Here is a 212,785-nt window from a genome sequence, read left to right on the forward strand (position 1 = left end):
TTTGTTGGGGGTCTATCAGACCCCAACGTTTGTTGGGGGTCTATCAGACCCCAACGTTTGTTGGGGGTCTATCAGACCCCAACGTTTGTTGGGGGTCTATCGGACCCCAACGTTTGTTGGGGGTCTATCAGACCCCAACGTTTGTTGGGGGTCTGTCGGACCCCAACGTTTGTTGGGGGTCTATCGGACCCCAACGTTTGTTGGGGGTCTATCGCACCCCAACGTTTGTTGGGGGTCTATCAGACCCCAACGTTTGTTGGGGGTCTATCGGACCCCAACGTTTGTTGGGGGTCTATCGACCCCAACGTTTGTTGGGGGTCTATCGGACCCCTACGTTTGTTGGGGGTCTATCAGACCCCAACGTTTGTTGGGGGTCTATCGGACCCCAACGTTTGTTGGGGGTCTATCAGACCCCAACGTTTGTTGGGGGTCTATCGGACCCCAACGTTTCTTGGGGGTCCATCATACCCCAACGTTTGTTGGGGGTCTATCAGACCCCAACGTTTGTTGGGGGTCTATCAGACCGCAACGTTTCTGGGGGGTCTATCGGACCCCAACGTTTGTTGGGGGTCTATCAGACCGCAACATTTCTTGGGGGTGTATCGGACCCCAACGTTTGTTGGGGGTCTATCAGACCCCTACGTTTGTTGGGGGTCTATCGGACCCCAACGTTTGTTGGGGTCTATCAGACCCCAACGTTTGTTGGGGGTCTATCAGACCCCAACGTTTGTTGGGGGTCTATCAGACCCCAACGTTTGTTGGGGGTCTATCGGACCCCAACGTTTGTTGGGGGTCTATCGGACCCCAACGTTTGTTGGGGGTCTATCAGACCCCAACATTTGTTGGGGTCTATCGGACCCCAACGTTTGTTGGGGGTCTATCAGACCCCAACGTTTGTTGGGGGCTATCGGACCCACGTTGTTGGGGGTCTATCAGACCCCAACGTTTGTTGGGGGTCTATCAGACCGCAACGTTCTGGGGGTCTATCGGACCCCAACGTTTGTTGGGGTCTATCAGACCGCAACATTCTTGGGTCTATCGGACCCCAACGTTTGTTGGGGGTCTATCAGACCCCTACGTTTGTTGGGGGTCTATCGGACCAACGTTTGTTGGGGTCTATCAGACCCCAACGTTTGTTGGGGGTCTATCGGACCCCAACGTTTGTTGGGGGTCTATCAGACCCCAACGTTTGTTGGGGGTCTATCGACCCCAACGTTTGTTGGGGGTCTATCGGACCCCAACGTTTGTTGGGGGTCTATCAGACCCCAACGTTTGTTGGGGGTCTATCGGACCCCAACGTTTGTTGGGGGTCTATCGGACCCCAACGTTTGTTGGGGTCTATCAGACCCAACATTTGTGGGGGTCTATCGGACCCCAACGTTTGTTGGGGGTCTATCAGACCCAACTTTGTTGGGGGTCTATCGGACCCCAACGTTTGTTGGGGTCTATCAGACCCCAACGTTTGTTGGGGGCTATCGGACCCCAACGTTTGTTGGGGTCTATCGGACCCCAACGTTTGTTGGGGGTCTATCAGACCGCAACGTTTCTGGGGGTCTATCGGACCCCAACGTTGTTGGGGGTCTATCAGACCCAACTTTGTTGGGGGTCTATCGGACCCCAACGTTTGTTGGGGGTCTATCAGACCCTACGTTTGTTGGGGTCTATCGGACCCCAACGTTTGTTGGGGGTCTATCAGACCCCAACGTTTGTTGGGGGTCTATCGGACCCAACGTTGTTGGGGTCTATCGACCCAACGTTTGTTGGGGTCTATCAGACCCCAACGTTTGTTGGGGGTCTATCAGACCCCAACGTTTGTTGGGGGTCTATCGGACCCCAACGTTTGTTGGGGGTCTATCGGACCCCAACGTTTGTTGGGGGTCTATCGACCCCAACGTTTGTTGGGGGTCTATCAGACCCCAACGTTTGTTGGGGGTCTATCGGACCCCAACGTTTGTTGGGGTCTATCAGACCCCAACGTTTGTTGGGGGTCTATCAGACCCCAACGTTTGTTGGGGGTCTATCGGACCCCAACGTTTGTTGGGGTCTATCGGACCCCAACGTTTGTTGGGGGTCTATCAGACCCCAACGTTTGTTGGGGTCTATCGGACCCCAACGTTTGTTGGGGGTCTATCAGACCCCAACGTTTGTTGGGGGTCTATCGGACTCCAACGTTTGTTGGGGGTCTATCAGACCCCAACGTTTGTTGGGGGTCTATCGGACCCCAACGTTTGTTGGGGGTGTATCAGACCCCAACGTTTGATGGGGGTCTATCGGACCCCAACGTTTGTTGGGGGTCGATCAGACCCCAACGTTTGTTGGGGGTCGATCAGACCCCAACGTTTGTTGGGGGTCTATCGGACCCCAACGTTTGTTGGGGGTCTATCAGACCCCAACATTTGTTGGGGGTCTATCGGACCCCAACATTTGTTGGGGGTCTATCAGACCCCAACATTTGTTGGGGGTCTATCGGACCCCAACGTTTGTTGGGGGTCTATCAGACCCCAACGTTTGTTGGGGGTCTATCAGACCCCAACGTTTGTTGGGGGTCTGTCGGACCCCAACGTTTGTTGGGGGTCTATCGGACCCCAACGTTTGTTGGGGGTCTATCGGACCCCAACGTTTGTTGGGGGTCTATCAGACCCCAACGTTTGTTGGAGTCTATCGGACCCCAACGTTTGTTGGGGGTCTATCGGACCCCAACGTTTGTTGGGGGTCTATCGGACCCCAACGTTTGTTGGGGGTCTATCGGACCCCAACGTTTGTTGGGGGTCTATCAGACCCCAACGTTTGTTGGAGGTCTATCGGACCCCAACGTTTGTTGGGGGTCTATCGGACCCCAACGTTTGTTGGGGGTCTATCGGACCCCAACGTTTGTTGGGGGTCTATCAGGGCCCAACATTTGTTGGGGGTCTATAGGACCCCAACATTTGTTGGGGTCCTCTAGACCCCCTACGTTTGTTGGGGTCCTCTAGACCCCCAACATTTGTTGGGGTCCTCTAGACCCCCAACATTTGTTGGGGTCCTCTAGACCCCATGAGTGAACAACAACCCCCAAGTGGTTTGATGCCATGGCCACATTTGCGCCCGCCACACCCACTTAAAGGCGTCAAAAACACGACGCCATCTTCAAACGCTGGCCAAAAATTCAAATTTGACCACAATTTCAAAATTTTGCACCAGTACATTGCCAGATAGTTGTTTTATAATATCCGACACTAGAATATATTTTTCAAATTTTTTGAATATTTTCGAAAATTTCCTGACCAGGGGTACGTCTTCGAAAAAATTAAAATTTCAAAAAAGTTGAGTTTGATATTGGATATGGTAACACAACTATCTGGGAGTATAATGGTGTAATATTTTCAAAATCCTATAGAAATTAGATTTTTGGCGAGGGTTTTATTGAGTGAAAACAGGGTTTTTTTCGTATTTTTTACGCCTTTAGGTGGGTGTGGCGGGTGCAAATGTGGCCATGGCATCGAACCACTTCGGGGTTGTTGTTCACTCATGGGGTGCTCCAACATATCCAAAGGGCATCGAGATCTGTGGGTGGCAACTAGTGAGGTTCCCCTCCTAAGTTTGAAACAATGCTCGTATCATTTGAAGTATGAAAACAAATAAACCATTAAAAGGACACACATTCCAGTTTTTTTTTCAACAAGTTGTGATGTATTTCATCTTGATTGATTCATCTCTTTTCTTTTTTACATGCTTACTTGTACAACTATTTAACATTTTAACGATAATAATAATTAATCAAACTGCATGACTTTTTAAAATGGGATTCAACCTCCTTAAAATATTTGGAAGTTTAGATTTCTTATCATATTTAATCTTCTTGCTGATTCTTTGGCTTCAGTTGCTTCATTCCATCTTCTCATTAATTTCACCATTATGTATTTTGATTGACACAGATTACGTAAACAATTAAATATTTAATTGCAGCTTGTATTTCCTAGATCTTTAACGTTACATTTTTTTAATTTCAATTTCTTTCTAAGAATTATTTTCATTTTCGAAATAAACTGAATCTGAATTTTGATAGGTTTTTTAGGTCGAACAGTATTTCATTTTCACTTCATTTTTTCATACTTAGGATAATTATTTTCCAAACATTGTTGCCAATTTACTTCATATGGAAATATCTTTAGCGAGAAAATTATATATCCTTATTAACTATTCTATTAAAATTAATAAGGATAACAACTTATCTTATGTATACAGGTTATCATAATATTATACATAGTACCATTTAATTAGCAGTGATGTTATGTATTTATGTAAATTCGTACCTAATTTACATACTTAATAAACAAATAAATAATGGAATGATGACTATCTTTTAACTTCATTAATTAATTAGTACGAATAATAATTATCGCTTTAATTGCTGCGATGAATTCTTAATTAAAAAAAGATTTTATTTATTTAAAAATTTCATAATCTCTGAGATTTTTTACAATTTGAAACTTTTCCTACTTATATTTTACAAAGTAAATATACTTGATTGATTTTTTGAGATTGATTGATTCTTTTGCATCCATTGATTTCGATTTCTTGTACTTTTTTGTACATTTATCTTTGTCCATAATTATTAATGATTAATGAACTAATTAAAATTTTAAATTTTCCGTACCGTAAAACTAAATAAGGAAATTAACTACGTATGTATGTAAATATTTTATGAGATCTCAAATTCATGATAAGATAACTGACTCATAAATTAAGATAACTACAAGAATGACTTCAATTTCCTGATAAGTCTACACTTCACTCTTTACCAACTTGCGCCAATATTATGTACATAACTATGGCGCAAGTTACTAAAGAGTAAAGCAATATAACTATCCCCCCGCATTAAACTTATCTCCCCTCTAACCCTAATTGCATACTTGATTTACGTTTCGTCTTTAAAAAGAGAATTTCACTATGGTATTTTGATCTCGGAAATCTCAAAGAGTTAATTTCAGGAAAACTCTAAATCATGAAAAAAAGTGGTCGAAATTTCTTGGTCAATATTCCCCCCTCTCAAAATCACTGCTGGTCCTGAATGTACCCCTCTTTAATCAACTGCTTCATCTTCCTCGGACTCGCCTCCATCTTTCCTTGATTGATCAGCTTCACTTCCTGCAACTTTTTCGCCTCGATCTTCTTCTCCCACTCGGACCACCCGTGAAACCGGTTATTCATACTTTTATGCTGATAAAATATGAGACAAATCCTCGACGGGTACATCCGATTCGGGTTCTTCAACGCCGTCGTGGCATGCATTTCATGCTTCGCACATTGCAAAATGACGGACCCATGCGTCAAAGCGATCGCCACGCCACCCATGGCGGGGTCTTTGAAGCAGTCCTCATTATCCGAGGAGGACTCGTTCACTTCCGGGATGACTTTCGGCTTTGGCGGCGTCACAAAACAGGACGGCGGTGGTCCCGGGACTGGTCCGCCTTGTGGCGGGACGAGATTCATGTTCATGTTCATATTCATCCCGAGTGGGGCGGGTTGTCCGCCAGCGGAGAAGTTGAACTGATGCGGCGACTGACCCCACGCGGAGGACGAGCCGACCGACGACTGGCCAGGAATCATGCGTGACGGGGGCGGCGGTGGGATGTGGTGTTGATGATGATACGGCGAGTATTGGTGATGGTGCGACATGTAATTGGGCGCTTGTAGGCCAGGGTAGGAAGAGTACGCCGCGGCAGCCGCGTAGTTTGAGGAGTACGCCGCAGCAGCGGCAGACCAGCCGCCGAGCGAGGGGGGGAACGAGGCCGTGTAGGGGGAGGGAGCGTCGTGTGGGTGGTAGGCTTGAGGTTGGTACGGGTTGTGGTGGTGGGAATTGTGGTGGAGGTGGGAGGTAGGGGGAAGGCACGGGTTGTGGGGTTGTGGGTGGTAGAGCGGTGTGGAGGAGGCGTAATGTAAGGAGGAAGAACCGCCGGGGTTGTAGGGGGATGAAGAAGAGGAGGAGGCGGAGGCGCCGTACGGGTGAGAGGAGGTGTGGTCTTGAAATGCGGGGGTGGATTGGAGTTGTTGTTGCTGGTGGTGGTGGGACTGCTGCTGGCCCTGCTGTTTTTGCTGCTGGTGTGACCGTGGGCTGGAGGAGGAGGACGAGGCAGAGTTGTTTTCTCCCAATCCGAGTGATTCCGCTTCTGTCATGAACGTATTTCGAAAGGAGGGGAGGATCGGGGACATTGATGAGTATCCCGAAGATGACGCGGAACCCGGGTTCCCACCGGAAGAACCGGGTGAACTGAGGAGAGTGGATGACGAGGAGGATCCGCCACCGCCGGTCGAAGAGGTAGATCCATGCCGGGAAATGGTGGAATTTGTGAGTTCGGTGAGAGACGAGAGGGAGGAGGATGTCCCACCAGGGCCGAGCGGACCACCACCCCCACCGGAAAGGGAGGATGACGAGGTGGAAGAAGAGGCGTGGTCGAAGTAGGAGGAGGAGAGACCGCGGTGATGGGGAGAGGAGTTTGAGGGCGATGAGGAGGAGCCGCCCATCCCGAAATGGGGGGTGTTCCAGAGCGATCCTGTCCCCGATGGGGCTCCACCACCTCCAGTGAGATCATCTAAGGTAAGACAACACATTATCAGTCACCTTAAAATAAGTAACTGTGCCACCACAACGACCACCATGATTTAATATTTTCGAAAATTACACAAACTTATTTATTTGTTTTTACAGATTTAAAAATTTTTGAATTCAAAATTTGAAATCAAATTGGAGAATTATTTTTCCATTTATTTCATTTGCAAAACAAAATTACGGGTTTTGTAACAAAATTCAGTTTGCTTGTAATTTTAATAAATTTTGTGTAATTTTTACGTCAAACTGAGATGCGAAAAAAATAATATTTGTTGTGGTGGTAGGCACTCGCTTATCCACTCGTAATTTGGTTATCAATCCCAAGTGGTGGTAGATTGGATAAGTCAACTTACTGAACGAATGTCCCAATCCAGGTAACTGCTGCCCTAATCCGTAACCTCCACCTTGATGATGAAACCTGTCTCCGTACGCATCCCCGCCGTTCGATAACCTCTCATCAAACAATTTTTCCCTTTTCGCGGGGGGCATTTCCGAGCCATAATCGCCACCACCGCCACCAATCCCTCCCAGCAGGGCGTTTCCAATCCCACCCCCCAAAATGCCTCCCGATTGCTGTGGTATCTTTGATGTCGGCGTGGTGGGTGTGACTGTGGGCGTTGAACTGTTGCTTTCACTGCCTCCCTTCGATCCACCGCCGCCGCCTCCACTACCGCCACCCCCTCCGGGCGATTTTGCCTTCGCTCGGCGTCTCGATGGGAGCAGGGGAACTTTCCGGATTCGAACTTTGCAAGGATACCTAAATCATAATACGAACACTTTTTAGCAAAAATCTCAAAAATTAATCAAACTTTCACAAAATTCCACAATTTTATTTAAAATCCTTAAAACATTTCACAAAATAAACTACCAATTTTTTTTTCAAACTGTCAACAAAAATGACAAAATGTCACAATATTTTCTATAAAAAATGAAAATAGGGAAAATGAGATATTTTATCTCCAAATTTAGAAAATATCGAGTAAACGTGGCACATTTATAATTTGGCTAATTTACTAATTTGTGCCAATGTTATAGTTTAGATATGGCGCAAGTTAGCAAAGGGATGAAGATACGATTTTGACCCTCACTTTTTCAAAATTTCCAACTGTCCCTTCTTGATTTTAGCCTTTTGCCCCTCTTTCGACCCGTACTCGTCCGTGTCGTCCAATTTGTACAGCGGGAGGACGTGGAACTGCTCGTCGTCGGGTTTCGACAGGGTGCGGTGTCTCGCCAGTGACACGGTCTAAAAAAACACATAAATTAGATTGACCCTTTTCTCTACTAAAATCGCCACTTTGGTCACTCACCACTGTGCACCCGTTCATCATGTTGTGAGCGTCCTTGTGGGCGTGGGAGCAGTAGTCGAGACATGCCGTGACCCCGGAAAACGGGCGACCCGGCCGGTACCCGAGGCGACATTCGAGCCCCTCGTTTTCATGATCGATCTGGTTCGTGTACGAATCTTGGGCGACACGTTCGTACAACGGGGCCAAATGGGTCGCCAAGTGTTGCACTTTCTCCTCTAGTTCGCTCTCCTACAAAAATAAATCCAAAATTCAGTAAGGTTAAAATTTTGAGTAACATTTTGTTAAAAATTTGATCAAGATTTTCGGCTTGAAAAAATTCAAGAATTTTTTTGCTCAAGGTTTGTCGAAAATTCAGTCAGGTTAAAATTTTATCAAGATTTAGACAAACTTGATTAAAATCCAGTCAAAATTTCTTAAAATTTGATCAAAATTCTGCCTTAATTTGATCCACTAACCTCATGCTCCTCCGTCAAGCGGAACTTTCGAACGTTCCGACTCCTCGCATACTTGCACCCGTTGAAGAACATTGACCACGCACAGCCGAAGGAGTACGCGGCGCCACACGTGTCTGGATCCACCCCCTGACACGCACACGACCTCTGCTCGTTCGTATCGCTCCGTCTCGTCGTCGGAATCCCGAACCGGTTCAACTTGTAAACCAAAGTGTCGTACAGATTGTCCGAAAAATGCGGAGGGACTAAAAACAACCACAATTATTTAGTTGTAACCATAATTATAATTAATTAGCAGGCGGATTCACATGCAAACAAGCCCTTAAGATGTTTCATCGGTTTCGAAATATATGTATGTCGGTCGAGATTTTTTGCTAAAAAACCAACTAAAAAAGTGAAATTATTTCAAGAATTAGATTAACTCGGTAGCTCGGCTGGTTCCAAAGTTATTAAAGTTCAAAATTTTATTGAGATGCATCTCAATCATCTAGATGGTGTAAGAAATGGGGATTTTGGAAACTTTGACATTCAATAACTTTTGAACAGGCAGAGCTACCGAGTTAATTTTATTTTGAAATAATGCACATTTTTTAATTGATTTTTTTTTCGCAAAAAATCTCGAAGGACATATTTGATTTCGCAAACCGAAGCACAGTGATAAAGGCTTGGCGAAAGGCCGAGTGTGCAACGCAACGCACCTCCTTCCCAAATAACGCAGCAGACGACGATCCACGCCGTCGAGCATTTGTGACCTTTCCGTTGTTTCACGAGGAAGAGGAGCTGCTCCTCGAACGAGCCGCGCCGCAGGATCTGAAAGCAGAAATTTATTACGAATTAAAAACTACATACATCGATATACAGTTATTATCCATTAATAATCCGAGGGTGGGAAGGTAACGAAAATTTTTACAATTTCACTTTATATCGTTTTGAAATTTTGTGCGTGCAATTTTTGAATTTTGGAATTGTGGTGCACAATACCCTATCCACCTATACGACCCTCACGGTCAACCACTTTGCAGATTCGCTCATCTTCGAACCTAACTCCTAATTTGACACATGCTATTTGTGTGCAAAATTTCAAGTTAATCGGACTAGTTTTACGGCAGTTATCACAAAACGGGCAGACAGACAACCACGACGGGTACATAAGCCCTTACTCGGGCTAAAAAGTTTAAAAACAGTCATAATCATAATTAATTTTCATAATTAACAAAAACCTTCATGCGCCTACAATGGATCTTGGAGTACTTATAATATATGAATTGCTCCTAAAAATATAAAGTGGCGTTGAAAAATTGCAATTATTTTTCAAAAGTTAACAATTTCGAGAATCTTTTTAAATTTATACAAATCGTGTCTTATCAAGTTTTAAGAAACTCCAAATTACATAAACAAATATTCAGCCAGCATAACATGGTATTAATTACTAATAAGTTATTTACCCATTTAGCTAACGGACATCCCACCCCGGTCTTGCCTTCTTTTCCCGTGTAAATAACCTTCTCCAACCGAACTTGATTTCCCCTGCGGAAAAAATTAAATAATTCTTATTTTGTCGACAAATTTTACACAATAATTTGTAACGTATGACTTGATGACTCTTTGCCAAAATCTTCAAGATTTAAATCATTTCTCGGCTCTGGGAATTTATTTTACAATTCCGGACTATACATAAATTTGTAGAGGAGGTCGTCGCCAATTTTTCAAAAATATAGGCTTCAGATTTTGACAGTTTTTGAAGGAGGAGATCTCAAGTTTAAGAAACATTCAGAAAAATTGGACCTCGTCGAACTTGGCTTAAAAAACTCACCGCCTTACTACTACCTAGAATTAACTTATTGACTACCATTGTCCCCCAGAATTTTAAAATAAATTCCCAAGGCCAAGATATAATTAAAGACGTATTGATTTTGACGATTTTGGTGATTCGCCATCTCGACCTAAATTCCCACCCACCTAAAACCCGTCCTACTCTCGACCACTTTTCTCAATTCGATCAAATTCTGTGCCGCGCCCAAGTGCGTGTAAAATGGTCCAGGCTCGGCGTGCACCTCGTCGGCCGGAAAACAGCCGCATTCCACCATCGGCACGTCCTTGTCACTGCCCCCACCAGCACCCCCACCACCACTCCTCCCCTTCGAGTCGTCATCATCATTATAATCAGGACCACCACCACCATCCTCCAAATCAAGGAGAAGATCCTCCTCATCCACAGACCTTTGTTGCTGCAAGTGCTGAATCTGGCTTTGTTTACCACCACCGCCACCTTTCTTCCCTTTATTCCCAACCCCGGAAATCCCCCCACCTTCCTTCCCCTCTTCCTTAATACCTCTCCCAAACTCAGAATTACTGCTGTCTCCCTTCTTCCCCTCCGCAGCGGTGGGTTTCGTGCGCTTTTTCCGCTTCTTCTTCGCCCCCGCTGCGGCGGCTGCCGGGAGTGGTGGCGGCAACGGCACCTGGTCAGATTTACCCGTCCCCTTATTATTCTCCCCACCAAATTCTTTCTTGTCCTGAAGAGAATTTGGTGGGGGAAGCACCGAATTGTTGTTCTTCTTCTTGTCCTTCCCGTTTTTCCCTTTCGTCGTCGTCGTCGTCGCCACGGGAGGAGGAATCAGTGGCGTGGTAGTTGTCGTGCTTGGTGGCGATGTCGAATTGTTATTCGGCGACGTCCTAGCCTCCATCTTGACGAGGGAAGAATTTGGCGGGGAAGAAGAATTAGCAGCGTATGATCGATACGACGAGGCTGGCGGACTTGTCGCATGGTTCGAAGAGGAGGAAGGGTCGTAATTGTAGTCGTACATTTTACCGGGATCTTGTGACCCGGGGATGACGGGTTGTTTCGGAGGGGTGGGTTTTCGTTCGTTGTTATTCGGTGGGGAGGAGGACGACGAGGAGGAATTGTTCGGAGGAGGACCACCACCACCACCATAATTTGAGCCACCGTAATCTTGCTGCTGCTGGTGGGGATGGGTGTGGGAGTGCGGGTGGTGGTGTGGGTGGTCGGGGGGATAAGCGGGGTACATTTGTTGCTGCTGCTGCTGCTGTTGGTGGTGGTGCGAGTGGGTGTGGTGTTGCTGTTGATTGTACGGATTGTACGAGGCTGAGGAGGACGAGGAGGAAGAATTGTTGTCTTGATGGTAATAATTTTGCTGGTTGTAGCCTCCTCCACCACCACCGGAAGTCGTCGTGGTGGTGGGCGTGGGGTAGTTTTGGTAGTAGGATTGGTGGTACGATTGATACTCGGAAGAGCCCGGTTCGGACTTTATGTTGAGGGGGCCGCCGTCTCCGTATCTGGAAATTTAGTGAAAAGAAATGTTAGTGGAAAATTTGGAGGGATTAAATTTGTCAAATGTGATAAATACCTTGACCCCCCATTTCCTGCGCGGTACATCCCCTCGTCGCCACCACCGTTTATCATCTCGTTCTTATTTCCCCCTAAACTGAGAAGGGTCGAGGAACCTGATGGTCCACCGTTTGGTGGCCCCCCGTTCTGCATACTCGTCGGATTCTCCTAAATCAAATATTTCCAAAATTAGTCAATTTTACTCAAAACTTAATTAGCCATTAAATTCTTCAATTTCATTCAAAAATTTCCCCAGAAATTACACGATTATTGGAAACTCATCAATTTTGCTGGAAAATTTCCCCACAAATTACAACACATTCTTCAATTTTATTCAAAAATTACAATTGTTGGACATTCATCAATTTTACTTGAAAATTTCCCATTTATCCAAAATTCTTAGAAAAACTCCTCACCTGATCCAGATATGAGAACGCTCTCGAAGTATTAAGTCCATTATTTGGCGGAGAATTCGACGCAGATGAAGAAGAATGATGATTATTATGAGACGACGACCCCCCACCGTTCACTCCTCCGTTCGCCTGTTTCGGCGTGATCAAGGGCGTGGGCGTTGACGACGGGGTGTAACCTCCACCACGACATGGCGAGGGAGGCGGTGGATAAGAAATGGGCTGCAGTTGCGTCGGATTTGGTGGACTTGGACCGGAAAAAGTGAGATCGTTCTGACTTCCAGGCTGCACCGAACCGGGCGATGACGACGAAGAAGAATTATTCTGCGCTGCGCCGTTAGGATAAGATAAATAGTCTGTAAAACAAACAAAAAATTAGATAACATGTTATCCCGGACAAAATATTATGTCAGAATGCAGTAATTTGAGCTCCATTCTACCCAGAGCTTAGATTTCCGGGGTTGTTGCAGCCACAAAAAGATGCGAATTTAGATCAAGAAGACAGCAGTCAAACCCATCGTTTGTAAAAAAAATACTTTTCTTTAACGTAGGACTCGTTGTAGAGCAGGTCTTTCCCAATTTAAGAAGTATACATCTCAAATTTTGACAAATGTACACCTTAAAATATTAGCTCAAAACCCTGCATTTTATCCATCACGTCATAATTCAAAAAAAATAAAAAATGTCTTACTTGAATTAGAAAAGGATGAGATTTCGAGCTGTGGGGTGTAGGAGGCTCCCCACGGGTCCCCAGCACCAGCACCCCCACCACCACCCGAAGTGGGAGGACTCGACCAGAATCGATCCCTCGCGTACGCCGAGGGTGGTAACGGACCCTGATCCGGCGTCGGGTAGCCGTAGCTCGACATTCTCTACTTCACGGCAATCTGAAATCCACATAAAATTGGCATATAGTAAAATCCAGCCTGTTTTTGATCCAGACTGTAATTTCATTTAATTATTGTCATGAGTAAGAAAATTCCGCAGTTTACAGTTCGTCAAAAAATCCCTACAAATTTAAATATTTTGTATAAAAAAATCCAACCCGTTTTTTATCCTAACTTCATCATGGTAATTTTCACTAACAGTGAATATTCCGCAATTCTAATCCAAAAAAATCCCCACAAAATTTTCCATACATAAAAATCTGCCTTGCCATACATAAAAATCCAGCCAGACTGTAATTTCTGAAAATTCCACAATTTCCAAAATATCCCTATAAAATTTATTTTATATATCCAACCCGGTTTTGAACTTCATCATTCTTCATTAACAGTGAATATTTGTAATCTAAAAAAAATCCCGACAAATTTTTTTACATATAAAAATCTGTCCTGTTTTTGATCCCGACTGCATTTCATCATCATCATGGTTCGTTAGCAATTCCGCAATTTCTAATCCCAAAAAAATGCCCACATTTCACCCTCCTCCACTTGATCCCTCACGATGTGTCACCCTCCTCCCCTAGCTCCACTGTCCACTCGACCAAACCCAACTAATAAATCGCCTCAATTAACAACTCCACCAATTTTTGGACAGGAAGTGCACATTGTGTTCATTTCCTTCACTTCAAGCTCCTCTCAATACTCGCATAAATAAATCCCATCCAATCCTGCCACTTCCTCCTAAATAAATAAATACAAAACGACATATTCATCCTCATCCAGCCGAACGGACCACCAAACATGCAGACGAAATCGTATCCCATCAAACCAACAAGTTCAATATTTTGTACAGAATAATTTTTTAATGAGACGATAACACAAAAAAAAAACTATTTTTCCATCTCAAATGGAAACCCGTATAAAATTACGGTTCAATGTTTTTCCACAAAAATCTCGAATCTCGTATTATTTGTTCCTCAAATTTTCACACCGGTTTAGCAGAACTAAAATTATTGAATTTGACATAAATTGGTATCCTCGTCGCTTAATTTTCTTATCCTGCCGATTTATGGGATCATTCTTCTGAATAAATTTTGTACTTAAAAAACCTACAGTGCAGACTCCATATAGCCCGAGTCAGGGACAGAGTCCCTGACTCCGTGAGTCCTAGCTGTTTCTAAATTTTTCTCCGAATTGACCGACATAATATTACCACTTTGAACTTCCACAGCTATATTTGCTATCAAGAAGTGGTTTTTAGCCTTCGTACCAAATTTCAGATGGAAAAAATTAAACTTAAAAAATGGTATGGGTTACCCTCCAGGGTCACTCTGGTTAAAATTCGCTCACTTTTAACTTCATATCCTTTCATGAGAAGCCATTAGGTATGACCTTGCCGGATTTAATGTTTTTAAAGTAATTTCTAAAAATCGGTATGGGTCACCCCATAGGGTCGCTCCTGATAAGAATTTTACCAATTCCACGTCATATTCTTCTATTAAGACCCATTAGCAACCTCTCTACCAAATTTCAGCTTTTTATGACGATTTTGAAAAATCAGTATGGGTCACTCCGTAGGGTCCCTCAAGATGAAAATTTTTCAAACTTAAAGTCATTTTTATCTATTAGGAGCTATTAGCAACCTCTGTACCCAATTTTAGCCTTCTACGACAATTTTGAAATTTGGTGCATAATACCCCACCCACTCCGATGACCCCCACCGGTCAACCACTTGACCGATTTCGCCCATCTTCGAACTCGTTTCCTAACTTTGTCCAATATGCATATGGTAAAAATTTCAAGTCAATCGGTTCAGCCGTTTTGGCTCTATCGTGCCGGACGGACGGACGGACGGACGGACGGACATGACGGTTCCATAAGCCCTGACTCGGGCTAAAAACCGAACAAAATTCCAAGCTTAAATTTATATAATCAAAATTGAAATCGATTTAGCTCAACAAAAACTACCAATTTTTATTTTTACATGTTGTCCCTTGTTTAATTAGCTTGTTTTTCCCCCAATCGCTATCAAGTGGAAATTGTAAACTAAAATATTTTTTTAAGTTATAAAAAAATCTCATTTTTTCCCCTACAATTTTCACAACAGAACCGATTTTCCATCGAATTTGACATAGTATTGTCGCTTGTTTAATTTATTCCACGCATCGCTTAATTCCCAAAATTATAGGAACAATCGTTCACAAGTGAAAGTTGTAAATCCGACCAAACCGCAAAATCCGACCGCATTTACACACACGTCACGCCACGCGGCGTACGTATCTACATATGCACAAACTTGGAGTAAAAGTTGCACCCGAATTACGACTTTCTCTCCCGGGTAGTGCATAGTAGATTTAGAGGATTGACGGATATGGTTGGGTGGATGGATGGGTGGGTGGATAAGGGAGGGAGATAGATAACCTTAACCTCGCCATAATGGAGGAATGGGTGCAAGATTGAATACAAAGAGAAGAAGACCGCTTGCTTTTAGTTCATGGTTACGGTTAAAGTTATCTTTACTGTTATCTTTACTGCGGGACGTGTGGTCTGCTCCTGCTCTCAGATCGGCATAAAAAATGGCCAAGTTCTGTCCCCAACATTACGGTACCACGCATACGATTTACAATACGGTGGACATCAGTTTCCTATGCATTCGATATTATATCAACAACTAAATTGCTACGTCATTACGGCACAATTGCCAAAAAAGTGGCAAAAATTCGACAAAAATTCGTACTCAATTCCTCAATTTCTAAATAAACGCCAAAAAAAGGCAAAATGTACACTTAATTTCTGAATAAATACAAAAATCTAAGCAAAATTTGATCAAAAGTCCCGAATTTGTGACTACATAAATTCCCCAAAAAATTAATAAAATTTGGCATAAATTCACACTCAATTCTTCAATTTCGGAATAAATTTAAACACGTGGACACAAATTCGACCACAATTCTCAATTTCTCAATAAACACCAAAAAACAGACCAAAATTCATACCCAATTCTGAAGTGGAGAATCTCCACAATTCTGTATTCGACGTGAATACCCCACGAAACCAACGGACTCTTACAAAGTATGTATTCTCTGGTTGGTTGGCCTTTATCTGTTATTGAATTCAGATACTCTCGTACGTACGAACTAACTCGATATTAATATAAAAAGACGACCTAAAATGTCAACGAAACCCAAATTACTCGCCTCTCTGGAAAATATCACCATTTGTTACGCAATCATTATTAAGTACACCTTATTATTTTACATGTCCCATTAATCCTCCCGTCCAAACTTTTCCAACTCCCTCAACTCCAGCCCAGCCAGATTTAGATTGATTACACGTTTCTGAACATAACAAATCGACCAAAATGTCGAATCCGACGCTTCCCAGGAAAATAAATTTATAGCATTCCTACAGTTAACAAAGTTCTAATTGCTATATAGCCGTTTTCCCCTCAAAATTTCTGAGTAAAATTTGGAATTTGAGCCTAAAATTTGTGAGATTCGCTTCTTCTAATTGCAATCTCCTCAAAATTTCCGAACAAAATTTGAAAATTGACGCTAAAATTCGCACATTTAACAAAGTCCTAATTTCTTCTAGTCTTGGCTCCAAATATCCGAATAAAACAACAAAATTTGGAATTTGATAATAAAAGTCCTAATTGCTCCTCGCCATCCGTTTTTCGCTCAAGATTTCCCCAAAAAATAGAGCACGATTTGGAATTTTTACCCTAAAATTCCTACATTCACGTACCAAAGTTCTAATTGCTATCCATCCCCCCTCAAATTTTCATAATAAACCAGAACAAAATTTGGAAATTGACCCTAAAATTCGTCTGATTCTAATTGCGATCCCCCAAAAATTTCCATCCCAAGGAAGAATTAGTCCGCATCCACCCAATAATCGCCTCCTGCTCGTCGTGTGGATTTTGTAAATTGGTGGGGGCACATATTTGAATTGGAGATGGAGGGAGAAGAATCCAATCTCTAAACACATACATAAAGTCCACTGGGCGAGTGAGTGGAGAGTCTCGGGAGGGAAAATCCATTAGGGGCGATTACCAGAAATTACGACGTTTTATTTCCACCATATAACAACCCAAACAAGAGGGCAAGATTGCATCTAGCCACGACGACCACTATTATTTCGTTATGTCCACGTCCACGTCTCCCCCAATTTTCCACAGGACAAATTTGACAATCCGACCGTTAATTCAATACATTTTAGCCTCACTTATGTATTGTCCTCAATTCTCGAGAGGATAGAAATCGAGGCGAATGGCAGACTTGAAATTGATACGAAGTATAAAAAAAGGAAGAAATTTTGCAAAAATTTGGACACCAAACGTTGCGAGGTAATATTCCTCTCAAATTTCTATTCTCGAAAAAATGCGTTCAATTTATCTCTAAATGGAATCCAGCCTATACGAAAATAACTACAATTTCGCCCAATTTACGGTATAAGAAAGTAGGAAATTTTACAAAATTGTTGACCCAACATTTTACGTAATCCTGTCAAAAAATTCGCCCAAAAAAAGAAGTGTCACTCTATTCGGTGCAGTTTCTCCTTGCGAAAACAACGCCAAATTCGCCAAATTTCCAGTAATAGAAAGCATGAGATTTTACAAAATTGTTGACCCCACATTTTACGTAATCCTGTCAAAAAATACGTGCAAGTGTCACTCGATACGGTGCAATTTCTCCAAGGCGAAAATAAGCATGAATTCCCCTCGGAACTCGATACGATCAATACGAACAAATGTCAAAGTTCGGTTCACCCTGGAACCAAATCAAGTCTGACAAATGTAATATTTTCACCAGAAAAGCATTGTCGACACGTAAAATATTCCTCCCACGCAACCAACTTGCCGTCCCCCTTAATTGATACCTATCTTCCCTCCTTTCATAACAGATAAGCACAGCCCAAGCAGATAAGTTCACCAGTCGACATGTTGAACTTCATCAGAGGGTGGATATGTAGTATTTACGACAAATCGCTGAAACATGAATTTAATATTTTAAAAAAAACGAAAAAACATTTAAGAAATATATACAAAAATAATAAGAAGAACTTTCACAAAATTTGTATTTTTGAATATAATGCTCTGGATTTTTTCATCAAATTTCTTTGAGCCAGAAAATCCAGTCTTACATCATGGAAATATTTGCAAATATGTTCATTTTAAAAAAATGTCTTAAAGATTTCCGTATTTGGAAATACTAGCGGAAATATTGTCTGAACACCTAGAAATATGCCACAATATGTGGAAATATTTTGAATTTTTATCTATGCGAGTTAAAGAACACACGGAAATAAATGAATAACCGTCCTCTGAACATCATGGTCTGAAAATTGGACACAAAATCAAGTAACAAGTCGGAACTGGAGGCTTATTCCCTTCTCCTCAGTGGACACTAATTGCTCATTATTTTTCCTTCACGGCCACCACAAAGTAATTCCAATAATTGCCAATTGTTAAATAAATTAGCGAAATTGCGAACCAAATTGTTCCAAGCGTTATTATTATTCAAATCTCCTCCATAATTATATTCCACCAGGGCAGAAACTTAATTAATTTCAGGAATCTCGCTCTAATTATGCAATTTGGAATTCAATCCTGCTTATCAAATCTTCTCTGCGTCAAATGTGAACTTTAACTTTAGGTTATCATCACAGCGATGGATACATCTTATCGCCCTCCTCGCGTCGTCTGCGTGTGCAGTAAAGGCACAAAAATTGAGCAATAATTTCAACATGATCAAATTCCAGGCTGAATCTTGCAACTAATTTGTGGATGAAAGTGAGAGTGAGAAACTTTAGTTCTTTAAAATAGTTATCATCTCAAAAAAATCACAAAATGTATAAAAATTGGGCAAATAGAAAAAAACATGTATATTATATAAAAATAAGTATTATGAAATTTTGACAAATTTTTGACATGTCCTAATATTCAAGCCAAATTTTTCTTATTGTAATTTGTTCAGAAATTTCATTTTTGTTAAAATATCGGCTAAAATTGCACGAAAGTCACAAAAATTGAGCAATAATTTCAACTTCAACATAACCAAATTCCGAAAAAATGACGTGAACAATGAAATCTTTGGATGAAAGTGAGAGAGAAACATCATTGAACATTTTTAAACAGAAATATCAACAAATTATTGACATTTAAAAAAATATGAAATACTACGAAAATTGTTACACGCAATAATTCGTATTCGTCAATAAAGTGTCACTGAAAGTGCCTCTTTCGAAAAACTTATATTTTTCTTAAAATGTTGGCTAAATAGATTCATACAAATTTTGCAATAATTTAATTTTCACCATGGCCAAATTCCAATCCAAATCTTATTAATGCGAACGGAGGAAAGTAGTGAGAATGAGAGAAATTTCATTTTTTTCGTCGTAAAATATCAGCTCGAAAAATCACAAAATTCTGCAAATAATCCCGACAACGAGGAGGACGAGAGAAGACTTTGATCTGGAGCTGATACGTACGTATGTACCGACCGATGATGATACAATAGTTGAGAAGCCAAGTACAACCAAGACAAATTCAGGGTTAGAAAATGTCACCCTGGTTGAAAATGTGACATCCTTTTTTCCACAATTTCTTACCCGTGGGTCAAACTTTCATAATAATTTTTAGAAATATTTGTGTAAACAAATGTGAGGAAAAACGAGAAATGAGTATATAGAAATGAAATTTTTGTACACATTTTTTTAAATTTTAAACACAAAATAGATAATATTTTTGTAAAAGTTTAGTATATTAGAAGTTTTACCAAATTAGTTACATTTTATCCATAATTTTCATAACGCAGAATTTCACTTAAACTTGTCTTCAGGCGAATGTATAACCTATGTACTAAAATTTTACTGTATAATTACAAAATATCGCGATTGGCAGTGAAACGTAGCAAATTAATTTTCAATTTGCAAATAGTTTAAAAATGTATTGTATTGCAGCCTGCACACTGAACAAAATATATAACCTTGTTGTGCTTAATCGTCAAAAATTATTTTACGAAAAATGAACAACGCTTGTTTTGCGTGTTAGGTGTAGATTTCTGGAAATGCCAAACCGCATTTGCAAATATTGTAATAAATCAGTAAAAATTTGCATGCCCAACATGTCCAAAAATTCCCAGCAATTACTCATTTTCATTCTAAAAATGCTCAAAAACTCTCGCATTTTCATACTTTCTAGCCCTAAAAATTACACAACTTTACTTCACAGTATTCTACCTACTAATTTTTCCCCATTTAAAAAATCCCACTAAAAATCCCCCCCAAAAAACCTCCTTTGCAACCCTGTCTTTCGGATTAGAGCCTTCTTCTCTCCTCTTTCGACGAAGAAGAAGTGTGAATTTGAAATTGGATTCCCATCCCAAATTCAATTTATGTTCAATTCACTCCTCTCCTCCTTCCACGAGGAAAAAAAAGAAAGAAAAGAAAGCAAAAGAGAAAGTTGGATGGATGGCTGGATCCCAGGAAATCACACTCGCTCACACAATCGCTACAATTTACTCCCTACTTTACTCTCTCTCTTCTCAAGTAATGCATGCATGTCAATGAAAAAAATGTGTGTGACTTTCTCCAGGAAATGCATACTTTTTTCCTCTCTCTTTTCCCCCTCTGATTGATTTTTTAAAAGGCAAAACACCAAAAAATTGATGGGGACGCGATTATCGCGATAAATTGGACGGAGGAGGGGAGAATATAATGGGATTCGATTGCTAGCTGCAGGCGGGAACTATTTTGGTTGAACTAAATCCTGTCCGTCCGATATTGTGCGTTTTAATGTAGTTCTTTAAAGAAGAAAAGTTGACTAAATTGTGTTACGATACTGTTTTGCGGGGACAATTTTGTGTACTAAATTCTGCCCGGTATTGTGCGTTTTAATGTAGTTTTTTTCTTTAAAAAGAGGAAAAGTTGAGTAAATTGTGTTACGATGCGATGCGATACTATTTTTATTGGATTTTTTTTCGACGTGTAATTTCATTACCATAATTTGTTTTGTTTTCTGTTTTTGTACACAAAATAGGGGATCGATTATGTCGTAAATTTCGCCAGATAGGAGAGGAGAGATCGATCAGTTGAACGGCCAGAAATAAATAAAGTGCTTTCTCCGGTGTATGTATGTAGTGACTTGGGGTTCAAGGTTTTAACAGAAGGTTGAGGTTTTATGCAAATCTTAAGGAAAAAGTGGGAGTAAAAGTCAGCTGAGAAAATTTTTGGGCAGTTTTATACAAAAATATTGGAGATTCAATTTCTTCTTAATTACTTCGTAATTAAAAAATTGATACCAAAATTGTACGATTTTGACGCCAGAAATTGAAATATTACGGAAGCAGCATAAAAATTTAAAGGCTAGATTAATAGATGGGACAATTCCAACAACTACTATAAGAAATTATAAAAAATATATAAATTTGTACCGTTTTTACTCCACAAATTAAAATTTTGATTTAAAATTTTGAATTTAAAAGATAAATTGGGATGGGATCGCAAAGATGCACCTTTAACTGTTAATTTTTACAAAAAACGGATTTTGTTAACCAAATTAATCAGTTTTGTATAAAGTATCATTTTTCGTCAGAAATATAAATTTTGCTCGAAAAAGTTGATAGCTTCCTATAGTTTAAGAAATGTGTATTTGGAGAAACGTGCCATTATCTGAAACGGAGTAAGTAAAAAAAATCGTGTCAATTTCTGCTTCCAACACGTCCCTTTCGTTCATTATAAATTCAAGAACAAAATTCCTCCTCTCGAAAAATATAAAATTCTGGCCTAAAAGTCAAATTCCTTCCGTTACATAGTCCCGTTGTTTTTTCTCCGCTCCCCCCCCAAAAAAAACCACCGTTTACTTGTCAATTTTACATTATAAACTCAAGGAAGCTAAAAAAATCTCTCCTCTATTCTTCCAGAAATATAAAATTATTTCCGAAAAGTCAGATACTATCCCTTCCCTCATACACGCAGTCCCGTTGTTTTTACCCCCGAACCCAAACCCACCGTTTACACAAAACCTACAGCTTGTCAATTTCCCATGATAAATTCAAGGACACCGAGCGAAACCCCTGGTCCAAGAAAAATATAAAATTCTGCCCTAAAAGTCAAATTCCTACGCATAGTGCCGTTGTTTTTGCCCCCCAAACCCACCATATAAAACGTACAGCTTGTCCATTTCACCCGGAGGCAGGCCAGCACAGCATTCCATTATTTTGTCCTCTCTCTCTCAGTATGCCTCCGGCCTGCAAGATTTTAATTGAATTTTCTCTCCTCGCCTGGCAGAACCTCCATACCAATACATACATCGCCCTTCCTACCACGACGACCACGACGACGACGAGGAGGACTGCTGCCCCTCTTTCTCCGTGGCTGTGGCGTGGCGTTCTCGTGCTGCTTCCCTCCCGAGATTTTTGCCGTTCACCACTTTCACCAAAATCGATCGGCTCCTGGCTTGGGCCGGATGACGAGCGACGGGGTGAGGAAACTTCTTCGGGTGCTACTACTACACCACGACCCGGCTTATGTACTAGTAGCTTCTGTACCGTGTAACCTCGCATTTCGTACGCTGGCCTGACTTCCATACATGCATTCCACTAACCACACGGCTCACATGGACTTTTTTCTACACAAGAACTTTCACAACTAATTGAGATTTTATACTGGGCTGACCGTCAAGAAATCTCCGGAAGAAAATTAGACAGCAAGTTCAGTTCGAGACCAGTGTTTCGGGTGTGGGTGAAATAACGGGAAGAAAGTGGTTGCTTGGGGAGAGTTTGACCTGCAAGAAATGCAAGGTGCAAAAAACTACTTCTCGCCGCCATAAATAGTTCATAGGGCACGTGGCTAGATGGCGCATATTTCTCACAGTTTCATGCACCTCACATTTCTTGCATTTTTTTGTTTCGCAGTGCAAAAAATGTGGCCAGCCCTGAAGAAACGAAATGACAACAAAGTGTTTTTGCAGCTATTTTGACATAACAGAGATTCTCACAGTTTCTTGCACCTCGAATTTCTTGCAGTTCTTCTTGCGCTTACATTTCTTGCTTTCCAGCGCAAGAAATGTACCAAAAACCACAAGAAACGAAACACTATTATTCTCCATCCGTCAGACCCACACTGCTCTCGCTTTTCTCGCGTCTCATTATGTACAATAAATTTTAATGGATGGAAATAATAATGGCAAAATTTCGTGTACCGGCTGCTGGAGCAAATTTCATGTATATTTATTTATGTGCCCGTTGCATAATAATAATGAGAGAAAGTTGGGAGAAAGTTCCAGCGGGGAACAAACAAAAAATATGGGAAAAATTGGACCAGAGCCAGCAAGCACGAGGGCATCATCTGCCAATAAAAAATATGGGAATTTCCGTGCATAATATTTCCATTCGGTTGAAAAAAATGGGATATTTTTTTGTGAAGAATTGCATCTTGTTATAATTTACATATTCGGCAGATTTGCAGGGATTAAATTTTACATTATTTGGGACATTTTTTGCAACAATTAAGGAACTTTTCGAATATTTTCATGTTTCAGTAGAAAAATAAACAGTACATTTTTCTCAAATTTAGAGGATTGCATCGTATTTTAGAATGATTAAATTTTTCTATTACAATAAATGACAAACTTGTATTTCAGTGCATAATATTTCCATTTGGTTGAAAAACATGGGATATTTTTTGTAAAAAATTGCATCTTACATTTTGCAAATTTGCAGAAATTAAATGTGAAATTTTTTCTCGTAACAAAATAATTCAGGAAATTGTACCAAAGACATTTGCAATATTTCCTTATTTCGGTAGAAAAAAAACAGTACACTTTTCTCAAATTGAGAGAATTGCATTTTATAATTCAAGTATTTCGTAAAGCAATGATTAAATTTTTTCCGCGAAAATAAATGGCACACTTTTTCCCCGTCCGTAACAATAAAGGAAATTGTACTGACGTACGAACTGAGGGAACATTTTCAATTTGGGCGATTACTTCCATTTTCAAAGATGAAAGCATCAAAGACTTTTTCCCACTTTGTAGTAAAACCCAAGTCATGAATGAATGAGAGACCGACGACGACGACGGCGATGACGTGCCTGCCCTGCCGTGTTTGTAATTCGCCAAACTTGTACATTTTATTACTTTGAGAATTCTCGTTAACAATTTAGTTTTTCATTTATTCCATAGTTATGTATGTGTGGAGTTATATTTTTTGCAGACGGCGGATATTTTTGCATTGTCGTTTCTTTTTCATTTGATAAAAGACGAGTTTGATGAGTCATACACAAATTGATAAAAATTCGAGAAATCAAGAATAATTCGTTGGACTAGATGACTTAAAAAATAAATTCCCCAAATCAACAAGAAATTTTTAACTAGGGAAAAGTTATGCACTATTCAACGCCATTTTTTAGTTTTAGAAATATTTCATATCGCAAAAGTAGTATGATGGTCCCAGTGAAATTCCGTTTTACTAATATCAAAATTTTGCTAATTAAATGATTTCAATTAAACGATTTTTTGTAAAATGTGCAAGTATTGCCTTATTTTTTCAAAAATAAGTACTAAACTTTCTCAATATTTCGACGAGTTTACACGAAAAAAGTTTCGTTATAAAACCCCAAGCATTAGCTTTTTCTAAAAAAAATGGCCAAATTTTCCATGAATATTTCCTTATTTTTTCCACAAATTCATATCCGCCCCATGTTTATCACATTTAGAGAGAAAGTTGAACCCAGTAATTTCTTTACTTTCCTTTCCCCAACTTTTTTCAGACCCAATTCATCCAATTAATTCCCAGCCAAGGAAATGACACATGAGATGGCAAATAAAAATGGCAAATTTCGTGTGCCAAAGTGCCAAAAAAATGTGGGCGAGTAAACAATTTTTGTTTTCTTTGGCTGGAGGAATAAGTAAAATAATGGGCGCCATTATTATTCCGGAGACAATTTATTTAGGATTGAAATTGTGTGCTGGGAGAAGGACGATTTTGGTGGAGGAAAAAGAGCTTAACTTTAATTAAGGGGGGAACACGATCTCGTATTTATTAAGAAATTCTAAGTCTTAAGTGGCCAAAGCCTCCTTCCCATCGAGCAAGCATATAGCAGAATAATGATTCCGTGATGTGTCGTCTCCGGACTTAATAATAACAAAACCTATGCAGCAGAAACTAAATATGTACTTCGTTTAGCCCGAGATACGTGCCTGAATGAAAATTTTGATGTTTTTTATGCAGCAAATTAGGTAGAATTTTGGCAGAAATTTTGCTAGTTGTTCTGCAGAAAAACTACGCAGAGCGATATGTGCATTCACTATGCAAAATTATGCAGAAGCAGTTTTGCAGAATAGACATAAAATTTTTGCAGAATCTTGAAAATTTTTCGTGCAACTATGATTTGAAGACCATTTATGTAAAATGCTGCACGATTCTACACCTAAAATGTAAAGACACAAGAAGTGTGAATAATTACACTTATTTTTCCCAAAAATTTCAGAAATTGTTGAATTCTCTTTTGTGGTAAAATTTTATGCATAACAAAATTGTTTTATGAAATATTGACAGAAGAAAAGCATACATTTTCAAATAATAGCCAAAATATTGAAAAATCATCTAACTTTACATGGCCCAAATTTGCCGTCAATCTGTCACTTCTCGCCTCTACTACAGACGGATGGACGGAAAGTCACACCGTTTCATGAGCCCTATTTCGAGCTAAAAGGCTTACGTAGGTGCGATGCCTGCTTGCCTAATCTTTATTAGTCGACACGCCAAACACTAAATACATAAATGTCAGACCAGCAGAAAAGTGTGCTCAAGAGAAAACTTTTCACATCTTGGAAAAAATTTAAGTTTAGCAACAAGAAATAATTTATTTTATGATTTTAAACTTCGAAAAATATCTGGTAACCAATTTTTCACTCAGATTATTCGAATTTATTACAGAATGTATAGTTCCCCATTTAATATTTCCCCTTTTGATAATCGAATTTTGACAAAAAATTATTTTAGTACCATTTGCACGTCAAAATTGAGATTTTGACCGTGAAAAGAGTACTTAATTTGGAAGATGATGACAAAATAGGATGATCACTCCGATTAATTTAAACTGAGATGTGAAAATTATGTCAAGTTCAGAAACTGACCAACTCAAATATTAATCCACTTTTCTTTAAGTACAATCTTTTTAATCCAATATTTGGAAGTTCATAAATTATTTGAAGAGTAAAAAGATAAAATACGAATTTTTTCACATTTTTCAAAATTTCTCATCAATTTATACCAAAATGGTACCAAATTTGATAAATTTGTTGGCCAAAAATCATTTAACAAGATAATCAGAATTGAAAATAGTATGAATCAGATTCCATTCTGCGAGACGTTCAACTCTTTCAGAATTTATTGTGAAACTTATTTTATTTACTATTTCACGAAATAAATACTTTTAATTTTTCACAAAAAGTAATTCAATTTATTATTAAATAACAAATTCCGTGTATTAAATAAATCCAAAACAAGTAACGCTTGCCCAATTTCTTCACCACTTTCACCAAACACTTGTTAATTAATTAGAGAATCCTCCACCCCAACGGAAAAATAAATACGGCAGATTACAAGCTAAACAAACGAGCCAAAGTGAGTAAGTACAGGGAAGGGGCAGAAGAAAACAATTAGCTAATTAGTAGACGACAAGAATTTCTCAAATTAGTAAAACACTTGATGATATTCATTCATTACATGGACAGGCAGTGGCTGCGGAAGGGAAGCCGTGGGGACATTAACCAATGCTTCGAGTGCAAGAAACCACTTGAAGAAATTGGTTTCTTGCAGGTATTTTGACCTGCAAGAAATGCAAGGCTCAGGAAACCACTCCTCGCCGCTATACTTCATACATACGGCGCGTGGCTAAATGGCGCACATTTTGTGCACTTTCTCCCAGTTTCTTGCACCTTACATTTCTTGCCTTTCTTGTTTTCCAATACAGTAAACAAAATACTTGCATTAACATTGAAGGATAGAGAAGGGTTTATATAACATGGGCAGACTATGGGGACATCGAATAACCGTGGGGACATTGTTCCTCCCCAAGCCTCCGCGGCCACTGTGGACAAAATCCTCAAATGAATACGATTCATCCTTGCAACGTTTGCAATAGAAGTGGTGATGACGACGATACTGGTTAAATACATGGTATCATCGCATTTAACTATTATTATTATTTATTACATCAAACTTGCTTCATTATTACAAGGCTTGTTCCATAGGCTGGACGGTGTACAAATATTTGAATGAATCAATGGTGCTATACTCTCCGTGGGGAGGTTCCTCCTTCCTTCCTCTTTATTAATTAGCATTATTTCACTCCCTCCACAAACCAAACTGCATGGGAAAACAGCACCAAGTCCAAAAAGAGCTAGGGTTCGGGAATATGTACGCTACGTTTCAATTTTTTGCAGAATTTTGGACGATTTTCTAGGAAACTTACCACTTTCAATAATAAATTTGTGTTCACGACACATTAGTAATTTCGAAAATTCTGACATTTCTTAATTTAGTATGTGGTGTTTGTTTCATGTTATGGAATTTGCCAAGCTACAAATTGTTATGAATTTTTTTCAGCAAAACTTTTAAAAAATTGCACGTCGATAATGTGTATGTAAAGCTTTGGCATAATTCTTGATTTATTAGGTGCGACATCATCTTTTCACCATTCAAGAAGTTTTACGAGTTTTGTCACAATTTCGAAAATCGCCACCATGCATAATTTAATTTAAGATGTCCCCATTTTTTCGGATTTCCAAAATTCCCAATAATTTCCAAACCTCAGAAACTCTGCCAATCACACGGTCCCTCTAATTTCAAGCTATATTCTTTCATTAATTTCCTCAAATTAAGCTCACGCCTAATTAATTATTTGTTTCGCAATAATAATCCCTCCCTCTAATTAACGTGGGTACGTACCAAAATTTCAAAATAATTCGAAACTACGCGCCAAATCACTTTCTCCTTCCTCCCTCAAAAGGCCATAAAATACTGAAATATTTATATTTTCATTTCCAATTAAAACTTTGGGGAGATAAAATAGTTTGAAAAGATGTCAACTAAATTGGAGTCAGATTGGATTTAGCGGCGAGAAAATAATTTAAAGCGGAGAATTTCCATTGAATTTAATTCTTTTAATTGCTGGAGGCCACGAGAGCGAATTTAAGGTGGGTCATAAAACCGAGAAGAGTAGATTTTGCGGTGGGACCCGCATGGTTTGAGCAGATTGGATTTTCATGTCGTTTACGTGAATTTATAAGGGCTAAAGTTACCTCATAAATTAGATTTATATTGGTTCATTACACGTTCTGGCGGACGAAATTGTATTTACAGAAATATGGGAACATATGCACACACTTATTATTGCGGAAACCTATGCAAATACTTTTACCACCACCACCACCACTAATTTATTGGGAACTTGTATTTCACTGTGAACTCTGACATTTCCTAAAAGTTGAATTTTTTTCCGTAATAAAGTTAAGATAGTTAAGTGATATTTGGTAACGAAATGAAATTGGATGACAGATGAGACGACGTCAAAAACCATTTTCAAAAATTGGTCGTTTTCTTAATAAAATTACAATTTCAAATTTGTACTAACGAACGAAACTGTGAATAATTTTTTTTCCTGAAGTACAATTTTTCATCAGACTGGAATCAATTTTACGAGTCACTCGAAAATAAATCGTTCCCAACGCGGTACTAACTTGTGCTCAATTTTGTAACCACGTTACTTACAATGCATCTAATTTTAACCACTTTTTAATCGATTTGGCACAAAAATTTCTTATCCGACTTTTCATCTTCAAAACATTTTGAATTTTTTTAATAACTTGCGCCATAGCTAAACCATAACCTTGGCGCAAGTTGGAAATCTAAATTTTTGTAAATCTCGTCTTAATAAAATCTAGTCGATTTTCTGTAAGAAAAATGCCATTTTTAAGATTTTCTTAATCTCTTAAATGAATAATCGATTTTGTGTCAATCAAATTGATTTCAATGGATAATATTTATACGATACGATTTTGACAAATTTCCATAAAAATACGGTTTACTAAACGCATACATACCTAATTTTACTAGATTCTAAAAATTTATAATATTTATAAATTTGCCATACAATTTTACCAAATTTCCAAAAAAAGCCTTTACTAAACCTATACACAAATTTACTAATTTAATCAACGAAATATTCCCCCCCCCCCTCCAAATTTATTTCAAAACTTTATCCCCCTTCAATTAAACTTTTCACGGAAAAGATATCTGATTTATTTATCCATATTAACTTTCACTTTCTCTCTTCTCTCCCCTCTCCAGCTTTCATTTCGTGCGTCGTCCGTCGTGGGTGATGTGCACACGTAAATGAAGGAAATGGGTCCATAAAGTAGGGCCCTGGCTGTATATTTAATCTCGTGGTCTCGTATGTTTTAGCCCTTCTTCTGCGGTGTCGTATAGTTTATCGGATCCGCCACAGTATTCAGTGTCAGTTATAAATTTCGACCAGTTTGGTTTTGCCTATGTGTCTGACCCAAAGGTAATTTGGGGCCGAGAATGGTGGGCTAGATCGCCTCGAGAGGAAGAGGCGAGAGTGGAAATAATATTAAATATTTAATCTAACCGTGTAATAAAAGTCAGAGGGGAACGGCCATTCCAAAGTAAATATGGGTGCGACCACCACCACCAATATCACGACCAGATGAAAATTTTCTAGTCTAACAAGAAAGAAGGACACGATGCGATTCAAACTTTGTCCAGTTCACTATTTCTGATCGTGCGTGTGTCCAAATGGTAAAATTTACATGTAGGAAATGAGAAAGTTATTGAGAATTGTCAAGTTGTAATGACGATTTTTAAACATTTGAAATATTTAGTAACAAATTCTAGCGTAGGTTAATATATTTTATTCATTTCTATTACATTGTGAAAACAAGGGAAGAAATTTTAAAAGTTTTTGGAAAAAACCTTCCTACCAACTAATATGATGACCACACCAATTTTCCAGTCTCACAAGGATGCGACTAAAATATTTGAAATATTCAAAACCAAATCCTTGTGTAGATGAAATGGTACGTATTAAAAATTACGATTTAGATTTTATTTTGTATTTTTTGAAAACATCTTTCTACCAACCAGTATTACGACCAGATGAAAATTTTCTAGTGTAACACGGAAGGGCAAAATGTGATTCTAACTCTGTCCAGTCCGCTGTGTGTTAAAATAGTAAAATTTGCATGAAGGAAATGAGAAAGTTGAGAATTGTCAACTTTGTACGTCGATTTTTAAATATTCGATATATTTAGCAACTTAGGCTAGCGTAGGTGATAAAAGTACCTTTGGTGTTTGATAAAATTGTGAAACTTTCAAGGGAAGAAATTTAAATTTTTTGAAAACATTTTCCTACCAACATCACCACATTAAAATTTGCTAGTATATCAAGCACACGTTCCAATTCAAAGTGTGTTTAAAATTTATGGCATTTAAATCTAAATTCTCAAAATAAAATTTTGTCCTGATTTTACTTCATAAGAAATATCCGCTCTCAAATAGATATGCATTTTTATTTTTTTTTTTTACCAAACCTTAATCTCAATATATTGCGAGTATTCAAATTATTTAAAAAATCAACCCTACGAAATTTCAAATTTAAATTTAAATTAATTTCAAGAGAAGAGCATCAACCTGACAAAATTTATGGTCAAGTTTGTGCCAGATTTTCAAATTTTTTCAACAACTTTACTATTTCAGATTGAAATTTAATTAGCCGATTATGAAACTACAAAGTTTCCGGTGTATAATTTTGTAACGCCCACAACTTAAAAAATATATTTTCCACGCCATCAAAAATTTGTTAACACGACACGCTAACAAACGTGTCAAATTTTAATAGAAAGCCCGACAAATATCCGATGTCAAAGTAGTACAACGTCATGACACCCATTATCCAATTCCACATCCATGCAGTGGCCGCGGCAGCCGTGGGGACATTAACATTGTAGGATAGTGGAGGGATGGATTTACATAACATGGGCAGATGATGCAGACATCGAACAACCGTGGGGATATTGCCCCCCTCTCCCCACATTTCCGCGGTCACTGCGTCTACGTCCACCCCCCTGAACTGAACCTCATTTTGCTCCACAAACAAACAAGGGAGCGAGGCGAGCGACCAACCAAAAAGTTAAGTAAACAGGGCGAGAGAAACAATAAAAGAGGAAATAAATTTGACAAGGAAACAAATAACGGGTGCATACATCTCTTTTATTACTCGTGTGGTGGTCCTGTAAAACTAGTTAGTTTTCCCCCCTCCTCCCAGAAACTTATCAACTTTTATAAATTACTAAACCCACCCAGATAAGATTGGATTACATGTGTTGCACCTTTCTACCTTATCGGAGGTCAAAGTAATGCTGCATTCATACATTCATTATGCACGGATCTCTTTTTTCTCCTTTAAAATGACTCGTTTTCTCCTCCTATTTGTTTACAGTTTACGCTTGCTTATTTATTTGCTTGTGGATCGTGAATTTCTCCCTTTTTTCTCTGGGAGGAAATCCTTTGTTTGTTTTTAGAGTTGGGGGAAAAGTATGTACGAAATTTTTTGTGGAGTAAGAAAAAACTACAAAGAATTTGCAGAAAAAAGGTTTAAATTTCAAAAGCTTTTCGTGTTTTTTTTTGTTTAGGAAAAAAGCACCAAGCAAATTGTGTATCATTTTTGTAGGTGAATACCTACAGTAACTATTTTTTTATCGAATGGCAACAATTGTGTGCAAAATTTATATTTGTTTGGTATTAGTACGGCATTTTTTGTTGCAAAAAAAAAAAGAATAAAAAAATTAGAATTTATTTAAATTTATGTGTAAAATTTTGAATATTTTTTTGCTATATAAATGTCAACAGCCGTTTAATATGGCTCTACCACTTTGGTAACGATTTTCTGACTAAATGGTAACAGTTACATATGTGCAAACGTCATGTTTGTTTGTTTTTAGTATGAATTTTTTTATTCCAAAAAATAAGAATTTCTTCAACTTCTGTATGCAAAATTTTTCATATAAAAAATGCCAACACATTTCTCATGGCTTTACCAAACGGTAACACTAATTGCGTACCAAATTCATATTCGCAACCACACCCTCGTGCTAAATTATAACGATTTTGCTCCACGTGCAATTCAAAATTCTGTTAAATACAGGAAACCATCTCGAGTAAATATTTAAAAACGTGCTGCCGGTTGCCATGCCTACGAGAACATGCACGATACCTTTGTTTTTATGGTACTAAACTAATCTAAAAGTAAAATTAGGGACATTATTCTCATTTTCATTCTCTCTCCGCATCTTGTCCTCGATCGTGTAACTTTATAATAAAGCTTGGCTACGAGCGACTACTTTTCTTCCCGGCCAACCAAACCAGGAGTAATTAGACCGTTTTATTTTATAATGGTAATGACGACGAGCCAGATTATAGGGTTACCTCCGCACCAAATATTACAATAATGGTCCAACATACACACATATACCAACGACGACGACAAGGAAGTATTAAACTGTAGTGGAGGAAGGAATCAAGCAATGAATAAAATCTTGCTTCGTCCGTTACGTTACCAGGGAAACTGAATTAGGGTTCGAAAAAGTTTCTTTAGAACGATGTGATCTCTGATTCAAGATATTCTTATGCTAAAGTTTGTGCCTACTATTGTTTTTCTGTTCGTTACGTTACTAGGCGGGTAAATTAAATTAGGGTTCGTAACGGCTAACCTAATGTGATCTGACTTAAAACGCAAGAAACGCGAGGTGCAAGAAACTGGGAGAAAGTGCACGAAATATATGTCATTTAGCCACGCGCCGTATGAAGTACAGCGGCGGGGCGTACATAGTTTCTTGCGCCTTGCATTTCTTGCAGGTCAAAATACCTGCAAGAAACCAATTTCTTGTCGTTATTTCTTGTACGTGGTTACTTTTGAACCCGAAACACTGTTCTGAACCCTCAATTACAAACTTTCAGCTTTATTTTCTCCAATTAAATATTTCCAAAAAATATCACCATCTCGGAAACCCTGTCGTCCTCCAGCATCCATGTACCTCACCTGTTATCCAGGCCACTATGCACATACATTCTATTCTCACATATACGTATTACGTACCGGCCGTAAATGCATAATTTAACATAACGTAACGTACGTAACGTATTACAACGACGACCACCTTTTATTTACGAGTTTAAAATTCAACCTTGGCTTCTCCTCCCCGTAAAAAGAAGAAGTTGTGGACGAACGACGAGAGGGAAGGAGACGAAGGGTGGATTTTGGATTGGATTTGAATCGCAGGCTGCATTTTCTCCACGTTAAACTTCTCCCTTGTTCTTCACGAGATGAGAGAGTGTAATCATGCCACGATTATTACGACCTATTACACATTTTTTTTGTCTACGTATGTACACTACACAACATCGTTTTTTTATTCATGGTTGGAATAACAAGGGGAGAGAAAAGATGTGTAATTTGGGGGACAATTTGAGACAAAATGAAGGCTTGAATTTGTAACAAAGGAATGAAAAGAAAAATTGTGAATTGTGATTTTTTGGGTAATTTTAACGCCGAAAGTTAAGTTTAAATTAATTTTTGTACGAGTCTTTGTATTGTAGATTTGATACCTTTTTCTTGGAAGTTGTTTTACCCGAAGAATTATGGATTTCAAAATATTTATTTCGCTTTTTGACAATGTTTGCATTTTTGCACAAAACAGGGGGAGAGAAGAGAAATGTAATTTGGGGAACAATTTTGGACAAAATGAAGGGATGATCTTGTAACAGAAGAGAAATAAAATTGTGAACTGTGAATTTTTGGACAACTTTAACACCGAAAGTAAACTTTACATTAATTATTGTAGCGATTTTTATATAGATTTTACTGCCATCTCGTTTTTTCTGGGAATAAAATTATAGGTTTTAAACAATACTTACCCATTTTTTTTGACAATTCTAATTTTTATGCATGGCTGAAAAACAAGGGGGAAGAAAATATATCTAATTTGGGAGAAAATTCGGCACCAAATAAATGATTGATTTAAAAAAATTAAGAAAATTGAGAATTGTGGACTTTTGAGTAACTTTAACACCAAGAGGAAAGTTTTCATTAACTTTTGTACCGGTTTTTACATAGATTTTAATTTGATTACGAATTTTCTGGGAATAAAATTAATCTGGAAATTCATGGATTTTAAAATATTTTGAATGTTCACTTCGTTTTTGATAATTTTTACACTTATTCGTGGACACAAAACAAGGGGGAGTGAAATATATGTAATTTGGGAGACAAATTGGGACAAACCATTGTAATCATTTTATTTCGCTTGTTGTTAAGTTTTATTTAAATGCTAAAATCATGGGTTTTTAAGTATTTTGAATATTTGCTCCGTTTTTAACTTTATTGGCAAAAAAATCAATTTATTTTAAGACGCTTGGCATTCCTATAAGAGAAGAAAAAAGTAGCAACATTATAAGATTTTGAGTAATTTTAATACCATAAGAAAATTTTTAATTGATTTTGGTACTTTATTTTTATACAGATTTCTAATTTTTGTTTTGCATTCTAATGATCACCAATTTTTAATATTTTGAATATTCACTCCATTTTATGACAGAAATCAACTTATTTGGAATACCAAAATAAAACTTTGCCCATTTCATAAACTGGTTTACATATTTTCTATGAAACTCTAATTAATTTTTCACCTTGCAAACAACATTTTCTTCAAAAAAAATTGTTAACCCCGTCCGAAAAATGGATCCCTCCTCGAAATTTATACAAGATACGAGATGCAGTTTGAATAATATTACCGAAACGAGTCTGGGAGCCCAGGTAAAGGGTTGATTTCCTCCTTCGTGAGGAGGGAGACTTCTTCGAGCCCTTCTTCTTAAGCGGAGAAGTCTATAACCAACTTTATACATGTTTTACAACGTGGACACGGATTGATTTTTAACCAAGAAAAGAACAAGATGCTGTTGTTGGTGGGGTCAGCAGTATGCATATTACGTAATGATTCTCTTATAATGAGAATTGTGTATGGTTCCCTTCAAGGGTGAGCAAAATACTTTGGTCAAAATGTACAGCAGTACTTATTCTGAGCTCCGTTCTTCCAAGTGATATAGATTTCCTGGCCATATTAGAGCCGCAAAAGACGTGAGTCTACATAGTTTTACGAAAATATGCTTTTTGTGAAAAAATTTACTTTTTACTGCTGTCAAAATATGTCATTTTTATAAAATAAAGTATTTTGACAGGGATATTATACATAAAAAGTTATCACAAGACATTTATTTTTGGTTGAATTCTCCATATGCATTTTAAATACAAATAACTCCAAATTTTGACTGAGTATTTTGCCCACCTCTGGTTCCCTTAAAGTAGTCGTTTCTTATTTAGTTATGCACCCTACGCAATAAAATCTATATATCAGACACATATGTAGAAGAAGACGACGTTTTTTACGTCTATGTTCTGTTTACCCTCTTCGTTTGCTTGGTTCTCTCTCTCTCTGTGTGAATTACTGTTGTTTAAGCACTTTTCAAAAATTCTTGGTTTAAGTAACTAATAATAAAAAATCACCCTCCCACGGTCCCTTCCTCGTCGTCGTGAAATATGGGAGGATGGAAATTATTACTTTCTTATCTTTGTTTTTTTTTGTTTCGCTCCGTTATGGACAGAAATTGTCGGGGAAATTTTTACACGTAGAAAATATAGAGATCAATTTACAGAAATTTGGGACGAATATTATTTATGGATTGACGACATACAAAAATTTGCTAAGAAATCATATCAACCATATTTCAAACAGAATGATGTATTTTTACGGAAATTTTTACTAATTAATTAATTATTCTCTTTTTGTTGTTGCTTCCTTGCTAGAAAATGTCAGGTTCATTTTTATATGTAAAATATAGCGAAGCTTAAATTTTATGAAATTAGGGGAAAAGACAAAAGCGGAAACAAAATTTCTGAATGAAGTGAAAGAATTATTGAAAAATAAAAAGTATATTTTAAGCAATATGATTTTACACAAATGTCCATAATTTTCTCAGATTTTTTTAAAATAACGAGTTTCTCATCGATTTTGAACGTTTTCAAATAATATTTCGTCTTGGTTAAATTTATGTCGGAATTTCTAACAAACCGTATTCACTCTTTGTAAATCTGATTCAATAATTTAATTACTGCACATCTCAAAAATCATTAATCGACGTTTTCTCTTCCAAAAATTACTTGGAAATATTTAACTGTTAGTTTAACCCTTTGGTTTTCATTTTAAGCAAAGTGTATACATAAACCATCAAAATTTGCAGAATTATTACGTCTGAAAAAACGATTTCATTGCAAATATTAGGGGAAAAGTTTGACATTAATTCTCGTAAAATTTTTCAGCTTAATGTTACTCTGGAGAACATTGACATCGATTGTTTCAATTAATATTTACATTACTTATACCGTGTTAAATAGATAGCGTAATGGTACACTGCAATGGCTTCGATTCAAATTTCGAACTCACAAAACTCAGAAGTTTGCCGAAAAATATTAGTATTTTGAGAGGAAAAATAGGAAAATTTTTAATTGGAATCAGATTGCTAAATATACATATTGAAATCGCATAACTTGAATTTCCAATGCTTTATATTTAACAACTGCAAAATTGAATCCTGCCAAACGTTTCAAAATCATACATTTTATTTAAGTTATCCTTACATTGTAATATTTCCATCTCATTTACGTCTCATTGTTCACTGTTAGCGACACAAATAATCTTTTATTTTTCATTGTAAACATCCTCCTCTTGAGTTGGATTGAATAATAGTAATAACAACAACACAAGGCATTGAATGAACTGAAATCAAGAATTTGGAGATCATCATGCCTATTATTAGTAGTAAATACGATTTTGGAAGTTGATGGGAATGAAGTGACAGCTCTGCCTCTCTCGTAAATAAAATAATATGTAGAGCAGTTTGGTTTGGATCGAAGAGCTTTGATGAGACTGGACTGGACTCTGCAGAATCTCACTTTCTGCTGCAGCTGGAGAAGAGAGATTGCGATGTGACTCATTCTTAACAGTAAGCAATAACGTGTACTGGAGGGAATAGAATCAGGGCCTGTGGTAAGAATGGAACGATTGTGTAAGGCCCTGGTGGAAAAAATGGGAAAAATAAAATTGGGAAAATTTGTATCAATTTAGTCTGACAAATTTGGAAAATGTACAAAACGAGACTCGACAGGCTGATTAGGTAGAGAAGATAATTATTTTTTTTTAATAGGAATTTACGTTACAGTGTAATATAATTAGGAAAAATCCTTGTAAATTAAGTCACAAAATTGAAAAAATGTTGACTTATCTGGATTAACACTATAAGTAAATTTAATATCTATATTTTTTATTTCAAGTGTAACAAGATCTGTTTTATTTTTGGCACACTGCCACCCGAAAATGTAATCTTTATTTAAACCTACATCATTTTAATATTGTTATATAACAATATTAAAGATTTAAAGATGTTATATAACATCTTTATATTTCCATTTTGGTCGTTCTATTTATCCATATCGTTGCAGAAACTTAAAACTATTTTTTAACCCAACAAAATTCTCTCCCAAATTTACCAAGGCCTTCCTCGCAAGTGAATTTCCGTAATTTGCTTGACTTAATTTTTATTTAAAGCAAAATAATTGAATTTTCATTGATTTTCAAAATCATTGAATTTTCACCTGGATTTCGTTCGATTAAGGGCAAAATTAACTTTTTAACCTGCATTTTAAACATTGCAAATTGCAATACTTCCGAATTTATAAATTCGTTCGTCGTAGATACTTTTAAAAAATGTTTTTCTTTACTGTGTCACCAGCCAAATTCTGTCGCCCAAAAATCAGCTTGGCCCTTGGCCTGTGTTGGGCCTGTTTGGTTAGTTAGTTTGCTCATGGTTGGTATGTAAGTGGAGAAATGTTCCTTGGGTGGATGGATGGCGTCGTTTTATAGGGACGAAGCAGGAAGAGAGGAGCCCGAGTGATTTGATTATTCCATCACCCAAGCGGAAATTACGTGATATTAAATTAAATTAAAGCGAATGAATTCAATTAAAGTCAAGGGACTCTATTGACGAGCCATCCTCTTCATCGTCACCGGACTGCTGGAATTTTGCTAAATTTATGTATTCACAACATGACCGAGGACTAAGATGTAGGTGGGTGGGTGGGGTGAAGGGGAGTGGAAAATGAGTGCGTGGGTGGGTAAGTTGCCATTTTAGACCAGGTGGTCTCATTTAATTATGTTTAACAAGAGGTCAAATTTGTAATTTACCTTATTTTGAAATATTATTTGAAAAGTGAAATTTCGGAAATTATGGAGAAAATGGTGGAATTTGTTCTTAATTTTGAGATGAACCTGAGTGAGTGGGTGGTTCGCATTTTAATTACTAATTTAATTACTACATTTACCTATGTATCAACCGTTAAAATTTGTACATTTAAATATTACTTATGTAAGTTTGAAATACGATTGAAAAATTGATATTGACATGACGGAAATTATGGTGGAATTTTTGGAGTAAACTGTTATTAAACTGAAATTGAGTGAGTTCATAGAGTTCGCATTTTGATTACTAATTTAATCACTACATTTATTTATCTAGTAACAATTAAAATGTGCATGGTTGTTACTTAATTACATTTGAAAATGATTTGAAAACTCAATTTGCAAAAGTTGTGGGCTTAAAACCAAATGACAAATAAAAATGGTGGAATTTGTAATAAAAATTTTCCCAAATTTGATATTTCCATAAAATTCTTCATCTCAATAAACTAATACATTTCTAATTATGATTATTCTTCATGCCTTTTAATTTTGTGTAAGTTTGACACCAAAATTATTTTAAAGATAATTATTCATTATACTTTAACTACGACGGTAAATTCGGGGTGAAATTTCAAAAATAAAATTTCCACCGTTCAGGAATTAGCAAAATTTCCGGAAACCATACAGAAAAAAATTTGTCCCCAATTATTATCATCATCATTTCATCAGCACGACGACGACGACCACGATCCGAACCAAAACTATTAATCTCCTCTCCAGGAATAAAAGTATGTAATCCTTTCCCATCCATAATTCGTCATCATTTTGTCCTCTCTCTCGTCCTCATGATCTTCCATTATTCACGCGAAATCCATTGTCCACTCGGCCTCGCATCGAATATGTATGTACATAAGCCCGGCTGTAAAAAATCCCTCTTTTCTTCACATAATAAAATTTCCGCCACAATAAAACCCAAAAAATTAAGCTTTTTCCACCACCCACGGTCATTACCATCGGACCCCACAAAATCGAGGGGACGTTTTTTCCCCTGTACAAAAATTGTAGCTTAAATGTTACTCGCCTTAATATTGTCGCCCATGTTCCATTTTTCTTTGCATAAAAAAATTCAGGGACGGTAAAACCCTTTGATTTTTATCAGATTTTTGCACCATTTTCGTTACAATCTTACCCCCACGGAACATTAGGGGGCATTTTCCTCCTCCATGACAAATTACACCAGAAAAACTTATCGTCCCCTCAGTTTTCCGCTGGCACTGTAAATCCTTCTTCTCCTAACCAAAAAAGTCAGCTTTCCATTTTCATTACTACCGAACCCCCAAAAATCTAGGAAACATTTCCCCCCAAAAAAACCTATCATTCTATAATTAGCGACCAACACCACCAATATCGTCCTCCCCACCGCGTTCCGCGTGCCCTGTGCGTGGAGTGACACATGTACCAAACCGGACATACCGTACTTTACTTATCGATCTTCCTCTCTCGCCCAAATAAAAACGGAGGAAGCCGCGACCTTTGAACTTTTCTTTATCATCACCACCATCGTCATCACCGTCGTTTATGCTCGTGGAAGTGGAATGCTGAGTTTAAGTGCTGGCAGAAGAAGCGATCCGCACTTAAGAGAATTTACGTATGTATTTCCAACGAGTAATTAAGTCTGCGACATGCTCCCTGCTTTAGGCCAGGCATGGACACACTTTTATAATAATTGGATTTTAATAAATGGACTCACACCAGAAAGTGGCCGAGAGGAGAGGGAAAGTGGATGGAGTGGAGTGGAGAGGAGAGAAAGTTTACTTTGCGTGGGTAAATTTTTAGCCGTGGCGATGCGATGATTATCATGGGACAGAGTGGAAATAAGTGTTACTTATGAGACCAGAGGATCTATGAATGCAATGCTTGGTGATCACTGTCTTCTTAAAGAGGGGTGAAATTAAAAGTAAAATTGGATGAAAGTGCAAATTCGGGTGGTGTGCAGTTAAAAATAACAAAGTGCCAAAAAAGACGAGAAGAAGCGCTTTTTATAAGTACGAAACTCTTAATAATGCGGTAGTAAAAGTGATATCGAGTTGGTAACAATCTAATTGTTTGAAATGAAAAATTTACAATTTTGTAAATTTTAATGCAAAATCTTATCTTACGCTTTTAGGGACAAATTGCTACCTAAACGGTGGTGCCAATTTTGCTACCACTCATTTACATATTTGCTATGCAAATAATCCTCCCATTTTAAATAGACCTTCACTCTAAATAATATAGTAACGAAGAGTTACCGAGTCTGTAACAACCTACATGTGTACATAATTCTCCAACAAATTCAAAGTCTCGCTAATTTCATGAAGTTTTCATTTCACTACTAAATTTGGATTTTCCTGCAAACTTTTATACATTTTTGTTCAAAACGAATCTCTTCCTATTTAAACGGTGGGCAAACTCGGTGACAATTTTGCTACATGTATTTACCATGTATGCAAATAATCCTGCCGTTTTCTGCTTTTGTCACTTCACTTCTTCCCTTCACGAAATAATTGTGTAATTTTCCGGCGTAAATTTCCTTGAGGGCTAAATTTAGTTAGAGGCATAGGTAGCTGGTAGTGTAGCTGGCTGCGTTGGTGGATGGTAACATGTTGACATTACTAATTAACAAAGAGGTGATTAATTTGTTTGTTTTAAGACTCCCCAACCCACCAACCAAGCAAACCAACATGCACATCCCCTCTAATAATATTAACCAAATGAAACTATGAGATCCATCCAGCCAGCCAGCCAGCCAGCAGCCTCAACAATTACAAATTATGCAGATATACAAGGTTTACCTTGACAGGGTTCGACTACGTCAATATGTACGAAATTCAGGCATATCTTGCAAAATAGGAAAAATTGCATTCCAATCTTGAAATTTGCTATGAAATTTACTGCAGTTGTGTCTCATTTTTTTCTAAAGAATGTGTACGTACGAAATTCAGGCATATCGTAATACATGCAAAATATGAGTAAGAATTGCACAAAATGCATTTTTAATCTTGAAATTTATTAGCATGAAATTTACTGCACTTTTATCCCATCTTTTTCCGAAAACTATTACTTTGGACTCTAAATTCATGCAAAATAGTACTAACGGCGTAAAATTACACGAAATGCATCCCAATCTTGTTGCCTCGTCTATTTGTACATATTAGGAAAGAAAGATTGACGAGTTTTTTTGCATAATGTGGAAAATTTGAAGTTCTTATACTATAATTTTTATGAAATTGAAAATAGAATTATGTCAGACATTAAACTACCCAAAATTCAGTGCAGTTTTATTTACATGTCTCAAATTTTGCAAAAACCATTTTACTTATTTACCTCAAACCTGAGACTTCTATTTACTTATTTATTATTTCAAGTCTTAAAATAATTCAAAATGTTTTTTTTCTCTTACCTTGTCACAAATTGGGCAAATTCCTTGGCCAAGTTTTTTTCTTAATTTACGAATCCCGTTAATTCCAATTAAACCGAAAAACTTAATCTTATCCCGGTGTTTTTTCTTTCAATATTTTTCCCGACAGAGTTCATTAAAAAGAAATTCTCGCCAATGTTTTTCCTTGATAAGGAAAAATAAAAGTGTTCCTTATCTGTTTTTACTCCCTTATCCAAATATTTTCCTGCTTCTTCACTCACTAACAACAGAACACTGAAAACAATTCGTTCCTCTCACCTCGTCACAAAAATCGTCACAGCATCCGTTCCGGTTTCTCGGAAATATTTGGTATGTTTCTCATTCCACTTTTTTTACTAATTGTCACCACTTTTTAATACATAATTAAAACTCTCATTGGGCAAAAATTTCAACAAACTGTCAAAAATTCTGTAAATAATCTCACAAATTCCCTTGTGGAAGTTTTTTTCTATATAATTTCACCTAAAATAGCACTCTTAATTAATTCTCAATGAGTACCCGAAAACTTGAAAGTTTCCTAATAAAACTTCCACTCAATCGTAAAATTAAGCTTGAATTGTATGTTTTGTTCCCCCATTGAGAGGATGAGAAGAGGAGAAAAAGCCGAGTCGACGACCTTCACCTTCACGAAAATCTTTTGACTTTTCCACAAATTTGGCCCGCTGGGCCGATCGGGTCCATTTTTTCGGAGAAAAAAAATCAGTTTTTTTTTTATTTTCTCCAATTTCCGGTGAATTTGTTCTCCAGAAACGTGACGATGTGGGGTGAGCGGTGCGTGCGGTGTGTGTCGTGGGAAGACTTGGGCAAGACTGGAGCTACTTTTTGGTTTTTGGACGGACAGAGAATCGATTCAACGCTTACTTTACGCCTGCTGCTGCTCCTGCTGGAGTGCATCTTTTGCGCAGCATGGGGATACAACTTTACTCTCTCGTGGTAAGTAAAACCTAGCATTTTCTAACTTACCGTATAACAGAAACGTTCCGTAGTGTGTAGTTTTGGTACAAAATTTCCGACATAAGAGCCAACTTTGTATCGTTTATAGGAAGGAATAGTGTGAGATGAAAATGCATCGTGGTCTTATAGGAAATGGAAGATTGTAGAGTTGAAATTGTTTCGCTTTTTTGGATAAATAAGTTTTTCTGATAAATTTCTGGAAAATTTTGGGTTGTTTAGTATACTTTTTTGGAAAATTGAAAATTTGATTATTTTGGAAATGGATTTGTATTGTTGTAAACCTTTATTCAACTGTCAACAAATATCAGCTAATATAAGCTGGTTTCCAATTCATGACAGAAATGCTATAATTTAAAAGCACTAGTCTAATTTGTAAAGTTATTAACCATTCGGATGTACAGGAACGTTACGTAATGTGTGGAGTTAGTTTGGTACGAAATTTCCGAGACAAGAGCCAACTTTGTGTTTTGTATGAGATGAAAATGCATCGTAGTCATATAGGAAATGAAAGATCGCAGAGTTGAAATTGTTTCGCTTTTTTGGACAAGTTTTCCTGCTAAATTTCTCGAAAAATTAAAGGGTTTTTGATTGGAGTTTTTTAAATTGAAAATTGAATTATTGTGAAAATGAATTTTCAAAGCATATGTATAACAGGAACGTTCATTAGTAGTTTTTGTACAAAATTGTCTACTTGTTTAAGTATGTAAGAGCCAACTTTGTGTTTCGTATGGGAAGGAATATCTGTTGTACGAAATGTGAAATAAGATGAAAATGCAGCTACTATAGTTTGTATGGTCGTATAGGAAGATTGTAAAGTTGACTTGGTTAATAAGGTTTTCTGGACAAGTTTTTTTGATAAACTTCTGGAAAATGTGAGATTAGCATGCTTTTTTCAATTGAGAACTGAATCATTTTAATATTTACAAACTCATAAATTATTAAAAACGAACGATTAAAACGCCGCAATAAGTGAATAAACAATTTCAATTTTCTAACGTAGTAAATTAGATAAAGTTTCCTTGAGACGCAAGTTGTTTTTTTAGCATCAAACATTTCCAGTGTTTCGTTTCATTCGGGTTTGCTACATTTCTTACACTGCAAAGCAAAAAACGCAAGACATGCGAGGTGCAAGAAACTGGGAGAAAGTGCAAGAAATCTGCGCAATCAAGCCACGTGCCGTAGAAATTATAGCGTCGGGGCGTAGTTTCTTGCGCCTTGCATTTCTTGCAGGTCAAAATCTCTGTAAAAAACATTTTTATTTTTTTGAAGGATTATTTGCATGCGAAACACTTATTAAAAATGACAAATTAAAACGCCGCAACAAGTTTAAAAAATGATTCAATTTAATAATATAATAAAATAGGTAATATTTCATATAGTTATAAAGTTATTTTTTTTACTATCAACATAAATTTGTAAAACTCATCCCGTCGTTCGCAATTTTTTCGCAGGAACAAAAAGTGTGCAAAAAAACTTCAAATGTTTCTCTTAGTAAATACATACACACAATTGTTTTGTTCTTGTGAACAGTTTAAGTACATTTATTGATTATGTTATGTATTCTCGTACTGCATCCATGGGGTAAAAAAATAACGGATAGCTTGTTCTTGGCTGGGTCTCTGCTTATCTGCATTACAGAAAATGTGGAGGAGGAGGATGGTTCTCTCTTGATGAGTGCTTATCACCCCCTTGTTATCAACCATTCCCCGTGCACTGACTTTTATTTATTGGATGAATTATGTATGATAAAAGACATAAATAACAAGGTCAGGGTGCTTGAAGAGAGGTCATCTTCATCGCTCGTTTATATTTAATAATTCCATATTAAATTAAAACCTTATCTTTTAATGAGTACATATTTATATATGTATATATAAATTTGTGACCTTTGACCTCTCCCCATTTTTGTGAAGAGGCTTGATAAGATTTGATGATTTTAGTTACTGGGCATAAATTTGTGGTCTCCTTTTCTAAATGCATGTTCGTTTCGTTTTATATTCTCGTTTTATACGTGTTTTTTTTGGTTTTGTAAGGTGACGGCTTTTTTCGGATAAAAATTTTGTAAAAAATTAATTAAGTTTAGGAAAGTGGGTATAAATTCAGTCAGTTTTTATTCTCCATACCTAAAATTATTCGTGGCATATCGTGTTTTTTGTTTGTTTTGTAGTTTGGTGACCTTTTTCGGATCAAAATTTCCCAAAAAATTAATTAATTTTAGGAAAGTGGGAATACGTAAATTCGATTAATTTGTCTGCTAAGAAAAATTGAATTTTGAAAACTGAAACGCATCTCAATTTCATAATTTTATATCAGATTTTCATGATTTCTTTCGGAGGGAGAATTTTCTAAAAAGTGAATTTCAACCTGGTACGATTTACTAAATCATAAATTGCAATAAATCAGGGTTTTCGGTTCGAACTGCACCTGACATTTCGTTGGGATGACGAACGTCGCTTTGTGGGAGGAGGGGACATGATTTGTTGTAATGTCGTAAACGCGAGAGAGGCACATCTGGGAAATTAAATTTTTAAGGGGAAAGAGCATTTTAGAAAGGTGTAATTTTAACATAAAATATTTAATTTCCAGTCATAACTTTAAGCAAATGATTAGGAAAATTTTGGTATTTTAAGGATTTTAAATTTTCAAAAATCAGATATGCAAGCATATTTCAGTTTCTTACGGAACAAATTCAACTTTACAAAAATCTATGCGTTTAAAAAATTTGATAAAACGAAAATAACATCTTCTCTTCTCCCGAAATTTATGAAGCTTTTCCGCATTGGTAACAATGTACAAAGAACTCGGTAATTTCCCCAAATCTTAAATCCACTATTGTTTCTCACAGAGTGGTAACAATTTCTAAAAAAAAATTGAACTTTATTGAAAATTATTGTTACAATTCATGACCAACTAAATTTCTTAATTTTGCATAACTCGGTGACGACAATTTCATTACCAACGTGCATAAATTTGTATAAACATGTATCATCTTGTCATCTTAGAGATAAAAATGTATCCCGAAAAGATGGGAGCCCTCCAAAAAATGTGGGTTAGTTATTCATCTCATCTTCCTCTCAAAAGTACGAAAGGCTGTGTAACACTCACGTCGAGAGAGACGAGAGAGACGTCTCTACCTCACCTTTTACTCTTCTTCCTCCTCCGTTACGTAACGACACGGGTACACGTTATTTTATGCATATGCATATTTACTACGTACGTACGTACTCGAGGTGGGGGAATACTGCATTGCATTCACTTCCTTCCTTCCTGACGAGACCTTCATTCAGCTCTTAAACAGAATTAAAGGATGGCTGTTTCAAATCTACAAAGTTTTACAGGGTTTCCTTCTAATCCCTTCAAAACAATTTTTTTTAGAAAGAAAGTAGTTTGTTGTGGTACAAAATTCGAGATAAGAGTAACCACTTCCACTCAGGGGGAAAGTTTGTTGGAAGAATAAGTTCAATTTTTTCGGCCGCTTTATTAAAAAAGGCTAATTTTGAAAATTTGTCACCATTTTCCCCACCGTTTTATTAAGAAAAGCTATCCTTAAATATTTTATCAATATTTTTGGCATTTAATTGTCTACGATTTAATAATGAGAAATATTGAAAAAGTCCACTTTTTTATTATTCTCACTGATTTTGTTATTGATTTTGAAATATTGAGTATATATAAAAAATTTAGAAAAAATCATTTTTTTCAATATTTTTCATTCTAAATTAGCAAAAAAAATCGCACAAAAACGAATATATAAAAAAGCGTCAAAATCCCCACTTTTTCTCCACCATCCTGTCCAAAATATTTACGGAGCCCTGTCACTTTCCACCTCTCTCTAATAACACACATCCTCCTCGAGCCAGCCGAAAATTTCTCCCCTCACCTCCCAGTCATATTTTTAGATGAGGAGATCACCAACCAAACGAAACTGTACTCTCTACTCCTGCCAGGAAGACGGAAAAAGGGTTAAGTTACTGCACTACATTCTCACACTTGACGAGATCTCTTACGTCCTCGTCGTGCGTTGTAACTCGTGTAAACAGACACAATTCATTCAGACTTTCCTTCAAATGCGGTTGGTTGGTCCACGTTTTTGTCGGAGAGTAAAAAAAAGTTATCAAAAACACACCTTGTATCAGATTTCGTTCCTAATGCGGTACACATTTGTGTATACTTGCTTCAACTATCTAGGAGTAGAAAAACATGAAAAACTACACTTTGCACCTTAATTTCAACTAATTTGTCAATTCATTCTCCTTTCTTGCAAAATGTTGTCTACATTTTTGCCTGGGTGTAAAAATTCATTAAAAAAATACACTTGTATTTTTATTTTATTTTGGTTTAGACACTTCCAAGGTCGCTTTTATTTCAAATGTGGTACATATTTTTGTACCTTTTCAGGTGCAAATGGGGAGTAGATAAACATTTAATAAACGCAACTATGCACCACGATTTCAACCAAATTTTCAATTCACTCGCATTTTCTTACAAAATATGTATGTCCACATTTTTACCTCGGTACAAAAAGTCGTCAAAAAACACCTGTATTTGAACGATTTTAACAATTTTTTTGACGATTTCATGCTCAGATTTGTTTCGAATGTGGTACACATTTTTGTACCCTTTCAAGTGCAGTAAAAAAAAGTCATTAAAAAACTAGAGTCCACGGCTTTTTTCACAATACGTTTCCTTCCAAGCGAGACTCAAGTCTGATCGTATTGTGTTACACAATACGCCTTGTGGGCAGGACTTAACATAACCTTGACTTTATTTTTAAAGGCTGCAGGGTAAATGCATACATTACATACACAAATAATATGAGATGAGAGGAAGGTGGTGGTCATGCTGGTTGTGCTTTGTTCATTTTCAATCACACAAAGCGCACAGGAAGGAAGGAAACAATTTTTATGAAAGGGTGGAAATATGCAGTGTTTTGGGTGCAAGTAACCATTTGCAAGAAATAAAATCCTGCAAAAATTGGTTTTTTGCAGGTATTTTGACCTGTAAGAAATTCAAGGTGCAAGAAACTACGCCCCGCCGCTATACTTCATATTTCTTGTACTTTCTCCCAGTTTCTTGCACCTCGCATTTCTTGCGTGGCTTGCTTTCCAGTGCAAGGAATGTGGCAAACCCGAATGAAACGAAACACTAGAAAGATAGCCTGAAAATTTACGTCACAAAATTGTTTCGACATTGGAAACAATTAAGTTTTTCAAAAATGCAAAATTGATTTAGCACAACGTCGCAAAAGGAATAAGTGAAACGTCAAGATGCCAAATAATTTGTAAGATCAGCTCGGTTTTTGACAAAAATAGATAATTAAGGAATGAAAATGTGTTCCAATAACATATCCAGCTCCGAATATGAAAAAGAACAATCATTTTCCAATTTACATAATGTTCATAAACGGATATGAAACGAACATGCGAGAAAAAAATATTGAACCCTCTCAATTTTTGTTATAAAACGGAAAACTTTTATTTCAAGAGATGAAAACAAAACTTTCATTGTTTGATTACGTAAACAGATTCAGATATGTGGTAATAAGAAAATTATTTAGTTATACAATATGCTTCAAGGTAAACTTTATTTACAAATTTTTCTATAACATTTTTTGCAAAAATTTGTTAAATTAGTGGAAATAATAAGCCAAAAATGATATACGGGCTTCAATCAATATTACTTACCAATTTTAGGTATCAGATTTATTTTTTAAAAAAACGAAGCAACTAAGGACGTTGTATAAATCACTAAAAAAATAGTCTAAAATGATATTACCATATTCCCAATATTTTTTAAATTTTCATGTCATTTCACCTTAAGTTCATAATAATTTGTTTCCAAACGATTATACGAACATTAATCATAAACAGTTGAAAAACAACTTATTCTACAAAAATTTGTAACAATTTACACAAAAACGGCAAACTATGACCAAAAATGAATAGACAAAATTATCCAAAATTTGTGTAACAATTTATTTTTTTTTTAAATCTCGGGAAAACACGATATCCCCAATTTTAACTTTTCGCCTCATTTCCTCCAATTATTGATGGCAACTCGTACCCAAATAGCAAAAATTAGATTCCATCCATTTCACTCACTCACTCAATTTCATTACAATACAAAAAGTCAACAACGGGATAGTTCCGAAAAGAAGATGATAAACTTTCTCTTGTTGCAACAACGTTTCTTTATTCCACTTTGGATAAGTTTCTCTTTGTTGTTTGTCCATGTTTTCCTTTTCTACTTTCTTCCTCTTCTTCTTCTTCTTTGGAGGGGAGTATGTAAAAGCAGGAAATTATCCGTATTTAAATTTTACGACTTTTCTTCTTTTTTTGCTCGATAAGCTTGTTAATAAAAAAAAGTTGGATTTTAGTTCCCTTTTTTACTATGTTCATTCCGTTGCGAATTTAATTTTGAGACGAGTTTTTTTCTTCTTTCTTTTACTACTACGGAGAAATGAAATCGGATTATTGATCGAGAGAGTTTATTTTTGAAACGATTTTTTTGAGGGAAATTGAAATTTGAAAAATATCTATTTATGTATCTATGTATTGAAAATTATAATTGATTTTTTTACTTAGAAATTTTGTGATCGGTGGAATAAAAAATTTCGGAATTTTGAATGGCTTTTTAAGATCTAAATTGAAAGTTGAAAGCTTCGATCGATTTTTTTACTCGGAAATTTTGTTTAATGAGAAATTTCATGGCTTTGATTTTTTATGTGAATGATTTTTTTTCTGGGAAATTGAAATGCGAAAAATATTCAATTAAAAATCAATCGATATTTTCTTGGAAATTTTGTTTGGTAGAATAAGAAATTTCGTGGTTTCGTGGAAAATTTGTATTTTATTTTCTCAAAATTGAAAGTTGAAAAATATTTATTTAATGAAACGCGATACGAGGATCAAATTGCAATGGATTTTTTTACTCGGAAATCTTTTATGAGACATTTCTTGGTTTCGGTTTCGGAATTTATTTAGATTTTGTATGATTTTAATTTATTTTTGTCATCCTCCCAAAAAGTCGGCGGAGGGAGACGAAAAACGAAGGAGGAAAAGAGGGAGAGGAAATTAATCCGGAAATCTTTCATTATTGGAGAGAGAAAAAGTCCCGGAGGGGGTCGTTTCCTTACAAAGTCGCATTTTTTATATTTTTCGTTATTAAACTAGCTTTTTTAATCATAAAGTATGTTTTTTAATTCAAAAATTTTCCAAAATCATAATATTAAACGTATTTCTTTTTAAAAATATAAATGCTATAAGTGTTTTGCTACAAATTGTATTTATTTTTTTGTTATTGGTGAAACATTTTTCATTCATTTAATTTTTTAAAAATTCCAAAATTGCATATAAATCAAATCAGCAAATCTATTTTTTATACCTTAACATATTTATTTCTATAAATGCAAAGAACGGTGGTTTACAACACCATAAATTGCAAAATTTACAGTTATTTAGGGTTAACTTTCTCTCACATGAGTGTTTGATTTCCATTTTTATCCCAAGTCAGAGCTTAATGTTTATTACACAAATTCTGATTTTTAGATCATGCAAAAAAAATTGCACCAACAAATATGTTCCTTTCGCCCTTTTTTCATTCGCAAGAATATTTTTAACTTAATTTGCGCAAAAATTATAATGTATCTTTATTACTTACCAAAATATCTGACCTTTTGTGCACATATCCTTACAAGGAAAACTTCATGTAGGTTCGAAATTTTGAAAATTTTCAATACTCAATTCTATATATGCCTACAAATTTATTAGTCAATACTTACAAAATGCCATTCATCTGTATAGATCAAATTTAGATTTTCAAATTTTCATAAAATTCCGTAATGTCGCCAAACTTGACAAAAATATTTCATAAGAATCAAAAATTTCATTAATTTCATTAATTTTAATCTATAAAACAGCTAACCTTATCAATTCGACACTCACTTATCAAGAAATATTTCCTAAGTAAGTTTTTAAGTAATCCTAAATTTCTAAAAAATCTACAAAGTTGCAAAAATTTGATGCATTTGTTCCAAAACATTCAAAAAGTACAATATGTATTCAAATACTAAAAAAATATTACCAAAAAATAAATCATCCAAAAAAATCACGGAAAAGGGAATTGATTGTGATCGATCATACTCAATTATCCGACCCAAAATTTCTTCAAACTTCAGCAGATCACCAAACATTGCCAAAATTTGCCCATACCTAGAAAAAAATATGTTAACGTTCTGCCACAATTAAGAAAAAAATTTAATTGTAAAACCACAAAATTTCATTCTTCCACTTTTAAAATTCCAATTTAAACAAATAAAGTTACACTATTAATTCAAATACCAACAAAATATTACCTGATTGAAATTAGTAACAAAAAATAATAAAAGCATTCAAAAAATTCCATGCAAAGACATGGACTATGATCAATCATATAGTCAATTTAGCGATACAAAATTCCTCCAAACTTGATCCGGTCACCAAACCTTGGGACAAAATTTGTCCCTGCCCAGAGAAAAAATTCAATAATTTATTTTTAAACTTTCTCCCACGCTTGGCACGTGTCCCTCATTTCCTCATTTCTCCACACATACGAACGTATTCTGCAATTGCACACAAATTCACGTTGGTCTCACTCAGTCGGCTCTTCTGCACCAAGAATTTTCCCCACAACCACCAACACCAACTTTCACTCCAATGAAATGTGTCTCAATTCCCACCCGGTGCATAAAATCCCAAAGTTTACAACGTCCCACTAAATTGGCTCGAGATTGGCTGCCTTGTTTCTCTTATTTTTTATTTTTTTCCCACTCCCTCCTCCAATGCAAAAATTTGGAGGGAATAAAACCGCCCAAATTTTATTAGGCAGAGGAGAAAGTAAAGTAAAAAAAATCATAATTTCTTTTTATTCCGTTTTATCAAAAAAATTCTGTTAGCGAAAAAATAGGGGTTTTCTTATCCACTCCCATTCAAGACAAAAATTTGGACGAAATGAGGCTCAAATTTTATTAGAGAGAGAAATTAAACTACAAAAAGATAATAATTTCTTTTTATCAAACAAAATTTCCGTTGGCCAAAAAATTAGGGTTTCGAAGTGAAATCTAAATGCAAAAATTTGGACAAAGCCCGAATTTTATTCTGGAGAGAAATTAAACAGCAAAAGCTTCTTTTTATCCCATTTTATCAAAATATTTTCAATCAAAAAACTCCGAATGCAAAAATTTGGAGGAAACAAAATACAAAATTTTATTAGAGAGAGAAATTAAAATACAAAAAAATACTTTCATTTTATTCCATTTTATCAAAAAATAAGGCAGGATTACGTATTATTTTCGGTGGAGGAAGAAGTGAAAGTTGTGGATTGGATGCACGCAGAAATTAATTGCTTTATAAGATAAGGGATTTTGAAATTCGGTTCCCCGACGTCATCCCTTCTGCCGACCGACCAACTATTAACCTCGGTCTCCTCTCCTCTCTCGGTGCGGACTTTACGTACTTTCACCCGACGAGCGAGTCAATAATTCTCCATCTTTTCCGACAGCTTTCACCAGATTTATGACCAAATTTTGTCCAATTTCAGAAAAATCGATTATTCCGTTTCCTTTCCAGGCAGGTTTTTGTAAATAGAAATTTCTCCACAAAATATTGAGGAAGGGGAAAAAATTGTCGAAAATATTTTGATTAATATTTTTTTCTTTTGGGTATAAATTGAACAAATATTTTGATTTGTTAAAAGTCACGTGGGGGAGAAGCTTAAATTTTTATGGAAAAGTATCCGTATAATTTTTTATAAAAATACATTTGTAAGTTTTAATAAAAACTACATGTCTTAAGGTATTCGAAATGTGAAAATTTATTTACTATAAAGAAAGTTTTATTTTTAAAAAATCATAAATTTTCCAAAAAACATCCTCCTCCTAAGTTGATGTTACTTATTTCTAATGACAAAATTCAGTTTCTATTATACGAAATCTAGTACAAAATCAATTATTGTGGGTAAAATGAATCTAGTAATTTTACAAAAAATCACTATAATTTTATATAATTTGAAGAAACACGCATTTTCTATTCTACAAAATTTACAAATTCTTTATTCCTAAAAGAAAACAAATTGTATCGAAAAATCCATTAATTTTGCATCAAATTTCATCCCAACTACGTAATTACGTCACGACCGGGGCGTTTATTTATTTATTGGCGTCCATAATAAATTGTCGCCCCGCTGGTCCCTTAGCCGGAATATATTTAAACTTATCATATGACGAGAGGAGGGAGAAAACCTGCTCTTATCTGCTGCCATTTTCTCCCGAACAGAAAATAAATACGTGTAGCAAGTCGTCCATTAGATCTCCGATACAAAAAGTAACAACTCTTCTCCTGCCAGCCCGGGCACGTCTATTTATCACGGCGGGTGAAAAATATTAATATTTCCTTCATTTCGCTCTCCTGCGGATGGGCAATATTTTAGTGGCTGGGTTGAAGGCTAAACATGAATTATTATCATTTGACACTAAATTGAACACAACACTGCAGAGAGAAAGTGCGCAAAATGCATAAAATGGGTAGAAATTTGGGTCAGAAATATTTGCACTAATTTTGTGGCTAATGTTATTCACGGATTTATTCTTGGTTTTAGGATAGAGTAGAAAGTAGAATAAATAAATGGAGCAAAATTTGGACCGATTTTAGTAGTTCCGAAATTGCTAAAAAATAGAAAGTAAAAATATAAAGTAAAAACCAAAATTGAGACAAAAAAATCCGAGATGTTATCTGACAGAGTTAGTTTACATTGCACAAAAAGGAGAAGAAATAATTTTAAAAAAAATTAAGGACTATTTTTTTTGAACGAACAATAATTGTACCAAGAATTTTATTCGTGGATTTAATATATTTTTACTTTGAGGAGAAAGAGAGAGTTTCGATGTGAACACGTGACAATATTTTTTTGGAGCCGAAATTTGAGCTTATTGTCAATTATTGTCTAGTCGGTCAAATGAGGACATAGTACATGTCTGATAAGTAATGGTGTATTGTGCGTCGTATTTATAGAGTTTCTTGTTATTTTTTTACTATAATGGCCAATTTTTTCTATTTTTGTCACACAATAAAGCCGTAGAGTATTTTTTGTCATACAATACGCGCATAATTAAGCAAAGATTATTCGTTGACAACTGTGGCATAACAATGAAATTACGTTTAGTGGATTATTTTTTGTAATATTTTGCACAATTTAATGCCGTATTTTGTAAGAATTTCGGAATAGTTAAAGCAGCAAATTGTCATTTGTAGAGTAATTATTTTTTTAAACGAATTTTCTGTACCGTAAAAAATCGTATAATAATAATAATAATACTACGATATCAATAAGATAATAATAGTGGCCAATTAGTTGAGGGGATGGCTTTCTCCACAAATTTATTTATAGGTTAGTTATTGGCCCGATGTTGGCTGGGGTGAGCACGTGAGGAGGAAAAAAGAAAGCATGGAAAAGGAGCGAGGAGCGGAATGAGACAAGAATCGGATTGAAGATCCATCAACTTTTGTCAGATTTCGGTGCGTGAATGCATACGGGCACAATTTTCTTCTCGTACACCCTTAGAAAGTAGAGGACACAATTTTCACATGGATATGAATTTGGTATCAACTTAAGTAACAAATTTTTACCAAATTGGTAACACGAATCAATATTTGGTAACATGATCTTTTATAAATTGGTAAACAAGCTGATTGTCACAACGTTTTTTTAGAAGTATCGAATTTAAAAATTAGTCTATAGTGTTTTATAAAATTTCACAAAGTTGATAACTCATTTTGACCAAACTTGTACCATGCAATTTTACCAAATTGGTAAAAAGGAGAATCAGTAACTTTATGTCAGGTTTTCAAATACATTTTTTTACTTTAAAAAATCACATTTTTAAAAATTATTCCAGGAATTATTTATTAATAAATTGATAGCAAAATTTGTTCTATTGGTAACAAAAACATGACGAATTGGTAACAAGTCATTGGTAATATTTGGTAATAAAACATTACCGGTTGGTTGTCAATCTGTCCCGAGATTTCTGCGTGTTGGGGAGGCTGTTAGAAAAAGGAGAAAGTCTTTTTTCGTCTCCTGATGAAAATTAGGTGCAGTTGGTTTGCTTCCTTTTTACTCGTCGTGATCCAATCCCGTCAGCCAGGATTCGATGCATGCGGGCAGCTAACTAACCAGCAGAATATAATATGATACAGTCGTCTGATAATAATGGTTTTCTTCCGCCTTCCCTCCGCCTGCGGTGGATCGAGAAGAACTGCACGCATTTTTTTGGCTTTGGCTAATTGAACAAAGCAATAAATCCAATGAGATGGGTTTATCATGAGCCCACAATGCGGGTGAAAGTGATACCAGTTTTTATTTTATTTTTTACATTAGTTTTCCACAAGGAAATTGAATATTTACAAATTGCACAAAATTGCACAATTAGGGAGAGCTTATTTCTCTATAAAATGGCAAAATTATTTGTACCGGTAGATTATTTCTGTCCAGTTTTTACTTTGTATAGTTTCCTATTTCCGAAACTTATTTAACTGATTTATAATTCTAACTCATTTTAAAATTTTCAAAAAAATAGTTAAAATTTCTGAATATATTTGATATCAAAAATATCATAACTTTTTTCTATTTATCAAAATTGCACAATTTAAATAACATTTTCCATATCAAATTGCGAAATTATTTTTATTGTTACACATTTTTGTAAAAAAAAATCCATCAAATTTTCCATAAGTTTCTTATTATCCAAACTTTAAACGATTTCGATTCCACAATTTTAGCAAATCCAATTACTTTCTAAAAAATAATATTCTACAATTTCTCAATATTTTCCCTCCAAAATTCCATCGCTTCTTTCCATACATTCCTATATTTCATACCTAATAAATATATTTGCCCAAACACCGGTCCTCCAATTTCATCTCTTTTCTAATTTTTCCCCCTATTTTTTAATCCCCCCAAAAAATTCCCCCTGTTACATAATCACCCTCAAACCCCCACCCATCCATTTCTCCCCATTTTTTCCAACTTTTGTCTCACTTTCTCCAACTTTCCCAAACTAAATTGTTTGACTAGATTCTACTTTCTCCAATTTTTTCCCTTCTTTTCCTTCTCTCTCTTCCCCTCTTTAACTTTCACCCAGCTTCTCTCAAAATACACACACATTTCGGAATATCGTCATCCCCTCTTCTTCGTCGTCCCACTGTTTACTTTATTTTGTCGAAGGGATAAAGTAAAAGTAAATTGTGCCCAGCACACCACCACCACCCGGTCTCTCGCTCTCTCTCTTTTCCTCGTGTCTCGTGCGGACGGAGAAAGTTGTGGAGTTGGGAAAATCGATACATCCCAGCCTACCCCGAAAAATTGGACTTTCTCGCCCACCACCCCACCAAAAGAAAGCACAGCAAGCAAACCAACTAAATGTGATTTAGGGCTCGTGCCGGGTCCTGCACCACGGCCGTCCGTCCGGCCAGTTCCCACAGCCCGAGCCATCCACCCAACCACGAGCGATGGATGGATGGACCTTTCCCAGAGAGAATTTGTTCTCGGGAATAAAATTTTAATTTGGTGTGCTCTGGGGAAAGTGTGCACTCACTTTGCCTCCAGAGAGAGCAGGATGGAGATTGGGGACCAAGATCCAATTTACGAATTTACCATTTACCAATCCAATCCGAAATTAAGTGCTTTGATAACGCTTAAAAAGTTGGGGAGGGGAAATGGGGGGGGGGTTAATTTTAGAGGGGGGGGCGATTCTGGGAAATTAGTTTGTATTATTATTATTGTTTACGTGTATGTGAGGAGAAAGTGGAAAATTGAATGTTTTTGGAGAAAGTTGGGGGATTCAATGGCGTTAATTTTTTGTGAGGAATTAAACTTATTTAAAAAGTATAGTAAGATGAAGTTTCATTTTTTATTTTTTTTGGGGGGGGGGGGCAAAATGTTGTTAATGCAGAAACAAACTTTTAAATTTTCAAAAATGTATAAAACTTCTACAAAATATACGTATGCAATTTTAAGCTTAATTTTCTGTGAGGGTAAAGCTCGGTTATTTTTTTGGGTAAAAATTAAACCTTCTGTTAAACCGTTTCAAGCTCTGTTTGCAGCTTTCGAGGTATTCTTCATGTAAAAAAAGAAGGCACAAGTTTCTAAAGATATATGTTGCATTTTGTGGGAGGAATTTGTTCTCCTGTTTTATATTTTTTTTGTTGGAATAAAATGCCGGTTTAGTATTTGGTAAAAATTAAATATTTTTCATACAAATTCAGGTCTTGTTTCTTCGGTTTGTATGAAAGTGAAAACTAAGATTTCAAAAATATATAACGAAGTGTTTTAAGGAAATTTTGAACCTTGAACTTTTTCAACATTTTTGTGGGATAAAACGCTGTTAAATACTTTTTGGGAAATAAATAATTTAATTTTGTAAACTTAAATGAGTTATTTTTTGCATGGAGGATGCAAATTTTCAAAAAATAAATTTCGCCACCCATAAAACTACCCAAAAAAACTGCACATTTTAAACTTTTTTTACCTACCAAGCATTAATATTTTTGTGGTGTAAACGCCGTTAAATATTTTGCGTAAAAATTAAATACTAATTAAATTCCAGGTCATGTAATTCTTCTACGCCGAAACGAAGACGAATATTTTCGAAAAATAAATTCCCCTCAGACACAAAATTACCCCCTCCCCCCCAAAAAAATATATATACCCACCTACAAAATATATTTTACTCCCTATGTATCCCACCCAGCGAAAAGAGTAAACTTTTTTGCCTGCCAAGAATGTATTAAATGTAAGCAGGCCGGGCTGCCGAGAAGGAACATTAATCATGCCCTTCCACAGTAATCGTTTAATCGATATTTGCCTGAAATTGAAAAATGGATCCCTGAATCCTTTTAATCGCTTCGTTCTCTCTCCAAATCCATTCTTGCTCAAAACCTCCTCCTCCCTCAAAATAAATTCTAATACACAACACAAAATGGAGGGAATACAATACATTGCATTAATCGGGTTGTCCTCTCACATTTTCCCCAAATTCCAATACATTCTCAGCAAAAGGAAAAAATATTTCAATTAATTTTTACCATTATATTAAAATTAGAAATGCAAGGAAAAAGTTGGATTTGAATTTAATAGAAAAAAGAAAATAATACAATAAGAAAAAAGAGAGAAAAAAGTTTTATAGAAATTTTTTTAATTAAAAATTTCCCTTGTTGAGTATAGAAAAAAAGTTGAATAAAATAGAAGTGAAGAGAAAATTATCGGGGTGAAAGTTTGAGATTTTTTTTTCAGACCAGTTGATAACTTTGGGATTATGTATTTCACAAGTTAAGAATTTTGGACGATTTAAGAAATTTGAGAGTGTTGGACAAGTTGTGAATTGAGTGAATTTCTAAAATTTTAGACGTTCAGAATTTTGGATAGGTTGATAAATTTGTGAATCATGGGGAAAATTGTACTTATCAACTTTGAGAATTTTATACAAGATGAAAATTTCAATAATTTAGAACAATTTGAGAAATTTTAGAGAATTAGACAAGTTGTGAATTTATTTGAAAATTTGAGAATTCCTATTTTTGGATGAGTTAAGAAATTTGAGAATTTTAGACATTCCATTAAATTTGTGGATTTTTGGTAAAAATTTTACTTTGGAGAATTTTAAACAAGTTGAGAATTTCAAGAATTTAGAACAATTGAAGAAATTTGAGAATTTTGTGAAAAATTTTACTTTCACTTCGTCTAGAATTTATCTTGCCATGTTTGTTTCGCGATTTGGTTGATGTTCCTACTTTATTTAAGACGGGCTCCTCCCCTTTTTTGGTGGAGAAAGTAGTCGTAGGTTCCTTACTTTCACTTGGTTTGGTTCTCCTGGTTGGTTAGTTAGCAGAGTTTAAAACATATTCCATTTATTACAAATAAGGGCATAAAGCTGTCTGACTTTGGAGATAAATCTTTATTCAGGGATCGATATTTCTACGTGGCTTTCTCCCTCCGGACTTTCTCCCCCCTCCGAATTCAAGGCAAACAGAGTGGAAAGAGAATTTCTAATTTTTTTCTATATTTTATAAATATATAAAGGCGAAGAAGGAACAGAAATTGGGCTAGGTTTTGGTAAAGCTGACGTGAAAATTGGTCCAGTCCAGGTTGGGATTATTTTTTCTCTCCGTGAGGAGCGCGTAGATAAGACCTTATCACAAAATGGGAGCGGACACGCTAAATAATGTGGTAGCAGAAATATTATTTGTACAAATCGTATGGCGCAACCAGGTTTGATTATAAATTGGTAAAAGATTTGAATTTCGTGGTAAGTTTTACCAAGAAAATCCCATCTTCAAACAAAGTGTTTACCAAATTATTACCTAAAATTCGTCGAATCAAATATAAATAGTCACAGCTCGGTAACAGAATGCTATTAAGGATATTGATATTGTAAATAAATGCCATTTCGTAAATAAATTGTTACCGGTTGGAGTTATTATTTACCGGTAAAATTTACCATCGTCTCCATTTCGTGGTATATAAGCGTAGTACGATTTGTATCCCCAAATCGTAGCTATCGTGATAACCAAATGGTAGCAATCCTTGTTGAGCCAAATCCCACCGGTAAGAAAATCTACTACCGAAAAACATTACATCCGGTAAAAAAAATTCCTGTCGCATTATTTAGCGTGTGCTGCCGAGTTATCTTGTCTGGTATGGGAGCACCCCTCTCGCGCATAAATAAGTATTCCTCCTCCGCAGTATCTTTCACCATCCATCGGATAATAATGTCTTTCGCGGTGGTGGTCGTTTGTGGATGGCAGTAAATTTAATTTATTTTTATGGCAATGGACCACCACCATCCTTTCCACCACCACCACCAGGTTTCTCGGAAATTGCAAAACTTTTGTCAATTTTTATACTGCATAAATCCCATCCATGTACAATTTCTCATTTGCTTATGGTCCCCGCGGTGAAAGTGAGTGAAATTTCCCAATGAATTAAGGTCATTCCATTCAATTTCATCCTGCTTTTTTTCGTTAAATGGGATTGATTCCTTAAAAGGTAGGCATTTTTTAAATGGATGGATTTTTTTGAAGAAGTATTTTTTTGTATGATTTTTACCCCATTTTTAATCAAAATTTCCAGTTTAATATACAAATTATAAAATTTTATTATTTAGTCCTCGCAAATAATTATTGTTATCTATGATTGTTATCAAGATTTTGACACCATTTTTATAAAAATTTTAAAAATTGTAAAGTTATGTATTTTTTATCACGGTTTACCTGTCAAAAATACTGTTGTTTTACGAAGGAAATAAGTAACTTTCACCGTAACTTTCTCCTCCTACGATTACTTCTTCCTTGTCGTGGAGTCTTCCCCTAACTGAAAATCTCACATTGAACTGGATCTCTCCTTCCACCTCCAAGTTCCCCACCAAAAACTGTTATTTAACCAGAAAAATGCTACATTTTGAGACCGTTGTTCATAAAAATGTCACATTTATTTCTTAAATTTAAAAATCAGTTACAATTGTTCACCAAAAATAAGTATCACTCATCGAGAAAAATGTAAGATTTTGTCTCCATTTTATATAAAAATTTGCAATTCAAGTCCTAAATTTTAAAACCAGGTACATTTGCGGATCAAATCTAAAACATAAGTGTTATTTAGCTAACCAGAAGAAGGCAAAATTTTGCCACGTTTATTTCCCTAATTTAAAAATCAGGTACATACATTTGTTCACCACCTGTACTTTTTTTAGGAACAAAAGAAGTATAATTTAATGAGAAAAATGCAAGATTTTGACCCCAGTTCGTACCAAAATTTCTAATTTAGTCCCACAATTTTAAAATCAGACTCTTCCCTAACAAAAAACTGATTCGTCGAAAAGTGTAAAATATCGAAGCCGTTTTTTATTTTAAAAATTACAAATTTAATTCCTTAACTTTAATTAGATCCGCTCTTGCAGCTGCCCAATTTAATCATTTTATTTAAAGTCTGAACGAAAATCCAACCACGTATTGCGTAACCCTTTTCTCTCACCCGGTCTGATAACATGCTTTCACCATAACTTTCTCCTCCTTCATAGTCAATAGTTGCAGTCACCTCACCCCCACAACCACCCCAATATTTTTGGCCGTAAACATTTTTGAGTGAAGGAGTAATCTAAATTGAAAATTTATAACCAAAATTCCAAATTGTTATAAAAATGATATCAAAATCGTAGATTTTTAAGTAAAATAGCATTAATTGTCTGTCACCTAATGGTTTTGTGACGCCTAAATAATCTAATTTTAAAATTTGTACACTAAATTCGAAATTTTTATAAAAATGGGGTCAAAATCATATAAAAATAGCAGTAAAGTAACTGAGCCATCTCTTTCTTCTTAAAAGAAAATCTTTAACGAAAAACTGATTTGACCAGAAAAATGTAGAAGCCGTTGTATAAAACAAATTACAAATTTAATCCTTAAAGTTAATTTAGATACATACATCGTTTTTTCGTAGTTATGTAATTTCATCGTTTTATTTAAAGTCTCAACGACAATACAACTATTGCGTAACGGTTTTCTCCTTTCTCTCAAAGCATCCGGTCTGACAACATGCTTTCACAATAACTTTCTCCTCCTCGTAGAATTCTATCTTCGTAGTAAACAGGAGTAAGTGAGCCTTCTGAAAAGCAAATCTCACCCAAAAACTGCATTTCTCAAGATCAAGGATCACTTCTCTCCCACTTTTTTTGTAAAGGTGGCCACCCTCTCAAGGTGAAGGTTGCCTTTGACTGAGCGAGTGAGTGAGTGACTGACTGAGCTAAATCTTATTCCCCTAAAAATACCTATCTCTCTGGTTTCACTACTCGAGAAAGGAAAGTGTGTGAGCCACAGAGAGAAAAGTTTTTCTGTGGAAAATCTCCCCATTCTTGCCAGAGAGAGAGAGAGAGAGAGCAGTGGCCGCGGAAGCCGAGGGGACATCTGGGGACACCTTTAAACAGTATGATTAACTAGGAGAAAATGCATTAATTCGGGGATGAGTATATGTTGTGGTCATCATGCGGGAGGAGGAATTATGGTGAATTATGGTGGTTTTAATAAAACTCGAAAAAAAATTTGAAAAATATAGAATTTAACGTTTCATTATATTGAGAAATGTCCAAATGTTCTGCACGAAAATGGTAAATTTAATATTGGATTGGTATAGGAGAAATCACTCAAAATTCTAACATCGTAGAGAGAAAGTGTGAAAATCAGCGATCTTCAAATTGCTTCAATTTTGCACCATAACCTCAATTTTTCAGAACGCCTTCCTCCCGAATTAAACCATTTCTTATATAAAATAACAATTATCTTTGTAACGAATCAAAGAGTTAAAATTTTAAGATAAGGGAGGGAGAGGTTTATATAAGATGAGGAGATGATGGGAACATCAAATAACCGTGCCCCTCTGTCCCCACCCTTCCGCGGCCACTGCACTCGAAAGAGATCCATGTCTCACCCAGCAGAGGAAGAGATATCTCCTCTCTCAAGTAAAGTAGTCTCTTCTCCTCTCGCTCGCCCACATTTCTTCTTTCTTTCTCTCTTTCATCCGAAACTGCATCGGCTACTTTTCCTAGTCTTCTTCTTCTCGAACAGCAGAATGGCATCGTGGTGGTGCTGAGAAGAAGATGATCTGACCTAGGACAACGTCCTCGTCGTCTTCTTTCTCGCACTCAAACTTGCCAGAGTTTCTGAAAGAATCTGACTCTTGGATCTGAAAGGGAATGAAATGAAACCAGGACGACGACACGGATACGGACGGATTGGATGTATGAATGAATGCGTGAATGTGGTCGTCCTGAATGTAGTAGGCAGCATACTACGAGGATGGATTTCGAGGTGTGTACACTTGTAGGCTTTCCATCCACGTGGGTCTTCTTCTTTTTTCCACGGGCTTTTTTCCACGGGCAGATTTTTTTGACGCGTTAAAGTTGCGTAAGTGAAAAGGGTATAATGAATAAAGGAGAAAAAGGCTGGTTACTTGCAGGGATTAATTTACGGGGAGAAATCACGTGACATACATGAGTTAATCACATGGGTTAATATCTTCTTTTTTTAACGGAAGTTTTTTTGGACGGGTTAAAGCTCTGTAACTGAAAAGAGTTGAATGAATGGATAAGAAAGAGGCTGCTGATTTGTAGGGATTATTTTTACGTGGAGAAATCACGTGACATCTGCTAATCCAGTGAAAGGGAGAGTATTTCGGGTACTGCTCGTTCACAAAAAACGGATAGCTTATCTGGCAAGTAATATGTACAAAAAAAAATAACTAATTTAGACAAATTTAGAAGAACTTTTGTCTCTATTTTTTTGAACGAATGAATTGTTAGAATCAGCAAGTAGATGCGATTTTTAACTTTAAGTCAAGCTGCGGCCAGTGCATGGGATCTTCTTTTTAAAGTGGAATATTAAATTAGTAAATTTTACAAAACTCGACGTCCGACTCAGGCTTTTTTTCGACAAAATCTGTTTGTAAAGATTTCTCACTGATTCAAAATGTGTATAAAATTTATCAAGTTTTTTTTGTGAAATGAAAGTTTTTTTGCACAACCCGATTGTGAGCCACTATTCAAAAATGTTTGACTTTAAACTAAACTATAATAATAGTTTTTATAGTAATTATTTAAACCAAAAAATATTAAAAATCCAGTCATATTTAGATCTTGACACGTTTAATCAATTCCTCTCTACTTCCTCCTCCCATACTTGATCAGCTTTCACTGTATCATCTGCCTTCGCTAAATTTTAACCTTTCAAACTAACCAATTATTATACTTCACGAGTATGCTTCAACTTTCGAGAAAGTTAGCCTAGAAATTTGCAATATGTACATAAAAAATTTACATTAAATATAAAACAAAAAAGGAAACATTTATTTGGAAAATTACAAAATCCAGTCATATTTAAATTTTGACAATAATAATAATTTGTTAATAATAATCAATTCCTCTCCAATTTTAGTCCTTAGCCAGCTTTCAATTTATCCTCTGCCTTCCTTCACTAATTCCAACCTATCAAATTAGCCAATTACTTATATTACTTATCAAACATCTTCCAACTGTCGAGAAAGTCATCTAAAAATTTGTAACGCACGAAAAAATTGTACACTAAATATTTGGCGTTAAACTCCAACAAAATAAAAAATATTTTATTTTAAAAATTCCAACATCTAGTTATATTTAAATCTAGACAAGGTTAACCATCATGTTAACTTTACTTTCTGCTCCCCAAATTTTGACCTTGACCAGCTTTCACTTTATCCTCCAACTTTGCAAACTAACCAACCAACTGGTTTCCCCCGCGGTCTGGTCGTCATCCTTGTCGTGGCGGTTTAACACTTGTGGTTGCCTATACTCTCTCATCTCTCTCTCTCGCATTTACCACATTTTGGTAAATATTATCTGCATCTCGACTTTCTTTGGTGTAGGTCGGGATAACATCACACAAACTACACCACAAATCCAAACCAGACGAAGTGCGAGAATACATGTAGCGATGCGATGCGATGAGCGTGTACTTTATTTTATGGTGGAGAAAGTAACAGAGAAAGTTTGCTCGGTTTTGAGACGAGGAGAAAGTCAAAAGTTAGGTTGGTGCATAGAAATAAAAGGGATCAACATCAAGCAGCATAATGCCATGATAAGAAGGCAAGTAGTCCGTCTCTATCTCCAAGATGGATAACTTCTTATCATTCGTACCCACGTGATGGTGGTCTTGATACTTGCAAGACTTACTTAATTATGAACCTACCAAACAATCTGACCAATTCGGTTTTTCTACATTTCTGGAAACTTTTGTTTACTAAAAATGCTAAGATTTTGTAATTATTATTATTCTTGTTGCTCACACCCAAACCAATTTATTTTCGAAAAATGTAAGAAATTCACTCGCTATAACAAATCACGTCCCCAGTCTGGGTTATTTAGTAATCTCCAATACCAAAATTTGTAAAGGTTTTATTTTTTTATTAGGAAATACAATTATTTTACAATTATTTTGTTTATTTGTATTAGTTGGACACCAATTAGTGTTTGTGAAGAGTGTGGCATATTAAAGTACCCATAACAGATTTTTTCTTTTTCCGTCATTTTGAGGACGTAAATTTCTACCATTTCCTGTCATCCTTTATCAAAATTTTACGTAATTTCATGCTTCATGTAATTTCACAAGGAAACTAAAAATTGTACACACAATTTCAAATTTCCTTGCACCCTCTGATAATCAGCACGAAAATTACTACCCGTTTCCATCTTCTTTTTTACATCTCCCTGTAACAATTTCCTTTCTCCCACAACTTCCAGAATCTCGAAAACGTAACCCGAGCCGAGACAGCGAGTTTCATTTCATCCTCAAGAATACTCATGTACCAAAACGGTGGGAGAAAGTCGAGCCAGACCAAAAACCACCACCACCACCCGCACTTTTACTACTCTCTCCCTCTCTCCCATTGTAGTATCTCTGTAGTAAACGTAGTCAACCACCACCACCACCAAACCAACCATTATTATCATCGTGATCATCTCTCTCAGCCCTTTTTCCCCAGAAAAAAACTCTGGCATGACACAGAGACAAGTTCAAGATCAAGTCGCTCTTCTCTTGAGAGAGGCATCCTCGCAGAGAAAGAGAAAGCCTGAATCTTTTACCACTCGAAACGACTGACTTTTCTCTCTCCCTCTGACTTTTTTATTCCCACCCGACCAGAAACACCACCAGCCAGCAGACACTCGCACACAAAACACAGTCGAGTAAACCGATTCAGCCGACTTTCACTCAGAAATTGCACCACTTTCAGTCACTCAGCCGAGCGAGAAAGAGAGAAAGGAAAAGAGATGAATGAAAATGAATGAATGAGTGGAAGCAAGCAAGTATAGTTTGTGAAAGTGAAACTGTGCCAGGTGGGAAGCCAAACCAGGAACATGATGATGATGACAGACCTTTTTCGGGTTAAATTTAACCGTGAAATTGACTCTGCGAGAGAGATGAAAGTTTGCAAGAAAATGAAATGAGTGACTGGGTTAGATGACTGACTGAGAGGAGACAAAGTAGAAACAGTGTGCCGTTTCTGAAGGGTTTGTTAAATATGCATTGTTTCTTGCACCGGAAAACAGGAAATGTAAGAAATGCGAGTTGTTAGAAACTGTGAGAAAGTGCAAGAAATATGTATGCGCCATTTAGTCGTATGAAGTGTTTATAGCGGAAGTAGTTTCTTGCATCTTGTGTTTCTTGCAGGTCGAAATACCTGCAAAAAAACACTTTCTTGTAAGTTTTACTACATTTCTTGCACTGCAAAGCAAGCTACGCAAGAAATGCGAGGTGCCAGAAACTGGGAGAAAGTGCAGGAAATATGTATGCTCCATTAAGCCACGTGCCGTATTTATAACGGCGGGAAGTATTTTCTTGCTCCGTGCATTACTTGCAGGTCAAAATAAATAGCTGCAAGAAACCACTTTCTTGCCCTTATTTCGTGTAAGTGGTGACTTGCACCCTAACGAAACGCTGAGTACAAATACGCTTTACTACATTACATTTCTGGGAAGAAAGTCAATACGGAGTTGTAAATATGTCCTTCTCGTTGGCGTTGACAAGGAGGACAATTTTGACTTTGACTTTGTCTCTTTGACTTTCACTCACCTTTTTAATAACAAGCTCGCTTTGTGACGTATGTATTTATGGAGAAAAAGAAAGTTGGGTCGTTTTCTTATTAGGAGTGAACCCTCTTTGTAGTTTTGGTTGGTTTGACACTCTGTTTACCTTATTTATCCAGACGAGTAAGGTGTAGTCTGCAGTGCCCGCGGGGACATGTGGGGACACTAACATTGTGGGAAATTGTTGCAAAAATATTTACATTGTACAGACATCTGAATGGAGTTATATTTTATAAAATCCGGTAATTCTGTCAGAAATTTATGTGGGTTTTGCCGCATTACAGAAATTTGAGTGAATTTTGCCATATATGTTTAGTAAAATCCGGTAATTTTTCAGAAATGTTTAATTGTACAGAAATTTGAGTGAATTTTATATTAAAAATAAATAAAATCATGGCGATGATTTTCCTGAGGATGGGGACATGGGACAACCACGGGAACATTGCCCCTCTGTCCCCACCCTTCCGCGGCCACTGGTGGTCCGTAGTACTTATCGTATGTGAGAGGAGGCTGGGAAAAGGTAGGTTGTTTGGTACTTCAAAGAGGGACGACTTACTCACTCACTCGTCGTCGTCGTAGTGGAAAGCGTACTTTGGCCAATTTTACTACAAAGTGAAACAAATAGGGGAACGAGTTGAGTGAGCTTGTTTGTTACAGAAATGCTTCCTTTCTTGTTTTGAAGTGAAACTGAATGGGAAGCGGATTGCGGTCTTCTTCTTCTGCGAAGAGGAAGTTGGGCTGATTTTTTGGATAACTTGTGGGCTATTTTTTGTATAAATTTTGCTAGTTTTTGAGGAAATTTGTTGTACTGTTGTGATATACTAGGAAAAATTTATAGCGATTTTTTTAAATTGGGGGATTACCAATTTTCTAGTTTTGGGTAAAATTTGACAACTTTCTTAATCGATATTTAAAAATTGGTAGATGAAAAATTTCAATTTATTTGTCACACTATTTCTCTCATAGTTTGCTAATTTCTCGGTCAAAATTTGCTATATACATTTATCTTTTTTCAAATTGTTGTCTTCTAGAGATGTACAATTTTTTTTAATTCTGTTCGCATTTTGCAGTATTTTTTTAAAGTCAATCGTTCTCAAAATATTTTCATATTTTTCTTCGAATAACTAAAATCCTCTTATTTCCAAAATCCAAAATTTTCATCATTTTATTCCCTGATTTCGTTCCTAAAATTGCACCTATTCAACTTCTCTTCCCCCTCCACAACTTATTATTTTAGAATTTCATTTCTATTTTTTTTTGTAAAGTACAGTTTTTCATTTCACTTTACCTTAAATGTTTTTGTCCCAAAATGTCCACAATTCTCCTCACTTTCTTACTTCATCATGGCAAAATTTCACCTACTCATCCATCCATCCACCTTTCTCTCGGTCCCCCTCCTACACACTCTCTTCTCTTCTCTCCTCTAAACTAATCCTGTATGTAATCTCCTTCGAAAAAAGAAAGAAAAGCAACATTTTCGCCGTTTTCCTTGCACACTGCCCAACACTTTTCTTCCCAGAAGGCCAACACCACCACGACAGCCACGAGCACTTGACTGGGAGGCAATAAGAGAGCAGTCGGGGAGGACCGGATCAATAAATCAATTCCTTTTGCCATCCGAATCCCAATCTGGTGAGAAATTCCAAATCCCAAGACGCCACTTCCACTCCCATCGCCAAAAACGGAGAGGAGGACGAAAGCTAAATTATCCGCCTTGTCCTCATCTCCCCGCTTTTTTAACTATTCCAATCATAATTTCAATTCAGCCCAGGCAACCGAAAGAATCGGACAAATCAATGAATTTAGATCCAATTTAAGCAAAAGTAGGAAAAAATTCGGTACAAAATGGAAAAACTTGCATTTTTTGGAGGGGGACTTCATTCATATCAAGCTCGAATGGTTTCAAGGGCAAAGTTTACGCTTATTGTATAATGAGAATTTTTTAATTTAAAAACAATTTACTCTGATTTTTTTGAAAAATTATAGCCCAGATTTTATAAAATGTAACAAAATTCACTCAAATTTCTGTACAATGTAAACATTTCTGTAAAAATTGTACATGATCTTCAGGAATTTATACTTTCTTTGCGCCAATTTTTATAAAATGTTTAGGTTTCATTTTTATTTTTGGTCAAAAATTTTACGAAATAACGAGACTCTGTGGAAAGTGAAAGTTTGTGACATTTTTATGCTTATTTTCCTTCGTAATCTTTGCAAAGTTGGGGAACTTGCATTTTTACACAGTTTTATATCCATCTCAAACCCTGGAATAATTTAAAGGGTGAAGTTACTCCCTTTCTCTACGTAGTTTGTTCCTATTAAATACGAACGTACGAATGTTTTTCCGACGATTTATGTACGCGCATATGTTTGTAAACTGTGTAAGTAAATAACCTCAGTGATATTACGCCATAAACTATTTACAGCGCAAAGACCACGTTTTATTTGAGCTTGCTTTACAATGACGCAATTCACCCGGGTGTGTGTAACCCAGGAAAGTACATTTCTCCAACTTTGTACAAATTGCCGCAAGGAAAATGTATCCTGAACTTGCACCTCGTTAAATTTTGTACACATTTGTGTACACAGTGAAAATACTACTTTAGAAAAATTTGAGTAATTTTTGTCAAATTTTTTATAACAATACTCATAAATTTTACACAAATTTGAGATAATTGTACCCTATTTTACAGAAATATGAACGAACTTTTCCACAGATTTTGTTTCATATTATAAAAATTGTTTCCATAATTTAAAAAAATTTTACAAAAATATTAGTAAAATTTCACAGATTTTGTTTCATTTTGTAAAAATTTTACCATAATTCCCTAAAAATTGTTACATTATTTACACAAACTTGAGTAAATTGGGCCACATGTAACAGAAATCTGAGAAAATTCCAGTATATTTTTCTCGTAATAATTGTGACCCCAATTTTTAAGAAATTTTGCACACTTTTCAAAATATCAGAGTAAATTATTGTATTATTTTGTTAAAAAAATTGGACTACAACTTTCTAAACACAAAACAAAAAACTTTACAAAAATCTGTAAATCGTCCCAACTTTTTTCAAATTCGTCATCCCACTTAATTACATTTTGCAAAATTTCCTCCTTCGTTTCCTGTGTGAACGTCCCTAATTTGTATTCCGGGAGAGTTTCATATTGCAAAATATCTCGTTTTCTCTTTCTCTCCTCCCAATCCGACTTGCAAATACTCGAACTCCAATGCAAATAATATTTCACCACAGAGCGCAAATAATACTCGACATGCAAATAATAATTCTGTGTTATTTGTACACGGATAGAAATTACGACGACGACCAAGTTTCTTCAAGTCGTTGTCGTCGTTATTAAGAGGTGTCTGCTGCTTACTGTGATCGTTTCTATCGGTCCGTCCGTCCGACCGTCTGTCCGTCTGCAAAGATATCTCCAGAACGCTTCAACATATTCAAACGCCGTTTTCATCAGTATGCTTCTAATTTTTAGTTCTCGATCAATTTCGAAAATGGGGTTAATCCAACAACCCCCAAAGGATGTCACAAAAATTTAATTTAACCTTAATTTTCAAATGGTTACATTTTAAATGAAAGTTCGCCATAAAAACTCCGTCAATATTTTTGACCTCATAACCGTGAGGATGGGGTCAAAGGTCAAAAAATACATAATTTTCATATCATTTCACAATTCACTGTTTTCCGCCACTTTATCATGTTCGTTTGAAGGGTTTACTGGAAAGTTTTGAGGGGGACGAAATGATGCAATTATGCAATCTCTCACCGTAACTTTACTTTGTTAATACTTTCTTAAAATTGGTCGACGCCCAAAACCCGGCCCGATATGAATATTCATTTTATTAATTTTATGAATAATGAATGAGCACCAAGATTTCGGTTTCTTCTTCCCTCGTTCCTTCGTGGGCACCCATCCAACAATTTCTCAAGTCATGGGAAAATTTATTGTAATCATGCCACAATTTATAATTTGGCGGAGAGTTGTTTTTACCAATTTGAATTTAATGGGGATGATTTTGATGAGATTTGAAAAGTTTGGATCACAAATTTACACACGTTTTGTACATTTTTTGGGTGAAATTCAAAAAAGTAAGTATTTGTTCACGGAGAAATTTATTATAATCATGCACCAAATTTGTAATTTGGTAGGAAGTTATTTTTCAACTAATTTGCATTTAATTGAGATGATTTTGGTCTGATTTAAAGAGTTTGGATGTTTTCGAGAGCATCATTTTTTTGGGTGAAATTTTAAAAAAGTATTTCTTTACGGGGAAATTCACTTTAATAATACTAAAATTTAAAATTTGGCGAGAGTTGTTTTTACCAATTTGAATTTGTGATGGATCTGATTTAGAGATGAGGTGAGATTGAACCAAAAAACGAGCTCATGCCAGAAATTTGGACACGTTTTAAGTCGAGTTTTGATTTGGATGATACTTTTCGTTCGATTTATTATTTGATTTAATTTAATATTTCCATTTTTGAAATTTTAACTATGGCGAAAATTACTAACGAGTGAACTATAAAAGAATCTAATTTTTTGTATTTGTACATATCTGGATCTGACAGTGTATCAAATTCACGTATAAAACCATCCTTCTAAAATTAGAATTTTCTCATTTCTGAATTAAATAAATTATTATATTTCCAAATTATTTTATTCTAATTTTAGTCCCTTTAGACTTAATAAGTAATTTGCACTTTCTAATAACTTCAAACTATTGAGCGTGAGACTTTCAACACGAAATGTTGAAAATTCCACAAGTTCAACGCCGTTTTTAAGGTCACTTAATTTTGTATAATTTAAAAAAATTTAGATACTGACTGATGCGAAGATTTTTTTATTTTAAAGCTCATTGCAAACTGTGTTTAATAATTCCATCGTTCTGAATTAACGTCACAGCCCAAAAATTACCGACGAGCGAAATATAAAATGTCTGAATTTGACATTTTATCAAATTCCTGGATAAAATCATCCCTCCAATTTTATTATTCGTCTCTTAGTTAAATTACTTTCAAAACTTTAAACATTACAGTTTTATTCGAATTTTAGCCCTTCACGACTCAATACTTGATTAACATTTTAAACAAATTAAAACTATTCAGCGTGAGGAGAGTACAAAATAAGCAATGAATTAATGTGAATGATTTATTAACACAGTTCAATCTCCTGTCAATTAAAGAACGTCGTGACTTATTTTTGTACAAATATGCGTTTAAAAAACTACTGCACTCTGTTAGTTCGTCTTCAGGGAGGCGTACTTGGCCCCTATTGACCGTCCCATCTTTTACGTTTGCACAAAAATCGATACATTATAGAGCAGTTAAACTTTGGAACAAACTGCCTAGAGATTGGGACCCCAACATGAGCTATGTTAAATTTGTACAATCTTGTGAATTTTTAATTAATAAGCGTTCTGACGACTACTATTATTATTTATGAAGTAAGAGTTAGAAAAAATGTAGTTAGGTATTTATTATGCTTCGTATATAGTTATAGCATTTTGTGTCATGGTTTGCAAACCAGTTATTGTTAACTGATATCCATTTACACGTGAATAAAAGTTGAAATGAAATGAAATGAAGAAATTTAACACCGACACCGACACGAAAGCGTAATTTTAGATCTTTATTCAAAAGTTATATTCTTAAAATTAAAAAGACTTCATAATTTTAACAAGGGAATTGCCAGAAATATAAAATATTGTTTTTGATACTGTATCAACTCCTTGCGCAAAAATCAACCCTGCCACAATTAGTTTTTCCTCTTAAACGTATCCTTTAGGCAACTGCTATTAAATCATTACTGGCCGGAGTAGATATAGTCCAACTTTCTACAAATTTTCTCAAAGAAGTTTTTAAAATAACGAGTTTCTCATCAATTTTAAACACGTTTTCAAATAATATTTCGTCTTGGTTAAATTTATGCCTGAATTTTTTAACAATCTTGTATCTGGCTAAACACTTTAATTACTACAATCTAAAAAAATCTTTTATCGACATTTTCGCTTAAAAAAATTACAACTTGTGGAAACATTTAACGTTATTTGTTTAATCTTTCGGTTTACATTTTAAGCAAAGTTAATACATAAACCATCAAAATTTGCAGAATTATAACTTCTGAAATCAATAGTTACCGAAATAGTAATAACGTCCATTACGGTTTGGTAATGTTGTGGTAATAACAAATTCATCATTCAGAAACAACCTATTACAAATCTGGTATGAAAATTAATACCAAAATTATTACTATTACTACTGCCCGGGTAGAAAATTAGTACCCGGGTGGAATATATTTGCAACTCTACCGGATGCTTTACAGTTTGATGACTCGTCAGGAAAATTGTCAAAATCCCAAACTTTTTAATTATTTCTCGGCTCCGGGAATTTATTTTAAAATTCTGAACTACAAATTCCATACTTTACTCGTCGTTACCAAAGTACGCCCATAATTTTAACTATGACGCAAGTTACCACTAACCGAGTAGAATGCAAAATGTCTGAATCTGACATGTATAAAATTCACATACTTCTAAAAACCATCCCTTGTTTTTCCTCGTCTTAATTAAATCAATTATAATATTCCCAAACTATTTTATTCCAATTTTAGCCTGACTCACTCACTCAATAATTAATTAACATTTTAAACCAATTAAAACTATTGAGCATGAGGACTGCGAGGACAAGACAACACGAACACAACGGACTTTTCTCTCCTCTCTCTTGTTCTCTCTTGTCCTGATAATAATATTGTTCCTTTGTTCTCTCGCGTATCGATCCGTTCCTCGTTTCTCTCCTCTGTGCTCTTCTTTTTTGGATAGAAAATAAAATAAAATAGTGTAAGCTGCCGAAAAGCCGGGGCTGAAATGAATGCAAAACCCGAAGCTTTACTTTTGAAATGAGAAAATTTCATCCCATTTTCATTTTCCTGCTGGGATAACAAAGTTTGGAAAAGTAATTAGTGTTTGCTTTTGGGTTAGAGTTGGGAGTGAGAGAGAAACGCTAAATAATGAAGGGAGGAAATTGGTAGTGAAAATTTGGGGCGAAATTCAAATTTGTTACCAGACGGGGCTGGAAAATGGTAATAAAGAGGAATTTAATGTGGTCACAGTCACAGAGAGGAAATTAGAGAGGAAATTTGGTAATAAAATTGGCACCATAATCGGTGAAACGTATAAATATGTATCTATAAATGAGGGAGAAATTTTTTTAGGGAGTTTAGTAGCGAAAATTTGGGACGAAATTCAAATTCGTTACCGAAGAGATAATATGGAAATGGTGACAAAGGGGAATTTAATGTGGTAACAGAGAAGAAATTAATATGCTAATTTGGTAATGCATTTAGCATCGTCATATGTTTTTAAGAAATTAGCTGACCCCCTGGTAATAAAATTGCAACCTAATACTTATTACACCTTCTAACACTTGGTAATAAACTATTTTTGAGACAAGGAAAAGAACAAGAATTATCTATAAAATTTAAAAATTTGGTGTTTAATTTACCAACACTACAAAATTTAGTTACCAAATTACTTAGCGTGCCTCCTAACAATTTTTATTAGTGGAGGAAAACTTTAAAATTTTCGGCACACCTAAACCTGTAAAATTCCCGGAAATTTTCAGCGTTTCAACCTATTTCCTACAAAAAAGCCCCACCGGCGTTTATAGTAACATTGGACTTATGAAGACATTAATAATCTAAAAATTCCGGGCAAATCATATTCACACCAAAATAATATCGCTACACGCAAAAAAATGAAAGCTTAAAAAAGTAGGGATTATTTTTTTCTAGAAAATCTTGAATTCCCAAAAAATTATGGATTATTTTTCCCAAAAAAAATAATTTCCATTTTGCAAATGAAGCAATATCCCGGTAAGTTTTCAGGCTGGATGCGTATGTATTTCCACTGGCTCTTCGGCTATATCGTTGGTATGCCTTCTTCTTCCTTCACTTAAAAGTTGGGGCGTAAAATGATAAAATATTGCACAAGTTTGGTCATAACTCTATTTAATTTTCCAACCAAACTGCCCAAACTTTACGAACTAAGAAGTAATACTGCTGGGGAGAGGGGAGAGGAGTTGTATATTTCTGCTCGTGGGGGGAGGAGGGGTGCTCCCGAAATGGGTGACGTAAATAGGCACACTATTATTATATTTATTCCGCCAGGAGAAAGTAATGCACGGAGAAAGTTGAAAGTATGTACGGGGATGATGCAGATCGTAGTGTGAAATTCATTTATTTCGGAGAAAGGAATGAACACAGAATTAATTTTGGCGGGGTTCCTTTTGGCAAGATTTTTATTTATTTTTCAAAATGAGGAAATTCGAAAATATTTCGGAAATTTTAAAATTCTCATATTTATTTCGCCAGGATTGAGAGTATTGATGCAGATTGCAGTGTGAAATTCATTTACTATTTGGGAGAAAGGAATGAACAGGGAATGAATTTGGCATAATTTTTATAGAAATGTATCTGCAAAAATTTAGAAATTCAGAAATATTCGGAAATTCTTATATTTAGTCCGACAGGAGTAGTGCACGGAGAAAGTACGCACTGAATGGTGCAGATTGTAGTATGAGATTCATTTATTTCGGTGAAAGGAGTAAAGAGAGATTGGATTTCCTGTTGATGATTTTCGTATAAATGTTAAAATTTGGAAATTCAGAAATATTCAGTGGAAATTCTTATATTTATTCGACCAGTATTGATGCAGATTGTAGTGTGCAATTCATCTATTTCGGAGAAAAGACTCAAAGGAGAATGGATTTGGCAAAGTATAGACTTTCTTTTGTGGCATAATTTTCTTGTGTTCTCCGAATAATGTTTTCCGAATTATGAAAAATCGGGAGCATTTGGAAAATTCGAAAACTTATTCCACAACGACAAAATAGAAAGTAGTGGATGATCCACCTTTATGTCGCAGAAAGTAAAAGGCAAGAGAATGGAATTGGTAAATTGGATAATTGGATAATTTTGTTTTTGCATGATTTTTTTAAATGTATTGTATTTTTCAAAATTTAAAAAAACTAAGTCATTTCGGATCATAGATATTTCCCCATTTCTTTTAATTCGGAAAGCTTCAAAGATTTTGAAAATGAATGTAAGATTCAGTTGTAAGAAGGTAAGATTATGAGATGTTATAACATGACGAAATACAATTTCAAGTATTTTTTCCTCCCAAATAATTGTGTAAAAAAGGTTACGAATTTTTTACAATTAATTATTTAAAATTTCATACTTTTTTATATTTGTTAAGTTCCCCTTTGCCGGTATTACACCTAACATTATTAATTACAATCCCACACACATACATAACACTATAACGACGTCAGAATTCCACATTATTTAGAAAAACTATAATTTAAAATTTCCAACTATCATAAAATTCCCAATTTCTTTTAGATCAAATCAGTGGATTCTGCCATTGTTTTGATTGGTTTTACACTCATATTTCCAGTCTGACAGGAAAAACATTGAGTGTACAAAAGTTTAAATGTTTTTTTTCTTTCTCTCGAAAAATGTGTGGCGTTACGATTTCATGATTTCACATTATTTCAAAAAATGTAATTCATTTCTCAGCTCTGGGAATTTATTTTAAAAATCAGGACGACTAATTTGTAGGGTAGGGAGTTAGCAATTTGCAAAAAATGTACCCAAAATTTTAAGTTTTTGAACGAGGAGATTTCAAGTTTAAGAAGCCTTCAGAAAAATTGGAACTTATCGAAACTGGCCTAAAAAATTTACCGTCATTCCATCCATCAACTCACTTTGCTGACTAGTTGTCGTCCAGAATTTAAAAATAAATTCCCAGAGCCTAAAAATTATTTAAATTCCGCTGATTTTCACGATTTTGCTTATGCGTCATGGAGTCTTACGTTGTTTCGAAAAATACTCATTACTCCATCATCAAACTCTGTGATATTATTATTTTCCTAACAAAAAGAAATAATTATCATGAATTATATATAGTTCATGATAATTATTTCTTTAATTAAATATTATCAATTACAATTAGTCACTTTCTATTTTTTTAACTTCCAAAAACAGGATTACCTTCTCACAAAGTTCAACTTGCATAAAAGAGACATTTGTCTTTCTTCCTCGCACTAAAAATTAATAAACTTCAATTTTACGAAACAAAGATCTAAACTATAATTTAAATATCTACGGCACAAACGGCAATTTGCGACGTTTCGGGTATACAATTCGAATAAAAATTTAGTTTTTAATCTGTGAAATTATCCCACGAAAATATTTCACTATGAAACACCTGGAAAATTACTTACCTATTTTCTACCAGAAATACTTACTCTCATTACCGGAGTCGTTATTTTACTCAAAAATCGTAATAATTAATTAATCTTTCATTATAAAAAATAATCACATTAATAATTTCTAATAGTAGTCTTGCCTTCAAAAATTCTAGCGCGTCCTGATAAGGTTCAACTTTAAAAAATTACTTTTAAATACATTTTCCTCTCACAATAAGTAAATAAATGCATTTAGTGCAGTATCTTTATCTGCACTATTACAATTTTGACAACTGAAATACAAAAACCTTCTAGACAAAATTATTTTCATAATGAATTTTAAAATCCTCTGCTCCGTGGTACATAAAAAATAATTATACATCATAAATTAATTATTAATTGCAAAAAGTCAATCGCAGTTAGTCATTTTTAATGATCATATTGTCTCCAAAAATTCTAACGCGTGATTGAAAAGTTCAACTTTTAAAAAAGTTACAATTATTTTTCTCTTCACTGTAAATACCAAAAAGAAAACGAATTACTTGAGTATCAAAATTTTTATCAAAAATAAAATCAACATTACGACGTTTAAGTCATACAATTTGCATCAAAATATTGTCAAAATTTTGATCAGTGGAACGAGTCGAGTCCATGAAAATGTACGTTAGTCATTAGTGAGAAATGTACACAAACATGTTTACCATGAATTAAAAAAATGTTATTGTTCACCAAACTCGGTGCAACTCTACTTTATCAGACAAATAATTATCATTAATAAATAAATAAGTAATTATAATAAATCAATCGCAATTAGTCATTTTTAATGATCATATTGTCTCTAAAAATTCTAAGGCTTGATAAAATTCAACTTTTTTTATATAATAAAAGATTCATTATTTCCTTTCACAATGAATAAATCAACAAAGCAATATTGTAAGTAACGAACTTTACTCGATAACAATAATTTTTACAGAAAAAATAAAAATTTGCGGCGTTTCGTTATACAATTCACATGCAAAATTTGCCACAATTTTAATCCGTGCATAAGAGACGATCTCATAAAATATTTCGCTGAGAAATTCAGACAGATTTTGCACCCTTTTCTCTCGTCCAGGCCAAGGGACTCCATCTGTGCATCCTCACTTTCACTCCTTAAACGGATGGAAGCACTCGTCCAATTTCAGTAGGCACGCTGTAACCTGTTTCTCATTGTTCATGAAAAAACATACTAAAAAAGTATGTACTATTTCAAATTAAAATTAAAATTTGGAAAAAAATTTTAAAATTAAAGTTTACCAAAAAACAATAAAATTTAATAATAGCCTCAGGAGGGGAGCTTGCGAGGTTGATAATAACAGATCTTGGTGCCCTTTGGATATGTGGTAGGGACCCATGAGTGTACTAAAACCCTGAAGTAGTTTGACTCCATGGCCACATTTGCGCCCGCCACACCCACTCAAAAATGCCCAAAAAACGCTTTCACCCCAGTTTTCACTCACTCAAATCCACGTCAAAAATCCAATTTTACTCGGATTTTGAAATTTCTTTCACCATTATACTCCCAGATAGTTGCTTTCTTCAATCCAATATCAAACTCAATTTTATTGATGATTATTTCGCAAACATAATTTGTTTTGTTGATGACTACAACAATGCTCATTCAGAATTTTAAATTTTAAAAATACTAAAAATTTCGAAAAAATTGAGTTTGATATTGGATTGAAGAAAGCAACTATCTGGGAGTGTAATGGTGAAAGAAATTTCAAAATCCGAGTAAAATTGGATTTTTGGCGTGGATTTGAGTGAGTGAAAACTGGGGTGAAAGCGTTTTTTGGACATTTTTGAGTGGGTGTGGCGGGCGCAAATGTGGCCATGGAGTCAAACTACTTCAGGGTTTTAGTACACTCATGGGTCCCTACCACATATCCAAAGGGCACCAAGATCTGTTATTATCAACCTCGCAAGCTCCCCTCCTCAGTATGTAAATATTTCAGCTCGGAAATTTTCATGCATTTTTCCATGTATGTATTTTTATATGCATTTAATTTATGAAAATTTGGCCCATTCTTTTTAAGAGGTTTTTTATTTATTTCTGAAACCCCCGAAATTTTGGTGCAAAAAAAATCAGGAATTTTTTCATGTATGTATCTTTATATACATTTGATTTATGAAAATAAAATTTATGTTTCCAATTTTTTTAAGTGAATACTCTCCGATCCTCGAAATTTGTATGCATGCAAAAAAATCTTTGTAATCATGCATTTGTTCGTCATGTGTTTATCACATTAATTCTGTTTATGAAAATATTTTCGAAATTTCCCATATATTTTCGATGCAAAATGAATCTTCTTCACAAACTTCTCTAAATTTTTTGGCTTTATTTATTTTTCAATTTTCTTACTTATCTCATCTCCTCGACACTTACTTATCTCGATACAAAAGAAATCAACCTCTTAAAAATAATACACGTGATACATATGTAAATACAAAGTATTTAATATTTGTATGACAAAAACAGAACCTTCTCTCTCCCTTTTCATAAATTGTAATACTTATTAAATTAACGGACAAGGACACGGTATACGAAAAAAATACGGATATTTACTTAATTACTACCATTACTAAATATACCTACTACTACCACTTAAACTTAAGTAAATAACGGTATAAAATAGTCAATTTTTGGTAGTGTTTAAAATTACCAAAATAATTAATATATTTATATGGTACAAAAAACTGGGTATAAAACTTTCACGGTTTTAAAATACACAATATTTTGTGGTAAATATACACGGAAAATAACCCGATAAAAAATTGTCACCTAAAATTTTATCACCGTCTGCAAAGAAATTCATTCCTGGGTGGTAATTAATTTAAACAGCAGTGTTTTTAAGGTGAAGGTAACCACTTAAAGAAAGAAACGGAAGTGGTTTTTTGCAGGTATTTTGATCTGTGAGAAACGCAAGGCGCTTTCTCCCAGTTTCTTGCACCCCGTATTTCTTGCTTTTCTTGCTTTGCAGCGCAAAAAATGTACTTAACAAACCCGCAAGAAACTAAATAGTATTAAAAAGTAATTATATAACTTTCAAGGATACTTTTCAAACAATTGGCTCAATGCAAGTAATGTAATTTACAATCTGTCACAGTTCCAGGTCGAAATGTACTATTAAAAAGTATGTTTAAATTAAGTGATTTGATACAGGTTAGTCTTCCGAGTTGATGAATATGTAGAAAATCGGTGACAATTTTTTTTATCAAATTATTAACCGTGTATAAACCACATCATAATTTGCCGTCTATGACTAAAATATATTTTTTAAACCGGTGTAAATATGTAAATACACATTATTTCTTATTATCTCGTGAGTAAATCAATCCCATTTTTCTACGTTTACTTACTCATCCCGTACAAAATTACACTTCTTTGTTTTCATTTAGCTAAATAAATAATACTTTCTCCCCAATAATTTCTACACATTTAATAGAATTTCGTATTAAACCGTTTGGTACAAAAGTTTAAGTTCACAATTATGTAGTTTTTTAAGGTATTGAGAGAAAGTCTTATATTTTCATTCCCTGGATTTCGGAATTTTTTGAGTGGTTTTTTGTGATATTATTCTCTGTAGTTTTTTTCTTATTAATCTAGTTAATTATTCTGATAAAAGCTTTAATTTCATTTTGTAAATATTTCTCGTTTTCTTGATAAGTTTTTTTTGAAATTTATGTATTTAGAGGTTTTTTTGGCATTCAAGTTTTTTATCTTTCTTGAGGATGACTTTTTTTGTCAGCAGCGTATTATTTTTGTAGCAATTTACATACATAAAGAGATTTATAAATAGAGATCGAAATTAACGTGAAATATTACGGAAAGTTATCAAAATCGTAATATTTTCGGTCTGCGGTTTTGAAAAGTTATCATAAATTTTCAAAATTTCTGACTTATTTTTACAAAATAATACTAAACAATTTGACTATTCATTTGGTTCTTGTGGTTCGTCGTACGTAGAAATATTTGTCTTAAAAATATACAAGCAAGGAAGAAATATTTGGTACAATTCTCCTAAAAATACACTTTTTTATCTATGTATAAATCAACGGGTTGGTTATGCATGTAAATATTTTGTATTATAAATAAAGCTACAGTACAAATTTTTGTGTTACGTAAAGCTACAATCTTAACTTTTAGTTAGCTAAATATTTTCTAAAATAATTTCAAAAATTCCAAACCTAATTATTCTACACGACAAATAAGCAACAATTCATTTCTTGCGCTCTTTTTTCAACTAATTAGCACACAAAATCTGATGAAGCTGGACAACTCGGACCTACTTAAAGATTAGATTGAATTGAAACATGAATTTTTTTACGGACAAGACAAGACACGACATTCAGTTTTTGCAGGTTAATTTTTTCCTTAATAATTATTTAATTACATATTCATCATTAATTTTATTAAAATAAAGGTTATTATAGTAAATTCTTGAGAATTTGAAATACTGATATTTTCATAAAATTATAAATTTTTGTGATGTGTGAAGTATCAATAATTTTTATGTTCGTGGTGAGCATTATATTTCTTCCTTCGTGTGTATAAAAATATGAAATAAAACGGATCCCAAACTTTTTTTGTGTTGTCGAGTGAAGTAAAAAAGGTGGGTTTTGTTTGTTTGACAAGGCGTGAAGATTCCCAGATCCCTCGAAAATACGGGATGTTTAACACTCGAGATGAGAGATTTCTCTCATTGGAATTATTAAAGTAAAGAAACGGCACAAGGCTTAACTAGTGTGTGTGTAGGAAAATAATAAACAGTCGTTTTCTTACGGGGTACAAAAATTTGGAAAGAGAGATTTCGTAACAAAAATTATGAGATAATAATTCTAGGCGTGTCTGTAATTTTTGATTTGAATTTTTTTCCGGTTTCTGCGTTTCTACCAGAAGCGGTAAAAATATGGCTTGGGTCAAAATTTACAACATATTTATTAATCTCGAGATTAGCCTGGTTTTGATTGTGTGGATTAATTATTATACAAAAATGTACAAATCTACAATCCAGATATTGTTGTATAGATTTTTGGATGGGATAAAAATTTACAATACATATATTAGATATTTATATCTGGATTGTAGATTTGCACATTTTTTGCCAACCGAATAATACTTAACCTAAACACAAAATTTGTTTCATATCTAGATTAATTGACGTACTGTAAATTTTGACTCTGTACATTTTTACAGACTCAAATCCTAAATTACAGACACACTTCACAATCTCCACTATCTTTTTTATTCTTAAATAGAGTATTAAAATACATATTTTAAAATATTTTAGAATTTCTATATTTTTGTGTAAAGAGAAAGTTGTGGAGTGGCGATGATGCTTTTGATCGTCGTCGTTCCTTATGTAAGTTTTGGTCTAAACGTCGAGTTCTAATCTCATCCAGTCGTCGAGCCCCACGTGGACGTCGTCTTCGTGCAGGTTGTCCATGTTCATGCTCCAGGACTGCGTCGTGTCGTCGTGGTGCTGGTTAAAATTTAAAGTATTGTTAACGTCGTCATGTTCTCCCATCGTCGTTCGCGTCGTGTCATCATCCAGCTCCAGAACTTTCTCCTTATGTCAGTGCTGCTGTTTCAGCTTCACTTTCGGCGTCTGCAAAAATAGAATAATAGGTTTTCATTAGTTTTGTGGTTTTGTTGTGAAGATTTTTTTATATAAAGAAATTAGATATACAAATACTCCAACGTATAAATTGCGCTTTCATGAAAATTTTACGTATTATTGCAGTATTTCAAAAATTTTGGATTATTTTAGAGATTTCAGTGCCAGTTGAATTCACTAGCTATGCGTGTTTTATAAGCTGGCAAAAATTGGAATTGAGAAATACATAGGTATCCTAAAACCTAATATTTAAAGCATTGATTTGAACAAAATCTGTAAAATTTCTTAATAAAATCTCCCCTGAAATTGCAAACCTTCAAAAAAACAATGAAAAATCTGTAAAAAACTTCCAATTATATACACAACTTTCCCTTTTCCGTCAACCCACCAAAACTAAATTTTCTTTTATCGCTCGCACGAACTAAAAAGAAAACTATTTTTGCTTTCTTTAATGAAAATACCATCGCTTTTCGCCCTTTGTCGCCTCTCTCACGTTACATCACACATCATCCCCACCAAAAAACCAATTATACACGACACCAAACAACACAATGGTGGTCATAATACCAAAGTGAATTCCAAGCAAAATGGAAAACGAGGAGAACAACAAAGTTCACATTACTTTATTTTCTCCGAAGAAGAATACTGCCCCTTCCCAACAAAACAAAACAAAACACGCCACCCCCACCACCACGCAAAGAGCCAGAGTTATTGACAAATTAATTATCGCCGACAGTTCCCATTTGTATTGGGAGAAATATTGAGGTAGATGGATCGATAGGATTTATTCTGCTGACCAGTGTCGCACAGAAGAAGGGAGGACAAAGTGGTATTCTTGTCGGCTGTTTTGGACAAAGTACAAGTTCGAAAGGGTTGGAAAGTATGGTTTTCCGTGGGTGATATGTATTCTACTTGCGCCTTAATAATCAGCTAAAATTCACGCCAGGATAAATTTGGCGGAGCCAATCTTCGAAAAAATTTTGGACATACATAAATCATTTCAATATTTAACATAGGACTCCTCATCATCAAAAGCAGCACATTTTTAATCATTTTTCACCTCTGGGAATTTATTTTAAAATTCTGGACGACAAATTTGAAATCTTGATAACTTGATCTAAGGATCTAAGTAACTTGATTAACAGAATGGTCGTGAGTTTTTTAAGCCAATTTCAGTTCCAATTTTTCTAAAGTTTTCTTAAACTCAAGTTTAAGATCTCCTCGTTTGTCAAAATCAGTTATGTTTTTTTTTAATTTTCAACGACTCGCTCTACAAATTATTCGTATATTCGTATTCATAGAAATGATTAAAAATGTGCCGATATTGACAATTTTTGCCAAGAATCATCTTTTAAGATTACTTTCTTTCTACTTATTTACATGTCATGAATAATCGCCACTGAAAGTTTTTGGCGTATTAGTTCTACAATTTACGGATAAATATTATTCTCATTTTTCGTTAATTTAGACTGAACATATTCACAGAAATCGAGACAATTTGTACCAAATGGAATATAGTAGACCAGTTTTGTACGTAGTTTTCTACACAGGCTAAAAGTACAGAAGGGTGGCCAATGACAGTTTTTGTGGGTAATCGTGATGCTATTCCTCCTATTCTTAATCTGTTAATAAGAATGACCACCACCAGACACGCGATGATATAGGGGTGAAATTTTGCCTGGTTTGCTAAATGTTAAAAAATAAGGAATTCATGCACATAACTTCGTTTCCAAGAGAAATTTTATAATTTGATCTGAAGTCTGCAATTATAATTCGATCTTCTCATAAATACAATTTCGACGTATTACTTTAACACATTAAAAATAATTAATATTGCGATTATTCATTAATTTATTTTACAACTTCGTCCGAATATGTTCCAAAAATATTAGTAGGAAATTTATTCACCAGACGTGTTAATAATTTAATCAGAAATAAAATTTGGCATCAACTTTCTAAACACAAATTCCGTAGAAAAATCTTGTACACACGGAATTTCAATATTTTTTTATATGAGTGAAATTATCTAAATTTGAAAATTTACTGACTGGGCAAAAATTTAGCTGCGTGACTGAATATTTACTCATTCGAATCATTTGAATCTTAACAATTACAAAGTTATCCACTCGAAAATAGAATTTGGTCGTAATACTTTTACACATTAATAATTGCAATTTTGTATCTTAAAAATATCCACATTAAAATTACTTTAAAGCCAAACATCTATCATAAATTTCTAAAAATGCATTTGCATGCATTTGCAAAAATTTCTCAGAGAAAATCCTGTACATTTTATTCAAACCTGTCAATTTCTCAATAATTGAACTTATTTTGAAACAAAAAAATCTATCATCCACCCATTTCTAAAAACCTGTTAAAATTCCTGATGAAAAATCGTGTCCAAATTTATCTCGTAAAAGAAAACGAGACAATAATTGAAATTACTTTATAAAACCAACAATCTATCATCCATTGCTAAAATTCTTTATAAAAAACCCTGTCCAATTTTCCGTTCTATGTGCATTTCCTTTCCATATTTTTTTCATTTCTACACAATTCCTGACCAACATTTTAAACGCGTTTTCTCTTCCCCATTTCATTTTCCACTTGTTTTAAACCCTGGATTCGTTTATGTATGTATTCCCTACTACTTCTGGCACTTTATGGTCCCGATCGATGGTCGTGTGCCTTTGTGAGAAAGAAAGTAAAAGTGGTGGTGGTAGCGTAAACGTAAACGACCATACGTAAACCGGGTGCCATTCCACCCACGGAGTTTCATCCCCTCCAGAAGAAATAAAACCTTCATCCCTTCATCTCATCGGAGGACCTTGCACAAAAAATGTCACCCATTTTTCCCACCATCGACCAAACAGTTCACGAGAAGGGTGAAAATCACTCCATAAAATATTTTTCTCCTTCAACCCGCTTTCTTTCTGCACGTTCCACAAACGAAAGCGAAAACCCACCCTTTCCTACGAAAGTGTTGGACAGAATGGAAAACTGAAACTGAAAGCGACACTTAAACTAAACTCGTGAGCTCCTGGTTAATACGGAGTAATATACGTTGAAATGGAGGAGATGATATTTTCTACGGTACAGATATTTCTCTCCTCGTTCGTTCGTTCGTACATACAAATTTGTGTATAAATAATATGTGACCAAGAAGCCGAGTTTAACTGCCAGGAGTCTTGTTAAATGGGATGAAATGAAGATGAAGGCATGGTTGTCGCTGGTTCCTTGTAAATCCAGCACGTATGGATTTTGCTTGGTGTATGTGTTGCTGGCTGGCTGGATTTATTTAGCAGAGAGAGGTTTGGATCGATAGAGGGTAAAAATATACATGCTTCAAGTTTAAGGGATGCGAGATTTCGATGAAATTTGATCTCGTGGCAAATGAAACTTTTTCCTTATTAAAAAGGTCAAATTGATGCATATACATTGATAAATTTCCTTTTAAGATCGTTTTAAAAATCGGAATGGCGTCCAATCTTGAAATTGTGAAAAAAACGCTGTTTTAATCAGTGCTTTTTAAATTTTTTAAATGAGCCACCTGCAATAATTAAATTATATTTCGAAATGTTTTACAAAACTCTGTAATGCCATCTACATAACAAAAAACAATGGATTTTAAATCTACTAAATTTTTAATTAAACTACGTTTCAAAAAAATTTTAATAAGTTTGTAATGACGTTCAAATTCGTTATTGTTTTACAAAAAATAAAACACCCAATGCAATGTCATCATATAAATCTTGAATCATCAATTTTTTTACAAAATCGTTTCCAAAACTTGAAATGGCGTCGAACTTAGTTAAATTACTTTTTTTCATAGATTTTCTTGTTCGAATTACTAAAGATCAAGGAGAGCAGAGAGAGAGTGCTTTTACTTTTACTGCAGCTACGGCGACATTCGTGACATTTAAAGTGCATCCGTCACAAAGAAAAGAGAGAGAGACTTCGGCTGTCTTTAATGCGATGCAGGCTCACTTGTACTTTTCGTTACGCACTCACGATGGAGGTCTCCCAACGTATGCTCACAGATTTTGAGCAAATTAGTGCTAATCGACAACAAATTTAATTTATGCGAAATTTCCAAACGACACGATCTGCCAATGGGCACGTTTGGCAGAGATATTAGCATCGGAAGAGGAGTAAATTTGGAAAGCTTAAAATTTGTGAACTTTATTGCCCGTTTTTTCCTCTTCGGATGCAAATATCTCTGCCAAACGTACCCATTGGGAGATCGTTCCTTTTGCAAATTATATGTTACTTAAATTTGTGATCGATTGGAACTAGTTTGCCAAAAATCTGATACCATAGGTTGGGAGACCTCCAATCGTATCTACGTAAAAGGAGAAAATGAAGGTGTTCCCCACACCGACTTTTTCTCCATTTCTTTCCAAAAAGGACGACTCAATTCCCCTTGATAAAAAAAGGAGTTGCATTTTTTCTCTTAAGGAAAAGCAGCGGCGAACCCCTGCTGGCTGGGTCTCGTGCAGTGGAATGGAATCGAATTATTCTCCTCACCGTGGCATTTACTGGATGAAAATAGTAACGCAACGAATTCTTGCCCTTTCCTAACATTTCTGGGGTTTCGATGATTCACAAGTAGCTCAATTGACGGCGTTTTGCTTTTTATCGTGTTTGTCTCATCTATTTTTAGTTGATCGATACTGGATTACGCAAAATCCTCATACTAATTTTATTCAGAATAGAGTAGAGTCAAATATTTATATTTAAGTGAAGAGTGGACAAAAAAGTTGACATTTTTATTCCTTTTTTGGTTTTTTATGTCATCTATTCTTAGTTAGTTACGAAAAAAATCGTGGTGATTTTGTTGAGAATAGAAGATACAAATTTTATAAGTGACGACGACGAGTTGACATTTTTACTCCTTACATGAAACCACTTTTTGTCCTGAAATGTCACCCACCGAATCCCTGACCAGACCCACTTAACAAGAAAACGACGACGACGGAAAGGAAGGAAAAAACAGTGGTGAAACAGCTCACTCGGAAATCTCGGCGTTTTTTTGTTCTATCAGAAGAAAGAGAAGAAGACGTCGCGTCTCCCCTCGAGAAAAACTGGAGGAACTGCATCTCGCCACACTTACTACGAGAGATCCCATGATCATTTTTTCTCCGTCTTTTTTCGGTCCTATGCACTTTCTCGGTCAGGAGATTGAGACAAATATCTTCTTACTATTGACTTAACCGCCCTCCTCCTCCTCCTCCCTCCTCGTAGTAAGAAATAATACTTGTATTTACACACACCACGACTTCCTTCCTACATGTGTCTCCCTCAAAACCATAACCTTCCTCACACGAGCAAGATGACAGGCAAGAAAGTATCCAAAAAACGACACAATTTGGTTGGCTACAGCTGTATCAAAGTTTGCGAATTATTAATTTCAGTTATCAAAAATACGCATCTGTTGCATGCAACTTTCTCTCTCAAAAACTAAGATGGTGACATCCAAGAAACAACCAAGATGCCAGATAAGAGAAACTATGCTCAATTTGCTTCAACTTATCTAAATTTACAAATTATTAATTTCAATTATTAACAATATGCATGTTTGGCGTGCAACTTGTCCAACTTTTTTTTTTTTTAAAGATAACAACCTGACCAATAGGAAATGTTAAAAGAACCACAAATTTATACCTGGTTCTAAATCTTCTAAATTCACCAATTATTAGTTTAAATTATATCGCAAATGTGCAAATTTGTTTGTGCGATTCTTTCTTTCCAAAAAAGGACGATGACGACAAACTGATCATTCGAGAAGTACATATGAGACGAACCTTAATAAACTTATCCCTGGATCTAAATTACCCCTTCCTCAAGATCAGATAACAAAGAACAAACTATGACTGTCAACGTACACCATCTAAATTGCCACTTCTTAATTTCAATTATAAGAAACATATATTTCACGTGAAACTTGTCCAATTTTTAAAAATACGAATTTTTGGCGTGGTACTGGTCCTTTTTTTTACTAAAATTACCAAAAATTTTACTAACCTAAGTTTACATTACCCTTTTACCAAACTTCTCAAATCTTCCCATAAATAAACAGCATGCCAATTATGCAACTTTCTCTCTGTCTCTGTGCATATTACACCTGAGTGCATCCCTCCCTTCCCCTCCCTCTCTTGCTAAATATTAGTCATAACATAACACAACATAACATCGCAGCACATCACCTCCTAAAATCACCCCTCCCCCTCGTCGTCCTTGTCATGTCACCTCTTTTTTTCCTCACTTACGACCCTCACCCCACCGCCACCACGACCCAAATCCTTCATTCATACGGGCCACCCTCCCTCATCCATCGACACCACACCACACCACCATTTACTTACATTGTTCCTCGTTAACCCAGCCTGCCCACCTACCTCGCCGCTTTACACGCACCCCTACCTTCTTCCTTTCGAGGGAGGGTGTGACCCGAGGGTCGCTCCCTTCCCCCACCTCGTCACACTGACCCAAATAAACAACATACGTACCAACAAATTGTTCAATCATGCACCCAGACAAGTGTCTGCATCGTCGCCAAAGTGGCGTAAAAAACAGAGAGAGAGAAGAGCAACAGGAGGAAAATAGATATGCAACAAAGGAATTTTAGTTTTTCTTTCTCTCCACTTTTTTTACGACAGGTTTGCCAAAAAGGTAAACAAATCTATAAACGTGGATGGATGGATGGACGGACGATTAAATATTTAATGGGGAAAAAGGTGGATGGAGGGATGGATGGATGTACAGTTATTTACAGAATTTTACTTGGTTTATACATAAACGGAGTACGGAATTAATGTCTTTGTTTGTGGATACAAATTTTGTGTAAACGGAGGCAAAATGTAGACGAGAAGTACAGTTATTTGCACAATATTAAACATATTTATCGTAGTAAAATTGAGTAAATATTTTCAAAATGGTGAATCAGACAGGTTACTCAATTTACCGGGTATTTGCATTTCATGGACAAATTGTGGATGAGAAGTACAGTCATTTGCGCAGAAAATTAGTCAAATTACGATTTATTTATTATAGTAAAGTTGAGTAAATATTTTCAAAATTGTGAATCAGAAGGTTACGCAATTTATCGAGTATTTTGCATTTTAGATTTTATAAAATGTAATAAAAAAATTGGTACAAAATTGGGAAACTAATGATTGGATCGATTTTTCACTAATTTTATTTTACGTATGCTCAATGGTTTTGTAACGAAAATAATGTCTTTATATTTGTGGATACGAATTTAGTTTAAATTTTTGTATGTGTATAAACGGACAACAATTATATTCCGTGACATGCACTTGCTTTTTTTCCTGGGGATCCAAATACTCCAAGTTTCCCTTTCTTGTATTGTTCACTTTTGGATGAAAGAATAGGCTCATGCATTTTTTAGTAGTGAAACAGTTTCGAGTTTATTTGTCTGTCTGTGAGGAGGATGAAAAGAGATAAATATTTAGATAGGTACGTACATACCGTAAAAGGCAAATAGTAGCCGTGTTTCTTTTCATAATTTGGTAAAAATAATGACCTAGCCCAAATAATGGTCGGGTTCCAGGCACCGATTTTGTCAATAATAGCCCAGGCACTAATTTGAGTTTTTAGGGTACGTATGTATATGTACATACGTTTATTTCAGGGTAGATTTGGAAGACAAGCTCAAGATTTTAATTGAGGGTTGTCATCCTCAATAATGCGGAATGAAAGGTTCCATTTCAATTTGTTTCTGTCAAACATACGTTTCATTGAAGGGAAATGGAAAAATTGGACGGGAAACATATCCATTGGAAATTTTTAAAACGGATACAGAATTTTGTGAAATTAATTTCATTAAGAGAAACATACAAGGTTTTTGGATTGGATGTTTTTTTAACATTTTTCCAATACATAAATTGTTCTAAACTGGATAAATAAATATTTATGGTATTTATAGTTGTTTTTTGAATTTTAAAATAATTTTTGTCAATCAAGACATAAATATTTTAGACTTGAAAATTTTAACTCTGTATTTGTTTTAGTAACTTTATCTTTCTCAATTTGATCAATTTTTCGAATTGCAAAGTTTTTTTACAAATTTTTCTTAGGTATTTAGACAAACATTTTAGATTTGATAATTTCTCTATGCATTTGTTGCCTCAATATTTATTCGTCTCAATTAAACAGCCATTCATGATTCAAAATTTTGTAATCTTAAATCTTTTAAATACATACATTTAAGTTACCAAATTTTTACACAAAATTTGAAAAACTTTACACAAATTCCCCTCATTTCAAGTACTTCTACATTTTTGCACCACGAAATCCCCCCTCTTTTTGCGCAGTCGTACTCTTTCCTCCTGCATAAATAAAAGTGAGCATCAGGACGGACGATGATGAGAGAACGTAACGTTAACAAAATTATCCTCTCTCTCTTTCTCGACGTGCGTTTCATCTCCACTTTTGTATTCCGGGAGCGATGACTCACTCCATAAAACTTTTCTTCTTTCACCCATAGAAATGGTGGTCGACTGGTTGGTACCCGCTACCGGGTAGCCTAGGAAAAACCCGGGTGCTGGATGGATGAGAAAGCCACTTTAATGCACATTTCACTTTACCACCCTTCCACTCGGACAAAGTGCAAGTGCAGGAAACTTGCCGAGATGCAAGTGCAGCCAGGAAACCCGGGCGTTTTCCGAGTTGGGAGAGGTTACGTTTCTTGGCAAACACATTTTTGGGGGAGGTTGCATTGGGCTAGGACAAGATTCATTCCGATGCAATGGAAATGAAAACCAAAAGTGCAGCAGGAACTGAAATACGGGAAAAAGTTCTGGATTTTTTTCTTGCCTCGAGAGTGGATTTCTTTTAAAGGAGATAAACAGATGCGGGATGGAGATTTCGGATTTTGACGCAAAATATGTTCACGCATTTTACACACAATTTACAAAATTCTTCAAATTAAAATTATCTCGAATGCATTTTTTAAATTATGAAAAAATATAATTCAAGTGGAAATAAAACTAATCTGGATTAAAATGATACATATTGTAACATATTAAAATTTTTATATACCGGTTTTTAAATTAGCCGAAAGTTTGAAAATTTCGAAAAATTTGTATACTGAATAATTTCACATGATTTACTTAAAAATTTGAAGTGCAAAATTTTGGATTCAAGTATGAATTACTGGGATGAACATTTCATATTCATACCCAAAATACATATTTTATACACTTTTTCTTCATGCAGGGGCCAAAAAGAATCTACATCTGTATTTTAGTTTTAAATTACTACATATTTAAAAAAATAGGTAAAGGTTTCGAACTTCGAAAAAACACTCGAAATTATTTCTAGCAGATTTTATTCCAAACATTTATTTTCTAACCGGTATTTCAGAAACTTTGACCCACGTTGATGAAAAAGTTCATGTTGTGCTTTATAAACAACCTGATTTTTATTTAAGAAATCCAGTCTACCACTTCGATTGACTATCTTTATGCCTTGCTTACTTAACAAATTTTTTATATTTATTAAAACGGCGTCCAAACATACTCAAAATTTGAGATGATACATTCTTTTTCACTTATTTTCTCTGAATCGGTCCCCATTTCATTTTATTTGCTGCTTTTCCTCCTCGAAAATGCAGCCATGAAAATAAACTACTTTTTCAACTTGGCCATTACACAGGGAAAAGTTTCCTTTACGACCAAACAAAACCGATATCGTGATCTCTGCCTCTCTACATTTAGAACAGGATCAGGACGAAATTTCCTCTCTGGGGGCAGTCCGAAATCGGAAGCATTTTCCTCTCCTTCAAAAAACTTGTGAAAGTTTCATCAACTTTTATTCGAAAACATTGAAATTTTAGGGCCAATTTGCTCCCCAGAAAATTTTGAAGGATTGCATTACATAAAAAAACGAGGATCGTTTATCCCCAGGAAGATAAACATTTTGCATTTCGGGATTTAAAAGAAGCTAACTCATTTCAACTGTAAAAAATGTGGTGACAAAATTTGTAACCAGTTTGATACCACTTTGACACGAGTTGTCCAATTATTTTAAAAAAATACGGTGCAGACTTCATGTAGCCCGAGTCAAGGGCAGCATCGCGAGCTCCAAATTTTTCATATCCGTTTTGGCTTTGTCTTGCCCCGGACAGACATACATGCAAATTATACGTAAATACATAAGCCCTGACTCGGGCTAAAAAATTTAATTTCCGAATTTGGACTCCGTTACAAGTTTTTTTTAAATTTGGAAACACAAATTCCTTTTTTTGTTAGATTTCTTTACAACTCTTTAGTTGTTCCTACATACTTAATTTTCTTTAAATTATACAAAACTTGAATTTCCAGTATGATTAAAATCATTACCAACTTTGGTAACAAAATTTGTCCCCCGCATTATTTACGGTGCGACCCAATAAATAAATGGTTCAACGACAACCACAATTCTGCTGAGCTGGTTCTTTCCATCCACTTTATTTATTTGTTTAACTGGTCCATCTTCAAGTTGAGTTGAGTCCAGTTGTAAAACCAAATTTAAACTCAGAAATGGACGGAAATCCGACTAATTTCTAATAATCATGCCATGCGTACGCTACATACGCATGGCCAATAAATAAATAAATACGCAGGAAAAGGGCTCCAAATCAAGAGTAGGATCCACTCCAGTTAAATGATTCATTCGCTTAAAATGTCAGGATTGAAATGAGGAGTTAAGTATTTTTCAGAATTATGAGCCCAAACGTGAATATTTTAAAATTTGTCAAATTTGATTTCATTTTTATAAAATAGCGTAAAAAATTGTCGAAAAAATAATTCAAATTTTACAAAAATTGCCACGAGTATGACTCAAACCGAACTATGTGGGATTTATCACAATTTTCATCCTTTGTCTACACAAAATTTGCCAAATTTGAAATTTACTAAACGCAAAGATAACATCTTTGTAAAAAATTTACGTTCTAAATTTAGTATTTAAAAGGGGAAAAGGGGAAAACAACCAAAAAATTCATCCGCTACGAATGTTTTTGTAAAATTGATAAATACAAAATCAACATGATTTGACCATGTCATAGTCGCTCGGAAATGCATATGAATCAATCAAAATCACATTTTATCATAATAAATTAGATACATGGGGGAGCCGAGAACAACAATCATCTACATAACATTTAAAATATATATTAAACCAAATTGTGTAAAATGGCGTCAAAATTGCAAAACATAATTCTCTACAAAATTTGTAACTACAAAATCTAATTTCAGTTCTGAGCCAACCAGGAAATTATAAATTCAAAATTATGGCGCAAAAAGTTACCATCTGAGCTAAACTTCAGTTTAGATGATTTTAATTTAAAATTTGAATTTAGATGAATTGAATTTAAATTTTTACATACTGGTGGCCAATTTACGATTCATCATTTCATCAGAATTACTTACGTAAATTTGCAAGTCGAGAGGAAAAGGACGAATCTTTACAAATTTGGGACACCGATTAAATCTTAAATTTTACAAAATGGCGTCAAAAATCGTCAAATATTGTACAAAAAAATAATTCTAGTTATAAACAGTTATAAATAGTTTTAAACAAAAAGGAGCCCCTGATTTCTTCATACTATTTTCACCGAATTTCTTCTCATTCATAATTCAATCCGTTCATTAAATGGAAATCTAGGCTCGTGCCGTCTGTCTCGGATAAAATAAAATAATCTCATTTTTTCAGTCCGTTTCTCTCTCGCATTCGGCTAAAAACATGCTTCCTCAGCTGAAAGGGAATCGTCGAATGAAAAATTAACCAGAAAAAAACGCTCCATGTCATCAAATTGTTGTTCGCTTGCGAACGACACCAGATGTTCCTCTTACACACTGGAAAATATTACTTTTCACACCGACCGACTGGATAAATAAGCACTCATTTGCGACACGTTATTATTAATCGGCGATAATTCATGTCGCGAAATAGTTTTAGCTAAGAAAAACCTTCACGGAATTTCGGAAGCGAAAACGGTCCTAATTTTTAAAAAGTATAAAACTTACATTGTCAAAAAGAAGAGTATGCATTTTGCTCAGAAATTATTTGACGTTAATTTATGTTACTAAAATGTATCCGTAAAATTATTAAAATAAGAACTCGTGCATTTCCAGTTCCATTGGTCGCGAAATAGTTTTCTCTGAAAAAAACTTATTTAAAACCTTTCACGAAATTCAGAAACGCTCCAATTTTGTTCAAAAATAGAAATTAAAACGTAAAAAAGAAGAGTATTCATTTTCCTCAGAAGCTACGTTAACTATGTCACCAAAAATTTGTCCAAAAAAAGCGAAAATTCATTACGGAAACTTTCTCCATTAAAAAAACTAAAAATTATGCCAGCAATAAATTGGTGGTAATTTCTGTCTCCAAACAATTTTTCCATAAAAACCTATCCTTCCCTCAAAAAAAAACAAAATTTCATCACGGAAACGCTCCCATTTTTTTCAACCAACTCGAAAAAGAAAATAACATGCATGCATTTTTCCTCTCGCAAAAAAACACCAAGAATTAATCCTAACTACAAACATCCTTACATACATTACAACGACGACCGGAAGTGAGTCTGGAAATGATTTTGTTTTCCATTTTGCATTGTGCATCACAAAGCTTAAAAAAAGTCGAGTTTTAACCGTTAAATTGAACACCTGGTCGTCTCGTCCCGAGGAAACTTTTCCTTTTCAATTTTCGCCACGGAAAGTAAAACTGAATTGTCATGAAATCAACCGGATGAGAGGAGAATCCAGTCGTTATAGCTTTTTTAATTAGTATCATACATACACAGCACATGTGTAAAAGTGGCAAAAATCCAGGGCTGCATATGGTGTAACATAAATAGTAAATTGCCTACAACAAAAAGTTGAGTTCAAGGTAACAAACTTGCCCTGTCTTTGTGTAACAAGGCATAATCGCAAATGAATAATTCCTGGAATGTTGGAGAAATTTTGGTTAATTGAAGTACCCAAAGTTTGGCAAAAATATGTGGACTAGCTTGTTGCGAATTCCGTGCAAAAAAAATGCTACCAGCCTGGCTGCATATAATATCTCCACGCGAAAACATGATCTTTATTGGCCTCCGCAAAAAATAGCCTTATCAAGACCACCATTTCCCACTGACTTGAAATGGAGGTGTATGAGCGTATGCTCTCCGATTTTGATCAAATTAGTGCCAATCGATCTCAAATTTAATTAATATTACAATTGCAAAGGGTACGGAAGGCTATGAATTGGCACAACAATGTCGCTACCTGTTAAGGCCACTTAATAATCTAAACTCTCTCAACAAAACTAATTGGCGTCTAGCTAATAAACATATAAAATTAAATAAAATGTTTGCAAATTTTGGTATTGAAGCCATTAATCTGTTATGCCAAAATCTTGCAAATACATAAATTGATTGGTGTGTAACTTACAAATTGTAAGTTACAATGGAGATCTCGAAGTAAACGTGAAGAACGTAAAAATAAAAAGACATTTGTAAAGTGAAAAATTTGTCAAAATTACTGCGTTTTCTCCTCTTCGGGTGCAAGTATATCTGCCAAACGTGGCCATTGGGAGATCGTGTCATTTCCAAATTTCATACTAATTAAATTTGCGATCGATTGTCACTAATTTGCTCAAAAATGGGGGAGCATCCGCTGGGAAACCTCCCTTGTGCGATGTTATTATGTACTAACTACCTGAGAGACAAGTATAACTAAATCCAGCATAATATTCAAGTCACTACTGCCCAACAAAAGTCGACCTCATACGAAATATGGCACAATAAGCAACCAGTCTGCTCACTGATCCTGAGCAGGATCTTCGCCTGTACATGTATCAGTATATCCTCGATATTGAAAGGGTACCCGTTTTTTATGGGTGAAATATGTAATAAAAATAAGGTACAAAACTCTCTCTGTTAGTTACACAAGCCTTCTGCTGCTGCCCACACTACGAGACGCGTGAGTACCTGTCCAAGGACAAGGATTCGCACACACGGTTATGAAATTCGTATCCTTTTTTTACACATTTTTAGCAAGGCGGACACGACTTTAACGAAGTTATGAAAAAGTTTGTATTACAAAATTGTACTTGGAGATACGACAAGTTTTTTGATGTATTAAGAAAATTATGTGTACACGTATCTAGATTTCCAGGTTGACTATGTAATTAATTAATCCAAATTAGTCAAGATTCGCACTTATTGATGATATTCATATTTTTTGCGTTTTAGCAAGGCCTACACGACTTTAACGAATTTATGAAAAAGTTTATACTAAAAAATTTATATTCATAGATAAGTTCTGACTGATGTGAAATTACAAAAATTCAGATTTCCAGATGGACTACTCCCAATTTGTCACTGCTATGAAATTTATCTATTTTGTCTCCTTTATTCAACGACGTTAGCAAAATTGTTGACAACATTTTATATTTAGAAAGTTATATGCATAGATTTTAAACAATCCAAGTCCCGAAGTATTATAGACTTTTCCGTAAAATTGTAAACATTTAGAAAATTATATATTTCCGGATAGGAAATTCATACCGATTTACACTTACTGCTTCATAGCAGTGCATATTTCTCGTTTTAGCAAGACCAGCACGACGTTGACGAAATTATGAGAAATTTTGCACAAAACGGTGTTCTAACAGATGGAAATTGAATGTAGTAAAAATCTAATTTTCAAAATCCTCGTAAAAGTTTTCACTGAAAACTTTTCAGTGAGATAAATTAACCAAATCTATTCGCCACCTATTACAATTTTTTTTACAAATTTTCAAAACTGGAGCATTACTATGAAATCCAATCCATAAACAAAATACGCTCAACGCTCAATGAGCCGGACCCACTTTAATCTTAATCTTTACACACAACAAATGTGTGTAAAGATTACACATGGAAATTTAACCCAGTAAAAATCAAATTTTCAAAATGTTCATCAAACTTTTCAAATTCTCAAAATGTTAATCAAAGTGTGCTTAATTAATTAAAATTCATCCACCATTTGTTCCACTATATTTTTTAAAATTTCCAAAACTGGAGCAGTACTACGTATGAAATCCAATCCATAAACAAAACGCTCAACGAACCGGACCCACATTAATCTTAATCTTTACATACAACAAACTACACAGAGAAGAATGAATGATGCATTTTTATTCCATTTCTAAACACACCCTGCAATTTTCCTGGACTGGATGCTTACTTGAATGCAGGAGCAAGTCTATTTTAAGCACAACGAACGATTTAAGGGACCATCTGGCCCTTGCTTCCTTCCTTCACTGCGAACCGTGTCATGTTCATGTTCACATTCTCTCCGTTTCATTTATGGATGGATGTGTTTTCCGTTTCGTTTTGTGTGCGCGATGATGATGGTGAATCCGTCCATTCTTTCAGAAATATATTTACGAAACGATGCCTGCACTAAACCCGTGACGATGGAAGGATGGATATATGTATGCATGTGGCATAGTAGCGAATGCTTGTTACACGATATGGCACAAAAGAAAGAAAGGACTGATTCGAAACCCGTATTAAATTCATATTCATGCCAAGATTCTCTTCTCATCGAGGAGAAGAATATGTATGTAATTTTCATGATAATAATGACGTAGTTCTGGTAGGAACGAGTGGAATAATAATAGATGGGGATATTTTTAAATATGCAAAATTTCAGTAAAAAATATACTTTCAGGAAACTAAACAAATTTTTGTACTTTGTGTTATAATAAAATAATAATGCAGTTTCAGGTGTGGTGTAATAATAGATTTGGATATTTTTAAATATGCAGAATTTCATGAAAAGAACGCATTTTCATGAAATTTGAATATTTAAAATCTGATTTTTAATAACAGTTTAAGGAGTGGAACAGTAAATTTGGATCTTTTTAAAACATGCAAAATTTCTGCTTTCTCTCTCCCAGCATATTAATTATTGACACGAAATTTTTACCGGACAAACATTTTTTACCGGAGATACGGTAGCTTGTCCCATTTTTGTACATTTTTTACTACGTAGACCTTGAATTTTTGTATGTAATAATGGGAAAGGAAGGGATGCAATTTTGATTGGAAGTGGTGGTGGTGGAGCTGGGACAGGATGTTTTTTTTTAAACGTAACATGAAAGCTGTTGAACATAATTGGTTTATTTTCTGTTTCATGCAACCACTTGAAGTTCTTTGTTGTGCGAAAACGGGACGAGATTTGGACGCAACCCTCGCAGAAAAATTCGCATAAACTGAACCGTTTCATACGTATGAATTTCATTTCCATTTCATATCCGCAATTGGCATTTTGTTTTTAATGGTTTGTTTGTGTCCTATATTGCATCGCAGACTGTGTACCGTACACTTTCAAGACTAATCCAAATCTACGACGAGGCTAGACGGGGGAGCAGACTTGCAGACTTTTTATGGCTTCCATACTGCCAAATAGCGAACGAACGAGGGTGAAACGCGTATAGGCGACGCAAAGGTGTAAAGCCCCCTCGTAAAGTTGTTGTTGTTGTTTTTGTTTGTAGTGGATTTTTATCCCACAGATGTCAAAATCATGGTGCAAATTCAGGTCAGATTTTGCAAAAATCGTAAAAATTTAGAGTAACGGAATATGTCTTACCTTCTTTTCCGTGAGTTTGTCACATCTCCGCATTTTACAGATTTGGTGGCTAAAAATTAGACAAAGTATTAGATAAAAATTGTTTAAATAGGGCAACAATTTTACAAATTGAGTTAACAAAATTTTATGCAAAAGTTGACTGAAAAGGAGCAAATTTGGATGAAACAGTGTGTAAAATTCATCAACAATTTGAAACTTGAGTGAGCAATTCATGAAAAACTTAAAAATTGGCGTAAAGTTCAGAAACTTTGCATTAAAAAATTTCAAACTTGCTTTCGAAAATCAAAATTTCCTAAACTTCTCAAATTTTCCCCCACTCAACTGACCTCTTATCATTTCTGCAGGGTGCACAATCTCCACAATTGTCCTTCCTCTGACACCCCGTGCACTCTCCGCAACGCTTCCTCTTCTTCTTGACCGGCTTGTCGAGACCTGACTCGATGTCCATCCCGCCGCCACCACCGCCTCCCATCCCGTGAAGACCACCACCACCATTGTGCGGGTTGTGATGCCCGCCCCCTCCATTCATCCCGCCACCACCACCGTTCATCCCCCCGTTCCCATTCCCCGGGTTTCCCAGCCTCCTGTGCGGATTGTGGTAGTCCGAATCGGTGGAAGAAACTGAGCTGACTTGAGGGTCGAGGTGGTCGTTCGGATGGATAATGTTGAGCCCTTGGTGTTCCATGGGGGCGGAGGAGGACGACGTCGTCCCACCCGCGGAGGAGGAAGAAGCAGGTCCACCGTTTTTGCGCTTCCGGTTCACGACACGTTTCGGGGTGGTTGTAATGCCTGGAGAAGAAGGTAAGAAATTTAATTTTTTACTGTGGGGATTTATGCTAGGTTTAACGTAGGAGGCGATGGTTATCATTAAAATCGTCAAAATTAGGGCGTTTTAATCATTTCTCAGCTCTGGGAATTTATTCTAAAATTCTGGACGACAAATTTGAAATCGAATGACAGGGAGTCTTTTAAGCCAGTTTCGATGAGTTCCAAGTTTCTGAATGCTTTTTAAACTTGAGATCAAAAACTGTCAAAATCTGGAGTGTACATTTTAAAAAATTTGTGACAATGCTACCTGAAAATATTACTCTTTTGACATAAAACTCTGTATTTTGAAAAATTTACATAAAAGTCATATATTTTGAAACGATTATCGGTTATATTAAAAATTTTGTTAAATTGGAGATAAGTATTTGTTTCATATATGTGCACATTTTCATGCTTTTTTGTTACTTGTGGTCCAGACTGATTTTTAGATTGGTGGGTATTTCGAAACTTTAAAGTGATGAAGGATGCTATTTTAATAAGACGACAAGGAATCATACATGTTCACATTCATTCATTTAATGATGAATGAATAAATTATTCGTTCAATTTTCAAAAATTGAATGAATATTAAATGAATATTTTATTCTGGCTTTTTAACAAATGAATATTGAATGAATATCTATTAAATTCGTGTGAATGAATAATGAATGAGTATTTTTTCATCATTCGTTTTTTGCTCAATGCTTAATACATAGGGAAAGTTGAGAAATTCATCTAATGCTGTGAATTTTGAATAAAATGAATAATGAAGGAATGGTGAATAATGAATAAATGCTGAATAATTAATGAATATTTTATTACAACTTATGAATGAGTGAATAAGGAATGAATATTTTTTTCAAGGCTTTGAATGAATGAACCTTGAATGAATAAATATTTTTTGAACATGTATGCAAGGAATGCTGACCTGATATTATTACTAGCAATAATGTTACCACGTTGTTATAAAATTATGGACTTTGAAACATTGCAAAAATAGAATAAAAGTCTATTTTGAAGCGAGTAGTAACTGAATACTTGAGATCAAAAACTGTCAAAATCTGGAGTGTACATTTTTAAAAATTTGGCAACGACCTGCTCTAGAAATTCTTCGTCCAGAATTTTAAAATAAATTTCTAGAGTCGAGAAATGATCAAAAATGTGCTGATTATGGCGCAAGTTAGGAAAAATTTTGATACCATTTAGCATGACGCCATTCCCATTATTATTCGTGCCCGGGGAACACTGGTTCTGCTCCAGTTTGACGAGCGGGCTGTGTTGTTGACCACCCACGACGTGGCCATTGTTGAGGTTGAGCTGGTGACCGCCTTGGTGCAGGTGGAGCTGACCAGAGCCGTGGTTGTGAAGCATGTTCGGGTTCACGGCGATAAGGTGGGTTTCGATCGGGTGGAGGTGCTCGTTACCTGAGTGTGCAGATTAATTATTGACCATGTGACTATCATCTATGCAAAATAGTTTCTGACCACGAGACTATCATGCAAATTAACTACCACGTGTTTTGCAAATTAATTATTGACCACGTGCTATGCAAATAAAGTACTAACCACATCGCGTAAATTAATTCTAAAATTTCCTCACCCGGCAAAATCCCCGCGCCATGCAGATACTTTGGCATGTTGATATTGATATGCGGCGGGGGTGGTGGGGGTCCTCCGTGATGCTGCTGCCCTTCATGTCCGCCATGATGCTGATGCAAAATGAGCCCATCCGTCGTTCCCCCATTATGTCCCCCCTTCCCATTCGTAATATGCAACAAGTGCGGCACCCCGACCAACTCTTGGAGCTGAATCGTGCCTCCCTGATGGTGCTGAAGGTGATGATGCTGATGCGGCTGGAGCGTCGAAAACGTCACGTTTCCTCCACCCCCTCCCCCACCATTCGGGGCAAAGTGATGTTGCTGCTGTTGCTGAATCTGTATCTGTTGCTGCTGCTGCTGGTGATGTCCGTGCCCATTCGTCGGTCCCCCACCACCCCCATTCACCATCGGATTATGATGCGGAGATTGTAGGGCTTGCTGCTGCTGCTGTTGGTGCGGGTGCTGCTGCTGGGGAGGAGCCGAAATAAGCTGACCAAATTGGACCTGTCCCGGGGAAAAGATCTGAATGTGACCGCCCCGCCCATCATCTAAAAACTGGTGGGGGACTGGATTCCCTTGGTGGTGCTGGTAGAGGAGGGTGTGATGCCCGTTTCCCGTGGGGGCTCGGTTGGCCGGGAGGGTGTGGAAAGACGGCAACGAGGATGTCGCGGTGGTCGTCGGGGTCGAGGAAGAGTCGGAGAGCAGCATCGTGCTCGTGGTCGTTGGGGGGTCGAGGAAGGGGTTAAATTGTGACTGGAACGAGGGCAGGGTGAGCTTTTGGGAGGAAAAGGAGTCGCCAAACGCGGGGAACACGTTGGTCAGCGGGGTCAAGGTCGTGGGGCTTTTGTCGGACGGGGAGGAGTTGTTGTTGGTGGAGGAGATTCCGTTCTCCGGGGTGGCGGAGGGGGCGGGGTGAGTCGACGAGGGGGGGACGGTGGATGCCGACGTGGAGGAAGTGGGTGACTGGTGGGTCGTGGTGGAGGAGGAGGTTTGGTCGGGTTTTTCCCAGGGGCGGTAAGGGTCCGTGGAGTCGAGGGAGCGGGAGTCGATAAGTCGGGCGGTGAGGGAGGGACCTCCACCTCCGATTATTTCGCCCGGATATGTCGATAAGTTCAAGTCCCAGTGGGTCAACTCGGCGTAACGGATTTCGGAAAAGGCGTCGGATAAGCGGGACCCTGGAGAAAATAGGGGGGTGAAATTAGAAAGGGGTGGAATGAGGGGATATTTTTGAAGAATGATAAAAAATTTGATAATAATGGGGCTAAAGGGACTCCCTAAAATTTTCAAGTGCGTCGAAAATCTTGTAAAAATTCAAATAATTAAGATTTAAAATGAACCTAAATTTTTGCATTTTCATAAAAAATATTCGTAAATTATCAAATTGTTGTAAAAAATTTGCTAACAATCGAACTAAAACTCTCCCAAAAATTTTCAAATTCGTCAATAAATCCTGTAAAGTCAGCCAAAACTTATAATAAAATCAACACTTTTTTTACAAATCTGTCAAAAAACATTAAAAATCATCATATTCTCTTTAAAAAACTTGTCCAAAAAAATCCTTTTCTCACCAAGCCCCTCACCCTCGCCAAAGGTGAAGAGGGAAGGAAGGCCGGAGGAGTTAGAGTTATTCGAGGTTGGCGAACTGGACGCTGGAGCGGATTTGAGAAGCGTCAAGTGCGTCGTGTGATGCCCGTTGGGCGCCGTGGACGAGGAGAGTTCGGTGAGATGGATGTCACCTCCCCCACCGCCGCCGGTACTGGAGGAGCTGCTGCCAGTGGTCACACCCCCGCCGCCCCCACCGTTCACTTTGGAGGCGAAGGCGTTGTTGGTGTAGTTGGCGTGGTGGTGGTTGTGGGGTGATAGTGCCCCACCGCCTTGCTCACTCATGCTGGACCACCTCACAAAGGATGGGGGCGCATCCCTCCACCAACCTGTCAATCAAACAAGGCAACGATTCTCAAAAAATCCAAATTTTTCACATATTTTTGAACTGAGGTAAAAAATTACGGAGATTTTTCGCTCAAAGTTTCGCAAAACGAATGCATAGTTTTCAAAATTCGACGTCTCAATTTTCCAAATATTTTTTAACTTCAGGGAAGAAAATGATGAAAAATAAATAGTGTGTCGCTGAAAATTTCTCAAAAACAATGCATTTTTTTCAAAATTCCCCGTCTCCATTTTATAAAAAAATTATACAAAAAAATTTCACCATAAAAATTTCCAAATCCAGATTTTCTTTTACATACATAAATTCCAAATGACAAAAAGCTTAGGGAAAATCTATATACACCGAAAACCAGACGATGCAGTTGTTCCTTCAATTTTAAACTGTTACAACGGCTTAGAAAATGTCTCAAGTTACAAAAGTTTTAAGTGACAGCTCGCTTCAAAATAAGACTTTCATTCTATTTTTGAAATGTTTCAAAGTCCATGAATTTTTAAAACTTTGCACACAATGTGTAAATCAATATTTCCAGACAACAAGGATTGAGCATATATTTTTTTAGTCAACCATGACCTACCAAAGGATAAAATGTATCCTTCATCACTTTAAAGTTTCAAAATACCCAATCCCAAAAACCAAAAAAATAACAAAAAAAAAGAGATGAAAATGCTTATCTTCATTTAACCAAACTTTTAAGTGACTACTCGCTTCAAAATAGACTTTTATTCTATTTTTGTACTGTTGCAAAGTCCATAATTGAATAGCAACTGTGTAATAATATTAGCAGGAATAATTTCAGGTGCCCATCCTCTATACACTTCCATTTTTAATAAAAATAGCATTATTCATCACTTTAAGCTTTCAAAAAAAAACAATTTCAGAGACCAATCTGGTTCAATGCATGGACTAAAATTAATAAAAAAAGAACATGAAAATGTGCACATAACATATAACAAATGCTTATCTCTAATTTAGAAAAACTTTTAATTTAACTGACAACTCATTTCAAAATACGACTTTTTCTTAATTTTTAAAAGTATCATAGTTTTATTTTAACTATGTTACAAAATTTGTAACAGTAATATTTTCCGGTGGTAGCACTCATTTTGCAGCCACGACCTACGACACAAAAAACTGGTTCCCTTATAAAAATAGCATCATTCATCATCACTTTAAAGTTTCAAAATATCCAATCCCAAAAACCAATCAATCCATCCAGTGACTAAAATTAACAAGAGAAGTCTCAAGTCTCAAAAGGCACGAAAATCCTGAACAAATGCTGCTTATCCTCATTTCAGCCTAACCCGCACACACGCCCTGCAGCTGTCCCTTCATTCATACCAAACATGTTCAGCGAAACGGCTCAATTTTAAAGTTTTGTTCAACAATAAGTCTATTTTATTTTCAGGGGAGAAAAAGTATTACAAGTTTTTCAAAATTATTTTCAAAATGAAAATTTTTCAACTGTCAGATCTCAACGACAATTTTAATTGTTTCTGAAGTATGCAATTGTTTTATTTAAAAGATATCGCAGCCGATTGACTGAAATGGGCCGTAAAAATTACAGAATCATACACTATTGCCAGTAAATGTTGGCGAATGAAGATAAGTGCCCGACAATTTCATGAATTAGTTTCTAGGAAATTTTGAAAATATCAATCGCATTATTCTATTTGGGAAAAAATTTGTAAAATGCAATTGCATATTAATCTCGCAAAAATTCCGAACTACATTTTGAGAAATTTTGAAACTTTGCAATAATACATAACTCGATAAAAATATAAATTCTGCAAATTATTTTCTAACCAGTCTCAACGCCAATAGTGATATTTTGGAGAAATATGAAATTCAAAGTAATAATAAAAGGTGGAAGTGGTGGAACAACCTATTTTCCAATCTATTTAGAAAAGTCGAGTTTTATAAATATTTCTTGTTGCACAATGGCGAGTGTGAATTTTGTCCAGTAAGAAATATTTGTAAAACTCGCCGCAGCCGGAATCACACCTGTCCTTCTTCACTTCCTTCCTTTAAACGCCAACTCCTCTGCCATGCCATACGCACGCTGTAATAATACTGGAAACGTGTAAGAGCCATTATTTATTGCGAGGATGTGGCCTGGCTAAAAATTTCCAGTCGTCGTTCCTTTCTGGCTACAAAATTCCCTTGAAGGCCCATGAAAAATATGTACTTATGTACGCATTTTAATACAGGACACAGTTGTGCATCTGTGTATTACAATACTCGTATTTATGTATGTACATGTGTAAAAGTAGAGACTTGGAAAATACAAATATGCAGCCGTTTTCTTCTTCCAAACTGTTCATCATTATCAGAGAGGCAGAATTTCCGTCAGAATTAGATTTGTACTTGTGCTAGGGAATTTAGATATTTATGGCATAGCTTATTTGACCAGAATTTAAATTTGTATGTATTTATGTTACACGTACTAAATAAATAGCCTGGGAATAAATGCCATGCCCAAAACGCCACGAATTTATTTTCATGCCCAAAATTCAGAGAATTTTATAACTCAATAAATGTCCAGGGAATAAATGGCATGCCCAAAACATTTATCTTGACGCCCAAAATGTCGAGAATATGTGAACCCTGTGCATTGTACAACTCTACATACTCAGAAATTTTGAGTCAGAATTTATTCTCACTTGGAAAAATATGTAAGGGCCGTGCTGTCAATAATACCAAACTATATAATAATACCAGTCTTTTTCTTTTTGGACAACATGTGGCCGACAGCGTGGCTTTCGCTCCATCATCAATTTCATTTCTCTCAAGTGACAGTTGTCTTCTTGGAGAAGTATGAAATTTTTAGACGGTAATTAGCTCAGTTAATATGAATGCCTGGATGGTTGGAAAAAGTGCTGGCTGGTGGTAAGTAATTTGAAACTTCAGATTAAAATTTAGTACAAATTTGAACTTCATTTTTGAAAATTGCCCTCATAAAATTTATATCGCCACAATTTTTCCATAAGTCGTAACACCCTAACTTTCGATTGCGCAAATACAGAGGAATAAACATTTGACACCGATTTAATTGTGAAAGTTTAACAGTTTGTTAAATAATTTTTGAATTATTATTATATTGAAATATTCGAAGATCGTAAATCTCAAAAATTGCAAAATTACCTCATTTCTGGAAATTCCATAGGACAATTTTTCAATTTAAATTTTCAATTGGTTTTACATCCCCAATTTTTGATTTGATCTGACTCACTCACTCACTCACTGGTGAAAACGTGGAGAAAACAAAATCTCATAAAATGTGCATGTACGCACGTACGTCGAGCTGGTGAAAATCCAATCCAAATGGACAAAGATTCTCTCTTCTCTCCCGTTTATTTGTCCATGGATCAAATCCCTGGAGAAATTTTATTTAGCATGATCACAAATAAAACCCGGGTAGCCGATGGTAATAAGCCGACTACACTGGTGCCATTACAAATAAAGTATTCCGATGCGTCATCCTCCAGTGAGCAGTGGCCGCGGAAGCCGTGGGGACATTAACATTGTAGGATAGGGTTTATATAACATGGGCAGATGGTGGAATAACCGTGGGAACATTGCCCCTCTGTCCCCACGCTTCTGCGGTCACTTTAAGTGAGTACTGGAGAAGAACTGGCCGGAATTTCCCAAAGTTCGTGACCATTTTCTCCCCGATTTTCGGGTAAAACCTATGATTCACCGGGGTTTTTTATTTTCATGGCGAAACTGCGTATGTACAAAAATAATGCGATATGCTTTAAACGTGAGGTTGGTTGGTAACAAATTTTCACACCTTTCGAACCACTTTCTCGTGGAAAGCTGGATATCAAAATTATGTATGTACGAAACACAAGTAAAATATGAAAAGTATGAAGGTTTTCAAATTTATCAATATAGCAAAACAAACATTATTTTGTACAAATTAAGCAAAAATATAATATTCTCATTTTTAAAAATTCAAACTTCACCTTTTCATCCATCCATCTCGAAAATAAAGTTCGCCTTCCTCATAATTATTAAAATCGACGTGATAATCACTTCTGCTCAGTGCTCTGCCAGTCGTGATTTCACTTTCCAGAATGAAACTCTATTTACACTGTCCGACCATGAAAACTTTTCCATGGCATGGAAAACCTGTTCCTTCCACGTGAGAGGCAGATGAAGAGATAAAAATGGAATGAAATTCTTCTTCTCCAGGAAGAAAAAAAATCTATCCTCTGCTTCTTCTTCTCCGTCAAGTACGAACGTATGCACAGTCAAAGGGTGAAGAGGAGACCTTGACTTTGAAGATGCAAGAAAAATTATTTCGTCCAGCGAGCCTACCTTAACCTCAAGATTATTAGTACCCTTTTCCTGCTCAGGCCTTGAAGACCTTGAACATTATATGTAGTAAATACAAAGTAGTACATACACTCTAAATAATTCCGGTGACAAAATTCTAAGGGTAAAATTATTCACCTACAAATTCCATCTGAAAATTTGATTAAATTTCTTGGACGTTTTCATTCATTGTAGCATTTTTCATGTAACAATCTCAACAAAACTAAAATTTGCATTTTTCCTGAAAACTACTATAAATGTTAATTTCTTTTATTCTGGAATACTTTATTCGCTGTCGGATATATTTTTTTATCTCACCCTACAAAAACTCCTTAGAAGAAATATCTATCAATAGTTTGTTTAATATCGATTTAAAATTGATTTAAATTTGTTGGAAGCTTTTACAAGAAAAAAAACATAGCGACTATTTTGTTACCAGATTATTTGCAGTGCAAGTATTGTGGACGGATTGAGATAAGGGCTATTTATACCTTCGTAGCATACATAGTCCGTCTGGCCGATTTGTTAATAATGCTTGGTTCATATATAGGTACACACATTCCTATTTTTATGTAATACCTTATTCCTTCCAGCCGTACTAACCAACTAAGGAACTGAGGATGAGTACATACATATATGGAGAACTTCATTCTTTAATAGTTTTACTGCCCAGCTTTTACTTTCGTTCAACTCTTACGTGGAGGGAGGGAGGGAGTCTCAGAGGGTCGTAATTTTTTTCTGTTTGCGTGTTGTTGTTGTATCTTCTCAACATTTTTATACTTCGTCTTGTCATTCTCAAGTCTTGACAAAAATTGGAAAAAGAAAGTTGAAGGAATGAATTTCAGGCTTAAAAAATGTAAATTTATTAAATATTAGAAAATTCTTAATTGTCTTGATTTAGACGCGGATTAAGAAAACTTTTCAGAAATTTTATGTCAAATATTTATAAAATAGATTTCTTGTGGCTGGGAGTGTTTGCAGTAAATTAAAAACTGTTACAAAATGTATGTACTAAAAAAATAAAACAGTTTGGCTTCTTATTTCCAAATAATTTTAGCAAAAATGGTGAATTGTTATTTAATCTGATTGATGAAAAAAAATGTAATCATTGAAGATTTCTATAAGACAAGAATTTGCCACAAATTTAGAAAATGTATGTAACGAAAATAACACTGTCATTCTCAATACTTCACAAAAATTGCACAAAAAGTTACAGGAATGAAGTTCAGGTCTAAAAACCCGCAGGCTTGAGAAAATTATTACCTGGATTTTATGTGTTTGATTTAGACGCCGACTGAGAAAAAAATTCAGAAATTTTGTTTGAAATATACATAAATCAGATTGATTCCATTGCCTCGCGACCGCATATTTTCGCAAAAGTCCGTAGAAACGTTGTTACAAAATTTATGTAACAAGAATAAAATATTCAGTTTAATTATTTCCAAATTTCTTTAATCAAAAATGGCGAATTGTTTAATGTATGTACTTGGAATGATTTTTTTTCGAAAATATTAATCACTGAAATTTTTTGCCGTAAATTTACAAAATTTACGTAATAAAAATAACACAGTAAAATATTTTGTTTTTATTATTTAGTTGCAAGTCATCTAGTTTTATTTTATCCCAACTTTTTTGTATCATTTTTCACTTCCCTTAGTCAATCTTGGCCGAGTTGTGAACCTGGCTTTTGTTTGTGGTGGTCGCCGTCTTGGTCGTGGCATTTGGCTGGCTGGTCTACTGACTGACTTGAACGTGAAGTCGTAATCTTCAGATTTTTTCAAGGTTTCCTTTTCTACTTTACTTTCAGTCTCATCCTGAGTCTGTGAATGGCTCAGCCCATTCACTTTTGGATTGCTGGTCGGACTTATGCAACTAAGGAAATTTTACAGATACGCAGACCCATGTTGCGTGTCCATTGTTAAGCTTTCTCAGGTGGTGGTGGTGGTCTTGGTTATGTATTATTCGACAAAAAAAGAAGAAGAATGAGCAGAGCACAAAGGAAACAAAATTATGTAATGTATGTTCAAAATTCAGTCCAGTTTTAGTTTAGGTTAAAATTTAAGTATTTGCACAAATTTTGAGTTCATTTGATGTAGTAATTTTGAGAAAATTTGATACACTCTGGATAATTCGTAAAAAATACTCCAGATTAAATTTTTTTGGATCGCAAATTTGGGTAAAATTTAAATGTTTTTGTAATTGGATAATTGGTTTTACCTATTTAAAATTTGATTGATTTTTTGTTAAATTGAATTTTTTTATAATTCAATACAGCAAAATGTTCGAAATTCTATTCCACAGTTTTATTTTAAATTTTACGAATGACGCATTTATTTTTCACTATGAGACATAAATTGCTGCAAAATTTCCTGATTTTTTAATAATTTGCAAAAGGAAACTTGTATTCAAAATCGGATCAGTTTCATCATTTTATATTTAACTTGACTCTCTGTAAGGCTGAAGTAAATAGAGATCTTTATATAATTCGAGAGGAAAATAGATTTTCAAAACCTTTAAATTCGACTTTTTGCATGGACAAGAAGAAGTTACTGTATAAATAAATTCAGTATTGGTAACAACTACTCATTTCTAACATGCATTCCAATTTTGTAAGTGGGGAAAAGTGTAACTTTTTATTTCGTTTTAAGCCAAATTGTCTCTTTGCTGTCGCACTCTTTGCAACTTTTGAAAGTAAGTGAGTGAAATAAGTTTGTAAAGGCAAAACAGTTTACTTATTTATTTATTTATTTTCTGTCTAAATTTGGCGTTCTTGTGAGAAAACAACGAAATTGTGTACTCGTTCAAAATTGTTAGGTTTCGTTTTAGCCAGTTGACAAAAAAGTGCCTACTTTCCAATAAAGTTTCGCACATTTTACATCATCATTTCTCTCTTCGACTTCATAAAAATAAAACATTTGAACGGTTTCATGCACTGGAAGCATATGTAAACCTGAAGGTTCGTATCAGTTGCCGCGGACAGAGGGACAATGTCCCCAGGGTTGTTCGATATCCCCATCATCTGCCAATGTTATATAAACCCCTCCCTCCTCCATCTCACAATGTTAACGTCCCCAGATGTCCTCACCGCTTCCGCGGCCACTGGTTCGTATGTATGTACATACATATGGTGCCTTTTAACTCATGGTACGTACGCACGTATTATTACGTAACAACAGGCCCAAAACTTCAACCGGCCATAAGTCCCTCTTCCTCCCTAACTTTTACATGTGGATGTATGTACATGGTCCATACTGCACTTTGGTACATATGAACATACTCGGTAATATATAGCACATCGTCAAACATCATCACAATCTATTTGGTTGGGTTCCCTTCAGTACATGAACAAAGTTAAGCCATGCACCAACCTACCAACCTTCCATCCCTTTCGAAATGCAAACTTCCAGCGGAGGAGATGGTCGAAAAAATGAGTAATAAATGTTTTAATGGCAACATATTTATGCTGTATATTCTCTCCAAAAGTTCTAGGCGACAAGTGTCGCAAAATTGAAAAACTGGAAGAGACACGTAACATTGTTTTTTTTTCTGTGTGAAAAATGGTTAACTGAAAATTTCTGACATTTATTTTTGCAAAATAAAATTCTGAATATGCCGAAACATGGAAAAGTCGCACGCAAAACAAATAAATGATAAATAACACTTTCATCTTGTTATCAAAAATAATTGAAATTCAAAATATTTTTTTCAAAATTAAATTCGATATTTCACAAAATGTATGTCTTCCTTATTACGAGAAACAACCGAAATTTGAACCAGAACACAATTTAAGATTTAAGAATTTGATCCAAAATTCTGAAATTGATATCTCCATTTTTTTCATTTCTCTCTCGTTCTAATAGAAAATAATCGAATTACAAACTTGACTGGATTAAAGAGAAAGGAAGAACTGATTGATTCTCCATGAAAAAAAAATCACTCTGCTTCTCCTGTTACCAAAGTGAATTAGGAGTTGACAATGGGACACAAAAGAGGACGTGAAAGTCCAAAGAATGAATTTATCCGACACGTGTGTAAATTTTGATTTAATTTTTTTGAAAAGTTTTATCCTGATAAGATTCAATTTGAAATTTAAATTCGTGTAAGTGAAGCGAGAGCTAATTTACGATTTAATTGAGATTGAAGGGTTTCTTTCCTGCAGAGTTAGAAAAAGTAAGGGTCGATATAATTCTGAGTCCCCCTCGTTAATTGGCCCTATTTAAGCAATCTTGTGGACTATAATTCAGCCAATTTATGATAAAAAAAATCATTAAAAAATTTAAACCTGCGTTGCATAATTTTAATATTTTTCAATTTTTTGAATTTAAAAATTCCAAGTAAATTTTGATCTAATCTGTAAAATGCAGGTAGCAAATGTTGTTTTTAATAAGAATTGTAAGAAGAAACTTGGCTGACTTATCTACCATTGTCAATTTTGAAAGAAATTATAAAAAATCATTTTTGGCAACAAAGTCCGGAAAAAAATAATACAAATTTTAATAATTATTGCAAATCTTGCTTCTTTATGAATTTGCGAATTTGTAAATTGTACTCAATTATTAGAGAGTAAGAGTGTCTAAATTTGAAATTTAAACTTTTCGTAAAAAATTAGAATTGATAAATTTATTTAGTTATGAGTTTACATCCTTAAAATTCGGACTGATTGAATCTCAGGTATGTAAAGTTGACGGCTTGAGAGTATTTTTCAGGATTTTTAACATTTCGAAAGTAGCTAATTAAACTTCTATTTTGATCAATCTTACGATTAGTTTGAATTTAATTAATAATACGTACATATTCCCTTGTAAAAACTCCCAAATTTTAACAATTACTGCGTAATTTTACGAATCGACGAATTTATTTCATGAGGTTTTGCAAATATACCGATACATACATAGATTTGAAATGTCAAATTATAAAGAAAAATGAACTTTCAAAAGTTTAAAATTTTACGATTTACTGAATTGTAAATTTATGCCCGATCTCACAATTAGGCTTACGATACATAGGAAATCGTAGACTGGTAAATTTGTGACTTTATGAGTCACCCATATAAAATTCGGGTTGATTGAATCGGGTGGAAGGAGAGAGTATCCCTTTGATGGCTGGCTGGCAGGATTGTTGGAGAGATTCATTAGAGACAACGGACCGAATTCGGCTTCAGAACAGCGCCTGACAACCCTTTCAACTCAATTCTCTCTCTCTTTCTGATCTAATTCCATTAATGTCTGTCTCAGCCAGCACGCTTATAAATCCACCACCAATTCATTTCTGACATGTAACATTGGACTACCAATTTTTCTACAGTGTGATTTACCAATTTGGTAGTTTGATACAATAATAGTTTATCTTTTAAATTGCCTAAATAGCTGTGATATTTGTACTACTAATTTCATTGGTACTTGGATTTTGTTACCGGATCAGTAATAGGTTAGAGGCTAATATGACTAAATAAGATGTGATATGTTACACCAAATGGTGACTTATTTACGTTGGAGTATACTTGATAACACATATTTTTATATTAATAGTTTTACCAATTTGGTAACAGTTGGTGTTACCCGCTTTCATATTTAATACCGGTGTAAATTTGGTAAATATATTTGTCACCAATTTGACTAAAATCTCGTCCAATTTCGTGCATATTTTTTATCAAATCGGTATCTCCCCACGTACCTTCATAGATTGCATCTTAATATAATAACTTCACATTTTTCCCATTCGGTAGCAAACTTTACCAAATTTTACCAAACTTTACAAAAAACGAGCACAATTCGCTCCCCCATTATTTAGCGTGCCTTTCCAAAGTAAGGAACGTACCAGATCGATTCTTGGATGTCACATGTGATGTCAGAAAGCAAGTGAATGTATGTTGTTAATAAAACATCAATTGGATAACATCGCTCCCGTTCCTCTGTCATTTCTTAATCATAAATACGGTAATAAATATCTGAATAATAATGACAGGCTTGGAATAATGAAAGCAATATCGAATCACAAACTGTCCCCGGAATAACAATAAAACAAAATCGGACGAAAACCAAATCGTGACTGGGACACATTTATATAGTTTCAACTCTTGTTGGGCTTGCACATTAAAAAAAGGTCTCTTTTGTCTTTGGAATCGAATAATGTGATACTTTCTTCTTTGACGTCAGCCCATTATTGTCATTATCTTTCGGGTGCATATGTGGAGAGAGAGAGGGGGGAATTGTGTGTCTAATCTATTCGGGAGAGAGAGATGTGTAGAAAGTGTGTGTTAAATTGAGATGAATGAAAATAAATTAAAATTTTAATAAAAGTTGGCAAATGTAATGTGAGAGATGGGAAGGAAGGATTGGTGGAAATTGGAAATTTTGAATGTTGAAACCAAGTGAGACCTACATCAATAGGTTCAAAATTCAGAAGGAAAACAGATGAATATAAATTAATAGTTTGTAAACGTTGAAATGGTTTTAAATTCAGTAAATTTTGTAAATTCTGGGATATCTTTAAATTTTTAATTTCTGTCAATTTATAAGTTTTCCAGTTTTTTTTTTAATTCTATGAAAGGATCTGCAAAATTCTCTACATTTTTCAATTTTAGTCAACTCCGTGATTTCTCCTAATTCTGTAATGTTTGTTAAAGTTTGAAGCTTGTATAAATTCTATAAATTTTGTACTTTCTGTAACTTCCTTGAAACTTTTCGAACTTCTGTCAGTCAGTCAACCTTGTAATTTCTGTAAATTTTGCAATTTCTGTAAACTCTCCAAATCCTGGAAACTGTAATCTCTCCAGTTCTCTTCATGTAAAATGCGCGGAAATCACTCAAGCAGTAAAAAAAGTACAGTGAAAGTTTACTTAATCGTTCAAATCTCTGAATCCACTGCTTATTACAAGATTCCTAAATTTCCATGTGCAACAAAGTCGAGCTAAACACGGCACTTCATACCAGTCACCACATTCATATCGTACATTTATACGGACATAAAGTAAATACATCCACATGCATGCACACAACTAAAAACTTTTTCCTCTCCAACAATCATCATCGTGGATCCTTCTGCGGAGAGAGAGAGGAGCAGATGCCGTTTATTTTAACGAGATGGAAACCCAGATAAATCATTTTTGTTGCTTATTTCAAGTTCAGGAGCAAAACTTCCAGATGAAACTTATGGCTCCATTCTCATCTCTTCTTTCCTCTCCACTACGTCCTTATATTCGTATATAAACTTCCCTTTAAATGTGACCAAGTGCCTCATGATTCACTATTTTGTGCAATTTTTAAATCATTTTTGTATTTTCAACGGTTTTATTAAATGGAAATTAAGGTACCACAAGAGAGTTGGCAAGGAATTATACCACCCACTTTGATTGTAATTTTCTCAGAAATGATAATAGGTGGGAATTTGGTTCAAATACAAATTTAGTACAAAATATACTGCTCTAAATTTTGGTAAATGTCACCTTTTGCTGTTACTCATACTTACGTATTTATAGCCAAAATAGTCGAACATGATGAAAATTTTTTAAAACGTCCTAGCGTCAAAACCATCCAGAGCACAAATGTGCGACGACTCCCATATCGTGCGAAATAGTTTTACATGGGGAGCATAATGGGTCTCATTTCCATATTGTCTTCCATACTTTTCGAAATAGCATTTCTATACTTGCCCCACCCTATTATTTTATATTTCTAAGGACAAAAATGGTTCACATCTCATTATGTGACACAAATGAGCCCTCAAACCGATTATACACCCTGCAGAAATATATAATGATTCCAAATAACAACCATTATGACCTCAAAGTCCACCCCCTCCATCTCGGGGAGCTCTTAAAAATACCCCAATGACCTTGTCGCTATGCGGAGCCGTACTTCATGTCTTGACTCATTTTCTCTAAAAAATCATGTTGCTAAGTCCAGAAAAAATCGAAATATTCAACCTCTTGTGGTACCTTAAACACATTCAGTATTTCGTTTCCAGCGGGTTTGCCAAGTAGATAAGAAATGCAAGAAAAGCGAGGTGCAAGAAACTGGGAGAAAGTGCAAGAAATATGCGCCATCCAGCCACTCACCGGATGAAGTATAGCGACGGGCGTAGTTTCTTGCGCCTTGCGTTTCTTGCATGTCAAAATACCTGCAAGAAACCACTTTCTTTTAGCTATTTCTTGCAAGTGGTTACCCGATAGAAATGCAAAATGACTAAAATATGACAAATTTTTATATACCAAATGATTTCCATTTACTAATTGTTCATGCAATGCAATTTTTCCATTTTATATCGTCATCAACTCTTATGAAAATGAGAATGAAAAACATGTAAGTGGAAATCCAAAATGACCAAAGTTGCATTAAAGTTTTCCATTTTTTTTATAGAACTGTTGTAATGTGCATAGTAAATGAAAACGAAATAAATACAACTGAACTGAAAAGACTGCGAAATGTGGACCCGAATATGAATCACTTTTCGGATTGGATTAAACTTGATTATGATGACGATGGCACACAGAATTTATTTCATTTTCGTTGCTACACATGTACACACATGGATCCTTACGTCTCCTCTCTTGCTTCGTCACCATCGTCATCATTGATAAGCACGCCACGACCAAATAAATAGATGAAAGCGACTCCGGAAGAGAGAAAGGCGACAAAAAATGAGACAATACGCCTCCTGCATCCCTAATTCCGCACGGCACAATGCAATCTTTAGACAACAGTCGATCCAGTTTGGAGACAAATGCACTAATTTTTCATACTCTAGAATGAAATTTACGTTAATTTAGAGTTTCATACATAACTTGTCAGAAAATTGTCACGATTTGACGTCGTTACGAAATATTTTGAAATATTAATTAATAATTAATAAATATAAGTAATAATTTTGTACATTTTACATTTTTGTAAAAATAGTTTAAATGTTATAAGAATTTTGAAATTTTTTTTTTCTAGTCCAATTTGTTTTCAGAAATATAAATCCTTAGATTTGGGAAGTAGTTCAAGTTGTGATACATTTTCTGCTCGAGTGTATCCATTGAGTATAAATACGATCAACCATTTTTAATTTTTTAGAAGTTGAGATCAGTGTTTCGGATGCAAGTAACCATATTTGCAAGAAATAACGGTAAGAAAGTGGGTTTTTGCAGGGATTTTGACCTGCAAAAAATTAAAGGCGCAAGAAACTACGCCCCACCGCTATATTTCATAAGGCGCGTGGCTGGACGACGCATATTTCTTGCACTTTCTCCCAGTTTCTTGCACCTCCCATTTTTTGCATTTCTTATTTTGCAGTGGAAGAAATGTGGCAAACCCGCAAAGAAATAATACACTGATTCAGACACAAATTAAATATTTGTTCAATTCTCCAAACTCAGTTACAGCAATTAGACCCGTGTGTTCTGTTTAAGAGTTTTGGTCTAATTGTCCTTAGCCCACGAAGGATTTGTGCTGGATCATAATTCAATTTTTTTTTAAACTGGACTAAATGCACACACGTATTAATTTTCCACTCTTCCCAGATAAATTTCCTTTGTTGACCAACCAACCAATCTACTTTCTTACTTATGAAATCGGACACATTATTATTTTCTCTCAAGTCCCAGCGTTCGTGGGACTGCATAATCAATTCGGTTACAAATGAATCTTGAGAGTTGGTAATCTCACAAGATTTTGTTACCATTTGGAAAAAGTAAAGTTTCCCGAGAGAAATTTCATGTGTACAAAGCACTCAAAAACCTCGTGAATTAAAATCTACTTATTTTTACCAGCTCAAAACACCTCAAATTTTCCTAACGTGGCCAAAAATAGGCAAAATTTCACCGCTCACTTACCGTGACGATCCTTGAAAATAAAACGTGTCTTCTACTTAATTGTTCTCTTCTTCTTCCAGATTATTTTATCACACCTTAAAAAATCCTGGACTCAAAATTTTTCAAAAAAACTTGAAAAGTATTTCACAATAATTACTTTGTCTTCTCCAATCAAAAAGAAATTAGTTCCTTAATTAATCAGTCTTTTTATTCTCCACTTTACATAAATATTTATATACTTTCACCCATAAATATTCGAATTCTTGTGTAAAAATTACTTCTTGAGGCACAAATCGTTCTATCGCAAAATTAACAAGTCTCCTTCTTCTTCTACTTCTTCCTGAGCAAGTTTTGTAAGTAATATTTGCAAAGTTCGAAACTCCCCAAAATTGTTTTGAGCAGTTGTAAAAATATCTATGTAAAAATAAGTAATTCGGTTGCATGCAAACGTGACGAAGATCGGGAGACGGATTTCATGAGAAGAGAAGCCTCATGAAAGGAACTTGACGGGAAGGAGGGCCAAATGGAGACTGGATGGAAATGAGAGAAGTGCAAGTTAGAGACCGGGCAGGCAGGAAAGCGTAACATTTCGTAGTAAATGTACATAATGTGACTGTGTAAAGGGCTCCATGCATCATGACAGCCTTTGCCTTTCCCAAAGAAACTTGCTTGGCGTAGCTGACTAATAAGAGAACAGAACAGTCGGTCGGTCGGATGCATGTAGTTGCGTATGGATGTAGGTATGGTTGGGTTTTCGGTATGAGCTGTTCTCTGAGTACGGGAAGAAGACGGGAAAATGGTCCATTTTGTTTTTTGCTGTTCCATCTACGTACAATATTCCTTTGATGTGCCAGGTACGATACGGTGATGGTGTGTGCGTATTAGAGGAGGATATATACGACCCGTATGAAAATTTGGGCATGTTTTTTTAATATGGGAAGAAAGTGGAGGTGAAAGTTGGATTTTTTTTTGGATGTGTGTGACGCCAGTTACGCATTTTTGTAAAATTCGGATTGAGGTAAATAAAATTTAGATAAAATTAGGATACGGTTTATAATGCTTCAAATGTAATGCAAAGATTGTTTTACACCTTTATACATTTATTTGAATCGGATTCAGATTAATAATTTTTAAATATTTGTAACTTCAGGATTTTAAAAAAGTTTTGCGTTGTTTAGATAGAATTTTGATTTGTGCATATTTCTGACGGAACCCATTATTCCTTGAATTGCACACCTGTTTGACGATGATAGTGCATGCATGTATTTGTAGTGGAAGATCTGACCCGTATGAAAATGTGGGCATCTTTTTTAAAAAATGCAGCTGCAGCTTTCCAACCCACAACTTTCGACGTACGTATGAATTAATTAAGGTCAGCGTTTCCTGAATGAAATATTGGAAAACTTCAGAATTTCGAACTTATTTGTTCGCAAAATAATTTTCTGCATTACCAAATGATAGATTTATGTGGTTTTTTGCCCACCCGGAGCCTTTGGGGTACGCGGAAGATGCTCTCGATGATTTGGGCGAGGATGTAATACGCCACCGCGATCATCCCCACGCTGACGAAGGTCCTGAAGAAGGCCCAGAAGTTGGGGGGATTATCCCCGTCCCCTCCACCTCCTCCACCACCACCCTCAACGGCAGGACGTCTAGGGTCGTCGTAGTCAATGGGACTCATTTCGCCCTGGACAAAATATTTACGGAAAAAAATAGTCTACAATAATTATTCATGTACAAGTTTTTGAATTGTGATACATTTTTGGTTGAAATGCAACCCAGCCATTGTTTTTGGTAACCCTTGGATAATGAAGGAATTTGAGAATTTGAATGAAATGTGCTTATCGATTTATCTGTCAGCACGATAACTCTCGACTGCGTCAACTTTTTTAAATTCTGTTTACCCGACCTTATTGTGGTCAAAAGGTCAGGGGGCTAGGTCATATGTATTTCGCTTCATGATTACTATTTCTGCTACTGCTCTGCTGTCTAGAGCTCATTCTTCGCTTTATCTTTCTTTATCAAACTTCTTAAGAATCTTATCTCAGATCCTATGTAATTCGGTTCAGGTATGCAAAACATGCAATTTGTTCTCCTCATCCTCACCTTATCTCAAACTTGCCTTCCATTCTGCTTTTTTTTGGTAGGGTGTGCTTTTTTTAGGATGTTTGGGAGTAACTAAGTTGTTTCGCTGTTTATGCTCAAAAATTCACATGGGGATTTTTGCGAAAATACATGCATGGTATGCAAATAGTTCTCCGCACTCCTCATTAATCCTTGCGTTCTTATAAATATATTTTCTCCACAATTACTCCATCCGCTCCATAAAAACAATCTATTTTTCAATTTTCAGAGACAAAGTTAAGACTCGAGTTCGAAAATGATCATCGGAGTGGGTGGGGTATTTCAGCTGAATACATAAACTCTTAGAAATTGGTATGGGTCACCCCTTAGGATAAGGAAGAGATTGTGTCCAAAAATGGTGCAAATCGGATAAGAAATGGAAAACTTATGGCGAAAAAACGATTTGAGACAGGTTGCAGTGGACTGAGAGCTGACCGTGGATTGAGCTGAAATTTTGCCCGAGAAGTGAGAATCTGCAAGGCAATCGAACTCGTCAAATCGCTTCCATCTCAAAATTTTCGTCTCAGAATTTTGAGATGGAAGCGATTTGACGAGGTCAATGGCCTTGCAGATTCTCACTTTTCAGCCACATTTTCAGCCACATTTTCAGCCAAATTTCACTGCTGCACCGCAACACTCTCAACAAATCTAAAATCTCTTTTCGCCATAACTTATCCATTTCTCATCCGATTTGCACCATTTTTGGACACAATCTCCTCCTTAGAGTTGTTGACATGTGCGTACATTGCGCTTATCGGCACGACCGTGTTTGCATACAAATTGAACGAAAAATTGTGAGATTATGACCTTGCGAATAACTGGGAACTCGACGACAAAGGCTTATCGCACCCCGGCCATAAGATATACCCATTTGTGACGTGTTTTTTGGATTCAGTGATTCTACTCACACATTGAGCAGCAAATGTGTATTGTAAAATGTGTAATGTAAAATGCCAAAAATCTTCGTTTTTAAATCTTCACATCGAAATCGATCTGAAATTTGGTAAAGAGGTTGCTTGTGGGTCTTAATGGAAGAATACGAAATGAAATTGATAAAATTTTTATCTGGAGTGACCCCATGGTGTTAGTGATCCCTACCGAAATTTTCAGAAACTGCTTTAAAACATGAAATCCGGCATGGTGTTAAAATTCCTATCATTTCCATGATATGTATTTATGCAAAAATTCATTTGTCATATGCAAATAATTTTATGCACTCACTAATCATCGCTCTCTTATAAATATGGGTATATTCCTTTATTGTCAGATTATCAATCAGTTCCAGCTCTATTTTATGTGTATCTTGACCACCTCAAACTCAACAATTAACGTTTTAATTACTGCGATTAGTCCTAATTTAATTGTGTATTTAGTGCTGGTAGCAGCAGCTTTTTCTTCTCAACTTAGTGTCAGCCACGTCATAAAATTACTTTAAATCATATTGAACTTTAAATTTAATCACCAAGGATTCCTTTGGTGGATTGTTTGGGATTTACTCTCTTAAAATTCTTGCGTGTACACTTGTGCGTGGATCGTGCTTCATAATATTTTTAAAATTTTAATTTTCACGATAAACTGTTAAAACAAAAATACATTTCTTCCTTTCATAAATACTATTTTTTTGGTGGAACTTTAATTTACAAAACATTTGAACAAAGAAAAACGTTTTAATTATCGTACATGAAAAATCGATGTATCGAAAATTGGAGAAGTTTTGTCTAGAATTTTGCACATTCGCAGATTCGAAATCTTCAAAAAATTTCTACAGAGCAAAATGTGTCAAATTCTGCAGAAACGTTCGCCAATTTTCTCCACTCCGATTTTCATATGTATTTAAATAAATCAAAATCGACGACAGATTATAATTTGTATTTTATGTCTCTCCCTAAATTTATAAAAATATATAACCCTTGTTTTGCTGTTGTAAACAGAATACAAACAAACTTAATTAATCAGAAACTTAATTGTTTAACGCTTCGTTAAATTAATGACTATTATTTTATATGGCAAACAATTCCTGGGTTGGGTATCTTTGTTCTCTCAGTACAAAATCACAACACAATAATAATAAACCGCTGACTAATTACATAATAATTAATTGCGGTTTAGGCTTTTAAATATTTAACAAAATCAAACTTTGAAATTGTAAAAGAATGTGTACATACAATTACAAAAATCGTTTTGTTGTCGTTTTCTCCTGTTTTACAAATAACGTACAAAAAACTGTTCAGTACTAAAGTCCATCTAGTTTTTATAAAATAGAGTAAGATCATTGGATATAAAGCAGCTCGTGGTACATATGTATACGCAGCTCGTATGGAAATCCAAGTGCGAAAATTTCTCTGTTGTTCTTCATGCATATTTTGGCAGCAGGAAACTTTCTACAGAAAAAAATCTCCAAATTTTACTGCAGAATTACGAATTGTTTTGCAACAAATGCTAAATACATATTTCACTCTGGCAGAAACTTTTACTCAGAAAAACATCCTAGTGCACAATTATTCTGAAAAATCCAGCATATTTTGACAGAAAATTTTATACAGAAAAAAATATACACATTTTACTCTACCTAAACAAAATTTTCTGCAAAAAAAAATGTTCATAATTCTGCAGAATTTTGCACTTTTCTTCTGCCGAGAAATGGGCCAATTATGTACAAAATTTCTCTGCATGTAGAGTAAAATGTGTAGAAATTTTAGTGTAAAATTTCTTTTTGCTAAAATATACGAAATTCTTCAGACTAAATCGTACATATTTTTCTGTACAAAATTTTCTACTAAAATGGGCCAATTTTCGCCACCTCAAATTTTCATACGCCACACCAACTGAAATATTATTATATACATGAGTGTCTCAAGGCATAATTAATTAACTAATCAACTAATCAGATCTCTCTCATGTAACGATTAATTACTTATTTAAATATCAAACTAGAAAAGAATTGCACAACTGGACACCTAATTTCTAGACAAGTTTTTGATTATGCATGATATCATTTTCTTCTTAGCGGTGAGTGAGTAAGTGACTTTTTGATTGGAGTGATATTTTCTAAAGCATCACAATTTCTTTCGTAAATTAGTTACTAAATGCGGTTGTCTTGTTTTTCTTCTTTTTTTTAAATATTGCAGTGAGTCTGGTAAATTTCCTAATTTTGTAAAATTTCCTTAATCCTAATAATCACGAGGTTTTCTTTATTCGATCAGATCTTCCCTCAACCAGGGCGGGATGGAGTGGTCCAGTCGGCGTAGAAGCTTTTCCAATGCACTGTTATGAGACTTGTAGTAGCTCTGTGGACAAAAATATTTATGTATAAATTTCTGAAGAATATAAATATTTACATTTCTGGGAAATGTGTAGGAAATTTTGTTTGAGATTTGAACCTGAAGATATTTCTCGGACCGGTCATCCATTGGTGGGTAATGCCTGCCTTTACTCCGACCGAGGCATTTGTTCCTATTTTGGCTAATTACTTGGCAGTAGAAACCTTTACTTCGGTCGTACCTGGAAAAAATATGCAAGTTTTAGTAAGATTTGTGTAATTTTTTTTAAACACTGGACACTGATTCCGGATTAAAATGTTATAAATTCTGCATAAAAAATGTCAAATTTTTGTATTTCTTGACTAATTTCGAATTAAAATGTTAAATTTTTATGAACATTTGTAATCAAAAATGAAATTTTTGTATTTCTGGACTACGTTTGGATTAAAATGTTCAAGTTTTAAGAACAATTTGTAGAAACAAATGAAATTCCTGGGCTGTTTTCGGATTAAAATGTAAAATGTAATGTACCTTGTATACAAAATGCACAATTTTGATTTCTGATTACCTTAATTTTGTGGAATAATCGAAAAGGGGTTGAATTTGGAGAAAGCGTTGCAAGCGATACATCACAGCGACGGGGTCATCCCGCAACTCTTCCCCGTCAAGTATTAACAACTGTTGGGGTGGGAAATAGCTCAACCAACGCTCCAAATTTTGCGCATATCTACCCGGATTTAGACATCTGTGGAGAGAAAGAAAGCACATGAGGTCACCATTACGTTGGATTGTTATACAAACCTTTAACACGTGTCATCACTTTGCGAAATATGTTCGTCGAGACTTGTTTAAACATCAACCCAAAAATTAAAGTTATTTAAAAAATAAAAGAGCTCGGTAGCTCTGCTGGCTCAAAAGTTACTGAAAGTCAAAGTTTAATTGAGATGGTATAAAAATCAAGATTTGGGAAACTTTTGGCCTTCAATAACTCTTGAACTAGCAGATCTACCGAGTTCATTTTATTTTTGAAAGAATCTAAATTTTTTGGTTGAGTTTTTCGCAAAAAATCTCGACACACATATTTCCATATGTTAAAGAGCTTGTATGAAATTCGTCTCAACCCTAAAACTCACCTATTTCTTAAATCTCTCAAAACCTTTGGTGATCCAACGGACGCGGTGAGAACTTCGTAAAATGTATAATTTAGCGCGACCGAGTCATTATGCGCGCGCATGTGTTGATACCTACAACATACAAATTAGTTACATATATTATCATACAACTAATAGTCTTTAAGAACCTTCATGTGTTGCTATTATTTCATAACCATACCAAGAATGCGCCCGTTTCGCCGGTGAGATTAATATCGTGACTAATTTTGCTCTCGGTAACAAAGCGTGGGCACGTTTGGGGACGAGCTCGTTATCAAAATAAGTTGCACTTTTTTCAAAAAGGATTCTCTTCGTGTGAGGCGGAGGCTCTTCGTGAAATGGGGGCAGAGTGGGCACCGCGTTGTGGTGCGCGTTGGCGTCGTCGTCTGATGCGAAGGAGGAAGAGGCGTGTGCGAAGGAGGTCGTAACATTCGTGGTGGGGAGGACTTCTTCAGACGCGAAAAATTTTAGGTACCTGGAAGAAAAGTGGAATTTTTAATTAGAGAATTGTTCAGAAGGTGAAGTATATTTCGTTTACTGGCAGGATTTCCAAAATTATGGCTTTTTACAATAAAAGTCTTGTAGGATTTTCAAAAAGGTTTTTGTAAGAAACTCCTGGCTTTACTATCCTTTTTTGAACAAGACACTAATTTTTCCGTAAATTTATTCCCAAAACGGATTCAGATTTTTCTAAAACAATAGATTATTATAAAATTAAAATCTTTAAATTTTTTTTTTGTTAAAAAAAGTATAAAAAAAAGTTTTTTACTCTAAAATTTCTCATGAACAAAGACACAACTCGTTTTTTAAATCCAAGTTTTTAAATCAAAATCTTTACGTTTTACACAAAATTTGTTCATGAGCTCTGAAAAACTCCCCACAAAATCAGATTCCCTACTAAAAAATACTTTTTCTATTAAAATTCCCATTTCTTTGCATGTTCGGAAGCTCATTAAATTAAATTAAATTAAATTAAATTAAAATTAAATCATCAACTTATAAAGAAATCAAGCCAAAAATTTGCCCCAATATTATTCCTTAAATTGTCCCCTTACCAATCCAACCCTCTCAAGTAATTCTTCCCGTTGAAGAACTGAACTTCCTCGAAGGTCTCCGGACTCGGTTTGTTACTCGAAATTGCGGGATGCATCGTCAGAAAGGTGTACAACGCCGTCGTTCCCGTTTTCTGTGGTCCAATCACTAAAAACTGCGGAAGACTATCACACGTCTTGTTGGACGACCAAATCTTCCTGTGACGCGGATCGTCACATGGATTCCCCCAAATCGGATCCCCCTCGTCGGGATGCATTTTAAAATACTTTTCCGCCAAAAGGACCGGTGGAAGGGTGACCATTTGCAAATTCGTCCAACACTGGACATACTTTATCACCGATTCAAACGTGTAAAGGCCGAGCCGGTCGTTCCCATAGTTGGACATGTGCGTCATGAACACGTTGATCTAAAAAAATACGAACAAAATTGTTGAACAACATTTGTCTACTTTAAGGGTTGGCAAAATTGGTATTTTGAGGCGTGGATTTCCGGGGTTATTACAATAGCTATAAAGCGAGAATTTACATGGTAAATACGACAGTCATATGAAAATACATGTTTTGTGTAGAATTAACGTAGGACTCAATAACTCGTCGTCAAAATCAGCCCATTTTTAATCACTTCTCGGCTCTGGGAATTTATTTTAAAATTCTGCATGATTTTGGCGATGAGTATGAAGCCATTGAGTCTTATATTACCTTTTACCAAGGTAAAATACTTTAATTTCACGATTTAAAAAATAGTATTTGGACTCCGACAAAGGTGAAGTTCTTGACAAAAACCGTGTTTTCATATGACTGTTGTATCCTCCATGTAAATTTTTGTGTAGCCGTAATAATCCCGGATATCCACTCCCTTGGACGTTGCTCAAAATAACGTTGCTCAAAATACCCTCCATATTTTGACGCAGTATTTTCCCACCCTTGTAATCTTTTTCAGAAATATTTAGTACCGAATTATAGACGACGCTCTGGAACAATTCGCCTCCCCAGATGCTCTCATCCAACTTGGACTGTCCTCCAGGATAGCGGTCGATAAATATCGTGTGAGTAAAAAGGCCACACGTTTGGCGTGGAAGAACCTGCGGACACGTGACACAATTAATTAATTATTCACCAGAAACAACAATATTGACCTCGTCTCGCCAACCGTGACCTCTTCTCGCATCACATGTTATATCGCATCATTACATGAATTGGACATTGTCCAACTCGAATTTCCCTACTTTCTCTCACTAAAAAAATCATGTGTCTATAACCCCACGTGACAGTATAAATTATTAATTACTTGATAACGACATCTTGACCTCTAATCAACACCAACTCTGACCCGACTTGACCTCTTATCAAATCAGATTATCATCTCTACTTAATCGGACCAGCCATAATTTACTTCTTCTATTTCATTACAAAAATCGCGTGACACCATAAACTATTGAGCAATGACTCTAATATTATTAAAAATATTGATCTCTCTTTGTCTCAACCTTGACCTGACCCTGCCTTATCACTTTCACTCATCTTATCACATATCTTGATATCTCGTCACATAATCTCGATTGAATTGGACCCCCCCCAAGTCGAGTTTTCCTCTAAAAAATCGCATAATTCCGCTCGTATCGAGATCAGCTAATTCTCGTCCACATCCAGACAAAGCCAACTTTTTCCTGTTTCAAGCAGCCTGGAAAACTAGCCTCTCCACGCGATCCAATCCAATCCAGGAGTGAATTCCAATTGGGAGAAAACAAGAAAAGAAAAATTCTAAATTCAAGTCTGGTCCTGCATCTTCAAACGACTTTCTCTCCTCTCTCGTACACATTTATATAATCCAGTCGTCCAAACCAGACCAGACCACCAGTGGCCGCGGAAGGTGTGGGGACATTAGCATTGTAGGATAGGGGAGGGATGGGTTTATATAACATGGGGACATCGAATACCTGTGGGGACACTGTCCCCCCGCTTCCGCAGTCACTGCAGACCACCCACCACCACGAGCCAATTCTTTCCCAGTTTGTAACACGAATCACCTTTTCGCATCTCTAATTCTTGACTTTTCTTTCTCTTCCTTGCTGGTCAGACGGAGGAGTTGCTCAATCAATTTGTGTACAGCACAACTTGCCATTTTTTTGCCAGAAAGAAAAACAAGAGGAAATTGTTAATAGGTCAGTAGGACTTTTTGCGGTGGTGGTGGTGATCGTGGACTGGACTGGACTTTTATCCTCGTCATCCATTTTACATGAGATTTCGAGGAAAACACTTTTCTTTCCGGGAAAACAAAGAAACAAACGTACGTCGATTACTGTTACGTAGTTTGTGGCTTCTGGTCTGAATTTATGTATGGACAGACTGGAAATTGGAACTTGGAACTTTGAAACTTCCGGGTTCACGTAGAAAAGTCGTAACGTGACTGAATAAGTAAAAGTCATTTCACATCCCATCTGCATTAAGAACTAGGTTCGGATAAAGTTGACTTATCCAATTTAATCCAATCCACCATGCTCATGTTAACGAGTAGATAAGCGAGTATGGAGTGACTACCACCATTACGATTTAATACATATTTTCATTTTCGCATTGTCTTTCGAGGCACAAATTACGCAAAATTTTTTGAAAATCGACCGGAACTTGAAAATGAGATGGGAATTTTATTATAAGAAAGACGAATTTTGAAAATTTTGAAAAACTACAAGAATTTCCTTCACGAAAAGAAAATCTCCAAATCAATTAGATTTCAGATTACACGAAATTGTATGCAACTCATACGTCGAAATAAGATACGTAAACGAAAATATTTAATCCTGGAGCCGGTACACACTCCGACCTCGCTTATTCACTCGTCACAAGGCAATTGATGGATTAGATAAGTAACTTATCCGGAGTACCACCCACCATGATGCCCCTGTGGATAAAGCCCCTCCTCAATCTGGCCGGGCGGAGGTGCGGGTATTCCTCCGTGCTCGTCACTTTCACGTTCCAAACTTTCTTCCACGCGTCGAAGAGGAGGTCGTGGACGGGATACACGCCAGAATGATGCGGTGACACCGAGTACCCAAAATCCGTCGGGATTCCGTGCTCCTGAACAAATAAAAAAAACATTAATGCACCGTCACAAAAGAACAGGATACAAAAAAATATAATTCATACTTTTGCGAAATCCTTATTTTTCATCATGTCCAGCATAAGTTGGGTCAGATTGGAGTACAAGTGAGGCTGGATGTGATTCCACATATGGCCAAACCACATAAACTTGTCGCTATTCTCTGCAAAGAGGAATAAAAATTGATCAGCGAAAATTGTTACCGGATCCACCGTAACGATTTATTACCGTAATCGTACCCCAAATTCAATTCGCTAACAAAATCAGTAATTATTCAGGACAATACATAAAACCGATGGACGAACTTTGACGACATTATATGTTTTATAAAAAGATTTTTATAAACATTTTGGGAAAAATTAGTATGTTTTCTTATGGTTTCCAAATTATCTAGAGTACCTTTATTTCATACACGTGCAAATAGTAACACGGCATTGAAATTGTTACCTCCAAAAAATGTAACGACTACAAAACTCGAATTTATTTATGTGGCCAGCAAAATTGAATTTCTTCGACGATTCGCAGTAATAAATCGTTACGGACGAGATGATAGATGTGTGTAGACATAGGTGAATGCATAATTATATTATTATGAAAATAGTCAATATTTCCCATTACCTAGAATCAGATCGTCGCCAGCGTTCTCTTCGTCATCCCCGAAATGAAAATACTTTGCGGAAAAGCCCAAATTAAACTTGAAACCAGGCACGAGTCTCCTCAGCCCCTCCTGAGCCGTCAGGATCGCCTAGAAATTCATGAAAAAAAATTTAAAATTTTCCATACAATAGAAAAATCGGTATGGGAGCGCGATTTCTGTTTTAGTTCTTGCAAATGGAATTTTTGTTCCTGTTTTTCTTTTCATAAAAACAGGTCCTCCAAATTTTATTTCTACCGAGTTTCCTCTAAAAAATATCTTCCCAATTTTTCCATCCACGATTTGGGGGGAATTTCCAGTGCATTTGTGCAAAACCGCACTCCCGGAAACCTGCATTTTTTTGAACCCACCTCGACATCACTCTTCTTCAAGCGGGTGCCCCTCTCGCCCACGAAAATGTCGTCGATATCAATTAGAATATATCTCTTGAGGGAGACGCTCAACCGCCCGCGGCTACAAAAAATTACATTAAATATTTAGCATATCAAAAAATATATTTTAAAAATTATAGAAATTTTGTATACCTCGAGTAAGATATCGCGTCCAGAAGGAGGAGCCGATGCAACCAGAATTTCAACCCAGCACCGAAAATTACCCGACGAATCCCGTCCGCTTCACCTTTGTCCTGTAGATAAAAAGAGTAAATAAACCAAAAAATAAAGTTAATGTCACAATTTGAGACGAGAAAAGATTCGATTCTCTCTCAAGATTTATTTCTGATTGAAATTGAACAAGTAAAAGCGAGCGGTCCGTCTTCTTTTAGATTTATTTACACAGGAGAAGAAAAACGGGAGACTTTCTCCGCAAGGAAGGAGAGCAAGCGAGGCTTGCAATGCCAGATTTTTACACCAATTTTGCTGTCGTTCTCTTCGCCCCCGCAAATAGATAGCAAAAATGCAAATTTTGTAATTTCTATTCAAAAATCAAGATTTATGATATTTAGATATTTTGAAAATTAAGAAAGTGTTCGTAAAATCGGTTAAAATTGTTTAAAAAACGGGTAAAATTCCTCAAAACTTGGTCCTAATATCATAACATAGCTCTTTGGAATTGCTAAAATTTCAAAAAGTTTCACATTTTCTATCAAATATTTAGCTTTGATTCTTCGCAAAAATTTTAGCGTAAACTTTTACTCGTTTTGAACCATTTTACATTTCTTGCACGACTGCAAGAAATTGTTCCTGCAAAAAACTAGGAATAATTTCCAGCAGGTTATTTTTTAGGGCGAACACTGTGCTATCCTCCTTCCAAAATTCCTCCCATCGCAATAAATAGATCAGACGCCCATTAAATCAGACCAAAGCCAACTCGAATTTTTTGTACTCGAGTCCAGTTTACTTTCACGTCAATCCTAATCGTCTCGCCTGCCACATATGCACATTGTCTCAAATTAAGCCAGGATTTATTCCCACCGTGACCAGAGGGATCTTCATTTCCTTTCCCATTCCCCCTACGCGTCGACCTGAGCCTACCGTGATAACCGAGTGGATAAGCCAGTACACACTGTACCCCTGCTACCACCACAACGACTACAAATTTTCCTTTTTGCGGCTCATTTTGCACACTTTTTTTCAAAATTACGTTAAAATGAAAATATTAAATCGTAGTAGTGCGGCGTCCGTATTTGCTTTTGCTTATCCACTCGCCACCAAAGATTAACGTAGGACTTGATGACTCATTATCAAAATCAGCACATTTCGCTGCTCTAGGAATTTAAAACCTCCTCCATCAAAAACCGTAAAAATTTGGAGTGTATCTTTAAAAAATTACGACTAGCTCTATAAGTTGGTCGTCTAAATTTTAGCATAAATTCCCAGAGCCGAGAAATGATTAAAAATGTTCTGATTTTGACGATGAGTCATCGAGTTAACAAATCAAGTCGACGAATATGCATGCACTTATCTTTCACCCACCTGGACTACCGTGACGAGGGGAATGTTGACCGTTCCCGGGGGGGCGTGGAGCTCCGCTTCGCCCCCTTCTTGAAACGGCGTGGCCATGGAGACGGCCTCGTACGTGGTGTGGTTGGGGTAGAAAACGGTCCAGAGGTCAGACGGCTCATTGGGCAGGGGGCCACGAACGATGTCACCCGCCCGCGTCAGGCGCAACACGGAGGACGACGGGTTCAAGTAGGCGTCCTGCAAAGAAAGAAAGAAAGAACATCAGAATTTATTGGGGAAAAAATTGGCAAAATTCACAGGCAAAAATGTACTATTCAAATGTGGTCGGGGTGAAAGTTGCGTCGTTATTATTATTATCGTGCCATCATTTTCCAAACAGCAGCATCTTACAAATTCATAACTTGCAGAGTCACACACGGCACAACGTGTACAGTGGGGACATTTTCGCGGTGGACGGGTTATCATTGAAGGTTATCCCGATTGAAGCATACAGAATCGGTGCTCGATTTTTCCGATTTTGTCAAATAATCTTAAAGCCCCTTTTACATGGAGTTTTAAAAACTTGCAAATCCAATCAGGTAAAATTTACAATGCAAGAAAACTTGTATTAATTTGACAAAAAAATCAGGAAAATTAACTTTGAAAAACAATAAATGGTAAATCCCACTTGCTCTGAAACAATTTGCAATTTAAAAAAATTTAAAAAAAACGGTTTTCGAGTGATAAAATCGGTTTATACAAAATTGAAAACACATGATCGGTCTTACAAAAACGATCTGACACGTGCAAATGAATGGGGAAAAATGGAAAAATCCGGTTTTGGATGCCCCTCTTCTTCTGCGGGGCCTGCTTCTTTTGAAGGCGAGCTTATCTCGTCGTCCTCCTTACGGTTCACGTCGTGTCATTCATCGCGTCTCTTTAGCATAATAATAACCACGCCACGACCACCACGAGCAGCCAACTATGCTCTTTTATTACCCACAAACACATTCACCCCACAACATTTCCGTCTCAAAAAGTGGAACAAATCTGGCATTTCGACCGAAAAAATTCCTCTCTGTCTCTCTCTAACTTTCTCCTCATAAAAAATGGAATATTAACAAGAGAAAAGTTATCACGGAGGGAGCAGATTCCGTCGTGATGGACGTGCCGAGACGAAGAAAGAAAAAGCAGAAAAAAATCAGAGAAAAACGTGTTAATGATCTTCACACAATGACGAAATCTCGCAACCAGTAATTTAGTCCTGCTTTCTCCACCCTGCACAGTGACACGCTTTGTTGGACAATCTTTTAACATGCCATATCATTTTGCAAAATATGACCGTCGAGATTTTTTTGAGAAAAAATCAATTCAAAAATTGGGATTATTTTAAAACTAAAATGAACTCGGTAGCTCTGCTCGTTTAAAAGTTATTGGTGGTCAAATTTTTGTAAACCATCTAAAAAAAATCTTACACAAAACTGATGGAATTGATTTTTATCGAAAATTCACAGCAACTCGTTGCCAGTAAATATTTTAAATTGGAAATGAAATTGTAATTCGAAATTCAGTTTGTTTTGGAGATCGTTTTGAATTATTACGCAAAATCTCAAGCATCTGACAAAGTTACATCGTTCTTCAAAATTTATCAAAATAACTTTTAACGGCGCCCAAGTTCGGCAGTGGAATTTATTTTGGTTCAAAATTCATATTTCTTGCACCTTCCACTTCTCGCTTTGCAGTGCAACAACAAAATGTAGGAAAGTAAACCCACAAGAAACGAAATACTGCATATTTCAATAACTATTGAACGGACAGAGCTAATTTAATTTCTGAAATAATTCTATTTTTCTGATAAATTTTTTCCTCCAAAGTGATAACACATATTGAAGGCTTGTCCGCGATTTCCAGAAATGCATCACAACGTGCATGGAGAAAGTGGTGGAGAAAAAAACGCGACATTTCCCAACTCTCCGCCTCCCCTCATCATCATCATCATCATCATCATCGCCGTCGTCGTGGCCGTGATTGTCATTGTCAGTGACACTCACAATCGTGGTGGTGTGGTCGTGATGATTCGATTGGATCGGATCGTCCTCCACCATTTGTTACATGCACGCACGTTCCTATCTCCTCGACCCACCGAGAGAGAAACTGGGATGGAAATAACTAGCCCGAGAGAGAGATAGCAGAAAACTGCCCATTTTTTAAAATTATGACAAAATTGAGCCATTCAGAAAATAATTTCTGCCTCGAAATGACTTTTTTTTACCAGAGAACAATTTACATTAGCCACGTGCCGGTGTAAAACAGAGTCCTTTGCACCTCCACAATTTGACTACACTGTAAATAATGCGGTGGGGAATTCCCAAAATTCGTAAAAATTTTCCCAGTCCCGAATTAACGTAGTAAATAAATGGCCCAGTTATTCTCACCGTTTTCGTTAAAAAAATTGGAACCATTAATTTTTGTTGGGAATTTTTAATAAAAATAACTCCATCACCGAACTTGGACGCCAGCACAAGTTTTGTGAAAAATTTTGAATTACAACACAAGTTTTCAGATTCTCCGTCGTTCTACTTCAAAAAATTGTGCATAAAACTGTAATCAATTTTGACCCCCCCTGAATTATAATTGCATATCAATTATTCTCACCATTGCAAATTTTTTGTTTACTAACGGCTGCGAATTCCACAAAAATTAATCCCATCAAAGATCCTGGACGCCATTACAGGTTTTTTGAAAAATTTTCGGAACATAATTTTAATTATCAAGATAAATAAAAGGTTACTAATGTGCATAAATTTTCCCACAAATTTTCCCACTCTCCTTTGTATTTTCCTCCCGCCAGTGTTTCGTTTCTTACGGGTTTGCTAAGCACATTTCTTGGACCTAGAACCTAGAAATGCGAGGTGCAAGAAACTGCATGAAAATGCAAAAAATAGGCGCCATCTGGTCACGCACCGTATGCAGTATAGCGACGGGGCTTACGGTTATTTCTTGCCATATATGAGCGATCTGGTATTCCATGATTTCTTGCAAGTGGTTCCTTCCACCCGAAACCCCGGATTATTTAGCGTGCCTTTCCCCCACTTTATTTTATGGATGTGTAAATAATAACATGTCATCTGGTAAAATTTAGACAGACTGTTTTCCCCCCCCAAAATAAAATATAGCTTGAAAAAGTAAAAAGTTCTAAGGTGAGGAAGTGCTATTAAAAGTATTAAACAAGCTCCCTCCGCCACCCAGATAATTTTACTTCGCCTGGGCTGTCTATCGCATGCAAAATATCGGTTGTAAATAAAAATATGCAGGTCATAAAAAAGTCGCTCATAGAGTCACCTAACAAATCTAAAAACAATGGTGGTCTTGCATTGTATAGTATATAATATCGTTTAATATAATATAGTTTAAAATATAATTTAAATATAGTTTATAATATAGTTTAAAATATCGGTTTATCAGTACAACGAGCACGATGTCGAGCTAGTTATACAAATAATTAATAAATATTTAGGGACGAATGAACCATATGTAATATGGTTCATAATAATTAGCACCAAATTATCATAATTGCTAATAATAATAATGATACCCTTACCACCCAGCAATGTTGATCTGGATATTAACCAATTCAAAAGTTAACTTTGGATCAAGAAATTAATTCTAATTCTTATTTTCTTACGTGACGCCGAAACATTATTGTCGATATTTTGCATGCGATAGACAGCCCAGGCGAAGTAAAATCATCTGGGTGGCGGAGGGAGCTTGTTTAATACTTTTAATAGCACTTCCTCACCTTAGAACTTTTTACTTTTTCAAGCTATATTTTATTTAATTATTTTTTAGGTTTGAATTTTAAAAGCAAATATAGAACATAACCATTATTACACGCTATTTGCAACGAAACATTTACACTGTTAGTCTTACGCATATCGTAACCGATTTTTTAAAAGTGCCAGTTGATAGGTATCGGTTCCGATATGCCTAACCGACTCAAATTTGCTCTTCGACTTAGAAAACCATTTGTGACAATTTCTAAAAGGTATGGGTGACTTCAAAGGGTCCCTCCACATAAAAAGTTTCCAAATTTCAGTTCATATTCTTCCATTAGGTGCGACTAGAAAACGCTGTACCAAATTACAACTCGATTGGATGAGTTTCAAAAATCGGTATGGGTCATCCCCTATGGTCCGTCCAGATGAAAATTTTACAATTTTACTTCATATTATTTCATTAGAAACCATTATCAACCTGTGTACCAAATTTCAGCTTTGTATGATAATTTTGAAATCTGGTGCATAGCACCCCGCTAACTTAGATGACCCCTACGGGTCAACCATTTGACCGATTTTTCCCCCCATCGAACGTTTCCTAGCTTTGTCCGATATGCATATCGTAAAATTGTCGTGTTCACGGACGGACATGACGGTCCCATAAGTCCGGGCACGGGCTAAGACTATAAACTACTCCATAGCGAGGGTGTAACTATATAGTTACTATATAGCAACCACTCGGAAATCTTCGTTATAGGGAAAAGTCGCTGGTTTCTCAACCAATCGACCCAATTCTTGTTTCCCCTTATAGTAAAGTGGGGGCGATCTTTCATAAATTTAGATACCCAGCTATGTAGGTAGTCTCCTTCATACTGTAATTGCGAAACGCAACCATTCACCACCATCAAAACTTTTTTCTGGGAGGTCATATCGAAAAATCCCTTAGGATAGCACTAGATTAGGTCCGTAATTGATTTTTCGGTCTCTTTATTTTTTTCTTTAAAACGCACCCCCTTGGCTGTAGGAGGCGGTCAAGGTTTTCGAAGGGGGGGGGGGTGAATGCATACTAAGGTGTAACTGTAACTATAGTTTTTTTACCTCACCTTAGAAAAACAGATTTTGTCCTTCCTCGTGATCATCACCGCGGTTTTGATTTAGCTAGTTCACGTTTCACAGTCTTTTTTGTAACACAGCTTCCTTATTTTGGAGGGGAGCATTGGCATTATTTTAACCGCGAGCGAGACAGGAGTGGCACTGGCCGAGTCGTGGTTTTGGTTTTAAGTTGATGGAGAGAAAGCAGACGATCAAAATCCCTCGCTGCCCGCTCCCGGAATACTAAACACCTTCTTGTTTCCGAGAGAGGAATCCCGGTATAAATTTCCATTTTACTAGTCGATCCAGTCCTCTCTCTCAATTTCGCCGCTACCACCAACCCAGGACACGGGACAAGTTAAGGGCTTAGGAAAAATGGAGAAGACAAAAATACCAACTTTTTCTCCACAAACACACCGTGAAAAAACAGGGCGAAGCAAAATGACAGGATCAGAGACATAAGACATTAATTACTGGAAGAAACATAAGAGAAAAAAATGTTGGAAATTAGTTGAAAATTGTGACAAGAAAAATAAATTGGAGGATTGAAATGTCTCTGACTCGAGAAAGACGGCGACTTTTTACCCAAAAATTGCATGCACTTACCGAAGAAACCATATAAATTAAACCCTCTCCCAAAATTACACAATGTTGTTTCCGGAACGATTTGGAATTTGAATTTCTTGTAATTAACAATTCTTCCTAATTTCCTGCCTCTCTTAATTAAATTCTTGTCACGTTTCAATAAAAAATGAATAACCTGAATCAATTCTAAGATAAAAAGTTTAAGGAAAAAAATCTCCCCGGAAAAAAGCAAGCAGAGCAAAAAAACGTCGTTAATTTTAAAATGCCAGAACTTTTTCGTTAAAATCTCTTCCATAAAAGGTAGAATTTAATTCACAATTCGAAATCCCGATTTCACAAAAGAAATCAAAAATCTCACACAAATTAATACCTCCCTAATTAAATTCCTATCACGTTTCAATCCAAGAAAAACTATAAAATAAGTAAATACCATAATATTTCTAGTCCATGTCACGAATCAATTCTAAGACAAAAAAAATCTCCCCGGAAAAAGCAAACAGAGCAAAAAAACGTCATTAATTTTACAATACCCAAAGTTCTTAGTTAAAATCTCGTATAAAAACCAAAATTTCATACAAAATCCCGTTTTCACCAAACCAGAGACCAAAACCTTTCACAAATTATTAAATATTTACACATTATTTCCATCACTCTTCGAATTACTTTATAATTAATTCCTTCCCCCTAATTAAATTCCTGTCACGTTTCCATCCAAAAAAACTACAAAATACATAAGTAAATAGCATAATATTTCTAATCCATGTCACGAATCAATTCTAGGATAAAAAAAGTTTAAGGGAAAAAAATCTCCCCGGAGAAAGCAGACAGCAGAGTAAATAAAAGGAGTGAGTGAAAGTGAATAGAAGAAGGGAAAAAATATGCATGGAAAAATAAATCCCTTGCGAGGAGAGAAAGTCCTGCTTTCACTTTCTCTCCTCCAAAATCCCTCCTCCTCCTCCATCCATATATTCCTCTTCCGTCCTATCTATTATGCAACATCGTCCATCCATTCTGCCACGCTCAGCACAAATACTTTCTACTTATTCATAGGACACAAGAGTCGTCCAGCGGGGAGGAGAAGGACCGGATGCGAAGAGAGAAAGTCGTCGTCCGACACGGAGAAATGGAGGGGAATAAGAGAGAGATAAGATGTTAATTCTCTCGACAAGTCCCCACTCGTTGCAAAAATGTCCCCAAAAATGGAAAGAAATACGGGCTTTCTCCACCTTAATAACTCTTAAATACAATACTTCTGATGGCTTAAATGTAATAAATAAATAAATAAACCAAGTGCTATCGGACCAAATCTTCGCAGTTGTTTCCGCATGGCATGAATATAATGTGTTAATCTGTACCAGTAAATATGTGCCAGACTATAAACTAACTAGTCCCTTTCCCTCATCCGTTGAAATAAAAAAAACTATTTTTATGTTTTTGCCCACTTAATATTTCTCAATTCTTGTGTTTTGGATAAATATCTACATCGATTATGGTTAATATGTTATCGGAAATAGACAGTAATGAGATGAGATCTTAATGGATACTAGTCATATTAAATAGTCTGTCTTCCAATCGAATACAAAAAATACGTTTTTTCTCATCCACATAATTTTGAAGTCTTTACAATCCATATTTTCAGTCTCGTAAACACATATCGTCGTTAGCGAATGGAAATGCAGAGGACAGAGATGAGATATTAACCTCTACCAGTATACAATTCAGTTCAAATACAGCCCCCCCCAAATAAAAATAAAACAAACATACGGTTATTTTCTCCACCCACATAATTTTTAAGGATTTGTAGCATTTATTTCATTTTTCTCCCATTTCAAATGCATGTATAGATAAATAAATAAACCGATTAAACATCAAACCATCCATGGTCCACATGTTATCGAAACGGCTAAATCCGCTGAGTCCTTGGTTACAAGGCTGTGAGAAAAATGGTGGTATCCAGTCCAGAGGCTGGGAATTGGAAAGGAGAGAAAGCCGCATGGCGTAAGATTGTCGCGTCAAGGAGGGAAATATGACACTGAGTAAAGAGAGGATTTCCTCGGAAATATATACCAAATCCAAATACCGCTCCAAAATCCCATGTAACGCGTCTTCTCCACTTTCTCTCTCTTTGTACACAGATTATACACCAGAAATGGCGAAATTCCTCCACCAAACAGTGTTTCGCACGTTAGTGGACTGGACAGTACAATTCGTGAGGTTTGCCCAGTTTGGTGAAAATTTTATAGGAAAAAAATGGCAATTTTTGCACTTTATAAATTACTGAAAAATACCAAATACCGCAAAAAAATGAGTACACAATGCTCTCATAATTTTTAAAATATGTTAAGAATAAACAAAAAATGGTATAGGTAAACCATAAAATTTGCGCATTTTTTTAGAAAAATTGTCAGAAAAATTGTAAAAAAAATTGAGCAAGATCATGCTTTCGCTTTCCCAGCAGCGTTTCGGGTGCGAGTAACTAGTTGCAAGAAATAAAGGCAAGAAAATGGTTTCTGGCGGTATAGGAAATGCACGGCGTAAGAAACAACGCCCCGCCGCTATACTCATACGGTGCGTGGCTGGATGGCGCATATTTCTTGCACTTTCCAACCCTTTCTCCCAGTTTCGTGCACCCCACATTTCTTGCGTTTCTTGCCTTGCAGTGCAAGAAATGGAACAAACCATTGCAAGAAAAGAAGCACTATATTTCAGGCAGAACTTGGAAACACTGTGGAGGAAATGAGAAAACTGGTTTCAGCCTGCTTTTCACAGCAGCTGGAGCAATAATATCAGAGATTTTGGAGGGGTCAAGTAAATACCGGAAGAGGATTCCACCTCGGATGGATGGACGGAGGACAACTGACAATGGGATTTCCACCGTCAAGACGATGATCGAGCTCGACTGGACTGGACACAAGACTCGGGTCGACAGATTGGACAGATTTTTTAACGAGATGAAATCTTGACATTTAATATTTTCATATTTCTTCCCTCCCAGCAGGCCCACGAATTTTTTTACAACTACGAAAGCACTTTAAAAATCTCTTAAACGCTACAAAAATTCTAAAATTTAAACCAGAAAAGCGTCCAAGTTCAAATGATTTATCCAATTTAATCAAAAGCTAGCAAAAGCAAGCTTTATTAAATTGTATTATTTCAAAACAAAACCTTAAACGATAAATAATTCCAAAATTTAAACTCAAAAGAAAACAGGGTTCATATTATTTTTAAAATAATAATTAAATCAAACCCTGAACGAGAATCTGTTTTTCTGCAGCTAAATCTTTTTATTTCTAAAAATATTTCAAACGGATTTGAACCAATGATTATTTTTCTGTTTATTTAAATTTCGCTTGAAATTCTATTCTATAAAAATCTTAACATAAGGAACAATTTAGTAATGAAGACGAAACATCATCTTCACTGCTTGCAAACATTTGGAGAATTTTTAGTAACTAAAAAAAGATCAGCAAATATCAGCTAATACAAGCTGATTTCCAATCTATTTTTATAAATTTATTAAATTTAAATTAAATGAAAACGCCGCTGAAATTATGCTGGAAATTAATTCAAAATAAAAAATTGTATTTGCGCATGTTAAGTAAATTGCGTTTTATTATTTTAAAAATCTCAAACAGCAATGTCAAACGATTATTTTCCGATTTTCGGGTGAAATCTAGTTGAGAATGTTGTCAATCCAATTTAATCTGATAATATATGAATACATTTTCTATAAACTTTTTTTTCGGAAACATCCATCTACTTAGGCCAACAATTCAAAATTGTATAAAATAAACTTTATCGACGAAGAAATTTAGCATTTTTGAACGTCACGAATTTCCAGAATACTTTATTTTCAAAGATAACGAATTTCCTAAATAATTTCCTTGAAATCACTGCAATTTGTAAAATAAACAATTTCCTAAAAATACATCGTTTTCAGAAACAATTAATCCCCTTAAATCCCTAAAAAAACATCGATTATCAATTACCCAAAAAATCACTGCGTCACATTTCCCTCCATTAAGTACTTACTTAATATTTCAACAACCCCCCCGTAAACAAAGTTCTCTAAAAATCTGCATCCTCATGATTTACACTGGTAGACAAAAAACGACGCAAAAAACCAACCCATTACTTTTGTCTCGTAGACACATAAAGCAGAATAAAATGGAAAAGGTACACCGAACCCACGGACCCATGAAGACCACACAAATAACAAGGCGTCCCATTAGTTTAGGTGCTTTGTCTCTCTGACCGGAATACGAGAGGAAAGCCAACCTGGATGAAAAATGGATCAATCCTGAATCCCAAAGGGATCAAATATCTAACGAGAAAAGTATTGACCGCTGGAGGAGCAGCCACACAAAACCAACGCACAAGGAGAAAGTCCCACCTGACCAGCAGCCAGCCACCAAAAAAAGAACACAGCTCTCCTCCTTCCCCAGAGCAAGGCTACCTTGCTTCAATTATAAATCTTAAAGTGAAAGCAGCAAGAAAATCGGACCCACTTTCACTTACGTCCAAATTCAGGTATTTAACTTAGGTAACTAAAGACCGAGGTCTCCCAGCGTTTTCTGTCCGATTTTGACCAAATTAGTGTCCATCGATCACAAGTTTAATTAGTATGAAATTTGCAAAAGACGCCATCTCCCAATGCGCACGTTTGGCGAAGATATTTGCACCTATCTTTATATATATATTTTCTTCATCATAAAGGAGAAAATTCGGTTTAAAGTTGACAAATTTCACGACCAAAGCCAGCCTTAACTTTAAATCGTAGAATGAAAGCAGCCCGACTTTTACAGGCCCAGGTGGGTAAAAGTCATGTAAATTCTCAAGTATTTAAGTGCGCAATACAATTCAGAATAATTATTGTGTTTCGGGTTTTATTTAGTTGCACGGATTCCAATAAAAACGAGTGGGCTCGAGAAACCCGATAAACATGAAGTAGACGTGACCAAAATGCCGGTTTTTCAGCAAACTTCTAGATAAACCAAACTATGGAAAACACCATCGCCCTTCCAAATCCAAGTTTGTACAAGCCCTAAATTGCACCAAAATTTGCACTTTTACCATGACCGCTGTTCGACCTGAATTTGGCCACGTTCCCCCATGTTTATCGGGAAGAAGTCAACGTAAAATGGAAATCTGGCCTAAATTACACTTTGAAAATACACTTCGTAGTCTTGCCACCACTTTGACCCTCTTTAAACCAATTTTGACTACCTTAGGCCCACGTGGCGCCATGTTTATCGGGACCCCCGTGAAAGTTAGCAGCATGGTCTGATGCATACATAAAAGTGAATGTCCAATTTTCACTCAGTTTCACTCTCTGTCTGGAGAAAAGAGCCGAGGTATTTACGCTCCTCTCATCATCACACATCGCATCGCATCGTAATCGTAATCGTAATGTTGGTCTTGATACGTTTTATTTGCAAGAGTCAGGTCCATTATTTCCACGAATGTGTACACCCACCCACCAACCCACGAGGACGAGGAGTCAGCATCTGGTCAAATTGCCCTCCCTCCATTTAACCTCCGTAAAAGGGCTAAATAGCGGAATTATTTAATGGCAAATTAAATTACATATAACGCCATGTGTACTTATTTAGCTGCTTTAGGGAACGCCGTGGAGCTCACGTACATGTGCACATAACTCGACCAGTCCCATTTCCAGGGACTGATTTAAAATAATTTTACCAGATTTATCGACTAATTTTTACCGGATTTCGACTAATTTACACCAGATTTCTAGAATAATTTTATCAAAGAAATAATTTTACCGCTTGGAAGTAATATTATAAAATTTTGAATAATTTTACCAGGTTTGAAACAATTTTACCATAACTTGAGTAATTCTACCACTTTCGAGTACGATTTCGACTATTTTTATCAGATTTCTCGAACAATTCCATGTCAAACCAGTCGTAACAAATTATTTACTGAAGTTCGAAGCTATGTATTTCCTGTCCAAAAATCGTTACCGATCCCGGTCATAATTTGTTACCAGTTTTATCTCCTTCATAAATAGAGTCTTGAGGATGACATCCTACATACAAGACGGATCGATACTCGACATAGGAACGAGGGTTATTTTCGCATTAGAAAAGTTCGTTATCTTTCCCTCCCCCTCTTCTTCTTGAAGGAGGAAAGGTCCTCTTGATCCCGCTGACAAATCTCTCGCTAATCAAAAATGTTAAATTACTTTTCTATCCTCTCCGCTCTTCTCCCCTTATCGGATACAAATCCGCCCCAGAGATGGATTCACTTTCTATTTCGGGTAAACAAATAGCAGATTTTTGTAACCCCAGTTTCAAAATTTATGACCAGATTTACAGTTAAACGTTATATATATATTAGTAAATTACTTAAAAATGACAACCTAAAATTAATTTTTATGCAAAATAGGGCATTATTTCCCGTTGATTAGGTATTTTATAGTTCAGTTTCTATTCCAGGGTAAATTTATTGACGCCTTTTTTTTGACCTCCTCAGTTTCAAGATTTATGACGAGATTTACAGTTTATACGTTTTTTATTTTGCTTATTTAAATTACTTAAAAATAAAATTCATTTTCATTCCCATGCAAAATTGGGCATTATTTTGCATTAATTAGGTATTTGAAAATGCGTAACAATTTGTAATATGAAATTTTGCTTTAAGTCTGTCTATTTGTCTACTTAATTTAATTTTATATTTTTGGAAATTTTAAAGGGCGCCTCTAAATTAAGTACCCCACCATTTCATCTTATTTTAATTGTCATTTCAACAAATTTTATGACATGTAAAACCCAAGTGATGTTGTTAATATATTCCTTTAATCTGCATAAATTTTACTTATTGATCTTGATACCCCCAGGACCGTACTCATCTTTCAATTGTAACAATTATATATTCATCAATATATTTATATTTCTGGCGTAAAAATTGTACAAAATTCAATTTTTACCATATTTCGATTTAATCTTACAGCTATTTCTACTAATTTCGTATGAACTACAAGGACTACGAAGTCACATAGGGGACACTATAAGTACTTATCATTTGGTCACAAAATACCAGAATGGTAGAAAGTACTACTGATTCCAAATCGCCCCAAAATATGGTCATCTCAAACCAAATTTATCCTAATGGCCACAAAAATCATGACGGAAACCTGCCCCAGAAATTTATCAGGCTCTAGCTTTTTACTCTTTCTGTCTCGGTGCTGGAGGGAATTGATGTAGCAGAAGAGCAAAACCAGAAATATGTTAGAAAAATGATGAAATAACGGTAAAAAATAAAATTATGTACTCCATTTCCTAACAAGCCAATAATAAATACAATAATAATAAATTCCAGCAACACATGTAATAAAGTAGCGGAAGCGAAGTGCAAATTGTGAAGTATGTACCTTGACCCTACGCCATGAAGTTCACCGCTAAACGAAGTTCCTTTTGCCTTAGAAAATCAGAAAAATTTCCGAAAACGAAGTTGACGCTTTTGAAAATTGGACGAATAAATCGATCGAAATAACTAAATACATGTTAAGCTGTAAAATTTATTAAAGTTTGTCCGCTTTCGATCATATAAATTCCTAAAATATCAAAACTTCCCAGAGTTCTTAAAAATTCCATACCTTTTGCAGGAGTTGTTACAAGGAAATATTTTCAAATTAATAAAATTATCAGATCAAAATCACCGAAATGATTACGAATAAATATCAAAAATCAAAATAGTTAAAATGTAATTCATTCACAAGGTAATGCAATATTAGAAATAACTCGTTTCGTTGCGCTACTTATTAAGTTCCCACTTTTGCGGGACTAGGCAGCCCAAAAGGAAACTTTTGTAAACTACAGATTAACACACCTTGATTAGGTTATGGTCTTGACTTCAAGCATATTTAAAATTTAAATACTTGAAATTTAATTGTACCAAATTATTGAAAAATACTTTATTTTATCCGAAATATTGTGTACCAATTTTTTAAACCAGGAGTCAAAATGGTTCGAAAATTTGGCGGACGGACAAAATCCATCTCTCAAAAACTACCCTGCCTTCCTCCTTTACTCTCAAATAATAATCCCAAACCCCCGATTGCGACATATGTACGTAGGAAAAAGACGGCGAAGAACACAATCCTTTTCCTCCTCGTACACCCAATTCCTTTGTGATTTCAATATTTCCTTTGAAAGAAAAAAAGTAGGATTCGTCGTCCGTCTCTCGTCTCGTTATGGGCGCATTGTGACTTTATAAAAGGGGACACATGCACACACACAGAAGAAAAAAAAACTAACAATCCAGCCATGCAATATTAAACGAGCTCATTTTTTCCATATATTTCACTCTCAAAGTGAAAGTAAGAGAAAGTATCTTCAAGGCGGGAAAGGTTGCTTTCTCTCTTTTTTCAGGAATTGATCAGAATTTTCTCTCTCTTTCTTCCTTTCTTTCTTTCTATGCAAAGTCACCAACTAATTCTCTTTTGTGATAGACAAAAAAAACATGTATTTTTTGTGCATCGAGAAACGATGAAGTTGCAATTTATTTCTTTTCAAGAATATAAAACCTCGTTGTTTTTTGGACAACGGAGTGAAGAATTTAATCGGACGCAGGTACAATAGGCAAAATTGTTTTGTGATGTTGGAAAAAATTGGGAAAATTACAATTCCACACTTTTCCACGAATTCTCGATTGATTTCGCCGGACTTGTTACCCCGTAAAACGTACGTGGATAACAGACTTTAGAATTTAATTGGACCCAGAAAAGGGAAAAGTGTGAGGTGAAAATAAAAGAAAACTTTTTGTGAGCGTTAAAAAATTGCAATTCTACATTTTTCAATGACTTTTCCAATTTATGATTTTCGACAAAGAATCAACCATACTTTTACCTCGTTGTTCTTGCTTGCTTAAAAAAATAAAAAATTTTGCCTCTCTCAATAGTCTGATAAAATCTGAAAAATCTCAATTTTACATTTTTCAAGGAACTTATGTTCGACCAAAAACTCGACTATATTTTCATCTCCTGTGCACAAGAAAAAAAAATTGGGAACCTTTAAAAAACTTAAAACTTATAATTCCACATCTTTTCTGATTTATGTTTGGGCCAAAAAAAGTGCATTTTACTGAATTTGTTTGAGGTGATATTTAGATTTGCTCCTCGTCACCAAAAAAAATCACGAAATTTCCAATCTTCCACAATTAAAACCACTCTCCCTCATCATAAATATGCAATATGCCAAAAATAAAACACGTAAAAATAGGATGCTTACCTTAATCCTGACGTTGGTGTCGATGAGCAAGGACGCGGCCGTATTTCTGAGTTCCGCTCCCACAAAAGTTTCATCTCTGGAGGGCATGAAACCCACAATTCCGATGTCAAACTCGGCACAATATTTGTCCAAAATGTTCCTGTTCCACTCATCCAGTGATAAATATTTGGTATAATTTTCAAAAAGAATTGTCGAAAAGCGACCCTTTTCCCCGTTCCGCAGCACGGGCAACGATTTCCCAGAAACTTCTACTTTATACCTGAAACAAAGAAAAATGGGATAAATTATTCCATTTTGTGTCCCCGTCATCAGAAACATTTTGCGGTGGCGTGTCAACCATCAGGTCGGACGAAGAACAGGATTAGTGTTCACGCCACTCACTCACGGTTACTCAGGCCTGAAAATAATGGCGCTAAATCTGGACGACTGACTGACTGAGGAGGAGAGCCTCTCTACCTGTCGACCTCAGATTTGGATATCGTTGGAAATTTTGTAAGTTTCGGGAAAGTAAGATTTAATGGCATAGACAACAAGATTAATTTTTTTGGAAATTTAGAATATTTTCGAAAATGTGTTTACTTGAAAAGAATCAAAATTAAGAAGGGGATATTTGATATGACAAATCTGGGACTTCAATGGTACAAGAATTTTCAAAATCTGATAAGATTATTTGGGAGGATTTAAACTATCAAAAACAGGACTTTTTCACGTTTTTCGGCTTCAATCTAATTTTTTTACTGCTTCGAAAATCTCCTGGGAAATAACTTGTCTTTTAAAAATGTTAAGTTTATTTAGTAGTATTATTAGAGTAAGTTGAAGCTTTTCAAAATCTGATAAAAGTTCAAAATTCGGTAAAGATTTGAACCAGTAAAAATATATTTTTTTTTTGTTTTTCACCAATTTAAGTGGACCTACATGTGACCCTGGCATCAAATTATCCTTCAGTAACTTTCAAAATTTCCGAACGGCCTAAAAATCTGCGACTGTCAAATGTCGCCGCTCTCCTCCTGACTTTGCAAAATTGGGCTGACTGACTGGTTGCGGCTTTTTGTTGCGGTTAGTTAGTCACATTCAGTTTCTCTCTGGCTCCTCATAAAATTGGGACGTCAAGAGAGAGCGGCGACGTTGTCACTTGGCTAATAAATTGCGCAACTACGTAAATGACTAACTTTTCACTTTACTTACTTCATCCTATTGTGAACCAGAAGCTCGGCTAAATCTCGGCCCAATTTGGAAAAAGTTGTTTCCACAAAGAGCAACACTTTGGGATCAATCTTCATCCGGACGCGGTTTCCGCCACCAGCGCTGATCGTGGCGTGGTCGATATATTTTCGCATTCTTTCCCCACTCGAGGACAGCGTGGGACACCGGTACAACACTTCTGGACGGGTTCGCATCAGGCTGGGCAAAATATTCAAACATTTCAATTTTATAGCGAGCTATAACTTTTATGAGAATATTTTTTCTAAAAAGAATAAATGCATGGGCAATTTCAATTTAATATTTCCGAATTTTAATTTGATCGTCGTTAGTTTAGAAGTCGAGTAAAATTTTGTCTCTACACTTTTTGCAAAACGGGTTTTCAACTTCGGATCAGATTTTGCACAAAATTGCTGCGACCAATGTTTTCAACCTTTTAACAAAGTAAACTACAATTTTTCTCGAAAAAAATAAATTGGGTTTTAAATTGCACAATTTCTTTCTGCTTTTCCAAACTTTCAAAATATGCTAAATTAAAATGAGATCTTCCAAAAAAACATCAATTTAATTTTTTTTACACGTTGTTTGCAAAAATTTCATCCTTCCAACATCCAATTCGAATCATTCTTCAATAAAAAAAGTTAGGATGCATCGCCTTTTGTATCTTTTAACCATTTTTCATTATACTTTTCTCATAAAAAAATAAATCGGATGTCTAATTGCACAATTTGTTCCTGTTCCAAATTTAAAAAAATGCAAAATTTGTATAATATGTGCAAAAATATCGATTTAAACACCTCATTAAAATTTTTAAACGTTGTTTTGTAAAGTCTTCATTCTACTAACTTTGAGTTGGAGTCACATTCTACAAAAAATAATTTCTCTGTGTCGTCTGTTACATCTGTTAACTAATTTTTAATTCTAATTTTCTCCTAAAAATAAATCGTATTTTAAATTGCACAATTTTTTTCTCAACTTTTTGCCATCATCATTTCCACAAAACTTTGGTTGGAGACTGAATACTTTGAAAAAGTTGTCTGTATCGTGACATCGTCTTTAATTTTCATCTTGTCGTTCTCATCAAGCGGGGCCAACCGGGCGGAAAATGATTATTTACTTATACACAAAAAGTTTAGTTTCTGACAGGAACCAGAAATTAAAGAAAGTGTCAAAGTCTCCCATTTTCACGAGATACAAATTAATTCTGAAAAAGAGGGGACAAAAAATTGTAAGGATTTCGTTGCTTTCTCTACTACTTTTACAGAATAATAATGAACCAATTCACTATGTGACTTTTGTAATCTAGTAAAATTCTTAAACCTAATAACATTCGTAAACCTTGTAAAATTTTAAAATTCTATTGTATGTTTTCGTCTCTCCTTCCACGAGAAGATTCAGAAATAAAAAAAAGTTAGTCGATAAAACAAAAATTTTGAGAATTTCGCTTCTTTTTAAAGTTTTACACATTATGAAAGAACCAATTTACACGGTAATCTTGTAAAATCCGCAAATCGGGTATTTTGACCTGCAAGAAGTGCAAGGCGCAAGAAACTTCTTCCCGACAGACGCGTGGCACCTCGCATTTCTTGCGACACTTGCTTAAAACGTAACACTGATAAATAACCTCATAAATTTTCCAATTGACCAAAAAACGAAAAACTGTTGTGCTCACCCATAAAGCGGTGGATGGACCTGGGCAGGTTTACCGCAGGAGGAGTAGATGACGTAGGCCGTGGTGGCGAGGATGACGAGGAAGAGCCATCTCTTGGCCGTGACGAGGTGCAGTCGCCGCCGCAAGTTCCACCCCCAGCAGGACAGCCAGAGGAAGAAGCGCAGGACACGTGACCCACCACCGCCCCCACTTTTACGCTTGTCCAGGATTCTGGCGTGTTCCTCGTCCAGCATGATCCTGCCAGCATTAGGTGGACACGCGGGGGACGAGTGACGAGGATGACGAGGACATGAGGAAGAGGTCGATGGCTAGCTCGTACTTCGTCGTCCCACTCCTGCTCTGGACATACCTGTGGATTTACCAAAGTGAAAGTTATGATGAGATTGAGGAGAATGTGAGACATTGGCAGTCAGATTTTGACGTCGAATAGCAAAACTTTAAGAACTTTGTTTTTATGTGAAATTTGCAGATTTTAAAGTTTTGAGCATTAGAAATTTTTAAGATTGTTATTTTTCATAAGATTTTCAGATTTTGAGGAATATGTATGTACTTGTTGATTGGATAAAATGTGAATTTAAGATTGAATAGGAGAACGTACAATTTTGGCAAGGGCAAATTTTGACGCCAAATAGCAAAGTTTGTAATTTATTTGTTTGATAAATTTTGGAGATTTCATGACTTTCAGCTTCAAAATTTTGGACATTCTAGATTTTCTTAAGATTTCAGAATGTCAAGGATTATATAATTGTGGATTGAGTAAAAAGTGAATTTATATAAGTTTGAGGAGGAGAACGTGTCATGTCGGAAAAGTCATATTTTGTCCCCAGTTAGCAAAGTTTTTAGAAATTTCGTTTTTTAGAATTTTAAGATGCCGAACAGCGAGAATTTTAGAATGTGGATAATTTTAAAAATTTTGAAGATATTTTCAGGTTTTAGAAAATTTTTTCGTGGGTGTTTTAGAGTAAATAGGCATATGGAATCTCCAAAAAATGCACAAAAAATCTGTCTCGCAAACCTCGCACGTGCTCCTCCTCCACTTCCGAGGTGGATCCCAATTTGATTCTGGGAGTGCAGATAGGAGATTGAAATTCTGAAAATATGTGCATAAATGTTTCGCTTATGGGACAAGGAGCGAGGGATGAGATAATAAAACCCGAGGAAATGTTTACTTTCAATTTATTCTTCGTTATGTATCTTTCTTATCGTGTTATGTCATCGCACAGCGCGCCAGTATTGCTTTCTCTGTAATGGAAAACTACCAGGATCACGAAAGTCGCAGGGTTCCAAAACTTTAAAAAAATCGGATTTCATATTTCTTATAAATTTCAACATTTTATAGATTTGTACAATATTTCCTTTTAATCTTTAAACCGCTATTTCTACAAATTTCGAATGAACTACCAGAATCAAGTTGCAGAGTTCCAAAATTGTTCTAAAAAAAGCGGAACAAATTTCATATAAATTTTTCAAAGTTCCCACTTGATCTGATTTTATTTATCATTTCAACAAATTTCATGATACGTATGGCACTAAAGTCACATCCTTGTTTGAATCCAAATTAAGAGCGCCTATTAATCTGTAATTAATAATCCTGTAAGTTGATCTGAAATTTTACCACGCTCTCGTTCAACCTTTTAAATTCTAGTATTCCTTAATTGTCAATATTTCTATTCCCGGCATAAAAATGGTACAAATTTATGTAAGACAATAATTAACGCCCCATCACCACATCCTTGATTGGAGAATATAGAAAACCATTGTCAGTTTTTGTTTGCCGTCTACTTCCCGATTAATCTGATCAAAACTTCCAATGTTTACAATCCCATATTTAAATTTCTGGCGTAAAACTAGTACAAATTTATATTTTCAAAAATATATCCCTGAAAATTCGATCATTACTCATTCGAGTTATCCCATTTCGACTTCCCACTTGTCTCGGAAAATGCGCCTTTAAACTTTGACATAAATTTTGATCCCTGCAAAAATTTTTACTCCTTATCACCTTATTTCTCTCCGCTCTATAAAAAAAATCAATCCACCCCACCATAAAAAATCTCCCAATAAATTTTACTCTCACTAAACTTTCTCCGATTAGTATTTTATTTTACGGCATATTTTCCAGTGGAAAAAATAAAAAATCTCTGTAAAAAAAGTAGTAAATCTCGTAAAAAATAAATCTCTCCCGAAAGTAAATCCCATCCAGGCAACAGCAAATCTAGTTCGGGCATAATATTCATTTATTTTCACTCGTGTCACTCAATCCAAGCTTCTCCTGCTTCCCCTACTGCTTGCTGCTGATGCTGCTAAACTCTGTTGGATAAATCGAATTGATTTTCCAAGGAGACAATTCTCTACTTATGCTTATCTTTTATTTCGTTCCCTACTTTATCCCGAGAGAGAGACAGATAAGCCTGAGAGAGAGAAAGTAGGAAGGATTCTTCAAGGTGGTGGTGATCAATCACGAGTTAGTCAAACTACAAGGACAAACATACGCCGCGTCACTTTTCTCGGGGCCAACTGGGGCGAAAACCCGACAACAAGGTTTCATTCTTGGTCAAATGCCGGTTTTTCCAAAATAGTTATGTGCCGAACCAAAATTCCGACCAGACATAAGTTAAAACCTCCCATTCGTGTCAACTCTGGCATTAGTTAAACTTTTAACATGGCAGATTTTACAATTTTAACATGGTAGTTTTGTGGGTCGGTTGATATAGTCGTTCACTAATATTCTCATGTTATTCCTTGATTAATAATTGGTGTAAATCAAGTAATAGTAAAAAAGAGATTTAGAAAAAATAATCTGTGCTAATTTTGATCTTCTGTTAGCCACGTGTGCCGATACACACGTGTGTCTAGTAAGTAAAACCGTGGATAAATTCATATTTAAAAGTGACCGTCCAATTCCCACTCTACACTTTTCCCCTGCCAACTTCCACCCCTTTCTGTTCATCGGGACAAGCTGAATAGGTCCCCCTTCCTCTTCCGCCGTGCCTTTCTCCACTATTTAAAAGAAGCCGAAGGAGCAGAAGACTTGCCCATTATTCCGTATAAATCTTTAAATCTCGAATTTCCTCCCTTTCCGCCCGCTATCTCTCCTAGTCCACCCACTTATCAAAGTTTAATCACGTTAAAACTTTCCCTTTTTAGGACGAGAAGAAGAAGAAGAAGAAGAAAACTTTATTATATAAATAGTTGACCTCCGTTCTGCTTGTCACCCAGGCAGGGAAAGCAGGCTGAAGACGTAGAAATGTGGACGGCCTGCTTTCTCTTTCCAAGGGAGAATAAAACCTTGAGAAGCATCATAACCGCATTGCTAGCCTCCATCCACTCGCTTTCCGTCCATGATGCAACACTAACAACCGACTTTCTCACTTCAATGACAATTGTGCAAGTTTCTCAGCTCCAAAGAAGTTTTCCCGATTTCTCTCCTCAAGTTATACTGAACGTTACGTAACGTGTTGTAACATATGTTCGCAATTCTTCTTCCCCTTCTTCTTTGCTGCAATGTTTCGCAATAATTATGTCGTGTCATTTATTACGCGAACGAGAGAGAGGGGAGAAATAGGAGGACAACGTACGTACTACCTTCTCGCGTCTGGGTAATTAATTAATTAAGGCAACACTTGGCCAAGTGGTGGACGGGCGAGAGAGTGAAAGTGGTCTGGTGTGCTTAAGAGTAAATTTCACACGAGGAGAAAGTTCTCAAGTTCTTGTAGGACTCTATTTTCAAGGGGGTTTTAAGTAATCAAGATAAAATAGAGAGATTGTGAGAGAATGATTTTTTTTGTGATTGTGATTGTAATTTTGATTGTAAATATATTAGAGGTAATTCATCTGCAATCAGAATTAAGTAGCATCACAATCACAAAAAATTACTCCTGCTCAACTCTAATATTTTTCTGTGATTGTAATTATGATTGTAGATGGATCGCCTATAATATCTTTATAATCAAAATTTCAATCATAATAACAAAAAATTACTCCCAATCAACTCTGTACTTCTTTTTTGATTGTGATTGTAATTTTGTCATACGTGATCCATTCATAATCAAAAAATCATCACAATCACGAAACATTATTCAAATATAAAATGTGAGAAGGCAGAAAACGGGTAAAAAATCTGCATACAAAAATTTAAGTCAGAAGTAACTGTAGCAGTATCTGCCAAAACGGCGAGTTGCGTCATCCTTATCTTGTAGTACACAGTTAACCTTCGATAAGTCAATGATACAGAGATATGTACTTATCGAGAATGTAGAGATTTGGCTGCATCACAAAATCGGACCATTTCACTCGCATGACTTTTTTCTTCGCGAGACACATGACGTCCCAGAGACAGACAAGACTTTCTCTTTTTCCTTTCACTACATACTTCATTCGTAATAAAATAAAGTCGAATTTGTTCCCATTTTCGGGAAAATTGTCACTTTATTCGCACGAAACGAATGGAAAAATCGGTCCAAGTTTTACTGCATGATGAGAACAAAAGAGTGTCATCAATGGTATGCAAGTATGGCCTTGGATAAAACGATTTGTTAGCGAAAAATGCTGGCAATAGTTGCACACGAAAGAATTCAAGCAAAATTTCATAGAAATCAGTTTTCCATCAATTTGTGGACAATTGTTTTGTAATCTGTACCAAATTAGTAAAGTTTACAAGATTGTTACCACATAAAACCACATCGTTTTTCATGCTATTTTTAAAGTCTATCTCTTTACAATTTATTTGGTAACAATACAATTGTTTCGGAAATAATAATTCAAATTTCGTATCCCAAAAATTCTGCACCATCAATATTTCTTAAAGTTCATAAAAATCTTTACAAACTAAACAGCAAACTTCGTAAAGTTCCATCGACTACTCGCCATTTTTAAACTATAATTTAAGATTTATTTTGTAAATTATAATCATTTTAATTTCACAACCCTAAAATTTCGTACCTTTAAAATTTCTTTAAATTAGTGCATAACGGCTTCTAAGCATCACGTAAAGTTACCCATCCACCCACCTCCATTATTAAACTTTACCTGTTTACGATTTATTTAAGCTCTAATTTCCCTCCTCCTCCCGAAATCTAATTAACCCCACGAAACCCAAATGTGGGAATGGAACGAAATGATTTATTCATTCCGAGACTAAAGTTGTAAAACAAACTATTTAAATTTAACTCGCTCTGATTAATGCCGTGAAAGAGAAAGCACGTCGTCCTCCTCGATGAATGAATGAATTATATAAAATTAGATTAAGAAGACCGTCTTCCTATCTTTCACTTGACGACTCCTCTCGACTAGTGGAACACACCTTTCAACGACTTTTTTTGATAAACTTTCTGATTAAATTCTCTCCAATTGGCTGCCCTGCCCTGACTCGACTGCTTTCACCGGTGAACACAAACGGGGAAAAGTTTTCTTTCACTGGTTCTTTTTTTGGGGCAGGTTTTCCTCCCCAACATAAAATAAAATACGGCCAAAGTTCGAATGGGACAAGTTTATTTTCGCCATAAATAATAATATGGCAGGTGGAGGAGAAATATGTATGTGCGGAACGGGAAAGTAGAAGTATTTTGGAGGAAAAGTGGTCTGGTGACAGCGGATGAATTGAAATCAAGAGCAATTTTAATAACGTTTTTCCGTAAAAATTTGTATGATGGATAAAATGGGAGCTTTAAAATAGTTTGACAAGATTGGGACCAAAATTCAGTGGAAATTTATATTTTGAAGGTGAAAACAAAATTGATTAGACGAAATTCCACGGATATTTTGCATCTAATCCAATAAACATTTTTTGCTATAATGCAATAAACAATTTTTTGCGAGAAATTGGTTCAAAATTTTATCTCGAAAGTTTTCAAATGTTAAAAAATACTAATATTTCGCCACAAGTCAATGGTTGCATGTTTTTGTCACAATCCCATCAAAATAACATATAGTAAAATGAAACTTTCCACCATTAAAAAAAAATTCGAAATTGATTCAAAATTGTATCGCTAAAGTTTCCAAGAGTTAAAAATAGCTATATGAAGAGCCGAAAATTGATCGATCTCCAGTCCACCCACACACGTTTTTTTTACAAATCGAAATATCAGGAAATATCCAATCCAATAGCACAAGTCAACATATGCATTTCGCCAAAATACACATATCCAACTTTTTCCCAGTGTTTCGTTACTTGCAGGTTTGCTAGATCTTGCTTTGCAGTGCACGAAATGCGAGAAACTGGGAGAAATTGCAAGAAATATGCGCGATCTAGCCACGTGTCGTACGAAATAGCTGTGGGGCGTAGTTTCTTGCATTTCTTGCAGGTCAAAAAAGCACTTTCTTGCCCTTATTTCTTGCCAGTAATAAAATATTTGCACCCGAAACACTGCATATTTCCCATTCTGCATTTCTCCCCTTGTACGACACAATCATTTCGTGGAGAAAGTCGTCTTCCGTCTAATATGATTAGGGAAAGTAGACAAGTTAAGTTACCGTCGTGTGCCACTACCCGGGTATCATGATGACCCCATTTTTATCATCCCGGGCAAATAATAATATTCATTTTCATTCATGATCCACCCATCCTCTTCCATCCATCCGCTAAACAAACTAACCCAACCAAACCAAACGTAAACTATACTCTTAACCAAACAGTAATTGAAATGTGGACTCATTTTTGCCCGATTATTTCCTTCCAGGTATTTATTATCTGACCCAGTTTTTTTCCTGTTTCTGGGCTAAAAATTTCCTCCCACTCTGCTCCTCGGCGTCCATTTGAATATTTCATACCTAATATGCAAACGAGGACGATGGGATTATCTCTGCGCGAGGAGAGGAGAGTGCAGCAAGCAAGGAACATGACAAGATTTTCCAGAGTGAGAGTGGATGTCAGCCAAAGTAAAGTGAAAGCAAAGTGAAAGCACCACACGGTTCGGAGATACTCACGGAAATATTATATTCTTACGTCTCCTAATTTCATTGTCGTCATACGTGCACGCTAAATAATGCGGGGAGAAAATGAAGGTAGAAATAGGTAGGCGGGACATTTAAATTTAGTACGTATTCTTCCAAAATTAATGATAGAGTTGAAAATAGGAAATTATTTTAATTTCGTTGAAAATCGTGGCATTTTTTGTAATTTGCAGTACTTTAAAATCGAAATTTAAGCTATTTGTAGGTATGAAAATAATGGGGGAAAATTTAACTTAAAATTTACCACGTGTTCTTATCACGCGGATAGAATTTTATCCCAGCGTCAAAAATAGGGATTTTAAATTTCCAAAATAAATTTAACTTTCGCAGGAACATTGTAGAAACTTAATTATATTTTAATTTTATGTTTTTCATGCTACAATAATTTGTCCCCTCTGAATTAGAATTTGTTGCCGATTTAGTTACCAAATTATTTACAGTGGGGATTCATTCTCGATCATGATTCCCGTTTGTTTAATTAAATGCGGCAGAGTGAAAGTAACGAGTGAAAGTATCCCACTAAAAGCACTCCGGGAATGGCAGGATATTCATTGTGATGGAATAATCATCATAAATTGTGCCCTCTCGCACTGCCAATCAGTTTATGAGACTTGACATCCAACCCCGTCCAACCAATCCACAAACCAAGTAACGTCCGAGTCCCCGAATAACTAACGAAACCAAAAACACAGAAACTCTGTCAGGGTTTCGATTGATACATAAAAACAAAAAAGTTTCACAGGGTGCTGGGAAAGATTTAATTTTAGCAAACTTTATTCAAAATAGGTAGGAAGTGGGAAAAAATGTGATTTTCCAATTTTCCCCACTTTGCATCACAATTAGAAAAGGTGAGAAACGGGAAAAGTGTATTTTTCAGCACGTGGCTACATCCCGTAGCCACGTGCTGAATGCCTCGCTCTTATAACTGACTTTTTTCCATTTTTATCATTTTTCCCACGGTAAAAACCACTTTTTCGCATTTGTCCCAAGGCAAAACCCACTTTTCCCTAAGAAAATTTTTTCACGGGAACCACGAAACCCTGAACTTTCATCCCGAAAAAAACAGTAATCAATTCATTTTTCCCAAAAAAAATTCGTGGCTCTGTTTCCAATTTATTTTTCTGCCATGCAGACATCTGTATGTACTGCAACTGGGGAGAGGGGAAAAAATGTGGGCATAATTCTATCGTCTTAATGTTCTCCTCTTCTCAGATATTTATTTCCGACAAAGACAAACCAGATGGTTTTAAAGAGAGTAATTTTCTTACGCGGACCAGAGAAAGGGGAAAAAATATGAAACAAGATACATATTCTACAAAACTTTGGTGGGCTGAGGCTCAAAGCTGTACACGCGAGTTTAAACAGGCCACGTTCACGGTGGTGATGACCCTCCCAAACTCGACCCACCTCTAACGTTAAACAGGCTCATTTGGAGATAACAAATATGACTAATCGGTATCCAATTTGTATTTTTAAATGATTTTTGAAATACAAATTTGTATAATATTCACGACGAAAAGGCAAATCTTGATGGACAAGAATAAACCAAAGTTGTAAAGATCATCGCTGTCATTAGAGAAATTAAGTTAATGTGAAAATATGTAAATGATGGATATGCAGTTAGCCAAAGGGGACAAGTGAAAATCATGCCAATTTCAAAACAACGTTTGAAGTAACGATTTTTAGTTGATGTTGTTCCCTTTAGAGATTACTTAATAGAATTTTCCACCGAAAAAGTGTAACCTTTTATTTGTAATCGTTTCGACCTATTTACAATTCTTCAAATTTAAATTTCTGGCGTAAAGGTGGTACAAATTTATTTATTTTAATCTTCACGTATCCAATTTTGATACTGCTACAATCACAATTATTTTCACCAATTGTGCGCATAATACGAGGCTTCGATAGCAAATATGAAATGCATACGCTCTGTCTCCCTGTTTATCGCAAAATGCACCTTCACCAATTCACCGTCTATTTAAATATGTGCAGGGTGGGTCATGTCATCGCTGGTATGTGTGCCCACCCTCCCTTCTTGTGTCTCGTGGGTGGGTGTGTTGGTTTTCTATCCGTGTGTGTGTGTACATATGCATATGCCACGTTTGACCACGTTTTCCAGTCCGAATGCAAACATGTGAGTGATGAAATGCAATGCACACAGAAGAGGAGCCGCAGTTTTGTATTCCCTGTCTGCTAACAACTCTCGCCTGGGATGGAACAAGGACGAGGAGGAGGAAGGACCCGTTTTACATTTCAATTATCTCTCATTCTCATTTTCTCCGACTTTGTGGCAACCTTTTTCTCCTTTGTGTTGGACCAAATTCAAATCTAAATTCTATTCTTTAAAACGGACAAACGGGTTTTAACTTGGGAAGCAAAGGTAATAAAATAATAATGTAATGTAAGCGCACAAGGTTTAATGCAAAATTTAATACAAGATTTTGTTACGAAAACGTAAATACTTGCACTGGAGAAATCTGAAATTTTAGTTTTTTCATGGACGCTGCAATGAATGTTTCGTTTGTTGCGGGGATTGCCACAGTTTTTGCACTGTAAAGCACTGCGAGAAACACAAGAAATTCGAGGTGCAGGAAAGTGCAAAAAGTGCAAGAAATGTATTTTCTTTCGCCATGCATTTCTTGCGATCAGCTGCAAGAAACCACTTTATTCAAACAGCTTTATTCAAAGCGTAAAAGCGTCCTTTTTTCCACACGAAGAAAGAATAGTTATAACCTTGTGTGAATAACAATTGAATTCGAGTTTAGCGAGTGAAAAGAAAATAATTCCAATGCAAATGCTCTAATTTTTTTACAAAACACGTCTACAATTTTACCCTCGTTTAAAAATTATATAGAACAAATTACCTTTTCAATTTTCCACCGATCAATTTTCTATTTCCGTTCGTCCAAAATTTATTTAAAGTAGGAGAATTTCACATAGGAAAATATGTATATTTTTTCGTGCAAGTAACAATAGTCAAAAATTTACTACACCACCAACCACCGCTACAAAATTAGACACAATTTCCCTCCAACATTTCGAGTTTCGATAAAATATATTTTCACGATTCTCATACAAAATACACTTGGTCCAAAATTTATGAATAATTCTTCCCCTAAAAAATCCCCAATTACACACAATTTCACTCCAAAATTGAAAATATAACAATTCAGATAAAATATATTTTTACATTTATCCGGTAAAATACACTTGGTCCAAAATTTATGAACAATTCGTCTCCCCCGAAAAAAATTACCTCGACAAAAAACTCAAGTTTTTTCCGTCATAATTTCCAAAAACTTTCTCCTTCGTGTTACTTTCGGAGGAAGCCAAGGCTAGGACCGAGTTGCCTGCGTGGGTGGAGCAGGAAAGCGTGCAATGTCCGCTTTGAACCAAGTCTGCCTCGCTACTGGAGACCCTCTTCTTCCCCGAAGTGGAGTAAATGGAGAAGAAATTTAGCCACGAAAAAGTCCGGGTAAGCTAGAAAACCCGGGTATTCATTCTTCCCAGTTCGGGTGATCTATCCAATCCGAAATCTAACCAGCCAAGCTAAACTAAACTAAACTAAACTTTACTCTGCTGAACTGACTTTGGTCTGGCTTCCTTTGTTTATTTATTCGCTTGCTGAGCTCTCCTCCTCCTCCTCCTTTTCGAACAATTAACCCAATTGACAATAATTAATCTGTCATCGGGTAAATTTCCTCCGATTGCTCTTCTCTAATCCTATCTAATCCGTAACGCCTCAATCAATCGGGTTTTTCTTGAGGATTTTTCCCTACGGTTTTTTTTGCATTAGTTCCTTTCACCAGGAAAAAATATGTCGTGTTTAATTTGGATATTTTTTATGCATCATATAAACATTTTTGTGTGCCTTTAATGTCGAAAATCTTGAATCTGGACATGTAGAAATTAGGATAATTTTCAAACACAATTTGCATACTATTTTTTTCACAATGTTTCCTTCCCACATGAAAAAAATGTGTAATAATTTGGATATTTTTAAATGCAGCATTCATAAATTCTTATGGCAGATAAGAATACATATTTATAATTTAGTTCAAGTTCTATGAAATATTTTCTATCTATCCAAAAATGTGTGAAAGTTCATAATAAAAAATCTTGACATGTATTAAAGCACAAAAAATATTTCTGAAAATTTCTGAAAAAAAATTCTCTTGAAAATCCCCCCTACATACAATTTGTATGTAGGGGAAAATTTGTATTACGAATCCAACCCAATCCACCCAACAAATTTTCTAAAAAAAAAACTTGAAAACTACGCCCACGACCTCGCGTCTAATTTTCTCGGTGGTATACAAGGTGCTATCTATTTTAGGAGGAGATTTTCCTAGTTAACTCGCCTCCCAAGGGTCTCATACCTTTGATTTATCTCATTAAATGCACACACACATACCTTCGTCAAATTACACTTTCTCTTCATAACGTACGTACTAGTGAAGGAAGCAGGGAGGATTTATCGCTGGGGACTAGACGGAATTATTTGCCGCGACCATCGCCATGTTTACACAGAGAAAACAACATGCACGATCGGAAACAAATGGGGGAGATTTCGTACACGGATTAATTTCTATTTAACCAGGCCACTCTCCCAGCTCGGTTTTAGGACACGTTCCACAAATATTTTGACACTAAACTACGTACACAAACAGAAAGAAGAAAAGCCTTAGTCAAATTCGGGTTTGTTAAATCCTAATCAAACTTTGGGAGGGAATCGGGTCACGGATTTTGAGTATTATTTTTGAGACAATAATTGTGGTGAAAGGGGAGATTTTGGTTTCAGAGTAATTAAATCTAGTCCAATTAAATTATCTACCGATAAGGATTTTATATTACCTTCATCATTTTTACCTAAATTTGTAGTTATTTAACTATGGCGCAGGAAATATTTTGACACTAAACTGCACAATACAAGACATAAATTCGGTTTTGTTACATCCTAGTCAAACTTTGGGATGGAATCGGGTCACGGATTTTTTATTTATTTTTTAGCAAAGTGAGACTGAAATTCTGCTGAAAGGGGAGAATTTGGTGTCAAATTTCGTTCAGTAATTAAATCCTATCCAATTAAATATCTACCGATAAGCGTTCATGTTAGCCCCATTTTTACCTAACTTGCTCCATGGTATAGCTATTTAACTGTGGTGCATATTACCATATTTTGACACTAAACCGCACAATACAAGAGCTTTGAGCCACATATTTTTTCGTTTATCGAAATAATCGAGGTGGTGAAAGTGGTGGGGAAAATAGGCTCAAAATTTGCGAGTAATTAAATCCTATCCAATTAAGTTATCGATAAAGACGTATTTATAGCCGAATAGTTACTATCGTGTACTTTGATTAATTAAAGAGCAATTTATAATTTAATCATTTTCACCGTATCGCCCACCTTAATTAAACCCTGCTTAAGTTTTAATCGCATTGAAAACAAGGTTAAAAACGAAAACAAAATAATCCGCTAATTAGCGTTTTATGATTTTAGGACTTAAACTCGTAAATCTTTTGCTAATTAAGCGTCAGAATTCGCATCAATATCCGGATATTTGAGAGAAATACGGGGACAGAAAATGTGTCGCGTCGCAGTTTATTCACACTCTAAATATACCGGTAATAAAATCTAATCGAGTTGGTAATAATTTTGTAACATTTTGACGCCAACAGTAACAAAATGGAAGTTTTAGAAATACTAAAATAGGATAAAGATCATGTTTATTTCATAATTTTATTATTATGGAATTTGCAAAAGACACGACATGGTCACGTTTGACAGAGATATTTTCATCAGAAGCGAACAAAACGCGAAGTAAATTTGGAAGGTGTAAAAGTTGTCAACTTTAGGGCGCATTTTCTCCTCATCGGATGCAAATATTTCTGCCGAACGTGCCCATTAGGAGGTCGTGTCTTTCGCAAATTTCACGTCAATAAAATTTGTGACCAATTGACACTAATTTGGTCAAAATCGGAGAGCATACGCTGGGACACCTCCACTATCAGTACTCCACACACCCTCATTTTCCAAAATAAAAGCTGATCTCTCCCCTAAAAAACATCATACATATTAGCAACTTTCTCCTCCCCCGCGGAACCAAATTGAGCCCCTGATTATTCAGTGTGCTCCCCGAGATTAGAGCATTGTGACCCGCACCAGTTGTTTCCAGCTGTTACATTACATCCCCCATTACGTAGACGACCGAGAAGCCCGTGAAGCCACGTCAATCTATGTCCCACAGCTCGTGTCACGTTCCCCACAAACTTATAAGCCCTCCTCGCCTCTAATACTATGCAAACACAAGCAGCCCATCAAATTCTGCTCTTTCTGCGTGTAATACACTCGAGAAAATAAATCCAATCCACGGAAAAATTGAGACGATCGAGGCTGATCAATTTCACGTAATGGAAATACGATTTGTGTGCTTTTGACACGTAAAAAAACGATATCACGAAATATTCCCAATTTTCATGGGTATAAAATTCACATGTTACGTAACGAAATAAAATTGAGGACGAACCTATGTGCACAATTTCCACTCGAGTCACACATGTCAAAAACTTGGAAAAGTTCAAGGTGATCACATACGACCAGACGGACATGCATAATTCGCACAAATTGGCCAGTTACAAAATCGTGAGGACAATTTAACCCTATAAATTTTCAGCTACTTAAAAAAGTTGGAGAAATCGTTACTCAAATATTTCGTGGGATGTGCAAAAAAAAGTGAGTAAAGTAAGTAAACATCCAAAGGTATAAAATTCAAGCCATTTTTCTTGTAAAAAATGTAACAACAAATTTACACCTACTTAAAAATTGTTGGAGAAATCGTTACTCAAATTTCGTGAGATAAATGTGCAAAAAAGCGTGCAAAAATTCAAGGGTAAATTCAAGCAATCGTAATTTCAAGGGTAAAAAATTCAATCCATTTTCCTTCTAATATAAATAGAAATACAAATAATAATCGTCTTACCGGAAATCCTTGACCCAAAAATATTATCTCAATTTCTACACAACTCAAATTTCCAAAAAATATTATCAAAAATTCCTCCAAAAAAAACAACCAGTCAGCCAAAAGAAAACAGGAGCGAGACTCGCATCGCATCAAACAGGTTGATACTTTACCATAATAAAAACACGATACTCCTGATAATAATGCATAATTCCCCTCTCGTTCAACTTTCTTCGCCTCTCCTCCATTACATAATAATCAATACCACTGTCTCGTCGACAAGCCTCCCCCGTCGTCGTCGTCTCGCTCTCTCTGCTTTCTCCCCGTATAAAAAACCCTCCGTAAAACTGGATTACTTTCCCATCGCTAAAATCCATCCATCCATCCATCCAATCCACTCAAGTTAAGTAACCTCACCCAGCCAGCCAGCCAGCTCACCTGTGTTTTCTTTCTCAAGTGTCAAAACCCCACCGGGTTTTATGCACGGTGAGGAACAAAAATCACCCATAAATCAACCAAACACATGCACCGTGCTGCTTTCTCCGTCAAAAAATACGGGGAAAATTGATCACTTTGAGTGACACTTTCACACCTGCTGCTCCTCCTCCACCACCGGAATAAGTACACTTCATAAAAGGAGAGTGAGACATTAGTAGAAGAGAAGAGAAAAGAAAGCAGAGAAATTAATAATGCTGATCAAATATTGAGAAATCTTGGTTGAAAAATTACAGGATTTGAAATGTACACCGAGCTTTCCAAAAAAAATGGCATGATTCGAAATGTAGATCTTGTTTTCTCCGAAAAATTATAGGATGCAACATTTACAGCGTGTTTTCTCTGAAAAATTATACAATTTGAAATGTAGGCCGTGCTTTCTCCATAGTTTGCAAGGGAAAAATAGAAAATTAATCACTTTTGAGTGACACTCTCCCACCTGCTGCTCCTCCTCTGGCTGCATAAATAACTAGTACACCTCATTAAATGAGAGTGTGGCATTATTAGCAAAATTACAACGTGACAATAAATAAATTCCTAATTTCCGGTCAAATCCTGGGAAATCTTTCGAATCGAAATTTTCCGGGAAAATTTTGTCCCTTATCAGACGAAAATCCCCCAAACACTGAGCTTTCTCTACTCCTTATAGAAAATTGATCACTTTTGAGTCGCAATAATTTTCCACCTGCTGCATATTCACCTCACATTGCGAGAGGACGACCTTATAAGAAAGCAGATAAGTAAGTAGTTCGACTTCTTTTTCCGCAAATTTTCCACCACCAACCACGGCATAATTACGCCTTCTCTCTCATCCGAAATTCAATTATTTAAGTGCAATTTAGCTTCCTATTCTATTCGTAAATACCAAATAGCGTGGGTGTCGGATCAATGAGGAGAAACAAAGAAACAGGGATGGGCACAATACAGTACTTATTTTGAGCCCAGTTCTTCCCAGGGTTTGAATTTCTGGGGTTGTTACACCCACAAAAGGACGAAAATCTGCACAGAGAATACAACAGTTGTACGAAAATGCAAATTTTTTATTAAATTAATTTTTTATCTCTGTCAGAACACATTGTTTTCACAATTTTTGTTAAAAATACAATATTTCGACAGCGATAAAGAGTTAATTTCTCTAAAAAATCCTGTATTTTAGTTCGAATGCCGTATTCTCTAAGTAGATTCTCATCTTTTTGTGGGTGTAACACCCCCGGAAATCGAAACCCTGGAAAAAATAGAGTTCAAAAGACTCCAGTATTTTGCCCACCAGTGCAAACCAATCAGAAAAAACAGGCAGCCCAAGCTAGACAAACAATTCGAATCGATACTTTGTATTGATTTGGACTGAAGGAAAGTATGTATTTAGGAAATGAAACGTGCAGGGGAAAATTATGCCAAGGAAATTTTAACCACGGCAAGGAAATGACGGGCAGGTTAAATATTTAGGGTGTCACGGCCTGCCTTATTTAAATGGCACCGTGTGAAGTGACCGAGTACATAATTATGGACTGAGGTGTTGCGGTCTGCTGTGGTAAATAAATATTTAGGCCATTTTTTCAACCTCGTGTCCAAGTTGGGAGGAGACAACGTGGCGAAATAAGGGAAAGGGTTGGGCTCAATTTCTCTGAAAAATTGGGTCAATTGTAGACAAAAATGTGGTGTAAATACGCTCAAATTCATTAAAATTTTAAACAACATTTCGCAAATTTGAGCAAGAGAAATTCTACTCAAACTTCTCGTCAAATTTTTCTCAAATTTCGTACGCAAAATGTTGTCTCAATTCATAAAAATTAAATTTATGCACAAAAGGTTACAAATTTCACACAATTTTGTACAAAAATATCCAAAACTTTATCTCAATTTTACACAAAATGTTATAGTTTCATCAATCGTAAGAAAAATGATTTAAACTCATTAATTAAATTTATTCACAGAATTTTGCAAATTTCCCAAGATTTTGTACAAAAAATACAATTTTTTCCAAATTTCATAAGAAATATTCTACCCGATTTTCTTCAAGTCTATTTCCCCCTTGATTCTACATTTTCTGCAAAGTGCCCACTTTCACTTTTTCCGAAAACATGCCAACTCGCCGTCCCACCGAGAAAACAGGCTTGTCACACAAACTTTCTCTCACGAATGGGTATCACATGTCGGCCAGAAATTACACACTGCTCGACTCAATATTGTCATAACCATCACCATTTCGCTCTTTCTGTCCGTCTGTCATGCTCACTTTTCACTTAAAATACACACAAAAAACTAATTTCTTTCTGCCTTGACATATGTACACGGAGCCAACCACGCCATTACGTTTCGTCCCTTTTATTGAAATCCTGTCCAGATTTAGATGTCACAATGTCACCCGACTCCCATGTTTTCTTAGGCTCACCAGAGACCCGTATATATGACACGTGAAAAATAAATATATTTCTGTCTCCTCATTCTTTACTTTCTCCACGTTTTGTCGAGGCAAATTGTGACAAAAAGATGTCGAACGGAACTAGAAAACAATACGATTTTCCGCCAAAATTCGTCCATTTACATAGCTTGAATATTTTATCCTACAAGTCACACTCCACAAACGTATGGAGAGAAATGTAATGCTGTCTTTTCATCCCGTATTCTTTATTTTCTTTACTTTTGTCCGAATCTAATGTGACAATTCAGCGACAAACTGTCCACAAATTGTAATTCTTCTACGCATGTCTTAATAAGAATGACAAATAGCATTCGAAATACTTGGAGGCAAAGAAAGTAATATTTTTCCTCGTTTTCCCACCAGAACTTCTATGTAAATTAAATTATTAAGCGACAAATTGTGGCAAAAAGTATGAAAAACAATAAGATTCTCTAAGAAAATTTCTCCCGTGATAGCTGGTTACCTCATCCACCTTTACCGTTCTACCTTACATTCCACAAATTCTGATAAAAATATGCCGAACAAGTATGATTTTCCGGGAAAATTCATAAATTCGTCAGCAGTTATCACAGCCCTGAATATTTATTTTAGCCGACACCACCGAAATGACAAAAGCTGTCAAGAAATACAAATCCGATTTTCCAGCAAAATTCCTCCCCAGCGAAAGTGAGTTAGTTATCGGAGAACCTCTAAATATTTCAGCTCCAGTCGGCACTCGGCATGTCGTGCCATTTTGTTGTATAACTACAAACTTGCAAAATAATTGCTTTCAGTTTACACTGCAAAAGTATTTTTTTCTTATCTCTGATTAAACCCTGGCCAAGAGCTTGTACATATTCCGTCACACCGGTCATTACGACATGTTCCGGTGCAATTATTTCTGTCCGGCCCCCCTCCGACGGGCCAGAGAATACATCCAACTTACCACCACCACCGCGTAAATGTAATAATTGCGAACCCACTCTTAATTCCAGTGTCATGAAGAGGAAATTACTTTCACGAAGTAATTATAACCAAAATTATGAAATAGCGCGTTCCCTAATTTTAATTCGAGGCGAAAAGGAAATGAAAAACGATGGGGAGTTTCAAGAAATGATTTTGATTAGAAGCCAGCAGAGAAGAAAATGGGGACTAGTTTTTTTTTATTATTTGTGTTTGAGAAAAGTGTCGAGATATTTTTGAAAATAGGCGATGGGAAATTATACATTTTTGTATAGAATTCTGCAGTGTTTTTTTTGAAATGTTAAAGAAACGTGCACAGATATGAAAATCGTGCGAAGGAAAAGTACACATTTTTACACAAAATAAAAAAAATTGTATGCGTGTAAACTTTAATGCAGAGTGAAATGTAATTTGCAAAATTTTGTATCTGGAAAATTTGTGTGCAGAAATATCTATGTTTGCAGAGTTTTGCAGATATTCATTATAAAGATATTCATTATAAAGAAATATGTATGAAAATATATGCGGGGAAAATTGAAGGATTATTTCCACAAAAATGTGACGAAAATTTTACAAGATTTGTATCCTGTAAATTTTTTCCGCAGATAGAATTTGAGTAGAACTACGTTTGTTTCTGGAAAAAAAATCCACGTACAAAAAATCGGAATAAAAGTTTAGCATAGAATTGAGCAGAATTTTGCAAAAAAAGGGAAAATTTTCAACAGGCGATTTTTGATCTTGGTAAATATTGATGCCAAAAAAGATATATTGTGAAAGTTTATTTTAAAATGCTACTTGAACAGATGTAGCTTCTGGCAATCCGATACAATTCTGACTGAACTGTTTCATTGTGGTTCGCACCAAAAGAGAGATATTATTTTAAAATTTGTCATACACAATTTGTTTTCCCAAAGTCTTTGCGATTAAACCCATTCGGAAGTGAGAGTAAAAGATGACCAACTCTTCTCAATAAATCAAATAAAAAATCCCTAAAATTCAGAAATTGACATGTTTCAATTGGAAATTTCCACAGATAAATTCCGCACATTTTAATTTGCGTAAATATTGTGACAATTTTTGCTATAGATCACAGATTGCCCTCAAAGTGGATATTTTCCTCAGTTTGATTCAAAAATCTACACGTACACAAATTCTCAAATTTAGTGAATAATTTCCCCAAAAAACTGTCCAATTCTGCTCTCAGATCTAAAAATATCCCGATACGAGCTTTCCTCGAAAGTTAGAAAATTGTACATTTCAACAGAAAATTTCCACCTTTAATTTGCGTAAAAGTTATTCCAAATTTATTCCCTAAAAAATATATTTCCCTAAAATGTAATTCAAACAGGTACTCTTACAGGTACACAAATTCTCGAAATTAGTGAAAAATTTTCCCCAAAATCTGTCCAACTCTTCCCTCAAATCCAAAAATATCCCGATACGAACTAACTTTCCTAAAAAAATCAGAAATCTTTATATCGCGTGATAAACGATAATAAACCAGGCAAATGTCTACCACACACCACTCGACTACATATTCAGACTGGATAAAGTGGACGGATTTCTTTAACAACAAATATTGAATTTCTTCCCACATACAACACGATACACGGAGAAGAAAAAATCATCGATTCATACTCGTCGTCGTCATCCATCCAAAAATGGGACCGGTTGCCTGATTGGTAATAAAAATGCCGATAAATTCCACCAATTCCGACGTTTTTTTTTGCCCAGATTGGAAATTTACCCGGGCACTCATTTGATTACGGAGCGATAGATTTATAATCCGGAAGGAATTTGCACACAAATCATGTAAATTTCACGCCACCGTGTAACTTTCCAAATTCCGATTAGTAAGGGAACGCTATAAATCGTGGAATAAATGAGTTATGATCTCCACTATGGAAAAAAGTGGTAAATTGATTAAAAATGTGGAGATTAATAATACCTGAAAAAACAATGCTGCAGAATCTCTCGGGACCGTGGAACCCGTTCCGTACACGGACACGCTAAATAATGTGGTAGCTAAATTGAAGATTCCGAGGAGATTGCTTAGAGCACCACGAATTTGGTAACGATTTAGTACTGACTTGATTGGTAAAAAAAATTGTACACGAAATTTTGTGGTCCCTTCTCAAACAAGTCACCTAACGAACATTGCATTCTTCTAAATAGAAATTTACTTATTGCTACTTAACTAAATATTCCTGGTTTTCTAATCGGAAATATTTTGAATAAGTCGCTTTAAATAATCTGGTAATAAAATTGTCACCGAGTGTACCAAATGTATACAAATTATGTAACGATTTGTCACCGAATTACGTGTAGCCGAAATTTTTTTGGCAACACAATTTGTCAAAACTACTGATCAATTTTAAAATATTTTTTAAAGATCCACACGTTCTACCAAAATTCTAACCACTCTAGAATTTGTAATGATCCAATTTTGCCAGAAATTTAAACTCCTAGCAATTTTTCGCCATAAATTGCATTTCCTGTTCTTTGTTTCGTCACCCTCCTAATCGTTACCCACTCGCTCTCACATTATTTCCCTAATTCCTTAGTGTGCCACCTCATCCCATCCCAACACAACCAACCTCCTCTCTTTTCCCTTCTACTCGAGATACATTTCCGGCAAAAAGCAACATCATAAATCAGAAGGAAAGTGTCACAGAAAAACAAATGAACCACAACTACCCTGCAATTGTCAGCTTTTACAATAATAATAATAATAATGGCTCCTCCACCACCACCACCGCCGCAGAGAGAATAATTCCGCCAGTGAAAGTGAAAGCCTGCCGCCACCACCGACGACCCGACTTGACTTTCACTTTGCACCCAAAGAAACAATAGGCCTCGCCAGAACAGGACAATGGACCCGCCAAGAAGAATACAATTCCGAATTTGTAAAATTAAACAAAGCACATAAATCAAAATCAGACACGACACGACGTTCGTAAACACAAACGAGTCTGCAACTTTATTAAAGAGGAAGAGAAACAATGCAAGAGAGATTTTGACGAATAGTTAGTTTCACAGAAAATCGTTCCTTGTGACGAAATATTTTAGCAATTCCGCTAATTTACTGGGAGATACGGTCTGATAATTTTTACCATTTATTGATTTAAATCGGCAAATAAAGTTTGCGAAATTTTGGCAAGAAAATAAGTATTAATAATTAAATAGAAGAAATTCATTTATAAAAATATGCGACTAAAAATCGATCAAACTTGCTACAATTTAAAGCCGAATGATTTTACAAAACCAATTTTAAACCATTGTGAATAATACCAGCACGTGGAATTAAAGTACGAAATTGCTTCCGTCACGTGCCAATAATTAGCCAGATTTAAATTAAAATTGCGTCATAATTACTTTTCCCTTGAAATTTCCATCATTTTCATTTCGCCCAACAACAACTCCTGTCATTCATGACAATACCGAGAATCTACTACAGTCCACCCAATAAATCTTTTATTCGCGAAATATTGTCAAATATGTAGTGAAGGAACAATCGAGTAATTCTGCAAGAAGATTACCTACCCACGTACATTACATACATATTCGCAATAAGTACTCGTGGAAGCGGATTACACCACGCCCCAGTGAGCACGTAACGTCCAAAATCTTGAAAACAATGGAAAATAAGCTTTATTAAATCCTCCTCACCCTTCGCATTTAATTCACCACCCAAATTCTACACTGTGGGGCCAAAGGGTGAAAATATGGCCAAAATAATTACATATACTCGAGTTGCGACTGCCGCTAGTTAAAAAAATAGTACACAAAAATCTGAGAGGCTATCTGGCAGTTTGTTAAATGGCAGAAACAAAAATTTCATTTAGAAAAACTATTCTCTATTTTTTAAAACGAACAGTATCTCAAAAGCTACGACCAAAACCTATACAAACAGTTTTATGCAAAATTCAGCCGTCCCCAGATGAGATATTATATGTCAAAATTTACAATTACAATAAAATTACATTTCTTTTACCAAGGATGTTTTTTTAATTAGCTGAAAATTTCAAATTCGCTACACCTGTTTTTTATCAACTTAATTTTTAACGTCCGGATTCTTTGGAAATTTTTAAAAAGTATTACACAATCTGTATTAGCATCAAATTAATTACGAAGCAACCCTCCAAGTGCAAAAACCTTGTTGCTAAACATTTACACATTTGATACGTATTTTGAAGATTGTACAGCAATCTTTGTAAGTTTGCAAATTTGAAGGGCAAATAAGTAACGAGTTTACTTGGCCATACTTTTCTCCTCTGGTCCCACAGTGCACTCGGTGAAGATTTTCTGTCCAAAATACTTAGATATATATAAACTGGTGGCAATAACGATTCATTCAATGGCAGGCAGGCGAGGCCAGAGATTTATTATATTTCTCTCAAAATCTGTCACCATCAAGTCAGTCAGACTTGCCGTCAAGTCGACTGAGGAGAAAGTCAAGTCAAGTCAAAATCTGGCATTCACACGGAAAAACATCCACGCAACCTGTGCACTGAAATGATTGAGGAGACGATGACATCCACAAAGCTCAACCTGGACAAAATTACGCAAATCGAAATTCATCACTCTAAATAATTCAGTCCCATAATGTGACGTTATAGGAAAGAAGTCTGGATTACAATTTGCAGGGATTTGCAAAAAATTGACGTGCGTAAAGTATTTAATTTGACAATTACAACAATTTTGTTAATTTTTGGAAGTAATTTTATAGTCGAATCTCTTCCTTTAATTCGAACAAAGCTTGAAATTTAAAAAAAAACATTTTTTTAAAATAAAGAATTGTACCAACAACGTATTGAATCAACGTCATTTTTATATTTTTAGGAATATTTCAAGCGACAAAAACATTTTTTTTATGAAACTTTTCTTAATTGCTGCCTATTACTGATTGGGAAGTTCTTAAAATCTGACATTTTCGTTACTGTTTCCTTGATGTTTACACGATATCATAATTCTAGTTTATTCAGAAAATTTAATGCAATGTGTAACGCCACTTTTCATTTTCATGAGTATTGTATATTAAAACAACTAGTAAAGATTATAGTTTATCTCTTTCCTAAGTATAATACGTACGATCGACTTCGTCAATTTTGTTCATTATTTCAGTTATTTTTTAAAAATAAATATGTAAATATTTCATAATTTTTTCTTAAAAAAACAAATATCTCCCACGAGTTTGGACAAAACCGAATTTTGTTGAAAAATTAAATTGAAAACAATTGAACGGTTAATTAATTTTAAAATATTTAAGTTGGATACAGTTTGCTAATTTGAATGTTTGTTCGCTAATATTAAAATTTGTACGATTTTTCATAAACACGTGACCACCACGTGCTCAAAGAAATTCAGTTTCCTTATAATTTTCTCTGGTCGAAATTTCCTACAAATTATTCCCACTTTGATAATATTCAATTTTCCCGGATTGTTTAGAGTGTATCGAATTGTGTCGAGTAAAGCTGTTTTTCGACGGGATCGACACACCAGGCTGAAATTAATCTCGTCCTGCTCCTCGAAAGAGAGAGAATAAAGCGGAGAAAGAGAATAATAATGTCGAAGTGGATAGATTTGATTCCATATTATATTCCATTCCCAGATTTATTCCAACATTTAGATTCGATTTCCACGGATTAAATTCACATCATCGTTCCGACATGAGTTCCTCTCCCTTCCAACCAGACACATTTTCTCCACTTTCTCCTCCATCCAACCACCCAGAATATTACCATCTTTCGCCACGACCCACTCCAAAAAAACTTGGGTATTTAAACCCGTGATAGGACCGAAAACGTGCTAAAAACGCACTTTTTCTTCTTCCACTTAAATGGAAATGATCTCCAAAAAACAAGAAAACTTTTTATGAGGTCGCGTTAAAAAAGTAAGGAAATGTCTTCCCCTCAAATTGACACCTGATATTACATCTCTACTTAAGGGGTAACCTGAGATTAGAATTCAAACCGCGGTAAAATGAGTAATCGAAAAAACTAAATAAAGCGGTACTTTTTCCTAATTCAAAAACCTTGGCTGGAAAACTTTTTATGAGGTGGCGTTAAAAAATAAGGAAATGTTTTTCCCTCAAATTGACACCTTTCTCTGGGTGAAATTACATTACATCTCCACCTATTTAGTAGGGGCTAACGTGAGATTGGAACTCAAAACGCGGTAAAATACGTAACGAACAAAATCAAATAAATCAGTACTTTCCCTTTTTTGGAAATTAAAAAAAACTCCACTAAAAACTTTTTACGGGATCGCGTCGCCTAAAAAATCTTTTCCAATATTTAAAACTTGACACCATTTCGGAAAAGAGAAAAGGCATTTCCCTTTGTAAAATTAAGCCAATTCTTATCTTCTCCCGGGGTAAATCGAGACAATAGCACGTTTCCCAGTCTCTCTTCCTTCTTCTTGGTCGTAGTAAATAAATAAATAAATAAATAAATAAATAAATAAGTGAAAGAAAGAGGAAACTATCTCGTCGAATAAAAATGAATAGACACCACTTTCTCTTCCCGATTATTGGACCAAGTCCTCAAAGAGAGATAAGATACAGCCAAACTACACCCAGAACTGGGGATAAAGTGGATAAAAGAAAAAGTGGAAAGTCTCTTTTCCTGGAACTTGTAAGATAAGAAATTGATACCCAGCCAGCCACCAAAATTCAGTCCGACTCAAAGACACAAACGATATATTTCTCTGGGTAAAAGAAGACAGCAATAAAAATCAAATCAAATCACAATAAAAGCAATAAGAGTCGAGTGGAATTAGTCGACTTCACCCATCAAAATTTCCTCCTCCACCAGCAGCACAAATCAAATCTTGGTACACACTTTTCCCCATCATAATAACACTTACGGACTTCCTGCAGGGAAAGAAAGAAAGAAAGTCGACTCATCCGTGGGTAACAAATCCAAAAAAAGAAAGCCAAAACGTGTATAGTTTCAGTTGTGTGGAGAGAAAACAAAAATCTATTAAAAGCGGATTCCCTCAACTTACTTTTTACTTGAGAGAGAGTATTCATTTCATTACGAGTTGGCATAACGCAACATATTTTTTTACTAACGAGATGTGAAAAGTTACTTTTGAAGCAAATCTGTAATGATTTTTTTATTGCTAAAAATGATAGTAATTAATTCTCAATAGGGGTGTTCATTTTGCATATATACATATTTTTGCGAACTAATTACTAGCGATGGAAATGGCATTTAAATTGTGAAGCCAATTTTCGAGATTTTGTTTTCGAAACTTGCTTTTAGCTATGAATGAATACTCCTAATATTTTTAAATGAGTAACTGTTCAGAAATATTTTTTGCGGTTTAAATACTAGTCTTAAACACGAGAAAAATTTTAATTTTTGAAGGCAATTTCTGAGAATTTTTTTATGAAACAATACTTCTTTGTTTGCGATCTAGACCAAGTCAGATCTGCAGTTTCGTCAATCATGAAAAGCAGTATCAACGAACACAATTATGTAAATCGATGGGAAAACTGGATAACTTCGTCTATAAAGTCAATGAAGGAGACAAAGGATATATGTATATGTAAAGCTGACAAAGGTAATGAATAGAGCCGATTATCAAAATAAAATGGAAACCATGATCAATGAAGGTCCATACCAATCTATTTCGCAAGATCCCACTAGCATTGAAGCATTAAAGATTGAGAATATTTGCAACAAATTAACTTCGGCACAACGTCTTACAAAGACTACTGCAGAAATGTTGAATGTGAAGAATCCTACTCCCCCTATCATTTATGGGACACCAAAAATTCATAAACCCAATGTTCCTCTAAGACCCGTGGTAGACTTCAGAAATTCACCTACGTACAATATGGCAAAATATTTATCGCAAATATTAAAAGAGTTAGCCAAAGGACACAAATACACGTTGAAAAACTCAACAAAATTTATTGAAGAGATCCGCAATATTAAATTAAGACCTGGAGACATGAAGGTTTCGTATGACGTGGTTTCACTTTTCACGAAGGTGCCTATCCCAGAAACACTAATATATATTGAAAAATTACTGAAGAAATACAAGGACTTGGACAAATTGACAACATTAACCGTTCAGGACATTATGGAATTACTCGAGATTTGTTTGTCCTCCACATATTTCAAATACAACGGTCAATATTATCGTCAAAAGGAAGGTGCAGCAATGGGAAGTCCACTATCACCAATAATAGCAGAATTATTTTTACAAATGCTGGAGAATTCAATTATAAAGAATTTTCGGGACATCATACTTTGGAGACGGTACGTAGATGATGTTATTGCAATTATAAGACAAAGGAGAAACAAAAAGATACTCCAAGAAATTAACAATTTCCACCCATCCATAAAATTCACCATCGAAGAAGAAAAAGAAGGACGACTCCCATTTCTTGATGTAATGACCTATCAAAAGAGTGATAATTCAATTGGACATCACATCTATAGGAAGCCAACCCATACCAATCAATATCTAAATTATGGATCGTTTCATCCACAAGCACACAAAATAGGGGTCACAGATACACTGTTAACACGTGCATATAAGTTATCTGATGAACAACATGTAAACGATGAAGTAAATTACACTACACAAGTATTGAGACAAAATGGTTATCCCCAGAGACTGATCAATCAACGAATTCAGAAAATGAAATATAAAATAACAAATGGAATTAAAACCGTCCAAGACAAAGAGAAGAGGATAATTCTACCCTGGGCAGGTAACGTGACAAACAAAATAGCAAGATATCTTAGACATAAGTTGGACATAGAAATTGGATATTTTCCTGGAATAAAACTACGCGAATTATTATGTAATGCAAAAGAAACAATCCCGCGACCTAAAAGTGGAATCTACTCTATTTCTTGTAAAAATTGTCCAGCACAATACATAGGAGAGACACAAAGAGATTACCAAACAAGAATTAAGGAACATAAACAGGCAATTGTAAATAAGAACACAAAAATATCCCCAGCAGCCTTGCATGTAATCAACAACAATCATAATTTGGACCCTTCCTCCTTCAGAATGGTAAATCGTGAGCCAAGAAAATTTTTCAGAAAATTTAAAGAACATATTTACATACGAAGTCTAGAAAACAAGTTGAATATTTCAAAAGGCCTACCAGTCAGTACTATATGGTCCTCAACACTAGTCCCTTTTTTAAAATTTGATCACTAGTAGCCATGACCCATATTTACGATAACAATTTGTTTAGGAGATGAATTATGATCATGATGTACAACACTTTTTAATTTTCTATCAAAAAACTTTGCCTGACGAAGTTCACAGTTTGTGAAAGAAAGCTCGCAATAAAAATATTTCAAGAAAATGTCCTCAGATGCCGATGAAATTGCTTCAATAGAAAAAAACTATTTTCATTTTTTAAGTTTTTTTAAAAGTATTTTACTCCAATTTTTTTCTTTTATTGCGAACTCTATAAAATGAATACCCCTAATATTTTTATTAACCGTAACTAAACTAAACCCATATTGATTTCTGTTCGGGAGAAAGAAACGTGATACTTTTTCGAGTAATTTAGTCCAGATCCGGGTGCATAGATAGGGCTCGTGTATGCTCAAAATATGGCTCCTTGCTCTCCTCAAAAATAATAATTTATCATTTTTCCTTTCTCTCTTTCTCCCCTCCGTCTCCGTCTTGTTTATTTATTTCGTCATTTTTCGGTGGAGACAGGAAATGCCATCCACACAAAGGACTGACGTTCTCGAGGCCAATTTTAATTCCTAAATTTGATTTCCTTTCACCCAATTGAGCCAGAATTTTGCATGGTGGGAACATTTAATTTCCTTTCAATATTTCGCCCCTGACTTTCTCCTCCCATGCTTTCTCTGCCTCCTCGTGATTTTACTACGGGACGAAAAAACTCAAAAAGTACTATGTATTACTACTGACTTTGAACCTTCCCTTTCCTGGAGGCAATTTAAAGATGAATCGTGGCTTCAACTTTATATTTTTCCTGCCTCTCATCTCATCCACTAAAAAGCTGTGATGGGTTCAAGGTGGTCTCGTCCTGCCGGATGGAGAGGAGTGACACATGCAAAATTTGAGACTGCTACTCACCGACCAGAGGTGGGCAAAATACTTGGTCAAAATACTGTATTTTGAGCTACGTTCTTTCTAGGGCTGTTACACCCACGAAAAGACGAAAATCTACATAGTCAGTATGTACATCAATCGTTCAAAAATATATGGTTTTAAGAAATTTACGTTTTTTTATCGCTGTCAAAATACTCATTTTTTAAATTGTAAAAATACGTATTTTAACAGCGATGAAAGGGTACCTTCATCGAAATGCCTACCGTATTATTCCTCTAAATCTCGTCTTTTTGGACTGTAACAGCTTAAAAACGCAAATATGAAAACGCATGTATGTATTTTTTTTAAAAGAAATTCACATTTTTATCTGTGTCGAAATATATCGGTTTCACGATTTTTAAAGTATTTTTAAAGTGGTTAATTTCTTAACTACAAAACCTGCCCATATTTACGTTTGACTTTCATATTCTCATCCTTTTGTGGCTATAATACCCCCGGAAATTCATACCCCCTTTGGAAAAACGAAGCTCAAAAATGCTGTACTTTGACCCCCCGCAGTATTTTCCCCATCTTTGCCACTCACAGCTTTGAGTTGACTTTTAAATTCAAATTCAAACCAGAAAAGAGAAAAACTTTCTCCCGAAAAAAAATCACTAATGCACGCACGCAGATTGCACGAGTAGCGGAAAATCCCAGGTGAAAGTAATGTCTCGCCGGAAGGATTCCAAAAGTCACCGGGTACAAAATTCCAATTGAAATGGAAAGAAAAAAATGTTAAGAACAGATTTGATTTTTTAGGCTTCCTTTCCTTTCCTTCTCCCAAAAAAATCTATTTGTCGTTGTCCCGCCCAATTTGTGGAGAGCGAAAAAAGTGAGTAATTCGTTTAAGAAGAAGGAGAATGTCGACAAAAGTTTGTTTCCCCTTTTTTATATATTTATAATATAATAATAAGTGAAAGTGAAGGTTGAATTGAATTCTTGGTTGTGCGGCTTCTCGGAGAGAGGAGAGAGAGCAAACAATAATTATTGATTCTTCCTTCCGCCCTATTTAACCCATTATGTTGTAAAATCACGGCCTGAGTAAACTTTCGCTCGCTTTCTATTATCTCTATTTTCCTTGCTGGCTGGCTGACTGGATGGGTGCAGGGTTTCCTTTCTACATTTCTTGCACGGAAAAAAAGAAAGGAAAGACATGGGAGGTGCAAGAAACTGGGAGAAAGTGCAAGAAATATGCGCCACCTATTTCGCCACGCGCCATATGAAGTATAGCGGCCGGGTGTCGTTTCTTGCGCCGTGCATTTCTTGCAGGTTGAATTGAAATACCTGCATAAAAACACTTTCTTGCGTTTATTTTATGCCAATGGTTACTTTGCCAGTGTTTCGTTTCTTATGCTGATCTGCTACATTTCTTGGACTGTAAAATAAGCAAATCAATAAATGCGAGATGCAAGAAACTGAAAAAAAGTGCAAGCAATAAGAGTTAGCCAGCCACGCGCCGTATGAAGTACAGCGGCGCGGCGTAGATTCCTGCGCCGTGCATTTCTTGCAGGTCAAAATAACAGCAAGAAACCACTTTCTTGCCGTTATTTCTTGAAAGTCGTTACTTTCACCCGAAACACTGGGTTGACGAGGATATGGTTTGACTCGCATTGTTCTCGCTTTTCTGGGAGCAAAACGACTGGTAATAATGGAGGAGGAGGAGGGCAGAGAAAGGCTGCCAAAAAGTGCAAAACTTAACAAGATGATGACACCAGAATAACCGATAAAACGAGGGGAACGCTAATTAATAATGATGCATACAAAAGAGCACTTTTTCGCTCATTTTTTCCTAATTGTTGCATTTGTATGACTTTGAAGTCGTTAGTTTATTTATTTAAGGTATGAACATTAAATAAATAATTGAGTTGATAAGTAAATGAAATGTAATGTGAAGAAAACTTTAATAAAAATCAAAGAAACGTTTAAAAAACTTGGTTTAAAAAAGTGTATAAAATCCCGAGAAAATTGAAATATTCATCCCATAACGGATGCATTTTAAATTGTTCACCCAAAAAAGATAATCGTAGGAATTTAAAAAATGTGATACAAAAAAGGTACACAAATTCGGAAAAGTTGTAACAATTGTCCCGTACCGGACCGGATGCACTTAAAAAAAACACGAAAACTTTGCTTGCTTACCTTGTATTATAATCAGAAATTTCGGAATCCATAAATTAGTTAGATGTCTTCATTCGTCTTCTTTTTATCACACATTTCCCGATATGTTTACTTTCGTTATTATTATTTATTTATTTACTGATTTATTAATCAGCTGGATTGGGTATTAAGGTCAACTCGTTTTTTCTGGCTAAAGAACTTAATTACTTAATCAAGCTTTGCATAGCTAAGTATTTTTGTAAAGGCTAATCGTTTCGTTTGCATAGGAGGAGGCAACTCTTTTCAGAAATTAGATATTTAATTATTGCAAAAATTACGGTGTCAGGCTAGATAAGGAATGAAATACAGCACAAGCAGCCGATTTTAATTTACGATTAAAAACTGTGTACAAGTTTGGATTTCTAATCTAACTATTTTTTAAACTCTGGATTTTTTCATGTCAATTTCAAATTCTTGACCTTCTTAAACAAACAAAACTGAAAATCGTCCAATTTCAAAAACTAGTTACAAAATTAAACCAGAATTTCACCACCACAAAAACAAACCTAGTAATTAATTAATTATCCTGTTAACTTGACATTTTACTTAATTCTGTTAGGTTTTAAAAAAGTGTCTCCAATTTCAATGATAATAAAAACAATAACAATTTTATAAAATTTTGAGCAAAAGTTCGGCACACTGTGAAATCTCGGTTTTTCTCTTAACTAAAAATAATCTCAAATTGGTTTCGCACTTTAGGCGAATCGCACTTTAATTAAATAATTAATTTTATGATTTAATATTCTCCAAAGTTTTAAAATTGTATGATTTTCTAGCCAGATTTGAGTTTTTGTTGTATTCTGGATAAAAAAAGTTGAATTTATTTTCAGCTTGATTCGAGTCTGGCGCTGTCTGGGTGGTGAAGAATCCACAAAAGTTGGGGCAGATGGCTCACCCCACTAACAAATCGGCTCAACCGGACCGGACCTAAAATGCAAACAAATGACTGCAAAATGCACGCCGGATAAGACGACCAGATAAGGTAATTCGGAGTTTGTCACTTTATAGCAACTTATCAATTCAAATAATCACACTTATTAGAAAATTCTATGAGCTTTACCTAATTCACAATTTGATACTGATATTTTATTTAATAAATCTAATTCGGATGCATACCTGCGCAAAAATTAATTGTAAGTTGCTGTATGCAAAACAATTAATTGTGAGTAGTTTTGTACAAAAAAAATATATTTGCAAAAAATCTGAATCTTGCATGAATCCATGCTCTTTGCACAAATGGAAAAAACATGGAAAATTATAATTATGCAAAAAGTTCTCTTACACTTTGTTAATTTGATTTAAATTAAATTAAATTTTCTGAGCAATTAAATGCATGCATAATTAACTCTGTAGATTCATCATTCTTATCTTGATTTCTATTCGCAATAATTTCTCCCCTTTCTAAATAAATATTTTTCGCACATTGATTTTTCCTCTCAAGTTTTTATTTGCAATGTGGCACGAATTATCCAGCGTCCATTCCATCTCCAGGCAAAAGTGTGGAGGGCAGTCCCATGCACACTTTTGTCTGCCCTTGCATTTCCACTCGTGATAAAGTAAACAGTTTTGTACCTGGAGAGAAAAAAAGATGAATTTATGCATCATCACATTCAATTCGGTCGGGTCGTGATTCGTCCCTTATCCATATCTCTGTTTATTCAGATTGATATAAAACCTCTGCAACGACACGAATTCACGATTCCTTACACACTTTCACCTCGCATGAAATGTAGGTGAGACTACCCGATAAGGAGGGGCAAGCATGGGCCAAAATTGGCTAGAAAGCTGTTACACTCTCAGCAAAATGGTATTGAATCGTTGCATGACTTTATCGGCACGGTAATACATAAAACCTACAGTGCAGACTCCATATAGCCCGAGTCAGGGGCATAGTCCCTGACTCAATAAGTCAGAGCCCGCTTCTAATTTTTTTTCTGAATTGACCGACATAATATCACCAACTTCCGCGTTGTGGATGGTTAAAAGTTTATTAGATAGTTTCTACCATTTGGTACCAAATTTTTGAATTAGTTACAAATCATGTGCCTTGACCACCATGACCAGTGGGCTTCTTTAACATCCTGAAGTTCTAAGCTGTATGCATGTGCTACCCAGCAGTGGTTTTCACTTTTTCAGCCTCCATATCAAATTTCAGCTCAATATAATGATTTTTAAAAATCAGTATGGGTCACCCCATAGGGTCACTCTGGTTGCACTTTGCTCACTTTTAACTTCATATTCTTTAATTAGAAGCCATTAAGTATAATTGTGCCGGATTTCAACTTTTTAAAGCAATTTCTAAAAATCGGTATGGATCACCCCATAGGGTCGCTCCAGATAAAAATTTTACAAATATCATCTCATATTCTTTCATTAAAACCCATAAGCAACCTCTCCACCAAATTTCAGTTGGATATGATGGTTTTGAAAAATCGGTATGGGTCACCTGATAGGGTCACTCAAGATGAAAATTTTTCCAACTGGAAGTCATTTTTATCTATTAGGAGCCATTAGCAACCTCTGTACCAAATTTCAGCTCTCTACAACAATTTTGAAATTTTGGTACATAGTACCCCACCCACTCCGATGACCCCCACCGGTCAACCACTGGACCGATCACGCCCATCTCCGAACTCGTTTCCTAACTTTGTCCAATATGTGTATGGTAAAAATTTCAGGTCAATCGGTTCAGCCGTTTTGGCTCTATCGTGCCGGACAGACAGACAGACAGACAGACGGACGGACATAACGGTTCCATAAGCCCTGACTCGGGCTAAAAAGGGAAATACCGTGTAGTAATGTTGTGGGAATGCAAAATTTACCATTCAGAAACAAACTATTACCAATCCGGGAGGAAGTTGTTTAAGTTTCTGAATGGTAAGTTTCTCATTACTGCATTGTTAAACGGATAAAATTGCCCATTATTACCAGTGCAGGTAGAGTCATATATACATATGTATAAATATGTACTCTTGTCAGTAATGATTTAATACCAGTTTTCTAAGAGTATGGAAAATATGGCTCCTTGCTCTCCTCAAAACTAATAATTTATCATTCTCCTTTTCTATCTCCCCTCCGTTTGCGTCTTGTTTATTTATTTTGTCCCTTTTTCGTTGGAGACAGGAAATGTCATCCGCACAAAGGATCGACGTTCTCGAGGCCAATTTTAATTCCTAAATTTGATTTCCTTTCACCCAATTGGGTCAGAATTTTGCATGGTGAGAACATTTAATTTCCTTTCAATATTTCGCCCCCGACTTTCTCCTCCCATGCTTTCTCGGCCTCCGGTTAATTTGCATAAATTATTTTGCATAACACCCATATCCCATAATGGGAATTTGCCTAATTTCAAATTATGCAAAATAACAATTTCGCATAAATGGTATTCGCATAATCTTAGTTTTCGTTCGATTTGTACAAATTTTGAAATGGACAGAACCAAAATGTGTACAAAATTTGTACAAAATTTGTGCAAAATTTGTACACATCTTGGTTCTGTCCATCGTTTTTTGGTGCCTTTGTTCTCTTGCACAACGCAGTGTTCCAATAAACAAACTAAATTTCAAGAATAAGGACCTGGCTTCTAAGAAATTGAATGGTCTCCTTCACAAAAAAATGGTTAGAAAAGGGAACCAAGCTTGCTTCAAAACACTCGTCACGTTTTTATGTAACCCAAAAAATAAACTTGAAATCCTAGATTGAAGGACGTTCGTAAACTTCATAACGCAAATTTTCGTTTTTTTACACCTTTGGACACCCACCCACCCCCTTTTAGCATGTGTCATTCGGCCCTGACAACCCACCCACCCCTCTTTGCCCTACGAAGTTTACGAATGTCCCCTTACCTGAGATTCATTGGCTATTGCATCAATGCACGAGTATACTAAATCCTAAAATTATGTGATATCCACTTATGTAAAAAGTACTATTATGTGAAAAGGTGTTTATTCAATAAAGATTAGACCATATGACCCTTATGCAAAATAACTTTATGCAAATCAACCTAGAACCGCTTTCTCTGCTCGTCCTGATTTTACTATTCCACTGTTCCAGATAAGAAGGGAAACTTCAGTTTTCCCCTTTTACTCTGGTCTAGTCCAGTCCACCCTCCGTTATTCCGGCCAAACCACCCTGTTCCTCGGGCTCTCCATTCCCACATATGAAAGAAACTCTGCCGTGTTAAAGTAAACGAAATCAGGTCAATCTCTTCCCCACCTATCCATCCATCCATCCACCTATGCATGATATCCCTCGACCACCACCACCACCACAACGGCTAGAAGATCGCAATCTTCTTCCCTCCTCACTCACACGCGAAAAAAAAGAAATCTAGAAATATTCACTGAACGAGAGAGAGAGCGTCTACTACCTCCGTTTGGCCGTGGTATTCGTCGTCATGTCGACATATGAATGATATCCAGCCATGTGGAGAATCAGAGACATGGGCGATCTGATTAGTCCTCCTAAAATCTTATCTCTCTCTCCGGTTGGTGCATACATCTTCCTCCTCTCGAGTGGCGGAGCTAAGCCGAAACTTATTTCTTTTCACATACAAAAGTCATCATCATGGCGATACATACATCCGTCCTCGTCCTCCTCGTCCCCATGGCAACCCACCAATAAGTAAGGCCACATAGGTAGGAGGAACACGTAATAAAAGATGACAAGTCCCCGAATCCTCTTCTTCTTCTTCTTGATGAGGATTCCATCCCAAATCAAGGATCTTATCTTCTTCATCCATCTATCTCCACATTTTTCAATACGGGCAGGATTTGCATCCAGTTAATTGAAACGGAGAAAGTTATAGAAAGTAGTATAGCCTGCCAGCCACGAGTAGGACCAGAGACCACCATCATCCTGGAACTTTCACCCCGATTGGATCAGCCAATAACTTAATTAGCAAGTCTCTCTCTCTCTCACTCACTCACTCGCTTGCTCCAAGGTGAACGAGAGAAAGTAGTCGACTGATTTCTCATTTCGTGTGCCATATAACCTTCCACCTTGCGTTTAAAAGTCGGGAGAAAGTTGAGACTGCTTCTGCAGGTAAGCTGAGCTGAACCAAACCAAACCACGGAATCCTTGCAATTTCCTTTCTCTTTCTGGTGAAGAAAGGAAAGTAAAGTAGTGGAACAAGTGAAAGTCCAAGTAGTCTAGGGAGAAAAGGAAGCCTTATACGTTCTATAAGTGCAGCTAACTGCATCATCAGAGAGGAAGAAGAAGAAGAAGAGGTGGGTAGTAATAAGAGAAGAAGTGGTGGTGGTGGTGGCCGTGGGTAAAGCCAATCCCGGCGTGTGTGTGTGTGGTCTAGTCCGGTGAAAGCAGTTGGACTCTTGACTACTCTACTACTTTCACTTACGCGATCTCTTCTTCTCTCCACCGTCTTGGTGGAGAGAGAAAAGAGCTCAATGGGTGAATATTGCATAGCTAACCGAACCCAAAGGCATAGGAGCTGGATGGATGGATGTAGTTACCGTACGTACGTAAGACTAGGCTAGACTCCCACCGAGCTAGGTGAGGATCTACGGAGAGAGAGAGAGATTGAAATAGATGAAAGTTGACGTGTAGGGACGTTCATGCCGAATAAGGGGGAATTTGAGACCGCTTTGGGTACTAATTAGGAAAATTCACACCCCCTTTTTCCCCACTTTCTCTCCCCTCCTGCATGAATTAGTGGACCTTAAACTCATCCCAGATCAAACCTTTGCAAATTTTCTCTCTAAAAAAATTCTTTGCAAAACCATACCTTAATTTCTCCCCTTTAAAAAACTCCGCAAGCTTTCACCTCGTCTCTGCCACCAAACCAAGCATTCTCCGACCATTCATACATTCAGGATACTTCGATCCATGGAAGAATACATGCTTCTCTCTCTCTTTCACCACTTGTTCCCACCAGAGATCTACTGCTGGCTGGAGAAAGCATTGTGTCTCTAGTAGCATAGCATGGAAGAATCTGTACGTTTCGTAGTCGGCATGGCTGGCTGGCTGGCTGGCTGCTGGTGGCTGCATCCTACTTCATTCTTCGTCTTCTTCCTCCTCTACATATCTTTCCTGATGGGATAGACGGCTCAGCAGCAGCAGCAGCAGACCTCTTGGTCTTGACTCTCTCTCTTCTGTTCCTCTGGTAGAGTTTCTCTCTCTCTCTCTCTCTTTCTCTCTCTCGTATCATACTTCCGTCGGGGACCCGGGTGTTGGTTAGTTCGGGTGAGCCGAGAGCGCAGGGCTGCACCCCGACAGTCAAAAATGGATTCCGGACTGAAATTGGGGCACAAACCATTCCCCTCTTAAAAACTTGCAGGTTTATAACTCTTTGCCTCCAAGTATTTTTTCTTTCGTTACTCCAATCACCAAACCAAACCAGACCACCGAACCACACCCCCTCGTCCACACCTCCACCACCACCAACCACGCCACGCACTCAGTCGTCTGTCTCTCCCTCTTGCCCCCATCCATATTCAAGTACCCTGTCTCTCTCTCTGCAAAAAAATAATCTCCATCTCTCCCCCGGAATAAGAGACCGTGTGTGTAGAAATAATATTAAAAATAATTAAGTCGAGTAATTTCCAGGTGAATTAAGCACCGCTCGCGGCTCACTTTCATTTCCGGGAGAGGAGAGAAAGAAGTCGTATTTTTGGGAAAATTTCAGTTCCTGAAAGTGAAAGCAATTTTCATTTTCTTTTTATTCTTCTTCTTCTTCCTTCTACCTTCCTGTCTAACCGTTGTGCACGTAAATTTAGTCCATATTTTCCTAATCATTGGTCCACTCTACCTTCCTGTTAATTTGTCTCCGAGAAGAAATATTTCATTCGTCTGGAAGAAGGCCAAGGAAAAGGGGAGAGAGAAAGCGGAATAATGTGATTCGTTTATTGATTATTTTCCTTATCCAAACAAGAAGTGATCATTGTGTTCGTCCATCCATTATCGAAAAGAAAAAAAAATTAGTTGCAAGTTCCCATCAGGAAGGAGACAAAGTTCAAAAAGGTGTGTGTCTTCTCTTCTTCTTCTTCATCTCGTCTACTATCCTGTGTCGTGTTTGTATCTTTGTGTGGGAGGAAGACGAAGCTCGTTAACATAATAAAAATCAAGAATAATAATTCATTAATCGAAAATTATTAAAATCATCCCGTGAAAGCTAGAAACTTTTATTTTTAAGCAGAGTCAAAATAATGAGTTGATTCAACCCCAACTTAAATTTAAATAATAAATCACGAAAAAATAAATTGCTTCATTATAAATTTTATTATACAGTCAGTAATAATAAACAGCAACGACACATCGAATTTGGAAATACGACGGATAATTAATTTAATTAATTGATATATAGAAATTTTAAAAATTATATACTTAATTAGAGTGAAAGCGATCCATCCATCCAGTTAAAAATAGTACGAAATTTTAAAAATATTTAACAAATTAAAGCTTGCAAATCACCCAGAGAAAGTAAAAAATAAAGTAAGTAATTTGATTTTTTTAGCGGTGAAAGTGGGCAAAATTTTAAGCAAAATTTTATAATTAATTCCAGATTCATCATCAAATTCATCAAATCAAAGCAGCAGCAGCAAAAAGTCAATCAGAAAACTAGATTTTTCCTTCCAGCGCAAATCAATCCTTTCCGGAGAGAAAGTACAGTTGTAAAAAAAATTACAAAAAAGAAAGAGAAAACTAACTCATCGTTCTGATCATGAACTTGAAATCATGCAGGCACCACGTCCAATAAGGAATTACTTCGAGAGGCTCTGCCAATTTGAAGTGGTAAGAGAAGTGGAATATACGTTGTCTGGATTCGATTCGATTTTTTTTTCTCTAGATTTTTTTGTCATTTCATTCCCGAAATTAAATTTGAGTCATGGATTGGCATACTTTCTCCGCTTTCTCCCCTTGTCAAATCTACCTCTCTGTTTGCGTAGTGATGGTCGGTCGTGATTTTCGGTGAAAGTAAATCCCACTTGGGAAATAAGTAGGTGAGGAGGAGGAATAAGCCGGAATATTGACGATTTTTGTTTCCAGACCTTTCCTTTCTCTCAAATAATAATTTATTTTCGTGGTTTCTTCAAATGCAGAATAATTTCGCGAATAAAATTGCAAAATTTGGCAGACAAAGGGGAATGAATTGGGCTTTCTCTCTCGAATAAAAATGGAATCATGATGGAGGCAGGAATCATTATTTTATTTATTTATTGCTATACGTGTATAATTACGGGGGGAGAAAATGGCCATGATTTTTTTTATGAGGAAACTTTATCCCTCTAATCGGGAATGGGGAAATGTAAATATTCTGAAAGCAGACATGGCATGGCGTAAACAAAGTGTGAGATGAGCCGTTAAATAAAAACCGGGCAGCACAAGTACAAGATAAGTATCTTGTAGACGGAGACACGGAATTTGATCTCTTTCTCTCCGTCGCCATGTGTTTCCTGCCAGTGTCTCCTTTCACGGCTTGCCTGCCTCCTTTCACCGTAAGGATTCTTTCCGTCGTGGTGGTGGTGAGGATGGTGAAAAGTAAAGTAAAGTAAAGTAAAATAAGCAAAAGAAAGTAGGGAGAAAGTGAGTAGGGTTTCGCTACTCGGGCAAAAGCATGATTTTGTGAAGAGAGGTGGGAGAAAGGGGTTTTGAGGGTGGGGAAAATGGGAAAGGTGGTTTTACCATGGGAAAAAGGGGTTTTACAGTTGATAAAATGTAAAAAAAGTAGATTGATTATTGCGGCTCATTTAAAATGTCGCAGAAGAATATGGCAAAATAACGCTTTCTCCTATTTATCCCATTTCCCACCTATTTGAAACCTAGTAGAAGTTGGGAAAATGCACTTTTTCAGATTTCTCCAAGTTTCCATACATTTGAATGGGTGTAAAAATAGAGAACATTCATTTTTCTTCATTTTCTACTTACTCTGAGGAGTGGTAAAAAACTCGGTAAAAATTCGGGAGAATTGTACTTTCTCCCATTGACTTGGTAAAATTGGATTTTTACGCATCCGAACCCTGACAGGGACAATGAGGAGGGACGAAATTTGACGCCAATGCCAAGTGGTTTGGTTTTAGGTTTATTTTTTCCTTGGTCTCCTGCTTGGTCAGAGATGATACTGTGGCTGAGGAGAAATGAATCAGTGGTGCTGGGGAGGGAATTTGTATGGGAGGGCCGATCTGGTGAGTGAAAGCAGGTAGTTGAGTGAGTAACTAACTCGGAATAGATACGGACAAGTGGGTTTAAAGAGGGAGAGCCAAGTAGGAATATGAGCTACTTGTCGAGTAGCAGTTTCCAGTGAAAGTAGTGCAGCACAGGGAAGAGAGAAAGGCTCCAAAGTAAGCGAATGGAACGGATTTACGTTACACTAAACTAACTTTCACCAGCCCACGTACTTTATAGTAAGGCGTCTTTATAGGCACCTTGCACCCTAGTTAAACTACTATAACTAGGGTGCAAGTTAGTGAAGTAGATATATTGGCAGATTCAGATGAGTCATATATTCTATTCTTTGCAGTAGATAAGTAAATGGCGTAGATTTACACACACACCTTTCAAGAGAAAGTTATCCTATTATTTTTACTTGGTTCGTTATTCGTAGCTTGCGCCATAGTTGAATTATAACATTGGCGCAAATTAGGAAAGTACCAGATTTTTAAAATATTCTTCATTTTCACCAATTTTATATGATTTACACGTATTTATCAGATTAATTAATTGATTTCTGCACTCTATATTTCCCTTCGTACTCGTAATTTGTGCCAATCTACATATAACTAAGGCTCAAATTGGTAAATGAGTAGTAAACTGTCTAAAAAGTCAGCCTCCAAAACCATAAAACGTTTTTTAGGAAATTTTCTCTTCGATTGAAAGCCTCAGCATTTGATTGACTCTGTGATTTGATATTTTATTTCAGGATTGGTGTTGAGTGTGCGATGCTTTGGGTGTTGGAACAGGTGGCGGCATGCCTCCGCCGCAGCGTTTGCTTTCACCCAATACGGAGAGGGTGTCTCGTCGCTGTGCTGAACGTCCATGGGGGCTCCGTTTCTCCGGCACCCTCTTCCTCCACGTGGTCATCCTCGCTCTCCTCCTCCTGCCTCTGAGTGCCCCCTCGAAAACTGCCGCCGCGCCGGGGGAGTCGTCCCCACCATGGGCGAACTCGTCGTCATGGTCCCACTGGGCAATCCCAGACGACGAGGTGTGTCCGTCCGCGCGGGCCTGGGTCACGAGGCCGGGCTCCTTCTGCACCACGCTGTGGACGTCCCCCTACCTCTCCAACAGGACAGAGCTCGAGTCGCGCGAGCGGAGAGCCGTGCAAATATACTGCGAATTAGACGTCATCCTAGAAAGGTTCGATTGTGGGCAGGAGTACTCGGTCAATGTCAAGAGGGGACAGTGCCAGTTGTGTCGGGTGAGTCCCATCTCTCTGTTTGCTGAAATACTTCAAAAATCCTTTTACTTTTTACTTTCCTTTGTTTGTTGGAAGTTGACACAAAGTTGACACAATTTGTGATCCACTTTGTTCATAAGGACAGAGTTTTTGTAGCAGAGACTAATTTGGGGCAAAATCGAGATTAATGGATTTTAAACCCTTTTTGTTAAATATCTTTCTCCTAAAAACTGACTCGATTTTGAGTTTCTCTTCATTTTTGCAAAGTGTGTCACAGGTTTTTGCAGACTGACGCTAAAATTCTATTTTTTACTAGATTACTAGGGTACTAGATTTCGATTCAATTTTCACATTTTTTGATAAAACTTGGATTCTTTTTGTACACTTCAAGCCGACTAATTTTTGCCCGATTTTTAACAACTTTCTCCCAACAACTAGATCAATTTTGCCGTTTTTTACTCCCTCGGAATTTTATAAACCCTACGAGACCGTATGACTAATTTTTTTGCATGCAGTCCATAATTGTTTCCAATTTTTTATCGAAATTTCCCCAAAAAACTAATTTTCTCTCGTTTCTTCTCTCCCCTTGTGCAGCAAGCCTATCGGGAATGGGTGTGCGCCGTGGTGGCCGACACGACGGCGGACGGTTCTCTGGACTGCGCCACAAAGTTGATGCCGTGCCCTAGCTGTGCCTCAATTTGTCACCAAGTGATGCGACTCTGCCCTTACTTGTCCCCCGACCGGATCCAGTTCGACCTGCTGGGCCAACCCTCACCACAAGTGAGTCAATACGGCGGCCACCCCGCGTTCTACTGCCCCCTCGAGAATGACGACCCTTCCGACCCCGCCTACACCACGTCCCTCTGCCTCGCCCCCCAGGAAGACGATGACCCCGACCACGTCCACAACATCTGCACTAATCCCCCCCTCGGACTCAGTCTGGGCGGGAGGATCCACACCCACCAATTCCACCACCTCCATCACCACCACCACCACCGACGGACGAGACGTGACCAAACCTACGACGACGACACAGACTACACGACCCCCCGACCGAACCATCACCCGCCCCCCTACGACTATGGCGGCGGAGGAGGCGGCGGCTATGACTCCTACGACGACGACACGGCCACCTCCTCCTCCCCCATCCCCATGCACTACACTACCTGTTGCTGGACGTATGCGTCCTCCCTTGTGATTTTCGATGCTACAAAAGATTACCCAAATTACGGATCGGATGCCTTTTTCAGCACGACGTTGACCATTTTCGACAACGCGACGACAAGAAATTCTTCCAATTTGTCAAGCACTACGACGACAACGACGACTCCTTCTTCGCCCCTTTTTCCCACCAAGAAGACTGCCACGACGAGTAGGAGACCTACCACGGGTCCTCCTCCCACGACGACATCACTGCCCACCACCAAGTATGCAAATTCGTCTTCCGCCGAGGGGGCCGACGACCCCACGGAAAACCGGGTCATCCTGAACTGTTGTAATTCTCACGGGGAGTGCAGCGCGGTGGACGGAGATGAGGAGGAAGAAGACGGCGGTGGAGAGGACCTCTCTTCCTCGTCGCCTCCTTCTCCTCCCGATGACGACGTCTTCCCTCCGCGGCCGCCCATCCAAGAAATCAAGTCTGATCCGCAACTTGTCAAGTTTTCTGTGAAAAATAGGAAACGAAGTTCAGAACGGCGTGAAATCAGTGAGAATGACAATCAAGAAGACGTCGGGTCTGGTCTCCTGCTGGAGGGGGATTTGTCGCCGTCGTCGTCATCTTCGTCGTCGTCGTCATCCCCGCCCGCCTCGTCCTCCGTGTTGTCGCTGCCTCCCCTCTTTTTTAAGACAATCGACCTGCCGCCAAACCCAACGCACATTTCCCAAGTAGAAGAAGACGTAGAGTATGACGAGCATTACATGGACACGGAGCCAGACCAGCAGCAAGGGGAGGGCTCCACCAGCACGGAACGTCTCCTCGAACACGTCGTGCTGGACGACGAGCTCGAAGAAGACGACGATTTGGAGGAGGACATTGACGACGAGGAGGAGGTCAGCGAAGTGGAGGATTTGTTGCGGCAGGTCAAAAAGAAGGTGGTCATCAAGGCTACGACGGGCAGGCCGGGGATTCTTTTGGGGGGTAATAAAAAAGTGATAAAAAATCGTGCAAGTGTTCAGCTATTCCCAAGTAGCAAGAAGGACGCATTCATGTCCATCGTGATTGGTCATCGTGGCGGTGGTGGTGGTGATGAGCACGTGCTGGACCGTGCTGACCATCACCCCCAAACCGCTGCGGCTCTCCTCCTGAAAAAGCGGATTATCCCGACGCGACACTTCTTACATGGGGAAATTCCTCTGAAAACGCGTCACAACGACGACGAATCCTTCACCTTTGCCGATAACACGATATCATCATCCCGGCAGCAAGATAACCATGTCGCGGAGAGAGTCACCCGTCAAGAAAGATCTTCTTCTTCCCCCCCGGCGAAAAGACCCCCCACTCTGCTCGAACTCTTCACTTATTTCACCTTCCTCTCCTCCTCCAGCCTAGTAACTCCGATAAGTTTATTAATATTTGTATTCACCGTGGCCACCAGTGTCGTAGCCGTGGCGCACGTGACCCTCATGCTCGCCAACCTCGTGGCGGCCACCTCGCCCTGCTCCACCACTACCAGCCTGTGTTGGGGCACTAGTTTCCTCGTCCTGCTGATTTCCGCCGTGGTGCTCTGGATTTCCACGAGGTTTCATTTCCTGTCCGACTGGTGGGGAGGATCAACTCTAAGTTGGTGGTGGAGTGGTGGTGGTGTTAAATTAAAAAAATATTGTGTTCATCGATTGTTGTTCTACGGGGAGGGTGGCGGCGGTGGCGGCTGCTGGATTCCTGAAAAAGTCGCGTCTTTTCTCCTACTCTTATTTTTCTCGGGCAGAAATCAGAAACTTTCTCCTCCCACGACGAAGACGAGACTTGACTCCTCTGCGGATATTGCTAAAAAGCTAGGAAATAATTACGACTCCAATTCTGCTTCCGTACAATCATCACTACAACTTTCTTCTTCTTCTCGTAGGAGGGACTACTACTGTTTACTCTTTACCAATAGGCAGGATAAGGACACTAATCGTGACGTAAAAAAGTATTGTACAAGTAAAAAAATTAGTAGGTTAGCCATGGAAAAGTATCAGTGCTGCTACTACTGCCACCACCGCCACGAGTGGGGGTGTGATCCTGTGGGGGACGGGCGGCGGCGGGGGAAGGAGAACGATGATAATAATTGTACCAGTAGAAAAAAGAGGAGGAGAAAGCAGCTACCGAGAATTTTTAGGGAGAAAATCTTTACAATTTTTGTAATAGATTGTTGTCGTTGCCATCAGAAGAATTTTATGCATCGTACTTGCGTACTTTCTCGTAGTAGTGAAGGTTTTCCCTTGTTTGGGGGAGGGTTCAATTTGAAATTTCTTAAATTAAGAAACCGGGGTACGGCGAAAAAATTTGAATTAAATTTAAAATTGCTACTACTGTTACTACTTCTAATCCAGGCCAGGTTGTTGATAGTGTTTAAATTTATAAGGGTGGTGGTGGTGATGGGCACCTTATCTTATCGTAGCGAGGGTGGAGAGAAAGTTGGTAGGATTTTCACCCCCGCCACCACGTGTTCACCCGGCACGTGGCAGGAGGCGTGGGTCAAACTCAGAAGAATTACTAGTCGACCGTGTAGCATTATTATTCTCATTGTTCTTAAAAAAATTCACGGACAAAGTATGGACACGAGGAGGAGGAAAAGAACAAGAACAACATCCAACTTACAATTATTACTACTCATGAAAAAGAACACGTGGACACGTGACACGTGGCCGAGTATAACAATAACTACAACATTAAGTGATTCTAGGATTACTACTATAGTTAATTATTTACTAAATATACCAAGTAAAAAATCTAGGGACAAATTTCTCGTACAATTTCAAAAACAACAAGAACAACTCGTAGAAAGATTTATTATGCTAAGATTCGTCGTCGTGTTATTAACTGTTAAAAAAAGAAGGGAGAAGAAGGAATGCTGCCAAAAACTTATTGCTGCATTATCATCATCATTTCAAAAAAATTTCCAGAAATTATTACTATTATTATTAACGTGCTACTACTACTACTATTACACTTATCGTCCAAAGGGGTTGACTAGTTTTAGTAAGAAACGTAAAAAAATGATGCTGAGTTCCGGTTCACTTTCACGCTCGGACAAAAAACGGTTGCTAAAATTTCACTTTTCATTTTTTTTCCAAGTACGAGGACAATCTGATACGCTAGTAGAATTAGGGGATACAAGAAAACGGACAAAAGATGGACACAAATTTTTTAAAGTTGGTCAATTTGCAAGGGCTCCTTTAAAACTTTTGTGGGCGGAGGAAATCATCATCAAGGGAGAAAGTGAAAGTAAACCGATTTTTGAGTTACCTTGTCCTTCTTCGTGTTCTAAGAGAACAAGGAGGACATCATCAATGAGGACAAAATCAGAAATTTCCAATGTTCTCCTTGTTCTTAAAAAATGGTGCTCTCGTTCTCATACTTGTAACCCAAACTACTTGACGAGAAAAGCCGCAGCAGGGTTTGAGATTCATCCGCTTATTAAGTTATAGCTGTCGTCGAAGAAGAAGAAGAAGAAAATTTCAGACTGCTGGAGATTTAAATACACACACAACACAGAAAAATATGTATGTATTAAATTTAGTGAAATAGAAATGATGAAAAACGAAGGAGCTGACTAATTAACTTTAATTGATAAGCTACATAGTTAAGATAAGTAAGATATTTAAGTACCTAGTTATCGATAACTAAGTAAGTAAATAAGTTACGTAAAAATTGCTATTATTGTTAAAAACCAGAGAGAAAAGAAGAACATGGAAAAATGGACAAATCAATTCTCATCAAAGTGTATTTATCAATTCTCTTTGTCATTCCCAACTTTTTTTTGTTGAGATCAAAGTTTCTGAGACTCATTATTTTATTTCCAGTATTTTGATTTTTTGTAAATATCTTTTTCATCTTTGTTTTCTCGCAATTAGATAAATTTGAATCAAAGCGATCCTGTTAAGTTTGGTATCTGTTTAAAAAGGGTAATATTTTTCCAGGAAATTGGTTAACTTTTAAATTTTTTTTATGTCTGTACGACCTACGCAGTTTAGTTTAAATGTCATTTATTATCATCTTTTTTTGGGTTTTCCGAGGGCAGATTTTTTCTACTGAAGGAGAGGAAACTACAAAATTATTGCAAATCTGTCCATATTTTTTAAAAGGAAGAAACAAAATAAAAAATCGGCCCTCAAAGTTGCAAAAATTATTATTTTTTCTCAATTTTATTTTATGAATCTCAACCACGTTTTTTTATTCCGATCCCAACAAAATTTTACAAATTCATCTTTTAACAAATTTTTAAATCTATAAGATCAAGTTTTTTTGCTACGTCGTCCAACTTTACCAAATTGTAATAAAACTCAGTTTCAAAATGTATGCCCCTTAATTTTTCATACTTTACTAAATAATTGTTGAATTGTGATTATAATTAAGTTTTTTAGTTGACGAAGAGAATGAAATAAACAAAAAGAAAAAATGAATTGATACGTATGTACCTACTGCGCTAAAATTTTAAGTAAAATGAATAAAATAAAGATTAATACTGTGAAAAAACTGAAAAAAATCTAGCGTCTTCAGAAATTAATCGAAACAATTTTTGCATTTTCGTAACACATCCCTTTTCATTATTATTATGTACTGTGAGAAAACTGAAAAACATCTAATGTCGTCCTCCTTGTTAATAATTCGCATTTTTTTCCATTTTTCGTAATACATACTTTTTCATGATTAAACAAATTGTATCGTCCACCACATTCATCACATTATTTATCATCATTAGCTGCATAAATATGTTTGGTTAAAAATAAATCTCATAAATAATTCGCAACAATTTATGCACCATTTTTTGCGAAACGTTTGCATTACATAGGTGCTCATCAATTTTAAAATCGGCTTCATCCTCACCATCCTATTGTTAATTTCGCAACATGTTTGCATAATTTTGCATATCATGATTACTTTCTCATCAATAATTTGCACACTTTTTTGCAACACATCCATCCTTTTTTCATTAGGTACATAAATATGATTTATTACATCTTCATCTTCATGATCAGAACATCAGATAATCGTTTTTTATATATCATTATCATCATCATTCTCCCACCTCCGTCCGAGATTATTTAGTAACAAGTATAATATAATATAACGTCTCTCATATCAAAAAAACACGAAAACACTAACTAAACTAAATCCGTAACTAATTATACATAAGTCTTAATATTAAATAATTAACTAAAAAAATCTGCTTAATCTTAGTTTATACTTCACATTTATTGCTACCGTTTCTTCTTTCAGTGCTGACAACACTGCGGCTGCTGCAGAGGAGAATAATAATCTTCCGCAAAATTCTTATCATGATAAATATGTAAATTCGCTACATAAAGAAGATCATAATATAATTAAATTTTGCCCTAAACTGAAATTGAGATAGGAAAACAAAGTAGTATTTCAAAAGATTTTTTATAAATTTGAAATTCTAGGCTTCTTTTTTATAAATTTGAAAATCTAGCGTTCTTTTTTTCTATAAAGTTTTAGGCACCAAATATACACTGACTTTTATTTCATTATCTTCTTAACCAGCTCACTTAAATATTTATTTATTTTTGTAAATATAAAAGGTTTTGTGATAAGACACTGAGTTCCATATAATATTTCTTACGTTAATTAACTAATTTTTAATTAATTATTATAATATTGTACATTCATGTTACCCTTTCCTGCCCGGAACTCTTTTCCAATATTCTATGTCGTGTAAATAACTAGCAAAAAAGCAGAGTTTTTACACACTTACTTAATTAATAATCTATTTAGTTAGTTAGTTAGCTGTCAATTAATGGTAATAAAGAAACAACGGCGACAACAACAGTAATGAAAAACTAGTATAAATATGTAATCTCTGTCTTTTTCCTTATCCTATAAAATTCTAGGCTTAATTTTATTCTCTGTGTAGGCAAAAGTTTGATTTTTAGTCTTTGATTTGTAATCATTATTTGTACCAATTTTTTCTTCTTCTTTTATCCGCGTGGTCACAAAATGTAAGGAATTCTTTTATGTTTCGATTTGATTGATTGTTTAGTTCTTTTGGAAGCATGGTATTTTCGGATTTTTCAGGGAAATATAAAAAGTTTCGGGAAAGAATTATTGCTGTTTCGCGTATTTTCTCAATTCGTAAAAAAAGCAGAGATAAAAAGAAGGACTTAAATCTACAGACAAAAACTAGTCATTAAAAAGACGAGAAAGTTCTCCAACTCAAAAAATGAGGACTAAATTCTAACAAAAAACTAACTTATTACTGTCAATTGACTAATGAACGAACGAAAATTAATTATGAAATGAAAAATACTTTCACTTTTCGATTTCACCCGATAACATTTTTTTCATACACGTGGCCGGGTAAAAGATCGTGACAGAATTGTGAAACATGTTATCGGATTATTTTCAAAAAAAATATTTAGTCATGAAAAAAAAGTCGAGGAAAAAGTTATTGAAAAAACTAACGCCTATGTAAATTCTAACAAAAAAACTATGCAACTTATTGGTCAACTGACTAATGAACGAAATTAATAATAATTATGAAACCAAATGAAAAATACTTTCACTTTCGCCCCGAACTACATTTTTATACACTTTTTTTGTCTATTATTTACTGCGCCCGGGTGAGAAGGTCGCGATGGAATTGTGAAATGTGTCGTCGGATTGCGTCCTTATTTTCGAACGGTTCACCACAGAAGCAGCACGAGAAATCTTCTTTGCCTCCGGGAAGTGGGGAATCGGCAGAGTCGGAGAGTTCGCCAGAACCCACGCCACCGGACGAACCACCACCACCACTCCCGACGGGCTTTTCACGCTTGATTTTTGGCGAATCTTTATCCCCCTCATAGCGATGGACGGAGGAAATGTGTTTGATCAAGTGAGCCTATAAAAAGTGGGGGTGGAAAAACGATTAGATTTAAAAACAGAAGTGTATGCTGCTAGATATGTGTTTCCAGTTTGGAAAATACGTCCCCTGAGATTTTTTGTTAAAACTTAACTCGAAAATTGGATTATTTCAAAAATAAAGTTAACTCGGTAGCTCTGCCCGTTCAAAAGTTATTGAAGGTCAAAGTTTGATTGAGATGGTATAGAAATCGGGATTTGGGAGACTTTGACATTCAATAACTTTTGAGTTTATTTTTGAAGTAATCCTAACTTTTGGGTTGACTTTTACGACCCTCGAGCCTCGAGGGTCATATTTTGCACACTGGAAACACCGACCAACGCCAAAGCACGGCAATTGAGCCACTTTACGTACCTTTTGACGGAAGGAGCCCTTGCAGAAGAAGCAGGTGAAAGGCTTCTCGCCAGTGTGGGTTCGAAGATGAGCAATTAAATTCCACTTGATGAAGAATCCTAAAGAATTAAACACGATATTTTACTCCTATTCCATCAAATAAGACATCAAATTCCCCTTAAATTTTAGCTCACCCTTTCCACAATACTGACACGAAAAGTTGGGTTGGTGCACTTTCTCGTGCTTCTTGTAATCATCGTACGACGCGCATTCATAGTGACACATGGAACAACGGAGCACACCAGATTCCGGGATGATTTGCAGGTGTGGCGTCTTCGTGCGAGTGTTTGTGATTTTAGTGCCAACTTTCGCCAAGATGGAGACCTAAAAAAAGGTAAAAAAATTATAATCCCAATCAAATTTTGATCTTCAGAACGCGTAGAGCTACAGAAATAATTCTATTTTTGAAAGAATTCTAATTTTCGAGTTGATTTTTCCCACGAAAAATCTCAGTCTCACAAAATATTTCGCAAACAGATGACCCGCTTGTCAACTATTCCAATTCCACCACTCACCGAACTGTTTGGAGACCCTGCACCACTCTTATCCTTGGAATCCACACTGCCTGGTGACGAGCTATTGCTGTGAGATTGTACTGCCATCGCGTTTGTGACGGAACGAGTCCTCTTCGGCGGAAGAGGGGGCGATTTCTCGTGATTATTGTTATTATTATTGGCCACATTGTTATTATTAAGGGTAGCAGAGGCACCCCCGGCAAGGTTGAAGGGTCGCTTTCGTCCACCACCGCCACCTTCACTGCGGGCAAGACGACCTCCATTTCCACTGGAAGATACGTTCCCATTCTTATCGCGCCGTCCGACGATGTGCGTTCCGGTATAGTTCTGTGGGGTTGCGGCTAAATGGGCGGACCGGAAGAGACGGCGACGATGCTCTTCACCACCGTGACGACGACTGCCTCCAATGCTCACTTCTGAATCGGACTCCATCCCAGAGACGTGGTGTTTCATGTCGGATTCTCCATCTGGGACAGAAAAATACAATAAATAAGTTTCCTATATAAAGTTCCCAAACAAATCTCACTACAGATTTCCTAAATCGAGTCAATCATAAGTTTCCTTATGATGCAAGTCATGCATTTCCTATCTAAAATTCCCCCCAAAATCTGCTTACCATCTCCCATCCCACCATCCACGTCAACCTCCTGATCCTCTCCGACCACATCGACGTCAACGTCTTGATCCTGATGACCGTGATGACCCAAATGTTGCTGTTGTTGTTGATGGTCCGCCGCTGCGGCATTAAGCCGCGCCAACATGGCCGAAGACGACGCGGATCCAGGGTCCTCGATCCCTTCGTCGTGCACAATAGCCAAGCAGGAGAGTGGATTGTCACCGTTCGCCGTTTCCATATCGCCATCCATCCCACCCGAGGTGAAATCGAGTTCGGACTTGACACGAATCTCGCCACTCCCACTCAGCGAGAGATCTTCCGGTTTGGGAGAACCGGCCGCAATGTTCTGTGGGTCATCGTCGTCCTCGTCGAGCTGAGCTGTGGCCAAACCCTGGAAAACGAGGATAAAATTGTCATGAAATTTCAGTTTTCATACGATAATTCTCATAAACATTTTGCCAAAAATCTCCACGATTTTCACAAATATCGAGCTACGCAGTCGCCAAACCATGAGGAAAGAATGCAAGAAAATTTCCATGAAATTTTTCATATCACAGTTATGTATTTTCCTAAATATCGAACCGATCTCAAGAGAATTTCCATCCAATTTTTCATACCACAGTTAAACCCAAATTTTCATAAATATTCATTTCTCCGTCCTCATCACTCATTTCATTTCATCATAATTTCCAGCATCCTTTCTTTGTTTTCCTTTCTCGCCGTGGGAAAGGTGGCAAGCAGGCAGGCAGGCGGATATTTTTTCCCCTTCACTCTGACAATGAGTGAATGTCTGCGTGCGTGGGGTGGGGTCGAGAATTTACTTTACTACAAACTCCCCTCTCCTCTCTGCCTCTCTCCAAAGGAAAGGAAACCTTGAAACCATCCACGGCACCACCACCACCACTGAGTGAATAAGGGATACCGAATAAAGGGTCCATTTTCCTACGAGTGGAGTGATCCTTCTTCTCTCCACCACCACCAGCAGGCCAGCTTTCTACCGTTTCCATGCTCCACTTTACTGCTAAACTTTCATCATGACCCGACCATTCCCGACGCCACGTCCACGTCCACATCCACGTAGCAAGGAAGTACGGTAAAGTGGACTTAAATCCTTCAGCAGAAAGTCTATCCATCCATCCATCCATCCGCCCGCCTAGTGAACCGAACCTTCAACTTCATTTCATCTCATCAACCCAAAACGCGGTACATTTTTCTCCCAACTTTTTACTCCTTCCTTCCCCAGACCAGACATACAACCGAACGTGTTATCGACATGTGGAAAATGGAAACGTCTCCACATCCAATCCACACATGCAAAGGTTTCGCTTACACCAGAAGAACCCTTCTCCATTTCCATTTTCCATGTCCTCCTTTCTTCCATTTTTTTCCTAGTCATCTGCTTACTTAACTTATGGGAGAAAAAAAAAATCATTAAAATCTTATCTCCTAGTCAGTAGTCTTCTCCTCCACCAACTTGACACCCACCAGCTCATGTGCATACGAAACGAACTAATAAGGAAAAAGATGGCCTGGCCGACCGACCTGCATCTAAATCCGCACCATTTTAATCCCTTTCTTTAAGAGAGGTTGACTTAGCCTAGGAACGAACGCGATACCATCCTGATCGTCGCTCTTTATTATCCTTGACGCCCAAGAAGACGGATTCATGAAAGAAATCTGAAATGCTTCTCCGCTACGTCGTGCCCTCTACTTTTCTGATAAGAAAGTCAAACCTCAACCCCCTCACTCACTCACGTACATTTACAATTATCGTCGTTTTCTTTAAGAAGAATATTCTTCCACCATGCTAAATATTTTCTTTGCTATCTCTCACATGCTTTCTTAACAACAACTTGCTTAAAGAAAAACTAACGAACCACGTCACCAAGCATCATCATCGCCGTGGTCTCATCCTGTGCCATGAAGACTCTCCCCTCGGAAGTCTTCTTACTTAACGTGCCACCTTTTACTTGGAAAGACGCCCATCCTGGGGATTTTTCCCTCTTCTTCTATTCAGCCTTTCTTAAACAGAAAGTAGTCAACTCGAGATATGTACGACTAAATAACTGCTCAAGTACAGAAAGTAGTCGACATACGATGACGACTTTTGTCCTCACAAAAAGCTCTGTAAGAGGAAAAGAGAGAAGAAAACAACAAGTATGTGCTCCCTACCACGACCAGCCAAATATCACCCCCACCACATTATAACTTTACTAGTAGCAATAATACATACGTATACACATACATAACACAACCACTTCTCACAGTTAGCAGAGCACGAAGCAACAAGTTGACGAGAAGAGAGAAACATTCAATTCAATGCAAATCCTATAAGCTCGACTTCTTAAAGGAAAGAAGGCCACTAAAAAACATGCCATTTTACACACATGAAAATCCAGTACACACATTTCTCGAGCAAATTTAATCATAAATAAGTACATATACACACATATTTCTAACCGTAATAAAATTGGAACTGCAATATGAATCCTTTGAATAAAAATACGGCTCAAATCTCATCTCCCGAAGCTAACTAACTATGCAATGCAACCCACACGGGGCAATTTTTCTCTCTCCTTAAATAAAATCGTCCCGTTTCTTTTGTTATGCTGGTGCATTTTATTTTATTTTATTTTCCACCACTCTATACATACGCCAAGTAAGTCGAGTTTCTTCTCAACTTTCGACTCGTTCATTTCCTCGCCTGCGGGTGTAAATGTTCAACCTTCCAAGAAATCAGTTTACCTCGGAGTGCATCACATCGCATCTCGAGTGGAAATTCTTCTTCTCTTTTCAACTCTCACCAACCAACCAAGTAACTAACGAAACTTCTCTTCTTCACGTGCCTCCTGTCCGTATTTTAAAATATACGTAAGTAGGATACGTACATACGTACGCGTATGTAAACCAACGCCACGTAAAAAATTATCTCTCTCTCTCTCTCTCTCTCTCAGAGAGAAAAACGAAAAGGAGGAAGTATCCACTTCCTTCTACTCTACACTTTTATAATTCAACTCGATCACGGCACAGCCACCACCAACCAACCAAATGCATACAATGCCCCAAAATTGACTATAAACTTAATGAAATTCTGCACAAATCCGACCCAACCTTTTACTTTGCATGAATCCATACGCCAGGATTAGACAGAGAAGAATAGAACCAAATATTAATAATATTGCGATACAAAATCCATATATTTGATCCAAAATTGGCTGGATTCTCATTCTCGGAAACAAAGGAAATGGAAATGTATGGAAAATCAGGAACAGAACAATACAATTCTCTACAAGTCAAATTCAATTCACAAATGAATAATAATCTCGACAGGATGGAGAGGATTTCTGATTTGACAAAGATCCAATCCAGGTAAGAATTGCTTCCTGAAGAAAATTGATTGGGACGTGGAGTAATCCTATTTCTTCATAACAAGCCATTCAAATCTCTTCCCCAGCCAAGAAAAGAGGAAGCGACGAAATCAGGGAAAGACATCCTGCTCGGCTGATGAGATGAACTCGAACACACAAAAAACGACAAACTTTAAAGAAGAAGAAAACTAGTAGTGCTACTCGTTAGCTCGGAATTTTCCCCGGGCAAGAAAAATCCTCAGCTTTTTCCGATTTTGGCAGCACAACCCGTATGGAAAAGTGATGACTTTTAGACTTTCTATCTTTAGACAGCATCATCATCCCGTTTCCCACCAGAAACCGAATCACTAACTAACTCAAACCAAACCACCCTAATGCTCCGAAAATAGAAAATTTTTTGAGAAAGCTGTCCCAGAGAAAACATCTCTCGGCGTCTCGCTCTCTCTCTATCTCTCTCTTGCTGCAAAATTTTATATATATTTCTTTCCAGGGGTGGGCAAAATACGGTATTTTGAGTTTCGTTCTTCCAAGGGCTTGAATTTTCAACTCCAGCCACAAAAAGCTAAAAATTTACATGGAGGATACGGAAGCCAACCAAATGAAAATATGCACAGGACTTGTGAAGAAGTTAACTTTTTACCACTTTCGAAATATGTTTTTTAATCGTGAAAACAATGTGTCAAAATTGATGATTTTGTAATGATTTTGACTCAAAATACAGTGTGTAGATTTTCAGGGCTGCACCCAATTACATGGAGTATAAGGTACAGGTCTTGCGAAGAAATTAGTATTTTTACCACTTTCAAAATTTTGAAAGTGGTAAAAAGAAAGTATTTATACTTTCTTTTAAAAAAAATCTTGAAAACAATGTATTTTGACCTGGATAAAGACGTGAATTTCTTTACAAAAGCTGTATTTTTGTATGACTGCTGCAGTTTCTCGTCTCTTTGCGGCTATAAGACCCCCGGAAATGCAATGCCTAGCCTAGAAAGAACGGAGCTCAAAATACCGTGGTATGCATTATGCCAAACTATTTTGCCCATCCCTGAAATTATTTCTCTACGACTTACGTGAAGTCCAATATCGTCCGAGGGTGATTTCGACCCGTGGCGAGACGGAGGTCCGACGACGGTTACTTTCGTCCCTCCAGGAACGGTGATACTCTTATCGTGTATATTTTCAATGAGGAATTTCCCATTTCCGTGGCCAGGTTCGAGCCCCAGAAGTTGGATGAGGTCTTGCAGTGTTCCGAGCTGTTTGAGGGGCACGGTCACCTCTCCTCCGTACATGAATTTGGTCAGGAGAAGCATGTCGGGGTATTTGACGTCAGGCAGGACGATGGTATACACGTCGAGGGGGGTTTCCATCTCGTCAAAGACCTGGGGAGAAAATATGAATGAATAGATTTTTTTAAATAGATGGGAGAAAAAGATGACAACAGCTTTTTATGATGAATGATGGCGATATGCGATGAATAATTAACTAACAGCGAAGTGAAGGCGTATACTCACAGATTTTGACTAAACTACGGTCAATAGATCACAAATTTAAGTAATACAAAATTTGCAAAAGGACACTGCCAATGGTCACGTTTGGCGGAGATATTTGTTTCCGAAGAGGAGAAAGGGCGCAGTAAATTTGGAAAGCGTAAATTTTGCCAACTTTGGGGTGTGTTTTCTCCACTTTTTATGTAAATATCTCTGCCAAACCATATCAATACGAGATTGCATCCTTGGGAAATTTCATATTAATAAAATTTGTGATCGAGATTGACACTAATTTCGTCAAAATCTGAGAGTATACGCTGGCAGACCTCCATTGTAAGATTATCCAACTTTTTCAATTAGTAAAACTATGCACGTAGGTGTTTCCCAAGTCGTAGATCGCACAAATTTCCAAACATTCATACATATTTTTCATACATACAAGTATTTCTTCCCCCTTAATTAATTAAACAAGGCTCACACTTACCGCTTTCAACCACGGACTCGCCGAGGCCAAGATAAGCCTGTGGACACTGATGGATCCCCCGTCACACACGATCTTCGCATCGGAACATGCCTCTTGCTGAAAAGCGTTCCGAATCTCCTCCCCAATCACGTTCAAGTGTTTGTTATACTGCAGGAAAAGCCACGCAGCTCCTCCCCCCGTCGCCATTTTGACTTTCTTTCTAAAAAAACTTATCTACCAAAAATATCCCCTCTCTCTCTACAAGGTCGACCAATAAGGCTCCACTTTTTCCGATAAGGCACTTCTTTTCCTCCAATTCTTTTAATTTAACAACCTGCTGCTGTTCTTAATATGTTCCTTTCCCTCCCTCCCGTTTTTCCAACCTTGTTTATTTCTCTCCCAACAAAAAAACAAAGGAAAAACAGAAGAAAAAAACTTTCCCACTTTCACCTCGTCTAACTCGCTGCTTTCGAAATTACGAAATTTCCAGCCAACCTATTTAACTTGATAAATAAAAATATAGTTATTTTCCGTCACTCAGCACAGCATAGCACTCAGTCACTACGAAATAGGATGGAGGAGAGAGAATAATTGTACAACGTCAGAAGAGAGGGGAGAACTTTCTAATTTCTATTTGCACCAGAGAAGAGCAGAGTTTTTCTCTACCTCGCTCGCTGCTTACTCGCTGGCTCTGCTTGGGCATTGCGGGATAGGCGAGGCTTTAGTGGTGCATGGTGCATGGTGGTGGGATACAGAAGAAAGGATACATACAAGCACTACTAACTATTTATTTCATTTAAGCATTTAAGCATTGAGACACGTAGTTAACTTTTAACTATAGATAGAGAGTTGTATAATAATCAAGTCTACATGCATGCACGGTATGTATTTATGTGTGAAGGCTTTTATTCCATGTAAAAATTTATTTAAGTGCGATAGAATTCGAGGAATTACGAAATTTAGTAAGTTGCTCACATTCTTACAGGCTCACGGTTAGAGTACTTTTTTGACATGAGTTAATAATAAGTCGGTCATTCCACTACTGGACAAGTAAAGTAAGGCATTATGCATAACAGGTCTAAATACTAGTATGAAGCATGCTCTTATCATACCAACTTTACCATGGCGGAAGGGGGGCAAGGGTCAAAATTCTCAAATCTCATCAATTTCTGCCAATTTCAACGCCACCAACTTATCATCCTTCTGCTAAAATAGCCAAAATATGAAGCAAGTTGCTCATTTCGTCTCTCATCAAGTCATATTAATTTCCTATTGACTACAATAGAGTGAAAAGAACACGCAGTTCCCATGATTATCTGTCTATGCACCACAATTTTCCTTCTTTCCTCATCTCTCTCTCTGTCTCCCATAACTTTCATGCATAGCTTTTAATACGTACATATTATTCGCACCAACCACGTAATAAATAATCGCACACATGCAGCCTTCTCTCCCAATAAAAGCCATCACTCCCCCATAATAAATACAGATATTTAACTAGATTTATCCAACATTTAAGTAACAGCCAGTAGTACAATCGTAATGCATATATAATAAATAGTTTGGGGGCTTTTTCCTCTTACTAACTTCACTTAACTGGCTCTGCACTTTACACCCAACCAGCAAACCATATCCTCCTCACAGTGGATGGAAAGTTACATGCACAGATAGCATATTTACATACTCGAGGGGAGGCACGAGTGGGGGGATAAAATAAAAGCTGGCTCTCTCTCTCTCTGACGAAAATCTTCTCTCTCTTTTCCTGTCTCCACCAAGTAAGAGAATTTCCCATCCAGCAATGCATAAAGTGTAAAGCGATCATCATCATAGTTGGTGGAGGAAGGTTTGTTTGTGGTGGTATTCTACATAATATGGTCATGGTTTGGTTCGTGTAAATGATCAAGTTTCCCTTCACTTCTAACTCGAAGCTCTTATATATTTCAGTTTGTTTGTATCCTTTGCTTGGTTTTATTTAGTGGTTTGGTTAGGTTTGGCATGCATAGACCTGGTGCATAATGCGATGCAAAGCTATGCTATGCAATGCAATGCAATGCCTGTTGGAGGACATCTCTCTCTCTCTTTTCTCTCTCTCCCTTTCTAATCTGGCGAGGATGATGATGATGAAGGGTGAATGTAGGTTGCTTTGCTCTGTGTGGAATGGATTGGGCGAAAATGATGCACCTTTCCATTTTATTCTGTCATTTACTGCTCTCCTCGACTAACTTGCTTACTTATCGTATCGTGTGTAGTTGGTTGGTTGGGAAATATAAAATTGGTGAAGAAGGATGTGGTGGTGGTAGCAGAGAGACATAGATGGGCGGCTGTGGAGAGACAAATTCTGTGGTGTCCGGTGTCCAATAAAAATCTTTGGCGTTGGTGTCCTACAATTTTTTTTATGTTGGGTGTTCAGCAAATTTTGTGATGTCCGCTATACGACAATTTTATGGTGTCCTATGTCAACCAAAATCTGTGATGTCCGGTGTCCGAAAAATTTTGTGATATGTGGTGTCCGGGTTTGTTGTTTGGTGTCCCACAAATTATGTGGTGTCCACTGTTCGGTGTCAGGCAAAATTTTTAGCGTCAAGTGTCCGGATAACGCCCATCTATGATCTCGCTATTTCGTGTTATGCGATGCATGTATGTTTTTTACAGTGGATGAAATGAATGTCCTTTCTTTTCCTACACGGAAATTAGACAAGTGTAATACAGAGGACGGCTATATATTGTTTTTATTTTCGAATTTTTTATTTGTTGATAACCGACTATCAAATTTTGTGGGTGTGTTTCCTAACTCGCATAGATCACTAAAATTTCAAAATATTTTTGCATACTGTTACATAAGCATTTCGAGGTTTTCAGACATATAAATACTTCCGCTATTATTTTAAAAATACTTAATACATTGGATATTTCATCAAAAATAAATACATTTTGTAAATAGTTCAACGCCTTTATATGCAATTTTTTGTTACAGGAAGTTTGATCACAAAAGCCTTTAGAGTGTTAAATTCAAGAAAATAATTTTACAAAAATTGTTCTTTCTGTTTTTTCTCTTATATTCAGAAGCCATAAAAATTCCCCACTGACAATATCATCATAAAAACCCCTCCTACATAAATAAATGCGTAGAAATGGTGCGAAGAGATGGTAAACCTAGTTAGTTAATGGTGGTGATTAACAATTCTCTAGAAAATTCCATAATTCGTGGATGAAAGAATTGTAGCCTGCGCATTATTATACGGCTCACAACAATCACAAAGAAGCCATTATTAAGGGGTGAAAGCCCTTTATAAGATCGTTATGTCCGTCTGTCTGTCCGTCCGTCCGTCCGTCTGTCTGTCTGTCCGTAGCTCCGATAACTTTTGAACGAAAAGACATAGACACTTGAAATTTTGAACGTAAACTCCTAACGTCAATGGACAGGACGAGTTCGAAGATGGACACTGTGACATCGTCACCTGTGACGATGACGTCGCCACAGTGACGAAAAGTGACGAAAAAGTGTCACTTGTCAGTTTTGACATGTGACACATCATTTTTAACTATTTTTCAATGAGGAATTCGAAAATTCATGTCATTTTGTGTTTGGACGTCACCTGTGACGATGACATCGTCACGGTGACGAAAAGTGACGAAAAAGTGTCACTTGTCAGTTTTGACATGTGACACGTCATTTTTAACTATTTTTCAATGTCAAATTCAATGGTGACCTCCATTTTGACCTCAGAGGTCATGTAAAGGTCATAGGACATATCTATTTCAATTTCAACTGAAATTTAACCCCGAATTCAATGGTGACCTCCATTTTGACCTCAGAGGTCATATAAAGGTCACATAAGGGTTATCAACTGTTAAATTTGACACAAATAAGACACAAAAGTCGAAAACACGTCAGAAGTGTCAATCTTAACAAATTTTCGAACAATTTGATATTCACATTGACGTATGACACTCCTTTCACCCCTTGGTTACATGCGTTGTAACGGTTTATTTTTTGCAGGCAGCGACGTACGTACGTAGCATTGTGAGTAACGCAGTTATTTAGTTGTGCAGTACTACACTTTACTACACATTGGTTAGTTCATATAAGTAGTTAAAGAAGAAGGTGAGCAGTTAAATGGGCTCTTCTAACAACGTAGATATTCACTACAGTTAAGTTACTTATATAGTTAACTGAAGTTAGTTAACTGTGGACGAGATACGCTGATTGTTCACTCACTTACTTACTCTTCAGCGTGGTTGGTGGTTGCATTGTTAGGGAGAGAAATATGTAATGTAGAAGTAGGAATAGACCTGTTTCTAAAAGGTGAGTGAGCTACATGAAAAGAGAGAGATAAGAAATTCCTGGGAAAATTCGTATGCGAAAAATCTACCAAAATATGACACACACACACACAATTCAATTAAACTTTAATTGCGGTTTGTTTTACTTTAATTGGACGACTTGCCATGAAATGAATTACATACTGCGGATATGCTCCATTTCATACAAGGTTGCGTAATGCACATAAGTATATCTGCATATGCAAATTGTTATCCAACCTTCCTCGAGAAAAACAAACAAAGCACTAAATTATTTATGAAATAGTATGTACAACATGGAAATTATGTAAAGCGTTTCTCCAAAAACAAATGTCACGTCAGTCAGAGTGACACGGTGTACGGTTGGCTGCATCACATAACATGGAAAAATCGGGGTTTTTGCATATTTTTATTACCATTTTGCGAATCTCGTGGGCAGTGTTTCGGGGGCAGGTAACCATTTGCAGGTAACCAGAAGAAATAACGGGTAGAAAGTGGTTTCTTGTGGGTATTTTGACCTGCAGGAGATGCAAAGTGCAAGAAACTACGTCCCACCGCTATACTTCATATGGCGAAAGGTTAGATATTTCGTGCACTTTCTCCCAGTTTCTTGCACCTCGAATTTCTATTCAAGTGCAAGAAATAGCGGGAAGAAAGTGTTTTTTTGCACGTATTTTGACTTGCAAGAAATGCAAAGAGCAAGAAACTACCCCCGCCGCTGTATTTCATACGGCGAGTGGCTAAATGGCACATATTTCGTGCACTTTCTCCCAGTTTCTTGCACCTCACATTTCTTGCGTTGCTTGCTTTGAAGTGCAAGAAATGTGCAAACCTGCAAAAAACGCAGCACTGGAAAGTAACTACGTATAAGAAATAACGGAAAGAAAGTGGTTTCTTGCAGGCATTTTGACCTGCAAGAAATGCAAAGCGCAAGAAACTACGTACCGCCTCTGTACTTCATAAAGCGCGTGGCCGGATGGCGCATATTTCTTGCACTTTCTCCCAGTTTCTTGCACCTCACATTTCCTGCGTAGCTTGTAACTGCAGTGCAAGAAATGTGACAAACCCCCAAGAAACGAAACCCTGGTCGTGTGTCTCCTCTGCCGGTATATGTGTAAGAGCGATAAATTATTACACGTGGTCGTGATGTTAATACAGACAGGCAATCTCCAATACCCACCCGGGTATTCTTACTCCTTTCACTTTCCCTCCCTAATACCCGGGTAGTGGTGGCGTAAAAGAGAAAGTCGGTCGGTCCGTGTTTCATTTTATTTATAAAGTAAGTAAGTAAAGCTTCCTTTCTGGATGGATGCAAAGTGTGAGACGTCTGGACAAACTTGTAAACTTGGCACACTTTCCAGCCCACCCAGCACGAGATCACATCACAGCACAAATTGTGTCCTTGGGATAAGTGGATAAAAAATAGAGACCAAAAGTCGTCTCGTTTAAAAAAAATCTAGACATGAAACTGGTCCCATTTTCTGTTTTTTTTTAATTGAGAGATAAAACTGGGCCAATTTTACTATCGTTTTCAAAATCTAGATATGAAATTGGTCAGATATTCTATTTTTTTATTTTTTATAGATATAATTCGTCCTATGTTCTATCTCCCAAATTAGAAAGTTGTCCAGATTATTCTATATCCATATTTTTAATCCAGACATAAAATTCAGCTACTTTCTAATTATTATTTTAAATGCGGAGATGAAACTGGTCCAACTTTCTATTTTTCAAAATCTGACCAAGCTTGATTCCATTTTCAATTTTTTGTAAATCCCGACATAAATTTCACCTCATTTTCTTTTTTTTAAAATCCGGATATAACCTGGTCCACTTTCTCCTTTCAAATCCAGACATAAAATTCCTCCTGTTGTTTTCATATTTTTCCAAAATCCAGACATAAAACTGTCCCAGTTTTTCTCCCTAAATTACAAATCTATCCAGGTCATGAGATCCATGGTCACAGAAAATGTGGAGGACCTCATCGCATCGCCCACAAAAAAGTGAAAACTTTCCCTCTCTGGAGAGAGTGGAGGTCGTATTGTCGTCGTCGTGGTGGTGGTCGTGGCATGTGAATGAAATGGACACTCAATTCTCTCCCTCCACACTCGTACTTATTCTTGTCCAGCCTCCAGAATTTGGAAACGCTGACTGAGCCTGATGTCGCAATTGCAGTGACGACAAAAGCCACGCTGGAGACAGTTGAGTTGTCCTGCTTTTGGGCGTCATTTGGTTTCGTGGTCTCTCTCACCTCACCGTCGCACATTTTATTACACACGGGCATTTCTACGTATGTACATATCTGGATACGTAGAAAGTGGGACAAGAGAGTGAGAAGGAGGAGGAAGAGACAACGTCTTCATGTAAAATGCAGAAGTGCGGCTGTATAACGAAACAGAATGGGTAATTTTCCAAGTAGAATACAACAAACCGTAGGAGAGAATTGGATTCCAGATGGGGCAGAAAATAGTCAAATTTCCAAATTTGACATGCTTTTTTTCAGAAATATGTATAGTTCAGATCAGTTTAACCTGTCAGAAAAAATAATTAGGTACGTGGATTTCAGCAACCAAAATTCATTTAAAATGCAAAAGTCCTGCTACTAAAACCAGCAGAATGAACAAGTTTACTTATGTTACTTATTACTTACAAATGTACGTAATACAAAATCCACACAAGAAGATTGCAAGCGTAGTGCATAAATTGGTAAAATTCCCACATTTTTCCAAGACTGTCCAAGACTTTTTACACTTTTTCAAGATTGTCACCTTAACCGTAATTCGGATAAGTTTCACATGTCATAAACAATAACTGTGTGCAATTCATCTCCCAAATTCATTAACAAATTAAAAAAAAACATGCAAAAACTATGAAACTTCGTACACTTTTTTCCTCGCCAAGTTCAATTCGGATAAGCTTCAAGTGTCCCTACGAAACAATTATGCGCAGATCTGACCCCAATATTCATGCAAAAATGGGAAGAAAATATGCTAAATTTACGAAATTATGTCATAATTCTTCCTCCAGATTTTGTCTCGGTGTTATTATTTTACATTGTCTGACTTTCCATTGTCGCCATCTTTTTTCACTTCCGTCTCGGATTCCTCAGCTCCCTCGGCGTGGCTTCCACTTCATTAGCTCTTCCACATACGTGACGGAAGAAAGGAATGTGATCTGATCTGATGCGATGGGAAGACAAAAACTCGCGAGAGCGAGAGGACCACTATTTTGCAAAGATATTGATTTCCACTGTCTCGTGCACCACATAAAATGCTGTCCTTCTAAAAAATTCCTTACTTATACGCATCCACGCTTCATATTTATTCCGTGTATACAAATAAAACGCAAAATTGCATGAAAATTTGGACAAATGCTTCAAAGAAATTGGTGAATTTTGGACAGAAACATGCACAAAATATTTCTTCCAAATATTCAGAATGGCATAATGGCATGAAAACGAAAATAAATTCCATGAGTTTTTACTTTTTAGACAAAAATGGGGAACTTATTGATTTAAATGGGGGCATTAATTTGCAGCAAAAATATATTTGTAATCCATTTATCTCTTTGCAAATTTGCTTACAATGGCAAATATTAGTTTTACCACAGGTTCGTCACTTCACTAGTTATAAATACAAACATAAATATGTAAACACGCCCCTATAAATTAAGTAAAGGGGAAATATTTATGTTTCCAGAAATTTGAATCATATGCAAATATGGCACGTGCCATAAATGTCAAATATCGACAACTCTAAGGTCACCAAATTTGACGTGAAGTGCCAATTTGTCACACGCAAAATAACACTCGAGGAAATAGTACGAGTAATAAAACAATTTTTGCAGTAACGTATTTATGTATTTATGTGCGTACGTCTGCATATCTGATACATACTTCTTCTCGCCAACGAATAATTGGCGTAATGACCAAACTTTGTGCAATTAGGCTCCTTTACTCGATTCGTGGACTCCATGTCAATAATTAGTGGGTTGTTGTTATTCTCCTCGACACTGCTGCATAATGCAAAAGCCAAAATGGTAAACCTCATACACACATAAATTTCCTATACGTTTCCATTCTCACATTTTGCGATTCAGGTATAATTAATATTTCGTAAATACCCTTATCCAAAAAAGCTCAAAATAAGTCACTTTTGATTTCACACGTACATATATTTTGTCTATTTCAGCTATTTTTTAAATTTCAGCTACCATTTCTGGACAGGGATCTCTTTTGAGAATGTAGTTTACTATTTTTTTCATAAAATGCGCACAGTCTCGTCTTTGCGAATTGTGCATAAAGCGTACAATTTTTTATTAGAGAGTGAAACTCTCTTATAAGGTAGTTATGTCCATTCCTCTACCTGGTGGTTGGTCCGATAACTCGTGAAGGCATTGATATAATCATTTTTACGTAAAGTTTCACTCCCTGGCTGCTTGCGTTGCAACGGTTTATTTCACATGTACAAATTTTCAATACAAAATTTGAGACGAAAATTCATAAATATGACGCTCCCATTTCTGGACAGACGTAGCCTTTACCGTTGCCCTTTTGTGACAGTGGTTTCGCAAAATTTTATCTTAATTCACTATCTCCGCCGGTTTTATATTAAATTTGCACAATCCTCACTTTCAGAGCTGTGCATAAAGAATGTAATCCATCTGAAAAGAGGGTCCTGAACTTTAGCGTGATGCACATTTTCGCCAAATTTTCTCATTTTTATTTCAATGCAATTTGCACAATCTCGTCAATGCCAGCCGTACTATCATTGCAGGATCCTCGTACCTGTTAACTATAGTGAAGTGTGATGCACATTTTGGCCAAATTTTCTCATTTTTGCATACAATTTGCACAATCTCTCTCGACTGTGCAAAAAGAACGTCATCGATCTGAGGAAGTCTTATCTTTCTCATCTTAACTC

General features: G+C 36.2%; 6 protein-coding genes across 7 annotated transcripts; 2 read left to right on the forward strand and 4 right to left on the reverse strand.

Annotated features, from left to right (window-relative positions):
- Window positions 1–3,646: 3,646 nt before the first annotated feature.
- On the reverse strand, window positions 3,647–42,650 carry LOC110862326 (DNA N6-methyl adenine demethylase-like). The gene is made up of 12 exons (XM_022111508.2): window positions 41,806–42,650; window positions 12,796–12,991; window positions 12,111–12,460; window positions 11,714–11,862; window positions 10,308–11,642; window positions 9,794–9,875; window positions 9,047–9,158; window positions 8,352–8,593; window positions 7,897–8,124; window positions 7,678–7,832; window positions 6,943–7,346; window positions 3,647–6,572 (listed from the first exon to the last, which is right to left on the reverse strand). The coding sequence occupies exons 2-12, from the start codon at window positions 12,971–12,973 to the stop codon at window positions 5,035–5,037; spliced, it is 4,773 nt and encodes a 1,590-aa protein (XP_021967200.2). The 5' UTR covers window positions 12,974–12,991; window positions 41,806–42,650; the 3' UTR covers window positions 3,647–5,034.
- A 36,449-nt stretch (window positions 42,651–79,099) lies between these two features.
- LOC110862298 (developmental regulatory protein wetA) lies at window positions 79,100–117,801 on the reverse strand. The gene is made up of 7 exons (XM_022111478.2): window positions 117,499–117,801; window positions 102,991–103,353; window positions 101,425–102,597; window positions 101,025–101,249; window positions 99,345–99,807; window positions 99,019–99,067; window positions 79,100–82,384 (listed from the first exon to the last, which is right to left on the reverse strand). Exons 2-7 carry the CDS (start codon window positions 103,307–103,309, stop codon window positions 82,352–82,354), a joined length of 2,262 nt encoding a protein of 753 aa, XP_021967170.1. The 5' UTR covers window positions 103,310–103,353; window positions 117,499–117,801; the 3' UTR covers window positions 79,100–82,351.
- Window positions 117,802–120,831: 3,030 nt separating this feature from the next.
- LOC110862321 (bifunctional heparan sulfate N-deacetylase/N-sulfotransferase) lies at window positions 120,832–179,173 on the reverse strand. 2 transcript variants are annotated; one of them, XM_022111503.2, is made up of 17 exons: window positions 178,291–179,173; window positions 148,273–148,621; window positions 146,586–146,801; window positions 145,401–145,659; window positions 130,730–130,954; window positions 129,341–129,441; window positions 129,167–129,269; window positions 128,780–128,906; window positions 128,209–128,324; window positions 127,954–128,139; window positions 126,018–126,146; window positions 125,068–125,471; window positions 124,194–124,487; window positions 123,995–124,105; window positions 123,430–123,606; window positions 122,982–123,102; window positions 120,832–122,888 (listed from the first exon to the last, which is right to left on the reverse strand). In XM_022111503.2, exons 2-17 carry the CDS (start codon window positions 148,503–148,505, stop codon window positions 122,793–122,795), a joined length of 2,898 nt encoding a protein of 965 aa, XP_021967195.1. In that variant the 5' UTR covers window positions 148,506–148,621; window positions 178,291–179,173; the 3' UTR covers window positions 120,832–122,792. The 2 variants fall into 2 exon arrangements, with proteins under 2 accessions (XP_021967195.1, XP_035701316.1); XM_035845423.1 differs by lacking the exon at window positions 178,291–179,173 and adding an exon at window positions 158,088–158,622.
- LOC110862299 lies at window positions 173,644–175,090 on the forward strand. The gene is made up of 2 exons (XM_035845418.1): window positions 173,644–174,775; window positions 175,083–175,090. The coding sequence occupies exons 1-2, from the start codon at window positions 173,644–173,646 to the stop codon at window positions 175,088–175,090; spliced, it is 1,140 nt and encodes a 379-aa protein (XP_035701311.1).
- Window positions 179,174–184,478: 5,305 nt separating the features above from the next.
- On the forward strand, window positions 184,479–195,898 carry LOC118433476. The gene is made up of 5 exons (XM_035845416.1): window positions 184,479–185,757; window positions 185,828–185,928; window positions 186,007–186,057; window positions 188,183–188,677; window positions 189,251–195,898. Exons 4-5 carry the CDS (start codon window positions 188,231–188,233, stop codon window positions 193,283–193,285), a joined length of 4,482 nt encoding a protein of 1,493 aa, XP_035701309.1. The 5' UTR covers window positions 184,479–185,757; window positions 185,828–185,928; window positions 186,007–186,057; window positions 188,183–188,230; the 3' UTR covers window positions 193,286–195,898.
- Window positions 194,782–204,201, reverse strand: LOC110862328 (transcription factor Ken 2). Its single transcript, XM_022111516.2, has 7 exons — window positions 203,583–204,201; window positions 202,682–202,990; window positions 198,244–198,634; window positions 197,628–198,094; window positions 197,247–197,436; window positions 197,074–197,171; window positions 194,782–196,698 (listed from the first exon to the last, which is right to left on the reverse strand). Exons 1-7 carry the CDS (start codon window positions 203,766–203,768, stop codon window positions 196,426–196,428), a joined length of 1,914 nt encoding a protein of 637 aa, XP_021967208.1. The 5' UTR covers window positions 203,769–204,201; the 3' UTR covers window positions 194,782–196,425.
- Window positions 204,202–212,785: the final 8,584 nt, after the last annotated feature.

The sequence above is a fragment of the Folsomia candida genome, unplaced genomic scaffold (genome assembly GCF_002217175.1).
Source record: "Folsomia candida strain VU population unplaced genomic scaffold, ASM221717v1 Fcan01_Sc054, whole genome shotgun sequence".
Classification (NCBI taxonomy): Eukaryota; Metazoa; Arthropoda; class Collembola; order Entomobryomorpha; family Isotomidae; genus Folsomia; species Folsomia candida.

Bases quoted from the DNA above. Each gene is read 5' to 3' on its own strand.
- LOC110862298 (XM_022111478.2), bottom strand. From the start codon at position 103,309: ATGAGTGAGCAAGGCGGTGGGGCACTATCACCCCACAACCACCACCAC. The intron at 99,808-101,024 runs GTATCAAAATTT...CTTCTTCTCCAG, and splicing joins GAATGGCGTCATGCTAAATG to GCATTACAACCACCCCGAAA. The intron at 99,068-99,344 runs GTCAGTTGAGTG...TCTAATTTTTAG, and splicing joins CCCTGCAGAAATGATAAGAG to CCACCAAATCTGTAAAATGC.
- LOC110862321 (XM_022111503.2), bottom strand. From the start codon at position 148,505: ATGCTGGACGAGGAACACGCCAGAATCCTGGACAAGCGTAAAAGTGGG. The intron at 130,955-145,400 runs GTAAGCATCCTA...CTTTCTTTGCAG, and splicing joins ACACCAACGTCAGGATTAAG to GACGCCTACTTGAACCCGTC. The intron at 126,147-127,953 runs GTGGGTGGTACT...ACGTGTCCGCAG, and splicing joins TTATCCACAGGGGCATCATG to GTTCTTCCACGCCAAACGTG.
- LOC110862326 (XM_022111508.2), bottom strand. From the start codon at position 12,973: ATGTCGAGCTACGGCTACCCGACGCCGGATCAGGGTCCGTTACCACCC. The intron at 8,594-9,046 runs GTGCGTTGCGTT...GGTTGTTTTTAG, and splicing joins CTGCGTTATTTGGGAAGGAG to TCCCTCCGCATTTTTCGGAC. The intron at 7,833-7,896 runs GTGAGTGACCAA...GTGTTTTTTTAG, and splicing joins TGATGAACGGGTGCACAGTG to ACCGTGTCACTGGCGAGACA.
- LOC110862299 (XM_035845418.1), top strand. From the start codon at position 173,644: ATGGAAACCATGATCAATGAAGGTCCATACCAATCTATTTCGCAAGAT.
- LOC110862328 (XM_022111516.2), bottom strand. From the start codon at position 203,768: ATGGCGACGGGGGGAGGAGCTGCGTGGCTTTTCCTGCAGTATAACAAA. The intron at 198,635-202,681 runs GTAAGTCGTAGA...CTCGTTTTCCAG, and splicing joins CGGACGATATTGGACTTCAC to GGTTTGGCCACAGCTCAGCT. The intron at 196,699-197,073 runs GTACGTAAAGTG...CACTTTTTATAG, and splicing joins AGGGCTCCTTCCGTCAAAAG to GCTCACTTGATCAAACACAT.
- LOC118433476 (XM_035845416.1), top strand. From the start codon at position 188,231: ATGCCTCCGCCGCAGCGTTTGCTTTCACCCAATACGGAGAGGGTGTCT. The intron at 188,678-189,250 runs GTGAGTCCCATC...CCCCTTGTGCAG, and splicing joins GACAGTGCCAGTTGTGTCGG to CAAGCCTATCGGGAATGGGT.